Raw genomic sequence first — 288358 nt, 5'->3', positions numbered from 1 at the left:
TAAGCTGAGAAATGTTGTAGGACATTCACCTGAGTAGTGTGGGACATGCAATTGTGTGGTACAGGAGATCTGGCGCAGCTGAAGGCTTATTCCACAGCACAAAAAGGCATTTTTGGTTTAGAGTTAATGAATGAAAACTTACACTCAGAGTACAGTACATCTAATATTGTGTTTTAAACAGTGGTCAATTCCTGCTTAACCTGGTTGTCTTTTGCAGCACTCCTGTTCCAAACTCAGGACAACAGCACTCAGTGTGACTTGGCAGCTCCTGAGATGTATGGAACTGTCATGGGCAGGTAAAAGATTAATGGGAAGGGCTCTCTCTTGATTGATGAATCTGTGACCTTGAGCAACCAGAGCACTTGCACCAAGTATATCTGCCATGTGAGACAGACAAAATGAAAGAGGCTCATGTTACACTCTCAGATCTCATTAAGCACCCAGACCAGAAACACCGATACTGGCACTGGCCATCTGCTCCGCTGTTTGCCTGGTTACAGGTCTGATAACACTTTCAGGGAGCAAAAGTTAATCAGACGTACAGATGAGCAATAGCACTGCTGCACAGGAAATTCAGTGGAACATAACAGTTTCTAAAAAAAACCCCCACATACCTGTTTTTACTTCATTCTGCTCTTTCAAACCACACAAGCTGGCGGTTGAAAAAAATTGTTGACATAAAAGGCTGTAACTTTAGGCTCTCCAAATATTGACTTTTTTTATAAATAACCTGTAAAATCATAATAAAGTTCACTAACTTGAAATCTGCCAAATTGCAGTGATCTGTTAATCTATACAGGATTGTTTGTAATTGCTTTTAAAATATTTTCTCTAATGTTCTCATTTGCTTATCTCAGTTATTTGAGAATTATTTTCTGCCTTGGTTCTCCACTTGCAGTGTTGCAGGCCTTTGTCAGTAGACCTTTCCATGTTTAATGTACTATTACCCCAGCATCCATCCCTGAGGAATGAAGGTTCCCTGCAAGCATTTTTCGAGAGACTTATGATCAACTGAATTTTCTTTGCTGAGCAGCAATTCCTGGAAAATCCTGCAACGTATTCAAAGGCTTTCCTACTGCTTTTGGAGAATTAGCTCTGGGCAAAATGATATGGTCTACTGAGGCCATATCTGACCCAGAAAGTATTAACTGAAGAATGTCCAGGACAGCTGCTTATCAGAAAGAAAAGTCATGCAGTGCAGGAGAATGACAAGTAGAGCTACTGGAGTCAGTTGTGAATGACTGTCAGCTCTCCAGAGCCAGCCAGCTCAGGGAAGCAGATACGGCATTCTGCCGGAGCCCGTGCGCATCCGTAATGGAGCAGGCTCGGATATCTTAGCACAGGACTGCACCATGTGGAGAGGAGATAGTTTATCATCCAAGAGCATTTCAGATATATGATATGATAAGGCTGAGCAGAAATCTGAAGTATAGCAGGATTATTTCCAGCCAAGTGTCAACCCTTCCGTGGAGGGCGTTCTGTGAGCAGGTTTAGTCAGCAGCGTGCCAGGGTCATGTTTTCCAAAGCATTGACCTCCACGGATGGGGGTGGTGCTCCTCAGAAGCTGGACCTGGCACCATCCTCTTTCACACTGAGTTCAAAGAGAATGCCTCGCTGCACAACAGTGTGAGTGCCATTCATTTCCAGCTACATATCCACTCATACCTAAATGCAGGCCTCAATTCCTATTCAGCTTTCCAAGATCATAAACAGCGCTCTGGGACAGTTCTGGGTATCTGGGACAATGTTTTTGTTTTCACTGTTCCTTTGGATGAAGTGGTGTGTACCAAGTGTTCATTTGCTGTAGCATCATCAATGCTTCAGCATTTTAACCCTCTGAAAAACTGACAAAATCCTTAATTTGGAAGTCATTATTTAGGTGTTTTGCTAGTATTACACCACGGATGGCACTTCCCCACCATCATTTTACTTGGCATCTCTCATCATAAATTCCTGTTGTGCAGGGACAGTAATAATAACACTTAATGAGAACGTACTTTATTTTTCTAAATATCTTGGTTTGCATGCAATAATCAGTTCATGGAGAAAATTACGTGAGCCACAATGAGAGTTTCAAGAAGGTGCTGCGGGCAATTTTGGGGGACATTTCACAGTAAACATTGTTCCGGAGTGTGTCGCAGGGAAAGATCCAAGGCACTGGTTTCCCATTAAAAACACAAACATAGAAGACATGTTGTCTTTCCTAAAAAGCGTTTGGCCTATCACCCACATCGTCTCTGAGCTCATCCACTTCAAGGCTGAGTTCCCCACTTGGCCTTTTTCAGGAGAATTTAAAAGTTCTTTTCCAAACAAGTGACTATTCCCATTCGCCTTCCTTGGGCTCCTGCTGGGAGCCCCTTACCTGCCATGCCCCACTTGCATGCTCCAGCCTCCCTCCGCAGCCCCCCCGTTACTTTCACCCACTTTTCCTGAGCCGTACCCCCAAATCCGCTCCCAACTCCTGCCTCCGCATCTCCCCCCGGCCCTGCCGCCCCTCCCCGGCCTCCCTCCGCGGCCGCGGAGCGTGCGCGCAGTGCGGGCGGCCTGGGCAGGTGGGGCGGAGAGCGGAGCGGAGCGGAGCGGAGCGGAGAGCAGGAGGAGGAGGAGGAGGAGGAGGAGAGGAAGGAGGAGGAGGAGGAGGAGGCGGAGGAGGGGGGCCGGCCCGCCCGCAGCCGCCGCCGCCGCCAGCGCCGCCATGATGCTTGTTTGCTTTCAATGAGTGTGAGGAGGAGGCGGGGGGGAGCCGCTCTCCCGTCCGGCCCGCGGCAGGAAACAAAGAGCCAGGCAGGCGGCGGAGCGAGGGCGGCGGGGGGACGGGGATGCTGCAGCCACAGGTAGGGGCGGCCCCGGCGCCCGGCCCGGAGCGGGGGGCTCTGCCCGGGGGGGTGGGGGGGCAGCGCTGCGGGAGGAGCGCGCTGAGGGGGGACCGGCGCTAGCACGGCCAGGGGGGACCCCCGGGCTCGGCGGGGAGAAGCCCCCGCGCCGCGACGTTTGGGGGTGTCAGGGGGGCCCGAGGCCCCTCTGGACGTGGGGGGGTTCCGGGGGGGTGTGCTGGGCCTGGGCAGTCGCTGCTGCGAGGACGCCCGGAGGAGGCTCCGCGGCCGGGGAGGCGGCGGGGAACGGCGGCTTTGGAAGCGGGGGCGGCGGGGAGGGGGCTCCGCACGGCCGGGCCGAGCCCCGCGAGCGCCCACCGGCGAGCGGGAGGCAGGGAAGGAGGCTGGGAGGGAGCCGGGCCGGGCGGCGCCGCGCAGGAGCCCGGCTGTGTTTGCATCGAGAGGCAATTAAGAGAAATTAGTAAAATGGCATCTGGAAGCCTGAAGTTGTTTTTTTGGTTTTGTTGTTGTTGTTATTATTACTGGTGCTGGTAGGTTTTGTTGTTTTTGTTGGCTTTTTTTTTTTTTTTTCCCCTCGCCGTGCAATTGAGTTTAAAATAATTTTTAACAAAAGGCCGAGGGAAATGACATCAATCGGGGGAACTGCCCGTCCACCCTCCACGCACGGCGCCCCGCGCCGCTGCCTCCCAGAAGGCCGATCCGCCTGGCTGGGCGCGCACCGAGGGGCGGCAGCGCTGCCTGTCAGCGGAGCGCTTCGCCTGCTCCGGAAGGAGCCGCGGCAGCCGCCCGCCCTCCGTCCGTCCGTCCGTCCCTCCCCGCCCCGCCGGCAGCGGGAGCCGCGGCCGCGCTGGCGCCGGGGCCGGAGCGCCGCTCGCTCGTTCCGGCGGAGGGAGCGGCGGGGCGGGCGGGAGCCCTGAGTGGCAGCAGCGGCGGCCAATGCGGAGCCGCAGGGGCTGTGAGTGACAGCGACGGTGGCCAATGGGGAGGCGCGGGGGGCGGGCGCGCGCGGCCGCGGGACAGGCGCATGCAGGGATAAACAGAGGGAATTGGGGCGGAGGGCGGTGGGGCTGGAATCGCCATCGCGGTGGCCCCGGCGTCGGTCCGTAACCGGGCGGGGTCCGAGCGGGGTCCCTGCCTCGGCTGCGGCACGGGGAATGAGCGCCTGGGCTGCCCGCCGAACCGCATCGTGCGGGAGAGCGGGCGGTGGGCAGCTCCCGCACCCCCCAGTCCGTGCTGGGGCTCACAGGACAGCCTTTCCTCCTCCAGAATTTTATGGAGAGCGATAAGCCTGGGATCAGACACGGCTTTAGAAAAGGAGATATCTAATGCACCTGTCTGTGTCTTGGTATCTATGGTGAACACGTATTTTATCAGCATTTTTTCCACAAACATTAAAAATTCATATAGGTTGTAGTCCTAGGTTGGACTTGATGATCTTAGAGATCTTCTCTAACCTGATTCTTTACTGCTTTGCTTTGTGTAATGCAAGAACTATATTCAAAACAAATTCAGTAAGCTAAACGTTTTGTTGGCTTTTTTTGTTCTGTGTTTTTTTTTGTTTTGTTTTTTTGTTTGTTTGTTTTTTAATACAGCCATCTGTATTTCCACAAACGCATAGAAAATTGCATCACTGTAAATAGGAATTCATGGATGGGTATTTGCTTTGTAACTAGAGTTGCAGATTGCCTGTTTTTTTCATTTGATTTCTGGGGCTTATTTTCATAATCTAGATTTCAGCACAGTGGGTAACTAATTCAAAATCCAAGGGATTAAGAAATACCTGTGGTATTTGTCTGGCTTAAATACAAAGATGTGCAAGTGTTGACTGGTAATTATATTGTATCTCGCATTTCTTTTCATTCTAGAGCAGGTCTCGTAATTGGGAATTTATCAACATTTCCACTGGGGTAATTTTACAGGATTATCCGCCCTCTGTTCTTCCTGCTGGTTCATCTGGACTCTGTGGAGTTTGCTGCTAGCAATGAAGCCTTCTGTGGGGGTTTATTCATGCTATTACTGAAATGGAGCCCTTCGCATTTGGATTAACTCTTTGTTCACTTTTCACCTGAATCGTTTGGATCAGCCCGTGTTTAAAAAGGATCCTACCAAGCATCTTTTCTGTTTGCAATCTGAAGTTGAACTCTGAATACAGTCTCATGTTCAGGCTGTTTACTGTGCTTGAGTTTTAGAGGAAGAATTGAAATATAAAGATAGATGAAACTGTAATACTGCAGGGGCAGGTAAATACATTTGACATTTTGTACATGAAGACTTGAAAACATGTTCTGAAGGGTCACAAATTGAATGAGCATGGTACCTTTTCAAGATAGGGCTGTACTAGATGTTAGTAAGACATTATTTTAACCAAGTGCAATGTTTGTGGTGGAAACTGTCTTCAAAATGGTTCCAAGACCGAGCAAACTAAAAATTCTTTCCCAGCATATGAACAAAAGAGTCTATATTTGAAAGTGTGGCTGTATAAAAAATTGGTTCTGTTAATCTGTTGCCAAAAAACTTAAATATTAGTGCTCGTAGCACACTGTGCCATGCTGTTTGGCTCACCACTGTGCCAGGAGTCCATGTGGTGAACCAGAATTCTTCATCCACTTGTGCAGGCCCTGTTGCAGAGGCCCTGGTTCTGTTTGCTAACAGACTGGTGAATTTTAAATTATTATCTGTTTTTGTCACGTGCTTTTGGCTGTACAGTTTTGTATGTGCAGTCTGAGCATTACATCCCAGTCTCAAACAGGGCCACATTAGGCAAAGTTGCTACACAGAATTCTTTAGGAATGAGAATGCCTTCAGTCTTCGGAATTGAAGGGATGTACAAGAATTGACACTTATTTCTATTTTCAGGAAGTGTATGTAGTATTGCAAGATTACAGTTGTGTACAATGGGCTTTACAAAGCTGCCAGTGGCCTTAAAACACCACAAGAATATTCTCCACAGACCCAACCACCCGATTTTAGTTCTAGTTGCATGAGACAGAGGTTGAGCCATGCCCAGTTGCATACAAAGTATCTGGGATTTTCAATCCATATATTGAGGTTTTACACTACTTCCCATGTCAAAACACTGCCATTACTGATTCCAGCCTAAATTTAGCCTTCTCCATGGTGTAATTTTGAAAGCTTTATGCATAAATTGCTCAAGCTGAGTCACTGCAGGGTTTCATCTGTTTTGTTCCTTCTAAAGTGTTGGTGCTTCACACTTGGAAGTGTGATTATTGTACAATAGCCTGCAAGATTATTAGCATTGTGTTAAGTGACATAATTTATGTTCTTACATTGAAATTGGGCTGTACAAGTCCACTCAACAAGGGAACCTTGGCATAAACTTGGGGACCTGCACTCTCAGTTTCTACATGGAGCAATTTCTGCAGCTGACATCTTTGAGAGTTTACAAATGCTTAGGCAAGTCCCAAAGAAAAAGCTGTTTAAATGCTTAACATGTACTTTTAGCTGCTAATTGCACTTCCAAGATGGTGCTTGTTTAAAAAAAAAAAGATTGGCAACAACTCAGTTTTTCCTTTTGTAAGACTGCAACATGAATCCTTTCGTTAATGCCTTGGAGGCCTTTTTTCTAGTGTATAAATCAAGGAGGGACTAAGAGCAGTAAATATATACAGTTGTTTATTTTAAAACTAAAATACTTGCTGTTAGGATTCCAGTTTATGCTACAGTGGAGATCTGCAGGAAGAGATTGATTTGACTTTAGATTTTTGTAGACTGGGAATGCTGTTAGTTGTTCTGTGGAGGCTGCCAGCTTGACATTGTGATCACAGCCTGGATATTTGGATGGATCTCTTGTGCACCTTAGTTCATGTTCCTGGTATGCAGCCTTTATTCTGCAAGTGAAGGGGCTCCCTACCTGAAGACCTTCCTAAAGTTTTTGTTCCATTTTATAATACCAGTATCTCCAAAGCATCCTTTGAGCTTCCCCCTTTCTTTAGCAAGGCAGCAGTTTCAGTTGGAAGACTGGGGTTTTCCAGAACATGCTGAAGCAATTTGAGTGATGGATCCTGTCATGAAGGTGCAGCATCTTGCCATGGGTAGGAGTCCAGGAATATACAATAATGTCATATCCTGCATGTTACAAATAATATGCAGCTTTATTGCTTGAGCTATTTTGAAGTGCATTGATGGGTGAGATGTGGATCCTGCACATTGATCTGACTTAAATGCCTCTCCACAAAAGTATCTCTCTGCATAAATCAGTTTGCAAAGTCAGGGATCAGGAAGAAACTTGCTCCAGAGAAGATCTTCCAAGTGATTTTTGCAGCAAAGGCCACGTTTGGCCAGCACCTCCAAAGACAGAGGGTTTGAAACTAAACTAAAACACCACCAGGGCTGGCCGTGCGCCATCTGATGTGTATCACCTGTCAGAGCAAGGAAATGGCTTCATAATGGCTGAATGTAAAAAGTACTGGGGGATTTTATGCCACACTCTGATCATTAATGCTTTTAAATATTGTTTTAAAGAAGTTTTAACAGTTGCTCACCCAGCAGAGGAGCTTTGTTTGACAAAGCAAAGGTCCTGTGGATTAAGAGGAATTTCAGTGCAGCATGAATCACAGTTCATCTGCAGAGTACTTTCAGGAATGGGAGCTTTTAGGAACAGCTAGTAAGGGTGAGGAATAAGTACAACTAGTAAGGAATCCTGTTTTGATGAGAAGCATGAAAGATGCACCTCTGGAGATTTGCAGTGGCCAGTCATGGCAGAGGTGCTTTCTGTACAGGGGACTAGATCACCTCATGGTTTCTTCTGATTTAGTAGGTCAGGACTTCTCTCTAGGGGCAAAATTTGGAAAGCTGCTACTTTGGTTGCTCATCATCCATGTCAGTACAAGCATTGCCAGAGTAATGCTCAAAACCAGCCAGGGATGTGGCTGAGCAGTGATACTTCATTATTTTAAAAACCCAACCCCCACAACCTCGCAGCCCCACTTTCTTAGCTGAGCATCATTGTTGGTTTTCAGTATTGTCTCACAAACAACTGCATCAACACAACTGAGAGAGGTGGTGCAGTGGAACATGGGGACAGGAAAGAAGACTTGAGTTGGCTTTTTGCACAAGAACGTGGTTGTGGAAAAACATTTCTAGGCTTGTTGGTTAAATTTGAAGTAAAACCAATCTGTGAATTATTTGCTTGCTGTCAGGATGTGGCTAGATGGGTAGAGCATCAACTGTGCAATGACTTCTGTAACATCCTGACCTTCAGTTAGTTTAGCAACACTAATACTAACAAGCATTTAGGTATCTTGAAATTGTATTCTAGGAAGGCAGAGATTTTTGGATATAGACACTGACATCTCTTGTCAAGCTCTAGTTCAGTTCTACAGCAGGAATGCTGAAAATGAGCTCATGTCCAAACTTCATTTAAAGTAGCTGAGTTCTCTCTTACTCCTTAGTTCTGTTGTAAGACTAAGAAATAGTGTTTTGTGTGGTGACTTCTGGTTTTCCCCCATGGAACAACAGAAATGTGGTAAGCACTCTGCAGACACATAAAGGAAAATGTGGTAAGGAACATGTTGGTGCATGTGCCAGTATTTAGAGTAGCTTACTGAGTTGGACCAAGATGAGAAATTTTGCACTAGGTCCCCTAAACAAGAATCAGTGTTCCATGTGTTGTGAAGAATCATAACTAAATTGTCAAATATGATTGGATACAAGCAGTGGAGTGGGAGTTTTATTAAATTATTGTTTTGGAGTGTAAGGCTATTCTCAGCTTTCTGGAGACATTTGTAGGTGAAGCTTTTAAGCCCTGGTCTTTCTGCCTTTATAAAACCTGAAGCTAAATGTTTTACAACACAGCTCTTCCTTTTTAAAGCTGGTCTTTTAGGTTCCATCTGACTTGTACAGTACACAGTTCTGTATGCAATTTATTTAAATTCTTAAAGTAATTAGTGAAGCTGACATCTCTTTAATATATTGGCTTTTCAGAGTACACTAACAGAATGTGCAAAAAGCTGAATGCTGTGTGGTACTCATTAACCAGCCAATGTGGTTCCAGGGGTACCAGTTAAGGTCAGGCTTTGCTTTGCAATTTGGTTTTGTGTTAGTGTTTGTTTTGTGTACAGCAGCCTTTTACTAGAGTCATAATTAGATACAATTTCTGATCATTAAGAGCTATTCTAATCATCTGGACCATGTTTGCAACACTGAGAACATTTGGACATCGTGTTTCTAGTGATTATATGTTGTGCAGGGGAAGGGGTGGGAATTTGAGGGGTTTTTATCATGGCTCTGATACAACAGATCTGTCTTGGAGGTCTGTCTAGAAGATGGAGGAGTCAAGGACCTCTGTCCTCAGTTGTGCCTTTTTTACTCTGACCATTTTAGATTTCTCTTCTGAACCTAAACTAGTTTTTGTAGCAGCTGAACATGGAAGTGGCAATTGCCTCTTTGCATTAGTGAAATGATGGTAAACAAGTTTTTCACACCGTGCAAGCTTTAGAGGATTACATGTACACCGTTAAAACATGGGGCTGCACATTGCTTATCTGTGGGAAATTGTAATAGGCAGGGCTTGGGTAGAAAAAGTACAAGTTGGGAAAATGACATCCTCCTATGCCTGCCACTGCCAGCTGGAGCCAGCCAGTTTGCATCTCCATAAACAAGTTGTTATGAAGGACAAAGAAACCTTAATTAAATTTGAAATACCTGCAGGTCAAAATTTAATATGCTCTTCTTAAAAATATGAAATGACTGAGTTTTGAACTTACCAAAATTTAAAGCCTGTTCTAGTCAGTGCTCTCTAGTCTAATGGAGTCTTCCTGATTTGAAGACAGCAAGTAAATCCTTTGACATTTATGGCCCAGTTTATCTGAACCAGGATGCTTTGCTTGGGTTTCAGGAGGGTTATGTTTCATTTTAGTCAGCTTTGGCTAGATTAAGGGGTTTGCTGAACTTTAACAGCTTTATAGATTAAAAAAAGAATATTAGAGCATTTGTCAGCTTCTGAGTTTTCTCTAGTAGAACTTATATATGCAAATTCAAATAACTCATCTGATTAATAATATTCCAGCTACACTTACATGAATTCATAGATATTGAGTTAATCAGTATCTTGTATTTATTATTACACATGTTCACATGCATGTTCACAGCCCACAGCATTATCTCAAGTCTGAAAAAGAGGAAGGGTAACTCGTGGGTTTGTATTGGCAGTCGTGTAAAATTACAGTTTTAGAAGTCCTCAAAATAGGATGGAGAAGCATTACATCCCTGATGAGGCCATTAAATCTTAATATGCTAACAGCCACTAAAATGTGATCTTAGGGAGTGAAAAAGTACTTGGAATGAATCAATTGACTTCATGTTGACTCAACAGCTTTTTTTTTATAATTTCAATATAGATTATTCCAACATTGAGCTATAAATTGGAGTCAAGGGATGTTGACACCTTCCCAATGTTACAGTTGAGTCTCTTGGGAGGGGGGAGTGTTTCAGGAGTTGTCCTGGTGCTGCTGCAGTTCTGCCTGTGCCCACAGCTGGTACATGCCATCCCCTCCCCACACTAGGCAAAAGGAAATTTTTAACTTAGAGCATGTGTTCTGAAAAATTCAGGTGTTGACCTTTAGCTGATTTCCCAATCAGATTTTTCCTAGCCTCATTTTTTTCAATACCAAATGCTTATTGTAAAAAAAAAATATTACTTGAACAGCTTTTTTCAAATAAAATGCCAAGAGTGTTTGTACTAGTCCACAAATAATAAGTGTTTACACAACAGAGTTGGTATTTGCCTTGAAGTAGCATACTAGTAGGGAAAAAATAAATATGTGGTTTCTTGCAACACTGGTGTTTTCTTTGTATATATTTCAATAGAGGGATCTGGTTCTTGTCTACAAAGTTAAATGTAAGGTTTTATTTCACTAGATGTGCCAGTCCTTAAATTTCTGTTTATTCAGCCTCAGAATATTTATGACTTTAGTTCTGATGTACTATAGTATGGATTTCTCAATTCAGAGGTAGATATAATTATTTTGGATTTTTTTTTTCTCTTGAGTGATGGCTCACACCTGTTTTCCTGAACTTTGGTTTATCTGCTTATATATTGTAGCAAAATATATTTTGCAGATATATTGCATGTTACAATACATTGTAGAAAATACATTCTGTATAAAGTACATGTAGTAACTATGTGTAACATAAATATATATTGTATACTATATTGCAACATAGTACACATTATGTAGCAAGTCATGTTTCTTAGCAGAATGTGAGTATTCTTCCATATTATGGCGTGTACCTGCTAGTAGTTGGGAAATTCAAAACCAGAGGCATATATTAAGATTTATTTTTAAAAAAACAAAATTTCAATTTAGTATGTTTTGAATAAGACATTTATAGAAATAAGATAACATGAAATTTAGAAGACTCTGTAGGAACAGTATCAGGATACAAAAAAACCATCCAGCTCTCTTGTTATGTCTTAGATGCGTGGGGTGATGTCAAATAATTTTAAATAAGGATTTAACTGAATTACATTAAATGTACTTCACAGGCCACTTGAGGTTTAGCTGGGTTGCATTGGGTATTTGATTCCTTTCCTCATCACGGTATCTTGCCCATGAATATTTTTCCATCAGTTTTCAGTATTGACATCACTCTCGAGTTCGCTGCCCAGGCATGGAACAGGCTCAGGATAAATTCAGTCATTGACTCAACTCATCAAGTCAAGTGTGTAAATTCTGCAGGGACTGACCTTTATCATAAACCCTGTTCAAGCTGCTGTGGCTTTTCTGTGAGGACGTGCCAGATGTTGCACCTTGTCATCCTGGCCAGGGACAGTGTTGTTGCTTATTTGCCTGTACTTCAAGCTGAAATGTAATTAAGTTCCCATAGAAATTCATGACTTGCTGAGTAAAGCACCACTAGTAAGAGGACAGGGAAAGCAGCAAGCTTGATTCATGTTGGAAAAGCACTTTTTAAACAAGGGGTGGTGGGTCTTTGAGTAGGAAAGGGCAAATCTGCAGTTCTGTAGTAAAACTGAAATACAGCACTATGAAATTATCTTAAAGATTTTTTTGCAAAGTACAGTAGTTATCTTTTAGAGGTACTTGTATTCCCTTTGAAGAAGGTCACTGTTTGGAGTTGAAAGCAGAAATTCCTGTTGATTCTAACAAAACTCAACAGTAGAAATTAACCCTTTCAATACAGATTAACACATCTGATCAGCCTATACATTGCTAAACCTGCTACAGCCTTAAGTTATCTAAAATGCAATGTACTTTGCCTTCAGTTAGGATTTCAGACTTTGTTCAGTGTTACTGTTTAACTGGGTGAAGGTAGCTGGAAGCAAGGGTTTGCTTCCTGCTATGGAAGAAGAGATTTTGTGTCAGTGTGGCCAGAAAGTGCCATTATGGTGCTGTCCTGATTTCAACAGCTGCAGATCCACACATGCATTCCTGCTATACAGGAATAATAACACAGGAGTGCAGTCTCCCTTAAATATGTATTTTTTCCTCTTCCCCCCCTTAGCCAGTTTAATTCTCTTCACCAGCTCCTTTGTTATCAGACAAAAGTCAATGCTGATGCAAGAGTGAAGTGGAAATACAGGGTCCTGGGGAGGAGGAACTGCAACAGGACCAGCTTAGTTCTGCTTCATGCATTGTAAAACCACAGTGCAAGTGGTAGAGGGTGTGGAAGATCCTAAATTAACTTTGAATTCAAAACAGACCAGTCAATTTAAGAAACATTTATATTTGTGGGGAAGGTCATTGAAACCCGTTTTAAGTGAAACTTGAGATTGCATGGAAAAGAGCTTCAGGGTTAAAGGCACAAGGCTACAAAAGAATGGTCTGGGGTGAGCTTCCAGTTGAGGGTTTGGAGAGAGAAAAGGAAAAAAAAGTCTCTCATATGTGCTATTGTTTTCTTATGAAATCTTTGAGCAACTTAATAGATTGCTTTCTATCCTGCTACTTTTCAGCAGTTGAGAAGTAATTTATTGGGCAACTAATACTGCACTGCATCAACAAATGGAAAATACTGTCCAATTGTCTTGTTACTTCTTACTTTATTAGGTCTAGATTTGCATCATTTATGTACTGTTTTTAATTAAAGTAGCAAAAAGTTTGAGTAATTCTGCACTTGATCAGGTGTGCTGCTACTTTGTTTACTTTCCCCTCCTGGCTATCTCCAGATCTGCATTAGTGTGTCAGTGACAAGTAAAAGCAAGGGGAAGGAGGGGAATTCAAAAGAAGTCACTGATATGTGTTAGGAGCTTTCAGAAGCAGTTGTAATGCTTCAACATTACGATTGAATTGAAATATTTCTAAAGGTACTCCCAGATTTGTAAATGGGTTTTATAGATAGTTCATAGTAACTATATAAATAGTTATTTTGGAATAGTTGATTGGATCAGTTGAAATTACATCTGAACACTGTGTTGCTGATACTTGTTCGTAATTTTCTACACAATTTTAGAATTCAAGTTTCCCTAATTTAAAGATGATGTTTTAGGGGCAAATTTGACTTCTACATCCACAGTAATGGTATAAAAGATTGTACTTGGCCTACAGGAGTTGTTCAATAGTTTAGTTTTGAAATCAAGGTAATTTATCATGGTATTGTAGAAAGCATTTCAGGAAATGAAGAATTGCTGCAGTATTGGGGTGCTTAAAAAAACCCCAAAACCTTAATCTCAAAGTGTCTGCTCACCTACTTATTTTGTTTAAATCTTCTCCTCGTCATCTTCCAATTTCATAAAAATGGCAGAAGGGTAGAACAGCAAAAAAAGCTGTCACCTTTCCTACCCTGTCACTCAGAGCAGGCTCATTTCTCCATTTTGAAGACATTTATTGGTAGTTTCCCCAGTCACCTGGAGCATAGTCTAGCTTCCACTTTGCACATGTCCATAGGCAAGGACACTTATCATTCCAAATGTCTTGTCAGGCAAAGAGCTGAACTCCCTTTGCTCTTCTGTGTGGAGCAGAGTATCTAAACCAGCTTGGCCTCCTGGAAATCCTTTCTAGACCATCAGCTCCTGCTGACGTGGTGCCCTCCATGGCCCTGGTGCTGTGGCTGGGAGGGCACCCCAGGGTCTGGTGGTGACACTGTCCTTGTCCAGCACAGCCCCAGTGCCCAGGCTGGCTGTGCATGGCCTGCCTGCAGCCATGGCTGTCACCTGGAGGGACAGGCAGCACCTGGGAACATTGGGCTTTGTCTGCAGTGCTCTCTTCTGAGGGAAGCCTGAGCCAGAGCTCCATCACCCACCTGCTGCAGCAGCCAGCTTTGTCAGCCCTTGACATAACAAAGTTCAGGTTTTTCCTTCTCTTCCTGGTCCCTGTCACCCTTCCCTGAAGGGGCTGTTGGTTCCTGTTGTCCCTCACCCTGTCCCAATGTACACCCTGTGTACAAACAAGGGCTCAGGGCAGTGTCTGCACTGGAGGCTTGAGCTGGAATTCCTGTGTCACTCCTGAAACAAGGGCTTAGGGCAGTGTCTGCACTGGAGGCTTGAGCTGGAATTCCTGTGTCACTCCTGAAACAAGGGCTTAGGGCAGTGTCTGCACTGGAGGCTTGAGCTGGAATTCCTGTGTCACTCCTGGGCCCTGCTGAGCTCATGGGCCTTGCTTGGCTCAGTTTCTGTGGGGTAAGGAGTGTTCATTCTGTGTGGGGACTGAGTGACCCATGGTGGGAGTCATACTCAGTACAGCTCTCAAGCTCTTCTGTTTTTACAGCTACTAAAATGACAATTATAATAACCTGGTACAAGATAGTAAACAATTTCATTTGCATTCAAACATACTTAAATGTCCTTTTCATTAAATTTATGTAGTCTGGAGCATTTTCCAGGAATCCATGTCATATCTTTGTTATAAAGATTTTCTCCTTTACAAACTGATTTACTGTATGCAGTAAGAACTTAACATTAATGGCGTTTCACCATCTGTATTGGTGTAAGTGAAAATTACAGGTGGTATAAGCTCTTTTGAAAATTACCATGATGATTGTTAAGAGCTGCAGTTATCAATGTTTCTAAGGATGTTCAACACTATTTTATGGGTCTTACTAAAAATTACTTTAGTCTGACAAAACTCTATCACTTAATCTGATGTTTACCTTAGCTTCTATGTTTTACTGTAGCAGCTTAGCAGGTGCTAAATTTGGATTTGGGGAGGTGGAGAAAGGAGACAGTAAGAGACTGATTTTCTTGAACTACTCCATGCTGTGAAGTTTTGAAATGCAATTGAAGGTGTTGTGCTTGTATTTTCTGCTGTACTGTGAGATGCTATCCAAAATTAGCCTTCCTGTCAGTTCCTGAGACGTTTTGAGTTCTGGGTGATAGATGAAGATGTGCTGATGCCTGGTGTGACAGTGTCCTGGATGTGCCTGGTGCCAGTGATGCTCTTGGCCAGCAGTAGCTGCTTCAGCCAGGAGGCTCTCAGGCATTTGCTGCTTTTTTGGCACCTGGTAACCCTAAACAGCAGGGCCTCATCCTCTGAGAAATGCAGCAGTGAGGAGGGAAAATCATCAAGAGCAGGAGCTTCATTATAGAGAGGGAGGGTGACTTCATTGAGATGGAGTGACTGGGAGTGCAGGATCATCAAGATCCAGTGTTAAACTCCCAAATTCTTAAATCTCTAATTGTTTTAGTGTGCATTAACAAAACCCACTGGAAAAGTGTGTCATCCTCTCCTAGCAGTGAGCAGTGATCCCGTGCTGGTACCAGCAAAGCTGTTAATTAGTGCATGTGATTGAGTGTGCTCTGGGGAGCGTTCGTGTTTCCGTACTGAATGAGATTTCTGTCTTTGCTATACCTGCTTCTCGAAAAATTGGAACATATTTATTAATTCAGGGAGCAGCAGGAAGAGAAAGCAGTAAATGTCTGACTAAGGTAAATGTTTCCTGACAAGCTGGAGCATTCCTACTTGGTCTTTGTGAATTATATATAATTATGTGTAGAAATTTCAGAAGAGATGCTCTGTACATTACTCTGATATATATTTTTGCATATTTACTGCAGGAAGAAGTTAGGCTTTTACCTTTCTGGAGATTGTAATCCACTCTCCTCTCATTTAATTAGTGAAGTTTGATGAAAAAAAGTGTTACACTTGGCAATTCCCACACCCTGGGTACTCAAATACCTTCACTCTGGAAGGAGCCTCACCCAGCTGCTATTTATAATCTGATCCTTTTACCCACAATTCACTTCTTAAAGGGGAATTTCTTTTCAGTGCAGAAATCTGGTTTTGGCCAGTAGTGGGAGTGGGAAAGGGAAGGAGGAGTGTGACTTAGTAAAAGAGCTGTTATATTAAAGTAAGCGTGTGATACCTAAAAGCTTTATTTTAATTAAGATGCATAATTATCAGAAAGTTTTGGTGGATTTCTTTTGTTTTGTTTAACATGCAGAGTAAACATTTTTGAGTAAAATCAGTAAACAGATGATAAGTCTGGTTGATAGTATTATTTACTAGGAGTTATTCTTTGATTTTTTTATATAATGACAACATTTTTCAGTTTGTCACAGGAAATGAAAAAATGAGAAAGCCTTAAAAGACTTGGTAGGAAGATGTCCTTAGAAATTGGACCAATATAGCTGCTTGCTTATTGAGTGCATTTGGGTAGTATTATAATATTACTTTAATATATTTTGATGAATAATTGCATAATATTGCTTGTAACATGTTTTTAAGTGTTATTTGAGCCAGCATTGTTTAATTTCTCTGTTTCATATAAATAGATTTATAGCTTGTTGTTTGCTGGAGAGGAATGTTTGCTTCTCTGTCATGGTGCATGATTGAGTATGGTAAAAAGAACCTCGAAAAATTATTCTTATAAAGTTACTGGGAATGATGTGAAAAAGAATGAGAAGAATTAAGTTAAATTTTGGTATTAAATACCTGGTGGAAGAAAGTGATAGAAATATTTACCTTGGGTGCAATATTTTCAGGTTGCAGAGAGTAGGGTGAAGGTTGGATTAAAACCTCTCACTTTTAGAGAATTGAGGATCTTTTTGAAACCTTAATTCTTTTCTTGATGCTGATTTGTGTGAAAAGCTGAGAATTGCAGTAAACCTGGAACTGGTGGATAATCAGAGTTATTAGCAAATGTGTTCTCTAGGGGTGTGAGATCCCATGGTCATGGTCATCCCTTTTTGAAGGTTCATTGTTGAAGAAACAAGAGCCTGCAGTGGAATGTGTTGGTTTTGAGGGACACACAACATAGCCATGGAAGGTGGTGGGACACAATTTCTAAACTGCTTTGCAGATTCTGGTGAATTTTTGGAGGGGGCTAAGCTGTTGACTGCTATTCTAGGAGTATTAGGAATCTGTTTTTCTATTTTATAGCAGTGTTTTCTCTTCAGCGACATCTGTAAATTGGCCATTATCTGTAGCTTGGAGAAGTCTTTGGTACAAAAGCCTAGTATGAAATATAACTGAAAAGGGAATTACCTTCTGAAGAATTGTCAGTATGTAATATCTCAGTTAATCCCTTGCCTTTTGGTTTCCACAGGAATGCCCAAGGAAAAGTACGATCCACCTGATCCACGGAGGATGTACACAATTATGTCCTCAGAGGAAGCAGCCAATGGAAAGAAATCACACTGGGCAGAGTTGGAAATAAGTGGTAAGGAACTGAGGCATGGTCCTGAGTTAAGAACTCACTGCAGGTAGTGTGGGCTTGGAAAATCTGGGGTGGAGTTACCTACCTTGAAATGAGCCAGCAGAGCACAGGGATAGCTGAGGGTGTGTGGGGGGAAGAGCTTGGGCTGGGACAACACAGGGAGCTGTGGGAGGGGTAAAGGTGGGGCAAGTGGGAAATCTCCATGTGTAGGAAAGTTTTCAAGGTGGGGATATGGACGTGAACTCTTTGTGCTTTGAGATGATGAAGTGAGTGAGAGCATGAATTGAAGATTTAACTTCTCAAAGAGAACAAGGTGAAGTTGGGGTTGATCTGTAGTGGTATGTTCTTACTGCAGGCAATGTAACAACAAGGTATTAGTCCATGAAGCAAAAGTTTTCTGTTTAAAAGCAGTTGTAAATTTTGCTTTGCTCTTAAGAGTAAAAACAAACACCAAAGCCTCCACAATCTGTGCAAGCTTTGAGATATTATTGTTGGACTCTTGAATCTTTTCTGAAAAGGTCAGAATTAAAAAGCATGTATTTCAACTGGTCAGCCTCTCTTGATTTGTAGAGTAAATCCTGAGTTTGCTACAAAAAGTCTTTAACAGGAAATTCAAGGGAACATTTTAAGAATTAAAAAATTTAGTGACATTTTAAACTTAGGCTGTAATTTTGTGTAGACACAGAGGTTCTTTAAGAAGCTGCAAAAATTGCCATGTGGGATTTAAAAATGGCTGTAGAGAAATTTGAGAAGAAGAGGAATTTATAGAAGAAGGAGTAAACAAACAGTTCTTCAAATTGTGAAGAATCTTTCCATCCAGTTCACTGAATCTGTGCCTTGCTTCCAGTACCACGTGCCTCCCCATGTGAATAGCATTCTTTACTGAAGGTTACAGATGCAGAAACCCAGTTAAATGCTGCTTCAGGAATCAGCATTATACATCAGCATTAGGCTTGGAATCCTCTTGGACATCTGCTGCTCTGCATAGCAGTGCATTAAGTGATGGCTCTTTCCTTTCATGCCTGGTAATCTCACTATAGACTGATTCCACCGAGGGAGGTGCTGCAGTGGAGAGCCTGGATCAGGGATGTTGTTTGGAAATCCTTTCAGCTGCAAGGCTTTCTATGATCACAGTCACCTGTTTGCATTGGGGGTGGGGGAGAGGTGCTAATTCACTTTTAAAATGCAAAGAGCTATCCATTTGTGTTTAAAACCTTTCAAAAGATTTCTTAACGAGCATTAGAGGAGCATCAATCCCTTAAGAACTGTATGCATTTGCCTTGCAAAATAAAGTATGCAGTGTTTTTTGTTTCATTCGTGTTCACACTGTCCTTTCCTTGCAAAATAGTTGGTCACATAATACAGCAAGCCACAAATGTTTTAACTGATGTCATTTAAATCATGTTTTTTCATGACAGGCTTTTTTATGCTTTGTTTTGTTACAGCTCACTGGGAATTATACCACTATTAAACATTTTGTTGCCAGGGACTGAGTCCCAGATGCGCATGTCTCAGAGTAACCTTCCCTGGGCACTAAATATGAATTCTTATTTTGGAGAAAATAATTTAAGGAAGGGAATTAAAAAGTGTGTGTGTTGGTATAATATTAACCAGATTGTTGTTAACCTTGATGAGTCACAGTGGGCATTTTAAAGTTGTTCTGGCTAACTTTTTGCCTTGGAAAAACTGGTGATGGTACTCCTAATGCTTTTGGTACAGTGAAATGATTTATGTAAATGAAAAAGGATTTCCCCTTGGAGGAAAAAACTCTTGGAGACAAGAAATATTTTGAGACCTTCTGATGATATCTCACATTCTTTGCAGGCAGCAGTGTAAAAATCTTGATTCTGTCACACAAATCCATGTTTCCACACTTCAGTTTATACAAAAAAATCATACCTTTTTTAAAATATCTGGCAATAGTTGATACAGCTTTTCGTTGAATGCCAGATGGAAATCCATGTTCTCAACTAAGCATCTTAGTCACCCTAAATATAGTGTTTCTATCTGTTCTTGGCTGGATTAATGCCATAGAGTAAAGATTTTTTGGTTTGAAAGATGTGCAGAAATAAGGGATGAACCAAAGCACCGTCTTTCATCTCAGACATAAACTATAATTGAAAAAAATCTGTTTCTTACACTTCTGTTAATGATAAATTCATGGTCAGCTAGTTAATATGTTTTGTCTTGTATGGAACTAGATAAAGACAGATGTTTAAGCCTTAAATATGGATGGGGAAAAACAACCTCAAGCATCCTTGGCAATATCTTGCATTTTCTCACACAATGACAAATGTTTCATCTATAGAATTAGTGATTATGGAATTTACATTTAATAAAATAATAAAAATGTAATAATAAAAATACAATGACGATGATGATGATGATAATAATAATAATAATAATACCCACAAGCAAAACTCCCCGTCAAATTCCCCTGCCCCATACACACTTGAGAAATGTGCTATTATTGCCAAATCTATGGATTTGACATGTTCTGTTTTCTCTTGTACCTTTCTTCCACAGGGAAAGTGAGAAGCTTAAGTTCATCTTTGTGGACACTGACCCATTTGACAGCTTTGCATCTCAGTGACAATTCCTTATCCCGTATTCCTTCAGACATTGCCAAGCTTCACAATCTGGTATATCTGGACTTGTCCTCTAATAAAATCCGCAGTTTACCAGCAGAGCTCGGAAACATGGTGTCACTCAGGTATGTAAATCCTAACAGGAGTTAAAATTCTTCTTTTATTATCTTTGTAGCAACAGTTCAAATTTCAGCATAAGTAAAATCCCTTTTCCTCCCTTCTTATCTGCCTCCCTGAATACTTGCTGTGGGCTGTGCAGCTACAGCAGTACTGGCTTTTGTGTGATCTCCTGTTCTGATGTATGACAGCACAGAATGAGCCTCAGAAGTGCTTGGTTTGATGGCAGTCACCCATTTTATATTTTTCCAAATCAGGTTTCCTCTCAGGCATCTCTTTCCAGATTTTTTTACAAATATTTTATGTGGTGTTTGTCTCAAAGAGTAAGTGAAGCACCAAAAAAAAAAAATTGCTTTTAACTCATAGTAAGGTAGTAAAAAGATCAGATTAAACATTTATAATCCTGTTAACTACAGTGTTTTCCTCTTTATTCACATTCAGTAATTATATTTAACAACAGTTCTTGTTCTGTTTATTGTATAACAATTGCAACATCTAGGATCATCTAGTATGTCAGTATCATCTCCTCCCCACCTTTGCTGTGATGTAACTGCATTCCTGTGCAAACTGGGGAGGAGAAAAAAAAATGTTGTAATCACAGCTTTTCAGGTTTTTTTCCCTTCAGTTTTGCAATGCCAAGATGTACAAAGTTAGCCTGGAAGTGAAATGTGAATAATGGTGCCTATTTAGATTGCACTTAAGGCTGCAGCATTTTACTTTGTAAAAACACTGTTACATAAATATATAAATTATTTATGTAAGAGTAAATATTTACAGGCAACAGTCTTTTGCCCTTGACCCAAAGGAAGAGCCTTATCTTTGGTTTATTAGACAGTTGCCAGTAATTGCCTTCATTGCTTTTAATTTTGAAGATACTTCTGAACAGCTTTCTCAAGTCCAGAAAATGCAGTCTGAAAATAACAAGAATGTTATTAGAAGTAAAGGAATGATAGAGCAATGGACTGCCAGCACAGCTTTCATGAAATTGGAAGCAAAACAAGTTTGCACATAGAAATATCTGTCATTGCATTTTCCTCCCCTTTAGAAAAGTCTGCTCTGTTGGAGAGGATTAAACTAGCTGATTAAATTGGTGCTAAAAGCTCAAATTCCAGAGCAGTTCAAGCCTCAACCTTGGAGGCTGAGCAAAGGGACCTTGCTTTTTGAAGTATAATTGGCAGCTCTGTTTTGTAGCATGTTGTATAGTTGCTTTCAACTGGAGAGGAGTCTGTTCTAAGCTCTAGTTCTTTGCATTACTATTTCAATTAAAAGCAGTTATTAGTTACAGGTTTCTTCCCTTGTTTATTCAACTCCTTGGATATTGTGAAGTAGCAGCCCTAGATTTACTGGAATAGTCTCAAATTCATCTTTGTACTTAATTAGCCTCCTTTCAGTCTTTTTCTTTTTAAAACATTTTTGTAAATGTAACACTTGTGACATGGAGCTAGCTTAGCAGTGCAGAGTCATCAGTAATGTCAAGTCATTATGCATTCTTCCCAACACCACTTCTGATTTATTCTGGCTGATTCTATGAAGCTTCAGCTCTTGAAAGTCCTAAGTTTCTTCTGAGCAGATGAGGGTAAATCTTGTAAATGTGAAATGTGTGGCTAAGGTCTAGGATCACATAAGTTTTCTATTTATGACCACAACACAGCACTTGAGCCCAAATCTCTAGTTGTGCATGTGCACTGTGCTCCTCAGTAATTACAGCTGCTCCATGGTTTTTTTTACTGTAGTGTAAGTGAAGAAAAGCTCAAAAGCACATCCTATATGTGAGAGCACATTGCAGGTCCCAGCTGGGCCAAGGTTTTGTGTTCCAGGCTGGTGTTGCTGCAGACTCTTCCCCTGGATTCTGGGAAGTTGTTCAGACTAATGGTAATTCAGCCATGGGCATTGTTGATATCCCAAGCCACAGAAATCATTTGTGCTCTCAACACTGAGAGCTGATAACAGCTCCCCCAGCTCCCACACCTGGAGCTCTGGGTTTGGTCTGTACTGTAGAGCTCTCCCAAGACTCCTTTCATCTCCCTTTTTGCTGCAAGTAGTTGAAAAAAGAGATGTCAGAGCAGTAGGATTTCTGATCTTTGCAGAAAAAGGAGAGAAAAATAAACAGTGTAACATGTTATCTTGGAAAGCTCGGCTGTAAAACAGATCCTCTTGATATGCTTGAAAGAGCTTGAGTGCACCCCCAGTACATTTGCAGATGACACAGAGCTGGGTGGAAGGGTTGATCAGCTGGAGGGCAGGAAGGCTCACAGAGGGATCTGGACAGGCTGGGACCGTGGGCTCAGTGCTGTGAGTTCACTCAGGGGAGTGCTGGCTCCTGCACTTGGGTCATAACCCAGCAGTGCTCCGGTCTGGGGGAGCAGGCTCTGGGAGGCTCCCTGGTGGGGGTGTCAGCAGCAGCTGAACATGAGCCAGGTGTGCCCAGGGGGCTGAGAAAGCTGATGGCACCTGGCCTGGATCAGCAATAGTGTGGCAGCAAGACCAGGGCAGTGACTGTCCCCTGTGCTGACACTGCAGTCAAATCCTGGGGTCAGCTCTGGGCTGCTTAGGACAAGGAAGACACTGAAACCCTCCAATGCTGTTCTGGAGAAATCAACACGAGTTAAATTAACTCCTGCTTCCAGGTTTCCTTTTTGTTGCCCAGAAATACTTGTCAAGTCTCTAGATACCAAGTTCTGAACACTTTTGAGCAGCAACTTTATATTGATTGATTCTATGAAATAGAATCAATCACTGATTAGTGGGGATCCATTTAGGACAGTGAAAAGTTTATTTTTTCTGCCCAGTTTGTTGTCATATCAGAATTCAGAATATGAATTCTGCTCCTGTCTGTATATTGTTTTTGTGAGTTTCAAAGCACATATTTTGTCTTACCACTGAAATTATGAACCCAAACCAACAGAAAATTACCACTGTAAATGACTATGGTACTAAAATGCCTATGTAATAAATAACTATGGTAATGCCATCACTGTAATCATACTGCCGTGATCTTGGATTTTTAATTTGATTTCAGGGATGTAATTTCCCTTTATTTCTTAATCACAGCTGACCTGTTTCATGGTCTGATTTGTCTGAGCTGTTACTGCATCATCACTTGTAGCTACTAAAGTGTTTAATTATTGCTAATGTTCACAAAATGTCGGACTGTTTAAGATAAACTCTCCAAACAGATCCTTTCCTCTGTGCTTCAACATAATGTGTTTTGTCTGGTGTATGTGTCTGAGTACAGCAGGATTTCCCTAACAATTGCTGTTTAGTCTCTGAATTTTTCAATATTGTGGTTTGCTACTATATTGATTCTCTTCTAGTTCAATTTTTGTACTGCTGCAGATAAACGTTGCTCTGTTTTCAGACCCATATGATTCTTGCTCTGTCTACAGGGAACTACATTTAAATAACAACCTGTTACGAGTTTTACCTTTTGAGCTGGGAAAACTGTTCCAGTTACAGACTTTGGGTCTGAAAGGTACTGCTGTTTTTTTCTTGGTGTCTCTGCTTCTTTAGTGATACTGCTGCTGAGCTGTAATGGCTGTAGTCTGCTAGTACAGAAAATGTTACTGATTAGCAATCCAGATGTAGCTGCTCACTCCACATTTATAAATACTGTTACTTAGGGATTATTTAGAAAAATAGTAGGTTTGGCAGAGCAGTGCCCATAGAAAGAGGTTTCCTTTTCTTTTTGCAGACTGTGCAGAAGCTTTCTGTTGCTTACATGGGGGTTGAATGCAATTCTGCTTTAACTGAGAAATAGTCTGTGGTTAACTGTGGTACATCTCCAGCCAGAAAGGGAACATCCTTTGTACAGCTGCAGGGTTCTGTGCTGTTCATGCAAGCAGCAATTTAAGGCCTTTCCTTTTTCCCCCCCTCTCCTCTGAACTTTATGGAGTCTAGCTATAAAATTGCTGACCTTGCGGAATTTTGAGTCCCAAAATCAGAAGCACTGAGAGATATAATATGTCTATACACTCTTAAGTTTCAAAAGTCTGTTTATCTCCCCCTTAGAACTGGGCACTTGCAGTGTGTGCTGTCCATGACAGCTTCTGCAATCTGCTTATGTTTGGCAGATGGCAGAGTCTCTGCTGAGGTCTGACTGTCGGATCAGCTGCTGGGGGATGTTTCACACTGAGCAGAGGTGGCTCCTGTGTTTGTGCTCATCAGCTCTGCCTGTTGTACCACAAGTTCTTTCTTAGTCCAACCACCTTTGGGATGCCCAGTCCCACAGCAGAATCAGCAGGGAATGTTGTTAAACTTCACTAGGGCTGTCCACACATCCAGAGTTTTGTGGGACTGAAGACCTGAGATCTGTAATCCTGAAGTAGTTCATAGTAGATCTTGTCTCCAAGATGTCAGCTTTCAACACTGATATGCAAGTCTGCAATAGTTCTGTGTATTTTATTCAATATTCCTGTGAATTGGTTTGTAGGAAACCCACTTACACAGGATATTCTGAACCTGTATCAGGAACCAGATGGGACACGACGGCTACTGAACTATTTGCTTGATAATTTGGCAGGTACTGCAAAAAGAAGTAAGTGATCATTCTTCAAACATTTCTTTCTGCTGTGTTAAATAAATGTGATTATCACTTGTATCTCTATTTTAAAATGTTCCCATAGTTTCGACAGAACAGCCACCTCCAAGATCCTGGATTATGTTGCAAGAACCAGACCGTACAAGACCAACAGGTACTGTTACACTTCAAGATTTCTCATTTCTTCTATTTTCCTTTTAATAAAAGCTGTTGATCTTTACTGGAAAAGAAGTTAATGCTTAAATTAACCAATCATCTCTGCAGTGCTGACCAGCCAGCTGAAGTCATTCTATCCCAGTTGGAACACCTGTTCCAGATTTACCCATCTTTCACTCTAAAGTAATTTATTTTTAATTAACGTCCCCCTCACAGGAATTGAAACTGTTGGCCACAATTAGTTAAATGGTGGAATTATAACAGGCTTAATTTAACATTTGTTGAAGAATAAAAAAATTGAAGCATTTGAGCATGATTTCCAAAAAATGTACAATTAAGTAACCAGGGTATCATCCTTGATTCAGCATTTTTCTTGTTGTTGGGATCCAGGTCATGTTTAATTCTTTGCTGTTTTTTTTCCCTGCATAAATTGTGTTTTAAACACAGTCTTTTCCGTTTAGCCACACACTAAAAATCTTAGTGTATTTCTCAATTATTGCAGTGTCTTCTCTTTCAGGACTGATAATTCTCCCATTTTTAAGGTGATTACTTCAAAGATCACAATGTTAATGCAATTTCTGTTTTGCTGTCACCTATTTATTTGTTTTCAAAATGCTAGACTTTGACCCCAGTCAGACCAAGATTCTTTTCTTCAATTCTCTATATCTTCAAACAGTGGTCTTGTTTCTTTTTTCTACATTTGAGAGGAGCTTCCAAGTATCTCATTGTTGTACTACAAATTCTTTAAGTGCTTTTTGAAAACAAACCAACCTATAAAACCCAACAAAACAACCCCCCAAATCCGTGCTGCTGGATTACCTGTCAAATTGCCCCAGCCTGTCTCATTATTGCTCCTGTTTCAAATTAACACAGAGAGGAGATATTTCTTGTCCTATGCCTGACTGGCTTTTTGAGGTGGAATTATTTGAGGGGCTAATTTGCCTGCACTTTTCCTTTGTGTGAAAGGATCCTCACTCTGCTATGGACCTATTACAATTTGTGGTGGCAATAATTAAGGTAGATTTTAGAGACTCTAATTGTAGACTTGCTGACCTTTGTGTAGCTGGCAGATACAAGTGTTCAAATACACTTACTTTGTTTTGGGTTTTTCACAGTACAGCACCGCTTAGCATAAAACACATTTTTCTGTTCTTCACTGTGTTAACCATATAAAGGGGGGGTGTTTGTTTCCTAATTAAATGCTAGAAGACAGCTGCCATAAGTCCAAACATGTAATTTGTCTCCCTAGAAGAACTAACAATGTTTTTAGCACTGATACACATGCTGTGTTTTGGTTGAAACAAATGAAGCGTGAATTGATAAATTTGCAGAAGACAAAAGTCAAGAACACAATTGTATTTTTTTTTTTTAAATCTATCAGTGTGTAAGTAAAATTATTGTTCTGCAGCCTTGTTCTCTGTCATGTGTTACAACGTCCTCTGTGACAAGTATGCCACCCGGCAGCTGTATGGCTATTGTCCATCCTGGGCCTTGAACTGGGAATACAGAAAAAAAGCCATTATGCAGGAAATACTGAGCTGCAATGCTGACATCATAAGTCTGCAGGTAAAAAAAATTCACCATTCTTTCTTTTCCTTTTCTATTCCCGTGCGCTGGTTTCTTCACATCAAGTGTATTTTTAGTAAACGGTCTGTTTTCAAAACCTTCTGCAAACAAAAGAAAAAGAAGTGATGTTTAGAGCATTATTTGTTGCTTGACATCAAAAGAAGGCTCTCAGCCCCCGCAGTTGGAATGGGAACCAGCAGCCCCTGATCAAAGCAGTGTTGGTGGGGGTGGCTTTGTGCCTGTGTGTGTATGTGGGGCTGTAATTGACACATTTTCAAGTAAGAGGCTTGAGATAATCATAACTCCAGGGATTACAGAAATTCATTTATATTTTCTTAAAATAAGGATATTGCTCTTGAATTTGCATTCTCTGATGTACTTAATTTTTAGATTTTTTTTCCCCCTTAAATCTAATTTGAAAGTGATTTACACTTCTGAAGAGTCTAAATAATATCTGTCTTCTATATTTTGCTAATAGTACGTTCATGCTGTGCTGCCTTAACTTTACAGGAGGTTGAAACGGAGCAGTACTACAGTTTTTTCCTGGTAGAATTGAAAGAACGTGGCTATAATGGATTCTTCAGTCCAAAATCTAGAGCTAGGACAATGTCAGAACAGGAAAGAAAACATGTTGATGGTTGTGCAATATTTTTCAAAACAGAAAAGTAAGTGATGTGGTTTGCTAAGCCTTCTGTTGTCTCTTGCTCTTTTACATAATTTTTCAGGTGGGTCTTACAAGTCACAGTTGGGCTTTAACTGTTGTTTTGTAGCCAGGCAGGGTTTTGATAAAAACCATTCCTACCCCTGGAAAGACTGGTTTATATGACAGAGATCATTCTGTGTGGAACTAGCAATAAAAATTTAACCTTGAAATATTGAGTTGAATGACATTTCATTCTGTTTGAGCAGTGCTGGTTGGGAGTTCACTGAATTATCCTTCACTTGTTGAGTGTAATAATAGAAAATTAAGGAAATAATGAAAAAATGAAGCAGATTTTCTTGCCTTTTGTGGTTTTGAGTAAAGGAATTTGTAATCCCCCAAATTGCAGAAATAAGGCCTCAGATGACATTGACTTTTTGATACATTAGCCTTTGGTAAAGCAAACAACAAGGGATCACTGCACATTTCTGTAAAAAATCCTAATCATTTAAGAGCTGCAGCACTTACTGGTTGTGTCATATTGCACTGTACAGCTTTGGATGTGATGGTAATAATGTCCCTTCCTGCTTCCATTCCTCTGTATCCATAAGTAAATGTAGGTACCAGGTTTGCAACCTAGTGGCTTGGAAAGTTATTTACTCCCTCTCTGTCAATTCTACATATTTGAACTAGGAACAAATGCAGAGTTAGAAACAAGCCTGACTTTTCTAAAATACCTCTCTCACTATCAACAAAATATTTTAATTGTAACCAAGGTACTATAAACTACATGAAAATTGCTGTGAAAACTGTATCACTTGATTTCAATTTAGGATTTTATGAAATTATGTGACTGACTGAGATTTTCACATCATAAATGTGTTTGAGCTTTAATTAAAAGGGGAATTACTGATAACATTTCCAACTGTATCTGGCTGCTGAAAACAATTACATATGATGTTTTTCTTTCAGATTTACTTTGGTCCAAAAGCATACTGTTGAGTTCAATCAACTAGCAATGGCAAACTCAGAAGGTTCAGAGGCTATGCTGAACAGAGTTATGACAAAAGATAACATTGGAGTCGCTGTTCTGTTAGAACTGCGAAAGGAATTGATAGAAATGTCATGTAAGTCCCATTTCATTTATTTTCTAAATAGATGGTATTTTGTAAATAAAAAAATTACTCTTGTTATAATAAACAAGAGAAGCTAGGTTCTGCACATGAATTTGTCTTTGCAGTTTGTATGTTCAGACAAATTTATTTCCAAAGAGGATTTTGGGGAAAAGTCTTATTGTTTAAATTCTGAGGGGGTTTTTCCCCCCACTTGTTATTTTTAAGGAAAAAAGATATAAAAACTTGAGTGATTTTGTTGTTTGGTTTTGGGTTTTTTTTGAAAACTGTGTACAAGTATCACAGAATCAGGTGGTGTTAGTTGTGTGTTTCTGGATCATGTATCTCCATCATTTTAACTTATTTTCTTTGCTGTCATGCCTAAACAAACTGTTTGTTCTGCCCTGTCATTCTTAATTTAGGAAATGTAAATTGGCTTTATAAGTATCACAGTGGGAACCTACTCAACCTGTGTTATATTTATCCAAATGATATTTTATTAATTCAGATTGTAGCAAACAAGCCGTTTAAGAAACACTTCCAGCAAGAGAGGTAACTCAGAGTGTGGATAACTTAGAATTCAGAGCTTGCTGCCTAATAAGATATGAACAGAGCCTGTTTGCTATCATAGCCTGAGGAAAGCTGCTGGAATTTTTTAGAAAAACATTATTTGCCTGTAATTAGGATTATCCATTACTTATGTTAATTTTCAGTGAATACAAAAGCATTACATGTAGGAAGATAGTCTGTTAATGGTTTTGAATGTGAAATATCATTCCTAATGCTTTCTATCAACTAAAACACTTGTTAAATGTAAGAGGAGTTATCTGACCCTCTTCATTCAAATAGTTTTAACCCTCTTGAACTCATACTGATATTTTATTTTTTTGTCCCCTTAAACATTTTGTTTAAATTTTTGTAATAGTGTTTTCGGTCACTGACTGATTTTAAATGAATAACTGATTTTAAATTTTAGCTGGAAAGCCACATCTTGGGATGGAAAAGCAGCTAGTTCTTGTAGCTAATGCACATATGCATTGGGACCCAGATTATTCTGATGTGAAGCTGGTTCAGACTATGATGTTCCTGTCTGAGGTAAAGAACATTATTGATAAAGCTTCTCGTAGTCTCAAGCCTGGTGTTTCGGGAGAGCTTGGAACCATTCCACTTGTACTGTGTGCAGATCTCAATTCTCTACCAGACTCTGGTAAGAGTTCTATTTCTTATTCTTTAGACTGTTAAAAGTGTGTAGCAATTTTAAATTTTTCTGTTTGGAGAATGCATTGTTTGATAATATCATTGTTTGATAATATAAGCTCTAAGGGAAGGGAAGGAGGAGAGAGAACTGTTTCATTTGTGAGTGGCCTTATTGCTTGTGCTGTAGTAAGTTGTATCTGATCTTTCAGAAGCATTTCCACTGTGATTTTGTTCCTTGTTTGTTCCTGTATTTTAAAACATCTTCCAAAAATAACTGGAAACATGAGTGTGTTGCTGATAATTCTGTTTCCTTAATTTTAAGTGTGAAAAGATATTTTACCTTTAAATTTGCTACCATACAATAATTTTCTGTCATGTTTTAGAACTTCTAAAAAACTCAATACATCCCCTTCAGAGGGGGCCTTTCCAGAGCTCTTTATTAGCATGGGACTTTGTTTCTTGACTGGATGGCAATTTTATAAAGTGCAAGGAAAGAACATTCAGTGGCTGCCATCTCGCTTGCTCAGGTACCCAGCTGAAGTGCTGTACTCAGGAGCCATCCTCCATCTCCATTCCTGGTCTCCTTCCTTCTGGCTCCATCTTGGCAACCCTTATCATCTGTTAGGGTTTTAAGGAGCAGTTAGTGCTCAACAGTAATGGAAATGGGATTCTTTTTGATCCAAGGGAGATCAGTATCACTAGTTGTGATTGCAATGACCAGTTCATGTGTCTGGTTGTCTTCAAAACAACTTTACTGCTTCTTTTACCTTCCAAAACTTTTAACACAGATGTTCTGAAATAGAGGCACAACCACTGTTTTCTGTGACACAAATCTAATCAATTTGGCTTTGCAGCCTCTTTAAAGTTAACTTCTTTTGAAGCAGTGTTTCAGAAGTCAACTTTTTTACAACACTTCATCTGAAGAACATTAAACAGCACAACCTGAGCATAAAAACAAGAAGAGGCAGCCAATAACAAGCATTGATAGAATTTTACTTCTGATTTTTTTCATCTTCTCCTTCCCAATCTATGTCTTATTAATCTTCTCTTTTTTCCTAATCCAAGTGTGTCACTTTGTTCTAGGTGATATTTGCTCTTGATACACATTGCCCTGCAGTATTTTAAAAGAACTGCTGTTGACTGTACTGTGTATTGTTAAGGTTTTGGGTACATAAAGCCTAAAGTTGCATGTCTGACTTTAGGTGCCTACACTTCTTGTTTGTAATGTGTCTCCTCACAGGTGTTGTTGAGTACTTGAGCACTGGTGGAGTGGAAACAAACCACAAAGATTTTAAGGAACTGAGATACAATGAAAGTCTTACTAACTTCAGCTGTAATGGAAAAAATGGGACAACAAATGGAAGAATTACACATGGTTTCAAGTTGAAGAGTGCCTATGAGAATGGTCTAATGCCTTATACAAATTACACATTTGACTTCAAGGTAAGGACTTGCTTATATTTTGGAAAGGTTTTCCATTTTCAAGTGTAACTAATGTGATTTGCTCTATGAAGTTGTTATATAAGCTAATCTGTGTAGCTAAGTTCACCAAGTTTATACTTAAAACATAGCAAACTAGAATGCCAAACACTTTAGTCTCCTAGAAACCACCTTATTCTTTTTAATAACTTGCAACAGCTTTGCAGGGGTGCTCTTAACCTTCCCTGTAAACAGAAGGAGTTTGTGTTTTGATACTCCAAGCTAAATGACAGGGGCACTTAAGCTGTCAAGTGCAAGGACATAATCCATGTTGCTTCTGGAAAAGTCTGAGCGCTCTGTTGGGAAAACAGAGATTGTTTTTTTTTCTCTTAAAAATCAGTGAAATGTGATTTGAAGCTCTCTGGGAGGTTGGAAATTGAAACCCACAAAAGCATAGCAGAAGTGGTAAAGGGTGGCCTTTTCTTTTGTTTTCCTAATCTATATTGAGCATCCCCCTGGATATAGGAAGAAGAAATCTCCTAAATTGTGCTATAGAGAAGGAATGGGATATTTCATTACTTGTAACACTGAGCTCACCTTTTGTTTGGAATAATAACTTGAGACAAGAATAAATACTAACAATAATCTTCTTTTCTCCATCTTGTTTTAGGGTATTATTGATTACATCTTCTACTCTAAACCTCAGCTAAACATACTTGGCATTCTTGGACCTTTGGATCATCATTGGTTAATAGAGAACAATATAAGTGGTTGTCCACATCCACTCATCCCTTCTGACCACTTCTCACTTTTTGCACAACTGGAGCTTTTGCTGCCTTTCCTGCCTCCTGTAAATGGAATCCATCTCCCTGGCAGGAGGTAGTCAAATACATTTTAGAGGGCAACCTCAATCTAACTTGTACAATTGTAAAATCTGAATATAGAGGAGTGAGGTATGGCCAACAGGGATTTTTTTTCTTAATAATCTTAATCTTAAATCTAATTATTTGCTAAAGACATAGTAAAAGCCAGGTGCTATCAACAGACACAATTCTGAGCCCAATATACTTTGTATACTGTTCCACAGCGACTGGTGCATTTGCACCTTTCTTTAATACATTACAATTAACCTTCCTGTTTCTTTTCTCCAACGTGACATTTTCATGCCTTGAAATAGGGAATTGTTATACAGTGTATTCTCTTTGCACAGTTATCTGTAGCACTACTTTTTTGAGGCCAGTAGGAACATCCACAGAACATTCTCCGTACTTCACTCCCTCCTTTTTCAGACTTGTTTGTAAAATATAGAATTTGAATTTAGCCTTTATTGATTGTATATGAACAACAGAAAACCTGATTTATGAGATTTTGTACTTTAAAAAAAAAAAAGAAAAATCAGATTTGGAAAATGATTGTATTGTAAACTAAGGCTAAATTTTTATCTGTTTTCATGTGTTATAAAGGCCAGCGTGTAAAAGAGGTTGTCACAGGTTTTCTCTGCTAATGATTTGCACTGTTAGGGTTTCGTTAGCCCTTTTATACTACTTTTTATGTTCAATTGAGAACGTGGCTTTCAAAATCCAAACCTGTAAAATATTAATATCTTACAGAGATAACAAAATACATTCTATTTCTGATAAAAAAAAGAAAGAGGCATAGAGTTCTCACAGAACAGATAAGCTGAGCAGTGAAAATAAGTAGACCTGTATGGATTGAAAGTTATTGCTGATGTGTACACAGTCAGACATTTTTTTCATCTCTAACTTTTGAAGTAAAATCTAGGATACTTGTGTACAGCTTCTTCATTTCTGTTTTAAATATTTGTCCTATCTCCACTGTGCCTGCTTAAATTTGTTCTCAACTAGCACTGCCTGTGCATGCAGAGAGATCCTGTGCTTCCTCTTTTATTTTTTTAAATAATGTTAACACTTGTGAAAATTTTATGAAGATACTTTTGTATAAGCTGTGGCATCTTTTTTCCTTTGTGAAGCATTGAATATCACACTTTGGAACATGTTCAGGTTATGGGTACACAGTTTCTAGCTTCTAATGCCCATGCACTGCTTCTTTCAGTGTCATTGCACAGTGCTGTTTTTCCCACTAAGAACTACTATCATGTGGATTCTCTTTCATTTGTGTGTTCCTCAGTTTCTGAAAGTATAATTCCTTGAAGATAAAACCTAGCCCTACATTTTCTATTAATGAAGCAGTGTAAAATAAATGCATCTTCAATACCAGGTCCCAAAGACAATTCTTCAGATCATATTTTAAAGTGACCAAGTCTTATTTTAAAGTGTCAAGCAAGACCGAAGTTATAGTGTACCCTCAGTGCCATTTGTGTCATGAAGCCAAGTATATAACAGCTTACAAATTTAACTTGTCTAGTTGTATCCTAAAAGGGAGAATTCATCATCTCCTTAAACTAATACAACTTGAATAATAAATGTAAAAAAATAAAATTAATAATGGAGATAGAGCTTGGTCTTAAACAGCTTTTGTTTCAGCTGCGGGCAGGGAAGCAAAAGGACACTGAGCATTAAGAGAAAACTTTCTAAATATTGTGAATTTTTTTATATATAAGAGAATTGATTGGTAATAATGATTCAAAATTTTATTGAAAAGTATCAGCACACAAGTGTGCTCAAACCGTTCTGTTTTAAGCTCAAAGAAAAATTGCAAACAGTTCGGATGTGTAAAATGTACATTTTAAAATTTCAATATGAGAAATTTTGATCTTGAATCCTTGTCTGGGACCTGATCTCTTGGGGTTATCTTGTTTTGGTTTTAGTTGTAAAAACACCAAACATGTCCAGTTTATAATCAGTACATTGAAATGCTGGTAGTATTGCTGTAGTAGATTTAATGCGTAGTGTTATTTTTTTTCTGTTTGTTTTTTGGGGTTTTTTTGTAAAGTGTGAATAAAAGGTGTTTTACTCATGTTTCCTTAATGATGTCTTGGTAATGTACATCATGACAATTTCCAGTAATGATGAGCCGATTTAGCTTGTCAGACTAAGCAAACTATTTTTGTTTTCTGATATCTGGATTGTGTAAGGAGTCCAGAAAGCTTTACAGAAGGGGAAGGGAAGCACTTACTCATTTTGTATTTTTTTAGAGGGGGATAATTTACTTTAATAGATGCTGGAGCTTGAGTGCACTTGTTAGATTCTAAAGGTTTGAGCTTTATCCAGTATGTGTTCTCCTCTATTGCTTAGTCTTAAAAAAATATTTGAATTTATGACAGCATGTGAAAATACGGCCCCTTGTGCTTTTGGAGACACAACTGTTCCTGCTTAGTCACCTTATGGTCTAAGGGTCCATTTGAATAACCATTTCCTCCAGCTTTTATAGTAGTCCATCAGGTCCTGATTGAAAACCCTCTGAATCCATTGAAGACACTCCTTTGACTTCACTGGGTTTTAACTGGACAGCAGCTGTGACTCAGGGGCTGAAGGAAGGAAGGAGAAATGTTTTGAAAATAGGGAAAGACCAGATGGCACCAAAACAGAGCTGAGATAAACTTTGTCAAACAATCTCTCAAAGAAAATACATTCTTGTGTCAAACAAATCTAACTCAAAAGTCTCAATTTCCAGCTATAACATAGAATAAGGCAATAAACCGTGTCTTCACAAAATCAAGATGTTTGCTTCATAGTTTTTAACATGAAATGGTTATTTGCAATATTTTTATTCGAGGTGGTTTTGGGTGTTGCCATAATGTACCTTCAGTGTTCTTGTTGTAAAAGCACATACAGCAAAAGTCACAGAACATCCTTGGGGTTGAAAGGATTTATTTAGGTAAGACCAGGCTTTTTTCCACTTAAAATACACTCTGCCATATCTTGTCTAGTTTTATTTACATTTACCAAGAGTTCTGGGTGTCAAAGTGTAAATTGAACTACACCCTTAACTAAAACAATTGTTTAGAGTACAAGACTAATACCACGAGTTACTGCTTTTAACATAACACAAGTAGGGGGGAAAGAGCATATAAATTGGTGTGTGTTGTAATTATTTTGTCCTTTTAGCAGCTTTAAATTAAAGATAAATTTGGCTAGCATTGGACTGAACTGATTTTAAGAACATTGTATGCATCTTCGATGTAACTTCAGCAAATCCTTCAAGGTTGGGTTTTTTTTTTATAGCAGGCTTAGAAAATAGCTTATGCTTTGCTTTTTCAACCATGCAAAACCTGCATGAAAGACAAAATAATTGCAACACCATTGTGGGGGAGGGGGAAAAAGAAAACTAATTACACTGTAAAACTTTGAAAAGTTCAGTTAACCGCTTCAGTAGCAAAGCCTTTCTCATCCAGCCGGACACAGTATTTTTTAGTATGTTAACTGCTATTCTTTTCTTTTGGTTGCATAAATTTGTAACACTTAAGTGTCTTGGTATGTTTAAGTAGTGTCTAAAATAGAATATCTTAGTCTTTATTCACAGTACTTCTGTATAATGTGTAATGCACTGGACTAACTCTTGTTTACCATTCATGTAACAAAAACCAGCACATTATCTGCACTAAGCTCAAAGAATGTTGCATTTGTCTATAGGCAGCTCTTCAATAAGATAAATGGGAAACTGAATATGGTCTGATGGTAAACAAGGGCTTTTACTGTTCTCTTCAGTGGAACTTTCTTCTTGGTCAAATTTTAACTAGTTAGTATTATATTTATATACAGGGTCTTCTTTTTCTTTACCAATGTATTTTCCTACTCATAGCTGACCAATAAATCCAGTATCTGTTTCAAACCTTCTTGAAGTCTAATTCATATTTTAACTTGACTTTTAAAGGTCTTCCTCAAGAGTTGCAGCCAAAGTGAGTGAAGTGTGTGAAGGGTGTAATGGAAGCATAGGGAACTTGTTAATCCCAGAAGGACCTTGCTGTGCTTCCTGATCTGCGTGCCAGAAATCTGCTCTGGTCACTTGGGGTTTGGATTGCAAAGTGAAGGCATGATCAGAAGTGCCTCCAGAGCTTGTGGAGAGCCCTGTCCAAACATACCCAGAGCTCAGCTCCTTGTGTTCATGGCTGGCCACCCTCTGACCTTCCAGGTCAGCCTGTAAGCTCAGCTGTGCAGTGAAGGTTTTGTCTCAGTCCTGTAGACCCCGCTCCTTCCTTCCTTTACTGCTCCAGAAGCACAAACACTTGGGGTCTGACGGCAGGAAGGGATTCAAATACTCAATTTACTGTGGGAGGGAAATAAAGTGAAGACTTCTTCAGCTTATTTTTCAGGAATGAGATGCAGCAAACTCTTGTCCTTGGTTTATTTTCATACCCCGTTCTTTCTCTGTGGGTGACGCTTTCTCAGTGTCTGGTGCAGCCTCACCACATTTGGTGTGATGTTCCCATCACTGGCACCAGGACACATCAGACACCTGACCACATTTGTGTGTGTGGAACACTGAGGCACCCAATATCTCTCCTGGCACCACTGCCCTCCTCAGAGCCCCTGTTCTGTGTTTGGTGCTGAAATAAATGATGTAGTTCAGTGTTCCAATAAATACCACAGGCCCCACAATGTTCGGCTTGTTTGTAGGTTTAAAATGTGCTCTCTTGAAGCAGCTGTAAGTCCCCAGCAGTGTGATGGGTCCCTTGCAGGCCTAGCTATGATTTCTCTTTGGTTTGTGTCTTGGGTGAGATGTTAACTCCCAACACATTTGCAGGATTGCCACTAGATGGTGTGGGAAACACAGACTTGAGCTGCACACAGCCTGAGCCTACTTCAGTGCATGCACAGAGTGTGCCTTGTAGAATTATTCTAACGAGTATTTGTGGGAATTCAGGCCCAGGGATGAACCTTTTCTAGTGGCAGCAGCTGGTTTGGTAACTTCCATGCCAATTAATACTGGTTTTATAAATCCAGCTGTCATGATGGGAATGAAAGGGACCTGCTTGGTCCTTGGTGACAAAATTATTCAGTAGGGCCATCCCTTGTTGCATTAATCAATCTATTTAAGGTTATATTTTCAGATGAGCACGGTTGTTACATGGTTCCAGGCTGGAGTTTACAAGCTCCTAAATAGAATGTGCAAACCTGACATGTAAGCATGGGGAGAGCTGTTTGTAGGGAAAGTGCCAACACTAACAGAGAGGCCAGTGTCCTTGTCAGAGAATGTGGGGAGAAACCAGCACCTCTCCCTCAAAGGCAAAGGACTGAGCTGAGCCTGTGTCCTGCCATCAGCCAGGGCAAAGAAATCTTGTCTTTGCTTAACTTGCAGTAAAGTAACTGGAGCTATTTTAATAGAATTGACTACACAGCCTCTTCTGATCAGACCCTGGTTTTTGGTCCTTCATACCCCATATCCACTGTCTCTTCATTGATGGAAAAAAGTTGGATTTGGGCTTTCTAGGATGAGAAGCTCCCAAATCAAAGCAGTTAACAGTGTGGCTTGTTTTTTCTACTGGCACTGGTGAGGCAGAGGAACCTTAAAACCTGTGGAATTGAGCCCAAAGGGAGAAAGGTAAGTGGAAAGGACAAGACTCAGCCAGGTACATGAAGTGGCCTCTTGGGAGAAGCCATACTTCACTAAAGGTGAGTGTTCTGGTTCTTTTCTTGCTTTCCACCCTCCTTTCCCAACCCAAGGGCAGCAATGATTTACTCTCTAAATGTTCCCTTACTCTGCATAGATAGCAGTAAATCTAATTAAGCTCTTTATAAGGATCTTTGGTACAGTTGAATATTTTCTTATTCCAAAATAAGCCTAGTGTTCTCACAGTTTATCAGTTTTTAAAAGATAAGAAGGTACATTTGGGTGACATCTTCCTAGTGTATCAGTGGACAGCACTGATTTATTTCAAAATGCTAGATATTTATTGTAAAAAAGCACACACTACAGAAAATAAAAACATACACACCCTCCTTCTGGGTTTTAGTGACCACAGAGATTTAAGTAACACAGAGGTCACTTGATGAGTGACCTCTTTAATATAATTTTTTTCTTTATATAGTTGTTTTTTTTCCTTTAATATAGTTTTACGTTTTCTCTGCAGTTTTCTGGTCTCTGGGAACATGCCAGGCTCCAGTGGTTTGTGAGAGTGCTTCATGGTGATGGGGTGCTGGGAACCAAGTCCTTGCCATGCTTGTGCACTCATGTGTGTCATGGATGTGTGTGCTGCCAGCCATGGAGCAGCTGCTGCAGGCTCAGAAGGATGAATTACAGATTATTGTGCAAGGGAAACCAATGGAGATGGTGAATATTTGCCTGACTCTGAAAACTGAGCTTCAGGGGAACCTCATCCCACTCCACAGCTCTCTGGAAGGAGGCTGCAGCCCATGGGGGTTGGTCTCTTCTGCAGCAGCACGAGAGGAAATGGTCTGTCAGGAAAAGTTTACATTGGATATTAGATTTCTCTAGAAATTTATTCATGGAAAGGGTTGTTAAGCATTGGAACAGGCTTCCCAGAGAAGTGGCCATTCCTGGAGGATTTAAAGGATGTTTAGCTGTGGCCCCTGGGGACAAGGTGGGCTTGGCAGTGCTGGGCTAATGGCTGGCCAGGTTTCCAGTGAATAGTAACAGCTACCAGTAAAACCAATACCCAGTAAAACTCCACTTGCACTGCCCAGGGAGACAAGATCAAATCAAACATGCTTTTTCTCCTTCAGCTGCTCTTTGATTTTCAGTTTCTACTTCACAAATTTATGTATTTTCATGTCCTTTGCAGTGTTTTAAATTGGAGTGTGAGGCAGCTGAAGGTTTTCAGTGCCTTAGCTGTTCTCTGAGAGGCTGCACCCTGTGTAAGTGGGGGCTGTGCCTGCTAATGCTTGCAGGTTGTAAATTAGGAGTACTTCTGGTGTAAATTGAGGTGATAGACTACAGGAAGGATTGGGATTACCCCATGTAACATTTTCTCCCTCAAGTGGAATCACTTATTCACAGACCAGTGAGGGAGGAGGGAGATGGACAAAAGGTAGAAATTTGGGTCTTGGCCCAAAACAGCCAACAGGAAATTTTCCATTGACTCCACTGGGCTTTCACTGGGAAAACACAGTCAGGAGCACAGAAAATGAAGCTCCCACATGCAGCTTGTCTTCCCTGAGACCTGTCCTGACTCCCCAGAGCCCTGCAGGCACCAGGGCAGTGTCTGACCTGTGGCTCCCAACACAGGATTCACATCCCACTGAACAGAGTTTGCATTTTTGCTGGGTCCTGTGCCAAGTCTCTGGCATGGCTGTACAATTTAATTAAGCTTTCAATTTGATAGTGTGAAAACTGCAGCTTCAACTTGTTCCATCAGCCTCAGGAGTCAGCCAGCCTTTCCCTTACATTTGTCCATGTACTCATGTCCTGTAGGAACTGGTGAAATGAAAAAAGAGAAGGAACCACCTGGCATTGCAACACGTGTTCCTCTTTTACCTCTGTGATTCTTTGCTTGCTCTGAAAAATCTGTTTCTGTATAATTTTTTTTTTTCTTATATGGTTGGGTAATCCTATGAATCTTCTTCCCCTAAGTAGGAATGATTCCCATCCTATAGAAAGCAGAAATAATTCCAAAAGCCAGAACTGACTGAAGCTCCTGGGTGTCTGGGTGTTGGAGCAGGTCACACCTGCAGTCCCCAGCTTGGACTCTGGGGTTGGTTCTGCTCCCTCTTGTCCTGCAGGTGAGAATCTCATCCCATGAGCTGAGGGACTTCAGCAAGGGTAAAACTGCTCTGCATTGAGCAGAAAGATTCATTTCTGTGCAGATCAGATGGTCTGAGGAGGGTACAGAGCCATGGCCTTGTCCTGCTGGAGCTCCTCTCCCCAGCAGGATGAGCAATGTCCCTTCAGTCTGTCAGGAGCGTTGGTTCCCTCCTGTCCCCAGCACAAGGAATGCCTGTGGTGCAGTGCTTTGTTTCCACAGTGATTTTAAAGGTACTGTACTGCTGGCCTGGAACACTCTGTACAAGGTTCTGAGAGCAAGGACTTCTTGAATACATCTGCAAATGTTCTGATCCGTAAAGATACTTAAGTCTGCCTTGTCTGTTGAGGTACAATGGAGCTGAGAGACCTTGGGAGCTCCTTTGGGTCAGGATGTGCAAAAAAGCACTTCTCTAAAAAAAAACAAAACCAATTATGTGTGACAAACTCCTGTGTAAATGTGGTGCTTGATACTGTTGATGAGAAAGGAAAGAATTCTAATACAGGCTAATTACAATGTTTGGTTTGATAGCTGGGGCCTCACAGCCCCCACAGGTCTCAGTCTGACAAAGTGAGTCAGGCCATATTAGCCTTTGCTATTTCTGGAAAAACAGGGAAAAGGGAAATGATAACAATATTGTTAATTTCCTTTTGAAATGAAATTGCTAGAATTAGTATTAGATGCAAGAAAATGTGGCAAGGCGGTTTGGGGAGGGTTTGTTTCTTTGCCAATTTTGGGCAGCAAATACAAAAATGAGTGGCTTCAAACTGACAGAGGGCAGGGTTATATTGGGTATTAGGAAGTTCTTCCCTGTGAGGCCCTGGCAAAGATTCCCAGAGAAGCTGTGGCTGCTCCATCCCTGGAAATATTCAAGGTCAGGCTGGATGGGGCTTGGAGAAACTACTCTAGTGGGAGATGTCCCTGCCCATGGCAGGGGGCTGGAATAAGATGATCTTTAAAGTCCAAACCATTCTATGATACTATGAAAATTTGGAATACAATGGGCATCACAGAATTTGCCAAGCCTAATGGGCTGACATTTAAATGCTTTTCTTTCTAGCTTTTATCCTTTGCAATGAACTGTAGGAAGGAGGCTTCGTCTTTGGGCACAGAATCCAAAGATTTCTGCTGCCTGTCTGAGATCACCAGGTAATTTTCTGCTGCCAGCATCAGCCTCAGAGGGATTTTTCTCTCAGAATGCTGTTGTTGAGGACAGTGCAGTTTAATGAAGTGAACTGATGTGCTCAGAGCAGCTGCTCTGCCCTTGCTGTCACATGCAGTGCCTTGTGCCTGCTGGCCAATTGTGCCAGGAGCACTTCTGCATGTCAGAAAAATGTGCAGGGATTATGGATGTTTGTCAGCATCTTTCTACTGAAAAATAAAGCCTAGGAAAAGGTTATACTGGGCACTCCAGCCTCAACTTCCACCTCCATGGCAAGTCCCACCTTGGAGCACTGGTGCAGCATCTGCCAACCTGGAAAGTGAACTCTGTTCCAGAATCCTGAGGATTTTGTTCCTCTTTTCCTTGTTGCAAGACCTAACCTGTTTGGCTCTCCTTGGTGGTGGAAACCACCACTCCCATTATCCCCCTAACACTTCCCTATAATCCCACTGTTGGCTTCTGGATCCAGCTATTTACCCCACATGTTTTCCTGGTTAACACTATTGTACAGTTATATAATTAATTTGGTTAATTATGCTTAGAAGAGTTTCAGGGTGGAGACACAAGCAGCTCATCTGCAGCCAGTTTATTGTGTGGTTCATTCCCTTCTTGAGAAATTGTTGATCTGAAGCTCAGAGGCAGCACAGAAAGGAAACTTTCATTTTCTGCCTTTAAGATGACAAGGGGAGGGTTTTGCTGAGCGCTGCAGCAAGGATCAGTTGTCACTTTGGTCTCAAGAACTTCCTAGAGCAGGCAGTGCTTTATTATTCCAGGGAAGAGAAGACACTTTGCAATAGATCCTGCTATTTGTTGTTGCTATAAAAAGCCTGGGAAAGGGAGGTGGGGAGGGATCTGTTCTAAACCCAGCTCAGCCCTTCAGGGAAGCACAACACTTCATTTCTCTTGTATTTCTTTGACCCAGTTAGCATTGCACAAACGTTCCTGATCACAGGACTGTCTAATCCTCTCTTGGATCCTGCTGAATTTTATCTTGTTGACATCCTGCAGCAGTTAATTCCAGGAGCTGACCCTGCACAGCAAGGAGGGTGATGTTTTCTGTCTGTGTGCCCTGGTTCCAGCTCTGAGCAGGGGCTGCATGGAGGGTCAGCACAGGATCTGGCACCTGAGGCAGGGATGTCACCATCCCTCCAGGGCTGGGGATGCCTCACAGCCCAGCACACCTGAGGGAAAGCTGAACATTGACCAGCTCAAACATCACCAGAGCCTGGCTGTGCTTTATGTCAGCTCATAGTGCCTGAAGGAGCAGGGACAGTGATGTTTGTGGGGAGAGCTGGGACTGAGCCAGGCTGGGAGCAGCAGCAGAGTCCCAGCTCTGACTCTGGGGAGCTGCTCCCCATCAGCTCTTCTGGGCAGGAGCAGGAACTCACCTGCAATATTTGTACCACCAAACTCTTCTTACCTGCAGACAGTGCCAGTCACCACCACTGGCACAGTCACCCCCATTGCCACTTAGACCCCATCTGTCCTAAATTGGAGTCTAAATGGATGGATGTTTGGGTATTAGGAAGCTCTTCCCTGTGAGACCCTGGCAAAGATTCCCAGAGAAGCTGTGGCTGCTCCATCCCTGGAAATATTCAAGGTCAGGCTGGATGGGGTTTGGAGAAACCTGGTCTAGGGTAAGATGTCCCCACCCATGTGGGGACCTGGATGTTTCTGGATCCAAAACTGACAATGATCAGGCCTGTGCTTGTATTTGCTTCCCCTAAAAAACAGTTTTATTTTTTACTGTTTTGCACAGCTGGCTCTGTGAGCAAGGACCATGTGCAGGTTCCTTTGCTCTTTGTGCAAATCCAGCTCAGTCTGAAGCTCCCAGCTCACCCCACAAATGAGGCTGGAATGGTTTGTGGGCTCAGCATTTAGGGGTGCTCACTCTGCATTTCCACAGCCCCCAGCTCCACAGGGCCAGGCTGGCACTGCTGGGCACCCATGAAGGGCTCCTGTGAGCCAACAGCACAATTTATTCTGAGCAGTTTCTGCTGCTTCTGTAGCATGACCTGAGGGGGAGTGTGAAGAACATCTGGAGCAAATTTGGTATTTCTTGTGTAATTGCTTTGGAGCCTGGACATTTGAGATGTGGCATCTCCCTGTCCTGAAGCTGAGCTAGTGGAGCTCAGCCAGTGCTCATTGAGTGAGTTAGAACAATATAAAAACACAAAACAATTAAGGCTGGAAAAGCCCTCTAAGATCACTGACTTCAGCCCAGCACTGCCAAACCCACTGCTAAGCCATGTTCCCAAGGGCCACACCTGCATGGTTTTAACACTTCCAGGGACAGTGGTTCCACCATTTCCTTGGCAGAATGTTCCAGGGCTTGACAACCCATCCAGAAATTTTCCCAACATGAAATCTAAACCTCTCCTAATCTAAACCCAGCTCGAGGCCCTTTCGTCTGGTTCTGCCATTTGGTACCTGGGAGGAGAGACCAGCACCCACCTGGCCACAGCCTCCTGTCAGAGGGTTTGCGAGCAGCCCAGCACCTCTGTATGAACCATGTTCTGTTCCACATCCTCACCATCCAGGAAAAAACAACAAAACATTCAGCTGAGCACGGCTGACCTGCAAATGTGACATTGTGCTGGCAGATGAGATGTGGCCGTGTCCCTGCTGGCTCCCTCTGCTCTCCCCCTGCCTGACCACGGCTCTGCAGAGCAGGATTTGCTGGTCCCGAGGGACAGAGCCCCTGCAGGTGTGTGAGGCACAGGCAGGTAAAGCCCTGTGGTTCACACACAGCTTTTGCTGAGCTCACAGCAGGCTGGTGGGGCTTTCAGCTGGGTTAATTTAAAAGCAAAGACAAGAAACAGTGGATACAATGATAATACACACAAATAAATAAAGTAATAATTTGATTTTTCTCATCAGCTGCTATTAGAAATCTTTGCTTTGAATGCAGCACCCCATTATCCCCATTAAAAGCCCATTCCAAAGCACTTACAGGCTCCCTTTGATTTAAATGGCATTTGGTCAAAATTTATGTAGCAACAAGCTGGTATTCTAAAAATGCCCAGTCTTTCTACAGCTCTTTGCAACAGCCCTAGGAAGCATTGCCTCCAGGAGCATTAGTTCCAGGAAGGCTGCAATTACCAGGAACAATATCTCTCTATTTACACAACATGTATTTCGCATCAGTTCTAGCTCGTGTCAAGCAAATTAGATTATCCTTGAGAATCCCTGAGCACGGGGAAAGGCCACAAGCCCATGATGTGGCACTTCAGGGGTCATCCCTGCTGTCAACTGTGGCCCAAATGAGTGATGCCAGCCACAAAAACACACGTGGGCCCTGGTGAGCAAGGCAGGACCTGAACGTTCTGTCTCCAAACACAAGCAGTAAAGCTTTCAGCCATCACTTCAGAGCTCTCCTCTGCCCGTGGTTACAGCTGCAAATGGAAAATACAAAAACAGCTGCAAATGGAAAATACAAAACACTTTGCCATTAATCACAGTGCTGATGGTTCAGTCAAGGTTTCGTTCAAAGCTAAGGGATTCCTGCTTAGTCACTAAATGCAGTTTAACTTCATTCTGCACCATGATAAATGAAGTAGTCTCCACTCAGGAAGGCTCAAAGTTAATTAAAATATGCCCTTAATGAGCAATTAGGCCCAAATGCAGGCCCTTCAGGGCAGGGGGAAAGCCTGAAGCACCCCCCACAAAGCCCCTGCTTGCAGCTGAGCTGTCCTTGGGTTTTGCCTCGGGCTCAGGTCTGATCTCCTTTAAAGGTGGGAGCTTTAAGTTTTCCTTGGAGTTTTAAGAATTGGATTTTTTTTTTCTGAAATCAAAAATAGCTGCTTTAATCCTAACTTTAGACCTAAAGACCTTTTTGGGAACTGATTTTGCTAGCCTTGCTCATAGCCCTCCAGCCTCTCCCTGTTTGTGTGCAGCCCTTTGTTCTGCTCCTGCTTGTCTCTCACATTACAATCCCTGTCTGTAATCAAGCTGCACTGCTCAGATTTTGGGTTGTTTATCACCATCTCTCTTGCTGGCTGTGTGGGCACAGCATCACTCCTGGGTGGGTGAGGCTCTCTGCGCTGCAGGAGTTTCTGAGCAGCTCCTGCACTGCACAGGTCTGATCATCACGGAGCTGTTTATTCCTCACCTTTGTTTTCAGCTGATGGGTATCTTTGTCATTTAAAGACAAGAATCTGAGGAAAAAGTGGGACAGTTTTCTTTCTGCCTCACCATCTCTGGTTTGTAAATTCTGGTCATGATTTTCTGTGTCCAAACGCATTTGCAGTTTGCAGCAGGGAGAGGCTGCATGACCATGCAAGCAAAATTGCCATGAATGCTCACAGTTTGCTGTGAACTGGATGTGAAGTCTGAGACTGAAACCTGCTGGTGGGATTTGGATACCAATTCCCCATTCAAATTAATCCAAATCCCTTTGGCAGTTCTGATGATCTCAATAAATGAGATTTTTCTGCCAGTGACTTCAAATGCAGAGCCTGCCATGAGATTGGCCATGGAAGCAGCACGGCTTTTATCTCTCTCTGTGACCTAAATTCCCAGATAAGGTTTTCTTTCTTGTCTGGAAGCACTTCTGAGCAGGCAGCAACTTCTGCAGGCTGATCCTGCCCAGTGATTCCTCAGGGGCTGTTCTGCAGAGAGGGAGGAGGGGAGCATTTTCTGATGGCCCAGGAGTGCACCCATGGGGAGACCAGGGAGAAAAGTGCTCTGTAACCACAGGCCACGTTATCCCACCCAACAGCATCCCATTTGTTTTGCTTTGGTAGGAGTGCAGGCTCCCTCAGCAGCTGGGGGGCAGAGAGGCTGTGACAGGGAGGGACAAGGCTGCCCCAGACCCCATCCCCTCCCTGAACCAGCCCCAGGTACACCTGCAGCGGGTGGGTGATGTTGTACAGCTGCAGAACTGCCTTGTCCAGGGGACTGGTGCCTCTTTAATTGTGCAGTGATTTCACAAGGACCAACATGGTCATTTCCAGCAGAGCTGATGGTGAAGAAGGTGAGGACTGTGCTTTTCAAAACAGGATTCAAGTGAACCTGAATGGAAAAAACCCTCCCTGTCTGCTGCCTCTGTCTTGTGTTAAACCAGCTTTTCTTTTCTTACCTGTCACAGCTTCTACTGCGCAGCTGGGATTCCTCAGCCTGGGGCTCCTGGCCCTGCTGGGAGCTGCCCCGCTCATCACTGGCACCACCAGCCCCACATTTCCCTCCTCCCTTCCCTGCCTTGCCACTTCTGTGACCCTAATTTGCCTCTTTGTCTCTTTGCCCCCATCTTTGCTGCATCCCAGCAGCTTTGGCTCCTCTTTAAAACCCCAGCTGCTTGAGTAGAATCTCCATTTTCACTAAAGTATTCTCCAGAAAGAGCCAGTTCACTCCAAAGCTTCCCTGCTCCAAACCTGGCTGCTGCTGGAGCTAACACTGTGTTTTTGAATGGCTCCAGCTCTGAGCTCAACCCTGCCACCACCCAAGCCCCCCAAATCTGCTCCCAGTCCCACATCAGAGAGCTGGAGGCTTTTCCCAGTGTCCTGGGCTGCATCTCTCTGCTGCTGTGCCCCTTTGCTCTGGAGACAAAAGGTGATGGTTTTCAGGGGTGCAGAGACTTGCAGGATTGTGGCAGCAGAGAGGAAATCCCAGCCCTGGGCAGCAGCTGCTGGAGGGGTGAGGTGTGAAGGCCTTTGGTGACCTGGCAGAGTGAGGAGGTCCTTGCATGGCAAGGCTCAGCCCGTGTGCTGTGGATCAGCCCAGCACTAAAAATAATGCCCTGTGGAATGCAGGATGGAAACAACAACTGGATGGAAGGATTTTATTTGTTTCCTCTGTCAAAAGCAGTGATACATGCAGTTGGCACAAGACTTGTTAGGCATTAGAGTCATAAATATTCACATGGAGAGGAATTTAAATGACAGCAGAGCAGTGAGGACGAGCATTGCTTAAACCCCAGCATTTACCTGAGAAGGGAGCGACAGGTGTGGAGGAGGCAGAGCAGGCTGGGACCTCCTGGGTTCAACTTTCTCCATCAGCTTTAATGAGTGCTGGAGCCACCTTCACTTCCATTCTTGCAGTGTGGTTAGTTCAAAAACAGAGCTGAGAAGCAGCTCAGCTCCATAGCACTAATGAGTTTCAACAGGAGAAAAAAATATTTGAGGTAAGAGATGTGAGGATGAGAAGCTCAAACACTCTCACCTTTTGATCCTTGAGCATATTTACACTCATGTTGGTGCTGAGTAGAAATTGCTTTTTCATTTAATCTGCTTGAGGGTGGTTTGGAAATCACTTGTGAGCATTTTTATAATTGCAGCTTTCCAATGCTGTTTTTCATCTTAGCTGCGGTTGAGCAAACAGCCTGGTCCCTCTGCTCTCCACTGTGCCAAAACATTTATTCCTAGTAATAATCAGGCTGGTATTGCTTTGCAGTTTGCTCAGCTACATTTCCTGACTGGCTACAGAGAGTGTGACACCAGTGTGACACCAGAGTGTGACACCAGACACAGGTGGGTGAGGTTGCTCTGACTGCAGTAGGAAATGCCAATGGCAGCTCCTCTGGTGGAGAAGTCTCTGTGGCAGTGAGGGATGCCTGGGGATGTGCCCACTGCCCCACGCCAGGGCCTCCCAGCCCTGTGGGAATGCTTCTTGTCCTGCAGACATCCCATGTAGCAATTCCATCAGCATGAACTGTTTGAATGTGCTGCGTGCTGGGTGGTTGGGACATGCACATTTGCTTTTTCCATGTTTCAGTCTTGCAGCACAAAGCAGAGCTCAGTCAACACCATCAGCATGGTCAGCTAGGTGAGAATACAGGAGCACAGGTACGAAGGGAAACACAAGTTATTATTTTACATTCAGGTTCTATCAGCAGCAGCCCAGCATCCCAGGGCTGTTCTTCTGAGCCTGCAGAGCTCTGTGTGGGCTCCTGGGCCCCACACCTGAGCGGCAAAGCCCGTGGGTGCCCGTGGTGAGCAGCCTGGCTGTGGCAGTGCAGAGTCCCACACGATGCCTGCCTCCAGCTGGCTCCACAGCAGCCACAGCCCCAGCACAGCAGTGCCCACCAGGGCCCCCAGCTCTCCTCCTGACAGGGCTGAGTCCAGGAGTAAAGGGAACACAGTTGTGACAGGGTAAGCACCAGGAAAATCCCCACCCAAGGAGTTGTAATATTCTCCACCTTTCCCTCCAGCAAATCCTCATAAAAGACTTCTTATGATTTTTAAGAAATAATTCTTTATGCTGCTGCTCTAATGAGTGACCTCTCCTGGGATCCTGGTGCTGAGGCAGGGATCTGTGATGGGTCTCCCAGTAAATGTGTGTGTCAGGGAGTGCATTTCCTACTGTCCGAGCCTTGGGCAAAGGGCTCCTTTCTGGATAGCTGTGCTCAAGTGTCAGCAACATCTGCCTGCTTGGCACTGGGACTTCAGTGTTCCCACTTCTTCTCCAGCACAGATGGGATTTGTGTTCTCTCCAGCTCTCTCCAGTTTTTCTTCATGCTCAGGGCAGTTCTAGGCAGTAGGTGGGAGGAGATGCTTCATGAACTGTTGCCTTTCCAAAATGAGAACTGATTGCTGTTTCCTTAGCAGATGAGACCCTGAATTGTCCCTTTGCCCACGGATGAGGGATATGATGGATCACAAGAGTCTGCCTGACTTGCATGCATGTTCAAGCCATGTTTTCTGTGTGAGGACTCCAGGGAGAGCTGCTAGAGCACAGGGTTGGTTACATCTTGTGAATAAAATTATTCTAAGCAGCTACTTCTTCACACTTCAGCAATGGCTGGGAGCAAACAAGCTTTTATCTTTGCTTCTTTCCAGATGCATCTGTGCTCTGAAATCCAGTTATGGATGGTGGCTTTTTTAGGTACCTGGAAAGACTGGAAGTATCTCTGCTTAATGGGAACATCACCCATGACATTTTTGTCACACTGAGAAGTTTTTCTTCCTTCTTTTTCATCTATGCCTGCTGTATTGAACAAATTCTGCCTTCCTACAGAGCAGGGCAGGGCTGGGTTTCCTGTCACCTTCCCTCTGGCTGAGGGTCCTAATTGCTCTTCAGTGTTAATGAACATGGGACCATTTTCTTTCTGACTGTGGTTATTCCCTAAAACTGTTCCCTCATCCCTTCTGAGATATCTCATCTCTGAGCATACTGCTTCTTTCTGAACTGGCCTTGGGGAGGGAAGCCTTGGAAAACTGAACACTCGTGGAAAACTGGTTTTCCCTGTGTTTTTTTCTTCCAGGTTAGTGGGATGAAGGTCACCATTTGGGGCAGAAGAGTTGCACTGTGAGTAACCAGTGCTGTCACCTTTACCATAGGAAGAAACCTTGGGGGAGCAAAGATTTCCTGCATTGGTGTAAATTTGTTCCAGGGGATCCTCTCTGGACCAAAAGTCGCTTTCTGCAGGTGGGACTTTTCCCAGTGGCACCACACTGGAGATGAAATTGGTCAGTTTACATTTTGACCTTTCCTGCTGCGTCCCCACCAGCGATGGAGAACCTGACACATCCTCAGGGGTCTTCAGGGTCTTTCTGTCCTTACCCTTACGTCTGCTTTCCAGAAGGGCTGGGAAGGTGGGCCTGGCGAGGTGGCAGATGGACTGGATGTAGTCATCACTAGAGTGTGAGTCTGGGCTGGCTGCAGCACTCCCAGCACACTTGGGGTTGCTGCTGGGCTCCTCCATCGCTTCCTCGTGGGTTTCCCGAATGGTTGGGAGAGGCTTGGAAAGGCTCAGCCTGATCCGGGGTGCCATGGCTGCAAAGAGCAGAGCAGAGCTGATCAGCCTGTGAAAACCTGCCCTGGTAGAGAAATCCTGGCCTGGCTTCTGCCTGAGCCACCTGATGTCTTCTCGAGGTAAACACAGCTGGTAACCAAAACCGCTTTAAAAGTTTGCTGGCATACCCATGGCTTCATAAAGAGCTCCATAAATGTGCCAAAGAAGCCAGGTCATTAAATGTGGCAGTAAATAGAGGGTTCATTAATGAGATCAGCAATGGTGGTCCCTCCCTCCTTAAGCAATGCAAGGGAGCACAGCTGGCGAGGCATGGGGCAGGGGCATGAGCTTCTCACTGCCCTTGGGGGAGCAGCAAGGCACAAACTGCTGTCCTTATTTAATGCTCCATGTCTGTTCGCTGTGACAGGGCTCTGACAGCACCCTTAGCCCAAGGAGCTGAACCCAACAGGAGAGAGCTGCCCTGCCCCTGTGGGGAGCACCACCTACATAAAGCAACATGACAGTGGTCCCTTCTAGAAACTGTAGGTGAGAATGTACAGGGTCACTTTTATCACTTTTATATATATATATATAATATATTTATTTTATTTTTTAATGTAGTTCATAAATGTAGTTATGAAGAGGTAGGTCCTCCCCTGAGTGCTTACATAGAGTCAAAGGGATTTAATTCATATTTAATTTATATTCAAATACTCATCCTCAACTCATTTTAGGATGGATTTCCATCAAACTGCTCCTACTACTCAGTTAAATATATTGAATTACAAATTTTTCTGTATATTTTGTGCTGCAGTATTTTCTAACTGTACCGATTTTTTTATTTTTTTTTCCAAACACTCCCCTCTGAGCTTTGCTTATCTACCCTTCTGGCAGAAATGACCACACAGCCTGGATTTATTTTTTTTTTCACTGCTTCCCCCAATGAAATTTGTATGTGACTAATCTGCAGACACAATATAGCTTTGTCGTGTGATTAAACGCAAAAGTGCTTCGCTGGCTATTTTACTGCCTTGCTTGTCATTGCTGTAAATAAATCTGGCTTTGTTGAGCCTCCCTGCAAATCTGCAGATCACACACGGGGCACAAATGAGCAGCTCGTGCCGGGTCTGTCCCTGCCCAGGCCGCTGTGGCCCTCCCTGCTTTTCCTCATGTGCTGCTGGAACAGCCAGCCAAGCTGGGATTTGCTGCCCTGAGAGCAGGAGATGCCTGTTTCAAACCTTAGGGCCCTTTTATTATCATTTTCCTGCCTGCTCTGTTTCTCTCATGTCTCCAAGCCTTTAAGAAAAGGTTTATTCCTTCCTTCCCTCCCTCACTGGCCTGAGCCCGGCAGTGTCAGAGCCTGGGCCCGGCAATGAGAGCGAGGATGCTGCTGGCGAGGGGCGCGGGCATCTCGTGTTAAACCCGATATCGCTAATCAGCCACTGGGTCCTGCCAGCACGCCCTTCCTCCGGAAGGAAATTTAAATCATCTATTTGCAGGTAAAGAACTCTTCCGATGCAGGGATGGATCAGATCCCGCCCGGCCGCGATCCCCTTGGCCCTGGGCACCTCCTGCGGCCCCCGCGGATCTGCACCCGCTGCCCGCAGCCCTCCCACCGTGCCGTGAGCATCCCTGGCTGCCAGCATCCCGGGTATCCCTGGCGACCCCCGGCACACGCCCGCGGCCAGACCCGCTCCCCTTACCTGGGCTGCTGCGGTCTGCCCGGGCTGCGCGGCTCTGCCCCGCTCCCCGCTCCCCGCTCCAGCTCGGAGCTGTGCTGTCTGACACCAACCCATGCGCCAGCTCCCTGCCTCAGTCAGCTGATCCCGCTGCCTGTTGTGTTGCTGCTGCTAAATATATCCCGCTGGCTGCCTGCCCTGCCGAGCCGCAGCCGCCGGGCGCCCAGGCAGGCAGCGGGGCAGCCCGCGGGCACCGGCAGGGAATGGCCATCCCACACCCCGAATGCCAAATCCCTGCGGCTCATTGTCCGGCCGGGAATGGCCATCCCACATCCCACATCCCTGCTGCTCATTGCCCACCGGGAATGGCCATCCCGCATCCCAAATCCCAAATCCTGCGGCTCATCTCCTGGCCGGGAATGGCCATCCCACACCCCAAATCCCTGCGGCTCATTGCCCGCTGGGAATGGCCATCTCACATCCCAAATCCCAAATCCCAAATCCCTGTGGCCCATTGCCGGCCGGGAATGGCCAACCCTCATCCCAAATCCCTGCAGTTCATTGCCTGGTGACCATTCCCCATGCAGAAGGGACCGCAGGGCCGCGGCCGTGCTGCAGGAGGGGAAGGGCTGCCCGTGCTCCAGGCTGGGTGGGAAAAGAGGAGCTGTAGCTCCTTCATGCTTTATTGCTGGAAGGGGAATCCTTAAGGTTTGGGGCTGTTTTTCTTCCTTCTCTGCCTTATTTTGTGAACAAATTTGTGCTGGTTTTCCCAAGAGGCCGTGGGTGTTTGCAGCTTCTTTAGTGCTGCTCTCTGCTCTCTTCTGTCCCTGATCCCATTCTGCTCTGAGCTGAGCATCCCTAGGCCAAGCTGTACCTCCCTGGCTGAACCACACATCCCTGGACTGAGCCACACATCCCTGGGCTGAGCTCTGCATCCCTGGATTAGGCCCCACATCCTGGGCCAAGCTGTACCTCACTGGGCTGAGCTCTGCATCCCTGGATTCAGACGCACATTACGTTTCTGTGGAGGCACAGCAGCAGCCGGCCCTGCCGGGCACCTCCCAGGGCTGTGCTCCACCAACCCTCTCTCCCAGTGCTCCCAGGATCATCCCCATTTGTGTTTCTCTGAGACCACACAGGCGCATTACAGCAAATTGCTCTGCCAGGAGGACTGGCAGCATCCGACCTTGTGGGTCCCTGGGCAGCAGGGATTTGCCTTTGTTTCCTGGCTTATTAACATGCTGCAAACTGATTGCAATTCTGGAGCAACCCCAGTGTCCCTCTCATGGCCTCTCTTGCAGCACCACATTGCGTGGGGAGATGAATTGTCATGTTGCAGCAGAACCTTCCTTCTGTATTTATTTCCCAACGCTGTCCTCAGAGGCAGCCCCAACAGCTGCTGCTCTTTCCTGGGAATAGCCATCCCACACAATACCCCTGTGTGCCCAGGCCAGGGAGTGTGACTGCATTTCTGAGCCTTGCTGCTCCCCACAACGCCTGTCCTGACCTGCTGGAGGGATGAAGAAAAAAGCAGAAATTTTTAATTAAAAATCATTATTTTAGTTTTAATGCAAATATTCTGTGTTACCAGCATTCAGGCTGGAATTGGCTTTAACAGCTGATTTAGTCACCCAAGCCCACACTCATCATTCAGGGTTTTTTTTCATCTCCATTAAAAAGAAATAAGCAGCTCAGCAGACTTGTGCATCCCTTTGGGATATGGTTCCAAGCAGATTTTTTTTTTTTTTCTGGAAATAGCCATTGCTTATTATTTCAACATAACAGGTACATAAGCTTCAGCTATTTCTCTGGACTTCTGGTGCCAAACAGCTGAATTTAGCTGAAATGACCCACAACATTTCATGCATTAAATTCAATAACAGCAATGATCATCAGGGATCATGCTGTAGTAACTCAGACCTTCAAGTTTTCCTTCTTGCTTGCAGGAAACGTGATTACCATCTAAAGGAAAAAACCCTCAGACATCAGCTATGCTAAACAGCTGCAGTATGGAGCTTGGGAAAAACATTTTGTGAGGAAGATCACTGAGCTGGAAACAAACTCCAAATGTGCAGATGTGCATGGATACATCCTCTTTAAAAAGAGTCTTCAAGATGGTTCCTCTGCCCTGGTGAGTCTCTCCTCCCTGCTGGAGTTACCACTTTCTTAAAGGTATGATGCAGTGAATAGAACATGCTACATGGGAGGGACAAATACAATATATCTCTTTTTTTGTTTACCTCAACCACAGCTATTTGGTTTCTTCTTTCATCATCTGCATCCTCAAAAAATCTTAATTTAAAAGAAACAAGGTGCAACTTTGAATGCTTGCTCCAAGAATGCCATTTCTGTTATTATTGATCTGCCTATGATTAAACTGTATCTTGCATGGATGCATTTTTCATCATCATTTAGATTATACATGTCCCAAAGTGCCTGAACGCTGGTGTGGGTTGGTCCCTCTTGGATGTACCACACAAAGAGGCTGGAGAGTGAGCACTGGGAATTGCTGCAGGTCTCAGTGAGGGCAGCACTGCCATCACTTGAAACCTTCTCCTGCCAGGGTCACATGAAACCCCCTGTCCTGCAGCAGCCCGGGTCACCTAAAACAGGTTCGTCTTCCCATAGCTGCTGTGTTTCTTTAATAAAAGATTTTTAAAAATTAAATTACAATCATCAGTGGAACTTCTTATGTTTCTGGCTCTAAATTTTCTTCTGGAGGATCTGGAATACGTTTAGATGCCTTAAGAAGTAACCCCAGAAAACAGCTTATTCTTGAGTTATTTTCGGTGTTTTGGCTGGTTGGATTGATCGTGGCTCTATTTCTCCACTGCAGGCGCTGTCTGTGTTTCTGCCCTGCAGGATCCCTCCTCCAGGCAGGGCACGATGCGGCCCTGCAGCATCTCTGCTCCATCCGCCCGTGATGGGCGCTGAGCCGAGGGTGTCTGACTCCCCTGGCCCTTCCCGAGCGCATCCCCCCGGACCCAGGGATTTTCCCGGCGGGGTCACGGTCCAGCGGCCGCTCCGTGCTCGCAGTTCCTGTGCCGTGCCACCATCTAGCGGCGGCTGCAGCGAGCCCGGCCGTGCCGGGAGCGCCGGGGCCGCTGGGGCTGCGCGGATCGGCTCCGCCCGGGGGATGCTGGCACAGCGCTCTGCTGATGGAGCGGAAAACCCAGAGGTTAACCCGGATCAGGCTTCTCCCACACGTGTCATCCTGCTCTGCTCCCTCCTCTAATGAGATTTAGAAGTGCTTGATGTGGTTCTGCGGCTCCATCGCTCCGGGCCCTGCTCAGCTTTGGGAAGTGGCTAAAGGAGGAGGAACAGGGAAAGGTGGTGGGGAGAGGGAAGGGGGAGAGCAAAGGTGGGCAATGAACGCACACACACACACACAAGCACATATTCACATGCACACACACACACAAACACACATATGCAAACACATATTCACATGCACACACACACACAAACACACATATGCAAACTCATATTCACATGCACGCACACACACAAACACATATTCACACACACACACACACACACACGCACACACACGCGCATGTATCCACATGCACACACACATCCTTAGGAGATTTCCAGGCATTTCTCTCCCAGGAAGGCTCAGGAGCCTTTTCTGACCCCTGCGAGCAAAGCCCAGTGTTGAGACAGAACACGCTGTGGGAACACCCTGGAAATCATCCTGTGCCCCCCTCGCTGTGGGAAAGGGGAGTTGAATTTGCACAGCACTTTGGAGGAGATGCTGCCTTCTGCCTGGTGTAATTAAGAACAACCTAAAAATTGCTTTCCTGGCCTGGAATTGCAGCTCCTTGAGCTGCCTTTAAAAAAAATCCTCAGAGCCAGATGATGGTGAAAAGGAATAAAAATGTGATGTAGGCAAGGAGAGGAAGAGAAGGCCTCCTGTGGGTGTCATCTTTTGTCATTTGAGACAGAGAAAACCAGACCAGGGGGAGGGAGAGGTGTTGGACATGACTGAGTCCACCTTGGGTGTCCCTCGTGTCTGGAGTGTGGATGTGAGACCCTTTGCCATGGACACTCTAAGAATCTCAAAATCTATGAAAGCAAAAGGCAATTAAATACAACCCTTGTCACAGCTGTAAATGCTGCATGAATTATCACAGTAAATGAACCCCAGGTTTGGGCTTGTCCACTGTTTTATTGGGGCATTTAAGTGTGTAAATGACTTTTCCAGATGGAAAGTATTGAGGTGGCTCGTTACCTGATTAAAGAATGCTGGACTTGAATGCATAGCATGGTGCTCACTGAATAATCACAGTAAGCAGGGATCTTTCAAATCCTCAAGCAACAAACTTCAATCAGATGAGAAAAATTCAATTATGCTTTAAAGGGAACCCAGCTACATGTGTGCAGGGTAAAGCAGGAGAATGTGTGCAAAAGAATTTCATGGAAAGGAGCAATTATTTCATCAATAGGACATGCAAAGCAGAATTCACTCATCAGTCCTGAATAGAAGCCCAAATAACTGAGCCTTTAAAAGAGATGATACATGGCCCAGGATGGATTTGGGCCTCAAGCAGGTTTAAGTGAGTTTGATTAATTTCTGTGCAGTTGTCAACTGAGGTTTTGGTTCAGTGACTTCATGATATTTAGCCTTGGATAATGGATGTTGTAACAAGGATGTAGGACTTTGGCAGCAAGTGTATCCCAATCCCACTTCTTTAAATTGTAGAAATTGAATTGGTTTTGAACCTGAAGATGCTGGTTCTTCCTCCTCTAGCATCTCTGCATAACATTGACTCAATGAAAAAAGCACAGGGAAAAGCCAAACACTTTTTTTTGCAAAAGAACACAGACATTTAAATTTAATAAATTATAAAATTAAAGATTCTAATTTGTATATACATTTTTAATATACAAGAAATGGCTATTTATTGCAATTTCTGTTAAGGCATATGTAAGTGAATGGAAGTTGCATATAGATATTCAGATGAACATAGCTAATACTGTGCATTGTAGGTGAGTAAATAAGATATTAAATGCATTATGTAACGAAATAAAATAAAAACCCCTCTGAGTACTGGTAAAGCACCGTTTCTAGAATTCTCAAAATATCTGAAAGCATTCTATGGAGGTGTTGTGAGACTCTAAATATTGAATGGATATATGGATATAAAAAGTGATGCACTCATAATAGATAACAGAAATTTTTAAAGAAATGATGGTGAAAAAAATGGCAGATGACTGAAGCCAAGAAACCAGAATCTGTTTGGGATTTTTTTATGAGAAGCTGTCACTTGGTTTTTAAGTTTAGACAACCAGAAAAATGACAATTGAGAAAACTGTACCTGCATGGTTAGATCATAAATACATTGCTTTGTGGGAGCACATTACTTTATCTCTCAGATCTCTGAGATGGTCTCTGCAGGAATATATTTGTTTATAAACCTGCTTTAGTTTCTGGGGATTATGTTACATTAAAATATTGCTTTCTGCTTGTTGTGTCTGAAAATGCAGCACCTGGGCAACAGCAAACTGGTTACAGAAGATCCACTGTGATGATGCTCTTGCCCAATTACAGCATTGTAGAGAAGGTGAAACAGTTGTCAAAGTTCAACCAAACAAAAAAATGACCAAATTTTCCACTGCATGACACAGAAATGAGATCAGCTCAGGAGAGCAAAATTGATAAAGAAATCTTTTGTCCTGGGCTGCTTTTTCTTTATCAATACAGCTCGGTGTTGTGTTTTCTAGTAGAAGTGATGCACACGTTCTCGGGGAACTGCTGAAAAAAACGCCTTCTGAAGAACCCATGGCAGCTTGAAAAGAAGGCAGCTTTTCTGGTCTGAAGAGACTTAACTTCCCCCCTTCTCATACAGGAAGAGTGTGAAGAGAAGGCAGCTGGTGGCTCCTGCTCCTCAAAGAGATGGTGCATCAGCCTCTCGATGTCTTGAGCAATGCAGACTGAAGCTGCTGCCTCAAGTAGTTTAGTGTTCTCCCCAAAAAAAACAGCTAGAGAAATATTCAGTAGAATTTAAACCATTGAGAAACAAATCCAATTAAATCTCCCAAAAGGTGAGACTGAGAAGGGAAACAAGCCCTTCCAAAATGCAGATGCCACCAGACATTGCATTGAGTTCCTAATGCGCACAGGACCTAACACAGCCCCAGACCAGCCTTCCAGGAGGCTGTTCCTGCTCCCTGAGGCTGCAGAACTTTCCAATTTATCTGGAAAAATGCTTTTTTGAGCTGTGGACACTGCCTCCTGTGGTTTTTCTTCACTCTGCCTATTCCAGAAGCTAGGGCAGAACAGAATCTATTAGATGAGTTACCTCAGGGGATTGGAGCAATGGGTCTTGAAAAAACCCCAGAGGGCAAGACTGGTACCCTCCAGGCAGCAAAGTTTTACCACCCCATCTACATAAATCCAACTCCAACCCTTTTTATCTTTGGGTTTGTAAAAGTTTTTCCTAAGTTTCATATGCTTGGATGAGCTTCCTAGTCTATGAAAAAAGCTGGGGGTTGTGGTTTATTTTTATTGTCCACAGAGCGAAAAGGATATTAACTTGAAGGGGAAAAGATGAGTTTTACACTAACCACATCAGTGTAAAGGAAACGTGGAAGGCAAGAAACACTATGACTACAGGCTGGGAGCTGCAGAAGTGTCTCCCGTGGCACAGCAGCTGGAATGATGTTGATTTAGACACATCTCCCTTGCTTATAAATAGAATGGTGAGGTTTTTTTCCTTTCAGTGCTCATTACTACATTGCTGCTGTGCACAGATGTGACCTGACCCTACACTGTTGTTCAAACTTGTCCCATCTGTAGGTAACCACAAATCCCTTGGCACGAGGCTGCCTGGGCCTGCCTGCACACCATGGCTGTGTGACAGCCAGCAGGGCTGGGACAGGGGGACAGGACACCAAGGACAAGCACCCTTGGACTGCAGGAGAACTCCATGTCCCAGCAGTGAAAGTCTGGGGTGGAACTGTTCCCACTGTGCTGCCAAACTGCACAGCCTGAGTTTCACTCTTCCAAACCAGAGCAGATTTTTGCTTGTGCTTGCTGCTGCTTCCACATCTGCAGCCACGTCTGCTTGGCCCAGGAGATGTTTTCTAACGCTCTGGACTCTTAGCAGGCCTGTTGGGCTTCCCAGCTATCCTGGTCTTCATTGTAGCTCCCATCCCTGCACTGAGCTGCTCCAGGTGTATCACCTTTGTCCTGTGTAAGAAGGGGCATTGGATGTCACGACCCCAGCTGGAAACATTCCTTCTATGCTTGGGCTAGTATCTCCATGAAGAATTTTTCTTAGACCAGGCTTGTGCTTCAAAAGCTTGTGGCCACAGTTCAGGCCAAACACAGTCCCACATGTAGGTGCTGTAAAGCCTGAGGCTCCTGCAGGCTCTTGCCTCCTTTCCAGCAGGAATGGCTCATTTGGAAGAGCAGACTGGGCAGTTCATTCAGCCAAGGTGGTCAAGAGCAGAAGGCAGGTCACAGAGAGTCACACGTGCTTCACCTTGCAATACCTGTGAAGCTCTTTGCCAGCAGCTGGGCCAGAGAAGAGCTCACACATTGCTGGGAATGCAGCACATCCCCAATAATTTTGTGACTCTATATATGGGTTTATTGCTGGTGCTGCTTCAAACCAAGACCAGCTCAGGCTGGAGGGTGAGATCTTCCTCTCAGGCTGGAAAATATGAACTTGGAGCCACCAAACCTACCTAGTGGTAAAGAGAGGATTTCAGGGAAGCCCCGGACTCTGCAGGAGATTTACCAGCAAAGAAGAAACAAATAGAAGAATCCAAGCCAGGAAAAAATCTGCTCAGATGCCACCCACAGCAGGAACCAGTCCATGCTCCCTGTCTTGGCAGAGTTAGAGCCAGGCTGAGTTCATCTTCTGTTCTCCAACCAGGAATGCAAAATGACCTATGAAAACCATGATGACCCTGAGGGGGAAAAAAGTACTCAAAGGGTTGTCAGGTTACACATCTTAAAGTTTTCTAGCAGACCTGGTGCTGTGAATACACAATGTGTGAATGGGTGTGTGTGTTCATGTAAGGGCACAGCAAACAGTTGTTCACTTCTGCACTAATAAAGCTGTCCTAAGGAAAGGAAGATAATACAAAACTAATTTCTCAAAAATAACTGCATCCTATATGGGGGTAAAAAAAGTTTTTCTTAACAAAGCACCAAAAAAAGAGACAACAAGAATCCAGTCATCTTTAAGTTAAACAGAATGTGGGTAGAAAAAAAAATCAGACCAATAAAAAAAGCACCAACCAATAAGGATCACTGAGGCTGTTGCATTACAGGAACCTAAAGATTATAAAAAATATGAATAATTGTAAACAGAAAGACTAGGATGTTGTTAGTCCAAGTTGGCCAGATCTACCCTACTAAATGTCTTGCATGTGTCCAAAAGTTTAGGAGAATCCTCTGAAATTGTTTATGGAAGTATGTAAACTACTGTTTTTCAGTTTTTAATTTACACATAAATATATGGCTACAGGGTTTTCTCTGTATTTTCTTACACAGCCCTGGCTCAGGAAGCTGCGTGAGCACATGCTGAGCTGTGGCCACAGAGGCAGCTCTGCCAGAGTCAGCCAAACCAAGCCTGGCGTGTGCCAGGAGCCTTCCCGAAGCTGGCTGTGCTAGTGCCAGGGTTTGTGCAAGGCACAGAAGCATCACAGGAGTGCTGACCCCCTGCTTGTCAGAGTTAAAGGGATTTGTTATCTTGGGACTGCTTTCTGCCATACTGTGTGACTCCCATTACTATTCCCAAGCAGTTTTACATAGGCATAGAAACATTAAGGAGTCTTTGACTGAGAAACCTGCTAACCTGACCTAAGTAACATGGTTTGTTTGGATTCAGTGGGACACTGTAGGGATATTGCACTAACACTCTGCTGTACCCTGTACACTTAACCTAGCCATCAAAGTGTTCAGATTAGCACTTATGAAACAATCTGTCATTTCCATTTATAGTAGGCTTGAGAATTTGGTATCTCTGCCATAGCACCACTTCGATTTTTCCCCATTCTTAGTCTCTACGATGGCCAATACTATGATGTTGGTAACATCTCTATAAGAGAAAAATGTTGCTTGTGCCATATTTCCATTTTAGTTTATTTTCCTAAGAGTCTCTCTTTTCATTTTCTCAGCGATCAGCTCCTGAATTCTTTGATTCCTTGTCCTTTCATAAGGCCTCCTCCGTGTAATGATGTTGTGCTGTGGTACTTCGTTATCCAACCCATCAACTTTGTAGGGAACATCTACTGCATTGATTTCTGGGTGCTCCTCGGTGGCATTGGAAGGGGGTGCCCGTGTTTTGGGAAGCAGGGGAGGGCTGGTGGCAGACTGTGTGGTGGGCATTCCCACGGGAGGGCCAAGGGTGGTCAGGAGCTCCTCCTCAATGACATTATTCTTATTTACAGTGGCACTGGTTACATTGCCATCCTCTGTTAGGTTGCTGTACATGTTGCAGGACTTGCAACACAGCTTATGGTACCCAGGAATGGAGCAGTAACGGGAGAGAACTTCCATGCGACAAAACATTGACTTGTCTCCTTGACAATGATCTTCTGAAAGAGAAAAAGGGAACAGATAAATAAAGAGCATCTTCACATTAATCAGAAAAAGAAACACAGCTGAAGCTTTGGCAGTGGGTGGAGGGTTTGATATTTAAAGTGGGTTGGGAAACTGGCAAATGAGCCTTCCACAAGCAGAAGCAGGCTTATATTCAACCTAAAAGTCAACTCCAAGGGTTGCAAAAGCCGACCTGAACTGTATGTACCAGCCCCATCCAAGCTCTAGACCATCACACTTGAATTTTTGCCTTCACATCCTGGAAGCTCTACCCTTAAGACCGTGAAGCCACAACGAATTGTGCTACTGTCTTGGTTTATACTTAAAACCCACTGATTGTGCTGTGCTGTTTCTAAATCTACACTGAACTCCCACAAAGTCATGAAGTTTTATATTAAGAAATCTATTTTTTCCCTATTTGCTCCTTTTAATGCTTTTCTGCAACCAAACAGTGACTAACCACAGTCAGGGGTAACATATATTTATCCAGACTGTCTCAGGAAAGTCGAGTCCTATTTTGATAATTCTCAGAATTAATCCATCTCCACTAATCAGGGTGATATTGTTGCCAGGTACCCCTACTCTGAAAATAGCAGTGTTTTCTCAGCATGTCTCCTGTTTGAGAGAAAAGTGGTGCCATGAGGCTTTTCTGCTCCTTCCTAGAAGGGAGCTGATATCTTTGGAACAACAAACTCCAGTCCAATGGAGCCAAGCCAGCCCATTAAAGACTGGGAGACTAAGTAAAATTCCTGATTTTTGTGTCAATGACTGTAATAAAAGAGAAAGAATGATAATCTGTAAGCTTTAAGCTGTCAATAGCTGTTACAATAATTTGCTCTATATGGTGTTACGGCAGATCCTGATCTTGCTGAAATGCAGGTGGCAAATTGTAGGCTGAGGCATTAAAGGTGAAGTGGTCAAAGTGTTCCTGCCTGAGAAACATAAACAAAAGCCTACTCAGAGATTCCCCAAGCCCTTGTGATTTCTGCTCAGGGGAGGCAGAGGACTGTATGCTTTGGTGGGGAATGGGTGGTGAGGGTCTAGCAGGCTCCTTGGAGAGAAAGCTGCCTGTCCTCTGCCCCACACAGACAGCCCTCAGCTCCATCCTCTGCCTCTAGGATGAAGTAATGGAGCCAGGCACTGCAGGGAAGGAAAAATCCCAACATGCAGCCCATGCTGAGAGAAGAGTCAGAGGGTTTGTCAGAGAGGAGAGGGCTGAGGAGAAAAGCAGACTGACCAACACCTGGCATCATCACTAATAAAACATCTTCTCTGTGACCAGAGTGCTGAGACAGAGATGAAATCACTTGTCTCTCTCCCCCTGCTCTTACTACATTTCCACCTACTCTTACAGTAAAGGCTGAGTAACTCCAATTAGTTGCTTTTATTTAGAGTGCACCCGATGTGAGACAGTGCTCTCAGCCTGATCTGGAGTCACATCTCACCCTCCTGCTACAGCACTGCCTCATGTCAGCACCCTCACAGCAAAGGAGAGAAGCAGAGCAGGTTCAGCCATAAAAGGGGATTTGGAAAGCGTAGGTGCCACCTCTCCACTCATCCTCAGTTAACCAAACAGGGCATCGTGGGTGTTTCATTGGCAAACATATCAGTCTAAAATAAACTAATAGCTGGTGCTGCTGCTTTAAAATGCTAGTGCTGGCTGAGGCAGGTGAAAACACCTCCTGTACATTGTACCTATGCTCTGATTGTTGCTTTTGTTGCAGAAAAGCAAAATTCTAGTTCCTACTTTAGAATGTGCCAGGTATCTTTCATGTTTTTCAAATACTAAACTGAAATACTGCTGGAGATAGGAATGACTCCTTCCTTAGGAACATAAGAGTAGTACCTTGGTTTTGGAGAGATTTTCAAACCAGCCTTTTAAGAGCTGAAACTGTTCATACCTGCATGCACAGCTCCATACAAAGGCCTGAATGTGCCTATACAATTTATCTATATTTTACATACCCCATAAGAGTCTCCTTTGAAAATTTTGCCTTGTGATGCATGACCCTTATGCATATTCCTCCAAATGGCTTCCATAATAAAAGCCAAGAGATACAATATTTAAATGCAATTTTAACAAGGCAGGTCTGTTCTTGACTTTGTAAGAATCAGTAACAGCACCTTTAGAAAAATGCCTTTTTTCCTAACAAAAACATGCAATGTCAAACTTAACAATACATGGAAATAAAACGGCATTATGTAATAAGTTTAGTGACATCCGATAAGTTGTATAAATAAACTCTGCAACTTCTCAATGCCAGAATAAAATTTTGATCCTCTATCCAAACCAAAATATCCAGATTTGCTGAACTTTTATTTATTTTTACTTGCAGTATGCATGACAGACTGGAAGTATATATTCAAAACATCAGTAAGAAAAAAATAAATCAGTTTCACAGTCACTTTGGTACACATTAGTCTCATAAAAAAATATTGAAAAGCAAACTGAATTGGCACATCTTTAATATTATGTTAAATACATACAAAACACTAATAAAATATCCCTGATAAACCAAAGTGCATATAGACATAGTGCACAATGCCCAGATACCTTATTGCACCATTCTCTATAGCCACCCATCTCTTGAAACATCACTAAACATTGTCTATTTAAAGGTAACAGTCATGAATATATTTATACAGTTAAACACCGATTATTTTACATAACAGTATTCAGTGCCAGATACGTGTCTTTGCTTTTTCACCTTGTCATGTAAATTGTTAACATGTTTCAGGAAATATTAACAGCAAAATTTAAATATGTGATCACATGATAATGACAAGTTTGAAGTGCTACACTGTTGACGACCCAAAGATTCAAAAATGCCACTTTTCCAAAAAATATTATCAAAGCAATAAGGTAGTAATTTGCTCCAAGACTGCAGTTTTACATTTCTACTATTGGTACTGACTGTCACAAAGAAGTTTATGACTTGTGAATTCCAAATCTTCAACACAAACACGGAAGGTGAAGCACGAATGCCAGTTAAATCTCAGTAAGTCAGGCCACAATCCTGTCTCCATGAAGATATGGGTATGCACTGTGCAAATCAACCTCCAATTTAATTTACCACCTTCCAATAGTTATCGTTCAAGTAAAAACACTCCATATGAACATTAACTCAAGGTACCAGTGTACCGTTCATATTTAAAGCTGGATCTGGTAAATTAATGCCATTTACATTTCAACATTAAGGCATTTTTCTAAAATTCATCTCCTAAGCAAAAAAAGCAATAAAAATTGAGGTAATTCTGTAGTAGTTCACACTGTTATGTTTGCCAGTTGACACATCTAAGAGCACACACACGCACACGCACACACACACACACACAACCATACCAGTCAAGTCAGACATGCACATGGTGAAAAAAGACCAGAGATGTAATGAGTATAAACAGCTCCATGCTGAGCAGCTGGAGACATCGTAGTCAATGAAAACATCGTATTGCCTCCGCCACGTCAAGGAAAACACCACCACGCCACCTTCATCATGGACCATGCCTGCTCTGCTTTGGGTTTGTTTCTGAAGTGAAAATGAGCAAAACTGGCAAAAATTGTGCGATGGAAAAAATGAACGCAGCTTTTCTCGAAGAAAAACCCTCCAAACGACCACCAGGAGTGTGGTCAGAGCAATGGCATCAGAGCAGCAGGGAAAGAACCAACAGAAACTCAGCTTCTGCTTCCCAGTGAGCCCTCCACGGGTCACAAACATAAAGGTGAGGGTCAGGAATAAAAAAATGAGCAGCAAGGGTGAGGAAAGCAAGAGCACCACAAAGGAAAATGGAATGAAAAAATTCTTCCACTCATCAGACTACCCTGTCAGCGAACTGAAACCAGAGAGTTACGAGATTTCGGGTTTTTAGATAAAGGAGAACTTTAGCACTACAAGATGTCATTATTGTGATGTGATCACATTCACAATAAGTTCTCAGTTTTGCTATCAAACTGAACATCAGGAACCAGTAAGAGCCTTTTTTCACCACCACCAAGCAACAAGCAAACCGATCCCAGCTCCCTTTCAGAGGACTGCAACATACTGTGGAGATCCAACTTCACACATCCAACACTTCAAGACCTCCACCACCAGTGCTACGCAAGCTCCAGAGAAGAAAGACACCGAGCACCGAGTGCCTGGTGTGAAAAAACAGATTCAGCCCAAGATTTAAACTTGGCAAAGTCAAGGGAACTTTCCGCATAGAGAGAAGAAGAGAGCAAAAGGCAAAGTCCACACTCGATGTGGCATGCATTTAAGGGCAAAGGCAGAGTTATAAATGGGTCTTTTACTTGAAGATATTTTCTGGATGGGGTAGTCTGGATCAGGTCTTGACAGCCATTGTATCATGTAGGTTTTCTTTGAAGGATCAGAAACGTTTCCTTGAATAGAGGAAAAAAAAAAGATGCAACACAACATATGTTAGGCAGCATTAAACTGTTGTCCTGTCAGAAGGGGACAAGCTCAGAGAGTGAGTGGGCTCCAGTTGTGAAGGAGCCCAGGGAAGGATTACAACCAAGCTGATTTTGGGAAAAGGAGCTGTTTGGGGAGGTTGCTACAGCTCGTGCCCAACGCTTCACAACCAACACTGAAGACAGCCCAAGGGCCAGTTCTCCAGCAGCACTTCTCATGGCAGGGTCACACATTCCCAGAGACATGCAGTCCAGTTTAGTTACAGTGCCTCATTAAAATCTTTGTATTGGAGACTATAATTGACAGCTTGCTTCTAATTAATTAGAAATCAAAAGCTACCCTGAGAAATACATCAGGAAAAAAAGAATATGAATGACTTAATAACAGGAATATGTGAAATGATCTCACAAATATAATTTGCAAACAGCTGAAAAGCTAACAAGGATAAAGGCCTTATTGTCCTGGATTAAGGAGGAACAAATTAATTACAGCTTCTAAAAACTGAGTTAGATAACCCCTGCAGATAACTTATGTTTGACAGAATGAAAATGAAGTCTGGAACTGTTGGTGGAGGTGGGGAAAGCAAAGAGGCATCCTTGGTTAGCCACAGCCCAGCAGCCCCTTGCCAATCCCCACAGCTCTCAGGGGTGCAGGGCTGGACTCAGGCACTGCTCCTCTCCCAGGGCAGCTGTTGGCTGCTGGCCACATCTGGCCATCAGCACTGTTCCAATGTCCACCCCAGGCTCTCAGGCTGTCCTGGGCCAAGCAGAGCTCCCCAGCAGGAGAAGAGTGCCCAAGAAGCCCATCAGCCACACTGCAGCTCCACATTTGGAATTCTACTCAAAACAGGGACTATGGAGTAGTGCCCCTGCCCCAACAGGCATAGCACACAAGTATCAATTAAATGAAGGCATTGCAAATAATTAAATAATTATTTTTTTCAACAAGTAAGAGAAGCTATAGAGGAGAAGCCCTTACTGGGACAGGGAGGTAGTCTGCAGATCCTGACGCTCTCTGGTTTGCTGTCCTTGCACAGGCCGATGACATTGTCCCTGGTGCGGCACAGCACTGGGCGATCCTGGGTGCCATTGCCACAGCTGACAGAGCACTGGAAGGACAGGCACAGTTACACCCCAGCCACCCTCTGCAAACAGCACATCAGAAATTAGCTTCTCCATTTTAAACTGTCCTTGATTAGAGCTGACATGGTACATTATTTGAACCACTGCAGTAATGAAGCACGAGGGAGAGCCACTCACTGCTTCTTGTGGTCCACCAGTGATTGTGAAACACTCCAAGAACGAGCTGTGGTCTGAGCAATAAACAAAAAACTGCACATGCAAGCCATCTATCCACAGAGCCATCAATTCACACATACAGCGGTGGCATTACTCGTCATGCCCATTCCGCCAGACAGAGATTAGTTTGTTTGAGACCTCCGGGAAGAGACTGACCTGTGACCAGGGTCCAATTCTCCACTGTGCTGGGCACAGCTCCCGGTTGCAGGGCCTCCTGCCCTCGGGGCGGTCGTTGTTGCAGTACTTGGTGTGCACAGAGCGGTTGGTGTTGTCGTGCAGGGGCTGGATGCAGCGCACAGACCGCACCTGGTACCCTGTCTTCCCACAGGATTTGCTGCAAGGCTCCCACTCCCCTGTAACCCAGCTGGGATGGTGAAAAGAGAGTGAGCAGAGTAAAAGTCAAACTGTTGATCTGTAACTCTTAAGCACAGGTTTAACGTGATGTTAATGCTAGTTCTAATATGGAGAAAATGAGACAATATGAAAAAAACATAAGCAGTTAACATGATGTTAATACTAGTTCTAATATGCAGAAAATGAGAAGATATGAAAAAAAACCCCAGAAGCAGTTATGGTGAGGGCTATTTGACTGCCCCTGAAATGTCATTAATAAGACCCAGATCTTCGATATTACTCTTTCTCATTATCTCCAAGGTAAGCATTACTATTACTTTGCTGTATTTGCTGCCCTTTCCAAAACTGCACATAAAAATAGGATCACTTTTATGTCAAAAGCAGCCACCCAAGAGTGCTGCTGAGCTTCCCAGGTCTGGGTGCATGAGATGTGCCTTGTCTCATAATGCAGCACAAACCAGCTGCATTGAAGCCAAAACATCTGGGCTAGAAATGCAGCTCCTGCCTGGCCCACATCTGGGCTCTCCATGGACCATATCCCTGGCCATGTTACACTCAATCTGCTGAAGCACTGGCAAAGCCAGTGCTGTGAGTGCTGAGCTTGGGCAGATCAGGGTCTTCATCATCATAAATGTTTGGTTTGGGGGAAGGCAACACCCCATTGAAAACCAGAAGGGTCGAGTTCATAATTTCTAAATCAGTTTGGCCACTGAAAAATGAAATCTACAGTTTGTAATGTGGTGTGGTTGAAACTCTCACTGATTACCCAAACCTCATTAATTACAGCTACAAATTGTAAAGGACTTAGAGAAGAACAGCAGGGACAGACAGCACCAAAGGAAGTTTACCTAGACTACTGAAAGCTTGGTTAAAATTAAGTGAAGACATACAGCAGTCTATAAATATTTACAGAGTGCAGACATCTGCAAGATGGAAATATTGTTCCACGTAAACAATATTCTTGGGATCAACTTCACCAAAAAACAGACATAGTCTGGAGAAACACCCTGAGCTTGAAAAAATTGTCCTGAAGTACTCATAAAATCCTGAGTTTGGAAATAGTCAAAAAATAGTACAAGGCACTGCACTACACATTCCAGTTAATCAGAAAGTAACAATTCCTCCCAACTTTCTTTTTGTAACCTACAGAAATTACACAGCTGTGAAGAAATGCGAGAGTTGTGAAGCCAGGAATCCTGAGGTGACTTCTGAGACAAAGAAGATTTTTTTCCCAGAAGTGAAGAAGCAGCATATTAGTGTAGGGGGTGTCCCAGAGCTTTGTAAAACTCCTTAATAATTGCCTCTCCTATGTACAAGAGCAAAACGCTTGGATGACATTCTTTGGAAACAGAGCTAACTGAAACTTCAGGGATCCAAGTATAATTTAGGATCCTATTGAGCCTTTGTGGTACCTGGGCCCAATTATATTTGCAGCTGAAAGGAGGATACAGTCCTTTCCAGAGAGCCTGAGATACGGTTAGGTCATTACTTCAGTTTTCCAATAAATAAATGTTCAACCCTGACCCATGCAGAGTTTATGGGGCAGAGTTTCTTGCCTTTTCTCTCTTTCAAATCTTTTTCTTTTGAAAGGAAGTTAGGAAATATTGTGGTATGTTCTATTTATTTGCTGTGATTCCTGGAACCTACACTTGGTCCCCAGAGATAAAAGCTGGGATCAACATATTCCTTTCTTGTTGCAGTAGTAGCACAAAGAATATATTAGTCCTACATGTGGCAGGAATAACCTGCTGCCAGTCAAAAAAATCACCTGTAAAATTTGAATTAAAATATTTATAACACTTGACTATGTAGAGCTATAAATGAAGGTACAACAGGCATTTCGTGCTGTATGAGGGCAGCCAGAGAAATCTAACAGGTCAAGTCTTTTCCCTGTGTTTAAATGTCCAAAAATATCCTGTGAACTTTATGAAGATTTGGATTTGAGAAACTGGACATTGACACTGGTTGTCTTCTGCAGCACTCTGTACATTTGCTCTGACATGGTTAACTCACACTGTGTAAAATCCGCTGGTATAAATTGAATTTATGTCTATTTTGTATCACCTCACGATGGCCTGAACACAAAAGTATGGATCAGGATAGCACTTATTTTCTAACCCAGCTTATTTCATAAGCCACAGGAACCAGCAATCACAGAATATTTCCATGAGCAGAACAGAGCATGAGATGCTCACAGTCCTGGGCCCCTGCAATGGTCACAAAGGTGAAGCTAAAGCCACCTTCCTTGAGGTGCCAGTGCTGGCTGGGTGAGAAGCCCCTGCACCTCCAGGGGACGCTTACATGGGCTGGGAGCACTCCTGGAGGTTGCACACCCTGCGGATGGGCTTGGGCTTCTGGATGAGCTCGCAGTAGCTGCGGTGAACCATCTTGTGGTCGGTCTTCCTGCGGCAGCCGTACTTGGTGAACTGGTAGCCTGGGGAGAGACACTGCTCTTACTCTGAGGGCTGGCACACCTCACAGGGCTCCAGCTGCAGAGGAACTGCACAGATCCTGTCAAGGGCTGCAGTGGGAACTGCAGAGGAACATGCTACCAAAGGAGGGGTAAGCTGCTCTGAATAAATGCAATGCAAATTTAACACCCATAATTGTTCACCCCCTATATTTGTCACTCCTTTAATCACAGAATCACTGGGATGGAAGAGACCTTTAAGATCATCGAGTCCAACCCAGCCTAACACCTCAACTAAACCCTGGCACCCAGTGCCACATCCAGTCTCTTTTTAAACACATCCAGGGATGGTGACTCCACCACCTCCCCGGGCAGAACATTCCAGAACTTTATCACTCTTTCAATTAAAAACCTTTTCCTGATATCCAACCTACATTTCCCTTGACAAAGCTTGAGACGGTGTCCTCTGGTTCTGTCAGTGCTGCCTGGAGAAAGAGACCAACCCCACCTGAGCACAGCCACCTTTCAGGGAGTTATAGAGAGTGATAAGGTCACCTCTGAGTCTCCTTTTCTCCTAAACTGAGGAGCCAGAACTGGACACAGCACTCAAGGTGTGACCTCACCATGAAAATGAAAAGAACACTTAAATAATGTTTAATGAAAATAACAGTCAGATCTAGCATCTCAAAAACATTCTGAAAACCTCTCCAGTGGCAATCCAGTGGTGCAACCTGACCATCAACCTGGGGAACAGCATCAGCCTTCACATATGGCCCCAAAAATTAGTCTGACATTGCAAAAGCCACATCATTGGATGGGGATTTACAAAGGGCTGCCCCATGGCACCTTGAGGTTCAGCACCTTCACAGCTTAGAGACCCTCATCCAAATCTTGTACATTTGTCCAATTTTTTAGTTTCATAATCATAAATCAGAAATTAATCAGCCCAGATCTGCCCCCAAACCATTTAAATCAGATTTTAACCCCACTGACTATTTATTTATCTACTACTTAAATAAAACTCCTCCCATATTCTGATCTCCTTAATGTCTCATGGCAATAAACGAATTTTGCATGATCTGAGGTTTTGTTTTTACCTCCTCCACAAGGTTTTGAACACTGGGACCACTTCTTCAAAGCCCATTCATATGACAGTGAGTCCTCTTCCAAAACATTATTGTTATCTACATTCAAGGAATCTTCATGGATCATGTACTTGTAAGTCAAAGATATCTTGGCACCACCATGAGGAATCACCTAATAAGCAAAGGAGATGTAATGAAAAAGATATGAAAGGCTGATATCAGGATCTCTGTGAGATGATGTGAAATAGTGATCATGGCTCACATACAAAAACATCCCCAGAGGGATTTCAACCTTTTAGCTGCACTCAACACATTTTTTCCCTGATGAAAAAGTATCTCCATCCTTATGAGACAGAGTTACTAAACTGCATATTAAGAAAGACTGTGGTTGATTTAGACTTATTTTCCTTGCCAGCATTGGACTGACATCATGATACTAAATTTTTTCCATATCCCATCACAAAGGAAGGAAATTTTGTACTGAAATGATAACGGATAGTTCCACTAAAAGACAAAGCAAATTCAACTGTGCAAATAAGTGAAATCGGCAAAGAAAATTGCTTATATTTCTGATAAAACACAAATATTCTTATGATAGTCCTGGAATTCTGCAAAGCTTTTTACTTAATCTTGACAGAAATATAAACTATTTAGAAAGATGTTTTGTTATCACACTGCACTAAGACAAATGCAAGAAAACAGATCTCAATTTGAGCAAAGTGCAAAATATTTGTCCTTTGGAAACATAGTATTTATTCTTCCTTTGAAGTTCAGCTGGTGTAGATCAACACATTACAGTTGTTTTCAGAGGGATTTTAAATCAACTTACCCCTGAATTGAAGTCTACTTTTTGCTAGTTTGCAATGAAAAAAGGAATATATTTGGGTGGTTTTGGGAACTGTGGAACTGTTTTGCCCTGAAAAAGGGAGCCAGGATCACAGGAATCCTGCAGCTGCCTTTGCAGGATACACTTTCAAAACATAGATGGGAGAGGGAACTATTAGATCAGGCTGATATGAACCACTCTGACCTTTTTTTGATTGGTGCTCACATGTCAGATAGGATAAGTAAGCTGCAGCCTTTACTCAGTGGCTGATTGCTATGCCAGCCACAGGAAATAATCACGACAGCTGGTTGCTCAACACATAACCCTGAATTATAACAGCAATGAGCTGGGAGAAAGGAATTAAAATACATCTCCTATTGTCTTATAATTGAAGCAGATGTCTCCTGGTAACTCACAAGAGGAATGTGAAGGACATGCTAGCCCACTCTGGCTGTGAGGAAGGTGGTTTCCATTTGGCTTACCAGGATGATGATCCCGTGCCGCAGCGGCCCCATGGTCTGCACTGTCTCTCTGTCGTCGTCATTCCGATATTCCCACTCCACACCCATGTCAATGAAGACCTTGGAGTCTGGCACATAGTTGTCCTCACTTAGAATGAATTTCCCTGTTTCACGATTTTTAATGGCTGGGAGCAACACAAGAAAAGTGAATATAAGAGGTTTGTTTCTCATCTCCAGTTTTGTTCTGCTCGTGTCCCAGTGGACGAAGCTGAAAAGGCCAGTGTGCATTTTCCCTCTCTTCCCTCTCAGGTTTGGAAAGACTTTTTCAGGTGTTTCACTGAACTGTCAATGCTTTTCTGCTCAGCTCCAGGAACATCAGTTGTCCTTTTTTTTCCTTTTTCATAGCCTGCCTTGGCAGAGAAACGAGGCCAATGCAGCTGCACCACAGGGGTCCAGCTGCCTGCTCCCATATAACAACTTCTGAATCCACTGGCCAAATCCGAGCCAATTTGAGAGCCAGTGGGGGTCCCAGAGCTATTCAGCTCTTTCATATATTGTAAGGCAGCTCAGAGGGTTGTTACTGCTCCATCAGAGGAAGGCTACTGAGCTAACCCCCAGCAGGTCCCCACAGCGAGAGAGGGACACTAGAAACAGCATTAATTCTCCTGCTCAGATCCAGTCCTGACACCAGCTCTGCCCTGTTAAGCTCCTGCTGCTCTGCAGACACCTGCCACTGCACACAGAGCCAGGTTCCTCTCTTCAGCTCCCACCAGTGCTCCATCCTTCACCTGGAGAGACTTCAGCCACCTTTGGATGAGGACAGGTTTTCACCTGAGATGGAACATTTGCCCTCGTCGTTAGAAGAAGCAGGGACTGTTTGTTATGTAACACCAGATTTTAACTCCATCCTCTGCCTGGCAGCTACCTGAGCATCCTGCTCCCTCAGCAGTGGCCAAGGCAGTGAGCCAGCTGTCCATGTGCACAGCACTCACCCACCTTGGCAGAACTTTGAACAAGGGCTGCTCCCTGAGCCACAGGGCCAGGCTGCCCTGGGCAGCCAGGGAAGCATTCACTGGGAAAAAGCTGGGATGGTTCACACTATGGTTAGCAGATCATTCACTGTGAATCTACTTCCAATTAATAGCAGCCTACCAGTCACTGCTTCCCATTGATTACAGGGCCGGGAGGAGTGGATTTCCATTACCTCCTGAACTGCTGGATTGATTTGGCAGCCTCGTGTCAGTACTGTTAGCAGTGGGGCAGAATCTGGAACAGATCTGGATATGGCTGGGAAATTACTGAGGGTGGGAAGCATGAAAGATGCACACAAAGACCTTGGAATGGTTTGGGTTGAAAGTGACTTTGAAGATCATCTACTTCCAACCCCCAGAGATAATGCACTGAACCCCATAAAGTAACTCAGTGCCTCTTCCAGCAGCTTTCACACATCACATGCACATACCAACACAGAGATCTGGCTGGGACACCCTGGAATACAGCGCAGGGAAATCAAATTGCCAAACAAGTTTCCTAATTTAACATACTTAGAGAAAGTACATGGTGTGGGTGGGTAATGGGTAAACAAATGTACAAACACATTGTCAGCCTCCAGAGACAAAAATAAACACCAGAAAAAATATTCTGACTGAAAATCTTCCTACTTTTTACTTACCAAGATGATGAGTGGTGGCATCTGTTTCCTGTATAAGTAAATGTCTTGCACCAGCAGGAATTTCAAACATCTTAACGTACCCTATATTGAGGTATTTGAAAAGATAGTTATGGATTAATATGCTACAAAATAATAAATTAATTATTAATTAATATGCCCAGGGTGGGTTTGTCTTAGGTTTTTAAATAAATCTTATTTTCTGAAAGCAGGGTGTATTAAACAAGATGAAGCGAATCCAGCACTATTCCCATTCCCATTTCCGTGCCAGGTAATGGAACATAACAGGGACAAAGGGCTTTGGGTCAGAAGAAAGGTGCCTGAAGTGTCACAACAGACTTGGCTTCAGACTAAAATGGGCTTTGAGACCACACAACCTCCTGCCTGACAGAGCCTGCTGATGAGACATTATTGCAGCACTGGAGTGACAGAGCACTGGCTGACATCAGCTGCACAAGCCCAACAAGGAGCAGGGAAACCCTCTCCCATGCATGCACAGGCCTTGGTATCAGCAGCTTTAACTGCTCACTGGACAGAAGTCTTATTTCCAAATTATAAACACATCTGGAAGTAAGTCCAGATTGTTTATTGGAATTAATGATGCTGCAAATGATTTTTAATTGTCCTGGTACTTTCCATGAAACATAAGAGACTGAGAAAAATGCCCTGAATTCCCCAGGACAAACCACACTGGATGTACTGACCTTGCTTTTTTGGTATTCTTGAAAATGTTCTTTTCACCACTTTGCAGTGGGAATTATCTCCTCCACAGACACCACACTTATCTTCCTGCTTTGTGGAACCTATGACCCTGTCACACCCAACTTTCTGTGCACAAAAGAGAGAAACAGTCACTCTTATTTATCCACTTTTCAATTAAAATGTGCCTTCCCTTTACATATCAACCCCCTGATTCTGCCTCATCAAAGCAGCACACCTCGTAGTGTTCTCCTGGAAGATCAACACCTAAACAGATTTTAATACTTGCAGTTCCTATAATAGCTGTCAACTGGCTGATTATATTTTCATATTACCCTTCACAGTGGTTCTCTCACTGAAGGAAAGCAGCATGGTTAAAGAAAAGCTCTTAAGCCTCAGCTTATCTTAAGACAGATACTTAAATTCCAGGAGAATCTAGGCATCTATATGGGGATAAGCACCTCCACCAGTATTTTGCTAGTCAGATACTCATTCCTTTGAAAGATGACCTGCAGCAGATCCCAACTTAGAGGAACTGTCATTGATTTTTTAAAAATAGCATGATCAAATACCAAGAGAAAGCACATCAGCCATATCCTAACACCACTTTCCTTGAAAGCTGCTGTGTGTTCCTATTTGATTGTACATTCCACCCCCACTAAACCTCAGCAGGGAGAGCTTTCCTTGAAAGCTAATTGTAATAGCTCATCTTAAAATACAGCATGAAATGTTTCTTGTGTAGGTAGGTGCTTTTGGAATCTAGTCACATGCATGGCAACTGTGAATATCACACATAATATTGTGACAATAATCCTAATGAAATCTCCTTATTGCCCAAAGTGTTATTATACTTAGTCATGCTTGGAGAGAAGCACTCAAGGTAGAGTTTGAGTTGTTTTCACCCTGCTGAGCCGTGCAGGAGCCCCCAGGTCCTCACCAGGCAGTCTCCCCTCACACAGATGCTGTAAGCATCCTTGTAGGAGCAGCGGGTCCCGTCGTGCACCATCCGCTTCATGTACACCACATCCCCTGTCTCCTTGGATTCGCAGTACAGGTGGCACCTCTCCTTGGCTGAAAAAACAAAACAACCCAAATTGTGCACGTTCAGCTCCCAGTTTAGTTGCTGATGTTGTGAGCAGCTCTTTCAGTAGTGTTGGCTCTCCCTTCTTCCTTGCACACATCACAGAGCCCAACGTGGTGCCCATAAATCATTGATGCTCATCCCCTTTGAAAAATTCTGTGATCTCTTGGAAAATGCTGAATCATAAAGCGTCCATGTGTCACCATTAGGAGACAGGCTTAAAAATAACAGATCATTGCCTTTGAGGGGGGATCTATTTAATCCTTTGCAGATGATGCAATCTGGCAGAGCTCTCCTCATTTGCATGACTACCTGAGAGAGATGCTGGTTTCTCCTGCACTGCACTTAAATGAAGAAAAGCCAAATTAATTTTCCCATTAAAAGCAGCTGTTTGACACTGAGTGAACCTGGCATCCAAAATTTCTTCAGAGACAGCTGGGCCATAGCATTTCATCCTAACCACAAAGTTAATTTTCCCTCATGGTTATACTTGTATTTATGATAATTTAAACCATTAAACAAGATGAGATGTCAAAAAGATTCAGACAAAAAACTTTTTTTTACTCCTAACACATGCACAAACAGCCAGACAAGTGGTATTTTCTCTAATCTGTTCCAAAGAGCTAAGAACAAAAAATGAAGCTGAAAATGACTAGTCAGTGGCTGAATAAAGTTGTATTCCAGTGGTGTATTTCATTTTATCCATGTCTCTTGCTGTCCTCAGCCCCATAATAGGATTCACTATGCTTTCCTTGGCACTGAAGAGCAGATGGCCTTTCTGCTAGATGAAACAAATAGAGATTCTGCTATTTTAACATGATTAAAAGTTGGGGTGCTTTTCCCACCATTTAAAACAATAACAACCTTTCCATTGTAGCAGTTCAACTGAAATAAATCTTCACAGGCCCTTTGCATTCTTTCCCTGTACAGTTCCATGGCCTCTGCCCTCTTTTTATAAAGTCCTTGTTATTGCTGTTGATGTCCTCAAGGCCACTGGGTATTGGTACATCAGAGACCTTTGCTACTGCTCCCAAACCATGCAGAGAAGCCATGCTGAAAATCCAGGGTCTAGTCTATTAAAACAGGCACTTTGTTTGTGCAAATTCTTCATAGGAGACTATTAAGATCATGATAACGACAGACCTAATGTATATATTAGAAACATTAAGCTGTGCACAGGATGGATGTGCACACAGCACCCCTGGGTATGCAGCCACCCCACACACAGCACACATTCACTGCCTGTGATTAAATGAAAATATCAGCAGGTCTCACTGGGTGCCAGCAACTCTGCACAAGGGCTTCATTTTAGAGATGGTTCTGCTCCCACTGCTCTGTGGAGCAGTAAACGTGTAAGTGCTGTTAAATTAGACCCTGCTGCTGCAAAGAATTATTTTCTTCCTGTGCTATTCACTGATGCTGGGCACAGCAGAGGTGCAGGAGCATGGATATGATGGTTGTCTGTCCAGTCCCTGCTCTCTGAGTCCTTCTCATTTAACTCAGGCTGGGGGCTCATGGCCAGAGTCCCTCCCTGCTGCCCTGGCAGAGGCAAGGGAGATGCAGCAGCCTGTGAGCTCAGCAGGGTGAGGACCTGGGGGCTCAGAGGGCCTGGAACAGGAGACAACGGGGCTATGGGACGCTCAAGGACAAACTGGGGTGTACCCCAGCTCAGTGGCTTTTCTCTGCCCACAGCATGAGGCTCTCCTCTCTGTTCCTCTGCCCTGCACAATGTGTCAGACACGTCCAGCTGAGCTGCCTGTGAAGTGTATGGATTTATGTCACTTCTGAGCCACAACTGCATTATCCTCACAAGTATGCCACTGATATGCCTTATCCTTACAAAAGGGAGTTTTGAATAGATTAGAGTTCCAGCATAAGCTTGTCTCTGGCCTTATTTTCACACAAAAGCTGTTCCCTCTAATAACCCTGCACAGGTAAATGTAACTCTCAAGGTGTCTGCAGTTATACCATAGTTATATTGGAAACCAGCAGTGCCCAGGGATCAGTGTTCAGACATCAATGAGCTGGTTTCGGACCCAGAAGCCATTGAATTTAATTGAAAAAAATCTGATTTGTTTCACTGGTCTTTGCAGCAGACTGCTCCAAAGGCTAAATCATAAGCAAAGGTCCTGCAGACCACAGCCTTCATCCCTCCACCCTGTGCCAGCAAAGCTATTCCATGAAATTAAGCTGTGAGGCTGTGTCTGTGCATTTGAAAATCCCAGACTGACCAAGATGGCATGAAAAGAATGAGGGAACTCTGAGAACTATTTGGGAAGAAAGTCAGGCAAATTAATTGTAAGGAATTTGCTATTAATTTCTGGCAGAGTATCCTCTCACTGGAATGCAAAATGATTCGCCCAAAGTGACCTTTCCCCTCCCAGCGAGGGCAGCTGGGCTGAGGATGGGGTGGGTGCTCAGAGCCTGCCCCTTGCCAGGCCAACCCTGCCCTCAAGAATTTGCCATTCAAGTAAGGTGTTGGGGTTCAAAAACAGTGAGCAGCTCACACTGCTCATTCAACAAGCTGAGACTCATTGCCCTCTGCCTCTTTGTTTGGTAAAACATCTCAGAGTGTTTTCTGGCAAGAGCAGACACGGCCCAAAGCAACCAGCTGCACTTGCACTGACAGCTAAGCTGAGGCATTAACAGGAACAGGAACATTTTTGTTCTAGGAGGTGATCCCTGTCAACCTTGCTGGTTTGAGAGCCAGCACCCATCCAACCCAACAGCTGCCTCCAACAGTGCCAGCAGCATTTGGAGGAAGACACAGGAACAAACTGGAAACTTTTCTCAGAATATTCTCCCGGTTCCTCCAACACTGCAGCTTGGGGACTTCCAAAATCATGACTGGAACTTGGTGTTTAATGGCTCTTAATGGAATGTAGAACTGTCAAGAATTTTTCAAAATAATTTCTGAAACTTTCTGGCATCAGCAGTCTTCTGTGGCAGTGAATTTCAAGATAATTAGATGCTTTGTATTAAGCCTTTCCTCTTATTTGTTTTAAATCTGCCATCTGATAATTTTATTTGATATTCCCAGGCTCGTGTTATGAGAAACTCAATAATCATTCCACGTTCAGTCTCTTTGGGCCACTCCCAACTCTGTAACTCTATCTTTTTAATCTACATCCTTGCTTTTCCAGGGTGAAAAGTCCTGGTTTATCTAAACTCTCCTCATCCAGAAGTCATTATTTATGTTTGCTTTATTCTGGCTGGAGTTCAGCTGTGGGTTTTTTAGCAGCCTGGGCAGCAGTGAGATGATGGGCACAACCTAAGCTGCATTGGCTGAGTATTTAAAGTGCAGGCACAATGTTCAGGTGCATGGGGGCAGGTTGTGTTCTCCAACTCTCCCTTCACAGTCACTGAACTGATCTTTTCCTAAAGTTATTCCCAGCCTTTCTCTTCAGAGCCCACCATCCACACACACACACACACACACACACACACACCAGTTTTTACCCACACATCCAGTAGTGGCATTCATTAACACCAAACTTCCTTTGCCTTCTTGTGTCCCTTAGTGTCACAAGGTCCTTCTGCAGCTCTCAGAGTGGGCCATGCTCCCATACAAAACCATTCCCTTTTATCTCATGGTAAATCCATTTAACAGCTGGCACTGGGGAACAGTGTCCAAAGTTTTTTGAAAATCCAAGTGCATTGTACAAATTGAGTCACTCATACACTGATACTGATCCCTCCAAACACCTCCTAACAGATTTAGGAGGCATGATTTCCTGGGGAGAAGTTTTACCCCTCCCTATATAATTTTTATTCGTATTTGCAACTGATTTTAGTTTTCACAGGAGAGGGGCTGCTCACCATCAACATGTTCATAGGGCAGCCAGTGGTGTTTGGTGTTCTGGTACTCAAAGTAGGGGTCCCACTGCCGGCACTGCTCCTCTCTGAAGTCCTCAAAGTCCTTGGGACACTCCTGGGTGTTGCACAGCTGGAATTCATAACTCGGCCCCACACACGTGCGGCCTCCGTTGGCAGGACTGAGACAGGCAGAGAAACCCACGGTTAGTTTTGCTTTTATTTCATTAATTAAGTGTCTATTAAATATTTTGTGGAGCCATTTGTTTCCCAATCATGTCAGCAGGCACTTGACAAAGCCAGGGCTGTATTTCTGATACATAAAATACGTATTTATTTCCTTTCAAAACCTGCTGTCACTATTTAGCTGTTAAAAAGCAACTTGTGCAAGAAGAGGTTTAAACTGCTTGATAACGGCAAGAAAAGCCATTTTCTTGGTGTTGCCAGGAAAGGAAAGCACAGCAGAACTCATTCACATTCACCCCTAATGCAGCAGCAAAGGCAGAGCAGCCCAGCCCAGTGTGTGCCCCCAGGCAGATGTGCACCAGATCCCTGGCACATCTGGCAATGCAGAGCTCAGGACCTGTAGCTGGATTTTCATCCTCTTCCAGGAAACACAGAAAATGTTTTAAATAGCATGTTATGCTTTTCCTACATGCAAATAGGTTTTACAACTAAAGCTGTGCCCACAATTATAAAGGTCGCTTCTCTGTTGCCAAAGTTATAAAGGCTGAAAAGAGAACTGGCAAATGTTTTCTTAACAGAACAATTTCCATGGGAAAATGCTGCTTCATAAAACTCAATTTTAAAAAAAACAAACAAATCAATGATAAGATGATTTTTAATACTAGCCAAGTTCAGTTGCTTTATCAACAAACCAAGAAATTCAATGTTAAAAGTACTCTCTGTTAAAATCATTTAATCCCAACAATTGTTTTAGTCCTTGCTGTTAAGATCTTGACATTTTATGATACCACACTAAGATAGCAATAATTACACATTTCCTATCACATGTATATACCAATCTTTATTAACTATACTTTACTTCCACTGTTACTGAAACTGAATTATTCTACATTATCTAGATGACCCATATGTAAGTTATTAAAGCAAGACAATTCAAAATTCCTAAAATTAACTTTGGGGAAAGTTCTGATCTCAGGAGCTTTGTTCCAACTTGGAATCAAACCAGTTTTACAATATTTTAAGATCTTGTTGAAATATCCTAAAAGGTGGATTAAAGAAAACTTTTTAAAAGGTTTTAAAAAAATCCAGTCAATCACTGCTATTATTTCATACTCACATTTTAAAATGAGATATATAGGACCATAAACTTTTACTTATGCTTTACATAGTACTGTATTAGTCCTTGTAACTGCATAACCAGTTTAATGGATGGATAAACTGAGAAATATAGATGATTCATGACTTGCTGAGGGCCAAAAGTAGAATTTCTGGCAACGTATGCTATGGGTCAGGTTTAACAAGCACCACTCAGCATCCTTTCCAGCACTGCTGCCCTGGCCATGCACTGAGGATCCCTGTGCACACCAGTGGAGCCCCCCACCATGGGGTGTCACTTACTGTGGGTTGTCACACTGCCGGGTCCTGTACTTCACCCCGGTGCCACACGTGCGGGAGCAAGAGCCAAACTTGCTCCAAGCCCCCCAGTGCCCATCCTGCTTCAGGATGTCTGGTGTGAGCCAGATGCAGTGACCTTTAAAGCAGTGCTGAAAGAGAGAATCGGATGTCAGAATGATTAGATATTAACTTACATCTGATGAGAAGCTGTTGTACCACACATTTTAATTTTCAGCACGAGCTCTGGATTTTTTTCACCTCTCCAGTAGAAAGTAGAGGGACTTGCTGTCAGATTGTGCCCATGATCCCAAACTCACTCAGATTTTACAACCTTACATGTCAGTATGCACATCTGTGCAGGCAGGTTTCAAGCCTACCAAGTTTGTTAAACTGTTGTCAGTGTTACATTTCCTCATCACCTGTCTGCAGCAGGGATATCATTTAAGGGAAATGGCAGAATCCCAAATCTAACAGTAACATCCTGCCTCCACTACTGCCTGCAGCCTCTTCAAGCAGCACTGTCAGGAGCTGTGGCCACAGCACCATCCTGCCCAGCCACTCCCAAATCCACACACATATTCCTACTATAAATGCAATGAGCAAAGTGTCAAGGAATTAAAGCAAGCTCACATTGTAGACTACTAATGCTTTTAATTAATGCTATTAATTAAAAGCTTTTGCAGTGTCTCCCTGGAGATCTCACGGTAAACCTGACTAAAAAACCAGGAGGCATTCCTTAGGGACAGCCCTGAGCAGTTCTGCAGCTGCACAGTTCATCACGCCCTACCACACTTTCTCCTTTCTTTTACCTGGTTTTTAACATAGTCATTGCAGAGCAGTTGAAACACAGAATTTGCTACATTCCCCAAACTATTAAGGGATTTATTTTATTTCATTAAAAGTCTTCATAACTCCAGTACTGATCATCTCTACTGTCATCTCCTGTTAAAGAAACCTGTCAATGCCTTTCCACCAATTTCTCCAGTCCCTAATCATGGAATTTTTTTCTCAGCTGAAGTCACAAAGAATTCTTCTCAAGGATCACAAGATTCTGGCCCCTTTCAGTAATATTTCTGCTTTCATAAAAGTCTACTGATGAAGTGTGGGTGCTGGAAAATATATTCCAGCAAACAAACGACTTTGTATGAGACTGTCACAGTTTGCCTGCGTTAACGGTTACTGCTGGGATGAGAGCTCTGGCTCAGGAGCACAGATGGCTGCAACAGCAAGTGAAATCAGTCACTTACTTTCCTTAACATTCAAGTCAACAACAACATTTTACACAGCTTAACAAGCCCTGGAACGCAGGAATTTGGCAGGCTGCACAAGACAAGCATATGGCTAAATGCATGCTGCCAGCAAAAACAAAATCAGAAGATATATAACAGGAGAGTGTTCTTGAGCAGAGAGTGATTAGTGATCTGGAAGGCAAATCTAAAAGTGAAGGATAATCATTAATAATGCTGAATTTCAAGAGAGAATCATTAGAATGGTGACAAGGCAGAGCTTACTGGTTCACTAATCTGCTCAGTGACTGGCTCATATTCATGCAATTTATTTTGGGGCTAATTTGGTAGGACAAGGAGTAGAAGAGAGAGTAGAAATTAGGTTTCAACTATTTTTTTTCTTTCCCATGACTTCAGATATTCAAAGTCAAAACCTATTGAAATAGATGAGGTACCACAAAGCCAATTACACCAATCCTGCTCCAGAGCTGTAATGGGCAGATTTTTCTTAGATGTTTGACAGAACAAGAGATAATTCAGCAAAGCATGAAAGAAATGCAAAATGCTAATATGTCCTTTGCTTTTTTTGGTTTAGAAGCTCAGGGCTGTACCCTTCAGGGACTGTTTACTTATGGCTTTAGAGAGGTTTGTCTGAACAAACAGTTTGAGTCGTGCGGCCCTGTGCTGCCAGGGGACCATTCAGTGATGTGGGGGAAGCTGGCAATGTCTCAGCTTGTCAATAGACATTTCAGCTGGGCTTGCAAGCAGATGTGAAGTGACAGCTCCTGATCTGTGCTTGCTCACACATCCTTTTATCAGGCTGCTGCATCTCCCAGGTGTAAGTTCCACAGCAGTGACCAAATCCATTTCAGGAGCCATTTAGCCTATGTTCATTGTGGGATGATCCAGAATCCAGTGCTTGGACTCATGGAGGAGAGATGTGTGATGACACTGTGCTTCCCAGCCTCTTTTCCCTGTTTTAGTCAGGAATAGCAGGATGTAGGTTTGCAACAACCTCTAATAAACCCCCCTCTGACATTGAGACTGGTCCCTGAACTGGAAGGCAAACATGGAATAATGTTATTGACTTTGCTGTGTAAAGAGAAGAGCAGCACTGATTTTTAGTGCAGGAGCTGGTCAGATGCTCATTGTTGGGAAGCTGAGGCAGAGATATTAGGAGAGAAGCATTTGTGTAAAATGAGTCATGCCCAGCTCTGCCTTTTTTTTGTGGATTAAAAGACAGAAGCCTACAGAAAACAAAATGATTCACTAATGAATCTTACTCTGTGCAGATCCATGCAAGAAAATGCTTGAGAAGGTAAAACCAGAGACAGAGCAATCTCCAGTGCAATAAAGGAATTTAAAGCCAACCCTTCCTATTGTTACTACATTAACTACATAATGAGGTGGAAAAGAGCCAATTTCAAGCACTATTCCCTTCATAAACAGGGGGTTTCACTTAAAGAATGAAGCATATTAAAGCAATTTTCTCTTTTAAATGAGAAAAAAATGGGTAAATGCAAATCGTTTTCTTAGTTGAAGATGACTTCTTGCAGTCTCGCCTATTTTTCTGGCAAACAGGGCAGTCCAAAACAAGTGCAATTTCCAGGAGAGGGAGCTTAAATTTCTTGCAGTAAAACATTCCACTGCTGTTTTCAGCAGTTCTTTGAAACAACTGCTGTGGATGCCAAAAAAAGAGCCAGTGTGTTCCTGTGGGCTTAACACATCTGCAAGTCAATTTTCCAAGAAAAGACTTGAAGATCTTCTGTGGGTATCTGTAACTATTTTATATTGGGCAGCAATGGGCATCTTCACTTGATGCTCCAATATCTACCAAACCCTTCATACTGCACCAAGGCTGGGGTGCTCAGTTCTCCTCACTGTCCTGGGGTCCCATCAGGAGGGGGTTACTGATTTATTTGCATTCCCCATCACATGCGGGCTGGCCCGCTCTGCTCCATCTGTTTGAAATAATTGCAAGGGATGAACTGAAAGTTCCAACACTGAGGACTACTCTGAGGCAGTAAAAGTTTCTTCAGTGGAGAAGCAAGTGTTCTCCGTTCCTGTGGTGACTAACACAGCACACACTCACCCATCTGTCTCCTGTCTCCAAGAGAAGCTGAGGTCAGCTTTCTCAGTGGGAAATTAACTGCATTGCTTTGAGTACACATTAGTGTTTTCAGAACCCTCTTTTCTTGGTCCATCTTTCTTCTCAAAAGTATCTATTTATTTCAATATTTAATCATTCCCTTCCTTTCCTGACAGAATAAAAGATCATTCCAAGTTTTACTCAGATCATCTCATTAGCACAGTGCAAGCAAAGAGAAGACCTGCTAGGCTTGTGCTGGATCCTTGGCACAGAAGCCAAACCCAAGAGCAGCATCAGCTTGGTTGGCAGGGGCAGCTACCAGGCTTTTAACTTCTCTCCAAGAAAAGAAAAAAAAGGAGGCTCAGGTGGTGCAAACCTTGATGTTAGTCACTGCAGCAAGCAGATGGACTCAAACATGTGATCTCCCTGCGTGACTGACTCTGGATTTTATTTCTACCCTGTGGAGAGCAGTTAGCTACTTCAGCCGACATAAATGTCTCCCCGGAAGAGTAATATTTTTAAAAAATGGAATAACAAAAACTGATGATAGATTTCTGAAGTTTGCCTGGATTCAGAAGCCTGAGGCTAATAGTAGAGCTGACAGAATTGTATATAAGTAAATAAATTATCAGCTGACAGCATATGTTTTCTTTCAATCTACAGAATGCTGGGCAGAGTTAAGCTGTGCACAGTTATGTTTTGTCTGCATGGTTTACTACAGCAATTTATGGAGTGTCTGTGACTCCACAGTAAGACTCTGAACCTCCATGTGCTTAACTTTACACACTGGAGTTATTTTGTGGAAGGTACTGTGACCATTGCAAGGGGCTGCATCACCAAAGCCTCACAAAACTGATAGAAACTTCCCTCTTGCTGTTGAAAACTCTATCTGGTTTTAAATAATCACACTGGGAGCAGTATAAATTATTCTATTTCCTTTAGGATTCTGTAAAAATAGTAGTTTTCTGACTGGGAAAGTCCAGGAGAATATGTTATTTTTTTATCTTTAAACCCAGCAAATTATTAGTTTGCTGCCAATTAACATAATAGTTGCTCAGCATCTCCACTTGCGCAAGAAGACATATTAAGAAGTTTTCAAAATGGCAGAAACTCACTCTTTTGTCAACTTAGTTCATATGACCACAGGCACAGAAGAGCTTACAAACATTTACATAAATATATATGTATTTACATAAGTATATATGTATTTATATACATATATATATCTATATATATATATATATATATAAAATTATCTGTACACATACATACACATGTATAAAGAGCATTAGAAAGACTCATCTTGCCTTTCAAAGGGTAATGTCTGGGACATGCAGGACACAGCCTGGGTGTGCAGACACATGCCCCTTCCCATCCTGCCTGCTAAAATATGCTCCAGATTTCACATCTCCCACGTGGCTGTTCTTGCCCCTTGACCATCATTTGGGAAGGAGGCAGCTGGACTGGATTCTCCTCCATGGCATCTTGCTGGATTGGGGATCAGTTTTCAGTTATGTGAACACCAGCCCTAGGTGAGAACATCCACGCACCGCCTCCCCAGCACCACTTTCATTCCTGGCATCCGGTCCCCTCAGCTGCAGCAAAGCCAGGATGTTTCTGTGACACATCAGCAGAGTTGTGATTGGTTTTGAGCTTAAAATAGGCCCTGGGAATTAGTGGTATGAAATCATGAAAACTGCAAGTCTCTAAAGTGGGAAACAAATGAATCTTTCTCAATCAACATCTTTAATTGCTTATGTTTCTGTACTTTTCTTTTCTGGCATGATTCCAAAGAAAATAGGAGATTATGTTTGAAATTATTTTCCATTTTTCTCAAGTGCTGATGAGGTATCCTGGGAGATGTACCTGAAGGGAAGCTGCCCCACAGCAACTGAGTCCCAGCTTTGGGCAATAAATGTACTTTACAGCCCCGTGCATTCAGGCAGGAGCCTCTGGTATTGTCCCAGTTGGTGAAGAGAGTGAACAGGGGAAGGCAAAATCAAGGGCAGAGATGAAAAGAAAAGGAACAGATGTAAAAGCATTGATCTGATGTACCTGTATTAAAAACACCAACATCTAATAAATACACTGGTCAAATGCTGAGCTCAGACACATAAAGTCAGCTATATAACCTCCAGAACTCATACTATTTTAAAAAACCCACACCATTTAGTTCAGACTGCTGAGCTTTATCTAATAAAATGGTTTTCATTTTACATCATTTTCTCAGGTTCTTCTGGAAGGTGGCAGCAAGTTTATTTATCAAAAAACTGGGACAGCTCCCTTGAGAATAAAACAGTCAGAGTCCTATCATCTACTTCAGAATGTGCACATACTCTCTTGCAACTCTGCAGAGCTCAAAAGCCTGGCTGTCTGCACAGCTTGCTGAAGCCTTGGATCCCAAGTTCCAGTCCAAAGAAAATTTTTACAGCTGAGTTGCATAATATCCTGACAAACTGTTTATAATAGAAGCACTGACAGATCCTGAACTGTAGGGTTACAAATTCCTTTTTTCTCCTCATTTCTGTTCAAGTACTAATATGAATGAATAGTGCAGGGAAGAGGGTGATGCAACAAAATGGAATATAACTTTTTTTTTTTTCAGTTGGGGGTCATGAATATTTTTAATATAAAAATCAAAATAGAGAAAAGTGCATCCAAATAAATTGTCTAAAATTTTGGATTGTAATCTAGTTTTTTTAAAAAAAAAATTAATAAGAAACAAAGCTTTTGTAACAGGAATAATTTAAAGAAGAGAAAACCAGAAGGGAGTGGTTTGAATAGAGCGTGACTTGCTGGGAAATTAATTTAACATCACTTTTTCATAAAAAAGACTTTTTAAGCCATAACAGCAGCTGCTAATATGGTTCATTTATCGCATAAATGATGTCATACACCGGGTTGTAAAAAAACCTTTCCAAGTAGCGACATCTTCCTCTCCCCCTCAGTCACTGCATCCAAAGCCCAGGGAAGCCAGATTTTTTTCATCAGACTTCAAAGGATTTGGAGCTCAGACCCACAGTGAGCAGAGTGTGATCTCCAGGGAGGAGAACCGGGGCTGGGAGCGGCTCCAGCGCGGTGGCTGCACGGACAGAGCTCTCTGAGCCTTTGCCACCCCACACATCCCTGCACTGCTCCTCGTGTCTCCCTGGGCTCTCATCAGACCTGCAAATCCACCTCCACAGACCTGCCCTTCTCTGCTCACAGCCCCTCTGGGCTGCCATGTGGGTTCTCTCTAGCTGGCACTCAGCTCCCACATCCATCCCTTCCCTCTGGGAAGCTCCAGGGCCGTGGCTTGGATGTTTCTCCAGCTCCCACTGCTCTCTGTATGAGGGACGCCAGGCAGCACCATGGCAACATTGCTGGTCCAAGCACAACACCCTGACCTCAAAAGAGTCATAGGAGAGAGGAAATTTCCCCATTTTGGCTTTGCCACAGAGACTTGCGTGGGGCAGACCCTGCCATGACCTGCCTGAGGACGGGGTTTAATGGTCCCAGAGTGGCCATGCAGGACACGCCAGCCCTCACCCCACGTCCCCCCCTCACACTGCTCAGAATCACAGAATATTCTGAGTTGCATGGGACTCACAAGGATAGGCAAGTCCGGCTCTTGAGTCAATGGCCCCTACAGGGACCAAACCCATGTGATCTTCACACCATGCTCCAACCAGCTGAGCTAATGCTCAGCACTTCACTTGCTCTCAGGAGTTTGCCCCACATCTTAGCAAACTTCAGGTCCTCCAGACAGGTTCTCCTCTTGCTCCTCTTGATTTTGAGGGGAACATCCCCAGCTGCACACAAACACACATGAACACACACGGGTGTGAGGGTGCACAGCTCTCACCTTCCCTGGTGCACACATGGTCCCGTCCAGCGGAGGCCCTTTCTTGGTTTTGCAGAAATAGGGGTTCTCGGGGTGGCTGCACCACAGCTGCTTGCAGGGATCAAATGTACGGAACTGGAACACACAAAAAAATCAGAGTGGTTGATGTTTGAGAGAGCTCCCACTGGAAACTGCAACAGGACCTGCAGATGAAGGGGTTCCTTTCCTAGGTTTAAAATGCCAGCTGTTGGTGCTGATCCCTGAGGAGCACCGTGATGTCTGTGGATTGAATATTTGAGCATACAGAATCATGACTCTGAGGTGAGATCCCGTCTGCATGAGATGGAATAAAGTCAAGCAAAAATAGTCTTACACAAGTGACCAACCAGCTTCCTCAGGCAGTGAGACACACACTGCCTTTTCTTACAGCTTCTCCAAATGGGGCTGCTTCCTTTGGCAAACAAAGCAAAAAATCCTTGTACACCCATGGGAGATGGAGATGAGCTGCTCAGCTCAGCTGTTGTAATCCCCTTCTTAGGGGGATGGAAATTTGAGATCAGGTCCCCAATCCAATGAATAAATCAGCATTTTACCTACAATGCAAAGGCTTCTATAGGAGAGGATGGGAAGCACCCACCACAAAACATACTAAATCATGATGTCTGGACATGCTTTTGGCTATTCTGAACAAAGTAAAATAGAAAGCCTCCATCTCCCAGGCTCTGGACGATGGCTGTAAGAAAAGATTCTCTTTGGCTGGGACATTCTTCCAAGGCAGCTTCAGAGGGAATTGAGTAAAGACACTACACTACAGCTCATGCTGTAAAGGTCCTCATCAATTACCTAGGGACACTGCTCGGCTCATATATTCCTGCAGATGGGGATGAAAGCAGAAATGTTACATTTCAGCAGCTGCCAGCAGCTGAAAACATCTCTTTCCATTTAAGATTTAGTTCTACTTGAGGGGCTGGAGGTGGGAGACACAGCCCTGCTGCAGAAGACTATTTTCTGAGGCCAGTCCTCTGAGAATAGCAATAAACTTGCCTTGCTTTAAACTTAGACTTTGCCTCTTATTTTCCTCATACACAAGAGCCAACCGTGTCACAAGAGCCCTCACAAGTTGCTTTACTCGCTGTGATGCCTATTTTCTCTTGCAAGGTATCAAAATACATCACACTTTCCATAAAATTGGATCATAAAAGCATGCTCCCCTGTGCTAGCACTAGGAGATGTGGCAGCAAATCCATCTCCTTCACATCCGGGTGGGAGTTTTGTAGCAAAATAACCAGCTGCCAGCAAGAGGAGGCTCAATAACACAGCAAGTTTGTTTGCTTGACAACTACAGATATTTATGAAACTGCACAATAACTACTTCTGTAACCTCAGCTTAAAAAAAAAAAAAAGACCAAGAGATATTTAGAATAACATATTTGACAACATTCAGTTGTTAATCCTTGCTTACAGATAAGAAGGCAAAATATCTTTCCTTGTGGGCTTCACTAAAGCTGTCCATTTTAGGGACATTTCAGAGACACTTAGAGCACTCCTGGATGAGAAACAGCAGCAGCTAAAGTTAAGTACTCACAGCTGTGCACATCATGTATCCCAGCCCGAAGTCAAAGCGGCACTGCTCATTCATGGAGTAGTGAATCCCTGGCAGCTGTGGAAGGGAGGGCCAGTCGTGTTCGAAGGGATCATCCCGCAGACAATCGTAGGAGCTGCAACAGGCAACAATTACAGGAACAGATGGGGCTGTGAGGCTTGCACAGTGTTTGTGGTTTCGTTGCCTTTTTGTTCCAAACAAAATAGAGCCTGCAATTTCTCAGATCCTGATCCTCAAGAGCAGCTAATATCACAATTATGGTCACATTCACTTTAGCATGTTGTATCTACCTTCAATGGATTCTACACATCTTTTTTTGAAGCCCTTCCATTGTAATTTCCATTTAGCTTGCAGGTAAATTCCTATCCGTCTCCAGGCCCCTTATGTGAAAAGAATCAAAGGAAGAATCCACATGAGACCAGGAAGAAAAGAAAGTTTAATTAATTTTCCATTTGCGGAATTTCTTGCTGCCTGCAGCTGTCTCTCAAATGAGGTTTCAAAAGCAGAGGCCAGGCTAACCAGCCCAGAATACCACTGAGCTTACAGCTTCCCTGTGTCCTCCCTGAGAAACAGTGACTCATTTACAGACTTCAGTTGGGTTTGTTCCCTCTCTCTGCTCCTCCTGATCACTCCCAACTCCATCCATAGTTTAACTAAGTTTTCTTTCTGTGTGATCAACATGGAAGTTTCTCCTCTGCTCCTAAGGAGTGAGGACAGTCTGTAGAGTTACATCTGACCAAGTCATGCCAGCACAAAGGACTGATGGCAGTCCCCCCAAATGGTTAACACAGTGTAAGAACTGGTTGATTCACAACACCAACCCAGTCCACAGGATCTATGAAATGTCTCCCAGTTATTTAACAGACATGAGGACACCATACACGAGCCTATCCTGGCAATCATTAAGGTTGCATTGAAGTTACCAATAGCTGAAAGCAGAATTTTGAGGTTAGATTTACTTCAAAGCAAACCATCATTCTGCTTTGTTATAAGACATTTTATAAATAGTTGTATTTAAAAGAACATAAAGCAGCCCTCTAGGCCAGATGATTTTTATTTAATGGCTAAAGCTCTGGAGGATCTTGCTAATTGAAACAATCACACTTCCCTCACAATGTTTTTATTCTTTATTGCCATGCCTAAGATATCTACAATAATAAAAATACTGACAAAAAGACTGACTCATGTTTGCTTCATTTATTTTGCTGCATTTTTTCCTACTCATTTTCAGCTTTTGCTGGTTATGGTGGTAGCTTTCCCATATTTTTTGTAAAACTTGCACATAATAAGGGGAGGGTTTTTTCTGTAAGGAGCAAAAAAAAAAAGGTCATAAACAGCAGAATTTGTCAGGGAACTCTACACAGATCTAATGCCTGAAGTGTCAGGTCCAAAAAGGAAGGCAAGGGGCATGGATGAAGCTGTTTAAACAGCTTTTGCATTTAAGGTACTGAAAGAAAAATTAACAACTGAAGACCTGATTCTGGAACCATGTGTGCTCTTCAGATATCTACTAAAGTCAAGAAAAGCCCTGAGCACTTGAAGGGCAGATTTTCCTCTCTAGGCAGCACCATCTTGTCACTGACAGGTATCACAAGCAACAAATGGCAAGACAGACACAACACTGCTGGGTAGCCAAGGCAGTGCTCAGCTAGAGATTAGAGTAGGAAGGGAGGAAAGTTAGCAATGAGATTCAAACAGTGCCTTCCATCATCCCTGAGAGGACAGCAATTACACCCTCAATGTCCAGAAAACAAACAGACATAAATGAAATGAGAATAATGTAGAATGGGCTGATATTGTATTTGCAGGGTGCCCCGATGAAGGAAGGAATGATGAATCTGACTCCATGTTCTCAGAAGGCTAATTTATTACTTTATGATACTATGTTATATTAAAGAATACTATACTATACTATACTATACTATACTATACTATACTATACTATACTATACTAAGGAATACAGAAAGGATACTTACAGAATGCTAAAAAGATAATAATGATAACTTGTGACTCTGGAGAGAGTCCCAACACAGCTTGGCCCTGATTGGCCAATGAGTGAAAACAACCCACACCAGAAACCAATGAAACAATCACCTGTGGTAAACAATCTCCAAACACATTCCAAAGGAGCAAAACACAGGAGAATCAAATGAGATAAGAATTGTTTCTCTTTTCTCTGAGGCTTCTCAGCTTCCCAGGAGAAAAATCCTGGGTGAAGGGATTTTTCAGAAAATATGAATGTGACAGGCTGCCATCAAAGTGAAGGCGAGAGGCAGAAGCGTTCCCTCACGGAGGGCAGGGGCTGCCCAGTGGTACTCACTGGAGGTAGCAGTACCCACTGGAGGTAGCAGTACTCACTAGAGGTTACAGTACTCACTGGAGGCAGTGTTACTCACTGGAGGTAGCAGTACTCACTGTAGGCAGTGGTACTCACTGGAGGCAGTGTTACACACTGAAGGCAGTGTTACTCACTGAAGGTAGCAGTACACACTGTAGGTAGTGTTACTCCCTGGAGGCAGTGTGGCAGTGTTACTCACTGGAGGCAGTGTTACTCCCTGGAGGTAGCAGTACTCACTGTAGGCAGTGGTACTCACTGGAGGTAGTGTTACTCCCTGGAGGCAGTGTTACTGGAGGTAGCAGTACACACTGTAGGCAGTGGTACTCACTGGAGGCAGTGTTACTCCCTGGAGGCAGTGTTACTCACTGGAGGTAGCAGTACACACTGTAGGCAGTGTTACTCCCTGGAGGTAGCAGTACACACTGTAGGCAGTGGTACTCACTGGAGGCAGTGTTACTCCCTGGAGGTAGCAGTACACACTGGAGGCAGTGTTACTCCCTGGAGGCAGTGTTACTCACTGGAGGTAGCAGTACACACTGTAGGCAGTGTTACTCCCTGGAGGCAGTGTTACTCACTGTAGGCAGTGTTATTCACTGTAGGCAGTGTTACTGGTGGCAGTGTTACTCACTGGAGGTAGCGGTTCAGCTCCTGCTGGCTGCAGCGGGACCAGTGGAAGCGGTGGAAGGCTGCCTGCACCAGGGGGGCCATGATGCTTCCCAGCCGGACCTCGTCCCCGCAGCGGTTCCCTTGGCCGTCGTGCTCCATTCCTAAACTGCCCCCAACAGAGACACAGAGGTGATGTTGTGGATGGGCTCTGAGTGCTGTCCCTCCCCATATCACCAGGGCTTGGTGCCAGCAAGGTTCTGAACTCCCACTGCCCTTGTTCACATGAGCAAAATCATGGGGGATAAGGGTGAGGACGGAGCTAGAGCTGGTCTGGAGTAACTCCCACATGGAAGGATTGACCCTGGAGAGTACCTTCATGTCATCAGCTTAATCCACTTTCAAAAAAAACCTAAAAATGCCTTTTATGGGCTTTTTGCACACACACATTTGTGAATTACTACAGCTAAATGTGAATCCATTTCTGAATTACTAAGCCTGCCCACCCTCCAGGAATACTAACAGAAACATTCCCAGGCTCTAATCTGGAGCTATTCAGGGCTTTATATAACTCTTCTAAAAAAATCACACCTTAGCTTGATTCAAAGTATTTTGCAACTGCAGACAATTCTTTTGCATGGAAATAAAGAAAGGCACCACACAGAAAGCTAGTTCAGACAAGCTGCTGCTGTTGCCCAGAAGCAATCCCACATTGTTTAAATGTGAAACAGCCTGGAAAGTGGTGGATGCTTTCTAGAAAATTACCCCAAATTACAGATTGTTTAAAATTTCTTTTTGGATGTATTATGAATATATTTGCTCTTTTCCTTTGTTAGAATCTTATATCGTATTTTTAATAAGCACTATGGGACTAATGTGGGCAATATCTGTCCATAGTTAAACGAAATTAACAGATTGGGGCTGAGTATTACTTGAGGGATTACAAACTTTCTGCAGCCTCTTTTAAAGCCCATGCTGTGTTCTTTTCATTTCTAATTCAAAAATTTGGGAAGCAAATACTATCTGAGTCTCAAATAGGTGTCTCTGTCTAACTAACAGATATGTTTCTGGTGATTTCAATAAATTTTGGCACTTTATTGTTTAAAAAAAGAGAAAGGACCTGCAGGCTTTCTCAGGAAAAACAAAATAGATGGAAACTGTTCAGAAAAAGCCTTCTGGTACCTGTTATTCTACCAAAGAGAAAATGGGAAAACAGTGGGAGTTCTCTGGAGGGAGAACAGAGAAACTAAAAAGATCTGGGAAAAGCCAAAGCTCTGACAACTGCTGCTCAGGCATTGGTTCAAATCACGTCAACAGATAAAAGGATTACATTTTCTATATGAGATATATAGAACAGTTGGAACTGCAGTGCTTGGCACCTTGCTTCTATACAGTATTGTTTCCTTTATCAGCACTAACATATACAGATTATGTGCTTATTTAGTATGGATTGCTTGCAAGAATACTGTGTTCCACTGACTCAGTGAATTCATATTTCTTTATTATGGGTACTTTTTATTTCTGCCAGGAGACTACAATACATCATTCAATCTAGTCCCACAGCAGCCCTGGAAGATATTTTGGTATTAGTTCTTTTTTTTTTTTCCTATTTGAAAATCCCAAAATATAAAGCTTATTTAAGATCATAAAAAAGGCTTTGTGAGAGCTGAGACTTGAAACCAGAGCTCTAAACTCTAAATATTGTTTCTTAACAACAATTGCATCTGTTCAATGTCAACAGCATTTGTTTGTACCAAAAACCATTTAAGGCACAACACAGATGTCCAGTTGTACTCACACATGTCCAGTTTCATGAGCCACCACAAATGCAGATGAAAACCCATCTTCATGGTTGAGAGTGCAGCTCCGGACGGGATGGCACATCCCAGTGACGGGGGCATAGCCTGTGAGAAACACCAAGGGTTTCAGAAAATGAACAAGTGCAGAAAAATCAGCGTGGTGGGAAGCTCTAGGGTGAGCTCTTTCCTTTGTTGTGACTCAAGTAGAGTTGAAGTGGTCTTCTCAAGACCTCTGCCCCCGGACATTTAACAATGTGATCCTTCATCTAGGAAACAGATGAAACCAGCCTTGAACAAATTAAAACTTCCTGGCTCACCAAGAAAATTCTTGTCACCTCTTGGACTGCCCTACAGTCCAAGTTGCCTTTTCTAAGTGCATAAGACAACAGAGGCAAAGAACACCACGTGCTGCTGATGGAGGAGCCCAATACCACCCCTCAGGGAGCAGAGTCCCATCCCTGTGTTGACAGCAGTTCTGGCCAACTCAAAATGAATGGGAAAGGTCTGAGATTTCTCCCCTCTGGTGAAAAACCTGATTTCACAGGAGGCAGAGGTCTGAAAAATGGAAAAAGGGGACAGTACTTGGCCCTCCTGTTCCAGACCTCTCCATAACAACATTTCTTACAATTTGGCTGTAACACAGCAAGAGCTTTAGAACTTTTTAAACACAAAATCTATTATTTAATCTTTGGGCATTTCCAGGACTGTTTACATACGTATCCAATTTTCTTTGCTTCAGTAAGAACACAAAAATGATCCAATAGATAATCAGTAAAAAAGAATCAAATAACAAATAAAGCAGTTACAACTGAGAATGGCCCAGCACGGACCTCTTGGGGATAGAAAACACCGAGCACAGCTCAGCAAAAGATGTACAGTTAAACTTCACGTGGTTAGCCTGGCTCAGTAATAAATGCAAATGCAAACCAAAGCCAGGCACACACCTTGCATGCCTGATGGACCAAAATCCTGCCTGGTGAGGAAGATGGCATGGTCGTGGTACTCGGCATGCCCCGTGTCAGGTTTCTGCTGCAGGTAGGCCCAGCGACACACGTTCTCCAGGCTCTGGGAGGGGTTCCCAATCTCTATCAGACTCATGGACTGCAGTCACACCGGGGAAAAAGTGACACCAAGAGTTATTTATTAGAAGTGTAGGCAATTTTTTTTTCCCAACTTATTCAGGCACTTGACTAAGCATCCCATTTCCATTAAAAGTTTGTTCTTAATTAAGAGATACTTACACTTCAGAAACAAATTTTACTGGATCAAGAAAGCAAGAAAATAGCTAAAGTTCATGGTTAGATTGTGATTTCTGCATTTAATGAGATCTAATATAAACAAAATTTTAAAATAGACAAAAAATAAAAAGATGGGTATTTTAATGACAAAGCTGATACTGGGTTGGGCACTCTTATTATTTCTATGCCACCCTAGCATCAGTTTACATCTCTTTATCATCACTTCCAGTCTGGATATACAGTTCTTGATGGAGCCCATGTCCCTTTTGGAACCACAACAGACTCAACCAGGAGAGACTGACCCAGTGTGGGGAAGATCAATGCCTAATGGCCAAGAAAAGCCTATCACAACAACTGCAGAGAGCCAGCACCCTGTCCTGTTCATCACTGCTTTTGTCATGAAATGGAGATGTTTAGGCTGTTCTGGCAGACCTTGGCACACTCCTGGATGCTCTGTTGGTGTAAAACCAAGTGCACTTTTTCAGCTGCACTTGAACCATTACTTCCAGAAATGGACATTCTCAGTGACTGTCTTTTAAATTGCATTTTCTTTATCCCATTACTCATCTGAAGATCATTCAGAAGGTAGAACACAACTTCCCACTGAGGGGTGCCATTCTCCATGTAGACCACAGGTTACATGGGTGGTGCACTGACACAGCTTGGCTGGTTCCAGTGAGCTGAAGTGTTAGGTGAGGTGCAAAGAACAGTTCTCTTGAGCAAGGAAGAGAAAGGTATTTTAAAATCCAGCTATTACATTTGCCACTTTTTTATTTATTTCTTTTTAGTAGTACTTTCTTAGGAGCTCCCACCTAATTCTACTTGATACTGTGCCCTGCTAAGACTTTGTAAAGCTTATTGTATGTGGGATACTCCAGAATATATGACTAACTGACCTGTCCCAGGACTTCCAGGACTTGTAAGAACTACAGATGTGAACCCTGGCTTTTCATTTGCAAAAATTATATTACCATGACAACACTGTAATCATAACAAAACCCACTACAGTTTAGATGCTATACTGTACTGCAAGCATTTGTCATTCCAAAATACTTAATGTAGAGCAAAACTTAGCCTATGCCAAAAATAAGAGAGAAGTAATACAATTCATGTTTAAATACAGATGTATTTGACGTGTCCTCTAATTGAATGCATGATGGAGTACATAGAGTATTGACTACATGAAAAAGAAAATCCTCAAAGGGTTGTGGAGGAACAACTGGAATTGATAAAAGAAGTGTCTGCCAAACTGAGGTCTGATTTTGGCAAAACTAAGATATTACAATTCTGCAAATGTTCAGAAAAACAAATTTATAAACCAAATAGAGCACAGTTTGGACTCTGATACCACTGTGGAATGAAAAAGTTGTAATATAATCCTGTATTGGATCATACTGCTTCCAGCCATAATTCCCTTGGAAATTGAACTAATAACTGTATTTAAAATGGTGGGACAGTTGTGGTGCCTTTATTGAATCTTTGTATATTTATAAGAACATACTTAAACAAACTTTGAGTTACTAATACAGGGCAAAATCCTGGCTCTCCAAGAAAAATCCTAGTCCGTTAAAAGGGTTTGACTGTTGCTGAGGTCTTTAATAACATCCATCAGTGGTAAAAAAAAAACAAACAAGCAAATGAACACAAAACTTATCTATATCACCTTCACTCTTATTTCTCTAAAACTGCACAAAAAAGATCAATTCCTTCAAGGAGCTCAATAAAAGTATCTGACTCCAAGACTCAAAAGCAAAGAATGCTGCAAAATGAAGTTGAGAAACCTCTAGTTTAATGTTTTCTGATGTTTGCTAATACTTCCTTATTTCATAATGACCTCCTTGTATACATTCTATCAAATGAAAAACTGCATCATCTAAGACACAATGATCAGAAAACAATGAAAACACACACCCTATCAACATATGCTTTGTTTAAGGGTATCCAATTATTTGCAAAGAAGTCCTGAATTTGCACGATCAGCAAAAAAGCACAGAAAATAAAATGTCAATTATTTCCTAATAACCACTGCTTTATAGCTGCCCTCTGTCATCTCTTCCCTGCCCGCTAAACCAAGCCCTTGTTGGTGGAGTCTATCACAAAAGCAAAATGTTTGTCTCTGAATGAACCAAGGGAGCAGGTTTCAGCGCTGCTCTGATTAACATCGAGTCTGCCAGGGGCCAGAGCAGTCTGGCACAGCAGAGCAGCAGCTCCTGTGGCTCAGGCCCTGCCCTGGCATTGCCATGAGTCAACAACTCCCTCACTGGATTCTGAGCCCATTCCAGAAGCAAAACCACAGGCTCAGTCCAAGAGAACCTCAATGCTTACTTATCAAAACACTGATTTTAGAGTTTGTCTTCAAGCAAATGAAGTTGGACCAAGTGGTTAACGTGGAGCATTGTGGGGGTTTTGCATCCAACACAATAGGGAGAAAGAAAAAACCCCTTTCACATAAAAGGGGAAACTGAGAACACACAAGTCCTAGAAAACATGTTTTAGCTGAACCAACATTTTTGCCAATGACACAACTTTAAGATAATAAACCTGAGCCTTACTGCTCTTTAAGCTGGGAAACAAGACATCCAGTAGAAAGTCAATTATTTTGAGTGTCTGTGTGCTATGAATGTAAGCAGCAAGTATAGGTCCTGTAAGTGAGGAGGACTTCAAAGAGTGAGAGGAAAAACTGAGTCAGCCTGCTGAGTACTCCAAGTCCACTGAGCACTCAAATCATCTGGTCACTAATCCCTTGTCTTTCCCCACTTATATATAATATAGCAGCCTGAAAAGAGAAACCCACTTGATTCCTAGCAAATTTTCACCTGAACACCAACTTTCTGCAATTTGCCAAAGACTTTCAGATCAGAAGGCTCCATCAGTGCTAAGAGCAAATATTTCATGGTTGGAGAACCATCAGTGAGTCAAGCTCACTGTGCTGTGCAACTGCATTGGCTGAGACTGAAGAACCACAAACACCATGGTCCTCTCAGAGCAGGCAATGCCATGGCCAGGAAAGGGAATTAGAGATAGTGTTTCCCTCCAAAGAACCTCCAAGTCTCAAGTGGTCGTTGGGTCAAAGACTTCCTAAGCCAGGCATGCCTTTATATAGAATTTTATCCACTTTTCCAGCTGCCTGGGCTTTAGAGATAAATGCTGCTGTCCTGAAGAAAGGAGTCTGGGAGACTGTGGGACCAGGCAGAACTTGTTAGTAGACAGGGCAGATGTCATATGTTTTAGAAGGATGTTGTCCAAAAATTACTCTTGTAGAGATATCAGATAACACTTAATAATATTTTCTTTTGGAAACCAATGTGGGCTTTCATCAGAGCCCAGATATTTTATTAAATGGACAAAGCAAATAAGGAAGAGGAAAAGAGATGAGCTGTGTGCTGTAATAAGGGCTGAAAGGTAAAATCCCTCTTTGTCACACAGCAAACAGGGGAAGCTGGGGGCCAGCAGGCTGCACATGGAGAAGAGGTGTAGGTGTTACTCTTGGCCAGCAAAGGGCTCACACTGCCAGCAACCCACAGGTCCTGCAGCTGGCTGGGAGCTCTGACCTGGCTGGGAAGGACCTCTTTCCAAGCAGGACAGCAGGCCTGTGGAGAGCATTACTCAGCTGATCAGCAGGAAAACTGCCAGTGGAAAGAGAAACTTTCCTTCTCACAGCAAGAAAAGCAAAAATATCTGTGAACTGCTGATGGAAACAGATGGAGATGTTGGCCAAGAAGTGGAAAGGGCTCAGCTGGGAAAACATCCCCCAGGCGAGGAGATACCACAGAGGGTGACGAGGACAGTCTGCCCTACAGAATTAGCTGAGGCCTTTTCTCTGGGAAACTCAACATCTACCAAAACTGCACATTTCCCTTCCTTTTTTTTGATTCTGCCTTCATTTCTTCTTCACTCCCTTCCTTCTTAGATGGAAGCAACAACAACAATCAAAAGAAAAGAAAAGAAAAGAAAAGAAAAGAAAAGAAAAGAAAAGAAAAGAAAAGAAGACAACTGAGTTGCAGTTACCATTCATACAAACAGGCAAAGCAGGGCAGTAAGAAGTGGTTGAAAGCCAGAGAGGTCTCTGAACCTTCTTATCCTTTGGAAGTTATCAGTTCTCTCATATGAACACACTGAAGAACAAGTCATTCATGAAGCTGTGGAAAGTCCTTAAAATACTTGTGGAGATTGGAGATTGTGGGGCAAGGAAGAAATAAGTATTTCTTTTTTCTTTAACAATGTCAAAGTTATCTTAGAAGAAAGCTGCAAAATTAGTCTATATTCTACCCAAGCCTTTCAAGAATGTTCAAGCTGCCAGCCCATGGGAAAGACACACTGGTGTCACACACAGAATGGCAGCTCCCCTTAAACAAACGTTTTATTTATCTGATATTTGGCAGCACTAGGTACAGCTTTGCAAAAGTGAAGATGAACAGGTACCTGGTGATAAGAATATAAGAAATTTAGGCTGGTCAGAAGCTTGGGACCTTTCCTAACTCATCCATTAGGTGGTGCTCCAAGAGAACCAACGGAGAAGGCTTTGCAGCTCTTCAGTAGCTCCAGGAGGAGCAGAAATATTCTTAACATGACAGACTTCAAACTATAGTAGGAAAAGTTGGACCACAGCAGTGCACACTTTCAGGAAACAATTTAACATATGACTTTCCCTTCCTGAATGTGTAAAGTCTCTGCAAAACACACTGTTTACATTGCTTCTACTTGGCATTTCTATTGCTCATTGGATGTTGGATTAAAACTTCTATATTCTTCTTTCATCCTGAACAAGACAAGCAAAAGATAAATAAGTACAACTATTGAATGTCCATGGTAACCAAACTAACAAAAATAGCTCATTCAGCAAACTGTCATTTTGCATTCAAGGGATTTGTAAAGCTTTCTTATGGCAGCAGTTTGTAAACATTTTTCAGTATCTAATTCTGTATAAATGTAAGCAGATCAGGAGTACAAAGTACTGTTTATGCTATCAGCCAGCTCCACATTCTTCAAGGTCCCAACAAAACACACTGGGAAATTACAAACTCCAAGTGTAATATATAAATAAGGGAATTCAACAATTCTCCCAGATAAAAAACAGGAGGGGCAATATCTCTTCTCTTTATCCTCATATGAAACATATGAAAACAGTGCAAAAATACGAACAGCTGCCAAAATGCTACATCATATGTAGGTCCTGGCCTTGCAACTCAGCCTGTGCAGAACTGGTTACTGGACATGGCCAAATGTGGGGTCAACAACTCCATCTTCAGACACATCTGTAAGGTCAGGGCTTGATTCCTGCTGATTCTTTCAGGTCCTCTGCATCTACCAATGTCAGTGGAAAAATAAGATACTCAACTCATTTGTGACCTAGTACAAGGAGAGGCTGGAGGAGGCTCAGGAAGATCTCAATAGATATAAAAACCTGTTGGGCAGGGAATAAAGATGACTGAGACAGTCGTCTCAGTGGGATCCAGAGAAAGGAGAAGAGGCAATAGGCAAGAAAAAAAGCATTTAGGAGTGTTGCTGTATTTTTACCATAACAGTGGCCAAACGTTGGGAAGGGTTGTCCAGAGAGGTTATTGAGTCTCTGGAAATATTCAAAACCAAGCTGGACAAAGTCCTGAACAACCTGCTCCAGGTGACCTTGCTCTGAGCAGGGCAGCTGGACCAGATGAGGTCCATTCCAAGCACAGCTGTTCCATGGCCCTAATGTGCAGCTAAAAACCTCCTTGCATTGCCAGGCACAGGTGCTCTCAGCCAGAGCCTTTGCCCTTTAGTGGGAGAGGTGGAGGTGCTCATCCCTTTCCCTCCAGGGAAACATCAGGGTCAACAGCAAAATAGTAAAGACAAACACCAGATTTAAGGAATAAACCTGATTTGTGCTTCCAAGGCTGCCTTATGGGAAACAGAGATCAAGAAGAACCTGACTCAGACTGAACCAGCACTTCCCTCCTGGCTGAACCAAGAACATCTCCCCTGCTTGTATCAAGCTTAGACATGAAAAGGTCAGATGGCAAAGAGAGCATCATTTATGAAAATATCAAAGGTAAAGCCTTGTCCCCAGTGAAGGCAGCAGGAGCTCTGCTAATGTGTCAGACATACAAAATTGAAAATTCCTTCTCAGCTGGACAGTCCTGTCCTATGAGGTTGCAGGCATCCATCCCATAGCACCTTCTTCTTCAACTGCTACCTCAAAGGGTTTTCTTCCCTCCTCGCAGCTATTTGAGAGGCTCTCTGCAGTGGCAGTCAGGTTCCTCTTTCACTCTGACCAAGTTAACACATGGTCAGAGTCCAGCCACTTGTTATGGTGCCAGCACTGGTTTACAGCTTATGTGGCTTTTCTCTCCCTCCTGGTTGCATTTCCAGATGCCACGGAGCACAGCCAGCATCCCTCAGCCCATCCCACCCTGCTCCAGGCTGAACACACTCGGGCTGTGCATGGTGCCAGAGGAGAGCTCAGGGTGTCCTGCACTGCCACACGCACATTTCCCAAGAAATAACCCTCACAAATCCTCAGGGGGCTGCATTTATTGAAACCCTGCAGTCCCTGCAAAACTCTTTCCAAGTGTTTTCTCATTAATCACTGAATTAATTACATCCATCCCAGCTAACCTATGATTTCCTCTGTGCTGTGCAAGGGCAGCTCATCTGCACACAGAGTCACCATTGTCAGTGGACAGAGCATGGGGCTGCAGCCAGGAATTTATGAGGTCTTATCCCCAGCCTGCCAGTGGCCTTCCGTGTGGCCTTGGAAAATAACACTTAACATCTTTGTTTTTTTAGCTGTAAAATGGGAATAATAATCTTTATTCATTCACCTCAAAGAGGCGATGAGAGGATTTTATGCAGTGCTCAGTGTTTAAATGTTTCCAAACAAATTTTAGAATAACCAGTCAGGGCTTTTAAATGCATGCTCAGCTCATCTCTTGCAACCTCCTCTGCACTTGGTGCTCGTGGTTGCTTTGCTTATTTCCCTGAGTATTCTAGAGCTAGCTGTATTATAGAGCTGTTACAACCAAAATAGGTCTAAGTGGAATAATTCGCACAAACATTGAATTATATTAATCTCAAATATACCCGCAGTTGCCAAAATTTGGAGCCAATCTTCCTACTACTGAAGTCAAAAAGGCAGAAATGAGCCAGCTCATCTTTTTCCCATTTGAAGAAAAATGCACTGCATGCACCCTGTTTACTTACTTGCGGTATCCCATCCCATCAAAAAAGCCAGTGACTCTGGAAGTCAATGTCAAGAAAATACAGAGAAATGCATTGTGGCTTCTGAAGCCAACACAGATATGGAGAAGCCTTTGCAGAACATATTTTTCTATCCTAATGATGGAATTGATAAATGAGTGGGCAGCAGCAAGGCACAGCTGAAGCCTTCACATCAGTCTGTGGTACACATTTTGCAGGAAGTACTGAGAGAAAAGTGGGGAGTCGGGGAAGGGCTGGCAGCTCCTGCAAAGTCCTGCAAAACTACCCCAGCCCCAGCGCAGCCACACTCTGCCTGCTCCCCAAACACATTACCCAGCCAGAGCCCAAGCCTGGTGCCCTTGGCAGGGCTCAACCTGCCACCCCCTCAAAGTCCTGAGGTGATAACTCACACAAAGTGCTAATTCAGTAAAACCATGTCTGATCTTTTCAATTCGTCCCTGAAGTAATTTCAGCATGTCATATTCCTTCATCACTAAGGAGTATGTTCCATTTTTTCATCTTACCACATATTAATGCTATTCCTGAAATTACTGAAACTTCTGCATGTACAGTTGCCTGTGTTTGAGAATATTAAAATATAAGTACATTTGAAAGAGTGGAGTACCTTCAAGCAAGAACCAGTGAAAGTTGGTTGCTATGCAACTCAAGTATTGTCCATATTATTCTTATCAACAGATGACATATCGCATAAAATAATATAATCATCTGAAAAACCCACAATCCAGTAGAAGGCTGCTCAGGGGTGGAGAATTGGCAATAGCTGAGAGTGCTGTCATAAACCTGACGTTGATGGTACATACTTCATCAATTACAGAACCATAATGTAATTATTATGATTATTTGAATGGCACCCTTGATAATATATATAAATTGCCTGCAGTGAAGCAAATGAATCTGAAGATATTAGCTCCATGCTTTCAAAAGAAATGCTTACTCAAACAAGACTGGGATAACATTTTCATGTTGTGAAGCCAACCACGCTGCTTCATTCATGCACTGCCTTAACTTCTACAAGTACCCCACTAAATACTATGTGTTTTGAATATATATTTTCCTAAAAATTGTTAGTGCTCGTGTGTGGGACAGTAAAATATTCAAGGCTTTTTACTAATCCCTCAGAACAGGTTCAGAAAATAAGAACTATACACTTCTCTATGCTTTGCCACTGCTAAATTATCCCAAAACTTTAAAGAAAAATCTCCTCACCTTCTACTCCCTGGTACTGGGAGTCCTCTTATCAGGAACTTTAAAAACATGAACAGAAAAGGATGTATTCTTATACAGCCATGGCATTCAGGTTCTCACATCATAAAGTAGAGGAGTTCTGGAATTATATCTTTTATATATACTTTTTACTATTTTTAGAAAGCTATAGATTGTCTTTCATGTAAACAAGAATCAGATATGGAAATGCAAGAAAAATTATCTTTGGGACAAGTTTGTGATAGCAGAATTATTCCACTGAAACCAGCAGGATAACTCAGAAGGTAAAGCCATGTCCACTGCAGATTGTGGATGTAGAATCCAGAAGCAGAATATCCACAAGCAGATTTCACAGACCTGCAAATGCTACTTCTGTGATGTGGCCAAAGACCTGCCAAAAAATGCTGGATTCTGTCCTCCACCCCAACTCTCCTCTCTAAAGAATATGAAACTGGTAACTTTCAAATTATAAATGGACAAAGCTTTGCTCTTCACAAGAAAACGAAGATCCTTAAGATGGAATGATGACTGCTGTAGCCACTGTCTGCCATCTGGAAAATGGCAGAAATAACCAGAGCTCACATTGAGGCAGATCTATAGGGCTAAAGATGAATAATAATAAACACGTAACAATTATGAAATACCTATGTACTAAGGACTGCAAAGAAACGACTAGCCCAGGTACTAATTCTGCTGGCTTCCACCACTATTGCAACATCAGATTTGTATGAGATTCATAAGTCAATTTGCGATCAATTTTTTGCCACTACAGCAATGACAAGGATATATCAACCATTTTGTAATTCAATGTTAACTACATACTCCATGAAGTCTCAATCACAAAATGGCAAATATGACCTTTTTTTACATTTACTTTAGGACATCCATCTGATTAAGCTTATTCAAAGTGCATAACTACATCATCATCATCATCACTGCAGGAAAAGCAGAGATAGATTGGTGTGTTTAGTTCTCAGATGGGGAAGCTCCAACAGAAAAATTTAACCTGTATCCAGGTAATCAGTCTCCTGTAGAGGCCAGACTAAACCTGAGAGCTCCCTCATTTGCACCAGGGAGGGAAATTCTCAGCTGGTATTGAGCAGGGCAAGCTGGTGAATGCAGTGGAGCTTCACCATCTGCTCTGGCTCTTTGCTGACAGCATTCCAGCAACTTCCATGAACAGACATGGAGTCATCCAGAATCCAGGGTTCCTACATGAACATGGAAATCCCAGCAATTCCAGTCACAGGAAGGTTGTTGGATGTTAACACTCTGCCCTGAGCAGCTGGGCCTGATGCTGCATTGGAGGCACTAAAATCACATGTCCTTAACCAAAGCAGTTATCAACATACTTGAAACGTCCTGTTCTTGTTCCCATGGAATCTGATGTTGACTTGGCAGTAACAGGACACAGGTACCGAACAGATCAATACTTTTGAAACCCATTTAACATTTTGTTCCTTTTTACCCAGGTTTTGTCTGTGGAGCATCCCCTTCCACAGAAACTGAGAGAAAGAACACTTGATATTTTTAATTACAGATTTGATCTGCAGAGCTCTTGCCTTCTGGCCCCTATTCCACAGAACACCCATTTTACTTTAAGCACATGTGTAGTTCCCCTGATAATAAGCACAAGTATAAATGAGTTCTTAGAAAGCGGCCATAGCCCTCAGCATCTTGCAGAGCTGACCTTGTGTTTACTGTTACTTACATACACTTGAACCAGAACACAATTGTGTTTTCTTTAGGAACTAAAATGTTCTCTATGTTTCATGGACTATTCCAAACAAATCTGAAAAGACAGACTGCCAGAGCTAAGCAGTAACTACAAATGGCACAGGGAAAACCCAGAAGAAATTGAAATTATTTGAAATGTAAAGTGTAAATGATAAACAGATATATATAAACAGGAAAGTTCTTTATATTCACAGACTAGTAAGGACAATATATATGGAATAAAATACAAAACAAATACATGTCCCCAGTAACCACACTGTTCATAAAAGAATGAAGCCTATAGATATTGATATCCTCCATTTAAATTAACCTTTCCTTACCTTGCCGTAGCTCAGCAGGATTATCCTCACCAAGACAACGTTAATGTGAGCACCCAGGGACTCATCATGATAAATTTCATTAACCTGCAAAAGAGTTCAGTGCTTTAACAATGGTAACTATGAAGGCAGTGATACAGCCAGTACCTTTTATGCTCTGTCATTAGGCCAGACACCGCTTTGTGATCATATTTAAAACATGAAAAACTCCACTAATGAGAGAGGGAATGGGGTTTTTCCAAACTCTGCTGTAATCTCCCAACAGGCCATAATTTAGGGAATAATTTAAAATAAATATAGAGAACTATAGATATATAGATATATATATATAGAGAGAGAGACACTTCAGATTACCAGTATATAAGTGCCAGTCTAATTGCATTTGGAAATATCTTGGTGCACCCACACCATGCAGCTGTGCCGACCCATGTGCTCCACTGGAGCCTGGAGCATGGCAATCCAAGCAAAATCCCAAATATCTCTCTGCTGAGCAGGACCATGCATAGGGAAGGGGATGAGTGAGCAGAGAGACAGGACCTCTCTCCCAAGAGCCATTCACTGGATCAGCTCAGCTGCACCCTGTAACTCTTCCATCTGGGACCCATCATATCACACTCTGCCAAGAGGATGTGCCTCCCCCAAAAAGCTGGTCAGGCACATGAGCTGGCTTTATTGTGTGTCAAAACTCATCAGTGTTAAACTTTGCAAGTAGAACAAAAGCTACAAAATGCCAGCAAGTTAAAATTGTCTTCTTTCTTTGTATACCAGAGCTACGTAGCTGAACACGCACATGGGGAAATCACCCCAGGAACGATGAAAAGAAAACTGTAAATATTTAGAGTAGAGAATGAAATGTGGATGAATAACAATTACTTAGGAAACACTGCTACAGGCAAGCTGGGCCAATATTAACTGTTAACGAGGCTGATTTAAGTATTCAGTGATGAAGACTGCATGAGACTCGGCCAAATAGCAGGGGTTTAGCTTTACAAATTAGAAGAGGCAGATGAGATCCCTGCAAGGCTAGTTCCTTCCCTAAAACCTCCTTCCCTTGGTAAAGGTTGCACCAAACTGAACTGTTTTGCTGGATGGACCTAGAATTCATTTATTCCTGCAAACTAGATTCATTACTTCAAGCTAATAAATAACTTTCAGGGAACCTTTCATTTGAAACATGGTAAATAATGTCCTGCTACTTCAATCAGCCCCAGTTTTAATGGCCCATATTTTATCTCTTCAAAAACCATTAAAATTAAATACATCAGTGTAGGTTTTGCTAAGCAATCCCCACTGACATTTTAAAGTGAATTTTAATTCGTTTCATCAGTATTTTTTGACAGAAGAGCCTTATTTTATGCCGGGTAGACATCCAAGTTTTCAACAGTCCTGAGTGTCCTGCTGAAGCACAGCTCCAGAAGGAGGCTCACACCCTCCAGGACACCTGGGGAACATTCTGGGGGATGCCTGGGATGCAGGTTGATGGGCAGGCAGATCCTTGGATTAAAATGGTGGATGAGGAACCCATGGCTATAAGTGGCCTCAGGGGCTTCTGTTTTCCTTGCGGGGTAGAAGGAGCTGATTACGTTCAAGTCTGCTTTGTGAACAACCCCTCTGGAAATCAGATCATCTATTTGCATGTTTAAATAAGACTTTAGAAGACTAACTTTATATTCTGAAATTTTAAAAACACTCTTAGTTTTACTTTGAGGACCATTGTTCAACACAGATTTTAAAGAGGTAAGATATAAACACATTTTGCTTTACAAAAATTCTTTCACCCGGGAAAAAGACCCTTGAATGCTGTCAAGGGAGACAGGGATATTAATTTGCCTCCCTCTTTGTGTGGTGAGAAGAGAGTACTCACATCAAGGATATGAGGTTGAAATAAGCTGCAAATTACCTGTACATGAAATTAGTATTAAACAAAAAACTGCTGTGTATAGAGGACAGTAAACACAGCATGTAAATAAGTATTTAATTAGTTCATAAAGCATAATCCAAATTGGTGCACACCACTCTCTCATTAACATCCAGAATTTAACCTAAGCCTCTTTTAACAATCATTGAGTAACCGAACAACTGTATCGCTGTTGTGTGCCAAAGGGAAACTTGGCTTGAAAACATTGATGGAACAGAATTAAAACACTGTTTGACTATTCATGAATATGACATCTAACAAACAAACTGTGAATGAACAGAAAAGCACAAGCACTGTAAAAAGCTGCTTGGTTCTCTTGGGATCCTGGATTTTCTGCGAGACAGCAGGCCAATTCAAAGCTCTGGGCCTTGGTTTCATTAATAAGGATGAGTCCAAGCCCTCTTCACCCAGCATCTTCCTCTGACCTAAACTGTGGTTTGCTAGGAGTGTCTCACTGCACATGAATAATAGGCTGAAATAGATGCTTTTCCTTCTTTTCAGCACAGCCTAAATCACACCTATTTGTTGCAGGAATCTGTTGGAGATACAAGATCCAAATTAATGTTGTGCTCTCAGAGGTTCATGAAAACGCACACACTGAAAGGCCCAACACAATCCCTAGCTCATATTCCCCACATTTCCACCTCTTATTTCAACAGGAAAGCAGAGTCAAGCTAATGCAGCTCAATGCACAGGGCAGAAGATGATCAACCAGCCTGTGCAATCAGAAAGCTCCAGGCTTGAGAGCAACTCACAACTTTGAAATTTAGTGTTTGATAGCACAGGTAGCCAGACAATGGACATACATGTTCAGATGTCTGTGCAATAAATACACACAGCTCTGGAAAAGACTGTAAGTACTTTTCCAGCCCTGCATCTTCATGTACTTCAGCAGCACATCCTGGTTCATACCAACAGAAGAAAAGCCAGAGTCAATCTCCTGTTGTTCTTAGATCAGTAAGTCTAAAATTAAGTTGCTGCATAGGAGGAAAAAAGTACACAGAGACCATCCCATAATCACAGCTCCTGTACTGAAGGCAGTGAATGAATTAAATCTTATTAAATGTCCTACAGTGATTCAGCATTTATAGAGGGTGATGAAGAAGGCTGGGTAAATCTCAAAGAATTCAAAGCACAGTGAAATACTGTAAAGACACTTTTATCAAGCTATTGTAGTTCACCAACTATTTTGGGATATCTTTGGTTTCCTTTTCTGGGATATTTCAAAGGAAAACACACATTTCTATTTAAAGTTTCTGTGTAGAAATCAGGCTAGCACAGATTGGTGCTACATAAGAAAAACAAAGACTTTATTTACTTTTTTTTCATCCGTCCCTCTCTGCTAATTTTATAATTCTTCTGCCTTGAACAAGTTTCAAGTCAGCACAGTAAGCACATAGAATACATCAAAAAGTTAAAGGCAAGCCAAGCACCAGTGAGGTGCCTCATGCTTTGTAAAAGAAGCACTGGAAAGTTTTGATTACTGAGCAAAGCACTGCCTGATCCTAAAAGAGAATTTTGAAAGCTCCTGTAACACAAATAGTAATCAACAGCCTGCAGTTCTGCTAGTCTTGGTGCAGAGCAGGTTACCTGCTGGTAGATCTGGCAGGATTTTTAGGCAAAGTCAGGTGGTTCCCTGGATCCCTAATTAAACCAATGCACCATAGGAGAATAATCTGTGTATTTTGGCAAATCATCAGCAAACTCATCCACGCACTTTGAAGGAGTCCCCAGCCTTGCAGAGTTTGTTAGTATCTGCTATGCAAAAGGCAGATCGTTTCATCAGAACACAACTCCTGAACCATAAAGCATCGGGTTCTTCCTGAGGCAGCTCCATGGGTTGCTCCTCACGCCTGGGTGAGCGCTGCTGCCCCGGGCTCCTGAGCACACACCCCTGCTGGACATTTCACAGCTTCCACCTCGGGCACCATCAGTGTCAAACAGCTCTGACCCAGCACCAGGGGCCATCAGAGGGCACATCTGACCCTTTGCAGAGGGCACAAACCAAGAGTCATCTGGTTTTGCAGCCACCACAGTTTGCTGACCCATCCAAGCTGATTAGCCCGCTCTTTGATCACCCAGCATCCTTACACAACTACTGCTGCAGAAACTACTGATGGCTACGTGCTCCCAGGCAGAGCTGGGACCATGTGTGGATCTCTGCCAGAGCAATCCTGGAGAAGCTGGAGAGCATCAGCTCCTTCCCTGTGGGATGGCAGAGCTCCTGGCAAGCCATTGTCGGAGCCCAGCCCGAGATGCAGCTCATTCATCAGCTCATAATTATCTGCAGCAAAGCCTCAGTGCCTGATGGGCATCCAGTGATTGTCTATTTCTGTAAGAAATGTCTGGTTTGAATTACAGGATAGGAACCAGAAATGTCATGGTGGATACTGAGCACAAACTTCTGTAATCTGACCCTCCCAAAAGCGTTTCCCTCTCACTTTATTTTTCTGTGGTCCCGCTTCAAACACCACTGTGCTCTTCGATTTTCATCACCTTCTTTATGCTTTTGAAGACCCCAAATGAGCATTTCTGACATTCCCAAAGCTTTATCTTAATCCCACAGGAATAACATTACATCAATTCCTCTGGTGGATGTACTATGGTCCCACAGAAGGTCATACAGCAAATCACCCTTTCTAGTCCTTACAAGGCGTTTCCTCATTTCCTCAGAGAGGAACTCTCTTTTTTTCCTGAAATCTTTATTGAGCATCACAAGGAAAAAAGAAGAATGAAAGCACACAAGACATGTGAAACTTAAAGGTCAAACTGTGATCCCACATTTGGAAAACATCTATCATTCTGCTCAAAACCACATACACCGGGCAGTTTTAGAAGAGCTTGGCAATGTACATTTTGAACCAGAGATAGGAATCTCACTTTTTCTATGCAAATATGAGTCTGAGTCCTGATTTACCTTCTCTGGTGTCAGAGTCAGTAGGTGTTACCAAGTCCAAGTTAGCTGCTTCTGATCAAAATGAAAAACATTCCCCAGCAGATGTGTTGGCAAGGCACTAGGTAGCTTCGTGTTACGGGCCTCTATCTCATCTTCAACTGTAACATTGGCTTTAGAAAGGTCATAGACTTTGTTTTCTGACTTCATGACTAATTTATTTTTCTTAGTTCCTCCCGCAGGCTCTTGGAACTTCTCATTCCTGCTCATAAACCACTGCTGTGAGAAGTTTCTCTAAACACTGTAAATTACCTTTGCGCCAATAGACTCAGTATTTTTCTGAATTAATGTCTCAAGATCATGTTAATAAAATCAACATCATAAAATAATTAAGTAGATGGATTTATCACTTTACTACAACGGATAGGGGTGTGGTGTCAAAGTAATAAATATGGTGACCTCTTTAAATCTGGTTTGGTAAAAAAAAGCACCCAGAATTTGAAAGCTGATCCTAATCATCCACACTCATCTCACAAACCACACTGCCCCAACTCAGAAGTCCCTGGCTGAAACCTTTGTGGCTAAAGCTCATGTTGGTATTTGGAGTAAAGATAAAAAACATCTTTTAACAGTACCTACCCTCTACCTTCAGGATGGTACCAAAACCTGTGTGATAGGGCAGCAAGGCACATTCCAGGTACCAATAATGAGCAATGCTCACCTAATTGACACTGGGAATAAAATCCCTGTGAAAGTGAGCACAACCTGTAAGAGTTCTGAGAGGGTCTTTCCTGCAGGAACTTCTGAATGCCCAAGCACAACTACAGCTTTCACTGTAGGGTGGCAATCAAGATAATGAACAAAAATAACCTCATGTAGGCCTCTTTAGACACTGTTCACACCAGTCACAGCTACTGGTTTATAATGAACAGTCAAAATGTGGAGTTAACTCACATACATATATTTAAACTTTCAAACAAGCCGTAATTCAGCTACAGACAGCTGAAGTCCCTCAGATGAATAGAGCTGGACTTACATTTGTTATTTGTGAAACTTCTTAGAGTTAGTTCAAATTTAAAGTGCCCATATTCAAATAAACTGATTTTAAATAATGAGCATTGGAGCTTATGAATTATTTAATTTTCAAAAATCCAGTTGAATTCTACATTATTGAACTATCCTTGCTGTCTAAAAGAAATGCTTTTTAGTTTCAAAAGCATGATTCTGAAGACAGGGAGCACCATTATTTCAATGTATTCAATCATCACTTTCTTTTTAGCAGCTAGAATTAGACATGCTTTCAGGTTTTTATCCAACTGTCAGTTAGAAACTGATGGCATTTCTGCCCTTTCCTCTCATTAGGGACTTGCTGTTCTGTACCTGCAAATCTTCATCCCTCATCAGCCAGAGATACGAGAGCAGAAATCTCATCTATAATAGTAGTATCATGTACATCCTATTAAAGAGGACAGATAACACATTCAGCAGCGCCTCAGGGCCACAATTTCAAAGACATGTGTAGTGCTGAAAGATGCAGGTGAAAGACTCCAGGGACTTTCCAAAGCCCCCAGCTGCATAACTCTCATTGATTTCAGTTATTCAAATGAAAAGTTGTTTAATGTATTTGTTCTGGAGTAGAAGTTTCACTTGAAGGCTGGGGGATACATAATCCCATGAGCTAATTTTTAATACTGATTCTCACTGATTTCAAAAGCAGGTAAATTACTAAATACTCAGATAAATCTAGCCCAGAGTGAGGCATAATTTTTATTTAGAGTCTATCTCCCTTTGAAATAACAGCAATTAGGCACTTAGCTGCTTTGAGGAGATGGGCTTTAGTATCACAAATATTTTGGCCATATATGCATTAAATGAGTATATATATATATTTTTAATATCAGCTCTTTTACAGTAAAGGAATGGAAAAGAATTTAAAGATTTTTACCCCTGAAAATTGCTTAATCCTCAAAACTACTTTTAAGAGGGTTATGAAACAGTGAATTTCTGCACCAGGACTGGGTACCAACAACACCCATTTCAAAATCAATTTACCCTCTAGGTTGAAAAAGCTCGTAAAGATCATTAAGTCCAACCATCACCACCAGCACTGCCAAGGTCACCACTAAATCACATCCCCAAGTACCACATGCAAATATCTTCTAAACATCTCCAGGGATGGTGACTCCATCACTTCCCTGGGCAGCCTGTTCCAATGCTTAACAACCATGAAGAGATTTTTTCCAAATATTCAATCTAAACATCGCCTGGAGCAACTTGAGGCCATGTCCAGATCCCACTGGAGAGCCTTCAGCCCTCCAGCAGATCAACACTCCCATCTACCTTGGTGTCATGAACTGAGGATTCACTCAATTCCCTAATCCAGATCACTGCTATTGAGCACTGCTGGACCTGGGGAATACCACTTTGGACTGGCCACCAGCTGGATTTGGTTCCATTTACCACCACCCTTTGGATTTGACCACCCAGCCAGATTTTTATGCTCTGATCAGTGCACCCATCCAAGCCATTCAGCTCAATGACATCCATTCTGTGCCCTTCTCCTCCTCCCAGAGCATCCTGCAGTGAAAACCTTTTCTTTCCCAAGCAACAAGGTAATACTACAACTTCTAGCCTTGCACTTTTCTAGTATTTCCCAAACAATTGCACAGGCAGATACAATTACTGGGGGGGTTGAGATGCTTTCTTGCAGAAATTGAATTACCTTCTATATTCTCGAGTAACTACAGAACTACAAGATTCCACCCAAATATGTCTCCTCTGTGGAAATGCTCCTGCATGCTATAAATACAAAGTTAATTTGTGCAATGTGTGGGCTCACACTTGGAAATGCAGAGGACTGTGCAGGCCAATATCCTTCCCAGGAAAAAGCACAGCATGACGCGCAATGAAAATGGTGCAAGCGAGAGGCAGCTGAGGGTCTCCAAAGTGAAAACAATGGCATCTTTTCCAAAGGTGACTGAATGTCCCCGTGGTGCTGAGCAGAGAAAAGAGAGGAGGTCAAGAGAAACCAGGGTTTTGTCAGAGGAAATGACTGGAGGATGAAAAAGGGGAGGCATGAGGCCGAGCTCACTGCAGTGGAACGGCTGGCGCACAGTCAGACGATACATGGCTGCAGCCCAACGTGTTAAAAATCCTCTGGCATCCATCACCATTTGTTTGGGAGTGACTTCATTTCCAAACTTTGGGATAAATATTAGCACAGCTATTCAAGATAGCCAGGACACCCAGCCCCTGTTTTTTCTCACTTCATGGCTTTTAGGTGTGGACTGTAACACATCACTTAAGCTGCACAAAACAGATTTTACTGAATTTACAGTCATTGCACTGGGCTTGGAAAAAAAAAATATAATGTTTTGATTGGGTTGGTGGTAGGGTTCCACCCAAGATCCCTGGGAAAAGTTAGTTAAGGACAACTGTTCATGCCATCACACACAAAGAGATCAAGCACAGTGGGAGAAGCAGCCCTGCTGCAAGTTGCTTCTGGGAAAGTAATGTCTTGCCCCAGGAGGGACCATTCACCTAAGGTTTATTTCATTTTTGGAACCTCAGAAATTCAACTATTTGATTACCTGTTTTATCTCCAGTAAATATCTTCACTATTATTTTATTTCATTACCATGCATTCTTGATTTTATACTCACTACCTCGTTACCATACAAAGCTAATTGATTCTATGCCTTGTTAGTACAGGAAGCTAATTGATTACATCCTAAATCCAGCAGGGTACACACAATCTGATGCTTATGAGAGGATCTCCAATTAGATTTAAAAATACAGCTGGAATTGTTTGTCACTCTTTTTCAGTGACCGTGGACCTACACATCTCATCAGAGACACACTGCACAAATGTGACCCCTAGCAGCCAGGCACCCCAAGGCCTCTTATACTGGGCTCATTTTCTACACAAAAACCCCCCAAAATTCAAAGAGGTAGAAGAGAGGGCAATGGAGGAGTCACTGTGAATCTCAGGAAAGGAGGACAAAGCCATGTTCTATACAGAATTACACCTTGCACCCATCCAGCAATGAGGGCAAGAGCTGGAGTTGCCTTGTGGAGAGGAAGGAGAGGTTCTGCATTGTGTTGTCCTTGGCACAATCCAGGTCCCCAGCACCATCTGCAGCAATAAACCCCTCCTGCCTCTCTGTGCTGGAGCTGGAAACAGGGCTGGTTACCATCACCACCCCTCTGCTGAAATACAGAGAAAAAACTCTAGAAACCAGCTGACTTTTGAGAGAAAGAACAGGACAACACTGATGACTGCCAGCAACTTTCCAGTGCCTTTCAAGAGGCCTTGAGGATTTCAAGCAGCTCCTCAAATTTGGGCACAAGGCATGGGACACATCCTCAGTCCCCAAAAGACATGTTTCTACCTCAGAGCTCTCAACAGAACAATTGCTGCCTGTGCCAAGAGCTGCTGTGCCCTGTGGGGATGGTTACACAGGCTGCACTTTCTAAACCACTTGCAGAGACAGGCTGCTGAAGAGTTGTTATTTCTTGCAATTTGTGTCTTGGTTTGGTTTACTAAAATTAGGAGAAAGTATATTCCAGAGCTGGAACATTTATGGCTTCTTTACCATTACTGTATATTTTAATTCTTAAAAATAGATTTAAGTGACATGATAAGTAAAGAGTCCTGTTTAATCTATTTTGGCCTGTTTGCCACATTCCTGGTTTGGCCTGTTTGACTTGTTAATTTAGAGATGCATAAAACCATCTGTTTCACTGTAGACTTTGTTTTAAGCCTCAGAGGAAACAAACCACACAAATAAATTAAATTCACTATGTCATTTCTGTTAGAATATATGCATTTACAGCCATCAGAGCAGACACCAAGTACTCCATAATTCTAATGTCAGAGCAGGTTTTTAACTATTTACAATGCTGTTACAAAAAGTCATAACTGAATTTATATCACACAAGGGATTTTCTCAAATTGTATTCCACCTCTAATTTAAAATGAAAAACAGTGATATTCTGCACATTGCTAAAAGAACGTAATAAAGAAGGAAAAAGACCAAGCTTCATAATTAAAAAAATATATCTTGGAAAAACTACATCCCAGACAAATCTACCTAACAGCCTGGATTTCTGCCTCTGTGGTTTGCAAAGTGAAAGGAGTCATCTACAGGCTCATCCTCTTGACACGACTGTAAACTTCAGCAGTCAGACTCCATTTGTCAAAAACAGAGCAGACCTACAATTTTTTTACTCAACACTATTTTACTAAGAATACACATTCACTGAGGCCAAAGCTTTTTCAGAAGTGTGTCTTTTTTAGAAAAGACTCCTGTTCCAGACGAGAAGGAGAATGAAGAAAGTCATCCCCAAATGAGTTGCCTATGAGGGGGGCTACCACTGACTTCTATTTCTTCGGCAAAATAACAAAATATATTTGGATTTTTATCTGTACTACGGATGGTTTTTCAAGTCTTCATTCTTTTCCAAAAAATAGTGTCCTTGCTTACTGTCTGGGGTATTAGAGGGCTGCTGCATTGATGTTTAGAAATAAAAAGTGATTCTTTCAAACATAATATTCCCTAGTGTCTCCTTTCATCACTCCTACACTATATAGTCTATTACACAGACTATGGTTATGAAGATTAAATATTTAACTAAGGAAACCTAAAGATGTCAGTCATGGAGTAAATACTAAATCAATTTAAGAAGGCTTGAGTTACACTGCATAACATTTTACTGCAGTGTGAACAAGGAGCAGGGAGGTGGCCTGGGACCTAAAGTGGCTGTTGAGAAATCAAAGAATTCAGCAGAGTAGTTTTAAAAATTTAAAAGCCAGTTGTAATTTCTGTTAGAACCTTATTTGAAGACAGCTCTCCAAACCGTGTTCCTCAGCAGGAAGCTTAGGTTAAGGGAATATACAGCTGAAACATAATGACTTCCAAAAACCTGAGCCCCTGACCTTGTGTCCCACCCACCAAAGCACATAAGAAGGACTTTGAACATTTTAACAGTCCCACACTCAGCTTCTGTCTTGGCTCCTTTCTTTTTTTTTTTTGCTTTTCCCCCATTGGATTTTTCTGAAAGTGGCCTGGATTTCCCTCCTAGAGTTATTTTATCTCCTGCCACGAACAAAATCTGTTACGTCTTATTCAAATGGCTTGCCCAACCTACATTCCCAGCCCTTTCAGAGCCTTCCCACAGGGCAGCGAGCGGGGCTGTACTCACAATGTTCATCAAGGTCAGCAGGTACTTCTGAACGTGTTCTTTCCCATGGAACTGCACCACTGAGTCATCCACGCCCAGGAGCACCTCGATGTTGTAGTCGTCCTCCGTGGCGTGCCGGCGGCGGCGCTGCCTCCAGCCCTGCACCTGCTCCTCAGCCAGGCCCACAGCGCTGCCCAGAGGGTCCAGGACAGTGAGGTTGGAGCCTGGGAGCAAACACACAGAGAGTTACCAGCCAGGAGAGGTTCAGGTTTCAGCTCAGGTTCATTTGAAGTAGCAGCATTTGTTGTGTTCTGAGCGTTGTATAACAGCGTTGGTTTCACGAAATGTCAGTTAAAAACTGCCTAAATGAGAGAGAAATATGACCAAAATATTTTTAGCTTACAAAGTAAAAGCAATACTTTCTACAAAGTAATACTGCATAGACCCCAAAGAGCAGCAGGTCATACCAATGTCTTGATGAGAAGAACAGAGCTGTTTGAGTAAAATACTTGTTGCTTAAAAGTACTTCTAACAGAATACACTGTCCAGGGATCCTGCGCTACCCAGTGTAGCCTCTATTTAGAACAACTAGAGATCTGATATTACTGCCCACAGATTCCTATTTCAAGGTAAGTGCAGTTGCCAGTACAGCCTTTTGCCATCCACTCAGGTACCACCAAGCCAGTCGCCCCAGCCTCAACCCTTTAGCTCCTTTCTGAGTTACACACATGCACTCCAACAGTAGTGAAATGGATCCTATTTATCATCACAGCTCAGCACCACATTTTAGATATGAGATTAATAAATTTATAGCTACGTCCACAATTTTTTAAACAGCTTTTCATCCTTCATTCCAAATTTTCCATGTCACTTTGCATTACTGCATGTCACAGGCCAGCCCACCAGGCACAACAGTTGTCTCCTTCATTACTAATGATTTCTAACAGTTCCTGTGATATGAAAAGCATGTTCCCTGACAGGATGGACATGCTTAATGTGGCACTTATCTACTAAAAATTAACATGAAAATATGGAATCTTGACATTTCATCCTACAGAATAACAATGTTTATCATTCATATCATTATTACCATTTGCGTTATAAGAGACTGGAATCACTACTGAGAACCTCTTGATTTTAGGAAATGTCAGGAAAGACTCAGAGAGGTCAGCAGAAGTACAGAGGGTTGAGTAAAGGTCCCAATGCTTCATTCACAGAAATATAATGGGAAGCAAAGGGAGGAAGCCCAAGCCATCACCTTCAAACCAGAAATGAGAAACAGCTCTTGGAAACGTTACAAAAGTGGATTCTCCATTTCCACTTATTGAAGTTTTCACATCAAAAGTGGCTGCTTGGGAAGGGAATGAGTCACCAGATCACTGTGCTCATTACAAGAACATCTGTGCTCTTGCCTGAGCCTTGCTGCCTCAGGCTGCTGTGTCAGCAGGTCCTGGGCAATGTGCAGCCTGAGCAGAGTGCCCTCAACTCCCCACTGAGGTGACAACAACACACCAACCTGCACAGCCTGTGGCTGCCAGGAGGGACACACACCAGGCATCCCCAGTCCCCATGGAGCACACAAGTTACCAGCCAGAGAGGCGGTGCCTTGTGTGCTGAGAAGCTGCTCTCTGCTCTCCTTGAAGAGACCTCCAGGCAAAGGACAGCCCCTGAAAGACACAGCTTCCTGCCAGATTCCAGCAAGCTTCAAGGACACCCTTGTCCTGAGAGCCACAGCTGCAGGGATCTCCTCTGCACTGCACTGGCAGAGCTGCCCTTGCTCTGTGCACAGAGAGAAGGTGCCACGTGGTGTCCAACACCCCCATGGAGCCCCAGCGTCCTTCTCCCCAAACAGCAGTATTTGATGTACCTAAGAAACACAACCACCACATTCTCATTGCCAGCCTCAGGGCTCCCAGCAGCTCCTGCTCCTGGGGCCACAACTTTTACAATTATTCTGGTCAGAATCCATGATCCAGCATGAGAATTCATTCCTCATGCAGAGCCAGCTGCCACTCCCAGGTGTACCACGGAGGGTGAATGAGCCTGGCCTGGCAGCACTGGAGGCAGCTCCATCAGGCTCCAGCCCTGCCTGCTGGATTTCTCCACAGGAAAACCTCAGTGTTAAAATTTCCTTGCTAGTGCTCAGGAGTAATGACCAAGCCATGACTATGGGATCATGGGGCAATCATATATTCATTATCTATAAGACAAATCATAGTTACTGTAAAATATGACCATAAATCTTAAATGCTCTGTAGAAAATGCCTAGGCTGGCAGGGGCTGCAGGTCATGTCTTCTCTCTGCTCTGCATAAAAAGCTAAAGCAATCAGCAGCAAGGCAAGGCTATCAGAGCTGCTATTGCAGAGCAGCAGTGCTGGGCAGGGGCAGAGCCTGAGCCATACACTGGGGTTGTGAACAGCAAGCTCTGCTGCTGGGGGGCTGTTATTTGGGTGGGTGATTGGCTGTCAAGGCATCTTGAGCTTTTGTGCTTTTATTTCTCTCCCTTATGTGTCAAACTAACTCCTGACACAGTACCTTTATTCCTGCTGTGAGTAAATCAGCCAGAGGCAAAATGTGATCCTACCATCCTGCAGCAAAAACTACCTGTCCTCCCTCTTTGCTGCTCACTTCATCACTGTCACACTGTAGTCCCTACAGTCCTGCCAACTCCTGAGAAAAGTTATCAGGAGGTTCCCTGGAAGTCATCTCCCTCCCACTAGGTGCCAACCAACCACTTTGAACTTTCTTGGGAGAATAAAAATTCCACACATACACAATTCCTTCACCCCTCAGGACAACACACCCAGTGTTGGGCACTGGCACCTCTGAGGCACCGACCCCATGTGCTTCCCAGCAGAGGGAAAGCCACACTGGCTCCAGCTGGTGCTGGAACCATCCCAAGACCAGAAACACAGCTCAAAACATTCACAACAGTAGCTGCAAAGATTTCTGGTTCATATCCCAATTTCCCACCCAGTGCTCCTTCCCAGAGGCTGTCCCTGGGCAGGCAGGGATGCCTCCACACACGCCTGTCCACAAACCCCACTGAGCCCTCCTCCAGTGCTGCTCTGCCTCCCAGGCTCCTGATGATGAATTGCTCCTAACTGACTGTTACATCCAAGTGAAATTAATACCCATATCTTAGCAAAGAGGAAGAGAAACAAAGTTGCATATGTAGTAAATGAAAAATTTGTGGTGTTTTGGCATCTTAACTTTCCTTAGTCAACGTCAGCAACTTTGCTGTATCATTGTACTGCTAACAATATGCTTGAAAAGCTCAAGAGAAAGCACAAAGAGCTAAGTAAGACACCTAATTCGTCCTTCACGTTTTCCACATTACATTCCTTCTGATCACCCCTGCACTTTGCACAGTAACACCACAAAAGTAGTCTCAAACTGCACTGTTTTACTAAATCGTCCCAAGACCTCTCCCTCAGATGTCAATTTTCAGCAACTTTTGCCAAATCGGCCACTAATCATTGGTGCCAACTTTGTTTTCAATCTCCCAAGAGGAGACACTTGGCATTTGCAGAGCCTCACACCAGCCTGTGTTGAAATCCTCTTGCTCTTGCTAGGAAAAATTCACATTTGTGAAAATTAATCACTCACAGAGAAGCTTCTATTTCTCTCTTTTGCTGCTCATTCAGAATAAATCAAATGACAGCAGCACTCTAACAGTTCAACAAAAATCCCTCAAATCCCCTCTTTTTTTTCATAAAGCCAGCTAAAAACCTCAAAATATTTTAAAAAACCAAAAAACCCTCAGATACTTCAGTAATTTTCTCCTACCACTGTAGACCATCTTCCAGGGAAGGAATAAAAAGTGCCCAAGCTGTCAAATAGTGTTGCTTTTGCACATCTTCAGAAGAATTCCCCATCTGCAACAGTTTGAGATGATACCACCTTATTTTCTGGGAATTTTTGCCTTGCTCATGAATGTTTGATATCACGTTCTTTATGGAAACCCAATTACATGACATCTCCTGATTCTGCCTCACCCATCATGGCAGGCAAAGCTCAAACAGATGCTCTGAGTTACTGAAGCATGAACACAGTGCTGCCATAAAAACTCCCTCTCCCTGTGTTTTCTGTTACTCCCTTCAGGACATCCACCAAACCCACAGTTGCTGGCTCATGATCTTGTTTGGTTTTTTTCATGACCTCTTTCAAAAAGGCTCAGGAAAATACAGCTGCACCTTATGAAACAACTGGACTTTACCAGCCTTAGGGTTCACCAATCTCACAGCAGCAATATTGTGCTAATAAAGCAGTTTCTAATATTTTATCTCCTCTTTCTGATAGGGAGAAGGGAACTTTCTGGCAAGCCCAGAGCAGAGGCCAGGATGAGCAGCTGGGAGACTGAACTGTGTGTCATGTTCATAGCCATCATCTGCAGCTTGTCAGCACAGCAACGAGCTGGAATTTCATTTCAAACCTGAGTGTGCAGCATTCAGCCCAGGCAGCCACCATTGAAATGCAGCTGGTTTGCTTTTGTGGACACTTCATCTGTCAGCGTGGGAGCAGACGAACGCCTGAGCCGACTGCTGAGCACCTTCTCTGCAGCCACACGAGGATCAGCACTGCTGAGCTGCTGCTTTGCCACTCCTCTCCATTCCTGGGACACATTGCTGGAGGAACTCCCAGCTCCCCATTCCTTGCTGCAAACCAGCAGCTTTTGTGTTGTTATTTTCATGTTTTTCACCCTGGTGACTCAGGCAGATGTGCAGCACAGCTGGAGCCTGCTCTGCTGGGGTGGCAAACACATCTGTGACAGCACAGGGGCTTGGGGCACCCAGCCCTGCTCAGCTGCACCCCAGCTGGTGACAGTGCCACTCCAAGCCTGGGACTGCAATCCCAGCCCAGGCACGAGCCCATCCATCCCTCTGTGCTGCAGATGCAGGAGGAACAGGCTCACAGAAGCAGGCAGGGTGGACTTGCTTTAGCTCTCAGCTTCCCACTGCTCAAGTACATCTGCACCTCTGGAAAAGCACCAAACCCTGCTGACAGCTTGACAGAAAACTACTCTTTTGGGAACTGCACCTTCACTCATGAGCCATCCTTCTGCAGCGCTCCCTGCCACTTGGATCCTGGGGGCTTCTCTTGTGTCAGTGCTCTGTGATCAACTGACTCCCTAATTAGCCTCCAATTAGCCTGTTCATGCATTTTACCAAAACCCTCATTTGCCTTCCATGGTAAATTGAAGCCCAGCCCATGGAGGTTGGAGTCAACAATGAACAGTCATCAACCTTGGATTTTATCCCCTAGTGATTTATTCTCCCATTTTTAAGTTCCTCCATTTGGGGTTTTGTTTTTCATTGCAGTTGCACACAACCATGTTGTGTTATGGTCATTTCTTAATCAATAGTTTCTCTGGTTTTTTATTTCTTTTAAAACTTATTTCTGATGGTTTTACAGCCATGCTCACCTTCCTCTGCTCCCTGCTTTGTTTTCCAAATGTCCTCTACTTGTCTTTCTTCTCCCCCCTAACCATCCTGCTCAGCTACATGGGTGTTTCATAATTTATAAATCCCTTTCCCATACTGCAGTCTGAATTTGGACCCTTCTGCTATAGATCACTCATAAGAAAACTGGGTAAAGGCAGCAGGGAATTAAAATGGGAGAGAGCTTCTGTGAGGTGAAAGCAAATTGAAAACAGCCTAAACAAGAGGAAATCCATGGAGTGAACTTGGTACATGATAACCAAGTCAGCCCTGTTTAAAAGGCATCTCCAGGAGGACACTGCCTCAAGACAGTTTTAACTTGGAGCTCAATTTTTGTGGGATTCTTGTGATTTCTTGAATCACAGGTTAACAATGGCTGCTACTTGGTGAATCCTTAACCAAGAGCAATCACTGCAGCAGAATTCTCTTGAGGAGCGGGATCAAATTCCTCCTCTCACACATTTTTACATAAACCAAAAGTAAGACCACAATAGTAAACAAAAGACTGGGTATGCACCAGGCATCATCTCCAACTTCCCAAATTGTTGTCCTGCCCTGATGTGCAAAGAAGCAGTATTTAAAAGGAAGATTTTAGGCTGTGTGCTTTACTGACCATATGATCTCATTACAAGCTCCCTGCCTCTGAGTTATGGCAATGCTGTTTCTGGTCAAATCACATTTTGACAAGAGCCTGCTCCACCTTTCATCTGGCCAGGGGGAGTTTGCTATGGCTGTTGGGGTAAGTTGGGCTGGGCTCTGCAAAAATAGGTCTCAGACTCCAGCTGCATAAGGCCAGCAGATAGAGCAGCTGAATTCCTGCTGGAATGATCTGGTCCTGCACTAGAAATCAGGAGTTTCAACAGTATTTCATACAGATAGCAATTGTAAATTCCTTGGGGCAGAGCTATCATCCCCATTTGCAGAGTGAATGCATATTGCAAACACAGGCAAAAGCAATCTTCCTTTTTTCCCTTGTCACTTTTGCAACAGCACAGTGACTTTGAAACCTGGGACACGCTCAAGTGCCTGCCTGAATCATAAAGTCACAAAATTGTTTGGGTTGGAAGGGACCTTAAAGTTCATCCCATTGTACTCTCCTGCCATGGGCAGGGACACCTTCCACTGTCCCAGGTTGCTCCAAGCCCTGTCCAATGTCCAACCTGGCCTGGACACTTCCAGGCTGCACTGGGCACCCTGTGCCAGGATCTCACCACCCACAGGGAAGAATTTTTTCTTAATATGCAATCTAAACCTAGATCAGAGAATCAGGATTATAAAAAAAAAAAACAATGAATCCACCGAAGTTAAAAGAAAAAAAAAAAAAGTCTTTCCAAAGGATAAACCAATTAGTCCAGTGAAAATGGCCAGGTGGACACAGTAGCAAGTGGACAGGCCAGAGGCACAAAGAATATCCACAGCTAGGTGTTGCCAGGGAGATTTTTTTTCTGGCTTATCACAAGAGAAAAGATATCACAATACTAAAAAGAGAAGTTGAAAACTAAATTGATCTCATCAGGGCCAGAGTCACACAAAGAATAACACAAAGATAAGAGATAATTGCACTGTTAGAAGATTAAATTAGAGCAAGGTAATAGAATACCCCGGGCTAAAACTTTTTTTTTCCAAATGGTGAAACATAGTGCGCTAAAATTTTAACTTTCGTCTTACAACATAATAGTCAAAAAGAGGAAATGAAAGAAATGGCAAACCAGCCAGGAAACCAGCCTGTGTGACCTGGTTGAAATGGAGCTCTCTGGGATCCAAATACAAAATTTTTCCAACAGCAAAACTTATCCTTTGGAAAATTTTCAGCTATCAGCCTTACTAATGCAAACACAGGTTTCACAGTTTAGCACCAAATAATGCAGGAGCAAGAAGTCCAAACTCAGTGCTTAAAAGTAAGCTCAAAAAGGGGCAAAGAAAGCTACTCTAGAAAACTAATTTAGAAGCCAACTTTTAAGTTTCACTGACTTAATTGATTGCATCTGAGAAGTGCTATCTGGCAAATATTTTGGCGAGTCATTGTAAGCTGGCCTGTGTTGCAGAGCCTGTGACTTGCAGAACAAGGTGCCTGATTCACCACACCCCAGCCACTCTGAGAGCCCCCATCTGGCCTGGGACAAGGGCTCCATCCCTCCCAAGGCCTGCAGTGCTGCCTGGGCAGAGCAGGATTTGTTCTGCATGGATCACAGGGAGCCACAGAGGGAGCTCAGCGAGCTCGATCTCATTTGCAGCTAATGCATAATTAATTAAACTGCAGATTCAGCCACGTCTCCACACAGGCACTGGGCACAGAGCCACAGCTCCACAGAGTTCTGTGAGCCCCAAAGACCCCACCTGAAGCCCCAAAGGCAAAGGATCAGGAGCTGACCACAACTCACTTTTCCCAAGCACTTTTCCCACAACTCACTTTAACCCAGTGTTTATGGGCTGTGTGAGTCCAAATCTGCCACCAAGGTACTCAGATGCCCAATCCATATTCCAAGCATGATTAAATTACAGCAAATTAGCACATTAAGTAAGCTGCCAAGCTGACCCCATGGCTTTGTAGGTGGCATGTCTAACAATCCCACTTGTATTTTTAACAGAATGAAATGCCAAGCTGTGGTACAGGACCTGAATAACAACAGATTACATGGGATGGCAGTTGTCTTTCCATAAACCAAGTATTCCCTAAGAAAGGGAAATGAAGTTTAATTACAGTTCAAGAAAATAACATTAAAAAACACACAGGTAACAGAAGTCAAATTTCTAGCCAGGGCAGGAAGGTGAGATGAGGGAGAAAAAGCAAAGAAATACATTAAAAAACCATACACAATTGGAAATATTACTGAAAAATAATGACTGAGGCAAATATGTATCTTTCCTATGCTTTTTAGCCATAACCTCAAGTCTTGGCTTTTGGCAACATTCCAAAGTAGAATTATTCCATCCTTTTAAAAGGCCAGCACTTTTCTCAGTTATAAAGTCTCACAAAGTTGTAAATTATACAATTGAATGTTCTCAATGTCAAGTAGAATATAAAACTCATCAGTGTAAACAATGTACAGCAAAAATGACAATGCAAACAGCTCCTGTTTCCTACATAATCATAATGATCTTTTAATTAGACAGAGTAAACATTCTGCTCATTTCACCTTGTGAAGAAAAGCACAGGAAGGAGAAAATCTTCCCAAATTCAAAGGTAAAACAGGTCTCATTTTGCAATATCAGTGAGTTCAACAGACTTCTTGCACTTCTCAAAAACTTTTGCCATAAAACAGCAGCATAAAAGAAGGTAAATTGAGTATTACAAAAAGAAAACCTCATCCAGACAGGCTGAGCAAAAGCAGGGCAACACACGATGCCTTGGCTACTTCTGCTAGCAGGATTTAACACTGAGAGAGAAAGAGTTATAATTTTACCTATGTTTTGAAAATATCCTTGTTGCTAAATCTGCCTGGATCTTCTGCACCAACAAACTCAGCTGCAATTGATTAGAGAGTGCAGGAAAGACAAAACTCACTTGGAGGATGCAGGAGTTTCTTAAACTTCAAAATGACAGCAAAAACTCCTGAAAGAGAGAATCAGTCTCTGCTCTAGGGAAAGCGCAGGAGGTTTAGTCCCAAGGCAGTTCAAAATCAAGGGCAAAAGCTTCTTTTGTTATTTGTACAAGAGCTCTCAATCTGTCAGGCCCTACAAAAGGCAAACTGTGAAATGCTGCCCTTCTGTTGTGGTGGGTGGGTGGGAGATGGGTCCTGGCAATGACAGCAGAGAAGAGATGCTTTAAATGGGCAGTCCTGTTCATGAGCATGGGCTGGGGCTGGAGAGAGGGGAAAAGAAGGTAGGGAGGAGGGAAAGCAGATGAACGGGTGTGAGGATAACAAAACCCTCTGGGGAAAAGGCAAATTTAGAGGCAGAAGTTGCGAGGACACAAATGCAAAAGAAGAAAGTGAAAATAAATCACTGTTGGTTTTCCTGCTGCAGTTCCCCACTGGCCCTAGGAAAGCAAAGCCAGAGCTTCCTCCCACATCCCACTCCCCATCCCTGAAAGTTGTGTCCTGGGAGAGCCCCTGAGCTCCAGGGAACACAAGGACAAATGCCAAGGTATGCCAGGCAAACCATCTCCCCAGCACCTGCAGGCAGGGCTTTAATGTTCCTTTCTCAAGATAAATTTAGCATTAATATCTGGGAGCTTTAGAGGGATTAGAACAGGTCAGCATGCATTTATTTCATTTTCTGGCAGGTCCAAAATATTTTTAATTCCTTTCAGGTCAAATGGACTTGAATACTGAACTTTTTTTAATGTGAACAAACAAAACATTTCAGTTCATCTGAAATCCAGTTTTACTCATTTGATATGAAATCAAGCACTTCAAGTCTCAATGCAGAGAATAATTTAAAATTATAAAATAACTCAAGGGAAAGAAGGGAGATGGTTTGTTTGGAATGCACTGCCATGAAACCCCCTACATTTTCAGGATTTTTCCTTTTTTATCAATGTGAAGTTCAGTGAAAAATTCCGGATTTTTTATCACTAATAAAAATTTCACCCAACTCAACTGTAAGTGCCAGGACTAAAAGGAGTTTCCATTTCCTGTCTCCACCATCTACCCCCCTTCCTCCAAAGGAATGATCATCATTTCAGGACCTCTGTATTTTTGTTGGGCTATTCACATATTATTGATAAACAAGCTGTACTCAGCACTGACTGGCTTGTCCTCTGAATTGGCTTGTAGCCTAATCAAACTCAGGTCATTTTTCTGCTAAATGAGATGTAGTTGGTAAGATGTAGTGCTCCTTGGCAGGCAGCAGACAATTCTCCTATAGGGACAAATCAAACCCACCTCAAAATAAAAGCCTTTCAAGAATTAGGTAGTAAGGAATTTATCTCCTGAGTTAAAGATATCATCTTTGTGCAAATAAGGCTTAAAGTGGTCAGAAACTGCATTTGTATTCCCTTTGCAGTGTGCTATAAAATTGCTTTAATAGTAATGAATGCTCTGCTCTTTGTACAGAGAATGAAATGAGACTTTGAAAAGAAAATGCACAATGGCCAGTAAGAAGAGCTGGGAAGCTTCTTACTTATTTATATAAATATAAATAAATAAATAAATATATACAAACATATGTAGATATACACACACACAGATATATATAGATATACTTACATTTAATAATGCTAAAATAAGAGAACTATGTATTTTAACAAAGGTGGCTGGAGGGTTGATGGATGAGCAACCCTCTTGATAGCTAACATTTCTATTAGAAATGTTTTTAAATTAAATCAAACATCAGAAAACTATCAGTAACAACAGAAAATTGAGATATTAAGTCTTTTTTAACTTAAATTCTCTTTAAATGGTTTTAACCCAATTGGAAGCTAAGAGGACTAGACAAGTCAATGGATGTTAGAGAAACAGTGGATGCTGCTAAGGACAAAAGTAGACAGCTGTTCCAAAGCTCCAAGTAGTTTTTGCCTCTGGAACTGGAACAGTATTTAAAGACCATTTAGCCTCCAGCCTGTTACTCTTGCATAGTAAGAAATGGAAATGTTAAAGCCAATACCAAAAAACAAAAATCCTTTCAAATTTCCTTAAAAAGCAGTTGCTAAAGTAACCAAGAAGTTTACTGAGAGCAATGCTGACATACATGATAAAGGCTTCCAGTAATTAGCACCATTCTCTCTAAAACTGGTAAAAACAGCGTCACTCCAGATATGAGTTCCTGCAATGAATTTTGGGTTTTGGCTGAATACTGGACTGGATTAGTTGAACTCTACCACCTGTTTCCACCTAGTTAAGAACTGGCTAACCAAGCCACTCCAAGTTTACCTGATTGTAAAGATACCTGTGATCAGTTCAACGAAAATCACAGGGGAAAAAAACAGAAATACAAAAACCTTCCACAAAGCATCAGCTGCAACACCACAGTTTATGTTCCATTTTGGGAATCAAGAGGTAAAAAGATGTCCCTGAGCATATTCATCTTCTTTATTCTTCCAAAAACCTAAATTTTTAGGTAATAGATCATACAAACTCTGATAATACTAATTATTAATGCAATAGAAGTAATAACGTGGTTCCCTCATTTGAAGTCAGAATAGACTCCATCCATTTTCAGTTCTTGCTGAACAAGAGAATATTATTTCTTCAGTGTTTCAACATAGAAATCCTTTATATTTTCCCATTACTCCAAAAAGAAAAGTCTACAAAGATAAACAGCAAAGTTAACACTAACTGAACTTACTTTAAAGGAATAAAGTGACATTTGTAGCAAAGGGGAAGGAAGGCTGGAGGGAAAAGTAACATTTTTTGGCAGCTGAAGAAGGCACATGTTGGGTGTCAGGGTCTGTCTCTTCAACAGATTATTGTTCCCCAAGAGCAACTTCCTGCCTGTCTCCTCAGCAACACAAGTCCCACAAATACAGTCTCCTTCAGTTCACCTATTGTACCTGTTCAACCAGATCTGAGACCACAAAGCAGTGCTGGAAAAGAAAAAAAAAAAAAGAATGTTTTTGAAAAGTCATACAAAACAGCATTTACTTGTCCAACAACAGTGCTACTCAGTTATGAAATAAGACATGAAAGTACCACAGTCAATAAAGACTCCTCTTTGCTGTGGTGCCCTGGAAGCCCCCATGAGTCCTCAACAATTACTTTGGGCTTGCAGGACTCTGAATGATCTTGTGCAGCGTGGGAGCTGGACATGTATTTATTGAAGCTGACACTAATCAATACCCATCACTTTCTCACTGGTTTCAACTTTATTAGAAAAATGATATCAGCAGCTGCTGCTGCCCCAGTGAGCCTCAGAAGAAAGCCGAGGGTTGGTGGCATCCAGCTGCTCTCAGTGCCAGGTTCTCCAGGCTCTTCTAGTGAGCTCCAGCCTGCCTTTCAGTGCAAAGCTTTCCATTCGACCTTTCCCATATTTCTCTCAGGATCAGAGAATTTTAATGTATTACTTTTTCGCTCTTTCTAATCTATTTCTGGCTAAACTTCCCTAAAATTTTTGAAGCATTCGGAAAGGTTTCTTACATTCTGGTTTTAGTCCAAGGTGCCTTGGTTCCAAATACTGCAGTGCAGCTGGGCAACTCTTACATTTTGCTGAATAACTGGTTCACCAAAAAACAAAGTTGTGATTGTTTTGAAATTATTTTCAAAAAAAAAAAAAATCAATCACAGGGGGTTTTAGGGATTAAAAAAAAATAATGGAGTAAGGACCCACATTTCATTTTGGTGAACATTTATTTCAGAATGTGACAGTGCCCAACCAGCTCAGGCAAGTGCAGAGAGGAGGACACAAAATCATGGAATAATTTTGGATGCAAAGAAATTTTAAATGTCATCTAGTCCAACCCCCCTGTGATGGGCAGAGACACCATCAATTAGCTGCTCAAAACCTCATCCAGACTGACCTTGAGTTGTTTCTCAGGATGGGGCATCTACCTGGGACAGTCAACCTTGCCAGCACAGGGGTGTTCATCTTCCACTGACAGGAGCCTTTGGGAATTCAACCAGGAATATGAGGGAGACCCTCAACCCTCCCAGTCAGAACTTGATTTTTTTTTTTTTTTTTTTTTTTTTGCAGAGACTGCCCCATTTTAAGTTTTGAGCTTTTAGCCTTGACCTTGACTTCTGACCATTTCCATTTGATTGGGAGATTGTTCTCCAATGTTAGCAACGGATCTTAGCCTGGCTAAAAATCAGAAAATACCAATTCTGAGCAACCAGCTTGTGTAGGAAGAGGAGAGGGGAGGAACCCACACCAAATAAACTCAACTGCAATGAAAGCAATTACAATATGTAAAAAGGGGAACAAAACAGTTTGTGAAGGGAAAATTCTTTAAAAGTTTTTGGGGTTTTTTTCCTCACAAAGTGAGAGTGTCAAACTGTGGTATGAAATCAGGGCAGCAACCACTGCCCATTGCATGGGTTTTAGCTGTCTCTTCCCAAAGGTCAGCTCAGCAGCAAGGTTTTTATGTCTGGGGGAGATAAATATTCTTGGAAAATTCCACTAAAGTTATGGTTTAAAAATTCATATGGAAAGCCAAGCAATGCCGTGGGAGACAAAAGAGAACACCAGTATTTGGATCACCTAAACTACAAGGAAAGTCAGCAAAGAACAAATTGTCTGAAGCATTAACCTGCCAGGATTATATCTTAACGTCACAAATTTCAGATCCATTTGAAGTCTCACAACAGAGAAACTAAAGCCACTGATTGAACTTCCTTGTGAAAAGATTTTTAAAAACCCAAAACCTATAGAGTGCAGCATGTGGTCTTGCCTATATGTCCTGAATTCACTCAGGAAAACCAACTCCTCTTGCAGAACCCCTCAGTTGCCATTAGTCAGGGAAAACAGAGGGTAAAATAAAAGTACTTTCTCATCCAGCTGCAAAAGCAGCTCCTGTCTCTTTGTTTCCCAGCCTTCCACACGTGGATCTAGCTCAATCCAGACATCACTTACAGCAATCAACCTCAGCAAGGCCAAAACATGCCCAGGGGCCTGTGAGCAACATCCTACCCTGCTGGTGTCAGCACTTGACTTCAACAGGGACGAGTTTCCACCTTCTCCCTCCTTGCAACTCAGAATAACCTCCAGAAAACCAACCCCCTTCCCCAAAGGCAAGTCATGGCAAAACCCCAACAGGTTCTGTAGATAACCATCTGAGCAAGGAAAGGTTCATGCCAAAAAGCATGTGGGAGAGGGAAGAAGGGTTGTTTAGGTTTGGAGAGAAGATTGCTTTGTTTGGCAGGTACTTGTAGAGCATGACCATGGAGCCAGAGGGTTTTGGGAAGAGGCATTTTAATGCCATTTTAATGTGCCTTCAAGTGCTGGACCACTGATGGAAACACTGGTGCAGAACTGCAAGCAGCAAGGCTGGCAGGGCCAAGCTGAGCCATTTGATGTGCGTGGGACCACCAAGCTCAGCTGGCACCAGCACAGCCTTCCTCCAACCCCTGCCTTCCTGACACACCTTGGAATAATGCCCATGTAAGCAATACCAGCTCTCAGCTTTTGAAGTTTCCCCAGATTTATGGATGCATGGGAAAGCAAGAGGCCAAGACAAGAATAGACACCCCAGGAGTTTCCAGTGCTTCCCCTTGGCACCTTGTGAGGGAAGGGAAAGAGGCTGGGAAGGCACATCCAGGGGCTGAACTTGTGCCAGAGCAGGTAAAGCAGGGCCAGCACTTTCACCAGGCTCTGAACTCTGCCCCTGCCAGAGCTGCTCCCACTGGAAATCCTGCAGGGCAGGGAGTGCCCCTCACCAGAGCTGGGATTTCCAGCCCAGGTTGGGCATCTTGTATAATTCTCATGTAAAGCAGCTGATAGCAACAGCCCTTTTTCTCCCTGGGGCCAAGTGCTTTCCAAAACTTCTGTAAATCTCTTAACATGAGGCTACCACAGCTCCATAATTATGGATGTAGCAGAAGGAACAGACAAGCTGAATTAGGCTTCCAATTGCATGTCTAATTTATGTACAACTGCGGCAATTATAGATGCAAATTAAATAACTGTGCAGAAAATGGGTTTTATTAGCCATAACTAAAACCCAAGAAAACTCAGTAACTCATGCACATCTCTGTACTGAATATGCCTCTTCAGAATGTCAATTGGAAATGTGAGAAAAGACCAGGATTTTCTATTTCCTAATCTGAACAAAAGGAAAAAAAGTATGAACTGTCAGAGCGTGTCTTTCTACCACAACAAAACAAACAGGAGACCTAATTGGCAATTTCAGAGCAACACATTGTTTTACAGCCAGCAGTTCTATGCAGCTTTTAAACACATTATTTATACTCAATCTTTCATGCCTGACATGGCTGAGAAAAGTCTCATCTAATAAAACCATATGCTAAATAGAATTCAGTTGCACAGGAGGCCTGTTCTGACTGCCTGGCAGGCTGGGATTTAAAAGTTTAACCTCTAAGCTGAGTTCTTGTGCTTGACTTTGCAGCCTTTCTGAGATTTGGGAAGGTGGGGGCTTCTCAGCATCACATCAACTGGGTCCAAGGCTGTGAAAAGCCTCTCTGGATATTTTAATGCTGAAACCTCTCAAATCTTCTGTCATTCAGACTTAGCATGAGAGCTGTCATGTCTAAGGAGCCAGTGCTTACCTATCAATTTGTTTAAAAGCAATAAAAAAATTGTTCCCATTAAATCAAGGTTAATCTTCCTGCACAGTTCTTACACAATTCCCTGCTATGTGTGATTAAACCATATATATACAACACAAACACCTGGACAAACGTTTATATATATCACAGTGTGTCTGCACTGTTTGTCTGCATCATTCCTTGTTTTGCAGAGGACGGGGGATTTTCCTGCCTGGTTGCATTGCACACATGGAAGTTGGTAACTGGGAATGACCATTGGCCCCACCTCAGGATCCCAGGGGGCTTCAGTACCCCTGCAGGTCAGAGCAGACCATCAATGCACAGCCAGGATCTCCCCCTGGAGCAGAGGTAATTCCCACACCCATCCATCCTTCCCCATCTGGCTGTAGGCAGAGGCTTAGGAAGGCTCTGTTCTCCCAGGACGCACAACCCAGGTCGGGTGGGATTACCAGGTCCCCCTCCCCAGGGCACTCTGGCAGCCACAGGCAGGGCCAGGAGGAGGCACAAACACCAGGATTTTAGGTGGGGATGGGCAGCAGACACCAGGAGTGGAGCAGGCAGAGTGCCACGGTCCCTTGGTCCCCTTGTCCCCAGATTCCAGTGAAGGTGACTTCCACGGGCACCCTCCTCTCCCACAGGTATCCATGGGCACTCTCCACATCCTCAGCCGTCCCACTCCATGATGGAGCACTTCCAACACAACATCTTCTCCAGTGCACACAGCAACACAGGTGGCATTTAGCACAGAAATCAGCAGGAACACTGGTTATTCCTACACCACTTCCCAATGGACCTAGTCCTGGATTCAGTGTCCTACCAGTCATGAGCCTCTTCTGCCAGGCCACAGCATGGACACTCATTCTGGATGCAGAAACTTCAAGATTTAAATACACCACAAGCACTGACTTCCCCTTATCTCTTGTGGCAGTTATATCCTCAAACAACTCCAGCAAATTACTTAAACATGACTTCCCTTGCCTGAATGTCTGCCAGGTAGTCTTAATTAAACTGCGCATTCCCACATACACTCTCCACAACACCCTAAGGGAGGTTTCCAAGATTTCCTCATTTTGTGTATTCCCTTGAATCATCTATCATTAAACAGCAATAATGATAAGCAAAATGAAAAAGACGAGAATAGTTTTGTATCTGCAGAAAGATAATGCACCAAAAATAACTAACTAGAAACCAGTTATTAGAGGGGTCACCGTGCCTCTCCCAAACACAGATCTTGAGATGCTGAGCACTTCCCTACAGCTACTGAAGAATAAACTTTTCAAACCTCATGGTGATGAACACAGAGTAAAATCCATGTACAGGTTCAGATCAGGTCTTACCATAAGAAGGATAATCTAAGTTGCTGAAAGAGAAGGAGGATTTTTCTTACAACTCAAATAGGAGAAGAATTTACGTGGAATCATCTCCAGCTTTCTTAACCAACAGATTCATATCTTACACATTATCATTTGATAATTAATTTTTTATGCTGCAGTTCTAGATGCAGATGTTACAGATTCCATTAAAAGCTTAAAAAAACCCCAGCCCTCAGTGAGCCCACTGCCCTCCCAAACCTGGTCCCTCCTCTTAAATCAATGTTAGATCTGCAGGAGCATCCTGAAGCCACCAACTGCAAACAGCTCTGCAACAGAGCAGAGGGCAGGCAGGGCTCAGCACAGCCAGCCTTGGCACTCCAAGCAAACACCTTCTCTTCTGGAAATGGAGATTTCATAACCCTGGGAACAGCCAAAGGACAGAGAACGAACCACACTCTCCAAACCTCCAGCTGACAGTCACATCAGCGGGGCTGTAGCACAGCAGGAGCAGCACCCTGGGCCCCAGGAGCCTGTGACAGTGTGTGACTTCCAGAGAAGGTGAGTAAGGTAATGTAAGGCACAGGTTTACTAATCCTGTCGAGAAAAAAAATCAGTTTAAGGAGATTTAGGATTTACACTTATCCCATGCCTGATTTAAAAAGATATTTTAAGGTATCATGCATTTGTTTCTAGATGTATTTTGTAGCTGACCCATTTCCCTTCATAATTAATTGGGGTCTTATTTTACTCCAGGATCAAGAGAGGGAAAAATGACCTGGGCTGCATCCGGACTGACGTAACAAGGTTGCTTAAATTCTGGGTACAAGGTTGTTGTTGCTGATGAGTGGAGGAGGAGAGAAATCACCTTGATTTTGTGACCCAAGCTTGACTTCACATAGGTTAGTGCTCAAAGAAATGCTCTCTTTCCAACAGTACAGTGAAATCTGGCAGCATTTCACAGCAATGCATATGGAAGTCCACAATGTCATCCCTGCAAAGTCATCTTTCAAAGTCACCCACAGCTGCACCATGCCACCAAAAATTCCTCCACTGCAACCTAGACCAGGTTGTGTCAGGCACATAAAAACAAAGCTGGGATTTTACAGTAGAAACTGAATATTTTGAAAAAATTAAAAATAATAGTAAAAACAACTCCCAACAACCTTTTAATCAAAACCAATATTTTCAGAAGTCAAGAAACTACCTGCTCTTACACCTGCTGCTGCTGGTCAATTGGCTGAGCACACTGATATGAGGTGCAGGGTTAGGATGCTGGGAAAGGAGATGAAGCAAATGATGGGAAAATGAGAGGAGGAGAGTTACCCACATCAGCAAACTTTGCCTTCTTAAAATAGATTAAAAAAACAGGGGATATGGAGCAAAAGATCTAAGAAGAGGACAGTTACAGTCATTCACAGTGCTCTAGAGAGCAGGAAGCTCTGTGTGAGCTAAATTACTCCTACCACAGGAAATGCACAGGTACATCCATTTCTGATTTGGACCTTGCATGAGCAGCTGGTGTGAAACCACAGCCAGGAGTGGCCCTTGACAGCCGTGGTTTGTGGGCTGTGCTTCCACAGGGGCAGGATGCAGACTCTGCAGCCAGCAGACCTGCTGGGATCTGCCTGCCAGACATCATTGTCTTGCATTGCATACAGTGCATCTGTGTTAAAATTTAATGAAGACCTGGGTACAGCTATCAATAAGGATGGACAAAAGTGAGTCCTGTGTGCAGGAGGTCTCTGCAGCTGAGGAGAAGAGTCACTTTCAGGCTTGCAGGCACAACACTACACATGGGGACTTTGCTAGTGCAGCATCCCCAAGAGTCAGCACATCACCAGATGCCATCGATCCGTGCCAGGTTATGCAAGGTCTAGATCACACTGCCTACAGAAACTTGACAAAGTAGAGATCCTTTTAGTGCTTAACCTGAGATTTTGCTAAGATTCGCTTAATCTGTGCTCTTACATTTAAAAAAGCAAAATTAATCAATAACTCCACCATTAAATTGCATTACTTTGCATAAGTAATTTGGGACAATACATTAAGTAAATGAATGAATAATCCTTGAAATCTACATTCAGTAGGACAACAGCTTTAACAGCAAATCTCTGCTGGAAGGAAAACCAGCTATTCAGATGACTAAATCTACAAGGCAATTTAGGAAAAAAAAATCAGTTTCATATTGGAAGCAAGTAGATTAACTTTAACAGACACCAGCATAGCAACTTATAGTTATTATAATTTTTTTGACAACATAAATCTCCAATTTCAGCAGCCAGAGTAGGTGAAGCTTTAAGAACAAAGAGCTCATTGATTCAGTATGTCTGTGCAGTTTAATTCTGAGAAATCGATCATTGTGCATTTCCTCCAACACTTTTTTTTTGTAGCATCCTCCTAAAAAATTTATTATTATTGCTTATTGCTAAAATAGAAACGGTGATTCCACCACTCACAGCCCTAGTAAATCATAGTTTAATGCTGCATGGCTGCCCTGCTTATATAAAGGGATAGCTCAGTTTATTATGAAAAAAATTGTTATTAAATGTTTCTCAGTTGTGTTTATAATTGTGGCTATTATTTTAAGAAATATGTTTTCTTTGACTATATTTCCCTTGCCCCACCTATGTCATGTCAAGCTCTTGGAATCACCTCTAAGGAAAAGGGTCACTTTTGGTTTATGAAGTGTCCCTAGGCAAAAGCCAGAAGCTATAAACATGAATTTTTCATTATATTAATTGTCCTAGTTTAACTATGCTACATGACTCTTCAAGATAACCGATACAGAATTTTAATTGTGTGTGAAATATTCAGTCTTCATAAGCCTCCTTCCTAACCTTTTTTATACTGGAGGGAGCTTCTGCCAACAAACACTGCCTCTTAGCTAATGCTCAACTTTCTCTGTAATTCACTTTCCTGACCTTTTATTTTGACATTTTCACCTCATATATTAATTTCTGCCTGCACTGAATACTGCAGCATTATAATTACTTACATATAAACCTTTCATCACATCTTTCTTTGGATTTTGTCAGAAAATGCTGTATATCAAATATCAGCAAATTTCAGGATAATCAGCTGGCCTTTCAGCAGAACAGGGAGATGGCAGCAGGAGGACATGATCCCACCTAAGAGCTTTTTGTGCCTCCAAGGCTGGGTCAGAAGAGTCTTCTGCTTTGAGAGAGCAACACAGAGCACCCATAAGAGAAGAACCAGCCTTTCCAGACCTCCCAAGGGCCCTGTGGATGCGTCCTCAGCCTTGTCCTTTCTCAGATTTAGGGCAGCAATAAATTAAGGAGGACACTGAGCACCCTTCCAAGCACATCCCAGGAACCCCCACTGCCCTCATTCAAACTTCAGACAAGCTTGAGGATTACCCTTCTCATCCTGCTCCCTCCATCAATGGGTATTGCTGGTAATCTAAACCACATTTTCCAGTGAGTTTATTACCCATATTTAAAAAAAAAAAAAAAAAAAAAGGAAAAACAAACAAACAAACCAAACACAAACAAAACAAAAACAAAGAACCCATGCAGGTTTTACTGTATATTTTGTCTAGAGCACATTCACACACCATTGCAAAAAGGTAAGGTGCAGTGGCACACTGCATGGGGTCACATTCCACTGAGAGTTTTTCTCACCTGGTTTCCACACTAGAAACAAGGAAAGGGCACAAGGCATGGTTCAGGTGATCAGCTTTAGCAAGATGGTGTCCATTGGACCTGACAGCTCCTAAATGCAGCCCAGTGACCCCCCTGAGGCTCTCCCACAGTGAAGACAGCACAGAGCACACAGATGTTTGTGCCTCCGTGCAGGGATCACACATCCCCAACAGAGCCTGCCCTGCCTCACCCCACATCCAGCTGGCAACAGGCACAGGGTTCAGCAGCTGTTCTCCATGGCATTTCTGACTCTCCAGGGTACAGATGTGATTCTCCAAAATGCCCAAGTGACTGCAACATCCCACAGTGACTTCCACACACCCTCACGGATTTCAGCCCTCCTCTATCTTGCTGGCTCCTCTTCCCAACACAGTGTGTCAAGCATTGTTCCAGGGACAGGCCAATGCTGGGATGACAGCCTATGAAAAGCAAGAACATGATTTAATTTCTCAAAACCCCAGCCTAACTTTTTTCAGCTTCTGTTCCATCAGATATCATGAAAAATATTTAAATTCATTCCCCAGCAGCTGCCTTTAGAAAGTCTCTTGGATGTGACTGCTTTAAATACAATTCCAGACTTTTTTTAGGTTTTTCATCTTTTAGTTGCACTGAAGGAATCTTAGGACCTTCACAGCTGTCACAAATTTTTGATACGTAGACAGAAGAGATTTTCAAGTAACGTGTGCAGGCAGCACAGATGTTCTTGCATTGTTCTTCCAGCTTCCATGCAGCCAAGGCCCTTAGTTCTGTTATTTACCATGGAGACCAGTGAAAAACTAATCCAAATATGTGGGTGAATTGAAGTAACCTTGTCAATAGTTCTGCGAAGTGGGTATGTGCTCAGCTGAGCAAGAGAGACAGAAAAACATGCCAAAGCCATTTCAAACATCATGCAGTGTGAGCTGCAGGCACACTGGAACTGCGCATCAGTGAAAAATCTCCACAATTCTGCTATCCAGCCTTTTATTTTACTAGCTAATAAAAATGTAACTCCTGTTTGCAGACAGGAACAGTTGGGTATCCTTTAGGTAGAGGTCTAAGTCATCTTCTAGCATCCTGAACATTTAACAGACTGAGACCCTCAGTGAGATATTCAATGTGCAGGAGAAAATGGCACAACAGAGAAAAAAAAAGGTGCAACAGATTATGTTTGTGCTGCCATATATTAAATACATTTTCTGGAGTAGAAAAGCATGTAGGAGCAACACCAGAGATACTACTGGGCTGCTCAGTCTTTCCTATAAGGCGTTTCATAATTCTCTTCCTTCCCCTTATCAAGGTCCTGTCTTGCAGCACAGCATTTAGTGTCAGTTCAAACCTCTACTCCAAAATGTGAAAGCACATTTTCAACTCCAGACAATAATGAGACTTTCCCACTAACTAAGAATGTCACAGTTTCATCCTAATCTTTGCAAGATAACCAAAATGCAACCAGGAACATAAGCATTACTGAGCAGACATCATCTGTGCCAGAGATAATCATGTCACTTAGAGGACTAGGAGGTATTTATTTTATTTTTGCTTTCCAAGACCTCCAGAGCAGTGTCAGTACACTTGGAGAGATCATTAGCTCAACCAACATGCAGCTTCACTGGTCTCAAAATCAAAAGAGAAGTCAGCCCAAAACCCCAAACACAGTTTTTGCTTTTGACTTGCTAGGGAGAAGCAGAGAGCTCACAATCATTGTCCCACTATTTTTTAAATACCATTTCAAATCTCTCTGTGCAGATTATTTCAAAGCTTGATCCCAGCTCACCGCAGAGTGATGCTCTTGTGGAACTCCTGTAATGGGAAAAGAGCAGGCAGCACAATGGCTACTTATCAGAGCACATTGTAGGAGAGAAGTCTGTGCCCATAAAAGCACAGCCAGGTCCCTTGGGCCTGTCCAGACACCAGCACTGCTATTTAATGCTGGAAGCTGGAGGAACTGGATTCTGAATCCTGGAATGCAAGTCAGTAAATTGAACAAGTGAACTTTCTTTCTTCTTTAACCCATTCCAAGGAACTTTCAGCAAAGTTTTGAAACCCAGATAGTATGGGTGCTTTATGCCCAGCACAACCAAATGGTAAGAAACTTTCCCAGGCTTGGGAAAGGCAGAATGAAGTTAGTTGTATTGGGGTTTGCTATATATGTTCAGTGAGTACCTGCACAGTCTGAGGGATGTTTCAGATGGCTCTGTCATCTTCTTGTGAAGGATACAGTATGTCCTGCCTGTAGTTACACAACTTGATCACTAAAAATAGCATCCTGCTCTAAGAACATAGATGCAAATCTATTTTTTAACTTAAAATTCTAAATTTTAAAAAAAATTCTTTCTTTGTATTTTTGTGTCTTTACTTGCTAGGATTTCTCTGACTGTAACCTCAATGTTGGATAGATCTCATTTTTGTTACTCCTACATTTAGGATAATTTCATCATCTAAAATGTATCATCTTTTTAGATTACCCCCAATTGTAATTTCAATATACATAGTCATTTTGGAAATATGCTATTACCAATCAAAAATTACTCTGATTCTTTTCTATCAAGGTTAGGAGTAACACAATGTAGATAAATCGGTGTTAAGGAAAACAAAGGTTAAACTTACCAAACTTGTAATGCAGAAAGATGCTGTCTGCATGGCTAATCAGACACTATTTAAAACCAGGAATATATCCTGTGCTATCCCAAACCCATATGCTAACTAAAAATTGGCTGAGTAATAACATAAGCATTTGTTTTATTTAGTGTAGGAATGGCCCCCAGTTAAATGCAGTAACAGAGATTGTATTCTGCAGAGGGGGTCACGAGCCCTGGGAAAGACACACACAGAGCCAACACCATAAAGCAAAACTGTCTGCAAGAAAGTTTGTTAATCTCTGCTATGGGACATTTCCATTAAAACATGTTTCATAAAGCCACAGGTTCGTTCTGCCAAACCCAGGCAGTGAGACCAACCCAGCAGCAAGCAGAGCCATGCAAGACCTCAGTCTCTGTTTAATGAGCATTTCAACAAAACCTGCATTTACCCAAAGACCAACAGTAAGTCATGTTCTGCACCATTTCCCAGGCCATATACCTGAATCCAAACCTATGAGCCCACAAACTTTTCTTTACTTTGCTATACAAGCAGGGGATAAATTCTTCTAAAACCTGAGTACTCATGTAGCAGTTAGAGCATTCCAAAAGCAACTGGATTTTATATTCATAATAATATTCAAAAACATCTTTAACACTGCCTTTATAGTAGGAGATAGTATAAGTTTAGGAGAAAAAATTGAGATAAGAATAAACAAGAGAGAAGAGAAGGCTAAGGCCACTTATTACAAATACACAAAAGAAATATCACTACAACATCTCAAAATGATAGATTACTTTTCTTTCAGCAGACCCCAAAGGTCAGAGGATTTGAATGACTTTGGAAAAAAGAACACATTAAGTCTGAAGCTGAAAATCCACTGCAGAGAACGTCTAGACAGCAAGTCTTGAATCTCACTCCTAAATCAACTGAGCTGCAGCTCAGCTGTCCCTGCCATGCTGGGTGAGGGAAAAGTCTTGGTGAGGAGCAGCCCCCAAAGCCACAAAGGTGAGCTCTGAGGGCCTGGGACACTGCCCTGAGAGCAGGGCCAGCCCATCCCACCCTGCACAGAGGTGCTCTGTGTGAACAGTTCTGGATCAGGGTGGGTTTTTAAGGAGTCAGAAATGTTCTGCCTGAGCTTCCAGGTGGATTTAACAACCACATCTGCAGCAGCAGCACTGAGAACAGGAGCAGCAGCCAAATTTTTAATCTACAGCTCTCAAAATACTTACAAAAGAGACTTTTATTGTTACACCATGGTACAGAGAGGGAAAATGCAGCTCTGGGAAGGGAAGTGACTGATGGAGAGCAGACAGTACCACCACAACATCCCACCTGCACCCCTTTGCTCTCTGGAGGTGCCCACCAGCTATTCTGCACCTTTAATAACAGCAAATCTTCCAACTCTCATTCTTTTCAGGTATGCTCTGACTGCAGGCATAAGAAAACTTAGGATCATCAGAAGTTTAGTGTCTGTTTTTCCCCACAGAAAAGAATATGAAACTCCTTCCATAATTTCTTATTCCACTGTCAGTCTGGATCTCCTTCAAAGACTCAGCTACAACATTGGGCTATATTTTGTATACCAGAGGGTAAAAGCTGTAAATTTATTCACTTTGGGTGCTGTCTTCTTCAAATATAATTTATCAGACCCAGCTCACTGTGAGGAATATTATGCAGGGGAGGAAGAGTGATAAATGCCATTAATGACTGGCCTGAGAACACGCAGGATGGAGCAGTGGGATAATGAATAGTGGGGGACTCCTACCTCCTGGTCATGGCTGCAGACAAAGATATTGTTTTATGCTACAACAGGTTCAGACACATTCCATTCTTCTGTTTAATCCATGAAAAGAGATTTAGCTGAGAAACAGATATGCAATAATTAAAAAATAACAGAGAAACTTCCTTTATTCTGCCTTTTTAAAATATATTTCTCTTCCATTCATTCTTTCGCTTATTTTTCCTCCTCTCCCACCCAAAACATCCTTTTTTGTTGTTTTTGGGTTTTATTTCCCCCAGATAGAGACAGAAAGAAGTCATACCATCATGACTGTGCCTTAATCTTTGCCAGTCCTTGGTCTGACTCTGTCTAATTTCAGAAAAGATCCTGGAGCTAATAAACAATTATACCACAGCAGAAAGCCACCTTTGGAAGATGAATTGCAGAAAGAATTAAACAGCATTTTTTTTTTTACCTTTCTCTTTTTTTTGGCTAAGCAGACAGAAATTGCAAAAATATTTTGAACAGTCTAATGGCTTTGGGATTCACTTATGAATTTGGTAGCAACTGCATGCAAATATCAGTAGTTTCATACAGCCATTCCACTGAGGAGAAAATTTAAAAAAATCTTGAAGAATAAATGGAGAGAGAAAGGAACGAAGGGGTGGTGCAGAAATGGAAATGTCAGAGAATGTCGCAGACAGAGGGTAGGTATGGGAATTACAGATCCAGAGCAAATCTGCTGGAGATGTTAAGAGCTGGCAAAAGATCAAAGTGATAAGGAGGAGGAATGGAAATAACCTTTAATTCTGTGCCTATAAGAGGATGTCAAGAAAACATTGCAGCAAAGGCCAGCCAAGGTAACATGGAAAGGGGCCTAGTCATGCGCTGGGAGCTCTGCTCATCTCAGTCCAAACCTACAGCTTTTGTCCCACTTTAAAACCATTCTCCTAAAAACACAGCACAGAGAAGCTCTGAAACAAAGCTGAAATACTTTGAGGGTATTTAGAAAACCAAGGCTATAACTGCAGTTTTGTGACTCTTTGGACATCCCAGCTCTGCAAAGCGGCATTTTCCATGCTCCTCTTCCAGACATGGCATTGAGGCAATTCCACTGCCCCTAAGTGCCATCACCATGTTTAATTAGGGGACAGAGCAGAGACAAAAATGACAAATGGGCCTTTGCTCCCAGCACTCTGTTCCCCTCCTGGAGACATTTGGATATCCACTGTACCCTGCCCTGAATGACAGCTCTGGGCTTACTAAGAAGAGAAGTAATGCGCAGATGTCTCCTCATTGGAAATCTCATCACTGCTGCTTTCTCCAGAGCAGGTACAACCTGCCCAGGTGCTCCCAGTGCAGGTCCTACAGCCCAAATGCCCTCCTTGGAGGACACACAGGCTCAGCCAAACCCTTATCTACTTGCCCCCAAAGCTTTGCTGGAGCAATCTAAACTTGAGTTAAGATTTTCCTGAATGTCATCTCTGATCCAAACATGTTTTTGTCTTTTGAACACCTGTTTATACCTTCCTCATCCTCATTCCAAAGTGCCAAAACACTGCCAGAAAAGGGCTGAGGATGTTACAGCTTGTTCCCAATCTAGAAACGCCAGAGAAATCTGAACTCCACCACAGTAACAAAACCAGCTTTGCACAACTTGAGATCCTGAAAAAACTTGGCTAAAACCTGGAGAACTGCTCAGCTTTTGAGCAGCATCCGAATTGAACCACAGGGAAAAACTGAGGTTCGTTCATCACTAATTAAGGGCTTAACTGACATTACCAATGCTTAGCATATGTTCCTCCCTATTAGCTTCCAAGAACAACAACAGGCACGCAAGATTATTTTGAGCTGGAGTTGAAATAAGGTGAAACATACCTTAGGCCAACAAAGTTTTCCAGAAGGAACAAACATTTTGTTTACTCTGAAGTAAATTCTAAGACACAAAGTATTTACCCAACTTCAGCAAACACAGCTATGGATCAGCCCCATTTCCAGCAAACTGAAGTCAGTTTTATTCTTAATTCTTCATTTCAGCAATTTCAGTTTGCTAATGTAAACCTGAGTGGTGATAAACCATATCATATTAATGCTCATTACATTAAATTAGCACATTTTTTGAAAAGTTTTTCTATGGATAGTTGTACAGATTCTCCTGGTTACAACAGCGTTGATATCTTGTCTGTCTGCATGATGTTTTCTCTAATGCACAGGGATACAATATCCAACATAAAATATGTGCAATATATATTTGTGATGGGAACTACCCACACTGAGCCCTATCAAAGACCTCAAAAAGGCTAAAGTGAGGCTCTGTGGAGCACAGAACTTGCTCCACAGGAGAAGTTTAATCCTAAAATGGATTTCTTTCCATGTTATGGTTTTAAACTACACAGTGCTCAGTAACATCCTTATCTGCAGGCACATATGGAGTTCCAGAAAACTTGCTATGATGCTTTTATATTTAAAAGTTTATACGGTCAGAGGCTTGGATGTCATTATTCATGAGCAAATAAAATTTCAGAACTGCAAGGCACTATGAAAAATGTCAAAGGCAGTTCATCTCATTTTCATGTAAGTTTTTACCCTCATCATTTCATCAACATCATTTAATGTTATTGTTTGCTATACAGAGGAAAAAAAAATATCACTTCTATATTGAAAATGGAACACTCAATTAATAAAGCAGCATATTTATTTATTACATTTTAAAAATCAATCTCGCTCTTACTAAAGCTAGCAGAAAATACCATTGATTCCACTGGGAAATGGGTCAGGCCTTCAAATATAGGCCAAAAGAATAAGGTTTCCTGTAAATGTAGAATAGATTATAGCACTGAAAGGCCCAAAGTCATCACATCCCTGCTCTCCTACAAATACTGGGTGGAGGGACAGGAGGTTTCTCCCATTTGGCTCTGGCTAACTCAGTTCAGTGCAAGGGGAAGGGCTCGCCCAATGGCTTTTGTAACACAACCCAGATTTGGTACATGCACCTGAACTGAAAGCAAGTGAAAACTAGTGAAAACATTGTCATTTTCTTCAGGGATCAAAATTTCCATCTATTTACTTTTCTGTGTCCTGTCACATGACAGTTTAATACTTCAGGGCTGAACTCCTGCCAGCTCTCCCTTCCTACCAGCACTGGTAGCTTTTGCTAGAAAACCAGTATCACTGGCTTAAATAAACAGCTGGCAGCAGGCAGATTTCCACCCACTGTGAAAAGGTCAAACGCATCCCATACTATTTTTAGTGTGTATTTAGGGCCCATTCAAGCTTGATTTATGCCTTCTTTTAATTCAGAGAGTACAGAATAATATAAAGTTGCAATACTTTAAGACTTGTTAAGGAAACATCTAAATAGAAACCTAATGACCTTCCAGTGAACCAAGACTGATTTCAGTATGATTAGCAACAGAAATGAAAATTCATTTTCTTGCAATAAAGGACAGTTGACTTCATCATTATGTTAGAAATTAGTCTTAAACCAATTATGTTTTGAAAGCATTGCTAGTGTTTTACACTGTCTGGTGAAGTAGTTTTATCTATCAAAATCCAAACACAAGCTAATTGGGATGCTCTCAGTCTCCAAGTGCTTTTTGGTGCCTAAAATGTCTTCAGGAAGCCTGACTTCTCAAGCAAGCGTGGATCAGCAATTTTTGAAAACAAGGCCTTTACAAAAGTATAAAAAGTGTAACTTAGCAGGTACCTTAAAAATGTAGGTCACCTGTTAAACTCAGTGGAAAAATAATCAGGATGCATGTTCTCTTCAAGCTACCCAAACTGGCTATGAAATTTGATTTCCCTTCTGTAAATTGCCAAAGTCAACTGTCTGTGTAAGAGATGCTCTGTTTTGATGTTGCTTCTATGTGGAAAGATGATGTGCTAAGAACAGCTGAAGGAAACTCAAATACATTTGCAAATACATCCAGGGCAGAGCCCTTCATGAGAAGTGCTGTGAAGGGGCTTTCAGCACAATTCCAGGAGCTGGGGGGAGAAAAAGAGGCTGTGCAAAAAAGTCCTCCCTCTCATCAGGGCCTAAAAATCAACTAGGAAATGTTTTTTCTATCTAGGCATAAGAAAATTTTGATTCTCATCAAACACATTTCAAAGTAATGTAGAACAGGGGAAAAAAAATAGTTGTACTCTGTAGTGGGGAAGGTGGAGAAAAATCAGGAATTAGATTTAGTGATTTAGTTCTTGAATAGCAACTGTCACACCAAGAATTTGGCAGCCACAAGTGACCATAATGAAGAGAAAAAAAGCAGTTATTTACTACTTCTCCTGGTCATCAGTTTGTGCATTTAGCTCTCCCTCAAGATGATGGATGGAAGGATGGATGGATGGATGGATGGATGGATGGATGGATGGATGGATGGACACACAGGAAAGACTCTTTCACACATCCAGAGCAACAAATGCCAACAACCTAAAAATCTGTCACTGGAGACTTTACCTGTCTCTCAGAAACTGTAATTGCTTTCTTAGTATCACTAATGAACTGAATCTCTGTAACCTACATTCAAGCTGTCAAATCTTGCATCCCACTAAGAGTCACAAAAGCCAACATATCTCTTTGCTCTACATAAAACATACACTATTTTCACTAATTAAACTGTGGGATATAGAGGCAATTTAGCTGTCTATTCATTTCTTAGACATATGCTGCTTTACTTGAAAATATTTTTTAACTGAAAAATCTGGGTTAACTTTAGAAAAACGACCATGAGAGCAGGTTGGTAAATTTATATGATGGAATACAGATAAGATTTTAAAATAAAATAGAATTTCTAGCAATGAACAAAAAATGTTATTTATTAAATTTTGTTTTCCCATATCCACATGAAGCATAGATCTACTGCCCTCCCATCCTGCCAAACATCCTTCTACCACTGGCATCTTTACAGGTAAATACAAGGAACATTTGGAAAGGTACCTTCTTGCCCATATAAGCTCTAAGAATTCCTCAATATTATCTCTGGGAATTAAGAAACTGAAACTTTTTAACTCAGCAAATGAGATGGGGTGGTTTGCCCTTATTCCTTTCAGGAGAATAATAATTTCTGCTTGACTTCTCTGTCTTTTTGCTACATCCACAGCCTTTGCTCAGTAGCTCCAGGAAATTGGCCTTTGAGTTGAAATCCTGCACAAACTTCATGTACCCACCCCAGTGAGAAATCTTTTTTATATTTTCATGTTTGTGTATTTGTTGCACACCCTTAAGAACCGTCCACTCAGTACATCCAGTAGGAAGGTCGAGTCAGCTGTGTACAGTTTAGGAAAGCTTAGCCTCTCATGAGCTCCTTTCCATCCTGGAACCTGCTGTACCAGAGGTCTGTCCTATAAAAACACAGCACAGATGCAGTGGAATTTCCCTGACACACCCAGCTCATGGCTGTTGTTATCCTCACAACACCCTGAATCTCTCACACACCTTCCCCTGCAGACAACTCAAACTAGGTCACTATCCATGGGCTGAGTCATCGTGCCCAGCTGGAGCCTCTGATGCAGCTGGCTGTTCAGGAATCTGCTCACCTGAGATTCTCTAAACAGTCAACAAACATAAAAAGGCATCTCCTGACAGTGATTCAGAAAAGACACCAACAAAATGCTCCAAATCCTTTTCCGGAGGAAAGCAGTGATTGTCACCCAGATTTCTAGAAAGTTATGAGGGCAAAGGAAAAACTCTGTGACTAAATATTTTGATGCACATCCTTTGATATTACATTTTGAAGAGCAACATTTTTTGAAATGAGGAAAATCAGTCAAAGAAGCCCAGACATTTATAATATTACATTTGCAATACCACTTATCCATAGCATAACTAGAGATTATTGAGGCCTTCTCCAGCAGTCTGGTGCTAGAAAAAACCAATGATTTCACTGAGCTGTGGATGAACTCCCACTGGAAGTGCTTCAGGAATCAATCACTGCCAGCAATCCATCAGAAAACACAATGAACCATAGCAATGGGAAACAAAACTTACAGATGATCCTTTCAGCTCTGTAATACCAAAAACTAGAAATCCCATGTTTAAATAGCATTTCTAAAGCATCCAATGTCAAAGGTTTTCTCAGCTACAAAGATTGCTTACTGAAAATGCTTTAATAATGCTCATGTGACCCTAACCCTGAACCCCAGCCTTTATGTATCATGATGCAAATTTTAGATCTTCACATACTTTTATTTCCATTGAACCCTTGACCTCTCCTGAATCATGTCTATGCATGGTTATTGCAAGAAATAACCACGCATAGACATAATTCAGGAGAGGACAGCAAATAGTTTTCCATGGAATATCTTTGATCACATGTTGCAAAATATGAGAGGCATGTTGGGGAGTGTCTAAGGAAGGGATACAAACTGATGTGCTGGAGAAGCAAACTCCCCTCTATCACATGCATCACAAAGATTTTTCTGTGCAGGTAAGTATGTGCTGTAGCCGTCTAGCTTGAAACATTGGCCTTGGATTTTCAAAATACTCAAGTTTTACAATCTGCAGCTGGGCATTACAGTTGCTCAGTGTGTTCTGACTGTTTAAAGCACTCAAAAAAAGGTGCCTCAAATGGGCCAGTCGGAACACAAGGGGAGTTCCAGCTCCAACCACTGGTTACCTGGTTCTCCCCTCAGCAAGATGCAGAAAAAACATTCTCTTCCTGTGGAGGGCTATAAAAACAGATTCATTAGTGGCTGTGAAACATCTACTTAGAGCATCAGAGAAAAACCCTGGAGAAAGTTCAGTCATCAGAGCAGCGTCGAAGGGAAACCCTGGAGAGCAAACAGAAAAAACTCAAAGTAGCTTCTCTGTGGAGGGCCTTTTTTAGCCTGTTCATCAAGCATGGCCTGAGCAGCACTGCCAAAAGCCAGGCTGGCCCGGGCCTCAGCCCTGGCAGACACCTGACACAAAAACCTTCAGCCCAAACCAGGGAGGCTTGGCAGATTTTTAGCAAAACTAAATCCGAGTTCAATAATAGGAAGCACCATGTAAACTCAGCGATAGCTGACACTACCCACTCTGCTTACAACTCTGCCATGTCTCCAGATAAACCGCCAGCTTCCAGCTGCCCACACGGAGATTCATTGAGGCGCCCGCAGGAAAGAACCGCGCTGCTTTGTTCGGGGGAAAGTGTGAAATTTATCATATGCCTTTTATTTTTTGCTTTCCCTTTTCCCCTTACTTCAGACTGACAAGTGCAAATTAAAATTTCACACCCAGCCTCATACAGGGAGCATGAAATTCTGATTCGGAGGATTTAGGTAGATTTCTCCAGGATTACATGGATGGCAGCTGCCCAAGTCGGTGCCACTGGGCCTGTCCTGGCCAGCCTGCCCTGTCCTTGGGCAAAACCTTCTTGGTGCAAATGTTTAAAGAGGATGCAATGCAGATGTGGCACTAAGAGAGCTACTGAATATGCATCTTCTTTATTATTGATAAAAACAAAATATATTTCTACTGGGAAGTACTCTCAGAGGGACTGAGGCTGTACTCTATGCAGTGATGTCTGGTTCTCAGTGTCACTGCAACAATGGCACTTACATGGCTCTGTTACAGATACCTGACTTACAGATAACAGAAGATTCTCATATTTAAACATCTAAAGCTTAATGCATTATTAACATTGAACACAGATTTTTACTATGCCATTTCTAGGAACAAGAAAGGATTTATTATTTTGGATAAAACATTTTTTAGATAATACCTATCCTTTGAAGGTTATTGACATTTATGATATAATAAATCACAATTTAATAAATCAAAGACTGCAATGAACTGATGAGCAAACCATTTAAAGAAGTAGGTTGGCTATATTGGGTAGGAATTTTATGGCACCAGTTTCTGTTTTAGTTAGTATAGACCACAGCACAGACATTCAGTGAGCTACTGTTCTTGCAGAGAGTCACATTCTCCCCATTTTTTGAGATGATCTAGCACATGGAAAAGAAAAGGGTGGGACTAGAGTCAACTCTCAGTTGTGCTGGTAGATATTTAGGGCAATCTCAATAAACTCAATATCCTTGAAGAGTTCTGGACCATCACCAGTGTAATTGAAAGAAGTTAATGACTCCAACTGTTAAAAAGCCTCAATACAACAAGTCCTAGGAATCCAACACTGGCATTATTAAGGGTTTTGGTAGTCATTACATTTGATTAACTCCGAAACCTTTTTCTAATTCAAAGTCAGGATGTGATGGCATTCCAACACCACACAGCCACAACACTTCTGGAAAAGCATCCTTTACAGAAAACAACTACACCCAGTGTCAAAACAGCACTGCAGGATTAACAGCGGCCTCCACATTTGAACATTATTTTGTCCCAGTTTTGAATCCATAAAAAACAACTCCGCTCAGTCAGGATGTTTTAATCACTGAGACTTATTTGGGAATACAAATGTATGAATAAGAGTCATTCCTCCATCCAACACCACCAAACCACAGCAGAACATGAACTCTGCTCAAGGACACACTTCTACTCAGCTGAGGACTCTGCTGCCAAGCTGCCTACCCATTGCTATATTTTTCTTGTTTTAAGGGTGTGGAAATCTTTGTTCATTTAAAGGCATCCTTCTGGTTTATTGTCATAGATCACTTACCTTCTGAGTGATAATCATCAGTACAAGCACCACTGGGGGTACTGGGATAAAGGTGCCTCATCCCAAGCAGAGTTTGTCTTCCCCCAGAACTAGGTTACACAACAACACCAGCGAGGTTGCATCATTTTAACTACAGGAGGTTACATTAGTACGATTTCTGTATTTACATAAAGATGAAGAAAAAACATAATGATCTACAGGAACTAAAAAGTACATCTTGATTGAAAGATGGCTGAGACAACTTGATAACAGCTTATATGTCTACAAAACACTAGCACATGGAAGAGAAGGAATTTTTTTAAGAAGAAAGTGGGGGAGGGTTAGCTACAAAGGATAGATTGTGAAAAATTATTAAACTTAGACCCAAGAAAACATTTTTAAGCAGTGAGATCATTTAGACTACAATGTAGGCTCCAAGTGCAAATTGTTGAATTTCTTCCTCTGGAATTCTGCTAAATGAGGTTGAACAATGCACAGGAGGGAGTGGTGGGACGGGGGCTCGGGACGCACCAAAGGACCAAGGAGATCATTTCCGCAGCAGACAGAGGATACTGACACTGCTGCACGAGTGACTGCAGGGATCTGGAATATCTGGCTTCTGAAGCTAAATGAACAATAAACAACTCACATTCTAACTGCATTTCTGGGGCTTTGCTTGCGCTGAGAAATCATCCATCAATGGAAGGCAGGGCGGCGCGGGGAGAGACAGATGTGAGGAGAGCAGGGTGGGCTGTGAGCGCTGCAGAGTGTCCCTCCACAGGGAATCTTGTGGGCTACACAGAAATTAACTACATTTCCTGCCCGCTTGGCCAGAGGGAGTGCATATGCAGAATAAAAAGTAACAGCCTCTTAAAGACGAATAAAATTTGAGAGTACCGCAGTTAAGAAACAGATTGGAAATATCAAGTCAAAATAGGGCTTTGATTTTAATACAGGAAACCATTATCAAACACTCATAGCAAGGACAAAAATACAGTCAGCACCAACTAATAACAAGGCAAATGGCTTACACCAAACAGTCTCCATTTCATGTAGACAAAGGCTAATATGTATGAATTTGTCTAACCAAGAACTTAGAGACTTAGTGATACATCATTTGCACCAAATCTGTAACTTTATTTTTAATTTTTTTCCTTCATGAATTAGACACTACTTGGAAAATTCAAGCTACATTTCAATCCTGCTTTGATAAGAAAGGCTATAAAATCAAAATAGGCTCTGATTTTGACCAAAATTTTTCTGTATTTTTCCAGAAGGGAAAAAAACAAAACCAGAAAGAGAAAAAAATAAGATATACCTTTGTGGGTGGCCTCCTGCAAAACTGGCAGAAGAAACCCACTGCTTTCCAGTTTCACTTCTATATTCAGACATGTTTGCATAACTTTTGCATTTGGAAAGGATCTTTCATATTTCAGGGAAAGATGGTTCTAGTAAGAAAAAAATTCTTTACCCAATAACAACTTCCTTTTGTCTTCTTCATTCTAAGTTTAGCAAAGAACGCTTCATCTTGTTCAACAACACAATCCAAAACCCACTGAAACTTGATTCTTATCAAGCACAATGCTAACAAAGCCCTTGGGAACAGTACATGCTTGAGACCAAGGTTTTGACTTCATTTTGTTCATCCAGGTTTTCTCCTGCTTCTGCTCTTTATCTTCCCAGAAATTTCACCCAGGTGGACCTAGAGAACACTGTTGGCCTCACTTTTCTAAATGTCCAGATACCTGACCAAGCTAGTGGTGTTTTGAACCACTCCTGAAGGAAAATCACTGGCCATAAGGTAATTAGCTCTAGAAGCCCAGCAAATCTGGTACAGCTGCAAGGTACTGGAACAAGTGAGCCACACACATACACAGTAAATTTGGGACATTTTTCAGCATTGTCTCACATGTTAAGAGCATGCTCTGAAATCTCCTGAGCACGTGCAGCAAGCAGGATGTAACTGGTATGTACTGGGATTACAACATGTAGGTGGACCTGTGCTGCAGGACATGCAGCACACCAAGTCCCAGTCTTGCATATTAAATCCCACACAACTTGGATACTGCAGATCCACTCTGGTCAAAGCACACACAGATCCCTTTTTGGAAAATCCTGACAGAATGATGATCCACAGAGCCTGACAGATTTGTCCAAGTCCTATTAAAAAATCCATCAAAAAAATCAGGTGACACTGAAATTTTTCATGCAACTCAATCATTTAGCCATAAGCATATAGACTTCTTGCAAGATACAGCTAAATCAGCAAAGAACAACACTTCAGATTGGAAGGCAGATTGGAAGATTTGAGTATCTTGACACTGCCTAATTAAGCTATGCTGCTTTTCACACCAGAGCTGCCGGCAGAAGGTAAAACATATTGCAAACATACAGTTCCCTGTACAAGCAGACACTAAATGGCACTCCTGCCTTGCTTCCTCACTCCTCTCCGTGCCATCCCACCTAGCCTGGCGCTGGCAGGGAAGCACTGCACAGGGCATGCACCAGAGCTGCTCTTCCCCAGGGATCAGGGGAGCTGTGCTGCTCTCCTCACCCAGCCTGCCCAGGAGCCAAGGGCACCACATGGCCAGGCTCTAAGCACAGGAGATTCCTTCTTGCAAAGGGCAAGAGCCTGCAGCAAAGGAAGCACCTGCAGCTGTGGAGTGTCTTTAGACCCCTCTGCAAAGGGAGAGCAGATTCCAGCTGGATTTCCACAGCAGCCTCCTCTTCCAGCCTGAGGTCAGCACTTCCAAGGGAAGGAAATTCACCCCAAGCTCTTGGCAGTGTTTCTGAAACATCCTGTTAAGCACTTTGTGGGTGTTTTTCAAGAGCCAAACGTGGAATGGAATGAAGTCCAAGGGTTTACACTGTCATTAAGATGACTGTGAGAGGGAGAAACAAGAGGGGAGCAGTTAATGGGAATGCAGGGGTCAGACCAGGAACTTCAAAGTCTGTAGGAGCCTTATTGATTCTCCCTTCAGATCCCAAAACCAATAAAATTATCTTCTTGAGATCCTTGCTATAAAGGCTGAAGACAGTGATTTCTCCTGGGTATCTGAACAACTTTAACCTTGTTTTTAAAAACTTGAACTCTTTACCTTTATTATGAAGGAAGTGAGAAGGGTATTTGCACGACAATGACTTCTGGAAGAATGTGGAGAGACCAATAGTGCAGGATGTTTTTGGTGTTAGTGCCCAGGAAATGTGTTTCTATCCTTTTTAATATATCAGAATACGTGCTTTTCTTGCATTTAATGGAAATTTTGGGATTTGGGGAGCAAGGTTTTGTGTTTCAAGCCAAATTTGCCCATGAATAAGAAATTCTTCTAAATGCTAACACAGTATCAAATTCTTCCAACAATTTCACTGTAAATTGGGAGAACAAAAAACGAGGCAGTAAAAGGCCTCATGCAACATGACATCTTGGTGTTAAGTGGTCAAAATACTGAGAGTGCATGATGGGTTCCATGGAAAATGTGAATGAGAAGCCTGAAAGATACTGGGACATCTGGGAAACATAGGAATCACCAAGACATCACCTGGAGACTTTAATTAGATCAATTGTTGTTAAAAAAATAAAGAAAAAAAAGTAACTCACCTAGATAAGGAAGAAAAGGAAAGAAAGAGGAAAGACCAGTAACAACAGAGTTGATGAGTCAAAATTTTAGACTTCTTGCTGTTACACTGTAGAGCTGAAATAATTTTGATTAATTGAAGAAACATACAGAAGCACAGCCCAATGTGAATTCAATCAATTATTGAAATCAGTTGAGAAGTTGTCAGAAAATTGCAGTAGAGGGATGAAAAGATACTTCCACATGTACAAAAAGCAGTGATTTTTTGAAAGTACTATAGGAAAAGAAGGCACTACGTATTTCCTGAAAATTGGATTAAAAACAAAGTATTAATGGAATAATGAGAATGTACAGTGAAGTACATATCTAAAGAGAGAGCTGCACAAAGAAAATTCAGAAAATTATTTAATTGGAAACCACAAGGAGGAATGGAGGTGCAATTGTCACTGACAGAGTTTAACAAAATTAGACCCCACCTCTGAATGCATCTAACAAAGGCTGGAGGAAGGAGCACCTGACCAGGTGAGAGAAGAAAGTGCTCATTAAAACAAAAAGAAGCAGCACTGAAATCCCATGACAAATAACCTGGTCACTTTTGATCTGGAAGTTTCTTATCTGGTTCATTAATGACAAATTGGCTGAACTGGCTGAAACTAATGATGCGTTGCTTGATACAAGGGAGGGTATTGACAAAGCATAAGTGGGGAGGAAAAAACCCATCTCCTGATGGCTGAGATGTTAAAGGCAGGAAAATACTGCCTGAATTCTGAGCAAATGAGATGAATGTGTATGACATTGTCACAAGTCTTTGTCTGTGTCCTAAATGGTGAAGGCACATCTGCTGCAACTGGGAAGCAGCACAAAGCACACAACCTCTGCAAGCTGCACAGTGGGAAACCAGGGAAAAAATAAATATATTTTCAAAAGGGCTCTGATAATTTTTCATGAACAATGAAAGATGTTGCTGTCTCTCAACAGGCATAAAAGGAATGTTAGAGAGCAAGCACCTGTGCAGTGTAACTTCATTAGGAATGCCTGGATCCATTCCATCGTGTCCATATATACACGCAATCATTAGCAATACACAGGTCATGTTTTCAATGCTCAGATCTCAACATAGCTTCAAGTTACAAAATCTCAAAGTAAATCATGAAACCAGAAGGTACAAAATTAATCTAAACAGCAGCAAAGACACTTTGCAGTTCAGGCAAATTCAGACAGGCAGTTTCCCACAGCCTTGTACTGGGTCTGCCCCCAATAAACTCACTGGGAATTTTTCCATTAAAATCAGTGTGAACAGGATCAAGTGCATGGCTTGGCTGAACCCTATCCACTTGCCAACCAGTAATTTATTATTACAAAGGCAGTTCCCAGAAATGCATTCTCATAGGGTCTGTGAGAATTAGCTATCACATAGCACGCCTTGCCTATGGGGATTTTGAAGGACACACTGTAATTTATTGGTGGGAGTAGAGTTTCCATCTCACATTGCAAACAGTCCAAATTTTCCTTTAAAAAACTTTAAAAACCTGAAATAATCTTAAGGAAGCAATGCGGCTTCCTAGCAAAGGGGATTCTTTCCTCCAAAGGTTCTTGGAAATGCCTCTGCTGTCACTTCAGAGACAATCAGGCTTTCCAGCTGTCTGACCTGAGACCCACAAGGTCTGTAAATCCTACCAGTGCCATCAATCTGATCTGCTGCAAATCTCCAGACACCAGAGACACACCAGTTTCCTTGCAAGGAACGTTCTGCCCTTTGCCAGCGCTTTTCTCCAGGGTTTCAGCAGCACAAAAGAACATCTAATTCTCCTCAGGACTTCTGGTAAGAGGTTCCCATGTGGAACAGTGGGCAATCCATCATTATGGAGCAGTAAACACCTCCTCAGAGATCTAGGGCTTAACTAATTCTGGCCATGTGCCCTTCCCACCCATAGCCCACCACCATCACCAATGACCAGTGGAACAGAAGCACCAAGGGCCACTCAGGCTCCCCAAAGTCTGTTAGCACCTGGAATTAAAGGATAATAGGAGTTGCTACAATGTTTTGGCAATCATCCCACCTCTATTCCACACCAAGCCACAAATACAAACCAGACCCACAGCCAAAAAATGGCAGCAATTGATCCCTTGGGGCTGGAATGTGATGTTACTCACCACCATGGAGTCTTAAACAAAACTTCCACTTAACTTTCAAGCACAGATTTTATTCCAAAGCCTGTGTTTTCTTGTCTGCATTTTGTTGCTATGCTGTTGCCTGCACATTTTGCAGGCATGGCAGATTTTGCCAGTCTTCCAAAAATATTCTGCTTCAGTAATATATGACCTGCAGGTTAATATCTGAAATGCTACAATGGGTTGCCATGGAAATGTCAATAACATCCATTTCTCTGCACACATTTAATTGGGATATCCTAGAAAAATACCTGGAAATTTAGTAATTTTATTCAAGTCATCTTACAGTGACTCAAAATCAGATTTTCCCCTTTTCATATATTTTACTCCATTGAAGTTGGAGCAGCTTTTTTGGGCTTCCTAGGACATTTAATACCCTTAGCTGGAGACTTGGGGCTGCTTTTTTGTAACCATTTCATAGTTTAACAAGCCTCCAGGGGCTCTGCTTAAAGAAAAACACAGCAAAAAATACTTCAACTTGTGAGTAGAATATGAAGTTAACATGTATGATTTTCAGCCGGCTCTTTAGTCAACAATTGCTTAAGAGGGACTGGGAAAAGGCTACATTGAACTGGCAAAAAGAACAGCCAGCAAGTCTGTGAACAAGGACTCAAGCAGAGATTTAATCTACAGCTTTGGACAATATAATATTTTAAGCTCAGGCCCCTGAAAGGTCTTATTCCCCAACCTCAAGAAATACATTTTTTGATGTATTGAAGAAAGAATCTGCTTTAAAAGCCACATAACAAATAGATACAAGCCCCAAATATCTAGGGTTTGGCATCCCCAGTTTCATTGTGAATAAAATGTAAATGAGAGCTCTGTAAAATGAGATCCAGACTTTTGCCCTGCTCCACAGGGAAAAAGGCATGCACGACTGCAATGTGTTCATTACTATATATAACAGGGTCTCTCTAAAAATGGAAAACCCTAGAAAGAAAGAAACCCAGTATGATGAATGAACTCTGAACACTATGATCTAGCAAAGCTCAATTAGACAAACAGAATTGCTGCCCACTCAGCAACAACAAAACACAGCTCACAAGAGGTAATTGTCAGGGCTTGCTAATTTCATATATTTTAATAGTCAGGCAAGGGCAGCTTCTCATGCCACTGTTTAGATACTGTTGCTACCACTCACAGCAGATGCTTTTCCACAAAGTGACCTGGGTTTGCTGGGCTGTGGAAGAACAGCATTTCCAAAATGTCATGATTCCCCACATCCAAAGACCATTCAAAAATCTGCATCACTTAAAACCACACCAGTCATTTATTCCTAAAATACTTCACAAAAGAAAACAAAAAAAGAGAGACAGAAAAAAAGAAAAATTGTTTCTATTGCTTTAAAAGAATAAGCCCTGCAGTTCCAAGGTAAACCTTCCCTGTCAAGTATGCAAGGTGGTTTTTGAAGGAGGTGCAGGGATGGGCATTTTGAAGGCAGCTGCTTCAGGCACAAAACATTTTTTAGTGTCTCTCACCATTCACAATCTGCAAACACCTTCAACAACTGCAGTATGCCTCCACAAGTACCACAGGAAAAAAGATCTCCTTGACAAGCAAATAGACATGGTCACAAAGTGCACAGACACCTGATGAGATTACAAGTTTAAAAAATTCCTACAGGTGGCAGTTCATGGAAACCACCATTAGGCTTGTCTTTTCAGGTTACTCTTAGACTGAGCATGGCTTATGTGCAACTCTCTCTCTGGGTTAAAGAATTCTTTCTCAAATGTTCTGTAAATAATCACTCCAATGTTTACAAAGCTATGATTCTTGAAGCAATGCTAAAATATTAGTGTTACCAGGAAAAAAAAACAACCCATGTCTCTTAAAATTGACAGTCTGTATTGACCAAACTCTGCAAAATGGAGCAGAGCCTAGGGAAATGAATTTTGATCCAAGGACAACTGTCTGGAGCCCAGCAGTGCTACAGAAGGGGATCCTGAGCACTGTGAGGCTCCTGCAGCAGGGCAGCAGTGAGGGATTGGGGGGCTGAGCCACCAGGGCTGCTGCTCCCAGCTCCTCCCCTGCTCTGAGGGATTTCTGGGCACCCTTCCTCACACACCCACCAGGCAACGCTGCAAAAGGCTGCTGAGAATCGTCCCCTGAAGAGCTGCCTACCTGTGGAACTGCCAGCTCTGAAGTGGAAATGAAACCCATCCCTAACCCCCTCAGCATCCAGATTTTGATTAATAATTTTTCCCCTTGAAAGCAGCACACGTTGACGGGCAGCCGAGCCGTGCCAGATGGTCCAAGCACACACACAGAGCTGGAACAAGGAAGGGACTGCTCAAAAACTCAGAGATAAAAGGAATAGCAAATATGCATCTCAGGCTTTTAATCAAAGAACCCGCTGACAAGTGAAATACACAGTATTTAACCCATTAACAAGCATTTCAGTTCCATGAGCTGAGCAACAATATCACATAGAACATTAAGGACCTGTTGGTCTGCAGGAGATTTCACCTTTTGCATGGGAATGGGACAAGAGGACACCAGAACCAGGTGCCACCCTCTGAGGGTCTGTTTCCAGAAATGCAGCCAGTGGAGCACAGGGTCTCCATGGGTATTGAGGAAAGCAATGCAGTGATTCAATTGCTTGCCTTGGCTCTGTTGGAACACCCAGCAGCTTCCAGCTGGTGGCTTCATCCCTTCCAGCATTGAGGCTCAGGTAGCAACAGCTGGCAAGAGGCTGTGGCCAGTGAGAGAGGGGACTGTCATTAGCAGGGTGTTACACTGCTTTAAATCAATTACCAGACCATGCCTTTTCTCTCATTGCAATAGTAAAGTTTCAATAATGGAGTATCAGGATGCAGGTGTGTGCAGGCAGTGTTGCAGGGATCAAGAAAACACCTCTATATTAACAAATAGCCATTGTTTGGCTTGAAAATTCATCATGGTCCAAGTCAGTCCTGCTGACAGACCATTTGTAATCGAATATGCAAATGTTAAGTAAAACTACTCCCAAGGTTTATATTCAAATGAGCAAAGACATTTAAATTCAAACTATTACCAGCAAACGTGTATGTGGGACTTTATGATCTACACAGTTTGGGATAAAGTATTTAGGAAAATAATTATGAATCATTTGTAACACAATCATTTAGAAAAAGCAGAGTTTGCACTCATAGTTTGCAGTAACAGTTTCTGTTACTGCTTTATCCCACTTACGCACTGTTTTGAAACAGTGTTTCTGCTCTATGGAAAAGCACAAATTTTCAAGAAGAAATTCATTCACTACTGTTACCAAACTGCAGATCCAAAGCAACTATAATCAAAAACTTTGCTGTTTTCCTCCTGGGCTAAGACATTCTTGCCTTTTAGAATTTCAGGAAAGCACAGAGGAAAAGAACCTTGCACTAGCTGAAAGGAAAGTTAACACTGCTGTTGCTTGTTCTTCAAATGAAAGTTATTTTTACCTAAAAAGTCCAAGCAGCCCCAAGCACTGCTTAGAGAACTCAAAACACAAAAAGCACCAAAAAAAAATAAGGAAGAGTCACAAAATGGTTATGGAAAGCTATTCCCCAACACAGGCTTTAGCTCTAACCCAAGGCTGGGCAGACCAGGCACCTCCTTCATACCAACCACAGGGTTACCACAGGTGCAGTGCCCACCTCCTGCAGGGTGGAACACATGCTTGGCTAAAGCATAAACATCCAAGAAGCACGAGCTTCCCTGCTCATGCCTGCACTGGCACACACCAGGGGCAGGGTCTGCACGCTCCCCTCAGCCTGGCCACAAAGGGCAGGAGGGCTCTGTGTCCTCTGTCTCACCCAGCAGCTGTGCCTGCCCTGCCCAGCGCCCCCAGCACTGCTGGGTCTCTCTGACCCAACAGGACCTGTGGCTGCAAGGGGGAGGCAGGACAAGCAGGAGTCCTGGCTCTGGCTCTAGGGCAGGGAGGAGAGCAGCTTTTAAAGGGAACAGTGCATAATTCAGTGTTTAAATACATTATATAATGCAGAACTCAGCACATACAGAGTCAGCTAAACAAACAGCCCTTTAGCTCAGGCAGTGGCTTTTGCTTTGGAGGTGCCCAATGATGTCAGGCTGAAGGACCAGCTCTGGGCACTGAAAGGTTCTCCTTTAAACCAGCATTGACCTCATGAGCAACACAGGGGTGTAGGGAAGTGTCTGGTGGCAGCCATGGAAATCAGTGCAGAGTAAGACCAAGCCAATTGTTTCTCATTCTCCAGCTGGGCTCACAGCACCATAAATGCAGAGACCCTTCCAGTGCCCCTTCTGCAAGCACCAAAATAACAGCCCCACACAGCACTGCTGCTCTGGCCAGCCCTTGAGGAGCACATCTCACAGGGCTGAGAATAGTCAGAACCAGCTGGAATACATTTTTAATCCTTGGGCCACTTCACAAGGCCTCACATGTGGCTCTCCTGTTGTGAGAAATGATAGAAATGTAGATGTTTGAAGGATATGCATCTCTCTTGAAGCTCTGGGCTTGCCTATCTTCCTTTCACTTGATGATGTCTTCAGCCTCATCAAACCACTGCATCATCATCATCATAATCATGGACAGCAGATGAAATTTATGTCACACTTTTTGTCAGAAAACATTTTAAACCAAAAACACTTATCAGCATTTTCTACTTAGAGCTTATTTTAGTGGTGCCTACCAGATGCTATTTTGTGTATTGTTATTAAACACAGAGTTTGAATCCCATGGTACAAAACAGCAAACACTACATGCTACCCATATTTTTGAATTCTCACTGTCAGAATCCATTTCCTAAACAGAGATACGGGTTGCAGAACACTTTCAGTTTGTCAGGACAGAATATTAAGGTCTTTCTGTGAACAAGTTTCTCCCTCTTTGAGCCTGGCAGGACCCGCTGGATCCTCGCCATCCTCTGTTTTTCTCAGCAGGTTGGACAACACGAACACAGCTTGTAAATAAACAAACCACAACAGGATGACACTTCACAGAAAAACACACCAGTAAATGTGAAATTGCAAAAACCTTGTGGGCGTGCACATGCATTTTCATAAGGCAAACCTCCCCACACGCCTGTGGGCGGCTGCACACCCTCACACATGAGAGCTCTGGCTGGGCTCCTGCAGGCAGAGCCTGACTTCCCAACTGCTGCTCCAGTGAACTCTGCCCTTCCACAGGGCTTCTGCCAGCAAGACACGGGGTCAGCTTGCAGTGAAAACAAGGTTTATGTCACCCTTGTCCACGAGGCAAATATTTTGATCTTTCTTTCCTCCCAGGAGACTGAGAGGCTAAATCCATTAAGGATTGTGAGATCAATGGATATTAGAAGGAAGTTCACAAAAATGAACTTTAATGAAATCTGCTGAAAGTGTTTTGTCTTTATAAGCAAGTGTTGACTAAATGTAAACACAAGCAAGTGATTAATCAACCTCAGTTTCACACTCCCCCAAAGCTGAGTTTAGGATGTGAAAGAAGGATAGAAGGATTAGCTGATACAAGAATATGAAAAATAAAATGAGTGCTTTCTCAATACTTTCCTCAAAGCTGATCACAAAAAATTTATAGGAGCATTCATATGAGAACTGGAAACTTGTTTTATAGGCGAATATCAGCTTTATAATTATTTTGTTACATTTAGCAAAATTTGGTTATATTCAACTCCAGCTATGAGCTGTTCACAGTAATCACTTTGGAGAGCCTTATAGAGCTTGAATTTAGCAGAGAAGCTAAAATTAACTCATCAGTTGAGAATTAAATTATTTTATTTTTATATTAGCTGCCAATACAGGCAAATTAGTGATATTTAAGCCAGTACAAATAATTAAGTCCTTCACCCTTAATCAATGCATATCTGAATGGAAGTAACTTGCTCCTGTAACTTGCCTCATAACCACAACAGAAACTCATTCAGAATAAAAAATCCATTTAGCCTAAGGTATGTACCTGAATCCCACTGAAATCAATTTGATTTAAGTACCTACTCAAAGCTGAGCCTGCACTGAAGTGTTTCCTCAAAGTCTACACAGATCCCAAGCTGCCTAATGAGAAAGGTAGGCACAAATACAGAAACTGAGCTTCTTCACATACTATTATTATGTTCCTGTATTCCAGGAAGATAATAATAGTTTAGCAACAGTTTATTACAGCTTGGTGGGGTGTGTGGGAGAGGGAGATGACAGCTCAGTGCCAGGAACCTGGAGTGGAGCTGGGCTGGGTGGCAGCTCTGCTCCAGCTGCAGGCCACCCCACCAATTTTTACCTCTGTACCAGAGGATTTGTGTTCCTGGTGAAACAAAATGGTGCTGCAGCAACTACAGATTTGATATCAGGAAAAAATAATAGTGAGAAACTATTTCATGAACGTTCAATAATTTTGGAAGTGATTTAGAGCACCTGGAAAAAGGAGATGTTTAATTAAAAGCAAAATCCTTTGAAGATGGAATATACTTCCCAAAGCACTCCAAAATTCAAAAGAGCACACTGCAAGGGTAGCCCACACAGCTTTGCCTGGTCCTGATATACATATTGCACACCACGCATCAGGAGCTACATGAGCACATCCCCATAGAAAAACTGATCAAAATTACTGATATTGAGAAAAAAATCAATTCAATTCATTTCATAATAATTTTATTTCCAGGCAGAATGAAACTGACAACCCCAGAAGCACTGGGGGGTTTGCCTTTTTACCTGACACCATTCTGTGGCCCAGCTAAGGCCATCCACTAAGGAAGTCCACAGCAGAAAACTCCATCAACTCTGGAGAAAAATAGGCTATTCCTGGCATTTCCCATCCAGTACATTTAAGAGCATTGTTCATTAGCCTTCACCTGCTCATCCCACATGATTTACTGCACAACTGTAGAAGTAGAAATCTTTAGATTTTTCCCCAAAATTACTGCAAATATCTCATTTTCCTAGCAAAGAACTGCCTGATCAGCTGTAATGCAGATGGCTGGGAAGGGTGACATCCCATGGCCTAAGATAATTTTCCCTGGGGATTTATTTTTCCCATGAGTGCTTAACCTTGCTTCTGAAACAAAAGCTGATTTGCCACTGAATTCTCAATCTTCCTCTTCCCAGAAATCCCCATGAATCTGCAATGTGGAATTCAGAGAAAACCCAAGACAGGAGAGAAAGACAGATGTATTTATCATGCACAGATGATGTAGGAAGGAGACAAAAAATATTGTCATCAGAGTCTTACTGACTGCAAAATAAGGGAGCAGTAATTAATCAGCAAGAGTGCAAGCTGAGAGGAAATATTGATTGGATTTGGAGAAACTTCAGTTTCCTGAAGAAACTGTTCCCCTGCAAAGGTAACCAGGAAAGTTTGTGTAAATTAGAATGGCAGCTGGCCAGCCAGCAGCCAGTCTGAGCCATTTCAGGCAATCCAGAAAAACATACACCAGATGCACGTTGGTTTCTAAAGAGTAATTTAAATACATTAGTAAATCAATGGCATTGACAGTTTGATGGACTATGATGGAGGAGTCTTCCTCTGAAATATCATCTCCAAAACCTGCAAAGCTCTGGCAACTTTGTTACAACTTTATAATATTTTTAACTTTCATCTTTTCAAAAAGCTTCCAGAGTGGAGTTGTTTCGGCTTAATTTTACATGGATTTCCCCCCTGCTGACTGGCCCTTAACTTTTTAGGGTTCCTAAATGTCAGAGAGTGTTGTCCTTTAGCATTGTGGAGGGCCAGGAGATGCCAGTGAGAGGACTGAGGACCAGCTCTGCTCTGATGAAGTTTGGGTCTGTCAGAAAGAGGCTGGCTTACCACTATTGACTAGAAGCAGTAAATTATTTCTGTATTTTATCTGACTGGCATGTGCTTACTGCTAGGGGGATGATTTTACCTCAATGTAAAAATAAAAATAAATAGTTGAAAATATTGCCAAAAAAGTAATAAAAAATTGATGCGGTTTGCCCCAGGAGGAGCATCAGAGGGTCACAATAAATGATCACATCATTCAGCACCAAGGCACAGCTCCTCTGCAGCTCTGACCTCCAGCAACCCCAGGTTTTGCCATGGGAAGGGGTCACAAATCTCCAGCAGAGCTGTGGGTTTGCCCACCCGGTCAGCCCAGAGCTGTTCGTGATGGGACTTGTGTCAGACTCTGCTTGGCCATTCCAAGAGATTTAATTGGCACTTACAGAAACAAAACCTTTCTGGTTTAAGCACATTTGGGGAGTTACCTTACCGTCTTCATCAGTAATAAACTGTTCCTGGCTAAGGTCATCTTTCATCTGCACAGTAAATAAAACTGTCACTAAAGCTGAGTTTCTGTTTCTCATCAATCATACAATACAATAAAACTCAGAGCACAGTACTTAAACCACATTTTTTAGAGAAAAGGCAAACCTTAAGGACGTTTTAGTATAATCATTTCCCTTCAGCTGATCAACATAACAGACAAAGTAATTTAGGTGGAGAAATGTGATATTAAAGCTTACAAACCTAATAATCAGATTGCCTTTAGAGGCAAAAATCAAGCTAGCTTTCCAGGCCTCACCATAGCCATTAATTAAATACTTAGCACCTCTTCAGTTAACATTCAAAGAACATTTAAGCAAAAACCCAGCAGTTTCAAGAAAAAACAACCCACTCTAGCTTATCTTTTTAATTCCAGTTCTATTATGTAGGTAGTTTTATTGCTATCAAGGAACATTTCTCATGTTTGTAAGAAGGAATTCAACTGGAAATATTAAAATATGTTCAACATGATGCTTATTTTTATCTAAAGGAAGATAAATTATTATATGTATGCAAGCACTAAAAGCAGTTGCCAGAGAAAATAGGATTTATTCTCACCACACCTGCAATATTTCAGCCACTACAGGAAAATATTTCTCTTTCTGAAACAATTAGCCTAATTTGTAGTGAGCTCACACAGACTTCCACAGCACTACTCTGCTGAAGATTATTACTTGCCTAAAATATGATGCTTACATTTTTCCAGTACATTAACAAATAGCACTGTTTGAGAGAAGACCAGGCAGGAATATTACACCTCATACTCTGTGATTCTCCCAAACCCCAGATAATCCCACACCAGTCAAAACAAATGATTCAGGTTGCCAAAACAAGTAGTTACATTTCCCAATCTTCTGATAACGTTTTACGTAAATGCAGAAGCGAATCTGGCACAGTCTGGAACCAGGGCAGGGCAGATCTCTCCCAGCACATTCGACTTTTCAAAACCCAGCACGTCAGCAGAGCCTTCATAACACAAGATGCACACCTTGATCTCTGAAGGGCTTAGGAGGTTGTGGGGTTTGCTTGTTTACAATTTTCAGACAGATGGAATCTTGGTTTTCTCGAATTATAATAGAAAAGATAGATAACAGTGCATGGAAAACGCTAGAAAAACCCTGCTGTCAGGTCCATCTCACCACATCTGTTGACATAATTTAGAATTTATTTCCATGGTGTGGAAAATGCAATTTTAAATTATTTTTTTTACCTTTTTTGAATCCTCACTCCCAAGCAGTCAATGGATCTTCCTTTACTCCTGGCTGCCCCCCAGCCTCAGGGACCTTTGTGCCATTGCCTTGCAGCCCCGTGCTGGAGCTCTCTGCCAGGGCAGCTGTGGGAGATGCACATTGCCTGGGGGCATTGAGTTCTTCAACAAACCACCCTCCAAAACAACTGCATTTAGTAGAAAATCCCAAACCCTTGTGCCTTGTGAGGTGCAGCTTGGCCACTGCCCACTGCACACCCAAGACCTTGAAATGGTGGCTGATCCTCTCAACTCCAAGTCCATGGAGTTTTCAATTCCTTCACCTCCTGTTTCGCTGAGGAGAGAACAGCTTGTCCTATTTCTTGTGAAAAGAGTGCCAAAGATAGGAATATTTATAAGGAATTTGTATCTATCTATCCAAACCAAAACATTCAAAAATCATGACTCACAATCCCCTCCCAAATCATGGGATTAAATTAACATATCAAGGGATTTTAAAAGATGCTGTTTTAAAAATTATGGAATACTTAAAATTTGTTTGTCACGCATTACCTTAAAATATTTACATAGCCAGAAACTACACATTTTTATCAACAGTTAAAAGAGGCAGAAGCTTACCTAGGGAAAAAAAAATCATCACATATTCATAAGATTCCTGGAGGCTGGACCTTTAAAAATAGTCCAAGTGTTACAATTCATCACATGTAAATTTATGGGATTTGGCAACAATGCACTTGTCTCCAGGGATATTGGAAAGAGGGGGAGTGCTCTTGGTTAACCTTTTTTTTTTTTAATAGATACAGCATGCTGAAAGTGCCCTACTAAGTATTTCCTAACTCAGCCCAACAATCAGTTTAGAACACTATGGAAACACAGCAGAGTGTGCTTATCAATGCCCAATCACTAAATATTTTGGTGTTTGTTAACCAAAACTCAATGCATTCTGGAAAAAGACCAAGTGGAAAATAAAATTACAATTTGTGAAAGCACATCCTGTCCATGCCTTTTGCCTAGAGCAATCAGAGGTGGGAAGCCAGATTTAATAAAAAAAAAATGTAGAGTACGAACCATTTTCAAGTGGTTGTTCACTTTTTTTATTGAAGGCAAAGACAATTTCATGGAAAAAAATCCCCTTTACCCTACAGTCTTTATTTTTACTGATTTTTGGTAACAGTGGGGTTTTTTTCCAAAATAAAAACTAAGTTTCCAAATCAAAAGGTGATGGTGTAGAAGGGAAGATTATTGCCCTTAGCATTCTTTCCTCAGTTTAAAAATTTGAAATACCACAACCATTCCTACCTGTCCCCACACCTGCTGTACCAGACAAGGTCACTGCTACTTCTCAGCCCAGCCTCCCTTTTGCTTTTCAATCCCACAGTGCTGGCTGGTGGCTGTGATTGCTTTGTGCCTTTTTACCACAGTTTGCAAACTGCAGCCCCGGCACAGGGGAGGTGACAGACACCGAGTCTGGTGGCATCAGACACGGCGTGTGGCTTTGCTGCATCTCAGAGCCTCCTCCAGCAGGTACCAGGTGCCAGTAACTGGAGCTGATCTACAGTTTGTGCTTTTCTGTGTACCACACTCCTACTCCTGAGGAATATTTACCATCCAAAGCCAAAAATACTGCCATAAGGTGTGAACAACATCAAGTCTCTTTTGTTTAAGAGGAAACACAGCGAGCGGCTGGTATTTTCCAACATGCAATAATTTTATAAACATTCACTAATAGAGTAACTTCCACCATACCTGCCATCCAACCCTTCTGGGGATTGTGGTATTCAGACTCCTGCAGTACCCAGATCCGCTCCACAGTGAGTACAAAGGCAACAAGAACAACTCACCAAAGCTCTGTGTCAGTCACAAAATTCACAGGTCACTTCCAAAGTGGAGAAAAAAAAATTGGATGAATGATATTGCTTGGCTTCTTTTTAATCCTTGTTCCAATCTGAACAGTGAGAAATTTATATTGTACCTGGGGCCCAAATTTCAGTGCCTCATCCCTATGGCCTTCTGTTTCTTCATTCCTATACTTGAAACCCCACTATACTGAAATAAGATAATACTAGGGTATGAGTGACAAACAACTCTGCAGTTTGGTACACACATTTGGAACAAAAATGCAGCTATTTTGTTGTTTCCACTCAAATGACCCAGTTAATTTCAGTGTTAACATCAGCTGTCAAAACATCCTCTTAGCATATTTGCATCCCTTATTTATTCAGAAAAAAAAGGTGCAATAACCAGGCAGTTATCAGAGAAACAGAAAACACTACACAGAATGGATGTTTATATTTAATTCTTGTTATTCCATCACTGTCTATCACATACTTAGTACATTATATTCCACACTTGGCAACACACAAATAAATCCAGAAAGTTTGTGTTCATACTGGAGATACCCTTACTTTCCTTTTGGAACTAATGCAGCCCAGTGAAGACACTGTCAGTAAAGCCCATGTACCATGCCAGCCTCAGTGTCCTGCTTGCAGCCTTCCAATACAACCTTTGCAAAGCCAGCACTGCCACCTGTCCCAGCAGCCACAGCCACCTCTGCACTGATGTCACCCACCATCCCCTTCCTCTGCTCTGTCACCCACCATCCCCTTCCTCTGCTCTGGCCCACGGCTTGGGGGGACACATGACTTTATGTTGGCCATCCATCACTGGAGCCAAGGAATCTCCTCAAGGCAAAGACAGTGCCACCATCCCAGAGATGGTTTTAGCTGCTGCAATGTTTGCTTAGCCCATAGGAAGTGTTCAACACGTTCCCTACATTTCCCTCCTTGGAGGGAGAGTGTGGATGCCGTGGGACAGAGAGAGAGAAGCGGCAAGCGTTTCTCACAGCGGCTTGTGAGAAGTTTTAGGGAGCTAGAAAGATGTGATAACTTGTTGAATCTTAACAATTTGCAGGTGGTGCTTTTCTACTTTATTTTTCTGTTCCTCTCAAGGACAGTGTGTGAGAAAGATGTTTCTGTTAGTTAGCCAATAGAATAGAATCTATCGTACCACTGTATAAAAATCGCGTGGTTCTTTTGAATAAAACCTTCTTTGCCTCTTGTATAATACTGCCTCTCCCCTGTTCCTGTCCCGACCCCGGTGCAAGAGTGACAGGAGAGCACATTTCCACTCTGACGGATAAAAAAGCCACAGGTAGCAGATCACGTTGGCTCCTTGCCTTCAGCTGCACCTCATCCCAGAGCCCACCTTACCTCTGTACACGGTATCCACATCCTCACCAGGAAGCTGCTTCCTGGCAGCTGCCCTGCGATAGACCACGTGTGTTCTGCCTCCCTCCTCCTCCTCCTCCTGGGCTCCCCTCTCCAGAGGCTCGATGAAGAACTCGTCCTTGTCCGTGCGGATCATGCCAGCCTGCAGCACAGGGCAGAGATGGAGCACTTTGCATTACTGCACGTACAGCAGGCACTGCCAGCAAACAGTCACAATATGCTTAAGCACACTTTAGTGCTCTCTAGAGAGCAATTAGGATGCAGAGAGGAAACCAGGTGAATTCTTTATTAGAGCAAAACAAAGCATTGTTTTCCCAGCTTGACAAGAAAGGACAAAAGGTACAACTCTGAACCAAAAGGATTTCTCCTTGAGCCACACGAGCCAAGTACAGGGCTAAGAATCTATCTGGGAAATCACCCTCTCCATTAAAAAACATCTACAATGGAAGTTACTATGACCTTAGCTATCCATCAGGCCCAGACCACTCCAGTGTTTACTATTTCTGCTAAATAAAGGAGCAGATCAGTGCCATAAGCTGATGTGCACTTCAACAGTCAAAAGTTGTAGAGTCAGCCTTTCTGTCCAGAAGCAAGATAGAAAATACTGCATCTTACTTTCAGGCAGCTAAGCTTTGTGATTATTTCCCCTGTGACACAAAGCCAACAAAATAACCTTTCAATAATTAGCTACAACTAGTTTGAGTGTCAGTAGTGCATTGTTAAAAAATAACCCAACTTATTCAGACTGGACCAGATACCCTGGTATGAAAATAGAAATTTGCACTTCTACAGGGAACACCAAAGGAGCGTCATCCAAGCAATTCTCATTGTGTTCAGAAGAAACCCTTATAAAGACTGAAAACTTTTAAAAAGAAAAGGAGTTTTTGTCATCTTTATGTAGGTGAAACAACTTGGGCACCTGGATCATCTGGGCTTGTCTCCTCTTGCAGTCCTGCCCAACTGCAGGAGGTCACAGCAGCCAAAGGCTGCTTGCAGAGATGGTTGGCTTGAATCAATTTTTTCTGCATGTTTGCACATCTGTGTTTGAGAACTTCAGCTACTGAACTCTCAGCTTGCAGACAGTCTTACTATTAACACAAATGAAATTGGTCCAGATCTAGCCTCCAGAAGCTCCTTCATCACATTCTTTCCCACTCTGCCCAGAGACAATCCTGGAGACGCTGCAGTTTATAATTTGTACTGTGACACTTTCTATATTGCTGTCTGAGCTTCTGGGAGCCTGAATCCCCTGTTCAGTGAAGCCTTACCTCAAGCTTCCAGGAGAACCAGTTTGGCTCCATTGAACCCAGTATCCTCAATTGAAACAAGCACATCTAAACACACTTATCATATTCCAGCACCAAAGTTCTCATACAGCACATATTTTTCTTCTACAAGCAACAAACTACATTCCTACTGCTATAAATACAGTATGTTCACTGGTTCCCTCCTTGGAAAAATGTCAGGTTCATTTGTCATGTCTTAACTTACATTAGGAAAGATTTCCAGTCCCAGAATTCGTATATGTAATGTATACAAAAACAGATTGGAGAGGAAGGATTAAAGAAGCAAAATTATATCAAAGCAATTTAAGCTGATGCCATCCTGCCTGTATAGAGGCAACTGAATTTGAAATCCTGTTTCTTCTTAACTAATTTAGATTCTACATCAGACACAGAAAAGGTGAGACAAGATCAGCAGCTCAAGGAAGTCAAGACAACCAAGAAAATAAGTGCTGAACCCAAAGAGACAGCAACTGGTCTTTTACTGTAAAGGGGAATACATGAAAAATTCAGACTTGACGCTACTCTCCTTTTAATGTTATTCTAACTACATAACATACACAGTTCTTCTAGATATTAAATATTATATCCAGAAATTTGTAACTCTTTTTATGATAAATGCACAACTAAACATCAAGAAGGAACAAGCATTTGCAAGTTCAACAGCACAGGATACAATGCACATGCCATACTACACCCAAGAGAAATACACTGAGAGCTTGACTGTCATGTGAAAAATATGTGATTTTGGTTTTTGCAAGTGAAAAAAGCACCATGGTTGCGCACATGTTCTTATGTATTTTTGGATACGTTAAGCCTAATATTAACTAAGCAGCTAATGCCAGACCATAGTTTGGGATGCAGACCATAATTCAGGATACAGGGGGAAATGCTGCTGTACATTGTGCGCAGCAGGGAGTACTGATGGAAGTTTGGAGGAATTTAGATCTTCTAAGAAAATTTACAAAGCATCAACATCTGCAATCAGTAGTTGAACTGACTGGACAGAGGAACAGCTCTTATAGGTGAACTTTAGCTTCCAGGGTATGATGGCCTTTTGAAAATGAAAACTCTTGGTCACAGTGAATTCTCTTCTCTGAGAAGATGAAGGTGACACCCTGGGACAGGCTGTAAGACTAAACAGAAAGAGATATTTGAATGCTGGATCCCAAGACATAAAACAGTGCTTAAACACTGACATTTCCTGCAGGTCATTGTGCCTGGTATTAGCCCTTTTTTTGTGCAGGGATATTCATGTGGCACTGGAAGCTGCCAAAGAGCAGGACAACATCAGGTGCTCTCGTTCCCCACTCTGCTTCCTGGATGGACATGACACCACTCTGCACATCACCATGGCAGCATTCCCCTACATCTGTAGGGGTATAGAAAGGAAGGAATTTAACCTTCAAACACAGAATCATAGAAATTCCTGTATTGGGAGGGCCCCCAAGGACCATTAAAGCCCAACTCCTGGCTGCATGGCTGAATGTTCTCTTTCTCATTTTATCTTGGTCTACACTGAAATTTCTCCTTTCTTTTAGTGCATAAAAACTCAACAATTATTTTTGATTGGAATTATTAGGAAAAATGTATGTTTGAACTGTAAAATTTTTATATATTGCGTGTCCTACACAGTCTTTGATTTAGCCAAATTATTGTCATGAAATAAAATACAGTAAGAAATATAAGAATGGCTGTTTCAGACTTTAAGAAGAAAATTCATGTAGATGGAAAGGCAGAGTTCCTACAGCAATCCACAGTTCAAGTCATCTGCCTAATAATATAACCACAACTATAAATGATTCATTAAGAAATATGTGGGGCTCCTGAAAGTCTCCACCACACATTTCCTTACTGCTTTGAGCAAGACATTTAACCTCTTTACTTCCATTTCTCCACCTCGGAACCAGCATAACAACAGACTTGCAGGATAATTGCATGGCCTGATTTGGGGTTTTTTTTTGGTCAAATGCTTTGAACATGGAAAGCTCAAGATGAATTGCCTAATGCATTTTTTTCTGATACTACTCAGAACACCCTCAAAAAGCCACCATGAAAGGGGTATTGCTTTTAGTCATCAACTCAACATCAGTGTTGTGCGCAGCCAAGCAAGTAATGGGGAGCAAACGACAGCAAAGGTTTGCCCACATCCTTCACCCTCCACCAGTCCTGTTCTTTTCCACAGCTTCCATCACCCCTGTGCCCGCCCATCATGCCACAACCACTGTCAGACAACCACCAAGTTTGTGATGACAACAGAAAGCCTTCAGGTTGCTGCAATTTCCTGGAGAATGCCTAAGATAGAAATGCTGTATTGTTTGAGCACACCTGTGCCTTCCCTTAAACTGGAAGGGCTTCAGAAAATCCTTGCACAGTCATCTTCTGGACATTTACTCCACAAGACATGAAAACAGATTTAAACCTTTCAATTGCCCGTTTCCCCAAAAGTTCTGAACAGAATCACAGTAGGTGCTTCCACAAACTAAGAGCTTAAAAGTACCTGTTATTGTAGTGTTTTTCTATCCTATACTGCTCACCACCCATCCCAGGAATATTGCACTTCCAGGCATTATGGATTAGCAGTGATCACCCTGCTCTACCACCCTGCAGCCACATACACACAGTGCAATCCATAACCAGGCATGGAATTGGCATCTCCATGGAAAGGAAATCCAATTCTGGAAAAACTGCTAAGCTCTTACCTCTTCCTCTCCTCTTCTGGGACTTTTAACTTGAAACTAAGCTGAATATAGGAATATTGATGATGGCAGGTGGGATTGTGTCCTGTGACTAATGAAAATATAAATTAATAGAAAAAGTGTTTGCCTTTGAAATGCACCAAATTGTAGCAAAGAGCCTACAATATCCCCCTATTTCCCAAAGCGGGACATCCCCAGGCCTTCCTTGCAAGGGCTTTTAGATCCCAGCTGCAAATTACTCAAGTCAAGCACTGCTTGGCACTCATTAATATGCATTAAAGACTAGAGCAGAAAACACTTAATCAAAAGGAAACGGCAGTTCAGAGAATCAAAACCTCTGCTAAGGCTGGCAAGGTGGTTATTTAGAAGTGAAAGCCACACAGAAAAAAAAAAATCACATGGAAGACTGAGAAGGAATGTCCTGTCTAATTATGACACCAATTACACTGATAAGCACAAATGAGTCCATTTGTGGATCACACGGAGTTGGGGTCTAGAGTTCCACCCGTCTCTTTTGAGGGTAACAGGGCTCCTGTGCATCCCTGAGACCTCCTCCCGAGGATTTCAGGGATCACAGGATCTACATGTACTGGCCACAGCCTCACGGGCTTTCTGCCCAGGTTAGTGACACTGATCCCATCCCACACGACGGAGATCTCCTCCCCAGCCCAGGAGACCTGCCAGAGCTTTGCCACCACACCACAGAGCTCAGCAGAACAGCAGGTTTCTTCTCCCATCTCCTCACACCCCCAGCCCCTCCTGCATTTCTTAAAGACATTCTTCAGAAGCCTAATTTGATGGAAAAACTGCCTGGCATATTTAGATCTACAGAAAACTCCAGGTTTTGGAGCTTGAGCTCCTGTGGATAATTAAATGTCTCTCTGGCTCTGCACTTGGTGGGCGACTTAATTGTCTCCTCATTGCATTCAGATCACAGCTCCTGGTTCTGGGCTGTAATGAAGTGACCCATCCAGTGGCTGCTTCAGGACTCCAGAGCCTCAGCCCATCCTGAAACCAGGAGTTTTAATTAATGTTCATTTTCTTCCTCATTAGTACAGATTTACAAAGCTTCTCATTGCCATAAAAAGGCAGATTTACGTCCCAATCTCCAAGCACATGATACAGATAGGAAGATAAATGCAAACAAAGCTGAAATTAGTATTTTTTTTAAATCCACGTAACTGGTTAATTAATTAAATCAGTAACCCAGAAAAACAGTATTTCAGAAACTCTTAGAAATAGCATTTCTGTAAATAAAGATCTAAATTTTTTGAGTATTTGATTCTGAAAGAGGTAAGTAGACAAATTACATACCTGCACATGAACAAATCCCAAATACAGTCTTGAAATACAGGCTATTTTCTTGAGACAAAAGCAACTCACAAACTCTCTGATATTTACCCTCAGTGCCTGGGTTATGAGCTTGCACTCCCTGCAATGCCAATGAACACTCCAGATGGAAACTGCCAATATGGGATTCTCCCAACAATCAATTCACAGAGAATCTGAGAAAGACTTGCATTTAAACATAGAGTTGCCAAAAATACTCTGTAGATGACTTGAAAGGGAAAATATTTATATTTTCAGGACAAGATATTGGACAAAGTCTTATGCCATGTTTATATCAATGTGGTTTTACCTAAAAACACATTTCTCCACATTTGACCAAAGTGGCATTAGCAGAGCAGAGAACTTGCAAGCAAATCCCTCATGTTACTTCCATGATCCTTCTCTAGGTCTTGGAGCCACAGGAACAAGATTTTTTCAGGCAACAACAGATGTGTCCTCCCAACAGGAAAGCCACGTACAGAAACACTCTTTGCTCAGTTACAGTGGAATGGAACTGGTGCACCAGGAGCTCCAGTGACTGGAGCAAGTTCACCCAGGAAGTCTGAGGCAGAGCTATGGACATGACACAGACCTTACAAACCCATCCCTGGGATCTCTCTGTATTTTCTCTTGTGCAATGTGTTCATTCCCAATCACACAGTACATTGATGCAGGAATAGATGAGTTTGGAATTTTACTTCCATTCAGCTTAATTCATGTAGATAATGCAAAAAAAAAAAACCCCAAAACCTTCCTATGTCATATTTGCATTTGACTCTTTGAGAATATTCCAAAATTCACATAGTGAAGCATTGCAGAAGAATTGTTCAGTGCTGCAAATTCATCCTCCTTTACAGTGAAAGGAGGTACTGAAGGAATTGTGGTAAATATTTGGAACACACTGGCACTTACTGTGCTGCATGCTCCTGCTGCCCTCAATCTACACTGCTCTATTCAGGCCCAGACTGGGTGGGGAAGACAGTTTCTAACTGATCATATATACTTTTGTTACTTTTAGTATTTTTCAGCTTTTTTTTTTAATTGGTTTGCAGTTAAGTCATGTTATTTTCACATATTTTCAAAAAAAAAAAAAAGGGGGGGGTGAATAATTATTGGTACACATAAGAATTACACAGCCAGACTGACAGAGAGGCAGAGCCTTCTGGGTCACCCTATGGAAGCTGTGTGTCCCTTAGGGTCCCCATTTATTCCCTGCATGGGGGTAAGGTCACATTTTCAGTGCACTTTGAGATCTACTAATGAATAGCACCATACAGGAATTACTGCTACTGAGAGCTCTTTCATGACAGGCTGCTTTTTACAGTCCTTGTTGCTCAAGGGAGGATGGGTATCCATCCATTCATGCATCTACAGACTTCCACTGCTACCAAAAATAAAATTTTGTTCCCAGAGCCCAGCTTAGTCACTACACAATTGCAGGTGTGATTGATAACAGCAGGGGGACAAATCTGAGCCAATATAACCTGAAGTTAAGAGAGCTGCATTAGTTTATAGCAGATGGGAATTTGGACCCAAATCTTGCAGTTTTATGGTATAATTCATTTTAGGAACTCAAAAGGGTTTTCTGTGGTTTTTAAGGGACACAATAGTGAGACAGACTGCATCTCATTCTCAGTGAAGCATCAAGAAAACAGACACAATTAAAGTGATTTCACAAAGCCATGCCAGCAGATTTCCAGACAAAGGTCCTGGCCAAAGGGCCTGGCTTTCACCAGTGAGCAATGCTAAAAACACTGCTTTCAACTTCTCTGCCTTTACAAGAAAATTACCAGATTCTCACCTCTGTCACTCAGCGCCTGCCCAGGGCCAGCAGCAGCAGCAGACCAGGCACAGCCCCAAGAATTTCCCTGCAGTGAATCTCCTGCCTCTGTCCCCCACGACCTGCCCTGTCCTAGCAGCCACTCACCTGTGAATCCTCAGAGAACCCAAGAGATAAATCTCATTTTCAACAAGTTGAGGTAATATACAAACCCAGAACTTTCACTATTTGCCACAGATACTCCTTTTGCAGAGCACAGCCTGCAAAAGTAGAAAGGAAAGTAGAAGCAGGCAAATTCAGAGCAGATCCCCCTGCAGCTGTACAGGGAATAGCCTGGCACCTCTGCCAACTTGGCTCCCACCTTTCAGATACCTCCACCAGCTTCATCCCCAAAAGTGTTACAATTGTGTAGCTTTTCAGAGACAAGCAGATCCTTTAGCTAAAATAATGCATAAGCAAGAATATTTTGGAAATTCTCTAGGCTTGGTGCCCACAGGTATGTGTAATTCCGAGTGGGAAAGAGGTGAGTTATTAAATAGCTGTTAAGAATGAAAATGATAAATGTGGCAGAACTTGCAGACTCAGGGGATTGTAAACTTGATTGCTGTTGTTGCAAGCAGGGAATAGTAATTGCAGTGCCCTGAAACTGAGTTTCTCAACTTTAATCTTTCAGGGAGGAAAAGCATGAATATCAAGTCCATGAATTTGCTAACAGCAAGATTCAAAAAGATTAACTTTCCCAATTTTGACACACGGAACCATTTGAAATAAGGCATTTCTGAGGACACTGACAAAACACATAGTTGAGTCCTACCCTCAGCAATAAAACTTAATTGACATTCTGCAAGAAAACAAAACAAGTCCAACTGGAAAGCTCCTCAGCTCAAACCCTCACAAAATGGGACAGTTACTACACAAATTTATTTTCAAAAATATATTTGCTTAAGGCACAAATCACCACCCACTTAAGTCAATGGGTGTCACATTCATAAGTCTCGAGGTCAGAATTTATAAATGGATTTGTAAATACTAAAGCAGTTTAGTCTCATATTCTATACAAGACAGGTCATAGACTTTTTATCAAAGCATCACTGCAGCCTGCCAAAAATTGTCTGCAGCAGGGCTGGAACACATCCACTAATGGGTAGGAAACCAGGGCTTTGAGTCCAGGGCTTTGCTATGGTAAACAAGATTAAAAGATCCAGACCACAGAAAACTGCAGAAAAAGGATTACTGTATTAAAATTTTAGAAAAAGTTTACTATATTAAATTAATCTGAGTGGAAACCCAGCATTTAAGGTAATTCCAAATTATCCTGTAGAAGTCCTGACTCTTTGCTTAGGAAGATGTTCTGCAGCAGCACTGCACATCCAGAGGAGCCTGTGAACTGCAGAGCAGCAGCTGCAGGGCAGCAGGAGCCAGCCCTGGCCTGGCCATTCCCATCTCCTGCTCCTCCCAGTGCCCACACAGCCACAGCATGGGCAGGTTTGGGGAGCTCACCCCAAAATCCCCACCCTGGGAACCTCCTTGGAGAAGCCAGTGCCCCTGGGCTGCAGCCTCTGACATTTGCTACCATGTGGAAGGACCCTCAGCAGGTAAAAATTCCCAGGTAGGAGAGAGCATCTTGTCTCACACACACTTCATGCTGTTCCATGCAAAATCTCATAACCCAAAGCCAGCCACGGGTCTGGATTTGTGGCTTGGAAATCCTTCTCTGCTAAATGTCAGCTTTACTCTAATAGGATGCCCATAAGGGTGCAGGAAAACAAAAGTAACAAAAGCTTGCTGCAACTGGAGCTTATTTTTCTTTCCACATCCTATAGCCAGGCTTATTTTAACCTTCTTTCTCTTGCCCTGTGTTGGAGAAATGGACCTGGAAAGCAGTTTTTCAAATGAGAGCATGAAAACCTAATGAGAGATGAGCTTTCAATTTTATACTGCACTCAGCTGTAGGCTCCCAGTACAAGATGTCAACAAAGTGCAAGATACAGTACAAAAACTAAAATAATTAATCCCTGGAGGAACAGGCTTATTAAGAAGGATTAAATCAAAGAATTAATGTGCACTATTTGTCTGTGTGACAAAGACGAAGGGAGGCATATGATAACTCTCCAAGATCTGAAAGCATAGAAAGAATAAGAATTGCTGATGAGAAAAGCTTGGACATACCAGGAAGCAAACAAAAAAATAAACTCTGACAAGAAATTTTAGCCTGCAATATTCTAGGCAGTCTTATGCAAAAACCAACTCAAAACTTGTCCTTATTTTTCACACCTTATTTTTCACACTGCACTAGTACCTACAGTTCAAGGATCAAGGTTTAGGCATTGCACAATAACAAAGACATTTTAGCAGACTTCTGCAGAGAAAAAAATAAAGAACATCAGCTGAGTCCAAAACAGGCTCAGGGAGCTCAGCAGTACCTGGTGATCTACATTCTTGGAAAAGCAAAATCAAACATGAGTTAAGTTCAGACACCGAAGACAATCACCTGCTACTGCAATTGAAGGTAGACTGGCAGTAATGTTTTATTTTGGAAAAGCACCTATACTCTTAGGCAAAAGTTAAAAGAAAATTGTCTGTTTTCCAAAAAAAAAATAGAAATTAATGTCCAGCAGGACTCAGGTCGCTGGAAGTTGGGCACAACATGTATTGAGCCAAATGGAGCTGTAAAGGAACATAAGAGAGTATGGAAACTAAAGGCAAAGCAAGAAGCATAAGTCAGCCTGTAAATCTTTCAGAACTACTAGAAATCAAATTACACACCATATGTCAGTGGGCTAATGTATTCACACCAGTAGAGCTGGGTTAGCACCACCACACATTCTGGTAGGTTTACAACTGGTGTGTGTTTATTTGGACAATACTATTACTATAGAAGATATTAAGCAAGTTCTTCAAGAGGTGGGGTGGTTTCCATAATTTACACATCTACTATAAAATTATGTGGCTTTCTTACTTACAGTTGCCTTTAAAATCTCAGGGGATTGTTTTATAATGAAACAGACATTATTAATTTAGATTACTAGAGAGAGAGAAAAAAAAAAAAAAAACAAACATTTGTAGTTCTTGAGACAACAACAGTGCTTAAAAACTTCTCAAAGTCAGTTGTCCAAGTACAGTCACAAGAACTACCAGCTTGGAATAAGGGTGAGAGGAAATACTCTAGCAAGGGTGCCAGTTATCTACCTCTATAAATGCAAAAATGATTATCAGTTTTCAAAAAAAAAAATATCAGATAATCTGTATCTATCCCCCCACTCACTCTAAAGTCAATTATTGCAATTATGTCTTTAGGTCCTGTCTAGAGGAGGACCAAACATCCAGCCCAGGGCAAAGCAGCCAAGGGCACCAAGGGTGCTGCTGAGGGTACCCAGCAGGGATGTGGGGGCATCCAGGGCCTGACAGGAAACATCCCTCACCCAGCAAACAGAGGTTCCAACCCACCCATGCTCATCCCAGACCAGGCAGGTGAATTGGCACACTGGTGGTGAGTTGTGGCCATGTGACCAGTGAGCCACTGAGCTTCACAACGAATTTCCAAATGTGTTTGAAAAATTACAAAGGAGGTCAACATAGTCCTTGCACTTCCACTTGGAATTTGCTGCTAGATACACAATTTAGATTAGAGATAGCAGTATCAGGAGCCCAAGAGACAGTACTCAGGAAGATCAAGGAATGAACGCACAGAAACCTGTCAAATGGAAGAAAACACTGACAAAAAACTAAAATGTTTTGTTAGAAGCATTTAACCAACCTACACACAAGTCCTAAATTAGCTACTTCCAACTCACGTGAGGGATGGACAACTATTGCAACAAGTTCAATAAATATTTCCCTTCACTTCACTCTACAAACTCAATCAGCACCAAAACAGGAAAAAAGTGTGTTTAAATACGGGATAAAAAAAGACAAGACAGATGGCATTGTTTTGTTGTTACACAAGTCAATCCTATAGCTGCACTGAAAACACTGGATGCAGGATGCCTGCAAATACAACCTAACTGAAATATTTCAAAGTTGTTGAATGGGAATGACCAGGATCTCAAACCCATCTTCATTTCAGCAGGGAGATTGAAAACATTAAATATTTGTTTTAACATGAATGAGAAGGACAGAGAAACACAATTATTGGTGTAATAAGGACCACCTGAAAGTCACATCTTCATTTCACAATAGAGTATCAATTAGATTATTCTTTCCCCCATCTCCTTTTGCCTAAAACAAATCACAGAGTAACTCTACAGGTTTTTATTCTCCAGCTGACATTTTATAGCAAATTAAAGACCTTTAATACAAACAGTGAGGAGCCTCAGAAGCTCCCGGGTGCCCCAGAAAGAACAGAAGCAGGTCTGGACTTCTTGATTTTGGACTCCTGCCAGACCAAAAGACTTTATTAAATGAAAATGCCCAGAGGATCCTAAAGAGAACATCTCTTTTAGTTTATTTGTTTAACTAGCGATATTGCTTCATATTTATGGGCTGAGTTTGTGCTAGTAGCTTTCTGTTTTTACAAGTCAGTGTTCCAGATGACCTAGGTTTCACAGGACTTACACCCACTGTGACAGTTTTACAACCTGTTGTATCTGCCCCACACAACACAGCCAAAGCCAAGCTGCTCTTTTGGTAACACTGTCAGGTTTCCAGCTCTCCTTCAACAGGTTTCAAATTCTATTTAGGTCCCTCATCTCTATGGTAACTGCCAACTCCACGGAGCCTCACAGCACCGTGCTGGAGGAAAGCAATCCCCGTTCCTCACTGGGGAAATGAGAGGAGGGCAAGCTGGATGACTTGCCCAAGGACATGTAGGAACTCTGTGGCTGAGATGGGAAACCAAATGTCCTGAAGACCAAGTCCAGAGCACGATCCACAAGGTGCCCTTTTCACTCCTACCAGCAAAATCCCTCACTTCAGACAGCTCTCAGCATCAGAGTCACTTCTAACCAGACCATGGCTCTCAGTTTAAAAAGCAGGAGAGGTGTGGGATCTCATTACCTGCTGTTCCTGTTCTACTGCAAGTAGTTGGTCAACAAATGACCCTCTCTGCCAGCTGTTCACCACCAGTCCTGACTGGCCATGGCACTGCAACAAGGAGCTTCGCACAATCAGACTGTCATGGGATTCATCTGAACTCTGGGGAAGCAGGAATTTCACAAAACTATTAGGGTTGTTTTAAAAAGTTTTCCAGATTTTATCATTTTTCACACAGTCTGCAATTCTCCTTCCTGGCTTTTGAAAAAGGACACACAGCTGTGCTTTGGATCACAGCTGTGACTTCTGGCAGCAGGCAGGGGAGGCCCAGGGCTGGGCTGGGGTAGCAGTGTCACCCTGAGCTACCTGGGGCTTCTCATCAGCCAGGAGAGACCAGTCCCCCTTGCTGGCATGGCAGGGTGAGGTGCTGTGGGCTCCTGCACTGTCACAGCATTTCTGAGCTGTGAAATATCCTCAGGATCTGCTGTGCTGAGTAGAACCACTGGGAAAAAAAAATTACCTCGTGTATGAAAGGCAGTGGGGAAGGTAGAGGATGAAAAATCCAATCAATGTTGTGTTTTCCTGCAGTTGAAGTCAGTTTTCTTTTTTGTGTTTGCTCCTTCAAGTGTTTGTTTTGTTGTATTTGGTCTGTTTTGGGGTTATCCAGGCTCCTACCAATTCTCAATTTTCACATCCATCTTTTCCACAGATCCTGAGAATATTCTCTGCCTTTCCCAAAGAGCTCACTGGGTTTTGTGTCTCTGCAGAACAGATGGCACAATGCTCAGATCTGCTTTAATAACTGAACCATTGCAGTCTCTTTGTTCTGCTCTGCTCACAGCTGCTGGGTGAGCTGTACCTCTGCAGGCCAAGGACAGGGATGCTGTGGCCATCAGCTGCCTGTGGGCAGGACCAGGCGCTCTCCAGACCCCCTGGACCCAAACTGGCCTGTGGGCAGCATGGATGGGCACAGTGATGGCATCTCCCAGCTGGCAGCACAAGGATGAAACACCAAAAGGCACCTTCCTCCCAGGTCCTCATGAAAAACAAACCTTGAGAAAGCATTAAAGGGCAAGGGGAGGTAGGGAGAACTAGAAGAACAAAAGAACAAGATATGCTGACTCTCCCAGAAGAGCCTGAGGATAAGTACTGTCATTTTAAACCATATTTCAACTTCTTAAGCAGCCTCCCATCAGTCAGAATTACAGTTTGTGGAAGGAACCTGTCCCATCTTGGAAAGCCAGAGGCCACATAGCCTCGTGAGAGCAGGCTGGGATCACACAGCTTCTGAGCAGAGCCAAGCAGTGACAATTAACCCCCGGCCTGCCAAGAGCTCTGCAGTGTTGGCAGACACAGGGAGCCATCCCTGGAAGTTGTGCCTGGTGTTTAAACAGTATTTAAACAGCCTGCTGAGGTCAGACCACATCGCGCTGCAGACAGGACCCACTCCTTCCTCAGGTGGGCTCTCCTGTGCACAAAGTGCCAACTCCAGGTTTGTGGCACAGATTTCTTCTGGGCACAACTGCCTCAAAAGAAAGATGACGATGAGTTCACACTTCCAACTGATCTCATCAGCAACCAGAGATGTGTTTGAAGGAGCCTGTCCTCCTCTTCCACAAACACAATGTCCAATTTTAGAGCGACACAGGGAAATATTTCAGGCCACTTCAATTCAGTAAGGAATTTTCAGATATACATTTTTGGTGTCCACTTGGGCTAATACTCAATAGAAACATGATAAATTACCATGGAGAAGGAGATGTCATTTTTCAACCCATGGAGATAATCCTAGAGGAGGAAGAGAGGAAGCATAAGGAAGTAATGAGCTCTGAGGTCTTGCTTTGGGAAAGAAAGCCTGTGCAGAAGAAAGGGATGAATAAAACATCTGTGTGTTCCCAGAGCTCAGACTCCTGGATTTACACTGGACTGGTGATCCTCAAAGCATTACACTTGGGATGTCTTTGCTCTATCAGCCAATACTGATACAGACAAAACTTTATATGCATCAACACATCCTCAGTTATAAACACATCACTGTGTTCATGGGAACCAAATTATTTTAGCATGAACCAACTCTTTCATCCACTCACCAACGCCTACATTTATCCACAAGTGTGGTGTATCTGTAATTGGTCATTAAAGGTAGTGACACTCATAATAGTTCTGACAGAAACAGTCTTTGGGATCTACTTCCTACCCTGGGCAAAGAGGAGGTAGAAATGAGAGCAGAGTAGTAAAGGCCAACATTTTCCTACAAGATTTAAAGGTTTCTCTTAGAGAGTTTATGCTGATTTTTTTATAGTTTATTGGAAGAGAAGGAAAAAAGTAATTTTATTTCAGTCTCAGAGGAATTGAAAACTACTTCTTTTTTATTTGACTCTCTCCAAGTCTCTTTATGTATCCCTCAAGAATGAACAAAAGTTGGCTTTTTTCCACATCTTGTAGAGATTTTTTTAAATTAGCATAATGCTTTAAAATTAATTGCATTTTTAAAATAAGAAAAACTTCAGCTTTCTTGCAGGCAGCCAGTGTAACACACAATTATGCAAACCACAACCAATATTTTGGTGCCAAAAATACAGCTCAGCAGAGAGATGTATAAATAGTGGCCAAACCTTGGAAAGTTCGAGTTACAGAAGTAGATAACAGAGCTCTCCTTTCAGCAGCTATTCAAATTTCCTTCCTTTTTAACCCCTTGGAAAGGAATCAATTAAAAACCAAACATTAATACAACTTCTACACCATTTTTTTATTGCTTTATAAGCTAAATCACACCTTAAAAATTGCCCTTAAAATCTCCTTTCAAAAAGCAATGGCATTCACTATGGCCAGAGCTCTCTGTGCTCAGCTCCTGGAGCTATAAAAGCAAAACCTCAAAAACAATAAAATTCAGGTAGCAGAAACTGGGCTCTGGAACTCTGTTCCTCTCCAAGACTTGCACAAGACTCTGCAGCAACCAAGACACTTGGCACTTGTGAAAGTGTGGGCAAACAGAGGGGTTTCCTATTTTACAAGTGATTCATAGGAGAGAAACTGCTGAAAGACCCACTTACTTTCAAATTTGTTTTTGCTCTCTGCAAGGCAAACTTGGGCATTTATAGATTTCTTTATAGATCAGTACTTGTACAAATTTTATAGAGGGCTAAAATTAACATGCAGGTATTCATAACTACTTACTAATACTACTTTAAAGAGAGCTGAAATATAATCAAATATTTGTATGCATTAAAAAGTAGCTTTCAAACCCGAACCTGATCTTTCTTCAGTGAAGCACACAGGCAAAGACCAGCCAGGTACCTGGCATGTGTGTCCAAAACAATAGCCAGGGCCTGATACTGGGAGGCCACTGAGAATTTCACAGAATTAGAATGTAAGTACAGCACAGCCCACGTGATTGCATTATCTAACGTGACTACAATGTTTCTCAAAAGCATTGGATTCATATGGAAAACACATGGACAGAGAAACCTTGAAACAAACTTCTCCATCTGTCACCTTTCCCTCCCATAAGTGCTGTCTCACTGAACAGTCAGGCTTAGCCTCCACTCTTCTCAGCAAGGAAAGGACTAACCATACTCTAAATTCTCACTGGAAATGCCTAACTTAGAATAGTTGCCACTCTTAATATCAGAATCCATGGCTGTAGCACTGTGCTTAAAAAAGCACATCCCTCCATGCAGTGAATACCTATGGGGACCTGGTCTCATTCTCCTGCTCTGTAGAAGACAATGGGTCAGTTAATGGGCTGGGGTTTTTTCCATTTGTTCTCTACTGCTCTATTCTGCATCTTTTTAGTGAAGCACTATGTCCTATTGAGTTAATGCTCATTAATAATACATATAGGTTTATTGGGATTTGGTTTTCCTCTTTCCCTTGACCCAAGTATAAAGAACTGCACACTGAAAAAATATATGAATATTTGGAGGGGTTGTCTTTGTATGCATTTCAAACAGCACATTGTGCCTCCACTACACACTGCTTTTAGGGATGTGTAATGTCAAATCTAAACAGGTTATGTTCATCGCATCTATTATTAACTAAGAATCTTCTGTACAGATTTCAGGATATGTTTACTCTGTGAAAACCTACACAGTACAATCTACAGCTAAGAGCAATAGTAGACACCTACAGAGTCAGAGAAAAAGGAGGAAGAATTCTGCAAAGCGAATGTACAAAAGCTAAATAGATCCTATTATATTGCTCTGACTCTGTGAAAAAGGGAGAACAAATATTGAACATGCAGTATTATCATTTATTTCAGCTGAAGTCACACAGGAGTAAAGAGGCACTGTGTAAATATATAACCCACAAATTGCTGATGATCAAACTACAGCCCTGCACACAAGGATTAGATACAAAGAACAAACCAGGAGTGGGGTAAACACCAGGTAATCAGAAAGAATTAGGATCTGCCAATACACAGCAGCTGGAGAGCTTGGGAGAGCCCAAGCCAAGAGCAGTGCTGTTATTTGCACATGAAATCACAGAATCATCTAGGTTGGAAAATACCTTTAAGATCATCGAGTCCAACCCTCAGACACAGGATCCAAAGCACACAGCCCCAGGGGCTGACTCCATATGGGAGGCACATGTCAGGCTGAGGGCATAAAACCATGCAAGAAATGATGAAAAAGCAGCACAGGTTACAACAGATTGCCAGAGTTATCAATTCAAATGCGACAAACGATCCCTGTGGGCAATACTATTTCAAGAAGTGTCTACCTGGCAGGGGAGCAGCTGACTCCAGGAGCGTGGGCTGCCAGCCTGTGCTTTCCTGAAGTTGCACTTTCAGGACTCCTCCAGCAACTTGGGAAAAATTACACACATTTCTTCAAGTTCTTACAGGATTTTAAATTGCATTTATAATGACAACTTGATCATTGAGATAGACTGGAAAGAGAGGCAGCAAAACAGAATGTTTGACGAGGGCAGCTTCACTTCCCAGCCCAGCACAGAGTGGTGAAGTGCAGCCTGGGCCCCTGCAGCCAGCAAACCTGGCACAGGGAACACACAGCACCTTGTCAAATAAGCAGCAGCATACATGTCTAATGACTTTAATTTTGTATTTTGGAATCTGGTGCATTCATAAGCCTGGCATAATGGGACAAGGAAGTTTGGAGCAATTTCTGCACATCAGTGTTACATTAGCTCCCAGTTTAGAAAAAGTATAAAGATATACAGTTTTCATTAGCTGACAAGATTTGTAAAAGTTATGGGGAAGATAGTTGAAGGGAACTAATTCTTGCTACTGTGCAACTGAGTCCATGTTTTTAAAACAACTAAAAGAAAAAATAAGAATAAGAATTAAAAAAAAAAAAACAAAAAAAAAAAACCACAAACCAATCTACTTACAGACAATTTTACACTTTCTGAGCCTGACATGGATTTGTTCTGACCCATTATTAGAAGCAGAATAACCCACAAAAAGTCAGAGTTCTTCTTTATTCTTCAAGCTTAGCCCTGAAAAGTCAACACTAGAATCTGATCACATTGCCATGATGGACATAGTCTTTGTATTTGTTACTCCAAAAATCAGAAGTTCAGTTTCAAAGTATGTACAAGACAAAAAAATGTGACAGCCTATTTTTAATAATGTAGCTGCTTCATCTGTCTTATAATGAAATAATTTTTTGGCAGAACAGCTGGCTGAAACATGAAATTCTGGCAATACAATATTTCCATAAACTTATGAATCAGAATACTCTGGAATTTTAATCAATCCTTTCAACAAAGCAAAAATTAGCAAGTTATGATAATCTAATTTTAAAAAATTAAAATAAATCCTGGAATTTCTGCATTCACTGTAACACATGAGCTTCTAAACATCAACACCTCACAACAAACCTCTTGTAAATTAGTTACAAAGTAAGGATTACTAACAGAAATTATTTGGTGTATAATTTTAATTAACTGAATTCAAGTAAGCCATGCTTTATTCCCAGGCAATTCAAAACAGAAAGAGGTGACATTCATAAAATAAATTACTCTTTATGAATTATTCACCCAGTTCTAATATCTTTTTCAGACTTTCCAATCTGTTCACTAAACCCTACTGTGAAAAGCTCAATACCATATTCATTAAAATAAACTTAACTGAACCCTGAAGGAAAGCACACACAGATTGGTCATTACAACCAACTGTTCTGCATCTGCAATTCCTGTTTTACACAAATGCAGAATGTGTTCTCTTACCTGTATTTTAAAAGACACTTCAACACTTGGATTACAAGTGCTATCCTTAAAAAGAAACTAAAGATATCTGGGCATGACCCACTGACCTACTTCCTAGACAATCACAGGCAGACTTAGGAGATGTTGGCTCTGTCCTGTAGTGGCTGGATGTCATAAAACTCAGGATGAAGCCCCAGTCACAGACCTGGTCCCTTGCCATGTGAAAGAACATGCTTAAGGTAAGGTGAGTCACAGGCTAAGAGAGTAAACTTTCCATATCCTGACTTTCCCCCTGCACTGAATCATCTCTTGGGTCTGTCCAAGAGCAGGAGAGGGGTACAGGCTCCTGAAACAGCAGCTCTTGGTCCACACTGCCAGGATGCAATCCCAGACCCTTTAGTGACTCATGACCTCAAATCCTACGACGCACAAACTCAGCACACTCATTGACCTTTGCTGGGGAGCACAGTGCAGTGATGAATGAAGAGGAACTGGAGCTGCTGCTGTCTGCATTACTCACCATGGAGAGTTCACTTCTCCCATATTAGTAAATACAAAAATATGCAGTTTTATCATCAGCCAAATAGCCAGGCTGTGGTCCACAGAGGATAATCTGGCAGCCATTGCTGCAAGGTTTCTCCATTTGGTTTGCTATTACGTTAAATAAGATGCCTCAGATCTCTCTCATAACAGTCATCTGGTGTGTTATCTCTCATGTATATGAGGAGGGCTGTTTTCCTGAAAGCTGATGTCTCATTGTAACCAGCATATGTCAGGGAATTGCAGATCAGCACATTACAGAGCCCTGCTGTAGTCCCAGCCCTGAGAGCAAATGCAGCAGCACACCAGAGGACAGGACCATGCATGAGAGGCCCTGCTCTGCTGGGAGGCTGAGCACGTCCTGATCTGGGCACACAGGGATCCCAAACGCCAGGCAGCACTGAGGGAGGAGATTCACAGTGCAAATCTAATATTTACATTCTTTCCCACAATCTTAGCCAAATTGTCAATGGTCTGTTGGCAGCTCAAGTAAATATGGAAGTATTCAAAAGCAGGGAAAGGATCACAATTCTGCATTGTAGGACAATAAACAAGAGCAGCCAGGACAGATAGTGATGCATTTCAGAGCAACTTCTGTTCCTGTGACCAGGGAGAAGCCTGTGCTCACTGAGGAGGGTCTTGGTGCTGATATGCACAGGGGATGGAGAAACAGAGAACAGCAGAGGCAGGGTGGCCCTTTGAAAGGCTATAAAGGGTGTCCCATTCCCTTTCTGAGGAATATGGCAGTATTAAACAAACTAGCTCTGTTCTCAACTCCTCCGTTCTAATTTGCAGTGTCTGAATTCTCCAGAAATCCCAATGAAGTTGCTGCTTCTTATTTTTGAAGGAAAATCTAAATCTTACATAGGTGTTTCTGAGCAAATTTAGGGCTTGAGAGGGTGAGGGAAAGTGTTCTTTTCAGAGGGAAAATGGACTCAAAATTTCCAACTAACCCTAATGGATCTACAGCTGTGTTCCCTCTGCTACATCACCACCCTGACCCTATGCAGCCACAGCCTCCTCTTTGCATCCAAGAAACATGACTAACGTGCTGGAGGAGTAATCTGATAACTCAAAATGCTGGACAGTGACCTCTCATTTCCACTCTGTACCAGCCTAAAACCCCAGAAAACATTTTCCTTGGAATGTCAGATGACCTGCAGATGAAAAACACTTAAGATAAATCCTCTATTTGCTGTGAGCAGGAAGAAAGATGGAATGGGATGACAGACAATTTAAAACACCAGAGGGAAGCAAGAAAGAAAAGAGGTAAAGGCAGAATGGGAGAGAAAGCAGAACCTGCAGTAAATGGCATAAAGGTCCAAAAGAAAAGGAGGAGAACAGGGTTTCAACTGAAATGTCACAAGCAGTTTGTTAAGCAGCTGCCACCAGTGAATTTTTAGAAACGAGAAATTTATATCACAGGAAATAAAGGTGATGGAAATTGATCATGCCAAGAACATCATTCAAAGTTTCTTTCTCACCACATACATACCTGGAATTATTTCTTATAAATTTTATGTCTTTAAAGGAGAGAGAACCAAGCCCATCTCACTATTCTCAGAGATCACTGCCTGGCACAGCAATAACATCCATCAATGATGACCCACTGCAAGGGAACACTCATGTGCAGTTCAACAGCTGCACATTGTTTCAAAGATGAACTGAAACAGACAAAATACATTTTGTGCTATTTTAATATCTACATATTTAAACATATCTAGTAGGTAAAGGAAATCGAAATCCAAAGTGCTAGCAGACTGCCAAAACCAAAAGAAAAACCCCATGGTGTTGCTGTTGGCTCCAAAGAAAATGGTTTGTCCCTTCTTCCAAGAATTTAAAAAGTTAGTGATAGAAAGCAAAAGGAGGGGAGAAAAACATAGATCTAAAAAGAAGAAAATTACCATGTAAATGGAAACTACATACTGGGTCCCATATGTGTATCACATTCTTCTGCTCATGATGTGCATCAGCCCTGTAATTCACAATTTCAGGTCAATACTCTCCACTGGCACTGTCCTCTCTAACACACACCTACTCGGAGCATTAACACACTCTGTGGTTTATTTTTGTTTGTGTAGAGGTAAAGACCATCTCTAAGTAGAAGTCAACTTACATCATTATTAGAACATGAATTTCCATGGGGACCTTCACAGATCAAAGTTCTGATCTCCTCTCTGGAAATGAGTTTTTCACTACCTGAAGGAGCAGGTGGGGAAGGCTTTGAACCCAGAGGAGCCTCTCACTTGTGATCAAGGAGGAGAGAGGTGAGGGGCTGAGGTGACCCCATTCTCAGCCATCAGTGACTACTGTGCCAGCATTTTTTGTAAACCAGATTACTTAGAAAGAGGACACTCCACTCCACTATGTAGATGTTGCTGCAACTGATTTAAAAACAGGATTGTGGGCACCAATCAGGAAAGCAGATCTCAAAACACATGAAAGGGGAAAATGTGGATGATGAGATCTGCATTTGAGACATGTTTAAGGTGCTTGAAGCAGTTTGGAAAGAAATCTTAGCTTTGCAGGCTCCCTTCTAGATAAAGAGGCATCACGCTCCAAAGCCAGAAAGATGAGCAGAAAAAGCAGAAGTAAATGAATCAACCAGTTCCACAAAGTTGATGCACATAAATTAAAGCTCACTAAGTGCTGAGGATTATGCTCATCTGAAAGAGGAATCTGTTTGTCATAACTTAATCCTACCCAGACGAACATTCAGCAACTACACTCACTTCACTGCCAGAAAAGACCATTCTGGCAGAGGCTTGAGATGCTCTAGCTAAGTCCCAGTAAATTCACAATTTTAGAGAGTTTTGACCAAATTTTTATGTTCTTCAAATAAACCATGCTCAAGCATTGTTAAAAATATCTTAAGTGTATTACACCCAATAAATAAGTCATCATATTTTAGGGAAAATAAGCAACCACTCACAGCTTCAGAGTGGGATGATTTTACACCTGCTATTAATCTTCATGTACTTGTGGCTGGGACCTTTGGCTTTGGCTATTTTCAAGGCAGAAAAACCTGATTAATGGGAAAACAGATGGTAACTGATATGATAAAACACTTATTCCTGACAGACAGAAACAACACAATCACATTTACATCCGGTGCAACCCAATTCCCCCTGCCCTCCCAAGAAGGGCAATACAATCACAGCTCCTGCTCCACAGCTGTGTTTCCTCAAGGAAGAAGAGAAGAATCAAGAATGTGAATACAGAGAATTCCCATTGGTAGAAAGACAACAAAAACAAGATTGTACAGTCTGTGAATTCAGACTGATAATCTAAGTTTTTTGCCACCACTTTTCCTCTCATTGCACCACCAAAATTAAATGAACCTGGAACAAGTTATAAATCAGCCTTTACAAAAATAGGATTTGTTGTCTTTAAATTTAAGAGTTCTGCCATCCTGCAACTCTGCAGCCTTTGCACTTTAAGGGACATTAATTCAAATGAATACAGTAGCAGACCACTGCCATATATTACACTCTGTTTTTACAGATGTACATAGTTTTCCAATTGAAAGATAAAATAATGCAAACTTAGGCAGGGGAATTAGGCATGCAGGCAGAGTCAGTGTACAGGTATGAAATACAAAGCAGGACTGGCAGGCTGACAGGACATTGCTATTCTCTAGGAAAATCTAACATTTTAAGTGGGTAAAGTGTGCTTCTCAAGAACATCCAAATGGCCAAACACAGCTTCCTGTTTACATAAATTAATAGGAGATTAGTCCTTTCCAAGCTTTGAGTTCAGCAAGTGACGTGTAAATTCCATGTGACTCACAAATCCTTTGCACATGGCCCAAGTGCACATGGGATTTTCCATCCTGAGCCAGCACTTGAGTCCAACATTTTCCTGTAATGTTGATTTCTGGGAATGGAGATAGAAACTCTAAGATCTTTTTTCAGTCCATCCTTCTAAAGACATGTGGTAACTTTGTTTTTCAGGAGCAAGCCTGGTAAAAATGCAGACCAGATGGACATGCATGGCTGTTGTGAGCCCTCCAAAGAAACACACACTATCTTCTCTGTCTGAGGCCAATGTCCTGAAATACAATGCCTGTATTTCTCCTGAAGAATGATGAGTGAGTGATCTTACCCACTTCATTCCCAACATAAGAGTTAGAATAAAAGTCCTCTACAGATGTCAAGTAGCCTACAGGGTGACCACAAGATGGTAAGAAAGATGGAAAGCAAATTCCTACCATGTTGGGAATTGCATCTATTTTCCTCAAGGGGAATATTCAAATCCACCTCCACTGCATTTTCAAGCCTCATGCATGCCACAATAAACCAGTAAGCTCTGAAGAGCTGATGGCTTTGTTTTCCCCTGAGGCCAAGTGCTTCCACTACAAAGAGGGACTGATGGCAGCCCCACTGTCAGGGTGGGAAAGGCACACTCCCAGCAAGGGCGAGCATCACACTCACTCCACACTAATTGGAAGAATCATCTGCTGCCTTTTTCAGCCGGCCTTGCAACCTCTTCACACACAGTCCAAACACCCCTCGTGGGAAAGCTGGCAAAAGCCCCAGAGAATTACAAAATGATGAATTTTGCTTGGACAAGAGATTGCCAGAGTTAATTATGAACCATTATTTAGACATATTGGTGAGGAAGACATAACAATTCTCAACACTCAGACTTATTATGAGGCCTGCCAAATTCCTGCCTCTGGGTTCAACGCTGCACGTAGACCAAGACATTCCTTCAGAAATTGGCATTGATGAAATTTTATGAATAAGCAAAACATCCCATTAGCAAGGGGTCTCTGAACACCCATTAGTCAGAGCAGCAATAAAAGCATGGGATGGAGCAGCCTACATGGTCACCCTGTCCCAATAACATGGGTGGTGAGAAACGGATTTGCAGCCACTGAAAGACCCAAGAATGTTGGTAGCTTGGGAACAGGCTGAAATTTTGCCCTGTTAAGTGGAAAGAGTGGGGAAATGAATTTTCACATTGCCAAGAAATCAAATCAAATTTAATTTCCTATCTTGGGCTTTTTTGAGTCTTCTCAACTTCTTGCAAATCATTCATTATGCCAAGAAAATATCTTAAAAATATTACAACGAACACAAACCCCATACTGCTAAGGCAAATGGTGAGTTAGAAAAAGAGAACATTTTCTCCAGTGTCTGAAAAGTTTTGGTGCCAACTAAGAGGAGATGGGAGAAGTATCATAATAAGAAACTGAGAATTTAGTACATGGAGACTGATGAGATATTTGTACAATATAAGATAGGAAAGCTATGAGAACTGCATTAACAGCAAAGCTCCAAGCCACTCCTAACTGCAATAATGAGATGTGCTGATGGAATTGTGGAGAAATGTGAGAGTTTTTTCATAAAATATGATGCATAACACCAAATGTCTCTCCTCACTGGGCCAAAACAGACACAGAGATTCTCTGTCTAAATAGAGGATGATAAATATATGATAGCAGTGTTTCTGAGCCTACTGATTGCCTGTGAAGCTTCAAGGATCCCCAGTTGCAATAAGAACCAATATTCTCAGTACTTTGAGACTCCCAAATAAAAGTCCAATATCCTGTTTCCAAAGGTGTCCTGTAATTCCTTCCTAAGAAATTATGTAAGACTAAGTGGTATTAAACATCATCCCTCCTGCAAACTTGCAAGCCAGTGATGCTCTCCAGATTATACCTCCTACTTCCAGCAAAGTGCTTGTCTGGGACTTCCTGCAGCAGTGCTGGTGAATGGATACTTCCAGCCCTTAATCAATTTTCCTTCTGTGAATCTCCAATGATTTTTTGAACTCTCGCAGCACTTTACCATCCACAGTATCACTCAGCAAAACGTTCCATGGCTTTATTGTGCTAAGCTCACTTCCTTGATCTTGTCTGAAACTGCTTTCTCTAAGTTTTACTTGATGTCTCTTAGTTGCTACCTAGGAAGAGACATGGGACCTTCTCCTGCTCACTCATGATTTTATAGATCTTGATATCTCAGTATCACTTTCCATCTCCTCCACCTGGAATTGTTGTGTCCTTTGCAACACTCTTTGAACTGCCCTTGGAGACAGGCCCATGGCAGTCCCCATTCCACTCTCAGGCCCAAGAACAGCTTCATTTGGTTCCCACACTGCCATAAAAACAGTCTGATCCTCCAGAGACTCAGATGAGGAAGAGATTTGTGGAAATCTCTACATATTACCACTGCAATTCACTGGCTGCTCTTCTCTACATTCTCAGTTCTCTAATAGTGCCATATTCCATTGCTTTGTTTTATATTGTTTTGGTATTACACATCATACCTACTGCAAACTTATCACAGAGGTCCCATCTAAAGGTTTAATCTCAATTCAAAGTTAAGCTGCAATCTGAATATAAGATTTGCAAGTTATAATTCAAGGTGACAGAACACTATTGTTGATGAAAAGTGACAGACAGCAAAATTAGTGGTTTATCCTTACACAAGCACAGCTTCTGCTATCCCAGTGAAGTCTGTTTTCTACCACTGTAAAGTTCAAGCAATTCATGCTTAGAGGAAAGAACTCATTTCACAACTTTATCACTGTTGTTATGATACCAGCAGGGATTTCTTTTAAAGCCTGCTCTGGCAGAAGCATAACTCCCTGTGATTCTCTCTCTGCATTTAAAACAAAACAGCTCAAACTGTTGTGGTTGCAGGGAAACGTTTGAACTTAACAAAATCTTAAAAGCTCAGGGGAGGTGGCAGATATAAACCCAAATATGATGAGAAATTAAACAACAAATCTGGGGATTTTTCACCAAATCTCATTTTCTGAGCAATTGGATTTAGTACCTGAACCTCCCTCTACTCTCCACAGATTATCTGTCTGTTTCCCAATGCTGCGTCTGCAGCTCATGCAAGTTTAAAACAGGTTCCTTGGTATTCATTTCACCATGAAGTTCAGCTCAGGCTCATCAGTCTTTTTGAGATGAGGGAGGCTGCAGTTACAGGTTGTTTTGGAGGGGTTTTGGCTTCTCCTTCAAGCTCTTACTGTCTCAGCAACTACATGTGGTCTACACAAGCTGCAATCACACCTTTGACTCAAGGGCCACAGACCTAAATTGAGTTCAGAAGGAGTCCAGGTTGGATTTAGCAGCTCAGAGCTTCACTCTGCTGCTTTCCACAGTTCAGAGTACAACTGAAACATCTTTTTCAATCTGCACAACACACTGAGTTACAAAATAATACTCACATACTCCAAATTCATGTTGCAGTTTGTATCCAACTTCCATGTATTTATGTCTGTTTATATTAAATCATTGCATATTTTAAGCCTTTACATAAGATGGGAACCTAAAAATGGTAAAAGCTGCTCCAGGAAATTGGTATTCACTCACAGTTTGTTTACACTTGATTCAGAACTTCTTTTCAAAAGCTTCTCTGAATTATTATTAGCAGCTTTTACACAACTCTGAAAACATACAGATCATTTTACACATAGTATGAAGAACACTCTCTGTCCTGAAAACTTAATCATAGACTGAGTTAAACTGGAGTCAGATTTCACAATCATCTTCTCAATCTGAGAAAATAAATGGCAATGTTTGTAAGTATAAATATAAATGGCAATTGTCCTTGCAATGGCAGGGGGTTGGAACTAGATGATCTCTAAGGTCCCTTCCAACCCAAACCATTCTATGATTCATTCCATGAATGTGCCCTCATTTGAACAAAATGGCTTAGAAGTCAGCTAAATACATGTTTGGCTGAAACAAGCAGGCATTTATCTGACAATCTTGGCATGTAAAAAAGTTATTTACAGCTAATGAGAAAAATGGGGAGTTTGAAGATAGAGCGCGTCAAACATTGAACATTATAAAACTGTTCTACAATTGTCCTAGGTATGATCAGTGCAGGCTCTCTAGCTACATTGTGTGCCCAGATCTGGGACCTCATCCTACCCATCCCCTTTAATTTGTTTGTAGCCTTGGTCAACTCTGAGCCTGTTGGTACTTCCAAGCTTCCCTCAGCCCCACATTCAAGCCTCTGGTTTCCAACCATGTCTGAACATGTCCCCAAACACTACTGGGAAATCTCCTCAGAAGTTTCCAGGTAGCTCTCTGAGGAAATATTCCAGCTGTGAAACAGCAAATTATTTATTTTTCATTTTCCCCTTTTCTATTTTTTAATAGAAACACATTAAGTTGCTCCCACATTGGTTATTTTAGTTGTCTCTCATTTGTAGCTACACTGAATTGACAGAAGACAACTCTGCCCAGCTCCTATTCTCACATCAAGCTTTTACATTCTAGATGTTCCTCTAAAAACAAAGGTGCTTTTTTCCCCCCCTCTCAATGACCACGCAGCTCAGACACCAGAAATCCACGAGGGAACCACAGGCTACAACCATCTCCAGAGCCCAGAGTTGACGTGGAAGTGTTTCCATGCATTGGCAAGGGGAAATTGGTATTTGGAAAAGGAAGTCTGCTCTGCAATTTTACCCCTTTTAAAGCTTGTCTGGTCCTTCTGAAGGAGAATGTCACATTCATGGGGTTACAGAGTAGGAGAGGATAAGGACAGGAATGCTGTTTCATGAAGACCTTCTGATGGCACAAGAGGAGGCGTTCTCCCATCCATCTTCCAGGACAGTCAGCCCTGACACTCCTACGAGTCCCTGCTTCGGTTTGAGTCTCAACATCTCATCACTTGAAAGTTCTTAGTAGCTGCACAAGCTGCAGCCAAAGCATTCCAGGCCTCTGAGTGTCCAGCTATCACTTGTGATCCCTGACAGTTGCTAGACATTTCCATGAAAGTCTGAAAGTAAAAGAAAGAAAAAAGCCCCAAACCCCCATACACTCATGCCTTAAGAGCCAGCCAAAATCCTGAGACAGACAGTACCCCATTTATCTGGAGAATCTGACATCCACTCCTGACATGTAAAGCTGGACCTTCTAATCTAGCCAATTTGTAAAACTACAGGAATTCATTCCAGTGCTGCACAGCAGGCACGCTCCAGCAGAAAATCAATTCCAATGAGCAAAGACTGTGGAAAGCACAGAATACTTATTTTAGTATTTGGGGAAAGCTGAGGTGGTTATTAATTTTTGTTTTACCATTATTATCAATATATTTTCCAATGCATACACCTAACAATTTTCAGAGAAACAGGGCATCAGATGAGGCAGAAATTATCTTTCTACTTATAAGCTTGTTGGGTTTAGTGCTATTGTGACCCTCTTCAAAATGTATTACAGATCCCAATGGATGATGGACAGCAGAGAGAAAAAGACACTTCCAGTGCATTCACAAAACCACACAATCCTAGACACAGAGTCTAACTTAGTGGTCTTTTCTGAGATACATCCAAGCATGAAGCCATTCCACTCTTAAGTCAGGTTAACACACCACTATTTCTCAAAATTTTACAAGGAAATTTTAGGCTTAAAACAGGACAGATCAGAATCACAAATCCCCAAACTCCAGATCCTGAAAGCAACCAAAATCCTGTCAGACTGACCCTGAACCCTGTCATTCTCTGAGCTCACAATGGGAATGGAAACACTTGCTCAAAAGCAGATGGTTTTCTCTATCCCACTAAATATTTAAACCACATATTATTGTGGAATCTTTTGTCCATCCACAGCAAACAAACTCAGGAGAAAATTCTGACACTTCCTAAATATTTGCTGTCAGGCAGAGAAGTGCCACAGTCCATTGATGGGCTCTTAAAAGAGCAGAGTTTTGGGACATTTGACTGCTCACTGGAAGAATCGAGCAGGGTTGAGCCCAGAGCCGTGGTGGGATCAGACACTGCAGATGACACTGAAGGAATTCTACAGCCCCTACTGATTATCCAAATTACAGCAGCCCTTTGAGGAACTGAGAATCAACCACAGTGCTTGCTCCTCCAGTTCCCAGTGGGACCAGGATATGATACAGAATAGACTCCCAGACCTAAAATCAATTATTGAAGTTTTTGAAATCTGTTGCCTTTTTAATTTTAAGTAACTGTAAATTCACTCTCCTGGTTTTCTCCAAAGACCCACAGGATCAAGTTTCAGTTCCTGTCTTTAAACTTACATGTTCACATTCATACAGTGGACTTTTAAAAAGAATTAAAAAAAAAAAAGCAATCACTCGTAAACAACAACTTAGTGCAGCCAAAAAGGTATGCTCTGCATCAAGAGACAAAAAAAGAACGTGAAAAACTAAAAAGATATCTTTTTTTATTTTTTTACATTATTCTGTATTTGGGGGTGGAACAGCAGGATTGAGCCAGATTGCTTTAAATTGGCTTTACTGCAACACATCCCCAGGAGGATTTAAACCCAGAAAATGAGAGCAGAAGCCTTGGTGTTCAGCCCATGAGCTGTCTGGATCAAAGGTTACAGAAGAAATCATAAAGCCACATAATCATTTGTACTTTGACATGTAGGACCTCTCCTAGAGCAGGTTCTGCCCAAATTCTCTGCAAAATAACTGCTAGCAGTAATGATATCTATAAACTGTGTTCACCAGGCAGTGATAGGGCAGGTTTTTGAGTTCTTCAAAGGGATTAGTGAATTTCACGCTTGTCAGAAAGCAGATAAATCTTAATACTCCCCTTTGTTTTGCAACCAAATAATGACTGTTTAAGAACAGTTCTTATTCCTTAATTCTTTGCTTGAGTAATGGAATATTTTATGCAGATGAAATTTGTCCCTGTCTATGACCCCTGCGTATTTTAATAGAATATTTAATTATAGTAATTCCAGCATACCACAATGAGTTGATTTCACAATTCCCATTTGTATTGCAATTCCAACCAGTTATTTTTCACACACGCTTGCTGACAAGGCTGCAGCTCCAAGGACTCCATCAAATACACCTGCCAAGTCACAACAATTGCAAGCAGTGAGAACTACATTAAACATCCTGTTTATAGCATTAAGTGTATATGTTTAATGGAGCCCAAATGGCAAAGCCTCATGTCCCCCACATCTTTCCCTGTAAAGTAAGGTAAGTGTTAGAAGTAGCTTGCTTGTCTGGAAGGGAAACATGCATTTTTCTACAGCTGCTTATCTTAATTCAAGTTTCAACCTTAAGGGGTAAATATTGTGTGGATTTAAGAATAAATCTCAGTGAAACACATGGAAGATTTACTACAGACAATTTGAAAATGTAAAAGGGGAAAAACATTCTGACAGGAAATTATTTAGGTTACTGGGATAATTCATTGTCAAGTGTCCTAGAATTTATAACGCCACTAGCTCACTCTAGTATTTATATATATGCATTAGCAGTTACACTACACATCATGATTCTGACACATGCACTTCACAAACACTTTTATATCAATAAACATCTTCATACTGAGAAGACATTTTTTCCTGTGTTTTTAAGGGCCAAAAATTTTGACTCCTTTTCCCCACATGATCTCTAGTACTGATGAGTGAAACCACAACAGTTTCATTACCACTTTGTAAAATTAATTGCATAACCCTTCCACAAAGAAAAGGGCAGACATCCTGCAGAGTTTTTAATTCTCCTCATGTCTTTCTACCTGCTGACTACACCAAACATTTTCATTCCTTAGTACCACTTCCATCTTATTCAAAGGTATTTTAAGATCTGAACTGAAAATCCTGGCCTCTGCTTCCCAGTCCCATTGCCAATCAGCTCCAGACTCCTCTAGCAGAAAGAGAATTTTGTTCCATATTTTTTGTATTAACATCTTTGGGATTTTGGAATGCTTCACACTTCCTAAAATCAGATCCAATGTCAACATTCATACCTTTGGAGACTAAGGAAATTCCTGTGGCCTGATCCATGCTACTCAAGTGTTGTGCTGAGAGGTTAGCAATCTACTCGAAGCCACAAATTAGGGTGAGAATCCTTCAGGAACTCTAACAATAGTCTGGATTGCTGTTAAAAAAGCACTTGCTGGTAAGTTAGCTGCAAAAAAGAAGTTGATCAGAAAAGTTACTTACTAAATACTTTGCAGAAATTTATTACCATTTTCAGCTGTTTTCCAAAAGTTCTAGTAATGAACAAAAGATTCTCATATCCTCCCTCTTTTGCACTTAAACTTACTAATTATCCCCAGCCTCCTAACTAAGAAATACACTCTTGGATGGAAAGGCCACCAGGCAGTCACTTCTTCTGCATGTTCACTTTTATTATCTGCAACTTACCATGATGTGTGTCAACTATTCCATTGCCTTTGGATATCTATCCTTTGTTATTTTCCTAACAATGAGCCACATGTAGGGAAACTTCTCTTTCTCTTAGACTCCTGCAATGCACAGTGCCTGCAAAATCAACACAGCACTGGGAGCAATGCGATTCAGTTTCTGCAGTTTCTGCAGTTTCTGAATTAGCAGGAAGCTCATAATGACTTGTGGCTACACGTCCATGAGACAGAACTCTATCCTCTAGCTCAACCAGCTTCCTAAACAGACACCAGATTGTAAAATGGGCCCTCAGATTCCTTGTGTTCATGTAACAATTTCACTGATCACAACAGTTAGTGTCTCTTCCCATCAGTGCACAGTAATGAGTTGTACCTTCCAATATCTCCATCATAAAACACTGAAGACCATTTTCAGAATAAAATTGGTTAATATATGTATCACAAAATTAATTTCCTTGAATTATTCCATTTACTTCAGAAATCTACAGTAAAAAAATTATTGGCATTGTCCCACGCTATTTGTAATCTTCACAGTCATAACACACAGCGATCGTAGAAACTGGCAGAACTGCTATGGAGACTTCTGCTCTTGGTGAATATTCTGTTTAGAGGGCAGTGTAGTGTAACTGCAAGACAAAACCCTGGCTTTGTCCTAGCCCTGCCACTGACCCATCTGTGTAATTGCCACAGATTGCTGGTTTGTGAAATGGAGATGGGAAAGGGACAACCTCGCACGTGCACGGCACCCGCACCAGTGGCGGAAGGCACACAGCAGTTCAGGAGGTTTCTTCCACTCCATGCTCTTAAAAATCCTTAATTTATATTAAGTTCTTTGAGGTCCTTAAATGATTGAGGCTCTTTTCATAAGGCACTTTGCATCAATTCCCTATGGGGCATAAAGGCGAAGGAAATTTTTGGAAATACAAGGAACATAATCTGACCAATGTTCTTACAATTTTAACATTATCCAGATTTACCTTCTTCAAAGTAGATCAATAAAATATGTGTTCTATTGCAGTGGAAAGGTGTAAGCATACAAAACAAAGTGTAACTTAAGTTCTATAAACAAATCTAAACCCAAATCCAAGGTGGATTTATCCATATCTGCAGCCTACCATTAGTCCAAACACCACTTCCAACCTGTTCACAAGCCTTTCCCAACATGAGTAGCTTTCACTGAAGTTCCATCACAGTAAGCTGAGCTACACTGAGAAGTTACAAATTAAAGAAAGGGGTAAATATTATCCTTCAGATGCTCTCCTATAAAAGCCAGACTCATCTTCAGCTTTGGTCAATCCAGTTCCAGAAGCTGTTGCAGGTCACAAGGAAACTTCCATTGCACAGAGCAATGTCACGCTGGAGAATGACACCAAACACCAGAGTACATTCTGTGCATGGCAAGTAATCTGGACAGAGTGAATGTCAGCATTGGGATATGTCATTTGGCCGTGACAGAAGTTATTTCAAAATTCAGGAGCAAAGGAAAATATCTCAAGATTAAAATCTTGGCAGGTATAATAAAATAGATAAATAAAATAGGTTGTGAAATCTCAGTTCGTGAACCTTACTAATAGATTAGGTTCTTACAACTGGATTACAAGTAAGCATTTAAAAAGCATGTCTTTGAGGGGAAGAGGAGTTATTCTCTTTTTTTTTTTTAAGGAGGATCAAAGGAAGAGGACCAGGATGAGAAACTGCCTGCAAATCTCAGTACAACAGGAAAGAAAGAAAGAAGAAAAACCTCACATAAAACCAAGAATAAAATGGATAAGTGGACAGAAAAGAATCCCTCCCTCTTTCATCATCTTCTCTTAAGTTTGAGGCAGAATTTCTCTTAAATTGTAGGCTTGGAGCAGTGAAAATAGAAATGGGGCATTCGTAATCACAATGGAAGCAAGAGGATATATCAAAACAGCTCTGGGCACAAATGCATTAGCTGGGACAGCAAGCCCACTGCCTAAGCCTGCCTCCACAACTCCCTGCCATGGCCATAAATTAGTCTTAACATAATGGGAAGCATCATCATCACAGAAGAGGTAGACCTTGCCTCTGGGAGCCAAACAGCAAAATACACCAGGAGGAGAGAGGAGAAGAAATTGCAGCACCAATCTCCAGCGATGCTCTGCTGCAGGTGTCCAAGATGGGACTCCCCAGCTCCTTCTGCTACTGGCACAGGTGCTCCACATGGCCCCTGGCAAGGGGAGGGACACAGGGACTCGGCAGTGCCTCATGGTCATCTTTTTAATATCACTTAAAGCCTTTCTGAAATCTTCTTTCAAACCACAGAAGAGCAAGGAATGGATAATTAAAAATAAGATGAAGTTTTCATCATTTCATCGAGATCAAAGGTGAAGGTAAGGGAGCATGTGGGTCCTGAGGGACCTGTGTTCCCCACCATGGCAGTCAGCTATTGTCATAAGACATGGATCTGTATTTTATTCAGACAGTTTTGCTTAACAGAATAAGCTAAGATGCATCATCTCATTTTCATAAGGAGCCTCAGGGGACAGAGTAAAAACACCCATCCTGAACAAGTAAGAGCATTTATATTTAAAAGTATGAGGGTGAAAAAAGCTAGAGCAGAATGCAGAACACTGTCCAGCTACAGAGACTAATGAACAATGACCCAAGTTCATTTACCATCATCTAACTGAACTTCCTTAGTGTAAGCAGGGCTTGGGATAAATTGGGACATTTATTTCAGCTGACAGGACCAGAGTAAACAAGTAGATGCTTTTTAATTTCTCCTCTTAGTTAGGGGGCCATAAAAAGTCCAGGGAAAAGATTAGCACAAGAAATTTAACATTGCCATCTGAGTGAAGGCTTGCCTTAAGAAATGGAAAGAAGTTTTTAAGTTCAGAATGGCTCATCCTTAAAGAAAAGAACAACTTTTACTATTGTACACATTCCTGCTCTCTTTTCTGCCTTCATGCTGGTGTCCTGATCATCCCTTTTTCTCTCTTCACCAAAGCAGCAGTGGTTTAAAATCCTATTGCATCTTGTGAGGAAAACAAAACAAAAAAACAAACACCATCAACACTAGTTAAACTAAAACTGGAAGACTGAGAGCTGTGTGTAAGTTTGGCTCTTCAAATCCCTCACTAAACACTTAAAAGTGACCCAATTTTAAACATTCAACTTCCTTTCATTCCATTAAAATTACAGAGCTAGACTAGCCACAATACTCACTGCAGCTGCCTGTATCATCAACCCAAGGAAAGTGCAGCCCTGATATCACACCTGAAGCAGCACTTCTAATTCAAAGACAATTAAAGAAGGGGTTAAGAACACCTTGGGTACTTTATCCCTGAGTAAAATAGCACCACACCCTGTCTCACACGGAAAGGATACACCAAGGAAAACCAGTTATCAGAATGCCATGCATGAATCTGTCTGCTCAGTAGGAATATGGGGAAGAGTCTATGCCATCATCATTTAAGCAAATTAAGCAGTGCTGTGACACGTGTGTAATGTAACCAGGACTTTACACACAGCATCAATTTGTGCTATCTATAGGAAATGTTCCCTTTATGGAGGATAATGCCTTGGCTCTCATAAGTTATATCAGTTTTTCATCAAATTTTATCTCACTTTTTATTGCTGCTGTTTAAGCCTTTAGGGCATCAAAGTTTTTCCAAAACCTTTCCCTGATACAGAAGCCTTAGGAGTCTGCTGTATATACTACTTTCCTTGCAGCTATCTCTGTTGAAGACTTTTTTAATTACAAAATGGCTTTTGGAAGGCACAAGAGTGGTTCAGCAAATTACTGCCTAGAGCACAGTATAAAACCCAATGCCAACAAGGGGGCGCGTTCAGAATTTCAGTCTTGAAGGTCAGAAATACCAACTGTAATGAAAGATGGTTCAATTTCAAAGTGCTAAATGACAGCTGTGGTCCAGAGATTTTTTTTGTCAGATGTGCAGGAAGGCAGAATCCTAAAGAGGAGAAATTGGTGCATGCACATCTGGTAGAACAGCCTCCAGTGATTTCCTAGGGCATAATAAGGTTTTAAAAGGTAGGTTTCAAAAAGGCAGGTTTCAAAAATGCACAAAAAAAGATATCAATGCATATGAAATTTCTTTATAAGCAGCTAAAAAATTCACTGTCTTGTTCTTGGATCCAGTCCATAGCCTGGAGACAACTGTGGAATGCCTCACTCAACATCAGTGATGAAGGTCTGAAGAGCTGAGTGAGAGAAGAGCAGGAACTCTGCATAGAGCAACCCTTCATATACATAGATTCAAATTTCATTTCTTTATGAGAGGAGGGGGAAGAGCTCTCTCACTTTGGAAGAACATTTGAGTCAAAGATATATACTATTATTAAGAGTTACAGTAATGCACTTGATTGAGCCTGCAGAATTCTAGTCATCACAAAAAATAAGTAAAAAAAACCAGTGGAAATTCTGGAACTTTACAGTGTAAGGTATATACTGCTTTTCAGACTTTTTCCCTGATCACTTCTGATCATGACCAGATGTATGAAGAATCTCTGATAAGCGCAAAGCAATATTTTCCAATTAAAAGTCATGTTTTCATTCTAGATACAACTCAACATATATTTTGCATTAAGAAATGCTGCCAAATTTTATCACTTAATTTGAAAAAATCCTCGTTTTCCTTAGTGTGCAAATTGCTACATTCCAAGCACATCCTACACAGCCTGGCCAAATTAACATATTCTAATAAAGCTTAGCAGATATCCATTTCACTTGTCCTACAAGTCAATATGACAAGGAGGAATGTTGCCTATGATGCTATTAGAAATATTTAGAAAAGAAGGTACAAAACATGGACATGAATAACTCAGTGACAAGGACTTGTCTATTTTTCTTCTCCCAAATTATATCCTCACTGATTCATTCCATTCTTTAATATCAAAGCCTATTGTCCAACAGGTCATGTGTAATTTCTGCCTTTTAATTGCAAGTTCATCTCTTGCATTTTCAGTCCATACTTTTCCAGAGAGTTCAGCTCCAGTCTTTCCTCACCCTGGTTTACTTAGTTGCATAATAGAACCTTATTAAAGATTACAGTCTGCTGCAAATGGCTTTCTTCTGCCTGGAACTACAGAAAGAACTGAACTAAGGCAGGCAGCATTTCAACAATAAGTCAGACTAATTCCAGCAAGGCAAACTAAATAATTTTCTGTCCCAATTACTTTGGATAATCTTGAATTTAGTCTTATGCCATCTCTCTATGCAGTATTTTGCCATGAACTGGAGAATTGCTAATGCACCCTGACCTGCTTAATTGGAAGCTGAAGCATAATTGATATCAAAACAGATATCAGAGGAAAACGTTAGCCAGTTCAACAAATTTCCCATGCCCAAAAAACTTCAGCTGACTCATTAAGAAATTACTGTAAGAAATGAGATATGGAAGAGCAGTGACATCCTAATTAACAGAACAGGAAGCACATAATCAGCAGGAGAACTGTTTTGTGTAGTGGGTGCACTGTGAGATTTTTCAAGTAAATAAGGGAAATGCTGTGTGCCCAAATGTGCCCAAACTCACATTTCCCTGCATTGATGGTGCAGTTTTCTCAATAGCACAAAGTACTAGAAGTTTAAATAAATCTGTCCAACAGTCAAGTCTTAGTAATCTGCCTATCAAAAATAGATCAGTTTAAAAGATATTTGAAATCTTAACCTTATCTCTTGAGATTATATCTACCTCCTGTCTGTTTCATTTATTTAAAAAAATACTTTTGCTCCATTGCAGAAGAATGTATTTTAACCAGAAATAGGCCAAGACTAAAAGATTTCTTCCAAGTCCTTAACAATTCAGGTGGGGCACCCATCCAAATCTGCTTTGGATGCAAGTCAGATGCAAAACTGGAGAAAAACTGTTCTGTTGTTCTAGTTCAAATATGGACAAAATCTCAAAATCTGTCTTGAGACAATGAACATGTGCCTCAGATGAAACATGATTTAAAATACTGTTCTCCTTCATCTCCTGTTTTAATTCTTTGTAGACAGTCCCACTTTGCCCTCTCGCACCATTTCACCCAACCCTGCTGATGCTCCATGTGACTGAGGCAAAGCCATCTCCTCTTCCCAGCTACAGACTTTCCAGAACTTTCTCCTGTTCCAACCCAAATTTAACACTTCACCAAAATTTGGTGTGATCCCTTCCATTTCCAAAGTAGATTCCCACAGATTAATACACATGGATTTATGAATCAACACACAGGAAGTTTAATGTGAGAAGTTCCTCCCTTTCTGTAACCACACTCCAGATTCTCAGGTACAGGAACTATACTGGAATAGAGTTATATCCAGTCATTAATTAAAGTCTTAATCCATCCCACAGGAAGCTAGCAGAGGATTTATTTTCTGCAAAACCCTGCTATAAGAAAGGCTGATCTACACTTACCACGTGTTTAAAATCAGCAGTTTTTCCTCCCTCATTAACCCTCCTTCATTTTCACTTCCACCTCATAAAAATCACTTGCAAAAACCTCAGAAATACCAGATTAATAAAAACAAAGAAAATCTGACTTGCACAGGGTTTCTTACATCATGACCACCTTCCTCACCCCAGAGCTGCCTGGGAGCCTGAGCAGAGCAGACCACACGTGGGTGATGCCAGACACCTCCTGCTTCCCCCAGCTCCCAGCCCAGCTCCAGGAGTGGGGCAGGTAAAGGACACAGAATAAAATTATTCCTCACCCAAATATACGAGCTGTGCACAAAAACACCCATGAGCACCTTGCTATTTGGGTGGCAACTAACCTCTCCTGTAACGTTATAGGAAAAATGGGTAAGTTCAATTCCTTAAAAGCTGAAGAGTTCAGCATAACATATAAGGAACAATTTTTTTCCCCCTACAACAATCTGCTCTTTGGCACTGCCTCAGAATACTTTACTGCCACGTCTTACTTCGAAATGGGAGGATGCCAAGAATGAGATAAGTGCAGACATCCATGACTGGGAAACACAAGTAAAAGGCCTTCTCCAGAGCCAATTACAGCCTTTGACACACAAGCGCTTTAAAAAAAAAAAAAAAACACCCCAAACTTACACTAAACAAAGTAAAAGCAACAGTAAATTTCTCTCTCTCTCTGCATTCAAGTAGAAACTTAGAAACTCAACATTCATTTCTTTAGATTAAAAGGCTCTCGTTCTTTCTTAATTAAAAGCTTAAAAATATCCAGTCAAATTGAAACAAAGCATTTGTTTTTTCAGAACACAAGTCTTCATCCTCAAAAAAATACAAATGCCCACATTATTACATTAAGAAGAGATTATTCCTTATCTGCTATTCAATGAATGGAAACCCAGATTATAGCTGAGACTTGCATGAGATATAACTGCTGTAGTGGCCAGATTTGTCTCCTGACAGTTCCATTTGGCTTTTGTCTTCCTTAAGTGTCTGATAGCACTTTACCATATAATTTTATCAACAGTTTTTTCCACTACTAAATATTGTAGTCAAGATGACCAAAAAAAAATGGCAATGTGACCACAGTCTTCATTTGAAACCTTTTAGTTTGGCATATTTCCTTTTGGAAAAGGAAGAGCTAACTTAAGTCAATTAGGAAAAACGTGGTATGAATACTTTATAAACCATCAGGAAAAAAAAAACTGAGTGAAATTAAATAAGCCACAGCAAGTAATTGGCTATTTAGATTCAGCTTCATACACATTTAAGCCTATCAAGTATCCCAAGCTGACCCATTCTGCATCCACCATTCTTGCCTGATTAGAAAAATCCAGGTACATGAAGCCAGAAGTGAGCAGGGGAAAGTCCATATAACAGAATGACAATACCAAGGTATGAAATGATTTTCACTCAAATGAAAAGAACTCTGAAATCTCTAAAATCAAGCAAGTTCATGAGCGAATATCTTTCCACCAGCCAGACTAAATGAAACTGAAAATTACCTTTAAATAACAGTAGAAATGTGCTTTATCTCCTCTTTCTCTTGCCTGACCTGTTCACATTGCCTCATCCAAGAGCTCTAGCAACTTCTAAGTCCAGGCTCCTACTTTTCCTTTTTTTTGCTAAGTACAGTTATGCTCACCACTGCTATTGCAGAGGACAGATATAGATAATTTAAATATATATATGTTTTTAAAGCATTAAAAACAAACCCCAGACAAACCATTTTTGAAGGAGTTGGGGCCAAATCCAGAAGAGAACAGTAAAGCCCAGCACATGACTTCACTTCCTCAAGAGCCTATGAAGGAGAACCAACAAAAGCCAACAGTTCATAAGCTCAGCTGTGTGGGGTTACATATCCAGAGACATTCACCCACCAAAGAGACAGGTGGGTTCTGCAAAGCTCCAGCCCCAGTGAGTTAGATACTTAAACCCCATGAGGTCAAGAGAATTAAGACCAGAGCTCAGGTGAATGTGGAAGTGTCACTTTGTACCAAGCTTCTTTTTCGTTCCCTGTATAAATCTACAAAAACTCAAATTCCACCACAACTTTGAGAATCAGTGGAAGTTTCAAACTCCTGCTTTTCTGAGAGGGCTGATCTGGGTCTCAGCTACTTCCTTAGGCTGGCTGCAGCACAATTTCAGGTGATTTTGTGGTCTGTGCTGTCCAAGAGATCAATCAGCAGCATCATAAACATTCTTGGTGATATTGGAAATAAAAGGCAAAGGACCATAGCAATATTTTTGTGAGCATGTGCAAAAACACTCCAGAAGAAGTTAAGGCAGAGCCCTCACAGCTGCTGCAGCATTGGCACAGCAATGGGAAAGGGGCAGGAGCCCTGATGAGAGGGAGAATCCGAAAAATGGTTGAATTGGTTTTATTCAAAGTTTCCACACAGAGGAGAATTTACCTTTGGCCTAAAACCAGGAATAAAAAACTCAGTCCAAAAAGAATGCTTTGGCCAGGGCCACGTACAGCTTGAAAAGAGGGCTTCTTGTGAGAGCTGGAGCACTGTGGTTTGTCTGGCATCTGCTATCACATGTTTTGCATTTTCCTTTCTTAATGACATTATGCTCTCTGTAAGTACTGGAAGTAACAGAGATTTGCTTCTTTTACCCATTTTCCCAGATGTCCTAGAGGTACAGCAGCATAATTTGCCAATTTATTACATTTTATAAGTATTTAAGGGATTTTGAATATACAATAGTCTAAACTATTCAGCCCAAATTTAATTTCATCATGTTTTATGCTCATTTTCTGTGAATTCCACAAAAAGAGTCAATTGTCTTTTGCAAAAGGTGCTACTTGGATCAATACACAGTATAACGTTTCAAGCACACTGAAATATAATGATATACACAGACTACTCCAAGAAACCTCCCTTTTCCAGTATTTTCCATAAATCTTAAACCAGAAACTGAAAAGAAGGGGTTTTTGTTTTTTTCCTAAAGGAAAGAGCAATATGTACTTGGTAAGGTCTTTGCAGAAGATTAAAATAAAGGTTATACAAAAAGAAAAAACATTATCTTGATGACTGAAAAAAAGAAAATTATCCTTAAATTAACTTTCATCTGCTGGCTTTTAATTGTACTGGCCTGAATAAATGAATAATTCTCAATTTCAAAATTGGAGCAACCACTTCATTATGAAGGTTATGTTACCTTCATAATCAAGTGGTTGCACCAATTTTGAAATTGAGAATTATTAAATACTACAATTTGGAAACAGAGAATTAAACACTACAGTCACTTTTTGCTGGACTCAGCTGAGCTGATCTCTCTCAAGCCTTCAGCATTGCCACTTCCACTGATTTCCTACAAATGGGAAAGAGAGGGATGCTTTACCACCTCTTCCACACATGGGTCATGTCTGTGGTCTGGGGGAGATTAAAGAAGGGAGATCAAACAGCCACGGAGGCAGGAGGCTGCATGTGCCACATAGGGTCCACTTTCTCTTTGTGATCCAAAAAAGGTCTCTCAACCACCCCCAGCTTTACCCTCTCCTTGTGTGGGGAGGCTGATCCAGCACCTTGAAAGAGCTGCCAGAAGGCAGAAGGAGCCCAGGGAGCTGCAGCTCATCAGCAGCTCAGAGGGCGACAGCTCCAGCAAGGGAGAGGGGCAGCAGACACAAATGTTGGGACTCTGAAGTCCCAAATTTCCCTCTCTCAGAAGCAGTGGGTGATGCTGTATTCAGTTTGGGCCTCAACATGCAGAAGAGAACAAAATCAGAGGGAGAATCAAGGAAGGGACAAACACTTTAGAACTGTTCATGTAAGAGCAGCTCTGGAAAACAGTAGCATTCCTTACAAACCAGGGGCAAAAAAAGGCAATACCGAAACTTAGTAATTCCCTCAGCAATAACAGAACAGAACTTTGCCAGTCTTCCAAAGAGGATTTGAAGATGGCATTTATTGTTTTACACGTCAGTGAACAAAAGATGCAGAAAACTAACAGAAGAGAGTAACAAGTGTATTTACACAGCTAGAATTTCAAGAGGAGCAGCTGTATTTTGAAAGGAAGGAAAGGTCACTTCTCTGAAACGGGACTTAAGGAGCACAGAAAACACCAAGTTTTAGGTTATTTGTCTTAAAGATTTCTCTGATTCAGAAGCAAAACAGAAATTCTTTATCTGAAAATTAATGCCTGCAAAGTGACCAGAAGGCTTCAAATTTTTTTTCCAAAAAGAGATTTTTTAATATTAATTATCTCATTTCCTGATTAGCAAACTAAAAGTATGAAATTGTTTTCCCTCTGGCTATAACCCAGCTAGATCAAAGCACTGGCCCAAGAACATACTGTACCAGATCAGTTATGGAGAAAGTCCACAAGAAATTCAAGCATCTCTACTCCTCATCTCTCCTGATAATCACCCCAGAATATAAACATGGGCTCCTCATGCCCCATACTGACAGATATGTGCCCAGATGGTTTTATAACTGGTTTTTGTTGCGCTTATTACTTCAGCACAAACAGTATCTGCAGAGTTCATGCCCAGTCCTAGAAAAATCACTGAGTTCATGCCACTGTCACTTCTCTTGCCAGGTCTCACAGGGAAAGGTTTATTCCATACCTGGAAGAACCATCCCCTTTGAGGAATACCAGAGGGCCACAGCTCCCCTAGAACTGTGAGAGCCAGTGAGGGGCACAGGGACACCTTCAGCAGGTTCCTAAGTGTTAAACATCACCATGATATCTATTTTAGTGAAGACAGAGGAAAGAATCTACACCCACATCTTTTGAATGCACAGAGTCATCAATAAAAAGAGTCTCCTGCTCCAAGCCATAAAGTCATAAATCAAGACAAAACAAGCCATTGACCTGTTTTTAGTCTTATGTGCAGATGCACCACTGCAGTGAGGGTTTAAGGCCATGACAAGTCCTGCTGCATAAATCAGCTCCCTCCTACACAATGGTGTGAAGGATAAATCCAAATCCACTCTGACAGCCAAAACAGGGCAGTGGTACTGTGGTGAGGGGCCACTGGCTGCATGCCAGATGCCCACCAAAGCCAGTCCATCACTCCCCTCCTCACATGGACAGAGGATACAAAATATAACAAAATACTCTAGGCTGAGAAAAGGGCAGGGAGAGATTATTCACCAATTACTGCCACAGGCAAAACTCGACTTGGGGAAAATTAATTTAATTTATTACCAATCAAATCACAGTATAGTAATGAGAAATAAAACCAAATCTTAAAACCACCTTCTACCTCATCCCTCTGTTCTTCCCAAGCTCAGTTTCACTCCTGAATTCTCTGCCTCCTTCCCCACAATGGTGCAGTGGGATGGGGAATGGGGGCTGTGGTCAGTTCATCACACTTTGTCTGTGCTTTCCCTCCTCAGGGGGAGGACTCCTCACACTCTTGCCCAGCTCCATGTGGGCTCCTCCTTGGGCTGCAGGGGGATCTCTGCTCCCCCATGTTCCTTCATGGGCCGGATGGGGATATCCAGCCCCACCATGGGGAATCTCTGCTCCAGCACCTGCAGCCCCTCCTCCCTTTCTGCTGCACTGACCCCGGGGTCTCCAGAGATGTTCTCTCACATATTCTCACCCCTCTGACACAGCTGCAAGTCCCTTTCCCTTCTTCTACAACATGTTATGAGGCACTGCCACCATCACTGATGGGCCCAGCCCTGGCCAGCAGCGAGTCCCTTTTGGAGCCAGTGGCACTGGGGACATGGGGGGATTTTAGCAGCTGCTCACAAAAGCCACCACTCTAATCCCCACACACACATGCCAAAACCTGGCCTCACCAACCTGATACTAATGTTCCTCTCTGTTTGGGAAAGTGGAGCTATCCTGTAGGAAGGTGTTTGTATAAGGACTACAAAGACTGAGAAGTGATTGTTATCTTCCAAAAAGCAGTGTTCATGCAGGCTTTAAAAAGAGATCAATGGCCATTTTTGTATTAGTCACATTTTTGGCAGCTCATCCATATCTGCAAATATATATTTTAGAAGATCAAGTCAGCAGCCAACCCATGCTACAGTCAGAAAAAGGAAGACAGTAAAAGCACATATCACCCAATTATATTAGTGCCCCCTCCTAGAGAATGTTTTACAGTCATGTCTGGCTAGTCAAACCAATTTCTCTTTACTGCTAACTGGAACACCATCTCTTCTATTTCCTCCAAGTTGACTAGGGCTTTTCTGTACTCCTTCAGTTCTTTTATTTCATAAATGTTTTGCAAATACACTCTCACTTGGATTAGGCTGCACTTAACCTGCACTTACCATTCCCCGGGTTTAAAATGAAAAGCATCAGAGCAACAGAGGGAGATCTGGTGTACATCACTGTCCAAAGCCTGTGTGTGTCCAGGGTCAAGAGCAACTCTGCTGAACACAGAACAGAGAAGCAGGTGCACCTGACAAAAGTCAGCCAGCCCAAAAACACACAGTGCAGAGAATCAGATACAGAACCCACTGACAAAGAGTCCTGGGGGAAAACCCAGGCTTTGAGTGAGTTGTTGACCTTGGAGCTGGGAGCAGGAATCTGTGTCCCATTGCCTGAGCTCAGTGAGAACTCAAAGAACTTCCTTATTCTTTGTAAGCAAGCAGGAGGTACAAAGAATATCTGACTCCATCACCTTTCCCTAACTTCAGCTGTCTGCAAGAACCTTCCAGTTTTTGGCCAATCTCACTCATGTCCAAAGAGGCAGCAGTACATGCAAATGCTTCATAGTTTAAAATGTCGTATGTTGATGCTGACAAGTTCAAGACATGAGAAGAGGTTGCTATGGAAACACATGCAGTATTGCCTGGAACATAAGGCAACATTTTACATTAGGAATTTTTTAAAAAATCAACCTTGGACCAACAAATTAGTTGGTTGCCAAATTAGGTTTAGGATGGGGAAAAATCAGTTTGTCATTTGCTCTCAGACAGAAATATTTTTGTTTAGAAACAATAAAGCTAAATGTAATGGAAGCATTTCCATTATACTTTGGATTATTTTCCTTGTCTCAGAGCAAAAAAGTAATTTCATATTGAAAGAGTTTCTTTTGAAGCAAATCCATCTCTACATTCCCATGTGCTGGAGTCTCCATCTAATTTTCTTTCTATAATTAATGAAATCACTTTAATGAATGGTTATGTTCTTTGAAAGGTTAAACCTTTAACTCTTACATAACCTCACTTGCCTGTGTACCCACATTGGCCAACAGAACCAATATAGGAGTAGAACTGATCAGAAGAGAGCAGGATTGCACCCTTGGGCAGTCTGGCAGTTCTCAGTTGTTTCGTGAGCCCTGTTTTATAACCATGTCTGCAACCTGTCACTGTTGCAAGGTGACACGTGCCCTTCTGGGGTATTGCTGTGCAGTGGCATCTTTCAATGCCAATCTCTTCTGCTTCATTCTCTGCCCTCCCAACAAGCACAAGAACAATTCTGAATTCCCCAAATAACAGTTTTACTCTGCAGGCCTCACAAAAAGTCTGATTCTAAAACACAATTCCTACACACCCATGTACTCAAGGGGAATAAAAACCCTCTCCACTTAATCTTTCTTACATAAAGCATAAAGCCTTTTGTTTTTCCTTCTGAAAACTTTCTATGAGTTATCCACTGGATTTGAAAGAGAAGATTTATAAAAAGGGGACACAGGGTTCTACTTCTGACACTTTATTTTTGGAAGCACAGAAGAGCATTTGAGCTGCTGGGCCTCAGACTGACTCTTTCATCTTTTCCTATTTTGAGTATTCTAGAAAATTTCAGTCTACTAGAACATTTATTTGTTTGGGCATTTCTGCCATCACAGAATTGAAAAATGGACTAATCTACAATTCAACCTAAATTACACTCCAAACTGCAGCTGCAGCTGACAAGACCTCATGATTTTTGCAAGGAGAAGGCCAAGATACACTTACAAACACAGAAGATGGGGTCATGGTATCAGCACAACATGATCAACATTTCTGCCTGATAACTTTAGTAAAAATCTAAACCAAATTACAGGCATCATTTCTTCATAAATACCTGAGCAATGAAGGTGGGAAAACCTCTTTTTTGCTAAGTTTAAGAGAGAGGGTGCTAGGAAATCTGATGACAAGCATCTGAAATGGAAAAAAACCTTTTGAACTGGCTTAAGAGCAGTGTCCTTCAATAAATGCAGCAGCAGGCAAACAATGCCAGCAAGTTGTTTTTAGAAAACATCTCATCTAGGGTTGTGCTGTCAAAGACACCTAAGGAGACCTGACAGCCAAACACAGATGGGCTCCTCATGTCCTCAAAACCTCGGCTTACATGGTTACAGCTGAATCCCAACACACCCAGCTTGTTTCAAACGAGGGGTGTTTTCCAGCCATCCCACTGTCACTGGGAAATTCCTGGAAATGCTTTTTGTGAGTGCAGACCTCCTGTCTCAGCAGGCTGTAGGCTACTGAATTCAAGGGCCACTGCTGCCACCCAGGCTCAGTGGGTCACAGCAAGAGGAATGAGGAACAGCATTTCTGAGTATTAAATGCCAGATCCTTTTAACATCCATCCAGCAGCCCCTATAAATTCATTTATTACTGTATTTTTAAGCTGTCTGTACATGGTTGGGTTTTGGACAGTTCCAGAACAGCCTTTTTTAATTTTGTTTTTTAAATAAAACCCATTTTTTATGCAGATCTTCCAGACACATAAGATATTAACTTTTACTTTACCTTCTACTTACAACATCAATAACAGGGAAAAGCTGTTTCTCTTTTCTTTGGAATCTAGTAAATCTGTGTTCCTTAAGAAGCTTACAAGAATACTCAGACAAAGTAAGTGCAAATTATTAGTACCCAATTTCAATGTTGTTTAAAGCATAACTTTTTCTTCTGTCACACCTCACTTCCCTTTTTTTCTTATTATTACCTTGAATAAGGTAATATTTATTGACTAAATGTGTCTATGAAAACTTGCAAATAGGCAGTATAAATGTAAGGATCTTTATAAATTCATTTCTCTTAAAAATCCACCATGTATTTGTGTCAGAAGGACTGAGGCAGAGAAATATGGAAAAGCTTATCTGTAAAGATGCTGAGACTTTGTCTGCACTTCACTCAACTTCACAGGGCTCATCACAACAGTATTTGGCTCTCCTCTCTTCTGTTTTCTTCACTACTAATGGATACTTTACTATTTAATTAGTGCAGCATGATCCAAATCCCATCAAAGTCAATAAAACTCTTTTCATTTATGTTAACGGGCTTTGGACCAACTCCTGGTTTAATAACAGAATCAAATAAAACACCCCTAGGAAAAGAATAGATACACCAAGCTTACACTTTAAAGTACAATCTTAAAACCTTCCTAAGGTTTTTACTCGCTTTAAAGTAAATCTCATTATTGAACACCTTACAAAACCAGCTGGACAGCTCTTTTTTTGCCAGTGTGATTAAAGTGTCAGAAGGCATCTAAAATTGTGCAGAGCTTCACTGTGAAAAACCTTCCCGTGGCAGAGGGTGAGGCCTTCCTGAAGCTTTTCCTGGGGCTCCTGTGCTGTGCAAGGACAGGAAGATTCACCCTGGGAGGACAGACCTGGCAACAGAACTGTTTAAAAGCTCCTGACACAAACTCTTGTTCTTTCTCTGGCACCACCACAGTTGTGCCAGCACTGGGTCTGTTGGGCTGATCTTCAGGAAGCTTCAGCAATGTCCTTCAGCCACTGAGGCTGCTTGGGCAGAGACATCCCCGCCTGAGCAGGTGGCACCAGGGCAGCCAGGGCCCAGCTGAGGGGAGCTCTGTTCAGCAGGGCCCTCAGTTCTAGTGCAGCACAGCTGATCCTCCACAACCACTTTAATCAAACCAGCAGGAGAGAGCACCAGCTATTTTTGTCACACAGAGGAGAGAGGAGCCTTCCTGCTCTTAGACTATACCCCAGTCACTGCAGAAAGCAATGAACCACAAAGCAAGCAAAATGACACTATGTAAACAGGGAGATTAAACCTTCTCCTGATACTTTTGACCCATTTTGGCAATACCAAGCAAGCCACACAAAGCCACCACATCATTTCTAGCATAACAGCCTGCTTTAATTGACTGGCATATTAAACATCAAAGTTCTGTGTGAAGTTTGACCACAGAAATCACATTCAGAAATCACATCCAACCAATGCTGACTCAGCAGCAGAGCCACTGGATCCTTTTTTTAAATTCTCAAAAGCCCAAACAAAAAACCCAAACTTGTGCTGTTGGTTTTAACGTGTTTTTTGCATTTCACACTACTCCAACCTGGCAGCACAGTAGGCTGTGGGACAAATTTCCTTGAAAACAACTTTGGCAGAATGTTAATAGAGAAAGAAGAAAATTCAGGGCGAGGATGAGAGGAGCTTCAGCCCCTTCTGGGCTGGAGCTGTGACCCTTCCCATGGAATCAATCACAGCAGCTCTGGAGGGGACTGTCCTGCAGCACACCAGGACACGTTGGTGATGTGGACACGAGTCTCCAGCTCCCTGCTCCCATCACACAGTGACTCACCTTGTAGTGACACCTGCACTGGGTTGGGAGGTGCAGGAACCTCCCTTTTCTCTCCATGGAGTCAAATTCCAGCCCTGCCCTGCAAACTTGCACTGAGGATAAATGGGAACATCACTTCTTGCTTCATTGTCCCTTCTAGCTATTCACTAAAGGAGAATATTCACTGAGCCAGGATTCTGTTGTGAATTGCCAGGAAATACAGTGTTTTCTGCTCCTTCCTGATGCATGGGCCACTCACAAGCTATTCTCACCACCTCAGCACTCCAGTGCCAGTGCTCAGCATCTTGCCCTGCTGACTCTGATCAAATGTCTCCAACTGCTTTTTCTTTTGGCCTCTGCTCTTTCTTTTGGCCTTCTCTCTGACACATCCCTTCCTCTCCCCTAAATCCCACACAGAGGCAGTCATCTCGCTGCTCTGAGCACTACACTTCTCCACAGGAACCACAGTGCATTTTTCCCCAGTGAAGGAAGTCTTTCCAGCTCATGAAAAGGAGAGCAGAACTGCCCAGCAGCCCAGCAGCAGCCAGAGGGGAGGGAGGTAGACTTCCAAACAATCTGTGCAGCTTTGGAACTCCAACCCACTCGCTGTGGTGGAGCAAATTCACCAGCTCTTGGCAGCCATTTCAAAGATGGCCATTTGCTCCACATTCCTCAGCAAAGGAGGGATGCTGACAAGGTCCTTGGCTCTGTGAAGGTGAGGAGTGAGAAGCTACAGGCTCAACCATCCCCCAGAACCAGCTCCAGGAGGACATCATTACAAGGTGAAAGCTGCCTCCACACAGAGCAGAAAACACAAGTATTAGGGCTAATCTAGCCAGCACACCGTGACATATAGAGGATTAGACTTGACCTGATAGGTCTCTGACGTCAGTGAAAAGTGGTCTTAATATAAACAAATATAAAATGAAAAAGGAAAAAAACCAATGCATTCCCACAGTGGTATAGCTAGAATCTAGTGTGGAACTTGCAAGCAGTGATTCAATACTCCAAAAATTATAACCTTGGGTTAAAGACTGCATGGAGTTCATTCTGGAAGTTCACTATAAAAGTGTTACCTAAGCACAAATAGTACTTAAACCCACAAGTCAAAGCAAGCACCTCTTCAAATCACCCAAAAGGAACCCAAAATTGCCAGAAGCAGCTAAATTCTTCAAAGACCTAAGTATATCCATCACGGATGAATTTCACATCACTGGCATTGCATTTATTCAACAGTTTCCTAGTCTTGTCATGATTTCTACAGGCTTGCATAATAACATGAAAATGTCACAAAAATTATGTCAGAATGGCAATCCAGAGGCAGAGAGCCACAAGGCCCTCAGTGAGCTTTGTGTGACAAGAAGAAGTGCCTAGAGCTGTGTCTTTAACCCATCTGCCCATTCAAGACCAGGGACCCTTCAAAGGTCCTGGGATTCCCAGTCTCCCTTTCCAGTGCACCTTGCCATTTCCAAAAAACAAACCCTAAATACATTACTTAGTGGAATCTCATGAAAACATATGCACATTCACAGATCTTGTGTGTCCTGCTGGCTCCCAAGAAGGAGTGTATCTCTTTTCAAACCATGGGAGCCTGTAACCCAGACTGTCAGAGGAGGGCATATCTCCACATGAGTGTGAAAACATCTAATTACATAAGGCCAGGTCCTCAGCTAATGCAAAGTGACAGAGCTCCCTGAAATCCGTGGAGATATGATGATGCAGATTAACAGAAGTTTGGCTCATTATAATTCAATGGACCCAACTTCTAATTTTCCCATCTAGTGACAGATTGTTGGAATCCTGACCACCAGAACCTCAGAGTGCAATGGGGAGTTGAAAGGAGATGATAGCATCAGGGAAAGTAAACTCCAGTTTGGCTGAAAGCATGTTTATGATCTAGGAGTTTCAATTAGCTGTTGCTGAGTTATCACAAAAGTCTGTTGAACAGATGTGCAATTAGTGTTTTTTCCTCTTGTGACTTGGGTTTTGGCTTTTTTTGTTGGGGGATTGTATTTGGCGTTTGGGTGGGTTTTTTTGAAAGTGATGCAAAAAATAAGACCTAGTTTTATTGAGGTCAAAACTAACATCTTAGGCAGAGAAAGCTCTTCCCACAACCCCAGCAGTGCAGAAGCAGAGGCAGTGTCAGCAGGAAAATCTTTCTCCTTTCTGGCTTCATCTTCACAGGAATATGGAGACAGAAAAGCTGTCAGAATGAGCCTGCAAATTCAAGGCAGCTGGAATTGCCTCATCCTCCTGGCATGGACTGGAGGGTTTCTCCTGATCCCTCCCCCTTACTTAATGCATCACCTCTTCTGTGGTGGGGATGTGGTGTGAGGCAGAAGGGGAAGAAGGTTCAGCAGAGCTATTTCAGGGTTAGAGGCACACAGTTCTGTCCTGTTCCCTCCAGCACATGGGATATAAACAGCCATGGGAAAAGCTGCACTAGAGCTGCTCACACTCACCTCCCTCCCCACACCACTGCACCAGGGGACAGAGAACAAGGTGAAAGACAAGGTTATGATGTGAAATACTCCATGGCCTGCTTTTTGTCCCAAATACTCTGCTAATCAACCTGTCTACACAAAGCCAAATGGAGCCAGTGAAACTAAACACATTCACTTCAGCAGCTTTGGAACCATCCCAAAAAACAGTTACTTGCCATGGGACCTTATGCAAAATTATGCTGGATCATGACACAAACATTGACAGAAATGACACAAACATTGACAGAAATCTGGGTTTTTTTCTTGTGTGATTTTCTGTTTAGATAAATGCAAGCTTACACTGTATTTTCACAGATTCAGCATTTTCATTCTATTTTATAAGATGTGTATGATTACTGTTGGGCTTAATTTGACTGCAGTGAACTAAGCACTTTATTTTCACAGAAATTCATTACACTCTCCTACTGAGGAGATTAAACTAATTCAAAACATCTTGTAAATGGTCTTGTCTTTCTTTGCTTGTCTATTGCTTATCCAGACTGAGTTTCATATTACTCTGAAAGAAGAATAAATCATCCTTTGATTAATCCCATTTTTACACTTGCTGCTTATGTCAGCCTTACCTGCTGTAATTTTGCAAACAAATTTAATATTGACAGACACCTCTTAGCACTTATTTGGGAATTAAATATTTTGATTTACTGATGAATGGTGGATTTCCAATTTCTACAATGAAACCTAAAACTATCAAAAAACTCTGATTTCAAGCTTGATTATAAATCTGAAATCAATCCAAATTCATCTCTAAACTTTCTTTAACCCTGAGGTACTTAGTGGTATTGAACAGAAGTGGCATAAAATTTCTGCTTCTGGGATTTGGGGTGGGGCTTTTTACTGATTACAACAGGTAAAAGATTGTGACCTTATGTTCATGGTGCTTTACAGAGAGTGTTTTGAAGTCTGAAAGACACCATTTTATCCAGCTATTACTCTAGGTATATAAAAACTTTTAGACATTTTCAGCCTTGCAAGCTTCAAAGCCTGTCATCCTCCAATATAACTCCTGTCACATGAGAGTGTTGGCACGTGAAAGACTCTGACTGAGCCCAGCTCAGCTGTCTTCATGGTCAGGTAGTGATTTATTTATTTATTTCTCAAAGACTGTTTCTTAAGTACATTCTGGTTTGCAGAATGCTTTCTGAACAACATCTCTCACATTCCTTCCACAGCTCCTCTGCTTGGAGGAGGGGAAAGCCTTGAAATTTTAACACACTGAAAAATTAAGAAGTATATTCTTATGCATATGAGTTGGATGAACATGAATTACCCAAAAGCCATGATTTAAAACAAATAAACCCACTATAAAAACAGTAACCACAGCCTGTGCTGCCACCTACCCTTGGTTAATCTCTGTGTTTTCTGTGGGCTTTTTCCAAAGTGTGAGCTCTGTCCTGGGAACAGGAATGCCCTGCAGGTGATGTGATGGCCATGGGCACCAGCCTGGTACCAGCCTTGGGAGTCCCACACTTCACCAGGGGAGAAATGCAAGATGCAGCTGCTTAGGGCAGGTGCTGGATGTTAGTTCTGCCCTTTGCATTTGAGGGAAAGAGCAGAGAAATGAGAATCACAGAACCATGGAATCATTTAGGTTGGAAGAGACTTAGAAGATCTTTAAGTCCAGCCATTAACACAGGAATGTTAAGTCCACACTAAACTATGGCTCCAGTTGCCACATCTGTACCTCCCTGAGCCGCCTGTTCCAAGGTTTGACAGCCCTTTTGGTGAAGAAGTTTTTCCTAGCATCTAATCTAAAAATTCAGCAAGTGCTTTCCCTTCTTCCTTTTTAAATTCAATCATTTTACTGTATTTGAATTGAAATGTAAATGGTGCATTGCTATGCTTAGCTCTTGAAACAGTTTTACTCCCAAGAAAGTAAGCCTTTCTTTCCTGTTGGACTCGATGTATTATTTTGACTTTCTCCCTTCTATACTCTACAATACTCACTAAATCATGCCAAAAAAGCTCATGTTCAGAAACAAAACTTGAAAGAGAAATCCCTCCCACGGACCAAACTGTGCAAGAGTAGCCCTGAGTCTGCAGTGCCCGTCCTGGTGTGTGGTGTGAAGGTGGTGGATGGGCTTGCCTGAGGAGGTTGATGAGTGTCCAGAGCTGCACTGGACATGCTGGAAGCTGCTGCTGCAGCCCCAGGGCACAAAGGGAGAAGGAGGGGTGAGAGAGGGACTGCCCACAACCCTGGGAAGCAGGCACAGCAGCAGGCTGAGAGAGCTGCACTCAGGGCTCCTGAAGAAATTTGCTGCATCATCCACAAAATTCAATGTCCCCTGCCATTTCATGGACTGCTTCTTGTCAGGATTGTAAGTGATGGGCTAAAGGAAAAGAGCTGCTGGCCAGCCTGCTCATTAGCCAGCCTGTTCATTAGCCAGCCTGCTCATTAGCCATGCAGGTTCTTCTCCACACATCCACTTCATTATTCTTACAGTGGCAGTAAATCAGAAAACACACCAATAAAGGCTTTAAGACTCACATCAAGTGAGGCTCTGTGCTACCCTAAACCTCAGATAGATAGTCTGATTTCATGTTTTTCAAAAAAGAGATGAGATGTTCACCATATGCCAGGTATTTCTTTCCAGCTTTCTTACCTCAAAAAAACTGTAAAAATCATTCACCTTCATTGCAGGGCAATAACAGCAACCTATAGTCCACGCACCTAATGAAGAGAAATAACTTAAATGCCTAAATTAGCTGTATGTAGTTACAGGTAGAAGGAGCTTTTCGTACCCACAGATATCAGTGATGTCCACTGACTTTCTCATTACAGGATTAGTAGGCTTCACACTTAATTTCAGTGGAAAATAGATTGTAATTTGTCCCCTGAGGTGCACGAGGCTAGAGGTTAAATGCTGGGAAAAAGCAGTCTGACCATATAATGAAATTCAAACACAGAGGTGGCAACTATAGGAAAAGCTAAAGGGAATGACAGTAGCAAAGAAGTTAAAGTTGCTGTATTTATAGCTCATCACATCAAAAGAGAAGTGGCAACATTGTACTTTGCAAGTGGAAGAGTCAGAAAGTACCCGGGACATTAGGCAATTCCAACCTCTGAATTCTCCACAGAAAGTTGCAAAAGTGAGGAATTAATAGTGTCTTTATTTTGAAGAGAAGGGTCACAAATGCAGCAACAAGGGGGCAAAATACTAAATTTTACATAAGCCAATTTAAAAGGAATTAAAAAATATATAAACTTGATGGTTAACACTGAAAAACTTCAACACACTTGGGATGCCAAGTCCAAAAAGTAACAGCAAGTTGTACAAATGAGACTTCCATTTCAGCAAGGGAAAGATCTGGAAAACAAACAGAAGGGGCATGAAGGAGGGGGAAAAGCAAGTGTATAAATCAGTGGTGAGGGCAGGTTCTCTCTGTGGCATTAGAGAGGATAAAATGATGCTGAAGTTATCAGGGTCAGTAAATTAACCTCCCCCACGTGGGGGCAGCCAGCCCACAGAACCCACAGCAGTGCACAAAGTCTCACAGAGGACAAAACACAAAGCACACACAGGACAAAACACACAAGGTGTAAAGAGAAACTCATCTGTACTGTAAAGTGACACCTTCAAAACAACATACTTGGGATGATTTTCACTGGCCAGGGGATTTTTGGGACTTCAAGAAAGAAAACTGGCCTCTCTGCCTTTTCCTTGAGGGAAACACTTTAAAACTCTTTCTTTAAACAAAAAAACAGTTACTTAGAAGAAAAAGCAGAAACATTAATGCTGAGGTTCACACTTATAACTCCAAGAACTCCAGATCTGAAGAAAGTACCAGACGTTTTGAGACCTGGGAATAACTGAGATGATCTATAACAGAAGCTGTGATTTAGATATGAGGAAGCAACGTGCTCTTCTGCACTTGAAGAGGACACTCTTCTTTTCAATGTTACAGTTTAATAGAACAGAGCTGAAAATAGCGTGTGAAATGTGGGCCTTTCATTTGCAGACTATTAAAGCTGGGAACCCGCTGTGTCAAGACTCTGCAAACAAAGATGAATTTAAAACACACTCAGATAAAGGGGCCAAAGGAACCAGATGTGATGTGTTAGAGAACTTACTGAAACTTTGGAAGAAAGAAAGCAATAAAGGGACAAGGTGATCCGAAAAGGAGGGTGTGCACATCAGAGCAAGGTTGTGCAACCCCCTGCAAGACACTCAAGACCTGCTCCCTGGCTCTGTTTTTATCAGACCCAGTATGAGAAATGTCCTGGTGTGCCATTAAGTAATGGCATGACCTGCTTACAAAGCAACAGTCACCATAAATAAAAAGTACTCCGAAGTAGGTCGAATACAACACCAGTGTGATCTCTGGAGAAAAGGTCCTGTTCCATACAACAGCTGGAATTCTGGTTGATCCCAAAAAATTTTTTTTAACCTTCTGCAGCAAAATTAAACACGGAGCTAACTTGAAATGTGGCAATGCCTTGCCATTTGCAGGAGCCTTGAATTCTCAGGGAATGGCCTCCACACGTCGTGAAGAAGCAGCAAGCTGGGAGGTAACCGAGCTAATAGCACTTTTTGAGGGACACACCTCTGGAAGCTAAGAGGGACAGACTTCTCAAAATAGATGTTCTGCTTACCCCAGAAATTAATTATGACCTTATCAAAATTAGTTCCTATATTTGGGTCTTTCAAGATGGGAAGTAGGAGACACTATAGGCTCCTTTCCTTGGATATATAGAGTTTAATATTCTGGCTGGAAAATTAGTTTTTGTGTGGTCAAAGGGCATAGTACAGCTGAGACTCTACTACAATGAGGACAATGCAACACAAGGTCAAATAGGACATAAATACTTATATTTTATCCAAAGGCCTACAACATACCACAAAGATACCAGTTTTGATTGCCTGAGGATAGTCTGTCCAGATGGTGTCCACCTGTATGATGTAGGAAATTACTTGCTCTGCTCTCAGATAAAATGTAGGTGAGATAATCCATGCACAGAAGATGCAAAGAAAAAAGAAAAAACACACTATTTACTGATGATAGAGTCTCTTTTAAGGACAGCAGAGGATAATTTACTCCAGTCAGAGGCTGAATCATAGTGTTTACACTCTTCATCTTTCACACTGTAACTTTTAAAAGGAAAAGCCTATGCAATTTACACAGCAGAAGGGACTGTCCAACTAGGCTCATGTTGGCCAGAGAAATGAACAGCAGAAACCAGAGAATGGGTTACAAAGCAAAGTCTCTGTCCTGTGAAAACATGGACATGCTGGAGTGTTAGGCATCAAAAGAGCTCCATTGCTCTGCCAGGCAACACAGGTCTTTTAAATGATGTGTGCAGAGGGGAATGTGCAGTCGGGCTCTGATTGTGCAAGAATTCACATACATGCTTGGCTTAGCCATGGGAAAAGCCCAGCTGAATTGAAAATGCCCTTGAAAAAGGGTTAATGGTGATCCCACTGGTCATCTGCAGAGGAAGGACTGCTGTTTCCTTAATGAGAATGGCTTTTACATTTTGTTCTATACTGTGTCATAGAACCTATTTGCACTTCTTCTGCTACTGTATTACAGTTCTACTTATCAAAAAAACCCACAGTGAATTTTGCCATTACATTAAAAAATGGAGAAAGAAAAAAAATAAAAAACCCATGCAGAGGGTGACTTTGGTTTGATTTTGGTTTAATTTAATGAGAAAATGCTCCCAAATGAAAAGATCATATGAGCCAAAATATCTCCTTAAAATGGATCCAACCCCATCATATTGTAAATGCTAAGAATTTAGCATACAGAAAAGGAATTACTGGAATTATTTGTAGCACGCATCTGTTTTAACTGTCAGGCACTAGACCTGACCAGACTTTGAAGATAATATTGTGCTACCTCGAGCTCTGCTTTTTTACTACATCACAAACCAGTGTAATCCAAAAACCAGATCAAAAAGAAACACGACTAAATTATAAATCCATATGAAAGTAGGAGATGGATGTCTAAAAGGAAAAATAACACAGTTACATAAGCATGTCTGCCTTCTCCTGGTATATTCATTGTGAGTAGCTCCTTCACCCTCTTATCCAGGTAAATTACATGTTCCACCTAAGGTGAGTTGGATTCACCTTCAACTCTGTGGACAGTTCCAAGAAAACACCTCTGTCAGGACAGTACATAATAATATAACCTTAAAATTCACTTACTTTAAAGGCATCAAACTCATGCTCAAAGTGAAGAAGTACTATACTGAACAATGCTAGACTTCACAAAGTGACTAAATCCCTTTAGGAATGCAGGGAAAGTGGCAGGAGGAAGGGGAGAAAGGTGAGCATTTCACATGGGTAGCTGGAATTGCTCTCAGGAAACATCATTGACTGGATCTGAACATGAGATTCTACATTTCCACTTTAGAAATTAGATTATATGAATACAACCCTGTAAAATAAAAACTGAGGGAAAAAGTTTAGTTCTCTGATTTAAAACAGGAAAGAAAATACTCATAATATAAATAATACCTAAAAACATCTTGGGACAACTGGCAGATATGCACTTGTATTGACACCAGCCAGCTCCTGAGAATCCATAACTGGTTAGGAAAGGGAAATGCATCACCACAAACCCACGCAGGTGAGCCCAGGGCTACAGATACTGCAGCATTGAGCATGAGTCGAGAAAGCACTGCTGGTGTCCCAAGCATTTCTAGAAGAAACAGAGCCTGGGCAAGCAGCCAGCCAGCCAGCCGGCTGCTCAAAAACAGTTTGGGAGGGTTAGCAAGAGCACAGGAAAGATTGAAACGTTGTAGAGCAAACCCTGCCTGGTTCATCACAAGAAGAAACAGGTCCTCTGTACTTGTAAGGTGTCACTCTTGGTGCCCCAAGCCATGTAACGCTTACAGCTCATTTAGAAAACAAACAAGCAGAGATGGCTTGAAAAGCTCAGTTTCTATATATCTTCTTCTAATAACTTTTCAATTTAGTGACAATACTGTGAAATTTTTGGACAGCTGATCTTTTAGCTTTAAAAAAGGAAGAGGATCATACTAATGGAGCCAAACTAGGACACCATGATGTGTTACTGAGACTGATGTTCCTTCCTTTGCTTCCATGGATGCAGTCAGATCACATCGATTGTTCATCATGGAGTAGTGATCCTCAGTCTTCTCAGTCCTGTCAGTACATCTGACTCTGCACTGCAGCCTAAGTTAATCATGTGTTCATTATCCATTTCAGATGTGCTGTGGATATTGTGTTTTTCCTGTCTAAGTACACATTCTAGCTCATAAACTACAAATGTCATGAGGAGACTGGGAGGGACTTTTTATGTCCCTGAATTTCCACAACCACATGGTACCATCCTGTCAGCCTGAAGAAGACATTTTTGGCACATCTGCCTCAAGCACTGCAGAAATATTTATCAAAAATCTAGATGTGTAAAGAGTTCTTCTACAATGGCACGTTCATCTGCTGAGGTGAAGAAAGACAGTTCCCATAGTTACACAATAATCTGGAAGGATTATCATAATCCTAGCTTTTTCTTGTTTTATAGCACTTTTTACAGCCTTCCACCACTCTCCTTCACAACCCTTGGGGAGGACAGCCAGCTCCCTCATCCTCTGCATCCACAAGTAAGAATCTGGCCAAGGACCAAGAACATACTCAAAGCACAATGCCTTCCACCACAGCCTGCAGGCCATGGAGAGCTGACCATGCTTGCTCTGCCCACTCAGTGGAGAAATAGTTTGGATGCTGTCAGGCCAACCAAGATGATAACAAGTTATCCCAAGCGTTTTTATCTTAAGTGGGAAAGCTTTCACAGTACTTTTTTTTTAATATGGTAAAAATCACATTCATAATTCAGAAAGCTGTTAAAAATCTATTGATTAGCTTTAACTTTGATTTTCATCCACAATTTTTAATGACCCGCTCCAGCTCTGACAACACACCTAGATTGCATACTTCAGAAGTTCTCTTCATCTGCCTCAGATTTGATTTCTAGATCAATAAATTTTCTGTTGAATTCTGATACAGAAAACCGTGAGTACCCAAACTAATGAGTATCTCTTTGGTCAGGGCAGCAGATCTTCATCATACAGTACAGTTCAAAAGCCCCTTCACAAATCTACTATTTTCACGTAAATTCCTTCCAACAACTTCTCATTTGGCAATACCAATTCCACCAGCCAGACTCTTCTAAAACAATAACTGGAAAATGAGACATAGTTGGTAGTACAGTGCAAACCAAAAGGGCTGTTCAAAGGAGAAAACATCAGAAGTTGGCAAGGTGGCAGATGCATCTGCTGACTTAAACCAGATTCAGTCAACAAAAGTTTGCAATGAAAAAAATCAAAGTAGGACACTTCAAGTTCAGTATTGTTTCAGCCTCGATGGCTGATGCAAAAGTCAGAAGACCACAAGATGTCAAACCACCTTCAAAAGCAAGCACTTCAAAAACAAATACTAGGAATTGAATTAATCAAGTTTACAATGTAAAATTCTAACACTTGTTAGTTGACAGCTCAGTTGTGAGAGAGATCCACCATCCTTATCTCCTGAATAACCTAGAAAATGTAGTGGAAATACTCAGGTCAACTGAAGAAAACTAGGTGTGAAGTAAAAATCAGACATAGAAAAACAGTTGACAATAGCTTTGTCCATGACTTTATTCACATCCAAATGTCAATAAACCCAAGAAAAGCATACAGCCCAGTTGTCTCTAAGCATGTCTTGCTGGCAACTCATTGCTCCAAGGACTCTTCAATACTCCTTGCAAAAAATAAGAAATAAAGGGAGAGACAATCACAAGCAGTATTAACTTCTGTGGTTACTTGCTTATTATTTCTGCCCACACAGCAGTGGCTTTTGGAGAAACATTGGTATAATTCCTTTGAGTTCGTGTAATTCTATTGATAATCTGTTTTATACACTCACCCCACAAGAAAGAAAGAAACTGAGATGGAGGGAAAGGGTAGAGATGGAACATGGTACCCAAGGGACTGGAGTTCAATTTGTTGTTCCAAAACAGATTTACTGCACAATCTCAGGGAAATCTTTACAGCCTAAAGGTATCGAGGCAATGCTTCCTGCAGGAAGACTTCAGTGACCTGCGCAAAAAAAACACATATCTGCACTGCAACATCTACCATGTACATACACCCAGGAGGAAGCAGTGATCCATTTCCAAATGTATTAGCATAACCACAGAAGTTGTAATTCCATGTGAAAATCATTCAGATTAGAATGTGGCACCTCCCAGCCCAGACCAACTCTCCAGCTTCTTCTAATGGAAACAAGAGCACTGGAAAAGGCAGGCACATGGGTTGGGCATACATGTTGAAAACTACAGATCCTTTGGTAGTTTTCTGGATTCCAGTCTTTTATGAGTGCATTTATTATTGCATTGAGGCCTGGCTTCACAACTTTGTATTTGAGACGTAACAAATGTGAAAAAAAAGCAGTAATTCATAAAGCCTTTCATTTATATCTTCATTTTATAAATCATTCTCATTCTTTGTCATTTTTACATGCAACATGAGGCCTTGGACCTTTAGAGTCTCGTCCAAAGTTTGGCTTTAATTCCTGTTCTGTTTTATCATAACTCTTTTGTCTAAATATAAGGAGCCCACATTCAGGCAAACACTGGAAGAAAGCAAGAACAAGCTCCCCCCCTGCCCTTACAGTCAACACCTGTGCTGAGGAGAAGAACACAAGGTGAGGAGTAGCCATCAACAAGATCTTCCTCCACCTTTCAGCACAGATGAACAAGGAAGAAGAACTTTTGCTCTGCCCCAGTTTTAAAAGTAAATCTTGAGCAAGTAGATTTGCCTTACACAAAATGATCTCTGCTAGACACAAGGAGAGCACAGAACTTTTGCTTCCCCCCCGAGGCAGAACTGCAGGCTCACACTCTGCTCTCTGACTGGCTCTTCTTGCTCAGTCCTGGTGCTTTGCTTACCCTCAGCCAGCTGTCCACATCAAACAACTGCAGCATTAAAACCTGCTTCTCAAAACAGGAATGCACATGGCTAGGAGAAACCACAGGAAAGGAAAGACTAAGGGGAAAAGTATTTGATTCCCTTCCATTCTCAGATAGCCAACATGCTATCTCCATACATGTCATCTTCTTGGCACAGCAAATGAACAACTTCCTATGACTAAATAAATAGAAATACAACTGACTCCTACTGGCTCTTTATGCAGAGGCAGAATGCATTACAATTAAGCAATCTCAAAATTACAAACTCTAAAGGCTAGAGCAAGGAAATACAGGCTGGATAAACTGGTCATTATAAAAGAAAATATAGCCCCTTTCTCACTAAACAAATTGCTGTGCAGTAATTACTGTTCAAATGACAGTGTGACAGTTTAGGATGTCAGGGACAAACAGTGATAATCTGAGTGCTGAACATGCACTCCAGAACAGAAAGCTGCAGCCAGTTTTAAAGCACACAGCTTTGACAAATGTATCACAGGGGGCTGTTTTGCTCGTAAAACTCAAAGTCTTCTGCAACTTTTCATCAATCACTTGATTAGGCAATGAAACTCACCAAGTGAAATATCCAAGCAAACAGACTCTGAATAAATTTAAATTTTCCAGGACAAAACCATATTTTACCTATCAAATGTGTTTCCAAGGTAGTCCAGCCCATTATTTGGGATTAACTCTTTTTAACCCTTACCCTTGCAGGCTGTAAGTGAGAAGTGGAAGCGGATGCTGAGAACTTGCCACTTAACCTTCTGCTTTAGAGCATCAGAGCCCTCAAGTAACTTTACCACAAATCAGCATAAATGCTGGTTTCAGCTGCTCTGTTCCAGAGTAGCTACCTCAGAGCATGTGCTCAAACTTCTAGTGCCACTGTCTGTAAAGCAGCGCTTGGTGCAGCACAGCTATTCCCACACAAGGGAACATTAGTTAATTTGCATTCACAGTTACCATATGAGGTGTGAGTTTCTGACAGTCCACACATTTTATATTTAAAGACTGTAGGAAATTAATATAATTATCTTTGATATAATAACAAAAGTAACTTACCAGTCCATCGCAATTGCTGATAGCAACAGAAGCGTTTGGCAGATCAGTGATATCCCCAACATAGAGGCAATTCCCATAGAGAGGTTCAATATGAGTCTCCTCAGAGTCCTCCTGCCACTCAACTGTTGCTCCAGGGGCCACGAGCCTGGAGTTTGGCCGCAACCTGAAGTGAAACTCTCTTCCAAAAACAGTGACATTGTAAAATATCTGCTCATTTGCTGCTTCATGTTGCAAGTCCTCCACAGCTCTCCTGAAGCGTGCTTTTGGCGGTCCAGACACCAAGTGGGATAGGAACCTGCCCTCTGAATCGGTGCTTGTGGGGATGACAAGGCTGTACTCCTCTATATTCCTCAGGATTGAATCTTTACAGGGAGAAAGCAAGAGAGGACAGAGATACTAGAACTAAACGTATCCTGATGCCGCGGGATTTTTATTCCATTATTCATTAGCACAGCAGACACTTACATAAGGCAGATGGACACTGCACTCTTTGCAGGCACTTGGCTCACCTGCATGAAGTGTGCAGAGTTCACTCAAACTTGCCTTTTCTTCCCCAAAATACCAGACGGCAGCGTGAGCCTCCCCACCCCGCCAGGACCCCGCACTCTGCCCCTGCAGCGAGGTCCCGCTCCCCTTTGCCCGCCCAGCCCGGACCCCGCACCCCTGCACGCCCATTTAGTGACCAGGTCGCCTCGGGGACTTTGGGGGTTTCCCGGGTGGCCAGCTCTGAAGAGAGGGCGTTGATTTACTTCGGGACTGCTCGCAGGGGCAGGGGTAGGGGCTGGGTTTGCAGGTGGTAAGCCTGCAAGGCAAAGGCACGTCCCCCAAACTACCCCCGGTGCGGCGGGTTTGAGTCGAGCGGTGATGGGGACGCCGCGGGCAGCGATCGGGAGCGGTCTCAGTGGGGACCCCGGGAGTTTCGGACGGAGGAGATGCCCGGGCAAGAGGAAGAGGAGGCAGAGGAGCTGCCATGTGTTTCAGCCCGCACGGGGAGCCCCAGGCACCGCTCCCTGCCCGCCGGGGCGGCGCGGGGCTGCGGGCAGCGCTGTCACTGCCGGGCGCTCCCGGCTCCCTTCCCCGCCGGCGGCGCGGCTGCCCGGTCCCCGTCCCCGCCTGCCGCTCGCAGGAAACAACTGGAAACCCGGCAAAAGTAGCCGCAGAAGAAGTTCAAGGGGAGCCGAAAGCCGCGGGGCGGCGAGCCGCTACTTGGGACGGGCGGGCTGCGGGCACCGGCGGGGCAGGGCCAGGAGCCCCGAAGGCGTCCCGGCGGAGACCTTACCTCTGTCCCCGGGGCGCCGCAGGGCGCCGGCGGGCAGGGCGAGCGCGCAGCAGAGCAGGAGGCAGGCGATGCCCGCGGGAGGGTCCATCGCGGCGGTCCCGGCCCGAAGCGGGGGCCGGCGCCCGGGCTGCCCGCAGCCGGGGCGGGCCAGGCGGCAGCCCCGCTCCGCTCCTCTCAGCGCTGCCCCGCGCCCCGCCGCCCGCGCATTCGCCCAGCCGCAGCCGCAGCGGCAGTGGCGGCCGCGCTCCCGGCTCGCAGCGAAGCAGAGACACCAGGAGGCGGCGGGGGTATAGTACTGGAAGCACAGGGCGTGCGGAGTGAAGTCAGGCTGATTGACAGAGGCGCTGCCACACGGCGCAGCCCGGCCGCGGGGAGCGGGGACGGGCCGCGGGCAGCGGGGACGGGACCGCCCGCCCCGCCGGGGCAGCCCCCGCGCCGCCCCCGCCGCGCCCCGGGCAGCCCCGGCCGGCAGCGCCCGCCCCGCGCCGCGCCCCGCTCCGGGACGGGCCCGCCGGCGCCGACGGGAGTTGGCAGAACGCGGGGGAAGCGCAAAGAAACGCCCCGCGCCGGGCTCGGGAGCCCCCGGGAACCGGGGCAGAGTCCCGCGGGCTGCGCCGTCCCGGCTGTGCATCCATATGGAAACGACCAGAGACAGGCGAGGCTGACAAACTTAAGGCACCTCGGCCTGAGTTGTGTTGCACTCCTGGTTTACAGTTGACAGCAGGGACCCAAATGGAAAAAGTGCCACCAGCAGAGGCAAATCACGGTCAGAGATCTTCATCTGATCCAATAAATTACTCTAAGCAGCCATTTCACAGGAAAAATTGTCAGGGCTATTTGCTAATAAGACTGAAATCGCTTCCTGCAATCTTACGTTAAATATCTGCAACTGGAGAGATAGACCTTGAAAGTCTTTAGGAATACTATAAATACAATATAGAAGAAGGATTTTTAAATAATTTAAAAAATCAAGAGTGGCCTTTATGGTAAAAAACAAGTTATATTTGTTTCCATATGGCCAGGAAAAATGCCATACTGCTTATTCCCTTCAAATAATGTGTATATTTACTCAGCTTTTACATTGCTGGGATCATCTGCTGTTTTCACCTCTTCGCTCTTTAACCTTGCAGAATCCTATTAGCCCTTCTTGTGCTCCTGCTGGCCCTGCCAGCCCACAGCCCTACCTACCCCAGGCAGATTCTCACTGTATCTGCATGTGTTAGACCTCTCTGGAAAGCTGCAGGCAATGACTTCCTGCAGGAAGCTGGTCTTCTGCCAAGGAATTTTCCTGGGTATCCTTGAATATTCTTGCTCCTCTATGACTAAGGGTCCAGCTATTACCTTCCACCCCTGTATTATGGATACAAATGAAGGGTATAGAAGAAAAATAACAGCAAGCTAGTCCTGCTCCCTGCTCATGAAGAGGGTTCATGGACCCCAACCCAAATCAGTTGTGGCAGTATATGATTTCTGCTTGCTTGGTTTGATGTTCTGGTTTGGCTTTCCCATTCTTTAGGTTAAGGATAAAAAGCAAAAGATTATTCTGAATTATGAGGTAGATCAATTTGTACATTGCATTCAAATATCTCTTTTCTTATCTTTTCAAATGACCCCTATTTGGAATTGCTGTCTGCACCAGGCTTCTCCCAGTTCTTCCTTTTGGTTTGGTTTTTTTGGGTTTTTTTTTTTTTTTTTTTTGGTTGGTTTTTGTTTGGTTGGTTTGGGTTTGGGTCCATATTGAGCAGCTTCTCTTACTTAAAATCTCATATGCTTTCATCAGTACACAGCTGGTAAAGTTCCAACTTCATTTTTATTGGACTTGTATTTTAAGCTGATGATGTGGCTTTTTTATGTTTCATCCATCCCATCCTGCTCAAATTGAAATAACTTCTGCACATAAACTTGAAAGGGAGAGGGGTTGGCCCTCTACATTTGAAATCAAAGTTCTTATTTGTATATAATTCATCAAAAAAAAAAAAAAGTGACAGAGTAGATTATACAAATACAAAACAACCCAGCCATTAGTTCTACTAATTAAGATGGATTTTTTATTCTTAAAAATACTGGAGGTTAGAAAATATGCTTTAATATGGATAACAGCTGTACTGCAGAGCAATGATGTAAACAAAAAGAATCAGTAACTGCCTTCACGCAGTTTATTTCTATAGAGAAACCAAGTTCTGTGTGCCCATGTTGTTACCTTATCACATGGAGACAAAAGCTCCATGGGCTCCAGGGCTTTGGGGGACTGTTTTACAACCTCCTTTAAAATTAAAAAAAAAAAAGAAAAAGTGATAACCAGTGTCAAACAAGAGAGCCAGATCTGCAGTTGGTAAAAGCTTCCACTGCACTCGCTGGAATAAATCCTGATCCCCACTGAAGCCAGGGAGAGTTTTGCCATTGACTCCAGCAGAGCCAAGATTTTCTGCAGTGGATTCTCAGAGAGATTTAGACCAACTGAGGATGTGCCACATGGCACAGCAATGGGCCTGTTATCCTTCCACAGGAAAAATGGGTGCATGTTTGACCCTGAGGAGGTGTCCACAGCATGCCAACCACCACAGAGCCCAGAGGAGTGAAATTCAAGAAGAGTCCTTACATCCCTGCCATTACACCACTGCAGCAGAGAAATTCAGGGAGATATCCTCCTCAAAACTAATTCTCCATTTCCTAAACTGGGCTTCTTCTCACAGACAGATGAGGCTGTGATGTGGGTTTCCTTAGTGGGCATTGCCATGGCTGTGTCCATGCCTTCTATACATTTTACAATCAACTAGAAAAAAGTCAGCATCTAATGTATGGACTGCTGCATTAATTGTAGTCCACAACTCTCTAAATTAATTGGTGGGAATGAAGTCACACCATATTTATTTCACTGGAATGAAGGGAGAAGGACTAGATACTGCAACTGTGCTTGGATTGTTCAATCTGAGAGCATGGCTGTGCTCTGCCAGCCATGACTGCAGTCACACAGATGTGTGCCTTCACTGGATACAGGCATGCAGAAAGGAGAAAATGATGCTCTGTGTGTCCTGAATGAATGCCCACACTGAAGGAAAGGTGTTCTAGCAGCTGAAATACCTGAATTAGTTTCAAACTAGCCAGCAGAGGTATGAACAGCCTTGTAACTGAACTGATATGGGGCTCAGTACAGGCTGTGGATTTACAGATATGGGGCTCAGTACAGACTGTGGAGTATTATTGGATTTACAGATTTTCTAACCCACACCAAGTTTGTGCTATCTGTTCCTGTTCCAGCCAGGGTGCATCTGCAAAAACTGCAGCCAGACCTCCCCTTGGAGATGTTCTCACAACATTTAAGTTTGCTTAGGAAAATGAATAGATCCTAAGCTTAATCACCAGCACTGCTCTGAAGGTGTTCTAAACACATATAACTGCACATTGCAATGAGAAATATTCTGTATCTGGAATTTTTAAGATCTCTTGCTGGTTTCAAGGGAAAATCACTCTTTTCCTCTTATTAGTGGGGCTGTGAGGGGAGATGCTGGACTGCAGCACTGTGCCTTCTGCAAAGGGCACACCAACACCTAAGCAGGTAACTTTGAGTCTGCTTATGGTTCAAAGCAGTCCAAGCCCCCAGGTGAGAGATTCCCCAAAAGGGGAATTTTCATTCCCAACCTCCTGATGGGGAAGATGGTACCTGTCTGCAAAAGGACTGCATTTTTCCTGTGTTTCTCAAGCAGATGATTGTCTTTGCTCTCACCCTTGACTGCCATGCACACTTTTGGCTATGCAGTGTTATAAAGCTTAATAAAAAGGAAGAAAAATTAAAACAGCATGCCAGTTCATGTCCTTCACACTTGACATTTCCAGGCTTCATATTGTTTGAACCCTTTTGCCATTATGTGGCACTATGATGTACTACCTAGGGAAAAAAGGATGTGTTTAATGCTGATTTGGAAGCAGTGCAAGCTAAAGAGCAGTAATTAAGATTGGAACAGTCCTACCTTCCCCTCCCTTTATTTTAGTAGGGTAACAAAACAATCTATCACACAAAAAATAGACCAATGGAACTATTAATAAATGATCAAATTATTCAGCTCTTGCTAATAATTTCACTTCCACTTCTTTTTAAAGAAAGTGCCAAAGAAATGTTCTAAGATAAGTGAAGTGAAAATTAACCAAATTAAAGCAGTAATACCCAGGCCAGTCCCTTGGATTCTTGGAGTAAGAAATCAGGTAATATTACAGAAGATATTAATACCTTTAACTAAAATCCTGCCTTCAACAGAAAGCTGCTGATGAAGGTACAAAAGCAGGGCATCCCCTCTGCCTGTTCATCCTGAGCTTTCTCAGACCCAGCTCCTAAGCCCTTCCCAGACATGCTCAGTGTGCCCAGGCTCCTCAGGAGCCTTGGTGATTCTGCTGAGCCAGGAGCAGCAAGGGACACACCCCAGAATTTCAGGGGCTTTACTTAGAAAAACCTGGGCAGTTTTACATTCTGAAGCTGTCACTGTTGGACAGTGGGACTTAGCTCTCACTTCAGCTGTTGAAGATTCAAGTGTCCATCCTTCCAAGACCGAGCAGAGCAGCAATTCCTCCCAGCCCTGTTCCATGTGTCGCTGCTGGGACACCTGCAGCCTGGGACAGGACAAAGGTTCTGCTGCCTGCAGCCCTCTCAGGCCAAGAGATGAACCTGTGAGATGCTGCTCACGCAGGGACCAGCTGTGGGTACCTTCCTAGGTCTGTGTTCAATGATAACACAGGCTCAAATTCCTTCTGTGCTGGGCCAGAGCCACAGCCTTGCTCCTGAACTGTCCACACACACAAGTTTGCACTCAGATCCAGGGAAGGAAGTAACAGAACTGCAGGGATGGATCCAAGTTTCCTTCAGCACCTTAAGTATTTGGTTCAGTCACTTTGTCCTGATTTTGTGGCCCATGTAGATGTTCCATCTTAATTCCCCTTTATGTATTATGCTGACAGAGAAAATGCAAAATTTCATTGTTACTTCTTCCACTAATCATCGGTATTTACCAGCTAGTTGTCTTTTGATAAATATTACAATCTCTCCCCTATGTTTTCACCTTGATTCTTTCTGTTCAGATTTATTGCCTCACTATTAATATTCCAGCCATGTGATTTATCCCAGCATGTTCCCGAAATACTTGCCTTCTCTATATAAATATTTGAATGATCCTAATTTCAACTAATTAGTACTGGGACATTTGATTTCCCTCTTGAAGAATTCTCATTTGCTACTAACCAGTTCCTTTCCGCTATAAGAGACACCTATTTTGAGGGGAGAGAATAGAGGTACTGCATGAACCAAACACTTTTTCAATATTGTTCTACCCTTCTTTGTATTGTTCATGTCAATCTGATGCCAAAATAACTCTCCTAGGTCAGAAATCTCAAAAACATCAAGTACACAGGGAGTGACAATAAAGCATTCCTATCCTGACTATCAATATGTTTCCAACCTTACAGCAAGACAGGCCTTATTTAATATCTTATTATGCCACAAACTGGGACAATTCACTAAGTTCAAATTTGTGGAAGATCTTGGAAATATAATAAAGTGTGATGGCACTCAGATCTGTCACTTACTCTGTCAGCTTTACCTATAAAGGAAGTTTAGACCCCAAACAAAGGTTTGGGGTTTTTTTTCCCAGTGCAAATATATATATATATATATATATATATATATATATATATATATATATATATATATATAAAATTATTTTTGCACATATATATGCAAAGCCATATATAATTTTCCCTGAAAAACATTTAGCAAGTTTGGCCTAAATATATTGGCTTTGTGCACCATGACTTCTTAAAAAGAGAAGGATCAACACCTTCCAGGAGAAACACTTCTGCAAGAAAAACATGCTTCTAGTCAATGTTCTAACTTATTGTTGAGAAACAATTTCGATGGAGCAGTTTCAACCAACCATACTTACACATTTTTCTGCTAGAAAGAAATCATTTCAGAAGCATTTCAGCCATGCAGATTTCTTCACTCTCCAGAAAAACCACACCACTCATTTTCACTGATTCACCCACTGCTTCTATTAATCGGTCACTTGTTCAGTCTAAGCATTGTTTTAGTGAGTAAAGATACACTTAAAAAGCATATATTAAGAAACAAAGCAAAAGTATTCCTAATAACTAGTAGCAAATGCCTCTGAAATATTTATTTTAAAATCCGAGTACAACCAGAACACAAGATTATTCCTAAAACAGAGAAAATTTAAAAATTAAGACTTTTCAAGATCTTCAGACTCAATTCTCTCTTCAAATAAAACAAATTTTACTTTCCAGCTGCCTGCTTCACAGCTGCAACTCTGATAATAGGACATCTTAGTAATGTATATCTTCACTAAAAACAAATACCCATTTAAAATAGACCAGGACATTTTCCAGTTTCAGAATCATTATTTGTGTATTTATATTGAAGTAATGCCTAGAAGGCCCAGCTGAGACTGTGGTCTTTTGAGTTAGGAAGACAGTGAAGAAAGTGACCTCCCTTAGTACAAAATTCAATATAGTAGTTTAGTGAAACAAGTACAAAAATAAGGATTTCCATCCCAAAAATCCTGACAGTTTGGATAATATTTTAAAAAACCATCTCTGCAGTCTTTATCTATTACTCGTAGGCACACTTTTCAAATAGTATTTATTCTTTACATTTACAAACAGTTTATCTGAATAATTTTATCCTTTTAACAACAGAAGTCTTAGGCTAATTCCCTTCTCACCGCCTACTCCATCTCCTTGAGAGATGCCGCGCGTTTGCAACTTACCCTTTTTTATTTTTTTCCCCCTTAATCATGCTTGCTGGGAGCCATAAAGCTGAAAGGGAGAAAACCGTAAGTAATTGCATCTTCAAGCTTTAAGCAGTGGCAGAAATACTGAATTCCTATGCTCCACCACGCTTCCTCAGAGAAGGCCTTACAAATTAGGGTAAGGAGAGCTTGCTACCACCCAGGACCCTATATTTTAAGAGGTTTTTCATCAGTCACAGAAATGATAGACTTTCTGTAGCTGCTGTTTCAGTATATAAGTAACACAGAAGGAAAAGCACAGCAGATTACTGGGATCCTATCCAACATGGAATATCTGCAGCCTCAAGTCAAACAAGCTCAGAAGGTTCATGGAATTTGACTCAGTGAGAACTGCCAACTCAGGGGGAAGGTCACAATCACAGTGCTTGAAGGATAAAGGAAAACAGTTCTCAGACTATTAGGAAATGGGAAGCTTTTGGGAATGTGCATTTTCTACCTTAAAAAAAAAAAGAGTTATGTTAAGATTGTGAATTTTGCACTTCCTCTAGCTCCAGTCTCCAAGCCTGCCAAATGATGTGGCACTGCACATGGAAGCTCTACCTAATCTTTCACTCATTCACATGAGGAAATGAGGGCAGGAATTCTTTAGGAACATTTAAAAGCAAGCCACTTGCATCATTTGTCACTTAAGAAAAATTTGAGAAAAGGACTAAGAATAGAATAATTTCTATTCACCTTTATCATGCAGGAATTGAATTCCATCCCTGTCTTCTATTTATTCCCCAAACAGAACTTACTTGAGTGTGAGCTGGCACTCCTAAGAGTGAACTATAAATTGTGTCACACTAACATCAAAGGAAAGCAGCACAGAAAATCTCTAGTAAGCCCAAGGCTATTATTGAAACACATGCAGTAAAACAACCAAATGTTTCTGGCTGTTCTTCAGCTTATTCTTCAAGTGACATGTCAGGGTCTAGCCTAATATGAAGAGCTTTAACTTGGGTAAGCCTGCTCTATGTTGCACAAAAAGAATTGTTGCTTCAGAAAGTCCAGTTTAGTGGAAATAATAGAGCAAGCTCACAGAAATGGAAATTTAAGGAAACACATTCAGAAGGCATAATAAGAAATAATTTTCACCTGAAAATTCAAAGCTGCAGAAAGCTGGCTTGGTGCAATAAGTGCAAATCACACATTAGGCATTTCAGTGCCCCAAGGCAACAATGGGAAAATCTTGATGTTTCTAATGACCTTCTTCATTTCATAAATGTAATAAAATCACTTTCAAATAGATATCTTATGTTTAGCAAATTTATAACTGGCTTTTGCTCCACTTTCAACCAATGGTTGACAAGTAGACTGCAGCGCTCAGTCCATGACCTGAAAGCTTGTTAACAGCCTTCCTTGTTCTTTGGTCCTTTGTATTGATTTCAGAGTATCACAGGGAGTATCTTATGATTGTTCCTGTCCTTTATAGATATATAAATCAAGAGTAAATTCACTGAACTAAGAGCTGTGACCCTCATGTGAAATGGATGTTAATACAATCAAGATCACCTACTGACAACGTGGTTTTGAATCATTTCAGCCTGCTGTGCTTACAGCATCCCTGTCTCTAACTTGTAGTTTTGGGCAATTATTCAAGGTGCATTTCATATTCAGACAGCAAAGAATCCCTAAACACAGAAGCAGGTGAAAAACATGAAGTATATGTACTAAATGTGATGCCCTACAATTTATTTCCTCAGCCATCATGGGGCAGTCTGGGGGGTTTTGGGCTGCTTGAGTTTCAGAATAGGTAACCAACTGCAGTGGAGTATTTTATTGACCTGTTTTTATGCTCACAATAATGATGTTATACTACATAAGGGATACTGCATCAATGATCAAAGTGCATGAGCTTTGCATTCCCTAACAACTATTTCCATCTGAAATAACTTCTGGATTCTGTCTTCTTTAGGCACTGCTGTACACGGATTGCTGGACTTCAAAAGGGGTCAGTGGATCTTGTCTATGTCAAAGATGAGTTCTTTAAAAGCAGAAACAACTCTAGTTTCTGATCTGTGTTCACGAGTGCGAGGCCTTTCATTTCTCCAAAGCATTTATGGAAGCAGCATGATGACCTGCAGAACCCCCTGCAGCTTTCTCCAGCTCGAAGATGTGTTGTGGTTGAGTGGACAGAGCCCTCAGACACCAGAATTAGCTGTGCCTTTCCCTTTGCATATTGGCTTCCAGCATTCCTGTTTGCAAATGTTGAAGATTGTGGCACTTAGTTCTGCCAGGGCAATGCCTGAGTACAAACAAGATCAAACCCTTCCAGTGAAACAGTAGGTAAAATTACATCTGCCTCCTAATTACAACTGACACGATTCTTGATGGAACATGTCTACTTAATGTTTTACAGTTCAATAAAACTGTAAAAAGCCCATCTTCATTAGGTGGCATATTACAAAATGTTTTCAATAGGGCTAATTTACAACTACTCAGTCTACACTGAGCTTTGGGCATGTTCTGTAGAGACTGAGAACATAATTTCCATTATAGGGAGTACAGAGTAACACAGGTCCTGCCTAAACTTCGTCAATTCTCATCACTGGTCAGACTGAAGACACCAGTATAGACCTCTGCATTCATCAGACTCTCTCAGTTCTGAAGGCTCCAGGCTTCTTGCCCTCTCTGGAAACATTCCATTCACAACAGAAGAGAATTAAGTAGTTTTTCTTTTTAAATCAAACCTACACAGGCTCGTAATCCATCAGGCAACTTCACAGCATATACACATCTGCATAATCCTCCTGAAGTTGCATAACTCTCCAGCTGTCCTCATGAAAGGGATTTCATTCTGTGCCTGGCAGGTTTTGCAAGAAGTACATGTTCTGTATAATGTGCATGTATCAATATGAGGGATTCTGGGGGAGATTCTTAAAACTAATCAGTTTTTCATCTCTGTACCTTCCCTTTGTAAAACCTGCCTTCCCTGTGGCTGTGTACACACAAATACAGATGTGCAAACTAAGGAACAGACATCAACTACTTTGGTTCTAAAAGTAACTCCAGTTAAATATTTTAACAGGAGTCAAATTGTCTTCTGAATTGTATAATCTCTTAGAAATATGCTTGAAATATTCTATAGAAACATCATACTTATCATGTCAGTAGTTAAATTAATAATTTATCATTATGGTAATCAGGGAGTTTCTCATATACTTATAGAGTGCTAAAATGTATGTAGGATCTCTCAAGACATAGCTCTGACTGTAAATTATGCTGATTATGAAATAAGTTATATCAAGAGCAAAAGGGGAAATGCAGCTGGAACACAATTGGTAAACAAATTTAGAAAAATCCTTGTCCACAAGGAAAAGGAATCTCTTCCTAGAGAGTTTCAAATACCACTTCCATGACTTCTTCACCCCTACACTCTAAGTGATTATTCAAACATTATTTGCTACTGAATATGTATGTAGCAAAATATGAGCAATTCTGGTTTTGAGGGACAAGGCAAAAGCAGTTGTTTTTTTTAGTGTCCTCAAGAAATCTGCTGTACTCTTCCTCCAGCTGGCCTTGTATTTTAACTAGTACCTCTCATGTTCCACGGGAGAAGAAAGAAAAGCAAATGTTTTTATTACCAGTCTAAGTATTTCTAAAATGCTGATCTTTCCAAGGTTATCCAAGTTTATAAGACAAAGAATTGTTTTATTCATTTCTTTAGAAATTTCTCTATTCCAACATTATCCCCATCTTACTGATGGTGTTCCATCTGGCTTCAGTCTTAATTGCAATTTTAGCTCAGCCATTCCTATGATAACATAAAAACTTGAAGCATCTCATGAAGTTGATACTCTCCTATAGTTAATTAAATAATGCAAGCAGGAGAGCAAAAGGAAAATAATCTCCAAAACAGAATTTCAGTCCTATGGAAACAAAAGGGTGGGCAAGTTCTTAAAACTTCTGCCCTCAAACTGAAGGGAGAAGTGAAGGACAACCTGAGCTACTGGTGACCAGTGTTACCACACAATCTAAGACTTCCATTACTCTGATTTTTTACTAAACCGAATAATTCTCAAAGCTCTCTAAGGCTATTAAATTACTAGATTTGAATTTTGCAGCTCAACTCTTACAACTTTAATACCATTACAACAATATCAGTATAAGAGAGGATTAATGTACAGATTCCCTAAAGAAAATGCGCCATTGGTGACTGCAGTGGATTAAGAGCCTTGATTATAAGTAATTATTTAATGCAAAGCAAATTCAAACAAGACCAGAACATATTGTGGTAAATCCTATTAAATGCAGTCAATGACTCACCCTTTTGTAAATATCTTACTATTTAAATAAACAAGACAGGATAAACATGGTAATAAAATGACTGGCAGGGAGTATGGGTATAACTTGCCTAAAATCATACAATAGGTCAGCTAAAAAACAATCAAGAATAAACATGTTTCAATAGACCATGTAATCATTACCTCAGAACATAATCTAACATCACCATAATGAATCTGCATTACACTTGGATAAACATTTGTTCACTCTTACAAGGTTTGGTAATTTGATACATCAGAACAGTGAAAGAACATGCAATTTATGTTAAACATCTGCATTCAATTTTTTCTTAGATATTACATCACATTAGATATTGATCAAAGAGTATGTTAAATGATTAAAGAAATGAAAAAGGGAAAACGTACAGAAAAGAAAAAAATTGATTCTTGCTTCAAGGTCAAGCATGTGCAGGTCTTCACTCTAATAGGGCTAATTATGAAAGAAAATCATTGGTCCCTGCTGTTATAATCATTAAATGCTACTTAAACAAAATGTTGCTTATGTCACAATGAAAATAAACTATTTTGCTTAGTTTTACATTTCAATTATCTCAAAATATCTAAATATTACCCTTCATGTGCCAATGTTCCTGCACATAACACGGTGTTTCTCTTTGAAACAGAGGAGAAGCTGAGCTCCACGGACCTGCACTCAGAACCTACAGGATTTCACATCTGCTGAATTGAGTTTCCAAGGCAAAGGTTCTCCTCATCTCATTCAACAGGCTTCTGAATCCACAGTTTCAGTCTTCTTCCTAGAAACTCTCTCTAGCTGTGCAGTGATTAATATCTCTCCATTCCTGACATGACATTTTAAATTGTTTGAACTGAGGGACAAGAGAGATTGTTATTGTAACCAATCTGCAGATATTGAGACCTCTCACATCCACCCCGTGTGGCTGCCTGGAACATCCTGGCAACAGCTGCAATAGGAGGCTGGATAATACCAATGGAAAAAAAAAGCCCTGCATATTTATTTTAAAAATAAGGCATCAAGGGAAATTAAAATTGAGCTGAAAGTTCAGTAATCAATTTTGGTTTGAATACAAGATTGTTTGGAGGCTCATCCACTTTTTACTCTGCAAGCTGATCTTACATCTGCCCATTTTCTCTCTGTGCAAAGTTACAGCTATGGAGACAAAGACACAGCTCACTGTGAGCAGCAGCCCAGGGTGTGCACTGCTCTCCAAAAGAACTGGAAGAAAATGCTGTGGGTTTGGTGTTTTTTTTTTAAATTAAGACAGAGGAGCAGACATTTCCGACTGAGGCACAGCAGATGGCTGCCAGAAAATGGTAAAGAATTCAGGAAGATGAAGGGCGAGGCAGCCTGTGGGCTTTGGAAAAGAGACAATAAGCCACAAGCAGTTAAAGTGCACTGTATGTGTGGGACAGAAAGGTTTGGAGTGGTAAAAGTCTGCAGGACCCAGCCTCTGTGCCCTTTGGTCCTGCTGCAGTCAGCTTCCCCTTGCAAATTCAGTTTTAAACCCAAGCACTGCATGGCAGCAATAATTCAGCATTCCATGTAGGACGAGGAAATATGTCTATAAGTGCTCTGCTCTGGCCTCTTTGGCCTCTTTTCAATACAACTGTAACTGGAGCTGTATTTTCTGCAAAAGGTGGCCTTATTCTGGTACAGCAGTGCTGCAAATACTTTTCTGAATATTGCAAACAGCTAGCATTGGAAGGGTTTACACAATTCCACAGGAAACCCATCTAGCTGTGGAGCTTAAGAAACATTTTATTAGCAGAACTAACAACCTTTATAATAATAATAGGCAAAGTCAGTATTTCCATTCATTTATGTCAGGAGGTGTTGATACAGATGCTTTCTTTTGGAATATATGTTATTGTAATGATCACATTTCAGGAGGGTGGGAGAGGAATTTCTTCTGTAACTATATAAAAAATTCTTGAGCTATCCCCAATACAAGCCTTTTTAGCTTCTTATTCTGAACTGTTCTGCATCTGTGTATGTGGAGCCTCAAAATAAAATGTAATGAGATGGAGCAGCACAGGATGGCACAGGTCAAAAGGACATTATTTGCTCACAGCTGGAGTTCAGTGTGTTGCCATTAGCAGTTGTCCCTTTCTGGGGACTTTTTTGGCACTGGTTTCTAGGAGTGCAGAGCACCTACATGGGGAGGTTGATTTTCAGTTTCACTCAGCTCCTGTTTCAGGGTCTCAGGAGAAAAGCCACATTTCCTGAGTCCAGCACTGCAATGTTCTCAGCCTCTCCAAGGCAATGGCAAGCTGCTTCTTAACCCAATTCCTTCTCATCAAAATATGACAAATCCAGGCTTTGCTGTCTGACTACAGCCCCCAAAACAACCCCTTCCAGTAGAAATACCCATTCAATGGATTTGATTATATGAAAAGACATTTCCTCCCTAATCCATTTGAATATCTGAGGTGATTACCTCCAAATTAGGCAGAAATGCTGTGAATGCAAAATACAAAATTCAACAGCACTGTGAGCTGTTTATTAAACAAGTCCCAGACTTATGCCAAATGCAAACAATAATTATTGGAGCAGAGGGAATTCCCCACTCGAGAAAACAAAAAAGACAGGGGGTTTCATAGTCTTCTTCATGGACTGCAAGGCCACATCAACTTCTATTATTCCATGTAAGATAATTTTGTATATCTCTTTCAGAAACACACATAAAAAGAAGGCCTTCTAAACATTTTCTGAGAGTAATTTAATATCTAAAACTGTATCCTAAGGTAAGTCAGCTCTTTGAAGGCGCTGTATGAATGCAGTGATCCTCTTCAGGATGCATGAGACAGATTAAAATCAACTCAGCAGAGCATTTGCTTTTACATATTAACTGGAGAAAGTTCTCCTGTAGCTCAAGAGGGCCACAAACATGGGTGAAGAATAAAAAAAGGCAGTCATCAGCAATTGTTAGCAGTGGCATTCAGCTGAGTACTGATTCTTCAGTTTCTGTATTGGCCCTACTGCAATAATGACAGACAAAAATTCTCATAGAGTCTCTGCATAGTTGAAAGCTATTGTAAAAATTATGATACTGGGAAGGTTGCTAGATATCCTCTAATACAGAACATCCCACATTATAATCCCAAATCCTTAGTAAAAGCAAACAGAATATTAATTTCCCCATATTTTCTCACCTGCAAGCATCTGCTCAGGGCCACAAACAGCAGGAAAAAGCTGTTCAACAAGCCAGTGTTGCTGCAGGGTGGGGAACAAGAGCTGGGGGCACACAGCTCCCACCACATTCCTGGAAAAACATGGGGAGAACTCCCACAAAGACCCTCTGGCCTATCACTCACTATTGTAGGAACAGGCTGGGGCTGCACTCCTGTTTTTATTGTCATCTTGATTAACTCTATAGACCAGTCAAAGTAACTTGTTCCAACTATTTTTTTCCAAAACAACTCACATTCTCTGCCACACGTCTGACAAAGCCTAAATTGTTAACAAATGGTGGAGGGCTCAGTCACAATGAAAACAACAATTATGAGGTGGAAATAACAATAACACAAACACAGACCCATGCAGTTCTTGCTGGGGTAAATTATTCCTGCAGAGACATGGAATTGTAACCCAAGGGTATGCAGTGACTTTATTATTTGGCTCAGTGATCTCTTACTAAGTATTACTGCTGGTATTTATTAGCAACAATGCCCTCTAAAAGGCGGTTACAGACAGAGCTAGTACTTTTCCTGGGGAGTTCTACCTTAAAAGCACAAGCTTTCCCTGTTCAGCATAAAGCCTGGATGGTGCACAGTAATTGCTTATCTCGTTCACAACATATGGTTGCTGGTGAGCACTTCCCAACAGCTGGCATGATCAACTTGTGGCAAAAGATTTTAAATCAGCCCTGCCCGTGTTTCAAATACTTGTGTGCTCTTACTTCTCAAAAGATGCCATTTGCATCATCCACGCTGAGGCACAGCCAAGCATCAAACACAAAAAAGGCTGGGAATAAACACGCTGACAATATGAGATTAGCTGCCATTCTGTTCACCTACAGAACAGATGTTCAGCTTCCTAGTCACCTAAAATCATCCTCCAGGAGTGCACAATTTATATTGAGCTGCCTGTGTCTAAAACATTGCCTATGTAGAGTGGAATATGGACTTATTCAAACAGTTCACAACACACAGGACAGCTATTGTTTCTTTTGTATTATTGTGCTTAGGAAAGGAAGTGTTGAAAAGTATATTGAATTGCTGAGGTTTTTAATGATAAGGGGCAAAAACAAATGGCAAGAATAAAGTATATAGTAGTAGTGAAAAAAATTATTCTGAAGTAAATGCGCTTGATGCAAAAATATACACTGAAAATGCCAGCTATAAATGAATTTTCACAGTACAATACCTTGTGAGGCTCAAGTGTCCCGGAAAACATTATCCTTCAATTCACCAAGGTTTTGTTTTAAATTACACAGTGACTATGGCAGCTGAACTTTTTACTGTTCATATATAATTTTAAAGTATAGGGAGTCATTAAATATACAATATTTTAGAATTGCCTGTTGTGCTCAGACTAATTAAACAATTTTAAAATGTAGTCAACTATAATATGAGAAATTGGAATTAATTAATGTAATTTTTAATCTGAGATCAAGTACAACTGTAAACACTTTTGACCATTTTGCAGACAAGTAATACCTTGGAATCAAAGCCAAACAAACATATGCAATTTTAAACGTGCAAGAAAACCTCCTAGCCTCTGTTTCAAAACCCCACACTTCCTTCACATTTTTCCTTGAGCACTTATTACGTTTTATGTCCTCCAGCCACTAGAAACAAAGTCACATCTAGGTAACAAACAGCCCAAAAACCTATGGAATAAGAAATCAGAAATAAAATGGTCCAGTTTTCTTTCAAGCCTGTCCTGATGCTGAAGCAGATTTGGTCCATGGGAAATATTGTGTCTCCCATGGCTTCCTGCACTTGAGTTTGGTCAGTTCCTACCCCTGAACCTTTGGATTGTCCTCATTACCTTTCATCTGAACAATAACTCTGCCATTTATTGGGTTGAGAATAGGACTGGATTCTGGAAGGCCATGATCACCTTCCATGTGCTGAGTGAGGGCCTTAGGACTGCCCAGTTTGTGCTACTTGACCTGCAGGAATTACACTGTCCTGACTCTTAATCATTTTTGTTAGTTGTCTCTAAATTCCTTTCACATTTCTGCTATTGAGCTGGCCAGAACTGAATTTATCAATTCCTCCAGATATATCAGCTTGCAGTTCTCCAGCTTGAATCTCATTTTGCTTCCTGCATGTATTTTTGAGATCTTTAGATCCCCTTTTATTATTTCTCCTTGCTCGCTTACGCTTGCAACACCTGTCAGTTTAGAGCATGATTGTACCATTAGAAAGCAGGGCAGCTGCAGAGCAAAGCCCCAGGGAAACTCCAAGCAATATTGGGTCTTAAACTTTTGGAAATTTACCCAGGGCAGAGAGGAAACATCAGGAACGAGTGCCTAAAACAACGTGGCTGCAGATGCAGGGCATACAGTGCTGCTTTGGAATAACAGAGTCTGTTGCCATGATTTTATCTGAAGTAGCTGCTGCTGGCTGAGTGGGTTTACCTGGGCATGAGGGATCCAAAGGCTCTTCATGACCCAGGGAAAGCATCTTCCAGGCATTGCCACATGCCCATAACATAGTTGTGCCTCTGCATCCTCCCATCCTTCCTCTGTGGGGAGCACTGAAGTACAAGACAGTTCCTTGAAGCCATAATTCAAACATAACTGGTTTATTGGTTTAGAGGGGGTTTTTTTCCACTGTAGACATTAAAACATATTTGGGGATATTTAACACTACAAAATGGAACAGCCTGTAAGTTTGGAACTAATATTAAAAATTCTAATATTATTTAACTCTGAAATGGAAGCACAGGGATTAAAAGTTTGGGAGATTTTGTTCACACTGGGTACATTCCTTTTACTTTGCGAATTTTTACCTGGAACCTGATGTTCAGTTCTTCCATGACATTTTCCATAGAATTAACTATTCTCCTCATGCCTTATTATTTTCCAAGGCAGATCCCAGGGTGATTATAATACTGATAGCTACCTCCAGGGAGCACTGGGTTTCAGTACATGGGACTAACTGGGTACTTCATCTAACCAGATGTGAGCACAGCCCACCTGGGCAGGGACCTACCCTTGAGGAAAGTCAGACAGTTTAAAACAGGGACAGTAGTTCTCTCTAAAGAGAGGTGGCTTTTCAGTGGCAATCCATGCTACTGCCTTGAACAAATATCTCCCCAAAAGTTTACCTTTGTCTCTTTTATTCAGATAATGATCATTTGAGGGGTTTGCTACTTTTCTATCTCTTGCTAATCCCACAGAAATACGAGTTACTGAATCAGTTTTCTAGTAGATTGTAATTTCTTCTGCTGTGTCTTCAGTAGTAAAACTTTAGGTTCCCAAAAACTAAACTTCAGTGTAGGAATTTGCTGGGAGTAATTCCTGCTAGAAACTTTTTTGGAAACATGTAATTGTGAGGGATAAGCCTGTGCCCTGCCCTCCTCCTGCCCTGAAATGAGCACTCAGGGCCTCTCCCTTTTCTTCACACTGTCTGTAATTTGGGCTGAGTGAATTGTCAAAGATGTCAATGCATTGACAACAAGAAGCTTAGAATCAGTCTATTAAATACTAAGGACTGTGTGTAAAGTGTCCATTTCAATGACAAAATAGAGTAAATTGTACCATTCCCTTGACAGAGTCCTCATTCAAAAATAGAGCATTTAAGGAATAGCTTTAAAAAGATCTAATTGTTCATTGGGGCTTTGTTTGTTTTCTTTTTTCACAGTTTGGATAACAGCTATATAAATGAATTATCTGACTGATCACTCAACAGAATCACCTACCCTAATTAGAGTACAGTCCATGGTGTAGAATACTATACTGTACATAAAGGTGGTTGAAAGAGCTCATTCCTAAAATGATCCATCTGTGGTAAATGTATATACTTATATATTAGAATAAATACCTTTGTAGTAATAAAGGGGGTTCCCTGAGGTTTTCCCCATCATTTCTATCGATTAATTATGTTAATTACATTTACTTCAAAATGACTCATTCTCTAATCAGTATTAAGAACAGTTATTTAACAAACAAGCCCTTACATCTAATTGATTTTTAGACCAATTTCACAAAGTGACATTTAGTTACTAAAAATTATTCACTTTTCTCTTCTGTTGGAATAGTGAGTGTGGCAGATAAGGCAGGCACTCCAAAATACATTGAGTAAAAACCTATTTAAGGACTTTGTCTATTTTCCCTTCTGCCTCACTTCCCTTTAGAGGTAAAAGCTTCCTTATTTCCAATGGCTCTTCATTTTAGGCAACTATCTAACATTGAACTACAGTAGAATGGACACCAGATATAATCAATGGAGTCAGGAAAGCACAATTCAGAGCACCCTCACTACCTAACTCTGTTCACAATATGCTTCCCTGATTATGTGCAGACTCAGAGGTCCTATTGCAGGCAGCTGAATTAAATATCTGAATTTGGATGGTATGAGTAGGTTAACTTTAGTGTCTTGCTTTTACCATTAAGGAAGCTTAGGGACACATGGATTTTACTGTAGAATTGGGGTCTTCATAAAACCAGGAAAGCTCAGCAATATGTAGCTGAAAAAGTATGGCTTAATTTAAAGGAAATATGATGTTGTTTATGAGAGTAAGAAGAGCTGATTTAAATTCCTGTTCTGCCACAGACTTCCCCTGTGACCTTAGGCACGCCGCTCAGGGCAAGGTTTTTATGGGCATCTGGACATCCGACTCCAGGGGATTTTAAATAACTAACTTTGCAAATCTAGCCACTGAGCACTATTCTTTAATTTTCCATTTGCAAAATGTAGACAGTGTTATTTCCTCTTTCACCTCCTACCTACAACAGCTTCCAGGTGGAATTCTCTGCTAAAAGAATAATGTGAGGCTGAGAGACTATACACCATGGTAAAAAAATTCCTCTGCTTACAAATACTCTCTAAAAGATTTGGAATTTCTCTAATTTATTTGGGTTTTTTAGGTTCTGGGGACAATTCTTCCGATTACCTATAGCTGAATATTATACTGTTCTTCACAACTGTTTCCTGTCTCCATATGAAAAGGACAACAGCCATCACTAAAGCAGTCAGGTAAAGTTACATACTAATTGTTTCAATTCCCAAAACAGAGTGCCAATATCTGCAATTCTAATACCTATATATTTAAATTTAAAATTTAGCCTTCAAGACCTGCCAGCTAACCTAACTTGAGTGTGAACCTCACACCAAGGTTCTCCCTTACCAAGGACAACTCCAGGCTCCAGCACCTCTGCCTCTGTCCCATTCTCTGCTCCCATGCATCCTTTATCTGCCAGCCCTGTTTGTGCCCAGCAGCACAGGGCGTGGGGAGGAAGGGGACACAGAATGAGCTTGCCACTGAGTTCCTAGTGGAAGAATTTCTTTAAATTTCTTTCTTCTTTTGGTGCTGGATGGCACCAAAAGGTTGTTCCAGAGCATTACATCCTCTCATATGTCACAGAAATTTCTGATGTGCTTCCCTTGACATGGCTCAAGGCTGGCCTGTTCCAGAAACCAAAGCAAAGGAAACTCGGAGGTTTTCCATTAATTCTTGCCTATGCTGCTTTGATTCACTTTCTGCAGACATTTTGCCAATAAAGCATAACACAAGCCAGATTTCCTCCTGCCATGCTCTGTAGCAAGCAGATGACTTGTGGATATGTCATTCAGCTGGATTTTCACCTGGAAGAAAGCAGCACTCTGCCCACACTGAAGTGACTTGCTACTAGCTTTAATTGGCACATCCTTCCTTTTGCATCAGTCTGTGCTCATAGGCATGTCTTGGCTGAATCTGATGGAATATATTTAAAATGTATTAGCATTTCCAACATGCTGAAAGTTTGCAATGCATATGCTGGGCATCACTCCAAATACATATGACCCCAACAGGTTTCATGAATTTTGGACATGAACTTGTTTTGCAGTTATTCTTAGTGTATGGAAGGTTGGAATGAGAGTACCTACACTGGCTGAGCTGTAGTCAGAGTTGTGATGTGCCAAGGGATCATAGAAACTCTACATCACAAGCAAAGCTTGGAAACTAGAATGACTTCAAGTAAACGTATGTAAAATAACACTTTATTCACTAAGTTATTTGTCATCAACATTTCCAGAAATTAAACAGCCAGAATTAAATTAAACCAGAAATGGTTTCTAATGTGTTTTAGCAAGTCACTGCATTATAGTGAGCAGTACCTTGCCCTTTGAAGAGTCCTATTGATTTTATTTCAGAGTAAGGTTGGCAGAATGAGGACTGAGCAACTTTGGATGGCTGGCGATTCCTTTCTTAATTTATATTCAGTAGGTCAGGTTTAACAACTAATTTTTTTTAAGAAGTTTTGATACCCAAATGTAAATGTCCTCAGTGGATTTATTCTGGACATTTCTCATAGTGATTTCCCATTGGTGACTTCTTGTGGAAGATGTTAATCCTACTCAATCAATGGCAAAAAGTTCATTGGTTTCTGTGGGGCAGGGTTTTGCCCTTACTCTCTGGGTGTTATTACCTATTATAGTCATATTTGGCATAATTCACTATTTCTCTGCCCCAGACTTCATTAATTAAATATTTCCTTCTAATAAAGCTCTGCAGTGTAAAACACAGCAGGATTCCAAGGCACAATTCTCCTTTTCCATGTTTAACTTCTTGGCAGCACTCTCCTCACTTTCATTTTTGTTTTAATTCCAAATCTATTTAGGCTATGATCCTTGTTTTATTATATAAAATAAAGTTGTACCTCCAATATTACCTAAAACTGTACCTAGAAGTATACTCTTTGTTATTTGATGCACATATTAATTTGGGAAACTATTTTACAGCAGCTTCAGTGTCATATCTTTGATTTCCAGTATTAATTGTGTGGTTCAATGTACAGCCCTTATATATTGCTATATTTTTACATGTTGGCATAAATACTGTCTCAGATCATCTGACTGTAGCCATGAGCTACAGCAGCCAGATTACCCCCTACTACCTCTTCATCCTCGGAAGACAAAAAACAACAGCCTGCTCCTTGACAGCACATGAAGGAAGTCGTGCTATATTTAAATTGCTCTAACATATTCCTTCCCATGTGAAGGTCCTTAGCTCTTTTTCTGTAATCTCCACCACTGAAAAAAGGAACTTTTCATTTCCCATTATGTGAGTACTAAAAAAAAACCAGATTTCTGTAACATCCTAGGTCAGTTTGTCCTTTGGAAGACAAAAAGCTTTTTATCTTTGGAATGGATATCTAAAATTAAAGTTCATACTTCCTACGGTTCCCTGCCGGTTTTATTCCAAATCAAGTAAGAAATTTATTGACTTCTAGGTTTAATATACTCCCTGTAGATCCTACATTAGTTGGGAGCATGAGAGGAAAACTCAGCTGGCTCTAATCCAAAAAATGTTATTTTTCATTTTGTTGGGTTGTGTCATTGAGGAATATGGGTTAAAGGTTTCCCTTGGCGTCCAGCTTGTAGAGAACATAAATCCTACAGCCTCACTCAGGATCTTTTAGTCTTTTAGGCAAATTTATCTAAATTTTTTCATTCTGGACAACATGATTTAGTTCACACCAAGATGCCAGCCATCATGTACACATTTTATTCTAAGTAAAAATTCTTGTCATTTTTATCTCCTACCATCTCCTTTTTTAAAAATGTTTGCTCCATCAGCATGAACATGATGCACCAACACTATGCCCTGCTCTTGAAAACATAAATAGTTTCCAATATGCTTTCTGCCCTTCTTCTTTACCTTTCCTTTATTTTTTAATGTATGCATTAGTAGCATCTGTAGACCTTTGTCTGGAACGATAGTCATGGCATTTTCTTGACAGCCCTCTGATTAAAAACTGAGATACTTCATTCAAGTTATTATGTCCTTTTTTTGCTTGTTTGGGGGTTTTTGGTTCTTCTGCTACCCCACAAAATTGGGGTAAATGGGTACATCTTTACCCAAAATAAGCAGAGAAAATATAAAATCACTATTTAGGTAGTTCTCTTGCTCTTGAAGAATGTATAACATTTTCTCCCCTAACATTCTGCCAGTAATGTAACATTTTACTTGAAATCACACCTCATTGTGCTTTGACCACACCATAACTTCCCAATGACAGCCAAGCACCTCCTTCCTCAACCTAAGCAAAGACTGCTACAACAGGCACATGTTAATAAAAAACCAAGGACATCTTGTTCAGACTGAAAGGGAGCTCCACCATTTCCACATGCTGCTTCCACCTGCCATGTTTTACTTCTGCCTCTCCCTCTCAGTTTCCCAGCAACAGCACGTTCACTCCATCCCCCAGTCAATAACAGCACGGAGCCCAGCAAGGAATTGCTTCACATGCTTCAACCAAAAGTCTTGACAACAGAGGAGCTATTGAAGTGACAACTATCACTTATAAAACAACAACCACTTGCAGAAGACTCCATGTTCCAAAGCTCTGCTGCCACAAATGACCTCCTGTCTTTGTGTATATGTGCTAAGCATATTTGACAGTTTAATGCCATATAATTATACCAGGGATCAAGTTGATCCATGACTATTTTTACAGAAAGTACCATGGCAGAGGCAGTGACACTCAGGTATTACTGTATTTTGCCCCTGGATGAAAATTAAATATATGAAATAATTTTTGGTCACATTTTCTAAATGTCTCTTAGAATAGGCTTTTACTGACTCCTGTTCCAAGATGCAGTATAACACAGCTGAGTCTTCTATATTTTATGTTCTATTATATCCCTTTTCAGCTAGGACACCTGGTTCTGCAGACACTTTTCAGTGCTTCAATTCTGGGCAAATCAACATCTGTGAAATCTGAAGTACTGTTGCAAAATTCTACCTCCCTGCTGACATCTCCAGCCATAACAATGGAAAGTTACATAAAAAGAAATAATTTTTCTATAAGAAAAATATAATGATTTAAGTAGCTGGTTCAGAACCTAGTATCCAGAAACAGCCAGTGAAATATTTCAGAGGAACATGTAAAAAACTTAAATTAGATTTGCCAGGAGTAGGACCTGCCTCCTATGGAGGAAAGAGCTTTAAGGATCATGATGGTTTTCAAAACTACCTGAAGCCTATGGTTGGAGAGCCAACATGAGAGAATGTCATGGAATTCAATGGAATTTCATGCCATTGTTCCTGCCTTGGAGCTCAGTGGTTTCTGTCATAGGTTGCAGCTACCAGAGAGAGAGAATACGAGTGTTGAAAAACAGCTTTGCTCCATTAATTGAGTAACCAAAGATTTCAGTAACTAGTAGAATAAAACAACACAGTTTCAATGAAATATCATTGGACTACATAGAACGCATTTGGGGAACTATTGATTTTGCCAGAGAATTTCACATTTGTAATGGGCCTTTCAAATTCTCAATGGAATTTGATAATTCCTCACTAAAATTTACAAGAAGTTGCAAAAATCTTACAGAGATTAGTTTTTCACTTAAGGTTGTAAAATGATTCCACAAGGAAAGAGATAAGAGGCAGAAAAGTTTTCACTCAAGCCAGCTATAATTCAGTCAGTATTTCTGTCAGCAGTGTATTTAAGCAATATAAACATCCTCCCAAAGACAGATCTAGTCAAGTGCTTTGTGATGGTCCCATGAAGCACTATGTTTTATAAAGGCCACATCCAAAATTAAATGAAGTTCAACTGAAAGACTGCTATTACTTGCTTAGTTTAGTGAATGGTGACAGAATTCTTATGGAATTAGTTTTATTCTTTTTTTTTCTTCTTAAACCCTTTGATTACTCAGTGAAATTTCTGGGAATCTTGCTGACCATGGCCAGTGACTTTTATCTCCAGCCTCCAACAAGTGATAGGATCAGCAGAAGAGCTTCCCAATTTCTGTGGCACTTCCCTCCTGGAGAAAGCATGAATAACACTGGCAAATGTAATGAAAATGTTTCATTTCAGTCCATTATTCTTTCCCTTCTTTTACTGATTTCATAAGGGATAACAAGGAGTGCTGGGATCAGATTAATTCATCTGATTTAAATGATCTGCCCAATGTGTTTTGTTAAGCCAAGTGAAAATTAAAATTGCTCACCTCTTCCTGGCCAGAGCAAGATACGACCCTATAGCAGCTTTGATCTGCTGCAAAGAACTGTGTTTTGTCCCAACCCACTGCAATAATCAGTATTTTTATTTTAATTTCTACTTCTTTTACATCAGATTTTAATCTGGTTTTAGTGAATATCAGTCAGAGGAGGGTTTTTATTAAGTGAGAGTTGCTATTTGACAAATATAAATTAAATTTAACATTCTGCCTATTATGCCTTTTAAAAGTCTTTCTCATATTTCTGTAGGGTTACTGTGACTGATCATCTTATGTAAAACCTTAATCAGGTCTGAGTGTAAAATGCAATCAGACAGATTTACTCCATCCCTTTTTTCCTTTTCTTTTTCTGACCTGTGTAGACCTGAGAAATGCAGAATACTGACTTAGCTGTTGCCTTTCATTTTATTTTATTGAAAGAACTCTGCAGGGATAAACACATTCTTCAGGAGCTGGGGTTTTTTTTAATTAAAAGTGAATAATAAAGTAGAATGATCTGATAATGATAGGGACATAAATTCACACTCCTCTGAAATTTATATGAAGCTATATAACTCTAGAGTGTTGGGAAGTCCAGCATATTCTTCCATCTTTCTACTTTCATTCCATCTGAATCCTGCATTTCTACCACAATTTCTTTTAACTATATTTTTTCTTTTTTCTTTATTTTCTGGAGTAATAGGACCTTTCTTCCTCATTACTGTTGTGAAAATACATATGCTGGCAGTAGTTAGAGCACAAGGAAAAATTACCCCTTTGCTATGCAAACACAAAATAAAACCCAGTCTTGCCTCAGAAGGTTTTAGTGTCAAGCAAGTGAACAGAGGTACAAGGTGATGAGATGCAGGCAAGTGAACAGCATGAAAAGTTGAATATATTTGCTAGAAAATGCTTCTGGTTCTGTTAGGCTTTGTTTCTTTCTGAGGGTGGACTACAAATAGCTGGCACTGAGAATTAAGTGATCATATGAGGTAAAAGAAGGCAAAGAATGAATAGGAGAGTCAAAGCTCACCAGCTGGATCTGGATACCCAGAAGATGCATCAGGGCTGAAAAGAATTTTTGAGAGATACAAAGGAGATAAGACAGCAGCAGTAATGGTGTAGCTTTGTTTTGTACATGCGGGTTTTTTTAAATAACATTAGGCATGTGATAGAATGTTTTTAAAAGAGCATTGCCTACTACATCACATACTCTAACATAGGGGGGGGGGAAACCTTTGTAAGATTCAAATATATCAGTTCAAAACAGAGAAACCCTCCTGGTTTTTGCACACGAGGATGAAATCTTGCCTGCATGGCTATACTGACCCAGAAGAACTGCAGATGAACATGTATCAGACCCAAAGTATTGTCATGTTTCTCCTTTCTGCAGGCATTCTATTTTCAAATAAAGGATTTAAAAGATTATTCTGGAACAGAGCATTCCCACAGGAAAGCAGAGGCACATTGGCATCATTACAGAGGAATAATAACACCCTGTAAACATGGCCTATGTTTTACCCCACCTTATGCCAAGGCATTCAAAAGCCCTGTAGAAACTTTCAGGTGCTCAGCAGCCAAGCAATTATACTCCTGGTCTCTGCAGTGCCCTGTTCTTTGGGAAGGTCTCCCTTGCTTCAGTGAAGCACTGTACTCTCTGAAAACTGAGTGAAAAAAGGCTTGCTGTTTATAGCAGGAATTTTTGTCAGCTGACTCTGATTCTCAAGCTATGCAGAGCACAAGATGGGACAATAAAATGCAAACAAGAAAAAGCAAGAGAAGGTAGCTGAGATCTGCTTCAAATATGCTCAAACTGGCTTCAGCAGAATTGTTACCTTAAACATTTATTTAATAGTAATTGGATTGTGCACAGCCAGCTTAAATGCACTAAGAATCCCATCTTTCAAATGGAACAAGACATGTCTGGGCTGCACTTCTGTTTAAATTTAGTTCTTGAGATTACCCCCTGCTGATACTTTGAATGTCTTAATTCTAACATCACTTACCATGTCCCATCAAACACAGCCTCATACTGGAAACAGTGGCAATGATGCTGCTGCACAACTTTTATTTTGAGCTGAATCACTGCAGGCACACAGGAGTTACTCTGATTGACACTCATGTGAGAAAAGAATTAGGTGTTTACACTTGTTAAAAGAGTTTTCACTTCATTCATGGTCAGTTCTGGTCTTTAAAGTCAAGCTGTCATTTGGCAATTTGCTACTTGTGATTCTCTTTTGTCATCCATAATTCTACCAAAGAAAGCACGCACACTGGAGAAAACTATCACAGGCAGGACAAGCAGCCAAGTCATAAAACAAGACCTTTTATTCCTCCCTCGGTGCAGAAAGAACACTATGTACTGACTGAGTCCCAAATCATAAAGCCCTAAATTCTTTAAATCTTCCCAAATAGAATTAAAAGTGACAAATTTATTACATAACTGGGATGATATATCTGCCACAGTGGCTAGGGACCGGCCTATTTGAGTCCAAAGCAAAAATAACCACATACGACTCTGAGGAATTGTCAGTGCCCACTTTCCCTTTTAGAATAATCTTCACAAAGTAAAATTGCAAAATATTTTCACAGTCTACTAGAGAGCACATACTGAGTACTGTCTGACTGACCACTTGAAACCAGCAATTCTTCAAAACTACACAGAAACTGAAAAACAAAGATGATTATTTGGATGTGCTGAAAATGCGTACACCAAGATGAGTTCTCCACTGCAAACAAAAATAAAAGAAAGTTGTGTCCACAGATGGAAAAATTTAGAAGCAGTTAGGGATTCTGTGGGGGAATTTGCACATATTAATCTGAATGAGGAGCTGAAAGAAAAGGATTAGTTGAGGTTGGAGCTTATCTTTTCCTGATCAGATAGTGAGGTCTTTTGGGTAAAAGACAAGTTTTGTATAATGTATAATGGATGTTAGGAATACTGCTGCAGCTGCACTATGGTGAATGGCAAATTGCAGGACATGGAAAGACATGTTAGGATAAAAAGTTTAGTATTTTTACTGAAGAAAATAATTCGCTCATTCATATGACAATGCAATTGTAGTCTACATTCCTATTACACTGACATTGCTGTGTAAGGATGTGGTTTCATAATCAGTTTAATCCAATCTAAAACTGCACTGTCACCAAAATGGGCTGACCCACTTTCTGCCCTGGGCAGGCTGAAGAATGGGAGATCAGTGGCCATTCTTCATAGGTCACCTCCATGTGATCATGAAATGCACCCAAGGTAAAACATTGCATCCACAGCAGAGCAGCAAACAGCAACTTGAGTGGGTCTTAGAATGCCCTGATAACCCATTGCATTGTGATCTGCAAGTGTTTGGTCACTGAACATGTGTTTGTGTGGCTACACACACAGAGGGGGTCTGAGCCAGCTGTGGGCAGCTCAGTCACAGTTTATAACATCAACCACTCCCTCCTTTCCCTGCTTTTCTCTATGAGCCAGCAGGCCTGATCTCTGGTGCTATGAATCTGATCCTGTCACAGGCGATGCTTAATAACACCGAGCTAATTTTAGATTCTTGGGTACTGAGGTGGTTGAGGAAAATGATGCTGTTGTCTCACTTTCAGAAAAAAAAAAAAGGAATGCCATAGATTCTCCATTAATATGCACAGACTGGAAAAAGAACCTTTTTTTCCCCACACTAACTCTGTCCAATTGTTTGTTGGGATGCTCCCAAGCTATCATGTACTATTTGAATTTGTCCACAGTGAGTTTTGAACAGTAATTTCCTAATTCCTTTCAACTATGCTGTCCAGAGGTTTAGTTGTAAAATCTTCAGCAGTAGTTGAATATTGTAATACTTCATTCCCTACCCTGTATTTATTACAGCAGGGATCAGGAGATAAAAGGAAGTGCTATTCTCTCCTCTATGGTGTGCTTTTAAAGTACAGCTGTCTACCAGATGCAAGAAAATTAAGACATTTAATTTCCTTTCTCTGTGCATACCTGCAGTTAATGTTAATGGCAGCTAAGTATGAAGATAGGAAGGGAGCTACTGTGAACAGATTGAGCACAACAGCTCACCCATTTCAAATAAATCTGGTTGTCTCAAGAAGAAAGGCAGAAAAACCGTCACATCACATCGCACTTATCCTTCAGCATGAGACACACAAATTCATACTTGATTGACTTCAGAGCCACTGTGGACACCATGTGCTGAACAGAGTTAACCCTTAAATATGTCCCATCCAAACTCAATAAAATTTCACAGCTATGTTATGTAAAATGCTGTTGTTGACTGCATGTAGTTTAAGCTTCACATTCTCAATAGTTTCCTAGAAATTACTTTTTTAAAAAATCTTTTCCATGTTTTGTCATTGTAGGTTTTAGCTACTTGGATTGCTAGGTGTTCTGTCCCCACAACACAGCAAATCAAACCCCTTTGCTAGTTCCAGATGAAATTCTGAAGGGTGTACAAATTAAAGCAAATTTAAACATCTGTCTCAGAGCACTTTTGACAATTTTGTTGTTATCTTATTCCAAAGTTCCGTACCTTCTTGGTGATTTCTCATGGACAGCTCCTCACAGCACTGACTCCTTCTTCTTCTTCACAGCACAACCAGCAAACGCCAATGCTCCCCTCACCACTCTTTTATAGCACACATCCTCATTGGACACAGCTGTGGCCTGTTAAGGGCAGGCCTGTTCCTAATCTTTGGTAATCAGTACAGCTGCAACTCCTCAGGGGTGAGACTACCTTCTGCGCTATCTTTATTTTCTTACGTTCTATTCCCCCACAAAATTTAATAGTTCTTCCAACCTATCAGTGACTTATGATGCTATTGCCAGCTATTATGATGTTTCCAGTTAAGTAAAAGGTGTTTCTAAATAACACCTTGTATGTATGTCCATCTTGTCTGATATGGGTTTTGAATAGATAAAGAATTTTTTGGGGATGATTTATCATGACCTAGAGTTAAATTAGTGACACAGAGGAATTACAGGATTAAATTTCCTATTACAGATGCCCTAAGAATCCAATTTATTGCTATGCTGAAATCTGCTATTCTTTTGTTCAATGCACAGAATTGCTACTTCATGGTTGATTGAGATATAAGACTGATTAATCTGCAGTTCTACAAAGGTAGATTTTAAGGTTAATTGTAGAATTTCATTGTAGCTAGAATCTTTAAGCTTCCAAGTGGTTATTGCCCTAAATTTGAACTGTTTCCTTTCATATAAAAACTATGTTCTCTCCACAAAATCTGTGGTTCAAGGTACAAGCCACAAAAAATTTCATCACAGATTTTCCCTCTCTTTTAAATAGTGCATATTCATGCTTGCAATACACTTTTAAATTCAAGAACTTAAAAACTTAAATCATGTTACCTAAATAATCTTGTGTGACTGATTTGTGTCTCTGGGAGCTGTATAATTCAATGACTGCACACACACTTTTCAAGTCACAACATTTCTTAGTGATTTTTAAAGCTTTCTTTCAGAAGATACGTCCAATGAAAATTCAAGTTCCACATTATAAAATCTTAACAGGAAATCATAAACTATTGTAAAATCAAGGATACATGTAGAAGTTCTTCCAGGATTTAGAGAACAAATACAGGAGACATTCTTGACACTGAGCCTGTGCTCCATTCTACACAGCTCTCTGCACCTGGCACAGGGATTCAGCTAGGTCCTGGAGTGCTCCTGGGTTTTACCTGGATTTGATAACTGCAGTTATCAAACAGACTCTGTTTCCACCTCATTGGGATGGGTGGCAGCTCCTGAAAACAGCTTTGGAAAAGTATTTCTTGTTAACTGGGTGAGGCTTTTGTTTTTCAGGCTCTGAGCTCCCACAGAACAAGGCTTGTGGCACCACAGAGGCAGGATGCAAGCAGGCAGCTATTTCTGTGTGCACCTGTACCTTCATCCATGCATGGCAATGCTTTACTCTTTGCTCTTCCCACTGCCCAATTTTAAAACTGGATTGATAGAATCGTACAGGAAAATTTAATAATCCACCACAGTTTGCACCTCAAAGGTCAGGTCACTCACAGTATTTTATTATTCCTGTATATTAGTTTGTAGAGTTTAATCCTTAGCACTTTTTTACCTTTTTATTCTGCCACTGCTGAACACACAAACACAGGTCTCCCCAGAAAGACTGCAGAGAAGCCCAAATCATTATGAAGTTCCAAATACACTACACAGTTATTAGCTTCCAATTGTTCATTGATGTCAATTTCAGAACACAGATGAAATGTGTTGTTATAATATTATTAACTGTTTGTGCCTTGTTGAAACACAATCATTTCTAATTTGCAGAGACATGAATACACAAATCTGCAGTGTACATATATCTGTATTTGTCACATCTACAAAAGACTATGAATCAATTTTTTTTAATTAAACTAAGTTATTATTCTCCATATCACCATGTATCACACTGGATTTTAAAGGCAAAATATAAACAGTTCATGCCAACTTCTAAAGTTCACCGGGTATTTAGACCAGAGAGCAGGAAATATCAGATATGAACTGATGGAAATAGCACCACAGAAATACATTTATTACCTATATCCTCTATATCCTATTGCATTTTATTTATATCTAATACACATATATGCTATATAAAAAGATGGAAACATGCAGGCAAAAAAGAATAGTAAATTATAAAAAACTGCTTTACAACAACTGAGCCACAATAAATATTTATATCTTCTTTTACTGACTATGCAAGAGCACTCAATGTAATTGCTTACAGTAAAGTTGAAACTCCATTGAAGTTTCCTGAAAACCTAACCTCTTGCAATTTTTTACAGGATTATGAAACAGCAACTGGATTTTTTTATATATTGGGGAATTGTCATGGAGCGTTCATTTGTTAAATCTTCCAGTAGTTCTCAGGAAAGAAATAGATTTGGGAGAGTAAATTATTATATCAAATAATTGTAAGTCTATCTCCAATTTATCCAGTTACATAGATTAGAAAACTCTGGAATAATGACTCTAGTTTAATATGCTTACACTGAGCACGAGGAAGGTCCATATAGCACTGCTTGTGCTTCCTTCACTTCAGTCAGGTGATAACTTGAACCTGAAGTTTGCAATTTTGACAAAAAGGAATACTCTACCAGAAAAAAATAATAAAATATATTTTTCTTGATCTTTCTGCACATTTTTAATCTACTGTCTGCCATCATACAAATCTTAAAATATTATACTTTCTGACTTCACCAAGGAATAGATTTTGGAAGATTTACAAATTTTGTTACCTTCTCCTTTGGCTGTTTTAGTAACTCTCTGCAACATTGTTGTTCTTACTACAGAAAAAATCCACAATGGAAATTTGGTTATTTTGGTGAAGTTCTTCAGTCTACTGATCACCAGTTCCCAATGAATCTAGATTATTTATTTATATTTAAAATAGGAGCCTTAACTATTAGTACAAGCATTTGATATGTTCTCAATGGTGTATCTATCCGGTGATATGTACAGGAACAGTCTGTTCTTTGAAATCCATTTTTAAATTAAGGCTCAAATCACAGATTTTTTTTTCACAACATTTTTTACCCAGAATTCTTGAAATATTCAAGATCAAGTATTGCAAGAAAATTTAGAATAATAAACCCCTTCTGATTTCAGCACAGAAGCAATCAGTCAGGGACATATTTGAGATTTCAGATTAATTTTGACAATCTCACAGATGAAACCAGAAGGTGTCAACACTAATATTCTTGTTACAACTGTACAACTGCTAAAAGCCAATCAGATCTTGGGGGGGGGGGGGGGGGGGGGAGAAAACCAGAACCCAAACTACACAAAATTACTGTAATATTAGAAATAAGTGTGAAAAAACCTTGAGTTCCTAGGAACTGCAGTCTATATCTGCAGCCTATATCTGTGTAATATACCAAGTGGCAAAATAAAAATCTCTGCCAACTGTTGGAAAAATCAGGATGTGAATTTCAGCAAAAAATAAAAGATGCCATTCCTGAGATGCAGGGTAAGTTCAGCCAAAGCAGTTGAAGAGCAGTTCCTGCTCAAGGTTCTGGGACATTTCCTGGCTAAACCATCTCCAGTTTCCCACACAGCTAAAAGTGAACAAATCAAACTCTGCAGCCCAGGAAGCTCAGGATTACACTGGGGAAGAAATGTGCTCATTTCCTTTGATCAGATTCCACCCTGACAAATGTTTCTCATCTTGATCTGATGATTACACCCACAAGTGCAAGGCAAGCACTGTGTTAGTGCTGGCACTGCTGGATACTGTTGGCACCAGGGTGGGATTGATGCTGAAAGACCCACATCTGTGTGTGACCTACCATCTGTAGCACATCTGGGTGTCACCTACCCCCACCAGCACATCTGGGTGTGACTGACCCCCACAGCATCACCCCAGTTCCAATAGCAATAGGCAATTTTGTAATGTGATCAACTGTTATGAAGACAAAAGGAAAATGCTCTTTAAAGGTTCAAAATAATCACAAAGCTATGATTTCTATAGATTAAATACAGAGTTGAATTTGTGTTAGCATGATTTTTGCATACAGAATAGTAAAAGTTTTGCCATCTTTGACCAGAAAAAGAAAGGATATTATTATTTTACTCCCCAACTCATCTCTCTAGGTTCAAGCAGATCTCTGTCTCAGGTTTTCCAGCTGTATTCTAGACAGTGCCTTCTCCTATAAAAAGCTTTCACTGCCTGTTTAGGAACAGAAAGACTGGCCCAAGGCTTCTCAACACAACCAAGAAACCCTGGCATGTGAAAGGAGAGTGACCAGGGCACACCTTTCCCAGGAAGGGGAAAAAAGGAGAGGAAAACCAGGCAGAGATCTGGAAAGGGAGCAAAACTTGGCTTCTTCTGGCACTGCTGAAAGGGATGAAATTATATAAAGGGGGTGAAAGACTTTGCAAAGGGCTTTGTGCTGTCACACCTGCAGTGACCCTGTTACACACACCAGCTTCTCCTGAGGCAGCAGCAAGAACCTGCTCAGGACTCTTGGTAGCTGCCCCTAATTCTCTGGCTGCCTTGGGAGACCACTGCTCTGCCTGTGCCTCCTGTGGCCCTGAAGAAAGGCACAGAAAAGGCAGTTTCATTGCAAGAATAATGAGAAAAGTCGCTGCAATTCGTTCTGTGAGCTGTTCTTTTACCATTAGAGGTCACTGTCCTGCCTAGGACACAGCTCTTAGCTCCAGGTCATGTGGACACACATGGGAGGCATTTGAAAGCCTAATAAACACTAAAGATACAAGCTACTATTTAAATCAACATTAAAAAGAGCTTGCCGATATACAAGTCCTGTAAAAAACTGAAAAACAATCAATAAAAATGAAGCCTGTCTATTAAAACATGACAATTATATGTGCTTAAAGGTCAATAAGGTATCGAGTAGATGGTCTTAGAATAATTAAGAAAACTATTTTGCCAAAGAAATACACTCTTTAAAATGCTTGTCTTTTTAACATTGAGTTTTAATTATTGAGTAATTATTACTTATTGTGTACTTTCAGCAAGAGATCTGAATCTGAATGCAATGCCTCAGATGAGTAAAGAGGATACAGCAAAAACAAAGATGATGACTTAAAGCTTTGTGTCCCAGTCCACACTGGGATCTGATGTGAAACTGGAAATCTGAAAGCCAATACCAAACCAATATCAAAGGAGAGCAATGATTACTGCATTCAGTCATTCACACTGAAGGCAGAGATATAAGGACATTTCCCTTCTAGAAATTCTTTTTAGTTCACCCTAATGCCTTGAGAAAAGGATTCTCTAGTTACTGCAGTTTGTATACCAGTACCTCGCACGTACAACAACATGAAGAAAACTCAATATTTGTTCATATAAAGGAGCATTTAGTGCTTTATGATACTCTTTGGATTAAACCCAAAGTTACTGGAAGGAGTTTCCTGAAATTCATTATAAATACTGTAAAATACTGTTATGGGTTTATCATCTAATGATCCAGAATCCAATTTCTGCCATTTATCCCTGATTTATGTGGTTCTTAATGAATTTTATTGAAGCATAAATGCATGTACTATAGGTTCAGAGCATCAGAACATAAAGATGGCAAATATGGCATTCTCCTGCTTGCCAGTTTTAATTAGGCCTACTGGGAGTATTTTAGCATAACATATTTCAGCTGTAAAAAACACCACCTTTACAGCAGAACATCCCCAGCTAGGCATCTGCAATGTTTTATCATCGCGCTCAGAATTGTTTCTCAGCAGTGAATACTTCATCACTAGCAAGAAACTCAATAACAGGTTTCAAACAAAGGTTACGAGCGCTGTGCACCAAGTCCTTACCACAGGCTGATATCTTTGTAAAATTTATTCACCCTTATTCTGGTACAGAGTAAAATCTCAAGGAGCAGAGACATCTCTGGCTGTAACAGGCCCCTCCCCAGTTAATACTCTGATGCCTCATCATGTTCTGTTTAATTCACTTTCATCATATCTGCACAGATGTTGGGCTGGGCACGAGAAGGGACATTCAAGTTACACAATGAAAACTTCTTCCATGACTTCTCAGGCAATGATGTTGGGTTGTGGTACTACCCCCGGGAAAAGAGAATCAGGAACTGCCATAATGGTTCTGATTAAGTGGAATATTCTTGGATTATGGAAATGACAATTCTAGGAAGATTATAAAGTTAATGTTTTCATTAGTCTTCAAGCCCTACTGCTGAATTCATCCTCACATACTTATTAAACAATACTTATCTTTTATTACAATAATGAAAATAAAGAAGTGTAACTCCCACTCCTTAACACCCTGCTCTCCCCCTGCAATGCTATAAAAAAGTTGGCAAACTTGGCTATAGAACTTACAGAGATACTTTAATCACAGTTACAGACAATAGGTTTTTTCCCAGGACATTTCGGGGAAGCTTGGGTGTTAATCACACATTTCCATTAAACGCCTCAATTTTGAATATCTCTTCAAAAGAGTATTTCATAAATGCACATAAGGTGAATCTACAGAGAATTCAAAAAGCCAAAAATAAATATCACTGTCACATTAACAAGTCCCCAAAAATGAGGAGAGAGGATAGATTTAGCTTTTTTTCTTTTGATGTTGTTCTTTGTATTAAATTACAGAACCTTTCAGGAGAAAGGGGGGGGGAAGAAAAAAAATCACTGGAAGTTGCACCTTTTTTTAATCTTTTTTTCAATGTAGCAAATACTTGCCAGGCTTTAGTCCAATTACTCGTACTAGGAGGAATTCAAAATGTCATTCCAGTTGAAAGCAACTTTGAAAAATGAGAAACTTTTGAGGATAGCCCAAAGCATTTAGGTAAGTCAGTTAGTAAAGTTCATACATTTTTTCAATAGCTGATAGATAGCGATGGGGTGCTTGTCTGGGTTTTTAATATTTATATAATAAATACTGATTTATTTATATATTAGAAATGTTATCTATTTTTCTATATTTATATATTCTATAAATGTAGAATATATAGATTCTATGGAATATGTACCTGTGAGTACAGGCTTACTACCAAGGAGTTACTGACACATGTGGACAAATACACACACTCCTGGCAGGGTGATAAAATGATGATGTTGCTGAGGGAATAACTTGGCTGACAAAATCCAAACCGTCTTTCTGTGATCTAGTGCTGGTTTTAATTATATCAACCCCCAAAACACTCCACGTTGAGAGGAAATTTTATACTTTGAAGCCTTTGTTATTGTTTCTCATGCTCCCTTCCAATTACTAATAATATGCAGTTCTATTATAGTTAAGTATTTGAAGTTAAATGGTAGTAAAGTGTACCTGAAGAAGGGGACCAGGCAAGGTGTTGGAGGAAGTCCTTGGCACATCACTAAGTCAAAAGTAGAAAGGGAGGCAGAATGCATTTGTCCTAACAGATTTGTCTCTAAGAATTGTACACCTTGTTTTTAAAAATTCCACATTCAGTGCTGGCAGAAACTCTGTATGTGCTTCATTATTATGAAAGGAAATGTAGAAGAAGTACCTGAGCTTAATGAGATTTTGGAAAATAAATATACATCTTGAGTTGCATATGTGGTGGTGCCTTTTAATGAGTTTAACTTTTGGTGTATAAATAAATACTCTGTTAGATACCATCTGAATAATGTGCAAATTAAAAGAGGCATAGGGTAAGCGCTTCAATGCAAAATTTCATTCTTTTTACAGTGCAGTATTTGTTGTTTGTTATCTTCTGTAGGCGGCAACTGATCATTATTTCTAGACTGTGCTTAGGGAAATCATGAAGTATTTGCTTTAGATAATGATGTGCAGCATTCATGGCTACTTGTGACTTTGAAAAACTGAAATTAAAGATCTTGAAATATCAAGCTTATCATTAAAATATTCTTCATCACTCAAGACTTTTGCTAGCTTCATCTTCATGTAATTGGAAAAAAATGTTTCCTTGAATGCTTTGCAGTATGATTTAAGTTAAGCATAAGTTCACTTATCTGAGAGGATATAATTTGATTTCATAAGAACTGAAGTACACTACACCAAACTGGTGAACTGCTCTTCTGACCTGCAGAGGGCTGAGCATCAGGGTGCCAGAAGCTTCGATTCCCTTAAACTACTGAGTAAACAACCACAGCCTCATTTATCAAACCCACTTTTCCTCCACCTTCAGCTAACTCGTCCACTTAATTAACTGGCCCTGGTCTTTCTTCCAGACTTTTTATGCTGGTAATGTGAAAATGTAAACCAATGGCAGCAATAAAATTGCCAGTTTTTGAAAGGTGCTGCCAGAGACTTTGGCCACATGCAAATACATTCATTGCTCTACTAAGAAGAAAACTAAATACAAGGTGACTTATAAATTTTAGAACCTGAATAGTATACTTAACTTTGACTTTCATCCTGAGGAACATGCCCAATGTCACTTCTGATGTCCAGTGCATGGATTTGTGTCTTTTTTTTTATTATTTTCTTTTCATGCTGCTGTGATTCCACAAAGCACATAGCATCTGCTTGTTTAATACGTTATAAAGAGATTAACTAAAAAATCTTAGGGTTTGGGGGTTGTCTAGTGACAAACATTGAGCTATTTCCTTTGTTTTGATACTTTTTGAGCCTGTGTGGTTCACTTAGTCTATTTCTCTTCTCCAACTAGCTGTTCAACTTAATGGAATTACTGTCCATCAGTTTGATAAATTGGGTCAGGGAGGGTCAGGAGTCCAAAGCAGCCAAACTTACTTCAGAAATGGCAGCAGAAATTCACTGTTATGGGCACAGGTTAGAGGCCAGAAGACATTGAAGCATGGCAAAGTTCAGTGGTATTTGAATGGCATTATCCCTGTTGTGACACAAAGCAGGATTCCTAACCAAGGGCTGGGACCCAGACACACAAGATATGTAGCAACACAGAATCAAAAATTATCTCTGTCCAGAAAGAGCTTGTCATGCAAAGAGATGGGAGACAAGTGAGTAACCACATGCAGAGCACAACAAAACAAGCACATCCAGATATTCCCTGTTAGTGTCATAAATTGTGGTTCAAGTACATCAACAACCTAAGTGCAGTCAATCCTTTTTACAAACATTGCTGGAAATGAGATTCTTAAAGAGAAATACAAAGTTGTATCTGAGAACATCCTTCTGAGAGCTGATTAATAAAATTACTTCTCCCAGCTATATTAGAATTACAGAATTTTAAAATGCCGGGGTTTTTTTCTCCTTGGAGAGCTTTCAAAGAACTATTCAAATGCAGGCTCATTTCCCATAAATTCATAAAGGAACATCTGGACTTAAAATATCCTTTCATCCTTTGCACAACATTTTAACACTTTCCCCTGATACTACTTTTGCCTTCCTTCTTGGATTTATTATCTCCTAAGTAATTACCTTTTGTTTCTCTTAGGTGTAATCATTGCTTGGGTCAACATTTTCAAGGAGCTCTCACAGCTTTAAAAATGTGGTAATCAACATTTTCAGATCATTATTTGCTGTGCTTTTCCTCCTTGCCTCCTCTGCAATGGCTGCCAAAGGATTTGTTCTAGCGGTCTGTGTTCTGCATGTGTATTCAGCTGCCTCCTTTTCATCTTCCAGGGGTTGGATATTCTCTGCTTTTAATTTAAAATTGATCTCTAATCGTTAAATTGACTTAAGCACACAAGAAGAGAGTCAATAGGAAGGAAGCTATGATGGAGAATAGGCAAGATTCTTCCACTGAATGTAGACATTCAGCTGTTGGCTACACTGTTGGTTTATGCAAAAGTATCTTCCCAGAACTCCCTCTCATATATCACACAAACAGCAAAGTCCCATAAACCTTTGGGTTCACACACAAGGTTCTTGCAGCACTATTCCTCTGCAAAGCAGGTATTTACAAGCTTCACAGAACAGCACAGAGAGCACCTGTAAAACCCTTTAGCTATCCTAGGAGATCTGTGGCCATGGTTACACAGCTGCTTTAATCCAGCATAAACCCAGTCTGCCAGGGAAATGGGGGACTTCTAAATTCCCCTCTCTATGAAACTGCTCCTTCTCATTCCCTCACTAACCCTGGCTTTAGCTCTCCCATGGTTGCACAGAGAGTCTGACACAGAAACTGATGCAACAGTAAACCGAACCAGCAAGACCCCCCCGAATATTCATTTTTAGTCAAATGAGCTCCCTGATATAACTCAGAAGCACCAGCTCTGGAGAACAGTGAGCATATGCTGCTGAGGATGAAGGGCAGGGACTGAAGATATTGCTCTGTTTAGTAACAGCAAGCTGAAAACCCGCTGAAAGCAGGTGTGAAGTTGCAGCCCAGTCTCTTCCTTTCTGTGCCTGAAAGTGCAGCTCCATTTCCAAACTTGCTGCCACTGATTTGTTCTCTCAGTGCCTTGTTCTAACAGCCTGAACTCAGGCTAACATTACTTTCTGCTGAGCACAGGGAAGAACATGCTTCAAACAGACTCAGCTCCTGGTACACAGCTCAGATGCTCAAGGTTCCTGTGTCCCAAAGCATTCCTGTGCTATGACACACAAGATGAGAGGCACTGACATCCTCTGCTGAGGCTGAGGTTTCCAGTTTTCACAAGGGTTCTTGGGAGTCTGAGCTTCCACCAGGTAAGCAAGACCTCAGCCTCTCTCCTGCTTTGCAACCCCTCTAATCAGATGTTGGCCATGTGCAAATATTACACACATGTTTTGTTACCTTGCTAGTAATGGTCACATTCACAGGAACAGTTCAATAAAGTAATGGAAGTTTTTGGTTTTGGCATTAAAAATTGACACTAAAGAATAAAACATTTGGAACGTACATGGTCCTATATCAGGGTCTGCATTGAAATAGTTAATTCCACGAAATCTACGGGAAAATAACTCCTACAACACTTAATTATAAAGTCAAAACAAACATTTTGTCAACTTTTATGGCCATCTAGACAGTTAAGCTGAAATATATATGCCTTAGAGGAAAAATCAATTAATAGTTTATCTGATAAGAAATTTCCCAAGTACATGTATGTTTTAATTTTTCTCTCACACTTATGTATAAAGAGTTAATATGTGTTATACAAGTACAGTTATATAATTACAAAAATCCTCATAGCAGAATTAAAAACTATGTGAAACTGTATTATTTTTAAATGTATAGCCACATACTCATGTAGCATGGCCCAAAGACAAGAAACATTAATAAATAGTTTGAATTAAAAGTATGCATATTTTTTAAGCATTTAGATATATTACTGTTTCCCTGCTGCACCAACTCACAAAGCTGGCTAAAGAAACCTGGATAATTTTAAAGAGCAAATCTGGTGTTGCTCAGCAACAGCACACCCTGATAGAAAGGATGCAGGATGTTGGAAGATTTAATATTAGGGAAACTGCTTGCAAAGGGAAGAAGAAGAACAAATACAATTTAGTCATACAATGTCCATAAAATTGGGACAGCTTAAAAATAATAATCAGATGAAGTTATCATTCTAATATTAATCTTTGCATAATAGAGCTAAATAAAAAGTTATTGCCTGGAACCAATGAGCTGCTATTACAGCTCATTAAATGGCATTGATGTTTGCATTGTCTTGATATGATATGACATGATATAATGAGAAAGAAAAATCAATGCATTTTATGAGAATTTGAGAGCAATCTCATGGCTGAAAACTTCAGTTCTGGCATAAGCTTGGATGAATATTTGCTAAAGTGAGGACTGAGTAAGAACCCAGAACTTCACACTTTGTTCTGGATCAGAAGAAATCCAATGCTTTCAAGAAGAAAATGTTTTAGATTATGCAGGTCTTACCTCTGTCTTAGTCCCATAGAAGCATCTCCCCCATTTATTTATTCCTGATTAGAGTAGCAACCCTTCTTTTGGTCACAGCACTCTGTGCCTGTCTGTATTGGAGCCACACTGGCTCAATGTTCCATAATGTTGTTTCTTACTGAACATTAAAATTCCCACAGAAGATGAATTTTCTGTCTGTCCTTCCTCAGCCATCCCTTCTATTACTGCTGGGTGCTATTGAGAACAACTGCAAGGGAGGCTGAGGCTGCTGAGATGGTAGAAGGCATGGCAGGTTCTAGGAGCCAGCAAAGACAGATAAATGATAGAATCACACTCAGTGCTCAGGAAACTGAGCAGCCAGACCTGCCTGAAGGTCTGACCACATGGCAGAACACATGCCAGACCTCACTAGCAGGGCTGCTTATACAAAACAGATTCTGTCTCTGAGCTCTGAGGGTCTGTTACTACAAACACATGCTGCAGTCCCCATGTGTGACAAACTCCAGTGCATCTCCAAGGATGGCACCAACTCAAAACACAAAGCATACTTCTTGCAATCCAGTACAGTGTGGACAGAAATTCTCTGCCTTCGTCAATTTTAACTTTTTTTTTTTTTAATGGTAATACACAGGACAAACTGTGTGAAGGTCCTTCTATTCATAAACCATGAGGATGGAACTCAAGGCAGGGGACTGCCTACCAGACCTCCATCCTCACATCAGCTGGCCCTCTGTAATCATTTGCCACATTGCATTCTACATCAAAACACTTTTGCTCCTCCTAGACATGTTAAATGGATACCTAAAATGGGCTATAAAGTCCTCAGAAAACAGATATTTTCACAGAAATAGGCTCTGTGGGACTAAAGGTGCACCTGAAGAGGACATTAGCTTCTGTTTTGCTCATCGATTCACTGTTGAAACAGACTCATTAGGACTGAGTAAAAAACCTGTTGCTATAATGTTTGATTCTTAGATACCTGGTGACACCACAGTCATTAGCAACTGCATCACTCTTCTCTCTGTCTAACAGTAAATGTCAAACTCTGCAAGGTTCTTTGTTGGTTCTCCAGTGTAAATCTCATTTTATTAAACAGGAGTGATACCATCTTGCCCATTAAATGACTGGCTGCATGGAAAATGAGCCTGACAGCACACCTCAGTGAATCTGTCCTCTGGGTGACTACCTTTGCTATGACCCAGTGATACCCTTAGCTTGTCAGAAGATATTTACATCAAATAACATCAAACTTTCATTGAAAATACAAAACAAAAGCCCTTCAAGCACCTGCTGTCCCAAAATGACAATGAAAAATGTTTACTAGAATGAAAAAGTATAAATATTTCATAAAAATAAGCATTTCATTAAAATTTCATACTTATCATTTCCCTTCTATTCTGGGAAAAGGATTTTAATTAAAATGTACAGGGCACAAGTGTAAGGTAAAAGACAGAATTAATAACCTCAGGAGAAGAAAAAAATGGAAGGAAGAAATTATCAAAGAATTACAATGCTAAAGATTTGGGCCCTCAAATTTTCCCATTGCTGACATTGCCTCTCTCAAAAGGAACAAAGATCTCAGCACATTCTTGTAAGTGATATTAGAATATTGTTTTCAAAATGTTGGGATTGTGCTGCAATCTTCAAAGCAGCTTGAAGCCAGTTTTGTGTCAGAGCAAGGCCCATGATTGAGCCCTTGAGAGTACAAGTTAAGAAGAAATCACACTTTCCTGAATGGTAGTCAATTATGGTATTTACAACAGGAATTGTGAGGATGGACAGTTATGTTATAACTCAGAAGAAAATTGTCAGATGAAGTGGAAGGACTACAAAACAATTCTGGAAAACAAGTCAGCCTCTGTAAGTTGAGTACTTCTTTCTGTCCTTTCCTTACCTCTGACTTTGCAGCGTATTTGTATTTAGTAGAGATGCTACAAAAAGTACATTTATACTATAAATTCTTGTTATGCTTCTCAGGTATTGTGCAGTTCTAGAAGGGTCAAGGTGTGGTGCCTTTACAGCCATGTTTTCCTGACCTCTGCTTCCTCAGGGTCAGAGAAATGGTAACAGTTGAGAGGAATGCACTGAGGAGGATGTGTGGTTGCTCCACAGATGCCACCTTGCTAATTTGCAGTGGTTCAGAGTCCAGAGCTGGCTCTTACATAAAAGAAATTGTGTCTTTTTAGAAGAGAAAAAACTTCTCTGAAAAAGTAGACCAGAGCTGGTAGAGATTATGAAAACCACATGATAAGCAAATGGCCTAGGCCTATTCCATAAGTGTATTTTTCTGCTAGAAAGCCTTGGAACAATTGTAATGTCTTTGAAAACATCACTAAACTAAAGACTTGGAAGTGTATCCATGACAAAGTATTTTAACTAGTAGCACATGAATTATAGTTCAGAAATTATTATAAAAATAATCAGCTATAAAAACAATCTTCCAAATTAATTTTAGCTGTAAAGTTAGACTATATCTCATCATTCACAAGCAATAAAAAGAAAGGGAAATGATTAGATGAGTACTAGAACAGACTCATCACATAAGTACATATAGTAGATATATGATCACTACCTTGAAGAGAGAAAAGGGGTTTGGAGGGAAATGGACTAAAAATGTATCTGTGAAACAGATGGGGTAGATTACCATGAAAATAATTCATACAGCACTAGGAAGTCCTGTTGCAAAGCAGTTGTTACAGAATGCATCAAACCTGCAGGTATTTCACCATGCTCAGAAAAGTTTCATTACAAACTTGATTCTGCAGATTTTTTAATGCACCTTTGACACAGATGTATAAATGTAATGGATTCAGCTATAACTTGTCAAGGCTTCCTTCAGAGTGTACACTGGCAATAATTCCACAGCCCATCCTGAGGTAAGAAATTTAACTGTGTCCTTCATAGGACATATTAATCTGTAATTAATTAATAAATTATTATTAATGTATGTTTTGCATGTTCATATCCTTCAATCACACAGTATATGAACATATCAGAACATGAGACTCTTACCAGGAGTCATATAATGCAAGTTACTGTAGATATTTACTGATACCAAGTATCTGCTTCAAGAGCCCATCTCTACAACTGTAAAACTGCATCCAGCAATATCTGTCAAGAAAGTGAACCAAAATCCTAAAAAGTCAGCAAATATTCCCCTAACAGGGTAGCTTGCATTCTTCAGACTATTCAGCAGTTTTACCTTCAATTCTGAACACATTCTAAATTGTAATCTGTTTGGAGAGATCTGTGTGTGATGAAGAAGGAGCTTGTTGCCCTTTTCAGTTTATAATGTCACCAGAAATTAAGTCTATTTAACAGATGTGAAATTCATCATTTCAGCCTTTAACTTGCATTAGAAAGTCACCTTTTTGATAACTGATCCCACTGTGTGTCATTTACACTGCAAGTATCAAAGTAACTCACATTGAAACAAGTTTTCTTCAAACAAAAAAGAAGTATCCTGTATTATATCTAAAGAACAAAGTCTTCTAAAACCATGTTTCTACGCAGTTTAGATAAGTAAAATCCTTGCAAGCAAAATAAATTGAAGTAAAGATTAGTTGCACTTTAAAACCCAGTCACCACACATTGACAAGAATATTGTTTCCCTAAATTCCTTAAAAATAAGGTGGACATTTGTTACCCTGCTTGTAACTGAAAATATTCCAGTAACATATAAACTGACTGACTAAACTAATGTTGGTGTTCCAAATCAATTTCGCTTACACAAATTTACAATACAAGAATTCATTAAGACAAGAAGGAAACAGGTTTGCTATGTGGAATAATATTCATCTAGAAGCTTTGATCAAGATAACTTATCCTCAAATTCCAATAGCAAATTAGTTCCTTTCTCCTACTTCTCTGCATTTCATTTACATATATACCAGGCCCTTTCATAATAATCATAACAAATCCCTCAGCTTACTGAAATAAACATTAATTCAAAATAAATATATCAACATGCAGATCCTCAAACTGAACAGGGGAAAGAACAAAAACTACTGCACATCAATTCCCCCACACTTACAAATTTCCATATTTGTCAAACTGTGATTAGTCATGAAACTGAACTAAAATTAAAAATTTAGAGTTTCATAACAAATCAGGAGGCAATTCCAAAAAAGCAATAGTGCCTTTTCCAGGCAAATGTGAACGCTTGTTACCTGTTTTTTCACCATTCCCTTTTTATACCCCTTTTCTAATGCAAGCAAACACCACAAGAAAAAGACTTGATCCTATTCTCATTTACATTATTTTTAGAGAACTTTGCAAATCTTTTTCAGTGGAGGAACTTCAGCAGCATCACAGTCCCATGGGATATGTCTGGTTCAGGTGCAGTCAGATTGTTCATTTGATTCAAGTTAGGGACAAAGTGAACAGCTGGGGTTCTACAGTGGGGAAAAAGCAAGACTCAGTTCATACCTAAAGCTCCATTCAGCTTAAGGAAACTCCATGACAGCCATCAACACATCTAACTCATAATTTTTTTCTGTGTCTTGTCATCACTTTCTTTAGTTTAACAAATTTGAAAGAAATAGTGGTGGGATGTAGGCACCTCTCCACCGGGAGAGAGTTGGACAGCTCCACTGAAATCAGTGGATCAGATCTTCCAGTTAACATAAATCTCCTTGGGACCACTGAAGCTACTCACAAGCCTAGTTGGAATAAATTCATATACTGCTCTTAAAATCCATGGTGTTACTTTGATTTACAGTCACTAAAGAAGTGCTGTCCTGTTATACAGCAAATAAAACAGGGACACTTCACATATTTGTAGGAAATTTCTTGGAGAGGAGCTACAGGACTTTATTTTCCTAATAAATGCCTGAAACTGCTGTATCTGTTTGAAATACAGGGTAGGCTTGATTTGGACTCTGTCCTTTTCCCAGGCTCAAGGACCATTGAAGTGATGGGGGCTTTGCCTAAAAACGTCTCTAAAGTCAGTGTATAACATGAAGCTACTGCAGACATCCATATTCCCTCTATGCTAAGCCAGGGGGTCAAGCTCTACAGGACACCTGCGCAGGGAGGAGGGAGAGAGCACAAAATCCTGAGGACACATAAGAGCAAGAGTGTGGTGCTAAATCAGCTTTAACCCTTTTGAGAAGGAAATGCCCCCCTCTTGCCCTGCTCCATTGTCCTTTAGGATGGTGAGACTGCAAAACCATGTGAAAGGCTTTTGGGGTCACCTTCTGTGCATTTTCTAGTTACCCAAGGCTCCTGTAAGGATTTAAACAGGATGTTCATGGCTGGGACAATTCACACCAGCCTAAAGCACATGTTAAAGTGCTTATGAACTATTTTCATTGCCCAGTAATTAAGTATGGGCAGGTAATTGGTTTTTGTACACAAAAAAAAAAGCACCAAGATGGCACCTGCTCAGTCTCTCTCATCACTTGCCCCAGTTTTTCCCAGTTTAGTCAAGACCACACCATTCCCCTCACTTCCACTCCCTACCTGTTGTAACCACCTGTGCCTCACCCCTGTAGTTTCCCCAAAGTAGTGAAGGGAGAAAAGGGTACAGGCACTTTTTGATATAATCCTCTAAAACATTACTTTCTGCAAGGTTTTCAATTTTCTGATTTACAGGAGTATTTTAGACTTACAGAAAATGTTATAATTCTTGGAACCCCAGGCAAAATTCCAGTATTTCCTCAACAGTTTATCTTTTATATCTTTTGCTCTTCACTTCTCTGGAAAGAGAAGAAAGCATGATTGGTGTTCAGATTATCAATTGGTTAATAATCGTCATTTTTCTACTCTGATAATTAAAGTGTGGAAACATCTCTTCTCACAAAAGTCAGTCTCTACTCAGATCATTTTTCCACAATAACAGCGAGGTTTGTGTATACACATTTACTGTAATAATGTCAAAGTTCAGAGTTTATTAGATTTTGTTTTATTCTTTCCCTTGAATTATTCATTGAATATCTATAATTTCCCAAAGAATAATTTCATAAAGTGCTGCAGCAATAAAACTTTCCATATATAGCACACCAATGTGAATGGTATTTATGATGTACTCAAAGGAAAATCAGCCTGTTACATTAATCATGTAAAACTATTGAAAAATTACATTTAATCATTTCTATTTCAAAATAAAACCTGCTCAGAGCTTTAAAACCTGTGAGAAACCTAGAATTAAATTTCATACAACATTGCCTGCAACAGTATATGTAATTATTCAATACTTCCAGGTTTGTCTGGTGTTCAGTGATCTCTCATCTCATTTTCTCTGAATTGTGAGTTGTATTTAATCTTTTTTATTTAGTACTTTTTGCTTAGAATGTTCCAGCTTTAATGAGGAGAAACAGCAAGATAAATAAAGCCCTGTCCTTTGGTCAAGGCTCAACAGAGAGATGACTCCCTGCTCAAACCCAGCTCTGACTCAGGGCACCAGGCACAGCTTCCAGCACTTTCTCTGCTTCTCCCAGGCCCTGTGACTGAAGAACCACCCCAGCACTTGGAGCCCAGGGCAGGACACAGCAGGTTTTTCTGTGGTGTGATTGTCCTGTGGGTGATTGTCCATTCAGCAACTAGATGAAGGAAGCAAAATGTGCCCACCCTAGAGATTATCACCAGAAATGTGGTGACACTGGGATTTTAGGTAGCCTTAGTAAGATTAGTAAACTCTTTTGAATGCCACCTAGTTAGAAGATGAATTTTTCCCTATGTTTGACTCCTGAAAGCACTGAACCACACTGTAATTCAGTTTGATACTCTGCCTGTACAAAGTCAAGAGAAAGTCAAGTCTGAGGACAAAACCTGCTCTTCATTAGGCCAAAAAGCAGAAGTTCTGCCTTGTGTTCCTGGCAGGCTCATGGGCACTGAAAGCCAAATCATGCTGACATCTTTCAGATGTTTGAAAAGCTAAATAGGGTGTACCAAGATGCTGAGTATGTGGCATATGAAATCAAATAAAAAATGAGTGTGCATGATTCCTAATGAACCAGGATATATTATCACAGAGCTTTACCTTTGTCAGGACTGCAGGAACATTCCATAAAGTCATTTCTTCCAAAGCTGGTATCTATGAATAAACAACCATGTACTTAATTAGAAAATAAATCTATGGAAATATAATAAAGCCTTTATGAACCCTAAAAAGCAAAATGTGTGTGTATAGAATATATATGCCTCTATATATATAGCTGAAATTTTTCAGAATTTTATGGTCCCTACAAAGGAAGCAAAGAATAAACAATTGGTATAATATTAACAACCTCAGCTTTCAGCTCGGAACATTAATAACTTATTTGAAATCACTCAGCCTCCTCTATATGAGCCACCCTGTAGTGCTTCAGCTGATTCTGATTCTCTTTGTGCAGAAACCTTTTAGCTAATCATTTTCATCTCTGTGTGTCAATAAATCTTGCCTCTCTAGGGCAATGACTTTTACTCAGCAAATGTTAAGCAGAAATAAAACCGCCCAGACCAGTCTAAGCATGAGAATTTCAATAAGAATTTAGCAATATATTGATCCACTTCTTCCCCTTCTGACTTTTCATTACTATGTCACTTTCAGCTCCTGAATTCAATAGGATAAAAAGCTCAAATATCATGTCACTTCTGGACTTTAGCCAACCCTACTAAAATTATTTTAAATGGCTTCTTCACCAACAGTAAACTCAAAAAATGGTCAATAATCTCTTTTTGAAGGGAATAGTTGACAGGCACAGACTACAAGAGAGTGACTTCATCTAGAAACAGTGTAAAAGGTACAAATTAGAAAATAAAAAATTAAGACATACAATAGTAGGAAAACAATGAATGCAATGAAAAGTCATGTTTCTGTGCATTTCTATATGTAACATATTATTATATGCCCTATATTTCCTCTTTCTTGGAATCCAATTGACTAAGTACCTACATTTTGCATTGTTTCTTAAACTAAAATTTAGTTAAAGTAACTCCTGTGTTATTATTTATTAGGATCTACCACCTAAAATCCACTTGGCTGTGTCAAACCACATTTCCTGTACACCAGATGAACACATACTATTTCCTTTCCCTTAGTATTTTATCAATGAGAACCAAAAGATAATAAATAGTCACCAAAAAAAAAAAAAAAAAAAAAAAATAAATTGAAAGTCATTGCCTTAGGAACAAAAATTTCATAGAAGTCAGTGCACCTACTTTCTCTTTTTTTCTTTTTTTCTATTTCCCAGTGTTAAAATAAGTCACACTATCCAATTATACAGGATCATTTTAAAAAATAATTATTTTATAAAAAGAAAATATAAAATCATTTTGATCTAGGTAAGCTTGTGAAGTTTGGGCCTCAAGACACATCCACAGCACTGAAGAGCTGCACCTGACAATGTAACAAATACCAGTTTTCAGCAGGTTTTGCAGAAAGATTTGCCCAGACTAATAACCTATAAATCCAGGCAAGATCTAACACAATCAGTGTGACTGACCATTATCTGTCAGAGATAGAGCCACAGAACAACTTCACAGAGATGGTGACCTCTGGGACAGGATCTCTTTCCTTTCAGTTATTAAGCAGACCCACCAGAGGGAGGTCATGGTCTAAAATTTACAACTCAACATGCTTTTCCTGAAAACATTGAAAAAATGGCTATGAAAATAAAGGAATTTGGCCATTAAATGGAGTAGGAAATGTAGGAAAATATAAATAATCCAAAGCAAAAGGTAAAATTGGTAAGATTGTTACTAAACTTCAGAAGTAAAACTTACAGTGTTCATAGTGTCCTGTATGTTTTGTGACAACAGTATCACTCTGTTTTCCAAAGGACAGAGGACACATAGTTACATACCTGAAGTTTCCCAGAATACACCAGAATGAAGTTCTACACAGCAAAGCAGCCATGGGAAAAACTATGTTGGACTATCACAGACCATTTTTGTCAGCAATGTGTCAGTTTAAACAAAGCTGCATTGAGAATTGTTTTGGAAAGTGCATTGATTTATATCCGGAGATGAAAACAAAATGTGGAATTCAGAACATCCCACAAAGTGAAAACTACAAGTTTGTATCAGCTCCATGCTAAAAAATGGATTAAAAAATGGATAAAAAATGCCAGCTGAGCGCTGACTGAAACCTGCTCACATCGTGATAAACACAGGCTTCAGTGACACAAAGTAATCAGGGTTTGTGACACAAAGTAATCAGGGTTTGTGTGCTGCAGCCAACCAAAAGGTTTGCGACCCAATTTCATAATGCTAAATTATCTCATCCTCTCCAAGCATCACTTTCAGCATCCAAGTGTTGATCCCATTTGTCCTCACTCATAACATTCCCACAGAATGCATAGCAATGGCAGCATTACATAAATGTTCAGAAAGGTTCCCTGGAGCATTTACTTTTTCAGCACATCACAGAAATCTGTGTATTAGTTCATTGATCTTGGCAGGTGTCTTGTCCAGAAAACACCAGGAATGGTTTTTACTTATTCAAGGCAGAAATTAGAAAACAGGCTTAGAGTTGCTTTGCTTGTGTTTAAATATCAACACAACCATATTTTCCAACTTCTCTGACATGAGATTTCAACTTCGCTTTTCATAACAATGGAAATGTCAGGAAGAAACAAACAGATAGTGATATCCCAATAATCTTTAATAATACAGGTGATATGGTGCCAATTAAATTACAAGAGAAGTACAAGAGAATGTTTAATGTGGCCCTCTCAAATAAAACTCACCTCAGGCTTCTGAGCACCTGAAGTATTTTTCAAGATCACAATGCAAATTCATTAACTTAACCATAATAAAAGTCCAAATAATCTGAAGTTTGTTATGGAAGCAATCTGTGAAAGACTCTGCATCATTCTCACATCACAAAGGGAAATTATGTAATTAGTCATGACAATGGACTTCTTAAAAATGCAAATTTAGCTGCCGTGGCAGTGCACTTTATTAGCTGCATGAGCTACAAAGTCTGCTTGTTCATGTACTGTATGTGTCCCTTCTGAGACTGGGAAAAAGAACAATCTAATTAGAAATAATCCTGCCAAGAACAAATATCAAAGAAGAAAATCTAGAAGAAAAAAATTATTTTTTTCCCTACTTGCCAGAAGAGTCCATGATGTGGGTTGTGGTCTTCTCAAGCAAAGATGCATTAGGCCTTTTCCCAACTACTTGGTTATTGCATCTTTTAAAAATATTGTGATATTTTCTAAACATAATGGACTTGCACAAAACCTGCTGATTCTTATAAACCCAAACAAGACAGAGTGTCAATGCACAGAATTTATTTAACACTAAGTAAACTGAGCTGCAGAGAAGAAACAATCTTTGCTTTATGCAATGTTGTTGTCTGAACTCTAACTCTTGTAATGGGAAATAAAATGCTTTTTATGAGGTTCTAGTCCCTCTAGTTATTTGGTAATAATGACTTAACAGCAAAGTTTGAAAGTAAACCCAATTTTTAAGCAAGTCAGAATCCTGGGTCTTTGGAGATTATCACTGGAGATCAAAGTCAGCAACAAATATCCAGAACTGAGCAGAGAATGTCAGAGTTGTTTTCTTAGTTCACAGAAGCTTCTGAGTTTTATATGGTCTCCCTGCTAATTAAGATTCAATATAACAGTTAGATGTGATCTTTGGTGTCTTCTACACCTGAATAATATTTTCTGACATTTAAGTCAAGCTAAATCTGAGTGTTTTAGTGACAGTAATGAACTGTATACTCAGAACTATATTAAAAAAAGGTTTCCCAGGTTGGGTTTCTTAAGTTTCATTTGCAAATGTGGAGGTAGCAGCACACTGAGGTCTTTTTAAGCTAATCCCATGAGTTCTTACAATATTTCAAGATTAAGATAAAAATTGAGTGTATCGCTGTAAAGAAAAATGTAAAACCTTGTGAAATTTGATTTTTATTTCCTATTGTACAATGCAATGGTTCTACAAGTGGTACCAAAAAAAAATTGTCTTTTTTAAGACTGAAAGGTCTTGGTATTTGAGACAGAAATTCAGTCCAGCAGAAATTGCTATTTATATCAAGGCATAGCTCTTATTTCATAATATTTTCTATTATCACCATAATTCAAAAAATCAGGTTCTTTCTTTTATGCTTTACAATTCAATGCAGTTGTAAGAAACAACTTAGAGTAAAAGGTGTGTGGAAGTTTCTCAGATTCTGAAAAGGAGACCAATGTTTTTAAACTCTTATTTTAGACTGATACCATAAAACAATAGAAAAAGTCATAGGTAGGGGAATGTGAAAATTAAAAACAAGCCATATTAACTCTCACATCACAGTATAAGTTTTTCCAGCAAAAATACAAGCCATTAAATTTCAAACTCAGGAATAAAAACTTACTCAGCAAAACTGTAGGGCTCCCTGCCAGCTCTTGAGTCATCACAGAGTGTTGGTGCCACATGTTTCTCACAGCAGCTGAATTTTCATCAGACTCTGCAGTATAGCAGGTAGGAAACTGTCACAGTCAAAGGAAAAAGTCAAGATGTGCAGACAGTGATATGGAAATCAGACTGGTCTAACCATCACCAGAACTGGTCACTAACAGGTCAAACCTGTAGAAGGAGAATAATCAAAAAAAATGGGAACATGGCATTTCCTGAGATGTCTAATTTTTTGCAAGGCTCAAATTCTGACTATTTTATTCCTAAACAAGATCACTCAAATAATAAAATTAGGCATATGCTAAAGAAAAGTAGATTGTTCAGTTCTACCTATAGAACAGATTTCTCAGATTGCAGCAGATACCGAAGATGCCATTGCCAAGATTACATGACTCACAAAGATTGGATTTTTGTATTGATGGTCTTCTAAAAAGAGAAAAAATATAACATGTAAATGTAACAAATTAATATTTGACATGGTTTTTTAAAAATGCATATTGGAACATTTTAAAAGTTTTTAAAACTTTTAAATGAAGAAGGCCCCTAACCTGAGGAAATTTCTCAAAGCAAATTCTTACCAGCTTCCTGTGGCTTCTGTCCTGTTCATGAGTATAAATTACAGCTACTTTACAGAGATTTGGATCTCATGTCAATTATTCACAGCAGAGATTGAAATTTTGATTAGTAAATCTAAAATCACTTGGGTTGTTTTCTTTCTCAACAAGGAGGGATCATATCTTTAATTAATGCCAGTGAAGTTCCTATTCATAAAACAATATAAATTTTGGTTAAGGCAGCAATGTGATCATGACACCATCACCTCTGGCCACTTAGGTAACATAAAGGAAGAAGAGAAATCCAAAAGGCAGAATTGAGGATTAAGGCCCAAAGTTCAGATCTAGGCACTACCTCCAAACTATTGCAAAACTGCTTTTAATAAATTTCAAAGATACTTCAGGCACAAAGCAAATATTTCCCTTTGGACTCTGTGCTCAGTGCTTCTCAGAGCTGCTCTAAGAGTAAAGCTTTACATAATGAGTTGTCATGCTTTAACCCCAGCTGGCAACACAGCACAGTGGAGCTGCTCACTCACTTCCCCACCAGTGGGAAATCAAACAACTGACTGTTCTGATTTTGATCTAAAATTGAATTTAAAAAGAAGTTTAGCTAATTAGGAATCTCTACAGAATGTCACAGTCAAATGAAAAGAGATCTGTATCAGAAATTATTTTGAAAAAGTTAACTTGCACCTAGATCCATAGTGGCTTTTTTTTTTTTTGTATCTGCATTAACCAGAGGCTAGCCTGAACACAAGCTGGATTTATGATAAAATACTGGCCATGACTATATCAGGAATCAAACTGATATTTTCTTTAATTGGGTTTTATAAAATATGAGCACAAGAGTAAGACATCATAAAGCAGTCATAGAAGGGGGAAAATAGAACTTTTCTCTTTTATCCTACAGTCTTAAAATAGTTCAAAATCTTCTCTCACATTCTGTTTATTCAGGACAAAATTTTGCACTTTCCTTCCCTCCATCTTTCTTATTCTGGGATCCATCATATCTACATAATTTCTTGAGCAGTTATAGATTTTGCAGTTCAGTCTCTACAAATAACAAATAGCAGAAATACTTTACTTTCAAAGACATATAATAAGCTGAAGTTAGAAGCCTGTGGCAAATTTAGTTGGTTTTGGTTAATGAAAATTTATAGCTTTCACTGTGAAACATTTTCTCTATAACCAGACATAAAAGTAGCTTTAACTGGAAGCACTCCAATTCAACAGCAGCACTTTACAATAATTTTTTTAAAGAGTGGCTTTAAATATATATCTACTTACCCAAACCACATTAGCTGTGGTTGTGCCAGGCATGATACATGGATTTAGTAATACAATGAGAAGTCCCTGCTCCAAACAGCCTGCAGCCTACATAGAGAAAATTAAGGAAGATAGTGACCATTCTGTAGAAAGAACACTAAGGCAAAGTTTGGAATCATAAACAACGTGTCACAACATAAATAAACTACCCAAGACCTGGGAATAGAACAAATACCTAAGTTTCCCTGCAGTGTCTCAGCCATTAAGCTTCTTCTCATAAGTAAAAAGCAGCATCACTTAATAGTGAACTGTGAAGTTTTTTAATCAATCAGCTCCTCCACTTACATGTAAACATAAAATTTTCTCCAAAAATCAAAACCAACTATTTTTCTGACACCATGCAACTCCTCAATGACTTTTCAATTTGCAACTAAAATACAACACATGGGACTGCCTTTAAATCCCATTTACTTCTTCCACAGCATCTCCATATTTTATCCTTTACCTGAAAGTGGTGGTGTATTTTTAAGAAACAAAACACCAATAGTACCACTGAGGTCCTGGGAGGGGATGCCTGACTGGCAAGGACCATCATAATTGGGACTTTTGGAGATGCACCTGAAAAGTCAGCCTGTTGTGAGAGTTCCAAGGCAGCAGTGGTTACCCACCAATATAATACAGGGAAAGAAAAGATTTTTTCCTTCTGTGTTTACAGAGTGCATATGGCAACCCTGGCACAGGTAAAAACCAAAGCAGGGCCTCAGGATTATGTGACAGTGCCTTGGGTGGCCTCACCCCCAACCATCACAAAGCATTGACTCAGGGGAATCAATACCAACATTTCCTGGCAGTGCTGGATACTGCACTGGGAGCTTATGAATTCTGACAAGCTCACAGCCTGAAGTGATAATTGGCAGAGAATGATGGGATTTTTTATTTCTCTTATTGTACAAAAAAATCAAAATACTTGGTTTATGCTTATTAGAAAAACAACAAAACTCTTCAACTTAAGCCTTTATACTACATTTGGGCTTCACATTTTTCCTTCCTCACTTCAGTCCATAGAGCCATTTTCAGATGAGGGTTTGGGAGATTTTTTACTTTTTAAAAGATGTCCTGAAAATTTTGCTACAGTTACTAATACTAACACTATTTCTATTTCTAATACTAATAGTTACTAATACTAAAACAATTTCCAACAGCAGTCAAGGCAATGTGTAAAATCTTCTGAAATTATTAGACCAAAGAGAAAAGGAAAGATGGCAAGACACTGTATCTTCACAGTGGGATGCCAATTACCACTCTCTGTTAACAAAACACAGCCATCTACCAGAGGTGTCTTTGCCTCCCCACTTGCACAAAGTGGCAATTCAATTAGAGGTCTCTTTTTTTCACACTGCTAGAAATTTTTTAAAAGTTCCACCTAAAAAGATTAATGATCTCCACTTTACTTCATTGAGGCCATCATTACCACCTAAGTTATTATAAATTATGGCTCTTTCACAATTCTGTAACTTTCATCTTTGATGTTCACCCTTAGGAAGGAGGTCTGCTGAAGAAAAAGGAATTCTCTTGATTTTGTGAGATAGTTTAAAGAGATTTGTATTATATCAGGCGACATGTCAACAGAAATTTGCCATGGTATGCACTTCTATCAATGCCACCTGTAGCACACTAAGTGCATTTGGTATTATTAGACCCTTCTATTTTTCTTTTCCTAGCTGAAAATTCTGTCATGATTCCTGGGTTGCTCTGTTTCTCAGTATTTGAGGAAGGAAGATACATCTGCCTATATGACAATATCATCAGCATTTAAGGTGAATGTGTGAGTCAGGAACAGTATAAACAGAGGATCTATTCCGAAAGAATTTAAAGAATAATAATTTGGTGGTTTCTGGGGAGGTTCTGCTGTTGCACATACAAACCTTCAGCCTATAGGTATATCTTGTTTTCTCTATATCCTCTTTATCTAAAGATGGCTCCTTCAGATATAGCTCCTAATCACAAAGTCTCTGATCCATTGGATGCTTGAAGCTTTTGGGCTTTACCAAAACAATGATTCCTCCTTCTATTCCTGGTCCTTTTTTCCCCCAGTGCTGGTATGATGCCAGAAGTCCCTATGATTGAAAAAAGATGAAAAAAAAGGCTATTTAAGATAAAACACTCCAGTAGTAACTCTGTCATCTGTTTTGCTAATGTGGAGAACTCAGGGCAGACAGAACACTGGAGGCTGAACAGAACATCCATATAGGAAGTGATTCTCTCAATAACAATTTGGAAAATATAAGCATTTTCAGTGCATTAAATCAGCAGAACAATTACTCACTTTTGTTGTATTAGTTTTCTGCCAACTCAGTCCACTGAAATGGCTCAGATGGCCAAGGGAGCTGAGGAGGGGTTTGGCCAGAGGCAAGAGGTGACAAGAAGGCAGATGGCCTTGGGGTGCTACAGAGCCCCAGCCTGAATTTCCTGCTGCTTTCACTGGCTTTCACTGCTGCTTTCCACTGGCTTGTCAGGAGCTGGGCTGTGTAAGGAAATGGGAACACACAGCTGCAGGAAAAGGGGAACAGCAGCACTCCAGTGGCCCTTTAAACTAGTTTAAACCACTGGAGTGACTAGAGTGACCTGTGTTTTTCAGTTCTGTTTCCAAAGGTGACATGCTTACATATGATTAATTCCCTCAGATGGATCAGTGAAGATATTTCAAAGGATTTCTGGTCAGAGATCACTAAGCAATCTCGCTGTTAACATCTAACCTGCCAACTCAAGCTTCCACCAAGCATGGAAAGGCCTGATGAGGAATTAGACAAACCTGTAATGTGATAATGTGTCCTGATAACAGAGACGTGGTGAAGCTGAGCTGCACACCTGCATTAACCCAAAGCTCAGGTTTCCCTTTGATTCTGTCAATAATTAGGGTGCTTTTGTACATCTGTAAAACATATTTTCCCTTTTTCACCCTATAAAAATTCCTATTGAATCAAAGGGTCTGGGAGTTATCCCTTAGTATGGTATATCAAATTTAAGTTACAGCTCTCCAAGGAAAAACACCCTGAGGAAGGAAAGGAAAGAGGAGAGAGAAGATATCATTTCTATTTAAAACAAAGAAATATCTAGCTAAAGATTTATTGACTTCACTTTTGGTTTAAGCTCTCTAAATATCTTACTAATTAGTATGCAGTGTCACTCATAGAGAAATCAGAAAATGAGAAAATTAAATGCAGCAGTAAATCAGGACTTGCATTTCTCACACTACTTGTTGCAATTTTTCTAACTCTGTGTCCTGCACCTTACAGAGGGGACTCAGTCAGAAAACTTCAATTCTTTATGGAGAAACCTGAGCCAGTTGGTGCCACACTGCGCCCTCAAGTGCACGAGTGCAGCATCACCAGAACCGCATGCGAGCACCTAAATGTTCTTTAGTTTATGGATAATGGATTAAATGTTTATGAACTTCCAAAATTTGCATTTGAAACAGATGATTAAAATAACTAACAGTGGTTTTGTAAAGCATAAAGGTATTTTCCTAAACTTGTCTAGGGAGTATATAATATATTTCATTGATTGATATAATAACTAACATTTTCTTCTGCAATTTGCATAATTTCTGTTACACTAATAGAACGATACGAGCCCATTTCTTCAGCTAATTAAGTCACATATAAGTATTCTCATGTGTGTAAGTTGAAAACTGCTTTAAGTAGCGAAAACGTTTCGCAGCACATTTCAAAAATACTGCATTCATAACTTACTAGGATTTAACCTGTAATCACATTTATAATTCCTTTGACCCTATGCCCCTCAGTCAAGTCAATTTACGGCACTTTTTTATGAAACATTCAAAATTGTACTTGATACAAAACTGTCTGCATGAAATGGAGAGGGTGAGGGTGGGAAAGGGGAAGGGGAAGGGGAGGAAAGGAAAGGAAAGGAAAGGAAAGGAAAGGAAAGGAAAGGAAAGGAAAGGAAAGGAAAGGAAAGGAAAGGAAAGGAAAGGAAAGGAAAGGAAAGGAAAGGAAAGGAAAGGAAAAGGATGAAAAATGTAACCCAAACCACACAGGTCCTGAGGTCTAGAAATTAAGTTATTCAAAGAGATGTGCTCTGATGTCTGTCAGTAGACCTGACCAAATGATACCATTTATCCAAATCTTCCTACTCATAAAGTCCTTGGAACATTATGTAACAACATGTAACAAAAGGATCAATTGTAAAATACTAATAACTTCATAATTCCACCCAAAACTCCAGAAGTGGTAAATGACCCAGATTGATGCACAGGTAGGACTCCATGGTTCCATTTGAGAGCATTCCTGGACACTCATCCAGCAGTCCCAAATTTAAGCTCCTGTAAAAGGAGCTCCTCCTTTCCC

At 41.4% G+C, this 288358-nt stretch overlaps 3 protein-coding genes across 5 annotated transcripts; 1 reads left to right on the top strand and 2 right to left on the bottom strand.

The window, feature by feature from the left end:
- Positions 1-2680: 2680 nt before the first annotated feature.
- CNOT6 (CCR4-NOT transcription complex subunit 6) lies at positions 2681-33682 on the top strand. 3 transcript variants are annotated; one of them, XM_054287861.1, is made up of 12 exons: positions 2681-2834; positions 17292-17405; positions 19929-20115; positions 23494-23579; positions 24537-24626; positions 24730-24798; positions 26209-26366; positions 26877-27031; positions 27979-28133; positions 29095-29325; positions 30556-30758; positions 31405-33682. In XM_054287861.1, exons 2-12 carry the CDS (start codon positions 17294-17296, stop codon positions 31615-31617), a joined length of 1659 nt encoding a protein of 552 aa, XP_054143836.1. In that variant the 5' UTR covers positions 2681-2834; positions 17292-17293; the 3' UTR covers positions 31618-33682. The 3 variants fall into 3 exon arrangements, with proteins under 3 accessions (XP_054143836.1, XP_054143834.1, XP_054143835.1); XM_054287859.1 differs by having other exon boundaries at positions 2682-2834; positions 24537-24641; XM_054287860.1 differs by lacking the exon at positions 2681-2834 and adding an exon at positions 4754-5074 and having other exon boundaries at positions 24537-24641.
- Positions 33683-47604: 13922 nt separating this feature from the next.
- On the bottom strand, positions 47605-51015 carry LOC128944584 (uncharacterized). Its single transcript, XM_054287912.1, has 2 exons — positions 50891-51015; positions 47605-49228 (listed from the first exon to the last, which is right to left on the bottom strand). The coding sequence occupies exon 2, from the start codon at positions 49224-49226 to the stop codon at positions 48237-48239; it is 990 nt and encodes a 329-aa protein (XP_054143887.1). The 5' UTR covers positions 49227-49228; positions 50891-51015; the 3' UTR covers positions 47605-48236.
- An 11769-nt stretch (positions 51016-62784) lies between these two features.
- ADAMTS2 (ADAM metallopeptidase with thrombospondin type 1 motif 2) lies at positions 62785-229882 on the bottom strand. Its single transcript, XM_054288265.1, has 21 exons — positions 229717-229882; positions 229208-229569; positions 168017-168176; positions 116301-116503; positions 105289-105372; positions 94538-94694; positions 93593-93698; positions 91820-91963; positions 88835-88967; positions 87271-87384; positions 80115-80260; positions 78537-78712; positions 74574-74707; positions 73642-73765; positions 72941-73021; positions 71290-71453; positions 69994-70153; positions 68788-68920; positions 66289-66496; positions 65813-65942; positions 62785-64803 (listed from the first exon to the last, which is right to left on the bottom strand). Exons 1-21 carry the CDS (start codon positions 229880-229882, stop codon positions 64607-64609), a joined length of 3282 nt encoding a protein of 1093 aa, XP_054144240.1. The 3' UTR covers positions 62785-64606.
- Positions 229883-288358: the final 58476 nt, after the last annotated feature.

Source organism: Melozone crissalis, unplaced genomic scaffold, assembly GCF_028551555.1.
Source record: "Melozone crissalis strain CALT ecotype California unplaced genomic scaffold, PUWL_Pcris_2 ptg000061l_1, whole genome shotgun sequence".
NCBI classification, from domain to species: Eukaryota; Metazoa; Chordata; class Aves; order Passeriformes; family Passerellidae; genus Melozone; species Melozone crissalis.
The sequence above is the reverse complement of the archived record's forward strand: the minus strand, read 5'-3'. Positions and strand labels throughout refer to the sequence as shown.

Excerpts from the sequence above, each read along its gene's own strand:
- LOC128944584 (XM_054287912.1), bottom strand. The coding sequence starts at position 49,226 with ATGGCACCCCGGATCAGGCTGAGCCTTTCCAAGCCTCTCCCAACCATT.
- CNOT6 (XM_054287859.1), top strand. The coding sequence starts at position 17,294 with ATGCCCAAGGAAAAGTACGATCCACCTGATCCACGGAGGATGTACACA. Across the intron at positions 17,406-19,928 it reads GGCAGAGTTGGAAATAAGTG|GGAAAGTGAGAAGCTTAAGT; the intron begins GTAAGGAACTGA and ends TTTCTTCCACAG. Across the intron at positions 27,032-27,978 it reads ATATTTTTCAAAACAGAAAA|ATTTACTTTGGTCCAAAAGC; the intron begins GTAAGTGATGTG and ends TTTTTCTTTCAG.
- ADAMTS2 (XM_054288265.1), bottom strand. The coding sequence starts at position 229,882 with ATGGGCGTGCAGGGGTGCGGGGTCCGGGCTGGGCGGGCAAAGGGGAGC. Across the intron at positions 168,177-229,207 it reads TCAGCAATTGCGATGGACTG|GCTGGCATGATCCGCACGGA; the intron begins GTAAGTTACTTT and ends CCTGTGCTGCAG. Across the intron at positions 68,921-69,993 it reads TTCAAAACCTTGTGGAGGAG|GCTACCAGTTCACCAAGTAC; the intron begins GTAAAAACAAAA and ends GTCTCTCCCCAG.